The sequence below is a fragment of the Lampetra planeri genome, chromosome 28 (genome assembly GCF_965212315.1).
Source record: "Lampetra planeri chromosome 28, kcLamPlan1.2.h2, whole genome shotgun sequence".
Classification (NCBI taxonomy): Eukaryota; Metazoa; Chordata; class Hyperoartia; order Petromyzontiformes; family Petromyzontidae; genus Lampetra; species Lampetra planeri.
Genome location: NC_136134.1, coordinates 142,882 through 386,962, shown reverse-complemented (window position 1 = coordinate 386,962; position 244,081 = coordinate 142,882). Strand labels below are relative to the sequence as shown.

The window sequence follows — 244,081 nt, the reverse complement described above, 5'->3', positions numbered from 1 at the left end:
GGTACAGAGTGGGGGGGGGGGGGGGGGGGGGGGTACTGAGTGGGGGGAGGGGGGTCCAGAGTGGGGGGATGGGGGTGCAGAGTTTGGGGATGGGGGTCCAGAGTGGGGTGAGGGGGGTCCAGAGTGGGAAGAGGGGGGTCCAGAGTGGGGGGGGGGGGGGGTACAAAGGGGGGGGAGGGCGGTCCAGAGTGGGGGGGGGGGGTACAGAGTGGGGGGAGGGGTACAGAGTGGGGGGGGTACAGAGTGGGGGGGAGGGGGGTCCAGAGTGGGGGGAGGGGGGGTCTAGAGTGTGGGGGGCGGGGTACAGAGTGGGAGGAGGGGGTCCAGAGTGGGGGGGGGTGGGTCCAGAGTGGGTGAAGGGGGGGTACAGAGTGGGGGAGGGGGTTCAGAGTGGGGGAAGGGGGGTCCAGAGTTGGGGGAGGGGGGTGCAGAGTGGGAAGGGGGGGTATAGAGTGGGGGGAGGGGGGTCCAGAGTGGGGGGGGGGGGGTACAGAGTGGGGGAAGTTGGGTCCAGAGTGGGGGGGAGGGGGGGTGCAGAGTGGGGGGAGGGGGTCCAGAGTGGGGGGAGGGGGGTCCAGAGTGGGGGATGGAGAGTGGGTGGAGGGGGGTCCAGAGTGGGGGTGGGGGGGGTCCAGAGTGGGGGGAGGGGCGGAGCTTGTTTCGCAGTCATCCGGGTCCTCGAGTCACGTGATCCCCTCCGCGTCGCCATTTTGCGCTCAAGCGATAGTGGAGTCTACGTGCGGATCCGAGTTGAGGTGAGCGGCGCGGCGCCCTCCCTGGCTCCCTCGCACCCTCTCACCGACCCGCTGACTCACCCAGACGGTGCCCGCAGGCACCCGGTGGCAACACGGGGAAAAAGTGTGCGCGTCTTGCCGAATTGACCTGGAGCGGCCCGAGGCAGCGGCCTATTAAAGCGAGGCCTAAGCGAGGCCTCTTGAGACAGAGAGACGGGGACAGGGGCACTGACAGACGAGACACGCGGACAGATTACTAAATGAAGGGACATACACGAACCTGAGAGACGCACATATATATGAAGACGAACGACAACTGAAGGAGACTATAAAATACTGCTGTTTGGGAGGAACCCGGGGCTCATCGGTGAGAGTTATAACCGTGCGGTTAACGAGCGTGAATGTGCGCTTCAGTGGTATCTGCTCAGTGCGGTGTCAATGGGTTAATGTGTCGGTCGGTGTGTGCGCGCGTGCCCTTCGTGAATGCGGAGTCAGTGTGTGTTGTCGAGTGAGTACAGGATTGTCAGTGGTCTTGGGTGAGTGTCATAATCTGCGAGGCTGATGTTGAACCCAGAGCTTGCCATGACCAAAATAAAGCGCCTGCCTGTGTACTTGGTCACCTCACACTACAACGCGTCAACTCTCCATTGTAATTCTATAATGGGGTAGTTCAATAGAGGGTAGACGAGTTCCCATATTGTGTTCTTCGCACCAGCTTTGAGCTGTCTTAACTTTTCATATGTTGTGTAACCCTGTGGAACTGCCTGGCCAGCCCACTCCAGCCCAAGCTCAGCCTGAGTTATGGCCTGGGCCCTAGAGGTCGCGCATTCGACGCTTGCTGGAGAGGTTCATGGTTGGAATCAATTTGCCGCCCTGATTAATTGACACTGCGGGTGTAAACCGTAATACTGTAATATACATAGTGTGCTTCATAGCTGACCTTAAAATTCCTGATGTAATTAACAAGATGAGGCAATTGTGTGCCGGCGTCTAGGTCTAAACTTGCCAAATGCCTCATTTGTGGATGATATACAGGATAGCAATCATCACCCCCGACTGGCAGACGGGTGTCCTCCATTTGAAGACCAGGTGCCGAGTCACCTTGTGTCCACAGGGACAGCTGCCACTGAGGGTGTCCTTTAAAGTGTTTGAGATGTGATGTTAAACGCTCTTGAGACGCTCCGGCGTGTATTGCACTATATTATTTTTCAATATATATTTCTGCATGCAACATATGGATCCATTTACAGGATCATTTGCTTGGAGCATTCAGGTTGGCCTACGTACGAATAATCCTAGATTTAACTAGACTAGATTGTGTGAGGTCATAGACAGAGCTTTGAAATATCTTGATACAGTCATAACCGTGAGCACCGTCGGCAGACGAGGATGGGTTCCCTGAGTCAATTAGCCCGCATACCCAAGTATTTTCTGTTTTGCCGGATAGAGGTGGATAAACAACCGCTACATCAGCAAAAGACACGATGATCCAACGTGTTAAAGAAATATTTGGATCTCACTGGACTTGTCCATGACTGATGTCAAAATTGACCTTTGTAGGACACAACTGGGCAATTGGAATTCAGTCACCCTCGAGCAACAACGGAAGTAGGATTAGCGATGCTCACAACTTAAGTGGAACGCCCGGGTGCCAAAAACACAGCAGCAACCTGACACAGTGGGGAGCACAGGTGGTGCATCTGCCAGTCATATCGGTTAATCAAATAACACTTGGTTCTGCACCTTGACCTGCCCACAAACCTTGGACACTTGACACAACCTTAAAAGTGCACCCAGCCTGGCACAAGAGGTACGATTCCTTATGTCTCTTTGCAACGTGCATATTTTTTGGAAACGTAAGAGTATTCATAAGCATTCGGCTTACTTTTTGTCCTCCCAATTTTATCACTAAGCCTTCTGATTTCGAGGCCTATTGAGATCATCACCAGTCATGGTCTATCCACTGCTGGATAAAGTCCTATTCAAGCCATCGACATTCCTTGTGGTCTCACAATGCCCAACCCATCTGGCACTTACCATGCACATGAGTTGATATCATCGTCCTATCTCCTTGGTGGTTGTCTTGCTCAACATGTTCTCTGCTTTGGCTGCCATGATTTCACAACATACTCTGAGAATATATGCATTGTCTTTGAGACTAGGCTCAAAAGAAAGATGTCTCTGGTGTGGACCAATCAGTTTCAAAGACAATGCACATATTATCAGAGTTTGTTTTTTGTTTCCATTCTGACCACACGTATTGTGGTTAGTGCAGATATAATTCCTTGTAAAGGGTTTCAGTTTGGTGTTTTCACATCTTAACACCTGTTTTGTTGTCAGAAAAAAAGGGAAAACCTATTCTCATATTTTGGTTCTGGCAAAGGAGTCCCATGATGACTTCACTTGTTTATGATGTTCAGCAGGGGGAGGAATTGCACATAATGGTACTCGTAAATATGGATATTCAAGTTACCGGTCAGGGCCAATGAGATACGGGTTTTGTTGGGCCTGCTAGCATCAGCAACAAAAACCTTGGATGACATTGGACCAATGAGTTGGCTTTGTGTCGACGAGTCATCTGGTGAAAGGGTTATTTGATCTGACGGCGGATGCCTGCGTTGACAGTGGTGATTTACATCTTCTGACCTATTGGCACAAGAAATTGTCGACATAGATTATACAGGCAGACCCCGTAGAACGCTGATTTGTTATAGTGCTATTTGTCGTGGAAAAAAAATCTAAAAAACATCTAAAATGCGTTTAGGATTGAGAACACGCAGCAGTGCCTGCCGAGGACACGTACTGGCTCATCCAATGAGAGCGACGTACGCTAAGCCAACCAGACCCCATCCCCATAATTCGGTTACAGGGGTACCTCGGTATACGTCGTTAATTCGTTCCAGAAGGTAGGACTTATACCGAAAATGACGTATACCAAACGAATTTTCCCCATCTTATATATAAAAGTCTCCACGCGCTCCCGCTTGCGGGGGATTTGGCTCTTGAACGATGGGCTATATGTAGAAAAAAAATTGCCAGGCGGCATGCCCTAAGCCCCGCGGTGGGAATAGCCTCTTTTATTTTCCCATCCCTAAACTTTAAAGTAGTTTAATTAACAAATTTGTGCCGTTTCTATTATTAATTATTTACTTATTGCGCGACATCGACCGTCCCAACTGACGCCAATTGCGTGGGGGGGGGCGGACCCTACCAAGTGATGCGCATTCGCTCCACCTCACGGGACATTTACTTTTACGCGTTTAACAGCCAACATACACACATGACGCTGCGGATATTTCTTCACAGTGTCATGTCTTCTTCGCCCCTCCCCCCCAACACGATGTGTCCAGTTTATACTACAGACTCCGTAGATAATAATATTTTACTGCTTACATACCATTATTCTTGCACGGGCGGGGGATGCTGGGTGGGGGGGGGTAGCGGCCCAGCCCCTAGCCTGGCAACGTGCCAACTCCGCCTCCTCGCCAATGTAGGCCAGGAGGGGGGCTACGGATGGCACAAGGCCTCAACACGCCTATGGTAAGTACAAAGTTCCAAGTTGCTTACACTAACAAATCAAGTCCAATGTTTTCTATTATTAAACACATTAGTTGACAAACATTACAATAATAATGTTTGTGTGCACAAAACTCCTTATTTTTAGGTTGCTAAATTTTCAATTTTTTGCTGCGCTTTTATGATGCTGCGACGGTCTGCCTGTCTGTGATGTGGCCATGTACGCCCATGTGTATGTGTGTGTCAGTCCATATATGTGTGTGTTAGTCCACGTGTGTGTGTTAGTCCACATGTGTGTGTGTTAGTCCACATGTGTGTTAGTCCACATGTGTATGTAAGTCTATACATGTGTGTGTCACTCGATATGTGTGTGTAAGTCAATGCGTTTGTGTGAGTCCATATGTGTGTACATCCATGTCTGTGTATCTCAAGTAGATGTCTGTGTGTCGTATGTGTGTAGGGCTGTGTGTGTATCAGTCTATCTATGTGTGTCTAAGTCCATGTGTGTGTGTCTTAGTCCACATGTGTGTGAGTAAGTACATATGTGTGTTTACATCAATGTGTGTGTGAGTCCACGTATGTCTGTGTGTGAGTCGCTGTATGTGTGTACGTCGATATTTGTGTGTAACTCCATGTGTGTGTCTCTCAAGTGAATGTCTGTGTACGGCAATGTGTGTGTCACTCTAAAAACAACCTCCTACCTCCTCGCGGTGCCGGACGGGCAACACTGTCGTGGGCAGTGCTGTGGGGGGAGGGCCCAATGCCCATTGGCCTCTCCCCTCATGGCGTCTGTGACCACCACAGTGGCTAAACGGGGGCTCTGGACGGGTGCGAGGGGCTGGTAACCCCTCCACCTTCAATTAACCACCACTAAACTACGAATTAAACATAAACCTGTAATTAATAAGCTTGTGCCGGAGGCCCCGGGGGGTCAGGCTTTTATGACGTCTCCTGGCCAAACCCCATTTGGCGGAGCCAGGAGATTGAATTTTCACCCTCGGGGCTCCTCCAGAAACAACGAAAAACCATTGCGGATGGCCACGTGGAATGTTCGAACGCTCACTGCGGAGGAGAGGCTGCCACTCCTCTGTCGGGAGCTGGACCGGTACCGCCTGGATCTCTGTGGCATTCAGGAGGTCCGGTGGACCGGTTCTGGCTCCTGCCACCATGAGGGGTGGACAGTTCTCTACTCGGGGCAGGAGACTGCCAAACAACAGGGTGTGGCTCTTCTTCTGAACAAAAGAATGAAGGGGGCGTGGGAGCGTGGCGGTGAGGTGTGGGAAGCTGTAAGCCCCAGGATACTTTGGGCTCGCCTTCCCATCAACCAGAGGCGAGGAGTGGTGGTCGTGGTTACTTATGCCCCCACCGAAGACGAACATCCGTGGAGGGATGCAGGCAAAGCCGATGAGTCAGACGCTTTCTATGACCTCCTGTCACAGGTGCTGGCTAAAGTGGCCACTCGGGACAGAGTCATCTTGTTGGGTGACTTCAATGCCCGAGTTGGTCATGATGCTGGCACCTGGTCTGGAGTGATTGGAAGGCATGGGCCAGATCAGCTCAATAACAACGGTAGGAGGCTGCTAGATTTTTGTGCAGCCCATGGGCTTGTAATTACCAACACGCTCTTCCGGCATCGGCGCATCCACACAACATCATGGATGCATGCCGGGTCCAAGCAAGAACATCTGCTGGACTACATAGTGACGGACCAGCGGATGCGAGCCCATGTCCTTGACACCAGGACCTACCGTGGAGCTGATCTGCCCTCTGACCATCGACTAGTCATCTGTAAGATGCGCCTGCCATTTTTCCACTCCGGTGGTGGGTGTACACCCAGGACCCCATTCCAACCAAAAGTGGCCTGGTCTCAGCTAGCTGATGAAAGTTGCAAGCGAGAATTTCATCATTGCTTGCAGCTGGGGTTGGCATCGTCCCCCACTCCACCTGATGTCGAGGGTAAATGGGCGAGGTTTAAGACTGTGACTCATGCAGCTGCAATGGCTGCTTTGGGTACGCGGTCCAGACCTCCCCAGAAACCCTGGCTGACGGAGGAGGTGTTCAGGTTAATTGAGAAAAAGCGACAGGCCCACTCTCATCGCCTACAGCATCCCACGTCAGAGAATGAGGAGGTTTACCGCAGCCTTCGCTCGGAGGTTCGGAGAGCCGTAAGGCGCTGTAAGGATGGGTGGTGGTCGCGGGTTGCTGAGGAGATGGAGTCTGCCTCAGTGGCCCGCGATCACAAATCACTATTTAACTCCATCAAAAAAGTAACCTGCAGCGCCACACCTATTACCATCATTAGAGGAAAAAACGGTGATCCAATCTCCGACCCCCAGGAACAGGTTTGCAGATTTGCTGAGCATTTCTGTGAGGTCCTGGGGGAGGGAAAATCTCTCAGCCAGGAAAACATCATGGCACAAAGTGGGGATAACCCTGCTGAGGCTGCGGTGCCTCAAATATTGGAAGAGGTCACCCCCTGTGAGTGGCTGGCTGAGGTACCAGCTGTTGAGGAAGTACTGAGGGCGATCCGGAGGCTGAGACCAGGGAAGGCACCAGGCAGAGATGATCTCCCAAGCGAAATGCTGAGGGAGGGTGGCGTTTGTGCACAGACTGCCCTATATGACATCATAACAACAGTCTGGACCACTGGACGGGTTCCGCAGGACTGGAAGGATGCCCTGGTGGTCCCCCTCTTTAAGAAGGGGGACCGTACCGACTGTAACAACTACAGGGGCATCTCACTCCTCAGTGTGCCGGGTAAGGTCCTGGCAAGGATTATTCAACATGGCCTTGCTAGGCACGCTGAGGAGAGGCTTGCGGAGCCCCAATGCGGTTTCAGGAAAGGGCGGTCCTGCACAGATGCCATATTTTCTGTCCGTCTACTACAGCAGAGGTGTAGGGAATTCCAAAAAGACCTACATCTCTGCTTTATTGACCTGGTCAAGGCCTATGATACCATCAGTAGGACTGGGCTCTGGGTTGTTCTTCGTGCTTTCGGAGTCCCTGACCCTCTGCTCACGATCATTAAGGACCTTCATGATGGTGAGCGGGCCCGGGTAAATCTACGTGGCCGGGAGTCGGAGCCTTTCCCTGTACACCTTGGGGTGCGACAGGGATGTCCTCTGGCTCCTACATTATTTAACATCTATTTCGACTGCGTAGTTCGTGAAGCCTTCAATAGCTGTACCGGGGGAATTACCATTTGGTACAGATATAATGGGAGGCTGATCGACGCCCGGGTGCGATCAAGGGATGGCTCCCTATTGGTCAACCACGTTATGTATGCCGATGATTTGGTAATAGCTGCTCATTCAGAAGAGGAGTTGGAGACGCTGCTGCTGAGACTGGAGTGTGCCACTAAGAGGTGGGGCCTTACCATCAGCCCCACCAAAACTAAGCACCTGCCTGGGTATTTTGTACCATCGGGCACTCCACCCCCACAACTCCCAATCGGTGATGGGGCAGTTGTGGAGAGAGTGGAGAGTTTCCCATACCTGGGCAGTGTGCTTATGACCGGCTCCAGTTTATCAGCAGAGGTCTCACTCCGAATCAGTCGAGCGGCAATATATTTTCATCGGTTGCGTAACGCTGTGTGGAAGCTACCTGGTCTGTCGCTCCGCACGAAGCTTCAGGTCTTCTCGGCCACGGTCATTCCCTCCCTTCTCTACGCTTGCGAAACGTGGACCCCCCTAGTGGAGCATCTTCGCCGGTTGGAAACATTTAGGCTGGCCTGCCTACGATCCATCCTGGGTTTAACCAGGCTGGATTGTGTGAGGAGCTCACAAGTCCTTGAAAGATCTGGGCAAAGTCCCATCAGTGAGCTCCTCCGGCAGGCAAGGCTGCGTTGGCTGGGTCATGTAGCCCGCATGCCCAGCCACCGCATGCCTAAACAGCTTTTGTTCGGCCGGATCGAGGGGGCTAAACGGGCGCGGCACGGGCTAGAGAAGAGATGGAGTGATGTGGTACAGGAGGATGTGGAGCTGAGTGGACTTGCCGATGACTGGTACCAGCAGTGTCAAGATCGGCCTCAGTGGAGGAGGCTCGTGAAGGACGCTACTGGGCAGTTGGAGGCAGTCGCCCTCCAACAACAACGGAGGGCGGAGGAGCGACGCTCACAACAACGAGCGGAGCGCCGGGTGGCTAAAGCACAGCAAGTTGGCACAGTAGGGGGCACAGGTGGTGCATCAGCCAGTCATCTCGGTCATCTCGGTCAGTCGACCCGTGGCACCTGGGTCTGCCCCGTGACCTCCTGCCAGCGGGCGTTCGACACTTCACGTGGCCTCAGGGTGCACATGGCCTGGCACAAGCGTCGTGGTGACGTCACCGCCACTTAGTGGCGAATGGCGGTTGTTGTTGTTGTTGGTTGTTGTTGTATGTGTGTGAGTCGCTGTATGTGTGTACGTCCATATGTGTGTGTAACTCCATGTGTGTGTGTGTATCTCAAGTGGATGTCTATGTGTGTGTGAGTCCATGTGCGTGTGTGTTAGTTGCAGTGTGTGCATGCCTCCATGTTAGTCAGTGTAAGTCCATTTCTTTGCGTGTCTGTAGGCCCATGTGTGTGTCTTAGTCCATGTGTGTGCTTTATTGACCTGCTCAAGGCCTATGATACCATCAGTAGGCCTGGCCTCTGGGTTGTTCTTCGTGCTTTCCGAGTCCCTCACCCACTGCTCACCATCTGTAATGACCTTCATGATGGTGAGCGGCCCCGCGTCAAACTACGTGGCCGCGAGTCAGAGCCATTCTCTGTACACCTTGGGGTGCAACAGGGATGTCCTCTGGCTCCCACATTATTTTACATATATTTGGACCACGTAGTTCCTGAAGCCTTCAATGGCTCCACCGCTATAATTTCCATCTGGTACAGATACAATGGGAGGCTGATCGATGCCCGGGTGCGGTCAAGGGATGGCTCCCTATTGCTCAACCACGTTATGTATGCCGATGATCTGCTAATTGCTGCTCACTCGGAGGACGAGTTGGAGTTGCTGCTGCTGAACCTGGAGCTTGCCACCAAGAGGTGGGGGCCTTACCATCAGCCCCACCAAAACTAAGCACCTTCCTGGGTATTTTGTACCATCGGACAATCCATCCCCACAGCTCACAATTGGAAATGCAGCAGTTGTGTAGAGATTGGAGAGATTCCCATACCTGGCCAGTGTGTTCTTGACTGGCTCCGGTTTAACAGCAGAGGTCTCAATCCAAATCATTCGAGCGCCATTATCTTTTCATCGGCTGCGTAACGCTGTGTGGAAGCTACCTGGTCTCTCGCTCCGCATGAAGCTCCAGGTCTTCTCGGCCACGGTAATTCCCTCCCTTCTCTACACTTGCGAAACGTGCACCCCCCTAATGGAACATCTTTGCCGGTTAGAAACATTTAGGCTGGCCTGCTAACGATCCATCCTGGCTTTAACCATATGTGTGTGTGTGTCAAAGTCGATGTGTTTCTATGTGTGTGGGTCGATGTCTGTGTGGAAGTCCATGTGTGTGTCTGCCTTTTTTGCCCGGGCAACGCCGGGTACTAACCGCTAGTAAGAAATAAAGGGAAAGGAAATAATCTGTTCCAGAGTATAATAAATTATATTTTATATGGCATATTATACATTAATGGGGTTGTATAAAATTATCTAGACACTACTTAATACTAAAATGCATTCATAAATTAAAAGAAATGCTTAAATTAAAATAAATTGAAATAAAATTTAACATCACTTTACCTTGCTGAGAGGAGTTGATCGCCTACAAGGATGGTGGTAAGGAAGGGGAGGAGTCGTGAACGGGGGTATACGCGGGTACGCAGTGACTCATCCCGACCCATACAAGTTCCAGCAAGCGCGTCGTATCCCAAGCAAGACGTATCCCAAGGCATTTTTTCTCGTCAAAACACGACGTATACCAAATTCCATGTATTCCAAAGCGGTCGTATACCGAGGTATTACTGTATTACACTTATTACAATGTTATTACAGAGCGTTTAGCCAGTTGAAAACTCATGAGACTCGGACCGAGTCTCAGGCTCCATCTAAAATAAACCACAAATTTTTACTGAAGTCATCGCTCAGACCCAGATTGGAAGCACGGCAGCTCCAACTTCATCTACTCCCGCTGGCTTTTAGAAGTACAGTTGTTTGCACGTGTGAGTATAGTACATAATATTTACTGATTTTGTAATAAATTAGTATTTTTATTTATGAAAATAACGTTTACCATCTGTATTCTTAGCGCTTTCAATGATACCCCAATGAAGCCCTCATGTTGCTCATACGAAAGAAAACGCTGTCGGGAACGCATCCCCATATCTACAATGGTATAATTACCCCTTTTAGCGCTGATTCGATTAGCGCTCACTTCTCCAGGAACGAATCTTGAGTGCAAAGCAAGGTTTGCCTGCTTGTAATTATTTCAGCAAGAAGAGCCCAGTGACCTGCTATGCTCTTTTATGGGCGTCTTACAAGCACAGATCACAATACAAAATAGCAAGTATATCTACATGGATTATATGTTACGGGAATAGGCAATTGGTCAAAAAAGCAACAAAACATGTCTTCAGGAAAACTTTGCCGAACGCAATGTTATCGAAAGCATGTTTTAGCTATACACAGTTTACTTAAGCGATGAGAGTGCTGCATATATTGGAAAGTATGATTGTGTGAATGAATTAACTGTGAAAAGGATTCATTTATCACACATTGCTGCATGCATCTAGCAGTCCACTTATTGAGGACATCAGTCATACGGACGCTTAGATAGCAACTCATTAAAGTGATGTGAGGGACTGGCAATTGAATGTCAGGGGCGAGCGTTGGGCGTGAGTACCACAGCGTGGGAAGAATAATGAAAGAGTGAAAATTTTAACTAAACTTCATAATCATTCATAATCTAAACTAAAAATATTTTTTATTTTAACAGATATCTCTTATTCAGAAGCGACCTGGCCACAAATGATAGCTCAATGAAGTAGCTTATTATGTGGAAATGTATAGCAGCCAAATACTTAAAACTTATACTCTTAGGTTTTTTTCGGTAAAGTCACATATGTAAACAATAAAAAATAAAATTAATAAAAGTAATAATAGAAATAAAATAAAATCATAAATCACGACGTTTCGGAGGCAACACAAGTCTCCCTCATCAGGTGGGACCATCACAGCTAGATGTACTGTATCAAGTGAGGCCTCACATGACGGAGACTTGTGTTGCTTCCGAAACATCGTGATTTATTATTTTATTTTATTTCTATTATTACTTTTATTAATTTTTATTTTATTTTTTACCTATGTGACTTTACCGAAAAAACCTAAGAGTATGAATCCTTGCAGTCACGAAAGCTTCAAATCTAGACTTAAAACTTATGTTTCTAAATGTGGAGGGAAAAACCGAAGGACCCGGAAAATAATCAACATGACCACGGGGAGAGAGACATGCAAACTCCAAATAGACAGGCGTCAGGGTTGGGATCGAACCAACGACCTCCTGTATAGCAGGTGAGGTTGTTCACATCTCGCCACTGTAGCACACTACACACACACAAAATGGAGAGCGACTCAACATCCTTTATTACAATAGCAAGGGTAGACATCATGTAGAATTAGTTAAACAAAGAGGAAGGGGGTGAAAAAATTAAAATGAAAAACAACGACATTTTTACCTACGTGACTTTACCAAATAAAACCAAAGAGTATGGATTCTTGCAGTTACGGAAACTTCAAATCTAGAAGGAAGGGGGTGATCATTCCATACCAAGGAACGCAAAGCGATATTTCCGCTCAGGTTGAACGCGGTTTTGCGCAACACAGTTTTTCTTGTACATTTTTTCACCAGAAAAAAGAAAGCAACGAAAAAATACGTCATTTCACAAAGCCAACACAGTCAGTAACTGGGGGGGGGGGGGCCCAAGTGTGATTCACAGACTCGGGTTCACGCTTCTCTTTGAAGGAACTTGAGTTTCGTTAGTGAACGGCGGTTTCTCATGGTCGTCAATTGAACCTTATGGCGGGACCCCGGGGTCCTGAATAAACGGAAGCCAAAATCTTAATTAATACAAATTTTGCTGACTCAGTCCCACCGCGCACATAAACGCCGCAACCCACCTGGCGCGGATCATTCTGTTGTCATATCGTCCAAGCGCAGCGAGGACGATATGACAATCCTATTACCTGCAGATATTTAACAGATGAGATGGGTTGCACTGTTAATTCCTCCTGTTTCATAATACTTCTCTTCTCCGTATGCATCTGTGCAGATAGGTTTCTTTTTTTTGCGGTTAAGCCGTAGTCTCCACATACCGCTCGTATCAATACGGATAAGAGGAGCGGCGACCCACTACTTTGTAGAGTAACATTGTATAAACGCTTGTTACAGAATGAACAGCGCATTGAAAACATGTCCTATTTTATGTACTGTTTACCAAGTGTGTTCACAAATGCACACTGAGAAACACGATGATTGACAAAGGGGTGTAAAAAAAATTTTCGATAGTGTATTTAAATAGAGGTACTGCAGGTAAGTCGATTTCAATTTTAAAGGCATAATTTAACAAGACAACACTTGCCACCATCCTTCAAACCCATTGGGGAAAAAGAGCCTAGTTTGTGTTTACATTTTAATATGTTTATGGCGGTGTCCTGCCATAAGGTTCAATTATTAAATTGCCAAATCTAATGAGATAGCGATTTCATAACGAGGGCCTTTTTTCCACAGTCCGAATAAAACTTGGGGTTTTTTAAGAGGAAGTAGGATATTTTGGGGTCAACAGAACCATTAAGTATTTCTAAGATGTATCCAAGTGAAACGTTAAATTAAACAGAGCCCAGTGGATGTTTCTACATGCAGAATGAGTTCAAGATTGCATCAATATAAAGGTCAGAATGGTGAGTATTGTAGAAAGCATCCAGTGCAAAGCATATAGCTGAATGGTACAGTGAGTTGAGCTTATTTAATACAACTGCACAAACCATCTGATAAACGAGATCATGGTCATCAAAAATTGAAAGTATTGCTCTTGCCATATCTAAACCTAGAATAGATGGTGTGCAGTTAAGTATAGGAAGCCAATTTTAATCTTCGCAATGTAAGCAAAGTGAGTGAAACTTAAATTTAGAGTCTCTAGAAGCCCAATTATTTTTACTCCACCACTTCTTGGATGTGTTTATTATCTAGAGGCATAATCTGATTTGGAAACATGGCAGGATTTCTCTTATTTGAAAAATTATTACTTTGGTTTTATTCGCATTCAGAACCAATTTTAAGGAAATAAACTGATGATGAATTCGGTCAAAATCATTTTGCAATTTAAGGTCCTGTATACCTATTTTGGTGAACTTACACCTACCATTATTGGTTTATTGTCAGAAATTAGTTTGACAATCAGAGTAAGGAAGTTGACTTCCCAGATCATTTACAAAGAGGGAGAATAAGGTTGTTCAAAGTATAGAGCGTTGTGGAACTCCGTAATTTTTTTTTTCAACTGGAGAAATTGAGGCTTTTGAGTCTTTTTAGTATAGTCACATGGCCGACTATACCGAAGGGTTTGGACAAGTCAATGAATAGTATCATAGAGTGTTGCTTATTGTCCAGTCTATTAAATACGAAATGTAAGGAGTTGAGAAACCACGGAAGTTGTGCAATAATGTTCGTGGAAGCCTCATGGTTTAGGGTAAAGCAGACAATTTTTAGAGGTGTAATTGTTAATTGGGGCCTAGAGAAATTTCTCAAATATTTAGATTCGTCGTGATAGGATTGAAATTGGCCACTATTTATTTGGGTTGTTTGTAGATCCACTTCTTAGAAGGGGATGAATGGGTGTCTTGGAATGGAGTGCATAACTCTGAGGTGAATTTAATATAACAGACTGGCCCTGACACTTCAAGACAAGATTACAGGGCACATCACGACTATGTGACCAATTGGATGACTGGAGCAATGGCGAACAAAAGAGACTTGGTGAAGCTCATGCAGGAACTTGCCAATTGATGACATTGGCACAGGCTTGGAACATATCACTAGGAGCAATGTACCTGATGAGAGATTAACACCGTTGACAACCACCTAAGCAGGACTGGAATAGATCCATAAGGGTCGAGGATATAATCAGCCATAATCAATCCACTGCTGGATGAAGGCCTTCCGAAGCTGCCGTGACCTTGCAAGGTCTTGCTGCCACACCATTATTATTCTTGACCATCATCCCTTATAGTGATGTAGCCTGCCCAAGTCCACTTTTTTAAGCGTTTGGATGTTCTTATTAACCTGCGTATGTTCTCTAATCCATGGCTTCCTCTTTCTCTCAATGTAATCCCAAGCATGCATCTCTCTGCTTCTATGTGAACTTCAACATTTTCATTATATATTAGTCATGAATTACTGTTTTTCTGAACAATTTATCATACCCAGACATGGTTCTATGATGGAGTTATACAGTCAGTCGTCTACTTACGAACACAATCAGTTCCTGGGAACCGTTCGTAAGTAGAACGTTTCATCATTCGTAACCCAAAAATTACTATTTAAATGTCTATAGGTCAGTGTTCTGAAATGTGTTATGGTTCAACATGGAAGCATTGTTGAACTCATGAGAAGAAATATTGTACATTTGCATGCAACACTGTAAAAATACTGTATTAAATAAAACAAAATGAGGTAACAAATAGGGAAAAAATGCGTTTTATCTTCACTTACCTTGCGTCCTAATGCTGGCTTGCTTGTCAGAAGGGGCACAATGAGTCACCAAAATTGCACACATACGGGGCACGCGCGCATGCACACACACATAGACACAAAAGACAAAGGCACACGGACAGACAGAGGGAATACGCACTCACACAGACACACTCCAACGACAATGGTCTCCCATATAGCCTTAACAGATAGTTGGAGAGCCAGCGCCTGTGAAGGCAGGCGCGACACACGAGAGGGTTAGTGGGCAACACTGCCCGGCCACCATTGACCACCATTGACTCCCCAGTGGCGATGTTTACACACTGAACCAGGTTCTCATTTGATGCTTAGTCGAACTAGAGGAGGCCTAGGACCCATGCAGATAATCGTCATTGGTGTTTGTCATGAGCGGAAATGAAACTGTTTGCCGGGTTCGTAGCGCACATTGCACTTGTGCTCCCCACACACACACACGAGGGCAACGCGCGCACGCACACACATGCACGTCCACACACACACTTTCACATACAGATACTCACTTTCACACACACAGACTTTCACAAACACACGCACACTTACTTTAACACGTGCGTGCACACACACAAACACTCCCAGCGCGAGGCTGACTCATTACATCTTGCGGAGGATCACTCCACTGAACAAAATAGTTCCACGGTTCAGTTTGCAATTGCGAGTTAGTGTTTAAAGTAATTTAAAAAAAATATGTTTCATGGAAGTTGGTTTGTAAGTGTGGGTTTTTGTAACTTGGATATTTGTAAGTCGAGGACTGCCTTATACTGCTAACAAAATACTTTAACGCCTGATGTTTACATCAGTTTGTGAATGTGCATTTGCTGTATTTGTGTGTGAAATTATTTGTACAGTCGAATCTCCCAATGAAGCAGATGCTCCCTGAATGGATTGGCTATCACGGTCGTCTTTATTCTATGCCAATGGTTGTTACCAGTACAGTAATAAAAAATGCTAAGCCATTGATGGCCAGGTGTCTCTCAGAGGTCAGAATGCTAAGCTGGCAGCACCGAGGTCCTGGTTGAAAATTCAGGCAGCTGCTTATAATTACACCGGTTACCAGTGACTGAAAAAAGCCCTCACAATAATTGGCATCTGTATATATTCTGGAGAAATGCCAGCTATGAAAGTAAAACATATCTTACTGTCATGTGCCAAACATTTATCTCTGTGTGGGTGGAAAAGGGTTTCCCCCTACTGTGTGGAACAGAGGTAACGTAAAGGGATCTCAGAGACAGCTATCTGAGATTGATTTCCATGTTCCCGTTCTCTCTCCACAAAGTGCCACGCTGCTCTGTGAGAGATTTGAATTGTTGTTTGGTTTCATGACGTAATGTCCAGCCCCCAGTCGGGCAGTAACATTTGGCAATGAGTGCTGACATGTAAACCTCTCAAAAGTAATTGAGACGTAACCATGGAGAAAATATCGCTCCTAATAGCATTTAAAAGTAAAACTAAACTTGAGTTAACCCGAATATAGGAATTTGTATTTGTTGTTTACATATGGAAATGTGTATTCTGTCCTCAGATAACACAAGCGATGGCTGCGGAAACCCAGACACTCAATTTTGGACCAGAATGGTGAGCACTGTTCTGTGAACTCGTTTATTGGGTGATAGAGATCAAGATGCAAGTACATTTTTTTACATTAAAAAAATGTTACACATTTATCTGTGTATCCAGCCAGGTTAATTGGTTTCATTTGGTTTAAAAATTAAGATTGCTGTGATTTTTGACTCTTGATATGAATAAAGATTAATTTAGTTGCCCATGAATAAGCTTTCATACCTTATTTTTTTGATGGAGCTTTCACATGCTTTCAGCTTGAATATGTGTGTAAAATTCGCTTTAGAAAGTTAATGTCATTTATATTCAAATTAGCATGAAGGCGGTGCTGGTCTCCAAATTAGCATAAAGGCAGTGCTAGTCTCCAATCTACGGTGCAGGTCTCTAATTTAGCATCAAGGCGGTGCTGGTCTCCAATCTACAGTCCTGAACCAGTGGTGGAAATTTCTCAGTTCTACAGCGAGTCTGTCCAGATGACAACCACTATCTATGGGATCTTTTTTGCAAGTATCAAAGTATGTAAAATGAGAATAGGTTTTACCCTGTCTGGCAATAAAACAGGACGTGGTAAGATGTTGAAACACCAAATATATACCTTTTTCAAGGTATCAAGTCTGCATGCTCTGATAATATATGCATTGTCTTTTGAAACTGATTGGCTAACATCAGAGACAGTCTTCTTTATGGCCTTGTCTCACCAATGTCAGACCAGAGAACGCCAATAGGCAAACATTACAAATACAAGTGTAGAGTAGTAGTTAATGATGTTACGTCATGCTCACCCTCCGGTGCGATGACGTAAGAGAGTGACGTCATGCACGGCGGGCAGAACGGTGACGTCATGCCCCCCTGGGGTATTTAGGTTGGGACCCGTGACTTGTTCCAAGTCGTTGTAGGAGTCCGTGATCGTGTGAAGATGGATGTTGGAACCAGGGTAGGGGGAAATTAGCGCCAGGATAGAGCAGCCTGTGTAAGTGCTAGAAATTCCCAGTACCCTTCCCCTGAGGTGTAGAGTGCGGCTAATTAGAGATGGGAACATGTGCCTGCAGTGGGAACAGCCCAGCCGCTGCCGAAGGAAGGCTAGAGGGTTAGAGCCCCACCTCATCGCCGGGCGGTGATGGGCGAGCCCCCGCCCGGGGCAGACGAGGGGAAGCCGTGCCGGGGGGTTAGAATAATGTGAGATAGTTCACGTGCAGGCCAGAGTTCTGACGCGCCCCCTAACGGGTGCAGGCGTTGGGTGTGGAGTGTAGGCAGTGAGCGGGCTGTACTCAGAGTGTAAGCAGAGTCGTGTGTGAAGAAGAGTGTTTAATAAAACAACTGGCGCAAGCCCTTACATGATGCTCCATCTCCGTGTGGATCTACAAGTCTCCAGTGGTGTCATGGTCAACCACACAACACAACTATCAAAGCATTTATAGCTCGGGTTGAGCAATTATATCGAGAGGACCTTTTTTGCCAGTATCAAAGGATGAAAAATTAGAATAGACTATGGCAGGGGTCGGCAACCAAAATAACAAGAAGAGCCATTTCTTTCCAATTCGGTACAAAATTCAGTATTTCAAGAGCCGCAATGCATCTGAGTACATACTGTACATACGTACATATCGACAAGAAGCAGCCCGTAAAGAGCCGCATGCGGCTCCGGAGCCGTAAGTTGCCGACCCCTGGACTATGGGAACCTCATTTGCCAGTAAAAATATGATAATTGGTTCTTTACCCTTCTATCTGGCAACAAAACTGACACCTTTTTACAAGGAGTCATGTTTGCATAGACCGCAATACCTGCAGTCATAATACAAACAAAAGAACATAACTCTGATAATTATTTTGTTTGTATTATAACTGCAGGTATTGCGGTCTATGCAAACATGACTCCTTGTAAAAAGGTGTCAGTTTTGTTGCCAGATAGAAGGGTAAAGAACCAATTATCATATTTTTACTGGCAAATGAGGTTCCCATAGTGTAGATGCTTGCCCCGAGCTCTCATACTCTGATGGTGCATTGTTTTTGAGTTGTGCGCCTTTTGGCGTCATCTGGTCCAACCCATATGAGACTAGGCTCTAAGGAAAGCTGTCTCGGGTGTGGACCAATCAACTTCAAGGACAGTGCACATTATCAGAGTTATGTTCTTTTGTTTGTATTATGACTGCAGGTATTGCGGTCTATGCAAACATGACTCCTTGTAAAAAGGTGTCAGTTTTGTTGCCAGATAGAAGGGTAAAGAACCAATTATCATATTTTTACTGGCAAATGAGGTTCCCATAGTGTAGATGCTTGCCCCGAGCTCTCATACTCTGATGGTGCATTGTTTTTGAGTTGTGCGCCTTTTGGCGTCATCTGGTCCAACCCATATGAGACTAGGCTCTAAGGAAAGCTGTCTCGGGTGTGGACCAATCAACTTCAAGGACAGTGCACATTATCAGAGTTATGTTCTTTTGTTTGTATTATGACTGCAGGTATTGCGGTCTATGCAAACATGACTCCTTGTAAAAAGGTGTCAGTTTTGTTGCCAGATAGAAGGGTAAAGAACCAATTATCAAATTAGAATAGGTTTTACCCGGCCTGGCAATAAAACAGGACGGGGTAAGATGTTCAATCAAGTCTGCATGCTCTGATAATATATGCATTGTCTTTTGAAACTGATTGGATAACACCAGAGACAGCCTTCTTTATGGCCTTGTCTCACCAATGTCAGACCAGGGAATGCCAATAGGTGAACATTACAAATACAATACTAGTTTCAAATAATTTATAGCTCGGGTTGTGCAATTATATCCATAGGACCTTTTTTGCCAGTATCAAAGTATGAAAAATAAGAATAGGTTTTACTCTTGCCAGAAAGGATAAAATCTTTTCTTATTTTTCATACTATGACAACCACTGTTAACATCTCCACAAAGTAGTAATTATGTTGTGCACCCTGGAAGGATGATGGGCTGAGTTAACCCCAAATCAGGATTTGAACTCACAACCTTCCGATTGAGAGCTGCTCGCTCTACCGCTGAGTCCCCTGGCTAATTTTTGCTTTCCAGCATAACAGCCATATATATAGTAGCCATGTTATGGTTAAACGTTCATTGCACGAGTCTCTACATCAACACTGATGGTCCCTTTTCTCACAGGCTGCGTACTTTGTCAAGTGGTGGGAGTGTCACCTCCCCTCCTCCTTCACCGGCCTTACCTAAGTACAAGCTAGCTGACCATCGGTATGGCCGAGAAGAAATGCTTGCACTTTACATCAAGGAACACAAGGTATGTTACAATGGTCTTCTGTATCAGTATTGCTCTGCAATGTTAATTTTCTCTTCCGGAACTAAATATTCAGCTAGGTTGTAGCTCCATTGAAGGGTTAATGTAACTATCCAAACTGGACCAAAAGTACACGCAAAAACACACATCATATATGAACACATATACACAACACAAAAGACAAAGAGTCCCCATATATCTTCTTGGTTCTTTCGGTAAAGTCATGTAGAAGGGAAGTAATAAAAGAATAAAAATAAAACATAATAAAACAATTCTCACGACGTTTCGGCCACAACGCAAGCAGCCGTCATCAGGTGAAAACCAGGTCTGTCGAGGCGATAGCGTCTGAATGAAACAGCACACGTGCTTGGAGCATATATATAAGCTGGGTTGGAAGGGGGGAAAAAGGCGCCTTGACAAAAGAATATGCATATCAAGAGGAATTTAGCATATTTATGGGAAATGCAGGTATGTGATTAGTACTAATGCCCGTGCATTATGCAGGATTAGCAGCATCAAAGGGAAGGGATATGGGAAATGCAGTTTGTGATTAGTAATACTTATGCCCATGCATTATGCAGGATTAGCAGCATCAAAGGGAGGGGATATGGGAAATGCAGGTATGTGAATAGTACTACTTATGCCCGTGCATTATGCAGGATTAGCAGCATCAAAGGGAGGGTATAGGGGTAGCATTAATAAAGGGAAGGAGTGTTAATAGTATGTAGCTGCAGTAACTAAAACCACCACGTAAACAACTAAAGTATAAACTACATAGTATCATCAGTATACTAAATATACTCTTCAATAAGCTGAGTTACTAACAGTAAGTAATACATTACAATTCTACGTCGTAAAAATATATAATATGCTTCCATCTAAACTTTATTCTCTTACATCACACGAGTCTACACCGTACTATATACTGCCATAGACAAACCCAACATTAAATTAAATACTGTATTGCTATAAACCACCCTATACTTTATACATTGTAATATTACACTGTTTTATTCTACCCACCCTAATGTATATCACACTGCTGTATATTGACTATACAATTACGATACTATATATCAGAGGTGGGACAAAGTCATTGTTATGCAAGTCACAAGTAAGTTTCGATTTAAAGCTTTCGTGACTGCAGGGATTCATCTTCTTGGTTCTTTCGGTAAAGTCACGTAGAAGGGAAGTAATAAAATAATAAAAATATAAAACATAATAAAACAATTCTTGTTTTATTACAATTCTTGTTTTATTATGTTTTATTTTTATTATTTTATTACTTCCCTTCTACGTGACTTTACCGAAAGAACCAAGAAAATCACAAGTAAGTCTCAAGTCTTTGCTCTCGAGTCCCGAGTCAAGTCGAGGCAAGTCCAAGTCGAGTCTGAAGTCATCAAAATCATGACTCGAGTCTGACTCGAGTCCAAGTCGCATGACTCGAGTCCACACCTCTGAGGTGGGACAAAGTCATTGTTGTGCAAGTCACAAGTAAGTCTCAAGTCTTTGCTCTCGAGTCCCGAGTCAAGTCGAGTCAAAGATGAGGCAAGTCCAAGTCGAGTCTGAAGTCATTAAAATCATGACTCGAGTCTGACTCGAGTCCAAGTCGCATGACTCGAGTCCACACCTCTGCTATATATTACTTTGTACATTGTATTAAGCATATAAATGTTATACTATTTGTTATTATACACTGTACCATTGACCGTCGTGTGAAAGATACTAAGAGGAAGCAACGAAATATGTCAATGGGTGAGTAGTGAGGGGGAAACTTGCAGCGGAGCAAAGAATCCATTCCCTGCGGAGAATACAATGCCAGTGAGTGGAACGCGGTCTGAAAGTCACCGTAAACGTGAACACAATCAGTTAAGATCCGAAATGGTTTATTACGTCCTTCCAATGATTGCTAAGCCAGAATCTATCTTCTCGGTTGAAAACCCGGTTGGCATCCCTCCGTAGAGCAGAGAACCTACGGAAGCGCAGAAGGAAGAAAGAACAAACTAGAACTCGATTCTATAAAGATCCCTTCAAGTTCCTTAAAAGTCTCTTCACGAAGGAAAAAAGTGGAGTTCTAAAAACAACAAAGAAAGACCTAGAAGAGCACCTGAGAACAACAAACTTTGACTCAAAGCGACATGAACATCTGGCCATCCCATCAAATATCTCACCCATTGAACCCCCGGAATATCATATTGAGACCAGCCCTCCGACATGGAAAGAGGTGGAAAACACAGTTCGAAGGGCAAGAACAGCATCAGCCCCGGGGCCAAATGGAGCCCCGTACAAAGTGTATAAGAACGCACCAGACGTCCTGAGGTTCCTCTGGAGGCTCATGAGAACAGCTTGGCAAAAGAAGATAATACCCAAAGTGTGGCGTAGGGCAGGCGGGGTCCTGATCCCTAAGGAGAAGGATGCAGTGAACATCAGCCAATTCCGCCCAATCTCCTTACTGAATGTCGAGGGTAAAATCTTATTTAGGGTCATTGCCCAGAGGATTGCCGAGTACCTGCAAAGGAATGCGTACGTCGATACATCTGTACAGAAGGCAGGAATATCAGGGTTCTCTGGCTGCTTGAAACATTCCAGCATGATCTGGCACCAGATCCAAATGGCCAAGGTGGAGAAAAGGGACCTCCATGTAGTCTTCCTCGACCTCGCCAATGCATTTGGCTCTGTGCCCCATGAACTCCTGTGGTCTGCCTTCAGATTTTTCCACATACCGGACACCATCACAACCCTGGTGAAGTCGTACTTTCAGGATCTGCAGTTCTGCTTCACCACCTCAGAGTTCACCACCTCATGGCAATGCCTGAATGTAGGTATAATGGCGGGATGTACCATTTCTCCATTGGCATTCATAGTGGCAATGGAGGTTATCATCAGATCCTCAAAATGGGTTGCTGGTGGACAGCGAGTCGACTCTGGTTTTCGCCTCCCTCCACTCAGAGCCTACATGGACGACATTACAACATTGACCACCACTGTCCCATGCACCAGGAGACTGCTCAGAAAACTCGAGGAGAACATCAGCTGGGCCCATATGAAGATTAAACCATCCAAGTCACGCAGCATCTCGATTGTGAAGGGAGTACTCTGTGACCTGAAATTCTTCATCGGAGATGACCAAATCCCAACAGTGTCTGAGCAGCCGGTAAAAAGCCTTGGAAGGTGGTATGATGCAAGCCTGAAGGACAAAGACCAGGTGCAACAGCTGCACAAAGACATCAGTAGTAGCCTACAGTCCATCGACAACACCCAGCTACCTGGAAAGTTAAAGGCCTGGTGTCTGCAGTTTGGTCTCCTACCCCGGGTGTTGTGGCCCCTAGCAGTGTATGAGGTTCCAATCTCAACAGTGGAGAAGATGGAAAGAGGAGTCACAAGCTACTTAAAGAAGTGGCTCGGAGTTCCACGATGCCTTACCACAATAGGCCTCTATGGAGATGGTGTCCTCAAGCTGCCCCTCACCAGTCTAACAGAGGAATTCAAGTGTGCAAAAACCAGGCTCCAGATGACACTGAATGAATCTCGAGACCCAGTGGTGAGCAACAACGCGCCGACCTTGGCAACTGGGCGCAAATGGAGGCCAGGAAAAGCAGTCCAGGAGGCAACAGCAGCCCTCAGACATGCTGACATTGTGGGTCATGTTCAGCAAGGGAGAGGATGCCTTGGGCTAACTAGCCGTGCTGCGTGGAGTAAGGCCACTGCACCAGAGCGGCGGAAGATGGTAGTGCAGGAAATACGCCATCAGGAGGAGGCTGCAAGGTGGGCCAAGGCAGTCTCTATTGCCAAACAGGGACAGTGGACTCGATGGGACAGTGTGGAGAAGAGGAAGATCAGCTGGAAGGATCTGTGGGCCATGGAAGCGAGGCGGTTGAGCTTTTCCATCAGAGCAACATATGACGTCCTTCCAACACCAGTTAATCTTCACCAATGGTATGGTGAAGATCCGGACTGTGCCCTCTGTTCCATGCCAGCCAACCTCAGGCACATTCTCACAGGATGTAAAACAAGCCTCACCCAAGGACGCTACACTTGGCGTCACAACCAAGTCCTTAAAAATCTTGCGTCCGCCCTGGAGGACAAGCGAGCTGCCACCAACTCCCTACCACCCCCAGCAGCATCACACCCCTTACGGACGACCTTTGTCCGCGAAGGGGCTAAACCACCGAAGAGCGGCTCTACACCAATGGAGCGAGACCAGCTGCGCTTGGCCCGCGACTGGAAAATGCTAGCTGACATTGGCCGGAAACTTGTGTTTCCTCCGGAGATCGCAACCACCACCCTAAGACCTGACATGGTGCTCTGGTCCCGTTCGCTCAAGAAGGTCTTCATCATTGAGCTCACAGTACCCTGGGAGGACTCAGTAGATGAGGCTTATGAGCGAAAACATCTGCGCTATGCCGATCTAGCTGCCGAAGCACGACATCATGGCTGGAACACAGAAGTCCGACCAGTGGAGGTGGGCTGCAGAGGTTTTGTGGCAACATCTACAACCAGACTGCTTAGAGACCTGGGAATTAAGGGCCAGAGCCAGCGTTCGGCAATCAGAGCTGTATCAGAGGCGGCAGAAGGCAGCAGTCAGTGGCTCTGGATGAAGAGGAAAGACCCCAGCTGGGCCCCAAAGTGAGAGGGCCAGGAGGTATGCAGTCAACAATGCTTGACTCAGGGAGGAGGACACCCCTGCCATGCATAGTCCCATGGGATGTTGGCTATCAACAACAAGGCAACTCCTATGACTAATTGGGAATGGGACGCAAGCGTAGGATTGATCACCCTGTCGCTGGCCGCCTTTGGGGAGGGTGTATAGTATGAAAGGCCGAAACACCCTAGGAACCAAAGGTTCACTACTGACGATGCGCTCCCCAAATTTTACCAGGCTCACTGTTCATGAACTCTTGGAAGTGCTTGCACAAAGGATAGTAACATCTCATCCTGTGTTCTTTGGAATCTGTGTTTGTATATGTGGATCGCCTCATGAACGAATCTCTCATGGTAGCCAGATGGCTTGCAGAGAACCTCTGTCTTGGAGAAGTCAATATCATGTGAGCCCACTGAATTGTAACAGTGATCTGCCACGGCTGAGGTGTTTGTCCTACCGTGTTTCAAGTCTGCTTTATGTTCACGGATGCGGTCCGAGACATGTCGTTTGGTTTCTCCAATGTAACTGCTACCACAGAGGCAACATGTCTCGGACCGCATCCCTGAACATAAAGCAGATTTGAAACACGGTAGGACAAACACCTCAGCCGTGGCAGATCACTGTTACAATTCAGTGGGCTCACATGATATTGACTTCTCCAAGACAGAGGTTCTCTGCAAGCCATCTGGCTACCATGAGAGATTCGTTCATGAGGCGATCCACATATACAAACACAGAGACAATTTCAACCGGGAAGATGGATTCTGGCTTAGCAATCATTGGAAGGACGTAATAAACCATTTCGGATCTTAACTGATTGTGTTCACGTTTACGGTGACTTTCAGACCGCGTTCCACTCACGGGCATTGTATTCTCCGCAGGGAATGGATTCTTTGCTCCGCTGCAAGTTTCCCCTCCCTACTCACCCATTGACATATTTCGTTGCTTCCTCTTAGTATCTTTCACACGACGGTCAATGGTACAGTGTATAATAACAAATAGTATAACATTTATATGCTTAATACAATGTACAAAGTAATATATAGTATCGTTATTGTATAGTCAATATACAGCAGTGTGATATACATTAGGGTGGGTAGAATAAAACAGTGTAATATTACAATGTATAAAGTATAGGGTGGTTTATAGCAATACAGTATATAATTTAATGTTGGGTTTGTCTATGGCAGTATATAGTACGGTGTAGACTCGTGTGATGTAAGAGAATAAAGTTTAGATGGAAGCATATTATATATTTTTTACGACGTAGAATTGTAATGTATTACTTACTGTTAGTAACTCAGCTTATTGTAGAGTATATTTAGTATACTGATGATACTATGTAGTTTATACTTTAGTTGTTTACGTGGTGGTTTTAGTTACTGCAGCTACATACTATTAACACTCCTTCCCTTTATTAATGCTACCCCTATCCCCTCCCTTTGATGCTGCTAATCCTGCATAATGCACGGGCATAAGTAGTACTAATCACATACCTGCATTTCCCATATCCCCTTCCCTTTGATGCTGCTAATCCTGCATAATGCATGGGCATAAGTAGTACTAATCACATACCTGCATTTCCCATAAATATGCTAAATTCCTCTTGATAGGCATATTCTTTTGTCAAGGCGCCCTTTTCCCCCCTTCCAACCCAGCTTATATATATGCTCCAAGCACGTGTGCTGTTTCATTCAGACGCTGTCGCCTCGACAGACCTGGTTTTCACCTGAGGACGGCTGCTTGCGTTGTGGCCGAAACGTCGTGAGAATTGTTTTATTATGTTTTATTTTCATTATTTTATTACTTCCCTTCTACGTGACTTTACCGAAAGAACCAAGAAGATGAATCCCTGCAGTCACGAAATCTTTAAATCGAAGTCCCCATATAGCCTAAACAGAAATTCCATCAATCTTGCGGAACCCATCCAGCAGACCAGGATTGCCAGTGCACACAAATGCCACCCTCCCTCAGCAATTCGTTTGAGAAGTCATCTCTGCCTGGTCCTTTGCTTTGGTCTCAGGTTGTGGATTGCAATTCAGACTTCAGCAACAGATGGCACATCAGCCAGCCACTCAAAGGGAGTGGATAATTCTTCCAATATTTGAGGCACGGTTAGCCCCAGCAGGGTAAACCCCACCTTTCCCCGTGGTGTTGTCTGAGCTGAGGGGTTTCCCCTTCATCCTCATAAATGCTCAGCAAATCTGCATACCTGTTTGTGGGGGATAGAGAATGGATCACTGTTCATTTCTTTAGTGGTGGTATTAGGTGTGGTGTTGAAAGTTACTTTTTTGATGGAATTAAAGAGTGATTTGTGATCACACCCTACTCGGGCAGTTTCCATCTCAGCAACCCGTAACCACCAATCATCCTTCCAGCAATGCACAGCTTTCTCTTAGTGAAGGCTGTGGTAAGCTTCCACATTCTCGGACGTGGGATATTTTAGACGGTGGGAATGGGCCTGCCGATTTCTCTCAACTAGCCGGAACACTTCTTCCATCAGCCAGAGTCTCTGAGGACCACGTACCCAATGATACACAGCAAACACAAAACACTCCTCCATACACAAACACATTTTCAACATAGACAAAAGATAAAGATCCCCTGTATACAGTGAGGGAAAAAAGTATTTGATCCCCTGCTGATTTTGTACGTTTGCCCACTGACATAGAAATGATCAGTCTATAATTTTAATGGTATTTGAACAGTGAGAGACAGAATAACAACAACAAAATCTAGAAAAACGCATGTCAAAAATGTTATAAATTGATTTGCATTTTAATGAGGGAAATAAGTATTTGACCCCCTCTCAATCAGAAAGATTTCTGGCTCCCAGGTGTCTTTTATACAGGTAACGAGAAAATCTGTGGAGGGAGCTGAAGGTTCGAGTTGCCAAACGTCAGCCTCGAAACCTTAATGACTTGGAGAAGATCTGCAAAGAGGAGTGGGACAAAATCCCTCCTGAGATGTGTGCAAACCTGGTGGCCAACTACAAGAAACGCCTGACCTCTGTGATTGCCAACAAGGGTTTTGCCACCAAGTACTAAGTCATGTTTTGCAGAGGGGTCAAATGCTTATTTCCCTCATTAAAATGCAAATCAATTTATAACATTTTTGACATGCATTTTTCTGGATTTTTTTGTTATTCTGTCTCTCACTGTTCAAATAAACCTATCATTAAAATTATAGACTGATCATTTTTTTTGTCAGTGGGCAAACGTACAAAATCAGCAGGGGATCAAATACTTTTTTCCCTCACTGTAACTATAACATACTTTTAGGACAAATGCTGTTAGTGAGTACCTATGAAGGCCAGTACGTCAAACGAGCAGGTGGGTGGCCAGCACCACGCCCGGCTACTTTTGTATCCCTAGTAGCAATGTTTTCACACAACACGAAGTGCTAATTTTAGGCTGAGTCGACCTAGGGCATGCCCACAACTATTTCACTGGTGTTGGCCGTGAGTGGGAAACGAACTCGGGTCGCTGAGTTGGTAGCGCAGCGCCCTAACCGCTACACTACCACTCCCCATACCACCATATACAACACACGCACAGCTCGTACAGTCATGCTCTACGTGTTGTAATGTTGATAAGTTCTACTCGAATGTGCCAATGAGTCGTCATGCCATGATGAACTACTGTAATTATGGAGTCGCTTTATTTGCCTCCTGCTCACTTCGGCACTGACTTCCATCAAAAGTTGTTTGCAAAAAAACGAATTGAACGGTATTACACACGATTGACGGTCATGTAATCAGTCCAGCACAGGAAGTCACAAATCTAGGTGTCGTCTGTGATCCCACATTGGTCCTTCAAGGCTCATATCAAAAAGATCACAAATACTTCATTCTTCCATATTTGAAATTTCGTCCGTATCTGATCCCTTCTCTCGGGCGCAGATGCAGAAAAGCTGCTCCATGCCTTCATCTCATCTTTCATTGACTATTGCGATGTCTTATTACTCCCTGGCGTGGCTAAGAAAGTGCTGATCAATTTGCAGCATGTTCAGAATGCGTTGTGAGCGTGTTAACCAGAACACCTTCACATCATATTGCACCGTGTTGGCCTCCCTGAACTGGCTTCCAGTTTCACATAGAATTTAGTTTAAAATCCTATGTTTAACTTACAAAGCGGTGAACCATCTTGTCCCAGCCTTCATCATTGACATGCTGCACCCATATATCCTCTCAAGGTGGAGGCTTCGGTCTATGGGTGACCGATATTTTTCCCTTGTAGGCCCTCATGCTATGAAACGCTCTTCCACGAGACATCAGAGTCTGGATATTTTAAAAATGTGTCTTAAAACCTATTTATATGCTTCCGCTTTTTAACTTTTAGTTCATTTAGTAAATGGATTATTAAAATGTATTTACAATATAAGAATTTTATCCCGAGTGTCTGCTGCTGCTGTGTCCTGTACAGCACTTTGAGATCCTTGATGAAAAGCGCTATATACATGTGTAATGCGGGCGTAAACGACCTCCCGGAAGTGACGTCATGGGGGGAGGAGTTACGTCACGTGGGGGAGAGGGTTCAGGTCTATAAGGGGGGAAACCAGAAGCAGTAGGGGAGTGATCGGAGACTGGGAAAGTGTGAGGCCACGCAGGGCGAAGGGTGAGAGAGAGGGTGGCGAGATCGCCACACACACACGGGCCACGAGGATCGGCACCGTCGGCCAACGGTGACCGACCCCGGGGCAGCAGGAGCAGCGAGGAGGCTGCGGAGAGCAGCGGGTCTGCAAGGGAGGAGTTGGGCAGCGGGGGTCTGCACGACGAGACAGCAGCGGGTCTGCTAGGAGGGAGTTGGGCTACGTGAGCGACAGCAGCCTGGGGCTGCAGAGCGAAGAGTATATAGGGGAGTGCCGTGAGGGAAAAGAGATCGAACCCAAATAAAGGACACAGGACAGAGAGAGAAGCGTCCGAGTCTTTTATTACACATGGAATGATTATTATTAATATACGTTCATGATTTTAATGAATGATGAAAATGTAAACATGTATTGCCTTTCCTTATTTGCTTGCTGTGCATACAGGTTCCAGAGGATTTGATGGACAAGGAGTTTCTGCCCATTCTTAATGAGGAGCCCCTGCTGCCACTTGCTTTGGTGCCATTCACAGAGGAAGAGCAAGTAAGAATCTTTATATCGCGGATCAGTCATTCACAAATACAAGTGCATGGGGTTGCGAGTCCTAGAAGAGAGACGTTTCTCACGTGGAGGCAAAGCCTCCTGACACTGGTGACATGTATCGTCTTGCCTGCCGTGCGCTTTCATTGAGTGGTCATCTCGGTCACACTGATGTGACATCGATTTATTGTCTTGTGACTTGGTGCCAATAGTGCAATATATCACGCTGAATGTGGTTATAAGTGAGACCTTTCTGCCTCCCCGTTTGGCTCTTTTGTCTGATTATAAGATGCATTTAATTTCAAGCTGCACCCTACGGCAAGGATTGCCTTCTCCCCTTGTGGGCTTATACAAGTCCTCATCCATCAGCTATTGTATACTTAAGGCACTTGGACCAACTCGCACGACCATTTGTGTAATATAACAACTGAAACCATTGCACGCACTTGGTTCCACAAGGGCAACCCACATACCTTAGGCAACGCTCTTGTGTTGGTAGATTAAAACCTCGAAATTAACAGCATAGTGGTTGTTTTTGCTCAAGTTGAATGTTATCTTGTTTAACCAGGTGAGATAACTCAAGAGACCAAGGTGAGTCTCCTTTGGAAGAATGACCTGGGTCCCCAAAAAATGATTAAAGCTAAACAAACAAAACAAAGTACAGCAACAAAGTAAAGCAATAAGACCAAAAATTAAATCAGAAGCACGATATGACATGAAGAGTTAATATTACACATATAAATCACAAATCGGCTCGGGCAGATTACTTCCATATTTGTTTCAGAACAAATTACACAACTAAGCTACATCAATATTAAACAAATATAGGTTGACTATAATACTTATATTTAAACAAACTAGGATATATGTCAAATGCTTTAATTTTGATTTGGTTGTTATTGCCCTGATTGATAATTACTTCATTTTTGCTTTAGTCATTTTGGTGACCCAGGATGCCCTTGCAGATTAGACTTATCTTGGTCTCTTTATTCAACTGATTACATAAAGCAAGCTGAACACGAAACAGCCTCTGCTACGAAGTGCTCAGCGTGCCGAGTCGGCTTGCCCTGCCGGCCCCACTGACGCTTTTGAACGAACCATCTATTGTCTGCGCAAATTGCGGTGTTGACGTGAGGGTTGTCTGATCCTCGCAGGAACGACTAACACTTTGACACGTCGTGTCTCCCACCGTAGAGAAATTTCTCCATGTCGGTGAACAGTGCGGCGGTGCTGAGGCTCATGGGGAGGGGAGGAGGGCCCGTGGTAGCAGGGGCTCCGAGAGGTCGGGGCGTCACTCGGGGCAGAGGTCAGTGGGCGCATGAAACCACCATGGCATGGTAACCCCCCATACCCCCACGTTCTACTCTTAGGCACCTGCCACTGAGGCATGGGGTTAACTTCTGCTCTTTATCACCTGGCATTTGGAATTTGGTCATCCTTTGCCACAATTTCTTTACCGCTCTCAACGTTGGTCGACACTTCTTTGTTTGAAGGTATAACACTACCACCGTATCACCAACTTCCAGCTGTTATGAAACCACCAGTACTTGCTGGCTAGGAACTTTTCAAGTTGCTTTGTTAATTTTCAGCTCCATTCAGTAATCATCGTCGCCATCAGCCATTCTATTTCCACTGCTAGTTGAACGCCTCCCCACACACCGTCGCCATCTCTCACGGTCTACTGCTGCTACTGTTCATCTACCTACTGCACATTCACGGATCTTGTTGCTCCATCTCCGTGGTCGTCTTCCTCTTTTCACCCACTTTTCTGCCCTTGGATGCTGTTCCATCAACAGTCTTGTCCGTTGTAAGCCCTTTCATCTTGTGATTTCCCTCCTCGGCAACACAGCTCCGGCTTTCATCACGTCGAGGGCACAGATGTTAAAACCCTGTCTTATATTGGAAAGGGGCTTCACACCCCTTCGTCCTCTCCAGCTTCGGAAGGATTTTTATTCCCTTGTATTTAAAGGATCCATAACCTTGGTTGGTCCTTTGGGTGAACCTCCTTTGCGTCCACTTTTGATCCACTTTAGGGTTGTCTACAATTCAAACCCCTTGTAAACAAGTGATAAAACTTAGCAAAATTCTGCTCAGCAACATAGATATATCTAGTATAAAATAATAATAAAATATTTTATACAAGAGAACTCCATTTAGCCGCGGCCCTATTAACCACTACTCGGATTGTCTGCGGCAGCTGTAGGGTTTGGGGAAACTCGTATCCGTGGCCCCTGTTTATATTATCTGCAATTTTACTATTTATTTTAGTGATGCTATTTCGGAATACTCACTTTTTTGTGGATGAGAGGATTCATGCTGCTAGTACCAGGGGGTTATCCGCGATTTATTTTACAAAAGTGTGCCGTTATCACGGGCGGCACTTTAATTGAGACAAAACAGACAGGAGTACCCTCACGGAGACACGAACAGGAAGAGACATACACAGAGATGCTGAAACAGACAAGGAGACACTCACAGACTGGGAGACACAGACACGAAGAAATTTCCATGCAGACATGGAGATGCACACGGAAACAGAAACGCAGAGAGGCATGGAGACCGACACAGAGACGCACACAAATACAGACAAAGATTCACCATATAGCCTTAACAGACCATACTCTTTGGGTCTTTTGGTAAAGTCACATAGATAGAAAAATTATAAAATAATAAACAATCACGACGTTTCGATCCCAACACAACCAATCGTCTTCAGGTGAAAAAATACAGCAGGCAGACTGCCGAGGCAGGAAGAAATATAGCGAGAGAGCGACTGCAGCCAAAGGTTATATAGGTTTGAGATGGGTATCACCCAAGGGTAAGTGGGCGGGGCTAGAGATGGAATTTGCAAGTAAATGTAAGATCACAGAGCTAGGTATACCTCGGCTATTGTGTTGCTAGAGATTAACATGTCAATCTGTTAATTTAACCCACGGTTACGGTGCTGAAGAAGCCATTGTATTGCTCGAGATTAGAGATTAGCATGTCAATGTGAGATGGCTCCCGCAGCAGCGGCTGTGTTAATGAGAGACATTCAGCCTATTAAACAACGAGCGCCACCGCCGCATCGAGGACAAGGGAGCAGCAGCTATGTTAGTGAGACATTTAGCCTGTTAATGTAAAGGCATTTAAAAAAGTAATGTAACTCGGAGAGTCGGAAATAACTGCTAACATAGGCAGGTACGATGGAAGCATCACAGCCAGTCATGACTTTACCTGGTTAATAACATCCTTCCAATGATTGCTCAGTTTGTACCCATCTTCTCGGTTGAAATTGTGTCTGCGTTTATATATCTGGATGGCTTCATGAACAAATCGGGTCTCCGATCACGTGGTTGCCTCGTAGGACAGAGAGCTTCAGCTTGAGACGTAGAGCTTCCCGCTTGTAGATGTTGAGCTTCCAGCTTGTAGAATGCAGCGACCCCGGTCCCTCTCAGGAACCCGCCTTATATCCCCCTAAGGTCGGGGCCGCTCTGACCTCGGCCCCGCCCGCCTTCTCGAGCATTCTCGTTCCTTCTCGATCCTTCTCAAGAGCTCTCTCCGGACACGTGATTACCCACTAGCCCCTCCACCTGGGGCCCCCTGTGTGGACATTCCGGATCACGTGTCTACGGGGTCAACCAGAGTGCCACGGCCCGGGACAACCCTGCCCCTGGGCTGACACTCACCCCCTCCCCCTCGGGGGAGCCCCCACCACACGCTGTGCGTGGTGCCCGCACTATCCCAGTGCTCGCCAAGCCCCGCTAGTGCTGGTATTACACACAGTCACCCACACGGCGCTGTCCACGATGTAGGAACATCGAACGGCACGACCCTTCCGGGCCGGCGCCATACAGTGACATCTCTGATGTCACTACACAGACAGACAAGGAGACACAGAAATGGGAGACACGGAAACAAAGACACGAAAACAAAGACACATACACAGAGAAATGCACACCCAGACATGGGGATGCACACACAGACATGGACGCACAGAGACACGGAGATGCACACAGAAACAGGGAGAAACGCACACACAAACATGGAGGCGCACATGCAGACATGGAGACACAAAGACACAGACAAGGAGCCACAAACAAAGACCTGGAGACGCACAAAAAGACAGGGAGACGCAAAAGATAAAGAGATACACAAATGTACAGAAAGAGACGACAGAGATGATGACAGAGACTTGGGCACGACATGTCCCTCACATTGTGCGCCTTGTGTCGTCATGTCTGTGTCTCCATGTTTGTGCCTGTCTTTGTTTATGTGTGTCTATCTCCCTTTCTGTTGTTCATTGTTCACTTTTCAAAGGCACTCCGTTCTCTTATTCCCTGCTTTATTTTTATCATTTGGATCCTGATCCACCTTCAATAACTGCCATAAATACACATTTATTCTGCCGTGTTTTGTAGTTATGTTCGTACAGTGCTTTACTTGTTGAGCAAATTTGTTTAACATTACGTTTTTTTGCTCTTATTTATCTTTCATTAACTATGTGGCCTTCGTGAAGTTCTTCAGTGATATTTTGTTATTCACTTTTAATTCAAATTACTGTCATTGGTAAATCTGACATGGCTAAAACTGTCTGTTTATTGTTCAGCATTTTTATCTTCCATCTATAGATTTTGAATGGGAGAAAGATGTCTTCTGATATTGTGTAACACCTTATCTGACTGCTCTTCTGATTTGTGTTTTGTTTCTCCTGTCATGCAAACTCAACGTGGCCGTCACTTTATTAATAATTCTAGTAATGTCTCTACATTGTTTTAATTGATCCCTTGGTTGGTGAGAGCTTGGATAACTGCTTCAGTTTGCACTGAATCAAGTGCTTTTTCATAATTTATTAAATATAACCAGGCCTAATCGCATTTGTTTTTAGGATTTGATTGACCTTGTGTATGTGGGCATTGGTGCCAAAGCCTTTGCGATATACAGCTTGCTCATATGGTTGGTTGGCCTCTAAACCTCCGTAATTCGGTTCCCTAAGGGCTTTGTTAACAATATATATCGTTGCGATTGGATGCCAATGGATCTGTTATTCTTTAATAACTTCATCAATATTGCTGGAGTCCGCATCACAGGATGTGAATCAGTCTAGGGGTTATTATCATTTTACATCGATTGTATGGAAATGCAATCATCCCAGATGTGTTATGCTACACTTATAGTACGATCAAACCAAATGTCATTTTATCTTTAGTGTCCACTTTGTGGCAGAGAATCTCCTCAATGAGAGACTGCATTGACGGCGTTGTGCTAATTGTCTTTGTCGCTCCCGTTTATAGGGCGAGGGAGAGGTGAGCCAGGTTTCTACCAAAGAAGTTTCGATGAAGTGGAAGGAGGGTTTGGCAGGGGAGCTCGAGAAATCAACCGCAGCCAGAGCTGGGAGGAGCGGTAAGTGCTGCACCAGAGAGCCTTCGCGAGACGTTAACTGCCTCGCCTGGTATATAGGTCGTGGGTTTGATGCCGACCCTGACACCTGCTATATATTTGGAGTCGGCGTGCTCTGGTTTTTCCTTCCACATTTGGAAACATGCACTTTGAGCTTGGGAAAGGCGCTTTATAAATAAAATGCATAATTATTATAACATTTCCACATGATAAGCCACTTTGTTGAGCTACCATTTGTGGCCAGGTCGCTTATGAAAAAAGCTATATAGCTCAGTGGGCCTTACCTGGTAAAAAAATATAGATCTACAAGAGCAGTAATACATTTTCACTTATTTTTTCCGTTGACCGATTCATAGTATGTGGTTAATGGTAGAGAAACTTTTCCCAAAGCCTGCTTGCTTCCATAGGTGGTCAGTTGGACTCTAAAAGTTCCCGTTTTCTCTTCCTAGTGATTTCCACAATCAGTTTATGTACGTGCAATAAAGCGGGTAATGGGTTTGTAATTTTTCAAGTCGAAATTTATGTAGCTGTATGAATGGGATAACGATTGAGATATTCCATTTCTAGTTATTAAACGTAAATGTCAGTTTGTGCAATTTACCTCCACCGGACGTCCACTCTGCTGATTCCCTGTTTTACTCAAATCGCACCTTAAGGCGCCACTTATTTTTAAGGGCTTTTCTACTTCTTGAATTATTTGCTTTCGGATTGGATGTTATTTGTGTGAGCCTGCATGTACAGCTTTTTATGATCTGCGGGTGAAAAGCGCTTTAGAAGTATAAATATATTTAAAAATTATTCATAAAAAAAGTAAGTGGGCTTGGGCAGGATAAATTGCTGTAATGGGTGATGAAGGCCAGTGGTCGTGTCATAAGGATGAGAGTTGTCACCTTTGAATCGTTTTGGTGGCTGTGGAAGCTATCTTATGAAGCTAGGCCCTATAGTGGTGATCTAAATAGTCCTCAGCAGCACGATGCTGTAGCTGCAAGCGTCTTCGTGGTAACATTTTGCCATTTAGGTGTCTTGCTTTTTTTTCAATCACGAGTGCAGGAAGAATGTAGTTGTGATGGATCTCCTTTGCACACATCTTTAATGTTTGTCTTTTGAAAATAATGAGTAGTTTCTCTACATGCCATCCATGTAATTGGAAAGGGTTATTGATATTCTTTTGGCATGTTGTGCTTATCTGGCAACAGAGGTGGTGACAGAAGATTTGAGAAGCCAGGCCGACGCGATGCCCGTGAGTAAACATGTTTCTAACTTGTGCTACAATATTGACTATGTCGTGAAGGACTGTACACATGAGGTTGTGCATTGCCTTCATGGGGTACACATTTTTACACGTGTGGTTTTTATTTAGGCTCACTAAAACATTGTCGAGGACACTAAATAGGTTTGTGGTCTAGATATGAGCAGGTGCAATTTGGCATACAATTTCAAATGAAACCCCACAAACTCACCACATTGTTCATTGATGCTGTCTTATGAGGAGCACATGATAAATTGATCTTCTGAGCGTTGTCCCTACTTGAGGGTAGAAGGCTTAGACTGATAGACTTGTGGTTGAAGATTGTACTTTTCGCTCTAGAGCGTTGAGAAAAAAATTGACATGTGAACATTTTAGAAGTGACGCAGTTTTTCATTTGCAAATGGGTAGCAAACAAACCCTGAAGTAGTATATATATAAATATACAGTAAACCATGGCTATTTGACATTTATCCAGACTAATGACATAGTAATATTACGAAAAGAAATGTACTGTCAAATGTAGAATACGGTAAGTCGTCTCTTTACATACAATGCATAACACAGTGCTTCCAGAACACGGTGCTTCTATTCGGGAACGCTTTTCGCACAACACGGAACCCGCCCGATATAACGCAGCTTCTGAGTGGTTGATGATGAATAACTTTCTTGAGCTGCGCGGCTGACCGGTTATGATCCAGTACACGGAATTATACAGTACATGGCATAACCTTCTTCTCAGTTCTCTGTCTCTCCATGGGATAACTGCAAGCTGAGTTTACAGTGCAAATGTGAATCAGTACATTAATTTCTCGCTTGGTGCGTTTTTCGCTTGACGCGGAACTTTTGAGGAGCATGTCTGTCGCATTAAATGAGGGATTACTACGTTATAAAATATAACATGCATAATCAAAACACAATAACATGTTATATTGTTTACAATGCGTAAAATATGTCATTTTTGTGACATCAACACCGATACATGGGAAGCTATGGCAAGAGGAAGGGAAAACTGGCAACATTCTGGGTTGGCTCTCGGAACCTTGATGTCAAATGTCTTCAGTGGTGAAATAATCGCGAACGTGCGAAGCGGGGTGACAGCCACGGCCTTTGGTTGTGGCCCCACAAGTGTCTGTCTCTCCAGGATCAGCCTTTACAGCCATGCTAGGACATGTCATTCAAACTGGGTCAAGCCTTTCAGCATAGTATGCTGTTGACAGAAGGATACCGTTGTCTATAAATGTGTTGTGTGGTAGAAAGGACGCTGAAGCCGGTCGTGTAGGGGCTGACACCAAACTGTTTATTCAGGGCTTATGCCTAACTCGGGGGAAGGGGTTAACGCCACAAGAGTTCTTAACTAATCTCCCCAGGGCAAGGGTACTGGGAGTTCCCTACACCTTACCAGGCTATCAGGCTCTTCCCACAGCACTGACCGAGGGTTCAGCCAACTCGGCCAGTCGGGTAAAGCAGCTCTTTAGCCTGGCTCTCAACCCTCTATCCTGGAGCCCCCTACTTTCCTAACGCTCACTCCTCCGATTCCCGGCGTAGACCCCGTCTACGTCACGGGTCTTCCCTTAAATACTCCGGGTGGCATGACGTCACTTTACCTTGACGGCATTCCCCCCGAGGCGAGTGTGACCTGACGTCAGCACTCCACTCAACAAATGTACCTGCTGCAATACGGGTATGGTACAGGCTATTTTTCTTGTTTAACGTGAGGCTGGGGTTTCCCCAAGGGGTTCATACCACTGAAAGGGTTCATACCACTGAAACTTGCTTCATCACTGAAAAACACCCAACTCCCTCCCCAAGTAAATATTTTGGGTTGGACGCAAAAGCAGAGGTGGTGTTAGAGTAGTGTGTGCTCGCACACAGATAGGTACACTCCCTAAAGTTTTGACACCAAGACACTACCCCCCTTACTTTGGGCTTTAATTTTTATATTTTTTATGAATAGATTATTTAACTCTGCCATGGTGTAATGGTTAGCATTCTGGACTTGCAATGCAGAGGTCTTCGGTTCAGCTTGATTTCTTGGCATAGGAGTGGAAACAATGGCGCAAGTTTTGTAAATCTCCCCACCTCTGTCCACCCAGCAGTACAAATGGGCACAACATAGTTATGTGATTGACAAGTCACATGTGGTGGGGTAATGTGTGGGTTCTCCCACTGACTTCTTATAATATGTCTGAAGTGTGGAAGAGTAGGCCAAATGCCTCTAGAGGTGCTCTCTAGAACTCTATGTAGTGGAAGCCCTTCTGCCAGCAGAAAAATGAGCAGGAAATTGCAGGGCTCCACATTTCACTATTTGACTGCCAGCTGCCTATACACTGCGGAATCTTGTGTGTCTAGTGTGAGGCTTGTGTGCCTCGATGCCACCACCTTATAATGACTATATACATGACTAGCCTTTTGCCCGTCCAAGGACGGGTATATTTCAGTAAATCTGAAACTTCCAAGCGAAAAGAAGACTGCGACGTGATATTCATTGTATCAATTTGTGTGCAATTTGTAAGGCCGCGGTGACAGACTTATTTCATTTAAAAGTTATAATCCCTTGTTCATCATGACGTCCTTTTTACTTCTACGTCTTATTAGCATTACGGAGATCGCGTGATGTGAGGGTTGTAAGTTGACGCTGAGGAGGGGGAAGGAGGTGCCTCGCCCCCCCCATGTGGATTGACGTCACCCAATATTAATGGGGGGGGGTCCATTTGGAAGACGTCACCGTTTCATGATTAATAATGTGGGACGGCTGTTAGATGTGTAATGACGTCACCTGATCATGATTATTAATGAGGGGGGGTGCTACATTAGGAGTGACGTTACCCGCTCATGATTATTAATGAGGGGAGGAGGCGCCTCGTTCCCCCATGTGGAGTGACACCACCCGCTAATTATTATTAATGGAGGGGGGTGTCCATTTGGAGGACGTCACCTGCTCATGATTATTAATGAGGGGGCCTGGTCGACGTGGAGTGACGTCATGCGCGTTACACACTTACATTCTTGGGTAAATATAGTAGTCAATGTTGCTGTAATATATTGTGTTTGCACTTATATTACTCCCATAATGTAACAATACGTCTCAGATTGCACTGTTTAGATTCTTAGCCTAGGGGACCTCCTGATGGCAGTTGCCCCTATGGCACAGGGTAACTCGGCACCGGCTCGTAAGTGGGCATTAGTCTGCTAATAGGGAGCCATCATCGCTATATGTAATTCCAGTTTAATACATTTTGACCATGACTCCAGCACTCGATGGCCTCCTCTTATCAAATAACTTACATTGTAAAGCAGATGGTTTATATTTATGGTTAGTGCACACCGCAGGATTAACCAGAGTGGTTTGCCAGAATTGATCCATTAACCTCTGAACCAAGTGGTGAACACACTACAGCTGAGCCAATACATAAGATGCAAATGTTTTCTCTTCATATATATGCACACACACAATGCAGTATACGGAATATGATCAAAACATCCGGCCTGATTTTGTTATGTGTGTAAATAAGACTTCTCATTAAGTAAAGGCTGTACCCTCGAAAGTACGCTCATCTGCAATTCCAGTGTTCCTGTAAATTCTCAAAACACTTTTGGTAACACCCTATCTCAGCCACTTGCAGAACCAGTTTTATTTGTAACTAGCGGTAAGTACCGGGCGTTGCCCGTGCGAAAAAGGCAGACACACACATCGACTTACACACAGACATCGACCCACACACATAGAAACACATCGACTTACACGCACACACATACATATCGACTGACACACACAGACATCGACTTTAGACACATACATGGAGTTACACACACACATCGACTCACACACACACATATGGACTTACAAAGACACACATATTGACTAAGACGCACACACATGGACCCATGCACACACATGGACCCACGCACACACATGGACCCACGCACACACATCGACTTGCACACACATGGACTCGCACACACATATACATAGACTCACACACACATGAACCTACACACACACATGGACTTACAGACGCACATATCGATGCACACACACACATGGACTCTCACACACATACACACATTGCCGTACACACATCAACTGACACACATAGACTCACACACAAACAAACATCGACGCACACATGCATATAGAGGCACACACACATGGACTGACACACACACACATGGACTTACGCACACACATGTACGTACACACACACAACAACAACCGCCATTCGCCACTAAGTGGCGGTGACGTCACCACGACGCTTGTGCCAGGCTATGTGCATCTTGAGGCCGCGTGAAGTATCCAAACGCCCGCTGGCAGGAGGTGACGAGGCAGACGCAGGTGGCACGGGTGGACTGACTGAGATGACTGGCTGATGCACCACCTGTGCCCCCTACTGTGCCAACTTGCTGTGCTTTAGGCACCCGGCGCTCCGCTCGTTCTTGTGAGCGTCGCTCCTCCGCCCTCCGTTGTTGTTGGGAGGGCAACTGCCTCCAACTGCCCAGTCGCGTCCTTCACAAACCTCCTCCACAAAGGCCGATCTTGACACCGCTGGTACCAGTCATCGGCAAGTCCACTCAGCTCCACATCCTCCTGTCGCACATCACTCCATCTCGTTTCACAAGCGTAGAGAAGGGAGGGGATGACCGTGACCAAGAAGACCTGGAGTTTCGTGCGGAGCGACAGACCAGGTAGCTTCCACACAGCGTTACGCAACAGATGAAAATATATTGCCGTTCGACTGATTCGGAGTGAGACCTCTGCTGTTAAACGGGAGCTGGTCATGAGCACACTGCCCAGGTATGGGAAACTCTCCACTCTCTCCACAACTGCCCCATCACCGATTGGGATTTGTGGAGTGTCCGATGGTACAAAATACCCAGGCAGGTGCTTAGTTTTGGTAGGGCTGATGGTAAGGCCCCACCTCTTAGTGGCACGCTCCAGTTTCAGCAGCAGCGTTTCCAACTCCTCCTCTGAATGAGCAGCTATTACCAAATCATCGGCATACATAACGTGGTTGACCGCACCCGGGCAATGATCAGCCTCCCATTATATCTGTACCAAATGGAAATTCCCCCGGTACAGCTATTGCAGGCTTCATGAACTACGTGGTCAAAATAGATGTTAAATAATGTGGGAGCCAGAGGACATCCCTGTCGCACCCCAAGGTGTACAGGAAATGGCTCTGACTCCCAGCCACGCAGTTTTACCCGGACCCGCTCACCATCATGAAGGTCCTTAATGATCGTGAGCAGAGGGTCAGGGACTCTGAAAGCATGAAGAACAACCCAGAGCCCAGAGCTACTGATAGTATCATAGGCCTTGACCAGATCAATAAAGCAGAGATGTAGGTCTTGTTGGAATTCCCTACACCTGTGCTGTAGCAGACGGACAGAAAATATGGCATCTTGCCAGGACCGCCCTTTCCTAAAACCGCATTGGGGCTCCGCAAGCCTCTCCTCAGCATGCCTAGCAAGGCGATGTTGAATAATCCTTGCCAGGACCTTTCCCGGCACACTGAGGAGTGAGATGCCCCTGTAGTTGTTAGTTTGTGCGGTCCACCTTCTTAAAAAGGGGGACCACCAGGGCATCCTTCCAATCCTGCTGAACCCGTCCAGTGGTCTAGACTGTTGTTATGATGTCATGTAGGGCAGTTTGTGCACAAACGCTACCCTCCCTCAGCATTTAGCTTGGGAGATCATCTCTGCCCGGTCCCTATCCTGGTCTCAGACTCTGGATCGCCTTCAGTACTTCCTCAACGGATGGCACCTCAGCCAGCCACTCACAGGGGGTGACTTCTTCCAATATTTGAGGCACCGCAGCCTCAGCAGGGTCATCCCCACTGTGTGCCACGATGTTTTCCTGGTTGAGGGATTTCCCCTCCCCCATGACCTCACAAATGCTCAGCAAATCTGCAAACCTTTTCCTGGGGGTCGGAGATTGGATCACCGTATTTTCCCCTAATGATAGTAATAGGTGTGGCGCTGCAGGTTACCGCCGCAGACACATGCACATCGTTCCACACGCACACATGGACTTGGACACATGCATAATTATTGTGAAAATAAGTAACTTAATTTTAAAATAGTAGTTGTCTACACACGCAGACCACGCACACACATTGACTAACACGCACACATCGACTTAGGCACACACACATCGATGGTATGCACTGCTATCACTACAGCAATGCATACCGACTGTGGTGGTACCTGCTTTCAATACAGCAGTGCAAACCGACTATGGTGGTTCCTGGTATCACTACAGCAGTGCCTATTGACTGGTGTAACCTGCTATCACTACAGCAGTGCATACTGACTGTGGTGGTACCTGGTATCACCACAGCAGCGCATACAGACTGGTGGTACGTGCTTTCACTACAGCAGTGCATACCGACTGTGGTGGTGCCTGCTATCACTACAGCAGTGCATACCGACTTTGGTGGTACCTGTTTTCATTACATTTCATTACAGCAGTGCATACTTACTGTGGTGGTACCTGCTATGATAACAGCAGTGCATACTGTGGTGGTACCTGCTTTCGCTACAGCAGTGCATACTGACTGGTGGTACCTGCTATCACTACAGCAGTGCATACCGACTTTGGTGGTACCTGCTTTCACTACAGCTGTGCATACTGACTGTGGTGGTACCTGCTATGATAACAGCAGTGCATACTGTATTGGTACGTGGTTTAACTACAGCAGTGCATACTGAATGTGGTGGTACCTGCTATTATTACAGCAGTGCATACTGTGGTGGTACCTGCTATCAGTACAGCAGTGCATACTGACTGGTGGTACCTGCTATCACCACAGCAGTGCATAACGATTGGTGGTACCTGCTATGATTACAGCAGTACATATTGTTGTGGTACCTGCTATCATTACAGCAGTGCATAGTGACTGTGGTACCTGCTATCATTACAGCAGTGCATAGTCTGGTGGTATCTGCTTTCACGACAGCAGTGCATACTGACTGTGGTGGTACCGGCTTTAACTACAGCAGTGCATAGCGACTGTGGTGGTAACCTGTTTTCACTGCAGCAGTGCATACTGCTATCATAACAGTAGTACATGCTGACTATAGCAGTATACATCAACTGTTTAGTACAAACCACGAACCTGACCGAGTGGCGTGGTGAGGCGTAATCCCGTGCAGAGCCCCCGGCCTTGCCTAGATTGCCCAGCCTACAGGCTGGGGGCTGGCCCGCTACCCCCCCCCACCATCCCTCCGGCCGCGCTACAATACTATCTAAGCGCTATATACATAATAGCTACGGACTTAATAGCAGTAACTGCACGCATTGGGGTGGGGGGGAGAAGAGGACATCACACGGTGAAGAATTTACCTCAGCGTTGTGTGTTTTTAGCATTTTTAATGCGAATGAGTAATCCCCCTCTCCTCACACCGAACGCGTATGTGCATTGCTAGGGGCAACCACGGCTCGGCTTTGTCGCGCATGCGCAGATTTGTGCTTTGGCACGCGCTCGGCGAAGTAATATAATAATTAATAGTACTAAATTGTTAATTAAACTACAGTACTTTAAAGTTGACGGATGCAAAATTTGAATAGTGCTGGCTCACCACGGGGCTTATCGCGTGGTACCTGGGAACTTTTTTTAAACTTATACCCCATGGTTCACGAGTCAAATCCTTCGCAAGTTTCTTCCACACGCAGGCAGACAGACAGATAGACAAAAAATGCCTTTTATAGGTTAGATAAACACTCTCTACAAATACTCCTTTGTGACAACATCCTTTGGAGTAGGAAAGTCACAGAGTGAGATCTTCTTCTTTTTTTATATATAAAAGTCTCCGTGCGCTCGCGCTTGCGGGGGATTTGGCTCTCGGACGGTGGGGTTTAAGACCGAAATAATTTGCCAGCCGGCACGCCCTAAACCCCGTGTTGGGAATAGGCTATTCCGTTTTCCCATCCGTAACCTTTAAAGTAGTTTAATTAACACATTTGTGCCGTTTCTATTATTCATTATTTACTTATTGCACGACATCGACCGTACCAAGTGACGCCAATTGCGTGGGGGGGTGGGTGCGGACCCTGCCAAGTGATGTGCGTACGCTCGAGCTCACGGGGGACATTTTCTTTTACGCGTTTTACAGCCAACACATACACACATCACGCTGCGGATATGTATTCACAGTGTCATGTCCTCTTCGCCCCCCCCCCCAACACGATGCGTCCAGTTTATACTACAGACTCCGTAGATAATAATATTTTACTGCTTTTTTGCTGCGCTTTTATAACGCTGCCACGGTCTACTGCCAGTCTGTGATTTCTGCTTATTTATTAAATGCATTTCTATTGTTTCCATCGCTCACGTCACGCTATTTACTCATACATAGTACTGCGATACTGATAGCTGTGCCATCATCGGGGATTGTTGTGCCCGTCGATGTGTGTGTGTGAGTCCATGTGTGTGTCTTTGAGTCCATATGTGTGTGCGTGTAGAGCCATGCGTGTCTTTAACTCCATGTGGGTGTCTTTTTCGAACGGACAACGTCAAAGTGTTTATGTGTGTGTGTTAGTCATGTGTGTGTGTCAGTCGATCTGTGTGCGTGTACATCGATGTGTATGTCAGTCCATATGTGTGTGTGTGTTACTCCACATGTGTGTGTATGTCTATACATGTGTGTGTCACTCGATGTGTGTGTGTAAGTCAATGTGTCTGTGTGTGAGTCCATATGTGTGTTAATCCATGTCTGTGTATCTAAAGTAGATATCTATGTGTCACAGTCCATATGTGTATGTGTGTGTAGGGCTATGTGTGTGTCAGTCTATGTATGTGTAAGTTCATGTGTGTGTGTCTTAGTCCATATGTGTGTGTGTGAGTACATATGTGTGTTTACGTCAATGTGTGTTTTAGTCCACGTATTGCTGTGTGCGAGTCGGTGTGTGTGTGTGAGTCGCTCTATGTGTGTACTTCCATATATGTGTGTGCAACTCCATGTGTGTATATCTCAAGTGGATGTCTGTGTGACAGTCCACATGTGTGTGTACGGTAATGTGTGTGTCACTCTATGTATGTGTGTGTGTCGCTGTATGTGTGTACGTCGATATGTGTGTGTAACTCCATGTGTGCGTATCTCAAGTGCATGTCTATGTGTGTGTGAGTCCATATGTGTGTGTGTCTGTAAGTCGATGTGTTTGTGTGTGTCAGTCCATATGTGTGTGTGTGTGTCTCAGTCCATGTGCGTGTGTGTTAGTCGCTGTAACTCCATTTCTTTGCGTGTCTGTAGGTCCATGTGTGCATCTTAGTCTATGCATGTGCTTTATTGACCAGCTCAAGGCCTATGATACCATCAGTAGGCCTGGCCTCTGGGTTGCTCTTCGTGCTTTCCGAATCCCGAACCCACTCATCACCATCCTTAAGGACCTTCATGATGGTGAGCGGCGCCGCGTCTTAACTACGTGGCCGTGAGTCAGAGCCATTCCCTTTACACCTTGGGGTGCAACAGGGATGTCCTCTGGTTCCCACATTGGACCACGTAGTTCGTCGAGCCTTCAATGCCTGTACCGGAAGAATTCCCATCTGCTACAGATACAATGGGAGGCTGATCGATGCCCGGGTGCGGTCAAGGGATGGCTCCCTATTGCTCAACCACGTTATGTATGCCGATGATCTGCTAATGGCTGCTCACTCGGAGGAGGAGTTCGATGTGCTACTGCTGAACCTGGAGCTTGCCACCAACAGGTGGGGCCTTACCATCAGCCCAACCAAAGCTAAGCACTTGCCTGGCTATTTTGTACCATCGGACACTCCACCCCCACAACTCCCAATTGGTGATGGGGCAGTTGTGGAGACAGTGGAGAGTTTCCCTGGGCAGTGTGCTAATGACCGGCTCCGGTTTAACAGCAGAGGTCTCACTCCGAATCAGTCGAGCTGCAGTATCTTTTCATTGGCTGCGTAACGCTGTGTGGAAGCTACCTGGTCTATCACTCCGTACGAAGCTTCAGGTTTTCTCGGCCACGGTCATTCCCTCCCTTCTCTACGCTTGCGAAACTTGGACCCCCCTAATGGAACATCTTCGCCGGTTAAAAACATTTAGGCTGGCCTGCCTACGATCCATCCTGGGTTTAACCAGGCTGCATTGTGTGAGGAGCTCACAAATCCTTGAAAGATGTGGACAAAGTCCCATCGGTGACCTCCGGCAGGCAAGGCTGCGTTGCCTGAGTCATGTAGCCCGCATGGCCAGCCACCGCATGCCTAAACAGCTTTTGTTCCGCCGGATCGAGGGGGCTAAACGGGCGTGGCACGGGCTGGAGAAGACATGGAGTGATGTGCTACAGGAGGACTTGGAGCTGAGTCCACTTGCGGATGACTGGTACCAGCCGTGTCAAGATCGGCCACTGTGGAGGAGGCTCCTGAAGGACGCTACTGGCCAGTTGGAGGCAGTCACCCTCCAACAACAACGGAGTGCGGAGGAGCGACGCTCACAACAACGAGCAGAGCGCGGGGTGGCTAACGCACAGAAAGTTGCCACAGTAGGGGCCACAGGTGGTGCATCAGACAGTCGTCTCAGTCAGTCGACCTGTGCCATCTGGGTTTGCCCCGTGACCTCTTGCCAGCGGGCGTTCGACACTTCACGTGGCCTCAAGGTGCACATAGCCTGGCACGAGCGTTGTTGTGACGTCACCGCCACTTAGTGGCGAATGGCGGTTGTTCAGTCTATGTACGTATGTGTGAGTCCATTTGTACGTGTAACTCTATGTGTGTGTATCAATGGATTTGCATGTGTAACTACATGTCTGCCTTTTTCGCCCGGGCAACGCCGGGTACTAACCGCTAGTAATCAATAAGCTTGGTGGTCAAAAACTTGAAGGCGTTTTGATCAAAAAGCGGTGTTTCGACGTGCAATGTGTGCTTCGACATAATTTTCCTGAACCCTTGGGTGTCCTATTTTATGAGGCTATTTCAAATAGTTGCTGTGATACTGTCCATAAAAGGGTGGCCCATAGTGTGGTTGATAAAACCTATACTATAACGGTCTATATTGAGTTCAAACCTCCGATTAGCATAGTTGGCTACTTAGGGTGCGAAAGAAGTTCAAGAAAACGAGTTTGCATTGCCCCTGTGGGTTCCAGCATGTCTGCAGTTAACCATCTTTTTCCAATTTTCAAACAACAGCAACTCTGTGTTTACCATTAAATCTTCCACACACTTGAAGCATTATGCTACTAAATGTGCATGTGTATGTATTTTGAGATGTCGTTACATGTATTGAATCTTCGAATCCCAATGGAAAAACTACAGCGTTGTCTCATGGAATATTTGTCATAAATTATCTTCCAGTACAATCGGTCCGGCAATTAAGACTGAAGGGGCCGAATGGTGCTCACCCTGCCCAACTGCCTGAAACATCGCAGAAAGTTTTTGTGGACACTTAAAATTATTATACTTGTTTACCAAGTAAAGCCTCCCTACCAACAGTTTGCAGGAGGGGGCGACATTGCTATGTATAAGCCCAAATGTGAAATTTGCAGGTAATTATTTTGAATTAAGATGCACCAGTTACATAGTTTTTTAAAATTATTATGGAAGGAAACCATAGAGCCTAGAGGAGACCCATGTCGAACAGGTGAGAACATACAAACTCCACACAGAGATGCCCGAGTTGGGATTTGAACCCAGAAACTTCTTGTTTGAAGCACAAGTGTTACCACTCCGCCATGCTACCACGCGATGGGTTTTATTCATGGTGGCAGGATTTAATTTCACGTTCATTATGATAAACAATCATGGTCGGTAGAATTCTCAAGAGTAGACTATGTACACAGCTCTCCACACAAGTGGCTTTAATGTAAAATGCAGATCCATGCATACAAAGTAAAGTTTCTACATGTATGCTACACACCGCCTCATGCAAGAAAGTTGTACGCATCTATACGCATTTACAAGGAGAGTACGGATTGGGTTTACGTTTCATAGTGATACATTTATTAAAAATGTGCGCCACCTGCCCTTCTAAAAGCAACTCAGTACGTCAGTGTCTATAGTTTGTGTTGCATTATTAATCGTCTCTCCTACCCATACAGGGAAACTAATTCATCTGTAGCTTATTCACAACACGTATATGTTGGTAGGTTGACAACTAATTCACATACATATTTAAGTGAGTTGTCATTATAAATTCCTTAAATACCTTTTAGTTGTGGATGTGTTTTTGGAAAGTTATTTTTGTCAATAATATTTCTTCAAAAGATGAAAAGAATAACAGCAGCATAGGTCTTGCGTTCTACATATTCCTCTGGTTGGATTAGGGGCTGGACTCATCGATAATCAGAGCGACAGTGGAACGGTTTCCTTCGTTGGATTCATCGTCTCTCTGGTCTGCGGGAGCCCCGTTCATCGCGAGTCTCTCGATGTTTACACCTGGCTCTGGAAGGGGCCTGTCAAAGTCCCTCACGTTGTAGGTGTATTGTCCTTCTTTGCTGATCACTGCAGGAGGGTAGCAGTGGTTGCACAGGATTTCCTCGCTGATGTAAGATGTCCGCTTCTGACATACCTCCCCCGTATTTTCATCTCTGGCGGTGAGGAACACCACCAGCTCTAGGCCTGGCTGCACACTCCCAAGAACCTACAGCAATATGAGACCAAAAGTTAGAAACATAATGTGTTTGTTTTGTGTGAATTCCCAACATGTTTCACATTAACATGGAACTAAAGTTTGGTCGAATACAGTGATTCTTATATTTTCTGGACCTGCCCCACGGCACAAACCTCAAACAAATGTTAGCAGACCACCATGCTGTAAAGAATCTGGTGTTTTTTACTAAAACATTTACAACAGTTCCACGGAACCACTTTACACAGCCACTTGGCAGACCAGCTCTGAACCAATTCCTCAACCACATAAATTCCATACACCCAACCATCAAATTCACCATGGAGGTCGAAGAGGATGGCAAGCTACCATTCTTGGATGTTTTAATCGAAAAGAGACCAGATGGCTCAATGGGCCACTCCGTCGACAGGAAAGCAACCCATACGGATGCCTACCTAAAACCTGACTCCCACCACCATCCATCCCAGAAGAATTCCCTCATCAAAACTCTACACCATAGAGCGCAATGTATTTCCGACCATCACCTAGGTAAAAAATGAAATTAAAATTAATAAAAATAAAACAATAAAAATCACGACGTTTCGGAGGCAACACAAGCTTCCGTCTTCAGGTGAAACCGTCACAGCAAAATATCTGTACCTTATATAGAAGCTGTGACTTCTTGTCTCGTCTGTTAAAAATTCTAACAGATAGGTGAAATTCCTCCCCGTAGAGGGTATTAATTCTAGATTTGAAGCTTTCGTGTCCATACATAGCAGGGGTTACCAAAAATATTTCCCAAAGCATGAGCAAACACAAGATCCAGATTCGATTTAACACAGTACATACAATTTGTGATCTGATCCCATCTGTGAAGGATGTGATCCCCGACATGCAATACCCCGGCGTCTACAAACTAAGCTGTGGCTGCTGCAGTAGTTACATTGGGGAAACTAAGCGACATGTCTCGGACCATGTTCGTGAGCATAAGGCAGATCTGAAACACGGTAGGACCAATACCTCGGCCGTGGCTGATCATTGTTATAATGCGGTGGACACACACGAAATGTATTTCTCTAAGATGAAGGTACTTTGCAAACCCACTGGCTGTCAATAAAGATTCGCTCATGAAGCCATCCATATATACAGACATAGACATAGACACAATTTCAACCGAGAAGATGGGTACAAACTCAGCAATCACTGGACGGACGTTATCAACCAGTTTAAGTCATAATTGGCTGTAATGTTTCCATTTTAGACCTGGCAGCCCTTTAATTGGTGGAAGCCCACCACCAGGACCATCACTGCCCACTACTACCATCACCACTAGCAGTAGCTCTTTACTGGTGGAAGCCCACCACCAGTGCCGTCGTGGCCGTTTACGAGTACCATCACCTCTAGCAGCAACCTCCACCGTCAGCCGTGTGAGTGTGTAAAGCGAGGTGCAATGATTACTTAGCAGCCCTTTAATTGGTGGAAACCCACCACCAGCGCCGTCGTTGCACTCTATATGAGTATCATCACTGACACTTGGGCTACGCCCATTTCAAACCTTTATAACCAGTTTACCTTTAGAGGATGACCCCCTTTTCCTGATGACGGCCCCTTGTGTTGCATTCGAAACGTCGTAGTTTTTTGTTATTTTCTTTGAACCTATCTACGTGACTTTACCGAAAGACCCAAAGAATATGAATTCCTGCAGTCACGAAAGCTTTCGGTCAAGATTTGGTACTCTTTTTAAATCCTTTATATTAAGTCCACTTGCTTGCTTGCTTGCGCGCTTACGACCATGCAAATCTTTCGGTCGTTTTTTAACCCACTTCCCGTGATCCAATCGAGCTGACATTTTGCACACAGACTCGTTGTGCGTGACAATTTATTTTCGTGAAAATTTTTTTCCAAAATTTTCCACTTTTTAGGAAAATTTTTTTTCATATTTAATTTAAAATACCAATGTGATAAAAATGAAACTCTTACTCAAGAAAAACAGAAATGAATAATAAAATAAAACCGATGCCACGCATATAAAGGATTTATAGTGAAAAACTTTGTTTTTATGGGTTAATTTTTATTGACTACAGAGGGATGATGGGCTGAGTCAACCCCCAACCAGGATTTTAATTCACCACTTTCTGATTGCGAAGTGCTCATTCGACTACTGTGCCAGCTGGCCGGAGCATCAACGGGAAAACTAAATAAAAAATAGAACTCCATTCTGTGTCTTCATATATCTAAAGAATAAGATTTCCAGACCAATATTACCAAGTGTCATTTTCTTAACAAGCAAACTCCGGACTCATATTCTTGGTTCATGTAGAAGGGAAATAATAAAATAATAAAAATAAAGCATAATAAAATAAAATTCTCACTACGTTTCGGCCACAAAGCAAGCAGCCGTCCTCAGGTGAAGAAACAGAGCTGTCGGAAAGACAGCGTCTTAATGAACACTGCTAAGCTTGGCAGCGTATTTTAAGCTGGGTGGGAGGAGGAGAGCGCCTTGACAAAGGAGTTTACATATCAACAGAGGAATTTAGCATATTGATGACAAATGCAGATATGGGATTAGTCACTCCTTGTGGAATGTGTAGGCGGTGGGGGGTCTCAAAGTCATATTATGCTAGTGTATTATGTAGGATTAGCAGTAATAAAGGGAGGGAAATTTTTATAATAAAGAACTGCAACAGCCCAAACCACCACGTATCAAGCTAGTGCATTATGTGGAAAACAAAAAAGGAGTTTCTAAAGAACTACACATACCCTACTACCATACAGTAAACCGATGTGAAAAAAACGAAATATAAACTACATCAATATAATCAATGTACTCAATATACTCTACAATAAGCTGAGCTGTTAACATTAATTAACTCTTTATACACTACACTATATAATGACTACCATATAATAAACTGACTTTACCGAAAGAACCAAGAATATGAATCCCTGCAGTCACGAAAGCTTTAAATCGAAATTTTAACTCTGGGCTGTTTTCGACCTTCTGGATCTCAGCAGAGTATTGCTCGTTCCATACGCAGTTAATTCACGTCAGCACTCTCCACCGAAGTTTGTGAGTGACGTCGCACTGCTCACCTGCTGTTGCCTGTAGAAGGGGCTGGTCTCGGTGATGCCGTGGCAGTATGTGAGTGGGGACAGGAAGAAAGGGCAGTGTTCCTCCCCGTCCATGTGGTCGAGAGTGAAGGGGACAGCCGTCTGGTGCAGCAGCTCTGTGCCGTGCGTCTGGTAAAGCACCGCCTGCAGGCGAATGTGCAGAAGCGGCGATGGCAGCAGGTTCGCCACACGGAACTGGAGGCAGCTTTGCTCTCCCTGCCGGTTCACCACCGCGAAGTGGCTGAAGCGTAGTGTTTCCGAACGCAGCTTGGGCCTGGCTAGTTTGGCCACGAAAGCTCCTGTAAGAAAAAAAAAATGTGTACGTGTTCAGTCAGCACTGTGTAGACTTGGCCAGGTGGCATCAGTGGTCGAGCGATCGGCTCGCAATCAGAAGGTTGAGAGTTAAATTTCTGGATCCGGCCATTGGCTCAGCCCATCATGTCTGGGATGAAGACAAATGGATCACCACTTTGTGGGGGAAGCTAACTGTGGTTGTCCTATGGATAGACTCACCCACGTCATAAAATGGGGAATTTTCTGGCTGAGGGCTGTAAACGCGATATGAGCACCACCTGATTGTGTGAGAGCTTGGATGGTGCATCAGTTGCCACTGAATCAAAAGCCTTTTCGTAATTGATAAAAAAAAAACATGCTTAAAATGCCAAGGAAAAAAAGTTGCTTGGCCTTCAAATAAAAAACTAATTAGTTGACCTAGTCACTGCATTTTTATATGGAAACTAAATCTATCGTACTTCAATATAGTTAACGCTCCTAACACATTGTTCATAAAGATGAAGTGAATAGGAAATTCAGATTATTAAAATGAGGTCTTCCAATCAGTGTTTCCACCATTAACCGCATAGACACTGTCATACGATTCTGTAAAACACAAAGGGTACGGTGGGTGTACCTTGATATACGTTTGGGTTATGTTCTTGAAAACATATTTCCCATAAGGTCCCATTATATAACCTAAAATAAATTCCTATGAAAAGATTTCTGACCCAAAATCTACTGAAATGACACTTTACAACACAACTGAGATCTTCATGCATACATATGTATGATAATGACTAGACAGGTAATGCAAAACAATTACTGTACACAGTAATTTACTAACCATAAACTGTTGTGCACATTCTGAGGTGATGCTGTGGTGAGGTGTTGATGAGCGGAGGGGTGACTGGGAGGGTGAGGGTGGGGCAGTATCTACAGTATGTACAGTACGTACAGTACAGAGCATGGTTGGATCATACGCTACTTTTGAACTACGCGGCGCTTGGCTTGGAAACAAGGGGTGGCGTTACATAATGCGGCGGCCAGGCAAAGAGCCTGGAACAGTATACAAATTCACGGACAAATGACACAGCATGCATTTACTTTAGGGATTTAGATTATTTTCCAGTAAAAATTTTTTCGAATACAAAATAATATGATCACAAAACAATCAAGGCATAAACCGAAACAGCGTCAATTAATGACGAACGCAATAGCGAATATTCGTAAAGCAAATTAACATACATTGGGATACACCACTATCAAACATTTAACCTGAGCATGCATTACTACGTTTGGATTTACTCTTTTAATGTTCATAATTTCAACAGATTTTAGTCACTATGGGCTAGTTTCACATTAAAATGGTTATTCATTAGGTTAACGTGCACTAAATGTAAGTTAACCCTTTACTTCTGTAGCTTTGAGTAATGTGAATGTAAGTAGAGGTCGCAAATTCCTGTTTTATCAGGAATGATTAGACTTTTTTAACGTGCAAAAAATACATTTAGCATAATTCCTTAGGTTACTTGAGTTTGATTGAGGTATGCTCAGTTGGCTTCTCTGCAGTGAATTTATTCATGATTATTTATATAAATAAGCGCACAATTTTATCTGTGATGAACGCTGCACTTTCTGTCGTTTTCATGCAGGGGGCGCTGCAAACCTACGCGCCCCCTGCATTAACGACGGAGGCGCAGGGACAGACGTTCGATTACGTTGGAATCGATCTGCAGACGGCGGTCTTCTCACATGACCAGCTCTGTCGCCTTATCTCGATCCCGCAATCCCAAACAGGTGAAAGGCCGCATCGAACTGAACCCCCAGCAAGGCCATCTATTTAACGACGAGAGAAAATTCACACGAAATGTCGTTTAGCTTTTAATGAAGAAATAAAATGATCTACTTCAAAACAATACAATTCAAAGATGTTTCATTTTAAAACTTTAAAACGGAGCATCGGGTGCTTGCGTGAATGCGTCGTTCGTGTGCAATTTTTTCGTGATTTTCCTGGCCGAAGGCCGTAAATGGTTGTGAGGGGGTGCCACAGGCTCCCCCGAATAACCCCGAGTTTTACATTTTTAGCCAGGAGAGCCTCACTGAGTCTCAAGATTCTTTTTCAGGAGGGTCCGGCTTCCTTTTTGCATTCAGGGGGCGACTTTGCGTTGTCGTCCTAATTAAGTATTCTGCCGTGATTTTTTTTTATTTGGACCATGACACTGGCACACAATGGCTTTACTCTTGTTCAAATTACTTCACAGGATTTTTAAAGTCCACTGTGAAGCAGACGGGAGCATAGCATCTTACGTTTAACACGCAGCACCGCGGTACTAACCTGAGCCACGAGCCGGATTCGAACGGCGAATCTCTGCAACAAGCGGCAAACGCACTCCTACTGCTGTCCCACATTACAATTTTGAAATGCAATGTGACGTAGCGACCTCCCACCTGTAATGAGCGCTTCCAGCATGAGTCCCAGGATCATTTGTACAGTAAGCAGAGCCACGGCCTGCGGGCACTCCCCGTTGGGGTACATCTTGCCGTAGCCGATGGTGAGCTGAGTCTCGACGGCAAATGAAAAAGCGGCACGCAGGCTCGTGATTGCCTGCACGCAGACCACGTGCTCAGGGTCCAGGGTGGCCTCCACGTCCCCATGCAGGTACGCAATGAGGTACCAGAGCAGCGCAAACACAAACCAGCTGAGAAGAAAGGCGGCGGAGAAGACGAGCAGCATGAAACGCCATCGCAGTGACAGCAGCGTGCTCCAGATGTCACGCACGTAGCTCCAACAGCCCATTGAGGAGGAGGAATGCATGCGCAGCGTGGGGCGGCCATCCTTGGTCATGAAGCGTGGCCGAGGTTGGGCCAGCAGCGGCCTCAGGCACACTTGCTCGTAGCCCACACTGTCTCTGTACAGGGCACACATTCTGAGACCACCTGCCATGGTGGTATCAAGTTAATATCACTCTGTTGACGTTCCTTACCCAGTCAGTCTTGGTCCGGTTTCCCTAGTTGGGCTGCATTCTGAGCAATTCCTCTATAAATATTGAACTTCTGAAGGTGGCCGCAGGCGTGGGTGTCAAGTTTGACGACTTTAGACAAACACTCTAGAAGATGGCCGCAACCCAACCCGAAAAACCCCTTAAAAGCGCCTGTGGAAAATGTACGTCTTGAATTACCCAGTAAGCATATGTTACAGATGTATTTAGTTTGTATATTAAACCAGAGCACAAGTCATCATAAGTAGCTTATCGTTTTTGTTTTCAGGCTGCTTTTGGTTTGTCATTCCAAGATAACAGTGTATAGGATTGCTTCTATATGCAATGCTTTATGAAGTCAAGACTTTTCATTTTGCCACGTGATAATCTTGTGCCATGAACAGGATAAATAGCATCCAAAGTACAGTGCTGAGGTTATAGATCTCTATAATTGGAATTCACATGCTCAAATTAAAGTTGCAATTAAAGGTTTTTGCAAATTGCAGCAGGTGTAAAATGTATTATCCAGTTTTAACTATATTAAACATTGTACATACTGGCATAGAGGTTAGACATATTTGAGAATATTCAAGCGTCATATAATGTATTATGTCAATATTTCTTATTTTATATTTTAAACTGCATCCATCCACATTTAATAGTTCACTTACTGGGCTGGGGATGTAAGTAGTTTACTTACTAAATGTAGGTAATGTTTATATATACATGCTTATTGGTTTTCAAGGTATGGTGACATTGTTGCTTGAGGCTGCGATGCATGAACACCTTTCACTCGGGCAGTTATTTTTTTAGCTCTGGGCATTCAGGAATTGATAAAAGCTACCATACTGCCTCTACTTGATTACTGTGACATCGTATATAAATCAGCCCTCAGTACTGCACTGAAGAAGCTTGACTCAATTTATCACTCGGCCTTAAGATTTGCGTTGAACTGCCCATATAGGACCCACCACTGTGATCTCTACATTGGGTCAAACTTACCATCTCTTAATGATCGACGGCTTGTGCATCAGATCTTATTTATTCACGACTAGCTTTACTACCCGGCTTTGCTCGGGACTTGGATTCACCACGCCCGGCCGCCTTTGCCTCCCCAGTGGTGATGTTCACGCACCACACCAGTTACTCGTTTGAGGCTGAGTCGACCTAGGGGAGGCCCAGGAGCGGTTCAAAGAATCGTCACCGGTGTTGGCCGTGAGCGGGAATCGAACTCGGGTGGCCGGGTTCGTAGCGCAGCGTGCTAACCACTACACATGCGCGGGTGACATGACAGATGTGACGTCACAGCTCACTTGCCGGGCAAAAAATATGCATTATTGCGTCCCCCCCCCCCAAAATACCAAAGTCTATTTTTATAATTTTTGCATTGTGTACAGTCTGGAAAGTACCCACATCGCAAATTTCAAGTTTGTTACATGTCGGGAAGTACGCTAAACATTTTGAACAGACACACATTTTTTGTATATATAGATACATACAAAAAAATCAGCAGACTACCTGCTGGATCTCCTCACTGTTTCGAAGAACAAATTATGCCATAAGGTTTTCGCTCATTTACCAGCTTCACATTACTTATTGCCGTACAAATACTGGAGGAAGGGCCTTTGCTTTTGATGCCCCCAGGGTCTGGAATGTTAGCGCCAATAAACTGAAACTTGGATCACTACCTGTGAGATCTTCACTCAAAACTGCTTTAGAGGAGTTGTACACCCCTAGCTGCCACTGCTATTCAGTGGCCTGAAATCAAAGGTATCGCTCTGGATGACCGCTGCAAAGTATGATCTTGAGTTTTGATTATAGTGTGCTGATCTTTAAAGGTGCATTGAAAAATGTTGATACTCCTACTGATACTCCTGCTGTTATGGAGTGACTCATGCTGCCAGCTATGGCTGCAAAGTTTGGTCGTACATGTTTATGTATATCGTTTATTGTTAAATTTGAATCACAGTTCCTATGATCACTGTAAAAAAAATGTATAGCTTTATTTTGCGGATTTTGAAAACGTTTTGGTTTAGCCATATTTGTTTGTTGTAGTACAGAGTTAGACTGATAACTTTAATTTAAATTGTCTTATAGTTATTGTTTGACTTGCATCCCACTGGTATTTTTGAACACAGCATTGATATACGGTGCTTTTTCTGGAAGACTTTGCTGTTTTTTCCTGGCTTTTCTGTTGCGTGTAGTCACTTCAAGTTGTTTCTTGTTCATGTTTTTGTTTGTTGCGGTTGCACCGGATTCAAGAGCCGCATGGCTCACAGGGCTATACCTAATAAATAAACTTAAAGAAAAACTAATATAACGTGCTAAACGTAAAGGCCTTCTTTGAAGACCTCGTGGTTCTTGAAGTTACTGCAGTGAGGCCCCGTTCACAATTTGGCTCTTAAGAGAGATATTTCGATCACAAGTCACCTTCCTGGATTATTTGCTTAAAGTCGTGAATAAACAACCACAGCTAGAAGAGTCGGTTTCATTGAGAAGGTAACATACTCTTAAGTGATTTTGGAAAATGTAATGGCTGTCTCTAATATTCACGTTTGTTAAATTTGAAATTCACAAACTCGTACCGTTTAAATTTTTTCTTAACAATTCGGTCACACTTATTTGTCAAATATATTCTTTGGGTCTTTTGGTAAAGTGATCTAGATAGGTTATTTTCTTTGAACCTATCTACGTGACTTTACCGAAAGACCCAAAGAATATTAATTCCTGCAGTCACGAAAGCTTTAAGTCAAGATTTGTGAAATATTCTTAAGCTTGATTCTTGTTTCCACCTCTGTGATTTGGAGCGCCATGCGGCCAGCAAAGTTGACAGCGCACTGTACGTTGAGTTTGCTCGCAAGTCTTTCTTGGCCATACGCAGCAACGTGTCTTTTTTAGCCATTGGTTTTAATATATGGCCCAGAATTGAAAGGTTACAGGCTGCCAACATCACACTAACATTCTATGTAAAACATGCTGCTTGCCTCGGTCAACTTAGCAATGGTTATCTTGAACAAAAAATAAATATACGCCTGGTTTCAATGGACTCTCATCTGGTTATAAATGTCTACTAATACTGCTGTTTTTCAACAACTGAAGACAAAGTAGGACATTTTGGAACATTCTTTATTATGTCAACAATACAGTAATATTTATCGCGTGTCATTTTGAGACTTTTAATTTGTAAAAAAATGTATTACCCCGTAGCGATTTAAACGTTTCACGCAGTGCAGTGGAAAGGCAAGACGAGGCATGAATGATGAAATGATCTGCGCTATTTCATCATTTTGCCGTTGGAACCAAGTAATATGTTATTGTTTATAAAATACACACTGTCATTCTTACAATGAAAACCCGTTTTTATGAATATTGGGTTGCATGCATTTTTTTAGACCCACCTTTGCTGGTCGTCGCTGAGCTGTCTAATAGTTGTAGAATGGATAGCAGCACAAATGTATTAATCGTTTTGCGTATGATGTGTACGTGTGTATGCTCTTTAATAAGTTACTCGGTGGTTATTGTTAATGTAATAACAAGCGACTGTTCTTACCGCTGGCGGTCTTTAGCCGTTCTTTAGACAGTCTTATTTAAAATCAAATGGCGGGAATTGTGTTGATTGGCACAAATAATGGTGCAGCGTCAGGCCTGAAGGAAATGTGATAAGGAAACCGCAAGAACAAATTGGGTTACTCCACATAGTACCCCGTGTAGTTTTATGTGTTTAAATATAAAGGACAAATCTGTAGCTTGATAATGTAAATTAGCATGTTCTGTTTACGTGACAACCCTTAATAGTTGGCTGTGTAGGGTGGTGGTGGATCTTAATGACACATTTATATATTTAGGTGATCTAACCCAAAAAAACCTTATGGACAGTGTGGTGAAGTATGCTCAAATGATGCCCCCGTGACTCACATAATATGGTAAGGCGAGTGTCCAGCAGTGGATTGACCAGCGATGTAAATAGTTATAGAGTAATTACAGGCCCGATGAGTCAGTGGTAGAGAGAGCGGCTCACAATCACAATGTTGAGAGTTACAATCCTGGTTGGGGTTGATAGCCTATCATTTATCTGGGGTGGATAAAATTACGGTAGTACCACTTTGTGAGGAAGTCAACAGCGGTTGTCCTATCGATAGACTCGCCTACATCACAGGAATGTAACATTTCTACCACTGGCTCAGTGCTGTAAGGAGGATATGAGCATCACCTCAATACTTGTTTGAGCAGAAAATAACGGAATTCTTGACAATAGATCATTTATTAAGCATTGGGCTGGAACTCAGTGATTAAGCGATGTCAGGATGCATAGGTTAAAGATGTTAACTGATGTCACTAAACACGTAAAATAATCATGAGTGCTATCGTGGAGACTATACGTAACAATAAATAAACAGCCGAATGGATGTGTGAAGAAAAAATACTTGTATTTATTATGTGGAGAGACCAATATGGGAATGAGGTGTGTTGCCTCGTTATTATATACCAGCCTTTTGCCCGTCCAAGGACGGGTGTATTGCAGTAAATCTGAAACTTGCAAGTGAAAAGCAGACTGCGACGTGATATTCATTGCATCCATTTGTGTGCAATTTGTAAGGCCGCGGTGACAGACTTATTTCATTTAAAGGTTTTAATCCCTCTTTCATCAAGACGTCCTTTTCACTTCTATGTCTCAACAGCGTTACGGAGATCGCGCGCGTGACGTGAGGGTTGTGAGTTGACGCTGAGGGGGGGGGAGGAGGCGCATCGCCTCCCTATGTGGAGTGACGTCACCCGCTAATTATTATTAATGGAGGGAGGGTGTCCATTTGGAGGATGTCACCTGTTCATGATTATTAATAAGGGGGGGTTCTCCATGCGGAGTGACATGACCTGCTCATTACTAATGAGGGACGGGTCCATGTGGAGGACGTAACCTGTTCTTGATTATTAATGAGGGGGGCTGGTCGACGTGGAGTGACGTCACGAGCGTTAAGGGGATTCCTGGGTGATTATAGTAGGTATTACGAGGGTGGTTAAGTGGATGAGTGATGCAGTGTGGTGGTTGAACACAGTATGGATGAGACGAAATAGTCAGTCTGGTCGACCGAATCTACAATATGTGTGGAGGAATCGATGAGTGAAGTTCATAGAAACAGTAACTATGGTAGTAGCCCGAGAAATCCTGTGGTTAGAATATACAGAAACTGGAATTGTAGGTGTCAGGCACATTGGTGTAAACGAAAATTTCAGTCGTGTTCACCTGTGGAAACTCCAATCCAGTTTTTAGCATCCAAATCACTTCACAATGGCCACTCTAGTCTGTGAATTTTTAAAATTCATCACTCTTGGCGTCCAAAGTATCTTCGAGCACAGTGTTCATTAATATGTGTTGTGTTGGTTGGCCAGCCTTCATTCAGGAAATAGTGAAAATACTGCAAGGGGACAATCTGCATAAACGTGCGTCTCGCCTCTCGGTCAGTCACGTAATCCGGTTTTTAGCTTCTGCTTTAGCAGGAAACTTCTACATTTAGAGCCATACACACATACCTCTGTTTATACCTATGCCTTTGTTTCCCCAATCCACTTTACAGGAACATCTTCTAATATCACTGTGAGAAACGTTGACTAACTCTGTCACCTTGTCCGACTCTTCTTCTGATATGTATGTTGGTACCTTAATGGATTCTCAGTGTAGTTCCACTCTATTAAATGGTTTGTTCGTTCCAAATCTTTTTATTTAGGCCTTGGTTTGAAGTCGTGGATGACTGCATGAATTTCCACTGGGTAAATGCCTTTTCATCGTTTAGAAAGGCTTGGATACGTTAACGTGTAGGTTTCCTTAACACGTAGGATTTTTCAGCCATGATTATGAATAGTTGTTTTTTGGGTTAGCCCACGGAATGACCTGATCAAATTTGTGCCGTTAAACCCTCCACCACAAAAGCATTTAATACGCCAGTTATTATTGTTTCAGGTCACCGGTAAGTGCAAGAACTATTTTCATAACTAAATTTAGCAATAAGATTTGTGAATTCGTTTCAAACCTTGTAAAGCCGCTTCAGTTCAAAATCCATGACGTCAGAATAAAAATCCAGGAAGTCGTGCTTCCCGTGTCACCTGACCAGGCTTCTTAAATAAGTGTCATGGCCTCAGAGGAACAATCAATCGGATTTAAGCTAGATATTAGGAAAATCTTGGCTCATCAGACTAATTGAGAAGCCCTGATTCTGTGAGCTGAAGTCTGGCTAGCTGCTAAATTTATGAAAACTTAAGTAACAAAAGCCCTATGTATATGTGTATATAAATTTAATGTACCAGTGTGTGAATGTGTGTGTATTTTCCATAATACAGGTTTTTTTGGGTTAGATCGTGTAAATATATAAATGTGTGGTGTTAAACCCGCCACCACCCGACACAGTCAATTAGTAAGGTTTGTCACGTGAACAGAACATGCCACTTCGTTATTAATACAGCACACCGGTGTGTTGGAGAGCAAAGCCACAACATTTAATGACACATTTATACATTTACGTGATCTAACCCAAAAATTGGTATTATGGGTGATATTGGTAACGAAAGCCTTACGTGTTAAACTGTGTATTTTACTATATAAGCCAACAACTATTTAATGTACTGTATTCTGTAGTGTTTTAACTGCATTACCATATTGTCTATTGGTCAGAATAATTTAACTTGTAGTTATGGTTAATGCGACAGTAAAACCCCATGTAGCCACACCAGTCTGCATTGTGCAGCTACATACAATCAATGTGGTTTTACTCTAGTGTTCACCATGGCCAATTAATTAATTATAGATTTATTCTCATTCATCTGGACCATTCATCAACATATGGATTATTATTCGAGCCACTCATGAATATACAAGCCTGTAGTGGGATAGCATTATTATATGAACTAAAGCTGAAAGAACATTTGATCATCTTACAAGAATTAGTTATTGAAAATATGACTACTATTTAAATTGTTTCCAAGCCACGTTAAATTGATAACTATCAGCTCAATTAAAATATTTTTTTCTAGTTTTCTATGTTGCTACAGCAGACACCCCAGTCTGAGTATTCAATGCATGTCTTGCATGTGAACGCAAATATTTGTTTCTTTTTGACGAATATGATACTTGTCACAAGTGCACATAATGCGATAGGTAAAATGGTAATTGATATTCATTCATCAAATTTGCTGATGACATGGTCATTATCATCAATCACCAATGGTAAGGAACTGTAGCAAATGAATTAAACACTTGATATGGCTGCAAAGTTTGGCACAAGATAAATGAGCAAAATGTAACTAATGTACAACAAGTTCGCTAAACGCTTGGAGATGTGTCGAAGGGACACAATTGGAAGACACAGCAGGATACATTTACTTCGGACAGCTATTGCAGATGAACCGAAATCAAAGTTACGTAATAGAGGCGGTTGAGAACAGGTTGGAGTGCTTTTTGAGAACTGGAGTTCGTGATGAAAACAACATAAGTTATCCTAGGTGTATATTTTAATAAACAAAGCTGGATGAAAATGTTTAATCGCAAAGCGATAACCTTCCACCAGCAGTGAATTGATCATAGTTGATGATATTGTTGGTAAGTATATTGTTCATGTGTATGATTGTAAGTTGTATTTGTGTCTTAATGCACTTTGCTATAAATTCATTCGCATTAAATCGGCCAAATCAGAGAAACTCAGAGGACCCCAAGAGCAAGGGAAAACATCTCTAAGACGCCCTCGTTATTTAAACGCCGTGGATTTCTAATCAGTTTATTTTATTTATTAACGTTATTTTGTTTCTAATACCATTCCGAAATATACAGAGAAATGATATTACATCACAAACTGGTTTATAATATCTATACATCATCCACACCTATTAACATGGTTGGCTACATACGGCGTGAAATAAATTAAATATACGTACATCCAGTCACGTTTATTCACAAGCCTTAGCCAGCTATACAATACTCAATTTTTCTATGTGTTATTTATAAGTGCCTTCACTATGACCCTTGTTGAGACCAAACATATAAAACCATGTCAGCATATAATTAACAATTGTATACACATTATTTATGTCCACAAACTGAATCTCTACTTGTGTACATACAGACTTCTCGTATTTAAAAAAAACTGTCCATTCTCTGCTCATCGTTGTTCGGGTGCTCTTCACGGTTTTCTAGAATGTTTCTATCAACCCTGTCACAATAGATTGCCCTTATTGCTTGTGTTTAGCTTTTCCCCATTTGGTTACAATCCACGTGAGCACACATGATCTGCAGAATGCATGGGTGTGAGATTTATGAAAAATGTTGTTTGTTTGAAGTTAATTTGGGTCTTAAAATGTCCGTGGTTATGAATGTAAAATCTGCAGTCTTGGGTTTTTGCCATCTCAGGTCTAAGTTTGCTGTATATGACTCGATAAAAGTGAATCGCAGCACGTTCAGCAATAAGGCACGGTATAAATGCAGACAATATATGATAGATGTTCAAAAACATAACGTTGTGAGTTCAATGCTTTTTTTTTACAAACACATCAACTTGGAGAGAGATTTTGACAACAGGCACGTGTTATATACACAAACATTAAATATCCCACACACGGCTTTAGGCTTAGGAGAGGCGACATACCTGTGACCGGTATGAGCGCTGTGCGTAGGGCAGCACAGGAGCAGTTCACGATCATGCTTAGCCAACTGCAGGGCACTCACCGTTCTACTGGCTTATGGAAAAGTTGGATGTGTGCTCAAACCTCCCTATGCGCTGGGTGGGGGGTGACAGTTGTCTCTGTGTACTCTGTGTTGTTTTTACACTCCATTACCCAGTCGCACTGCTCCAAGCAGCCTTCTGAAAGGTTAATGCACACATGCCTGGTTGCTATTGAGCGCGCTAAGAGGGGGGAAATTCAATTAGTTGGTGTCTGGATTAATCATGTGACATGTCATATGAGAGCTGTGGGAAAGGGAACAAAAAAAAGATTGCAAAAGGATTGTAGTCTATACTTATAAACAGTGAATGAAATGTTAAAGAATGGATCTGAACCTTATTTTCTTTAAATATATTTGTATTTGCACATTTATTGAATGTGTGTGTACATGTTAAATATATATGTGCAGCCCTGTACTTAGTTTGCTAATGCCACTGTTGGCGGAAAATGCTTCTACAAATTAGAGCTCTGGAGGGTATTTGGTCTACTCTTTCACACTTGCCAGTTGTCTGAAAAGCTGAGTGACAAATAATTTAAGAAAAATCGGCCCATGGTTTCAACTGCCACGACAGGATATGGAAATGAAGCGGGGACCTCTGGATAGCAAGTTCAGTGTGGTCACTTTTACACCACGGCAACTCCTTGTAAAGTGTATGTATACATCAATATTATTTGATGATGTAGTGATGTAGCTTCTCTTGAGTGTAATTTTCACGCTGCACTGTTGTTCTTGTTTCTCAATGTTTTGCAGCTGTTGGAGCCGTGGTGCCACCTGCGCCCCCGCCACCCACAGCCGTTCCGTCCGTTCGACCGGTGTTTGACGAAGCGAGTGCATTACTGGCCAAAAAGCAGCAGCACGACTTCACGCGGTCTGATAGTGAGAACTGGCGAGCCATGCGCGAAGAGGCCAATGGGGAGCGGTGGAGGCAGAGCAGTCCGGGTAAGGTATAAATACAAGTCCTTACACGTAAAATTGACAAAGACCCCCCAAAGAGCCTTAACATAATTTTGGGGCAAGTGCTGTTAGTGAGCACCTATGAAGGTCAGAATGGTACATGAGCGGTTGCGTGGCAATGTTTACACACCGCACCAGGTACTCATTTGAATACCTGGCAATGTTTACACACTGCACCAGGTACTAATTTTGAGGCTGAGTCAACCTAGGGCAAGCTCAGGACCTGTTCAGATAATTGTCACTGATGTTGGCCGGGAGTGGGAATCGAACCCGGGTCGCCGAATTCGTAGCGCAGTGCGTTAACCGCTGCATTACCACTCTCACCACACACATACAGATACATAGACATACAAACACATGCACACATACAGCTGTCGTCCTGTTGCAATAAGCATCAAGGCTGTACTCATCTCCTCTCTACAGCACTGAGCCAGTGGTGAGGATTCCTCATTCCATAGAACAACCACTGTTGACTTCCCCACAAAGTGGTGATAGGCTAAGTCAACCTACATCCTGGATTTGAACTTGCAACCTGCTGATTGCGAGCCACTCGCTCTAGCGCCGAGCCACCTGGCCGGGTACACTATGGAAGAGATATTTTGAAACATACTATAGTAGAAAAAAAAATTCTGACTAAATTCCTGGCTGGCTTGTGCGCAAGTGCTCGCGTGTAGTAGTGGTGCCACCACACACATCTGCGTCACCGACATCCCACAGTTTTGAGCCAGGTTCATGCATCGCACTGACGTCACGCCTCCCTCCCACCCACGCTCCACCCAGACTGAGGATCCCGTGCAAATGGGATAGAGACGGGAGGTGAGGGAGGGAGTTAGAGGAGAGAATCAGAGTAGGATAAGAACAGAGAGGAGAGTGAATGGATGTTAAAAAGAGAGGAAAGAGAATGCACAAAGTGGGAAGTGCGAATAAGGAGAGTGAGGAAAGAGAGAAATGGGGGAGGGGGAGAAGGAAGTGGGTGAGATGTAGTTTAGGGAAGAGAGGAGGGGACAGGAATTGATAATAGAAACAGATACCAAGGAGGATGGTTAGATAAAATGCGATATAGATTACAGAGACGGCAAGAGAACGGTGGAGAGATGCACGACTTTTATAAGATCAAAGTTTTTCAACGGTTTTACTTAACTTGATTCCTCTGTTTGTCGTGGTCAAATCTTGTAATAAAGTTTCGTCCACTTCCCGTTGTCCAATCAATTCCACATTTAGCACATGTACTCAGATCCGGTACGCCTGTATCAAAACCGGCATCAATTAATCAATTAATTCGCTACTTTAAGGCAATTCACATTTTGTATAGACGCCTTATTATTTATATATATTGGTGTAGATCAAAAACGCCGCGGTCCCTAAACTGTGGAATCGGCTCGCACAAAAAGCAGGCGCCGCGTGTCACAGGCGCCATTGACGTACTTCTCGACCGTGAATTAAACGAAGTTGTTGATAAAACCGTTGTTTAAAAAAAAATGTTTTAAGGAGTTTATTTTTCTGGCTGACTTGGATTGACGGACTGTCACGTCCAAAGGATGTGCAGATTGCTAGTCTAATATTTATAAAAGAGAAGACCCTCACCAAGCAATCAACGTCTTATCAGTAAACAATAGATTGATAAAAAAAAACTGAAACGGACCAAAGTACTGGCTTGTTCATGACATGCACTTCAGTACCAAATTTAGAGATGGATCTGAGCCAGCATGTACATGGCCCCTTGTTACTCCACTGCTGGATGAGGCCCTCCCCACGCCAGGCCCATCATGGGAATTAATTGATCCTACATATTGTTCCATAATTATGTTTAGCCAAACATTTGGCTCCTGCACTGAAAGACGTTTTCAAATTACCTTTTTTTGACTGTTAAAAATATAATCTTTTAAAATTTGTATTGTACTGTTTTTTAACATATGTGTAATAACCGACGTTGACGACACACAGCTTGGTCTCCGTCTCTGTCTTTATTCTTGTTATGCCGCTCACACTCCGCCGGTCCCGACTGTGGACCGGCTGTTCCACTGGCGCGCCCCGCGCGCTCATTCCGTCAGTTGCACTCCCACACACCGTTGGCTGACGGTGTGCTTGGAGTCGTCTCCAGCCACGTGGCCGATGGCGCTGGAGACCTCCCACGGCTCGACGTGGTCCCACTTTGAGTCTATGCCAACTGCCACGAGCCTCTTCCGGATTCCCCATATATTCCCCTCTCTCGTCATCCCGTCTCCACCTTCCATCACGCCCTTTCCGAACCTTCCAGATCACGCCCTTCACTTAGCGCCCCCCCCGGCTCCGCCCCTAGGCTCCGCCCCTGATCATCCGGGCATCCGATTGGACCGGAGCTGAGCGGCGGACCTCCCCATACGCCCACCTTACTGGGCCCCGCCCCCAATACTCCGGACCGTCCGATTGGCCCAGAGCTGAGCGGCGAAACTTCGCTTACGCTCGCATTACATATTTATTATGAACTTCTTTCACACCGTACGTAGCCAACCTTGCTAATTGGAAGTGCGGGGAAGGACAACAAAGTAAACGGAAAAAGCACTTAACAAAGTTAATTTGAAAAAAAAAACAGATCCATTGTCATTACATGGTAGGTGTGCGATTTGGGTAGAGTTTTTTTTTTTTGCGTCGCTTATAATCACATGACGAAAGTCAACATCCGTACATGCAAAACCGATACAAGCCCATTTACCGGATTTCCACACACAAAGAAGTGTCTAGAGCACGAAATGCAATGCCTTCATATTTTAAACTGAGAAACAAAGGGAGCTGCCCCAGTTGTGTTATGGACAGCACACCGGAGATCGCTGGGTTCAGTTCCATCTCCTGGCCTGGCAGTTGAAACAATGGAGCAAGTTTCTCGAATCCCCCCCCCACCGCCTCTGTCCACCAAGCAGTATACATGGGTGCACCACAGGTAGTCGATCATGTCGAGTGTGGTGGAGTACAGTGTGGGAATGTCTACCTCTCCACATTTAGGAACATGCATTTAGAGTATTTGGCTGCTATCAATTTCCACATAATAAGCCCCTTCGTTGCGCTATCATTTATGGCCAGGTTGCTTCTGACAAAATAGCTATATAGCTCAGTGGGCCTTACCTGGTAAAATACAAATAGTTTTTTACAACAGTGCAACGGAACAATTGCAGGGCTGCAAGTTTTTTTATCCTTAATGTCGCCACCCACTGAATGATGTTGGTATCAACATCAGCATTGTCCTGCACGGCCCATCCAGACCACAGAGGGAGATTTTGGCCACCTAGCCCATCCCTTAGTGCTACACAGCATGCCTTACTTCATCTCTGCACCCGACTCGTTTGCCGTGAGAGATTTATCTACAGACTAAAGTTAGTTAAAATTTAGTTTAAAATCGTGCAATGTTGCATTCAAGCCATTTGAGCCTCCGATGAGTTTTTAGCATCAGGCCTGCTGCCAGTGCAGTTTGTACATTCGCACGTGCTGATCGGTGTTGTACTAAACTTTCACTGGAATCAGTTGCCGGTTTTAGCAACAATGGTTGAACAACCCTGGTGCTTGGAAGAAGTGTTCTTATGATGCACCGCACGTCGGGGTTTTTGCGTATGTAGACGGGCCACGCTCTGCCGGGTGGCGCGAGCCGGGTGAGCGTCCCAGGAGGAGGTTCGACTTTGAGTTCCGGGAGAGGGACGAGGAGCGAGGAGGAGGAGGAGCGTACCGGCGCACGCGGTCTGGCTCGGGCAGTTTTGACGATGACAACCTGCCCGAGTGGTGTCTGGATGACGAGGGGGAGATGGGCACCTTCGACTCATCCGGAGCGTTCATGTCCTTCAAGGTAACATTCTGTCACCGATCCCTCTGTCCATTTGGAGTGCAGCATGGGCCTGTGGGAAATCTGTACTAAGATTTATGAATGTTAATCAAGAAATTACTATAAATGTGCAAATAATGACTTGGAATTATTTTGTATGGCAGAGTGATTCGCAAAGTTCTATGTTGATATCGAGATTGGTAAACCATTTGAGGGCTAAGGACGTGATGTCGTCTCTTGAGATACTGCCAGTGAATGAGCGAAGCCTGTAGTTGTCGTGTGTAGATGCAGGTCGGGCGTGTGGTGCTTGTAACGGGCCATTGCTTTTGCAGAAGGGCCCGAAGGAGCCCATCCCTGAAGAGCAAGAACTGGAATTCAAGGGCGCCGACGAAGAGGATGAGGAAGCAGATGATGAGGGGGAGTTCAGACGGGAAGATGCCGAGGAACGACAGTGCAGCAGGGACAACAAAGACGGGGAAAAACTCTTATCTCAAGACGACTGGGATGGTAATTGTTGTTCAGAGCGCTACTCGTGATGTGTAGATCTGCGTTGGTTCTGTAAACAATGATGAGAGATGAGCTCTGTCCACCCCGGTATCGGAAGACCTGCAAGTTTCTGACACTTTTTGGTCTGTCGATGCTCATGACGCAAGGTTAAGGCCAGATGGATTTTTAATCCTTTCACAGCCAGATCTCGTCTATTCTCAATACCTGGCAATGATGCCCTCCTGTGGCCGACATCGATATTTCATATGTGTGGATGTAGATGTGTTCTTTTGCAGGTCACACACGATGATAGTGTAGTGGTAGTGTAGGGGGTTAGCGCACTGCACGACGAACCGGGCGGCCTGAGTTCGATTCCTGCTCACCGCCAACACGAGTGACGATTAGCTGAACCAGTCCTGGGCCTCTCCTAGATCGACTCAGCCTCAATTGAGTACCTAGTGTGATGTGTAAAAAATTGCCACTCCAGAGACAAAGACGCCCGGGCTTGATGCTGGCCACCCACCGCCTCGTGTGCGGTTCTGACCTTAATAGGTACTCGCTAACAGCACTGGCCCCAACAGTCTGTTAAGGTTATACTGGGGAATCTTTGTCTTGTTCTTTTGCAGGTCACACATACGACTATATGCCCACTGCCATCTATTGGCAACATTTGGAAAACAAACATTGCAGTTTAAAAACAAGGGTCATGCCATGGTTATTCCACAAATTTCCACTAAAAAGAAATCTAGGCTCACCACCATTTTGAACAACAAAACGGTGGCTGGCTGGCTGCAGGCTGACACATGGATACGAAAAATGGGTGTATATCAAAGGGTTAAAACATTTGATTTAAAGCTTTCGTGACTGCAGGGATTCATCTTCTTGGTTCTTTCGATAAAGTCACGTAGAAGGGAAGTAATAAAATAATAAAAATAAAACATAATAAAATCATTCTCACGACGTTTCGGCCACAACGCAAGTAGCCGTCCTCAAGTGAAAACCAGGTCTGTCGACAGCGTCGCCTCGACAGACCTGGTTTTCACCTGAGGACGGCTACTTGCGTTGTGGCCGAAACGTCGTGAGAATTATTTTATTATGTTTTATTTTTATTATTTTATTACTTCCCTTCTACGTGACTTTACCGAAAGAACCAAGAAGTTAAAACATTCCTTTATCCATGGAAGAATATGGGGCATAATATGACAAGCTTCATTTTGTATTGATTTAGTTGGGTTTATCCTGCAGCAGATGTGTGTGCAGTCAGAACACGCGCAGTCCCACTTGTTTATGCAATGTACAGGGTGTTTCAAAAAGATGGACCCAATTTCAAAGCAGTATATTTCACGATGGCAACATGTTACAATTACACAAAAAGTTACAAACGGTTTAATGAGTTATCAAGTTTTTCTAATAATTTTCTAAATTCTCTGTGCCCTCCACCTGCTATACGGACAACATCGAGACGATAGTTGAATTCGTCCCAAACGCCTCTCGAAGTGTCTTCTTCCACTGAAGTCACCGCTGCCGTGATTCTGTTTTTGAGGTCATCCAGATTAGTCGCTAATGGTGGCACAAAAACACGATCTTTGATGTATCCCCACAAGAAAAAGTCGCAGGGTGTGATGTCTGGGGATCTTGGGGGCCAAGAGTGTAGCGCCAAGTCTTGGGGTCCCGTGCGACCTATCCAATGTTGAGGCAGTGTGTCTTGCGAATGACTGAGGATAGGGGCTGTTTGTGCACTGGGAGAGGCATCTAGTGGTAATCATTTGAAACTCTATGCCCTGCCCTTTCAAATAGTAATAGTTTCATTCATGGGCGGTTTGTGGTTGCAGAGATATAGCGATTTCAAATCGGGTCCATCTTTTTGAAACACCCTGTATATTGAACTTCTTTCGTACCGTATGTAGCAAACAGTGCTAATTGGAGGCGTGGGTGAAGGACAACAAACTAAACACAAAAGGCAGTTCTAAAGAAATGAGTTTTCAATCTAGATTTAAAAGTGCATAACTCCAGTTGCTTCCTAATATGCTGTTGCTGAAGAAATTTCTGCAACACCTGGGTTTTCTCGCTTGAGAGACAAGCATATTAACGACATACTTAGATGTGTAACGCAGCAAACAGCGAGCTCTCAGTTGAGTGTCGGATGGCATGTCTCCAGACACCTAGGATATGTGTCTTATAGCTTCCGCATTCTCATGATGTTATTGTTACATTCTCTCTTGTGCAGAAGCATCCCTCGAAAGTGGAAAACAGGAAGACCGACTGTCACCAACGCAATGTTTTTCAAAAGAGCTGCCTGCTGTGACTGGGAACCAGCTCTCATTGCGGGAAGAGGGTTCCATTTCACATAAAGATCCTGAAAAAATGGATGTGCCTGACAATCAGACACTGCAGCATGGCTCACCACAAGGTGTGTATATCACCATGCAGTACTGGGTACATGGTGTCATACTGGTAGGAACCTCCTGGTTACACCAGCCCACAGCGGATTATTGTATCCGTCCGTCGTGCATCAAAAAATGGGAGGGTCGGGCTGGGTGGAGAGGGGAGGGTGGGGAGGGGCTGGGTGAGGAGGGCGGGGCTGGGTGGGGAGGGGAGGGTGGGAAGGAGCTGGGTGGGGAGGGGCTGGGTGGGGAGGGGCTGGTCACCCCGTGGTGCCCTTATAAAACTCAACGTTTAACCTACTCACGCCGGCTTGTGCCCGCCCTCACAGTTGCGGAATACACCACGCCGCCGTTGACCCTGGCCATTGACCGAGCAACCCAACGTTCCTACCATCTCCCTCCGCAGGAAGGTGTTTATAACGATTGTCTTATACCTCGGGGAGCTGTTGTGGTGCAATTGTGAGTGAGCATATTAAATTTGCAGTTCAAAGTTCGCCAGTTTGAATTCACGTCTTGATGCTGCAGTTGAGACATTGGGAAATGCTTCCTCTATAATCAGGGGTTCCCAAACCTTCCCAACTCGGGACCCACCTGAGTAGGCACGTAATTTTTTTAGGACCCATATCCATTCAGGCGGTGTGTGAAAAGCAGTGGTGGCTGGTGGCTTCTAAGTCAGAAGAGGAGGCACAAATACTAACCCTTGCTGGGAAATAGGGTAATTTTACACATTTTGGAATTATCTTGGCAGCAAAGGTGTGTTTCAGAGGATCCTACCTTTGTATGAAGATGTTAGTGCTGCTCACAGGGTGATAATGCATTTGGCCAAACAGACACAGAGATACAAAGACAAATACACTTGCACAAATACATGGAGACAGATTGGAGACTGATATGGAGATACACAAACATGGAGACAAATACATAGGGAGACACAGACACCAATACTCTCGCAGACACACAGAGAAATAGACAGATACGGAGAAACACACAGATACAAAGACGGCAACAACAATAACCGCCATTCTCCACGAAGTGGGAGTGACGTCACCACAGTGCTTGTGCCAAGCTATGTGCACTTTAAGTCCATGTGAAGTGTCAAACGGCCTGCTGGCAGGAGATCACGGGATAGACCCAGGTGCCATAGGTTGACTGACTGAGATGACTGGTTGATGCACCACCTGTGCCCCCTACTTTGCCAACTTGCTGTGTTTTAGCCGCCCGGCACTCCGCTCGTTGTTGTGAGCATCGCTCCTCTGCTCTCCTTATTTTCTAAGGGCGTCAGCCTCCAACGACCCAGTAGAGTTCTTCACGAGCCTCCTCCACAGGGGTTGATCTTGACATCGCTGGTACCAGTCATTGGCAAGTCATCTCAGCTCCATATCCACTCGTATCTCATAATTCCATCTCTTCGCTAGCCCCGTTTAGCCCCCTCTACCCTGCCGAACAAAAGCTGTTTGGGCATGCGGGTTACATGCCCCAGCCAACACAGCCTTGCCTGCCGGAGGAGCTCACCGATAGGACTGTTCAGATTTTTTAAAGATTTGTGAGTTCACACAATCTAGCCTGGTTAAACCCAGGATGGATCCTAGGCAGGCCAGCCTGAACGTTTATAACTGGCGAAAATGTTCCATTAAGGGGGGGGGGGGGTCAATAAATGGAAGCTTTATAGCCCGAATTGTGCATTAGCATGAATTTGAGAAGCTGTATGCAGTCACTGGTCAAGTTATAAACAACAGGAACATTGATACACCTAATGATTGTGTTCTAAACTTTATTCAGTTTTATCTGCAATTTAATCTGTGAGATGGCCAGGAGACGGCAGTGCAGAGGGAGATTGAAGCCATATGCACGTATGTGTGTAGTTTTCCCTAGGTTCTCAGCTTTGCTCACCATGAGTAGTATTAGGATTCGCTGAGGCTTCTCTAGATAAAAAGGGCATTATTTGAAAACATCCTTTCAAATAAATGTGTGTTTTATGAAAATGGCATTTCTTAAACTGGTGATGTAAATGTGCCCATTGTGTGCCTTAAATGTGTTCATGAAGAAGAAACATTTTTAGTTTGTTAATTCCACCTCGTTACTGCATTCATGTTTAGAAAAAGAAAAATCTATACTTTTGTAGTGACATGGCTGGATGTGACCATGCAGTAGGTGCAGTACCGGCCCCAGAGGGGCACGGCGTGCGGTGTAGCGACATCGCCGGATACCACAATGTGGGTATAGTTCCGGCCCTAGAGGGGCACGGTGTGCACTGAATAATAGCGCTGGATGGCACCACACTTTAAGTGCAGTGCCGACCCTACAGGACAGGGTGTGTGGGTGCCGACCGAAGGATAGAGTTGTGTGAGGCCATGGCACTCTGGTTGACCTGGGAGGACACGTGACCGGTGAAGTTGATAGTGGCCCCAAGAGGGGGCTCGGGGAGTCACGTGATTGGGACCCAGATCCTTCCCCAAGAATTCTGGAAGGTGAACGTGGCATAGGGCGGAGCCGGCCACGCCATAGAGAATATAAGCCGGGTCCCGAGAGGGGACCAGGGTTGTTGTTCATCCTGGAAGAAACCCTTCCATCTACGATCTCCGTTCAACGAGTCTCAAACACGTGGACCCGGGCCGAAGTCGTTGGTCCCGGTCCGTAGTAGCAGTTACGTAGTAACCAGTGTAGTTAGCCGGGTGCTTCACCACCTTAGGTTGTTATTTTGTTCAGGGGAAGTTACCCCGTGTGTTGGAACTGAATAAATGTGTTGTTTCCAAAGTCTACGTTTGCGACTCAGTTGAACCCATTACACTTTTATAACGGTATATTTTTAGGTTATCCGTGTGGGGATAGAGTCCACATTCGTAAATAATCCAGCCTCCTATCCACTACAAATAGTACGTGGCTGAAGCCAATTCCCACCCAAACATGGACCAAGTAAGTTCATTACAATTCTCCGATCACGCCGTCAACGTTGTCACATTGCTACGGTGTACGAGACACCCAGACTCAATCTGATCAAAGAAACTAAATAAATTGATTTCAGCCACCTAAGTGGGACAGTTTGTCGGAGGCCGGACTTATTAACTAATGTGGACTCTCTCGCCACAGCTAACGTGAATATACTCTTAGAATTAGGTTTGATTTCATTCTGCAGAAAGGGCCCAATGAGCTGCTGTTCTCTTTTATGGGAGTCCCATGACATTATGAATGGAATATGCTATATATGGTGACAGATCTTAGTTCGAATCAGTATACCTGTGAAAGCCCAAGACAGAAATGTACTCATCGCTACATATGTTTTTGGGAAGGAACAATGTTGCATTGTTGAGCATGGAGCTCGAAGTTCAAAATTTTTATTTTTTTCAGGACACTTTCTGATGTTTTTTTAATTGTTTACATCTTGTAGTGTGTTTGTACGTCTGTGCGCTTGCAAAAGCGATATCACCCGATGCCAATTGGTGCCATTTTTGGCGGGAAAACTACGTAAGTGACCAGACATCCGGTTTCTGAGTCAATCCAAAACAAAAATACATTTTGTGTTATATCCAGGCCTGATTTTCTGTTTTTTTTATTTTGAATGAGAATGCCTATATTAGAGTGCATAATGCTCACAATGTATCTCCTTGATCCATAATCTTCCAAAACTAAACGTTCATACCATGCATCAATGTAGAATGTGTACTGAAGGTAAGAGTTAAATTTTCACCAATGCAACTTAATTTTTTCCCTTTCAGACCTCTCAAGCTCAAAGGCTGTCAGTTCTGATGTCCTGAACTCTGTGGGCATTTCGGGGCCTGGCTCTGGCAAGCGAGATGGAGTCGTTGGCCATGATCATGATGATGATGAGGGCCTCAAGCACTTAGAGCAGGTGAGCCCACACAAGCCGGGCGTATAATCTACAGGTGCTCAAGTCATGCGACAGGCCTTAACTGAAAAATTAAGACGTCTGGGATTATATAAATCATAGTTTCTTTAAAAGGACTGGACTCCAAAATCCATATTGAAACACATTGGTAGCATCTGCGCTATCATAACAATACAAACGCAACTTAATTTCTCATTCTGTCTGTGTGTTTGTGTCAGTCACAGTATCATACATGGTCAATTGAGGCCTCATTTAATTTGTTGGTCACACAAAGGTCCCTGTAGTTCTCAAGGTCAGGGACTGAAGGATCAAGTGACTGGTTTGGTTTTCCACCCGTTTGAAGGTGCAACATCAAAACAACAACGCTTAGGCTACAATATTTATTAACCCAAAATATGCAGGCTAAGGAACCTTAAGTAATAACGCAATCAAACACATTACCTTCGAAGAACAGACAGCATAAACTTAACGTAAGGTAGGTTTATACTGTTTACACATGGTAGAGTCGCTGCACGTGTTTTTATATCAATATCTATGTGCAGTGTCGACCACGTGACGCAACGGCTATTAACAGAGCACAATAGCATACACTCAATTACCCAACTCGCACACCACCATCAGCACAATACAGAACGTACCATCAATCACCGACCCACTCATCCCAATAGCACTGTCGTCTGCAGGATCAAAGTGTCGCAGGTGTCTGTTTAATGAGGTCCCTGATTGTCATTGAGATGGACCCCAAGGAGGACTCAGAGGGCAGAGATCTGCCTTGTTCCGCCCCACTCCAGATTATTGCCTTGGTCCCGACTCGTGCTGGTCTTGGCCCTGGGACTGAAGTCCTCGTCACTGGTCACTGGAATGCTTTTAGGCCACCTGTTCACTGACTTGGCCCTGCCACTTGCAGTGGAGTGGCTTAACTTGGCGCTGGCACTTGCGGTGAAGTGGCTTGACTTGGCCCTGCTACTTGCAGTGACTTGACTTGGCCCTGTCAGTAAGTTCTTCTTGGAGTGATTGAATCCTTCAATGTGAGTCCACTCCTTCAGCACTGTAGCAGCAAGTCCCCTCTTTTCTGAGTTGCACACCTCAGCTGGTGAGAGGTTTCTGTCATGGGTGGAGGCCTCATTTTCAGTGAGACCCCCCTGGCTGTTTAACTCCAGCGTGGTGTTATTTTTCCTTCTCACATCCCTCTCTCTCTCATGTGCCTCAGGAAGCTGAGAAGATGGTGGCATCGCTGCAGGACACCTCCCTGGAGGAGGATCGTCTGGACACAAAGAACAGGGCGTCTGCTCTTCCACTTACCCACGAGGCCGCTATGAAGTGGTTTTATAAGGATCCACAGGGAGACATACAAGGTATCAGTTGTTTGTCGTGTATGCAAACGGTCATGTCTGATTTATTATCTGTAGTCAAGACATTTGGTGATGTCTGTCTTGTATTAATGTTTTGCAAGCTTGTAATTTGTACTTTTCTAAGATAGGGTGTGGGAATGCACGATTCAAATGGCACTGTTTTCAATGCGCTTGTTGCTGCCATTTTAACCACAAGTGATTCTCAATTGTTGAGCAACAAATTGTATGTAACATAACTCTTCGTCTTTTCCTTCTATCGCACCGTTTTTTCATCGTTTTATTCTATACTCTTTGGTTTTTTCGGTAAAGTCACGTAGGTAGAAAAAATAATAGATCGCGACGTTTCGATTGCCACACAAACAATCGAACTCAGGTGGGATAGAGAAACAGGCTGCTGAATCAAGTCCTTATATATCGAGCCGAGAGGGGGGGGGGGAGGGGAGTTGCCGCATCGGGCAAGAGGGTGGGGGCTAGAGATTGTGCCTAAGCGAGTGGGAAATCCAAAGATGGGAATCGATATGGGGGGGAGATACGTAGATGACACGTTCGTCATCTGGTCACATGGCCAGTCAGCACTGAACCAATTTTTCAACCACATCAATTCCCCATACACCCATCTATCAAATTTAGCATGGAAGTGGAAAATGATGGCAAGCTACCATTCCTGGATGTTTTGATTGAGAAGAGACCTGATGGCTCGTTGGGACACTTGTCTACAGGAAAGCCACCCACACAGATTACTATCTAAAGCCTGATTCCCACCACTATCCAGCCCAGAAGAATTCCCTCATCAAACACTACACCATAGGGCCCACTGCATTTCCGACCAGCACCACCTATCCAGTGAACTGGAGCACGTACGCCAAGCCCTCAAGATGAATGGATATTCTGACCGCACAATCCACAAAGCTGTATCCCCAACCATGGGTAGAGAACCATCTGAGGACCCAATCAAAACCATCACCTTGTCATAGATAGCAGGGGTTACCAAAAAGATTTCCAAAATCTTGAACAAACACAAGATTCAGGTTTGATTCAACACAGTACACAAAATCCGTGACCCGATCCCATCTGTGAAAGATGTGATTCCTGACATGCAATACCCTGGTGTCTACAAACTAAGTTGTGTCTGCGGTAGCAGTTAAATTGGGGAAACGAAACGACATGTTTCGGACCGTGTTCGCGAACACAAGGCAGATTTGAAACACGGCAGAACCAATACCGCTGCCGTAGCTGATCACTGCTTGAATGCTGTGGGCTCACGCGACATTGTTTTTTCCGAGACCAAGGTACTTTGCGAACCGTCGGGCTACCATCAAAGATTTGTTCATGAAGCCATATAAACATAGACATAACGTCAACCGAGAAGATGGGTACAAATTGAGCAATCAGAAGGACGTTATTAACCAGGTAAAGCCTTAACTGGTTGTTCAATGTTTCCATCCTACTTGTCATTGTCAGCAGTTATTTCCGACTCTCTGAGTTACATTACCAATTTACATTACCAAGTTAAATGTTTTTACATTAACGGGCTAAATGTCTCACTAACAAAGCCAATGTTGCCCCTTTCCCTCGATGTGGCGATGGCTCTCGTTTTTTAGCAGATGACAACTGGCTGTGATGTTGTGTATGTGTCTTTCTGTGTGTGTATCTCTTTGTGTGTGTGTCTCTCGGTTTATGTGTGTCTCTCTCTGTGTTCGTCTCCCTCTGTCTCCCTCTTGTGTCTCTTTGTGTGTATGTCTCTCTCTGTGTCACTTTGTGTGTATGTCTCTCTCTGTGTATAGGTGTGTCTTTCTGTGGGTGTGTCTCTCTCTGGGTGTGTGTCCCTGTGTGGGTCTCTGTGTGGGTCTCTGTGTCTCTCTGTGTGTTTCTCTGTCTGTTTCTCTGTCTGTGTCTCTCTCTCTGCGTGGGTGTGCCTCTCGTTGTGCCTCTCTCTCCTTTCCTCGATGTGGTGTCGTTTGTCCAAAGAGCTGGATGTCTCACTAGCACAGCCACCATTGCCGTTGGTTTGTTTACATTGACATGCTAATCTCTTCATGGGACCTCCTTTGCCAGTACCAAAATATGAGAGTAAGTTTTTCCCCTTTTATCTGGCAAAAAAACAGTTGTTAAACACCAAACTGAAACCTTTTAGAAATAAGATAAAACAAATCATGACGTTTCGATCGCAACACAAGCGACCTTCATCAGGTGGCACCCATATAGCAGGACAACCGTTAACATACCGAAAGAACCAAAGAGTAAGCTGTTACCAGCAAGAGCTTTCTAAGTTTTTGAGAACAAAGGTAGCTTAAGTTGTGTTACAGGGGTATTATAGTGTAAAAGTAATAAATAGCGTGGCATGTTAAAGGAAATGAACTTCGATTGGCAACCATTGGAAGGACGTGATTAACCAGCGCAGCAACCAGCTCCACAACCTGGTCTGACCAGTCTTCCTCTAGCAGCACAGCAGCGAACTTCTCCGCGGCGGCAGCGAGCGAGCTCCGCACCCTCACGCGTTAGCACGGCCATCTTTTGGATCACTAACATTGACTTTAACATGATATTCTCATTAACTTCGCTCATTTACTTTTACATGCTTTTCTCATTAACTTTAACATGCTATTCTTGGTTACACAGACTGACATTCACTTGCTATTTTTTTCATTAACTTTACATGCTTCTCTCATCAAAATACATATGCTAATCCTACATTCTAATCTGAGCTCTTATGTGCTACGGAAGCTGATTAACTTTCCACTATAATCCAACATGCTAATCTAAGTTCATTTATTTTAACATGCCACGTTATTTATTACCTTTACACTATAATACCCCAGTAACACTACTTCGGCTACCTTTTTGTTCTCAAAAACTTAGAAAACTCTTTCTGGTAACAGCTTCTCTTTACAAGGCAGCTGACATCGTGCTGCTCGCAGCAGATATCGCGGTTATCGCGATTTTCACCTGAAGACGGGCGCTTGTGTTGCGTTCGAAACGTCGTGATTTATTTTGTTTTATTTCTATCTACGTGACTTTACCGAAAGAACCAAAGAGACAGAATTCCTGAAGTCACGAAAGCTTCAAATCAAGAAAAAACGTACTCTGATAATATATGCATTGACTTTGAAACTGATTGGTCCACATCAGAGACAGCTTTCTTTTAAGCCTCGTCTCAAATGGTGTTCGACCAGAGGACGCCAAAAGGCGTACAGCACAAAGACAAGCACTATCAGAGTAATGAGAGCTCGGGTGAGCATCTACATCATGGGACCTCCTTTTCCAGTACCAAAATATGTTGATAGGTTTTCTCCTTTTTTCTGGCAACAAAATAGGTGTTAAGATGTTAAAACACCAAACTGAAACCTTTTACAAGGAATCATGTCTGCATTGACCACAATACTTGTGGTCAAAATGCAAAAAAAAACCACACTGATAATATATGCATTGTACGCCTTTTGGCATCCTCTGGTCTAACACCGTTTGAGACGAGGCTCAAAAGAAAGCTGTCTGGTGTGGATCAATCAGTTTCAAAGACAATGCATATATTTTGATTGTGGTTAATGCAGACATGATTCCTTGTAAAAGGTTTCAGTTTGGTGTTTTAACAACTTCACCTGTTTTGTTGCCAGATAAAAGGGGAAAAACTTAATCTCACAATAATCTCTCAAAATACAATATGGCCACCCCCACGGCTCTCGCGGCTCTCGCATCAACCACACCCCCCCCCTTTCCCATCCTTCATCTCGGTTCCCATCTTTGGATTTACCACTCGCTTAGGCACAATCTTTAGCCCCCACCCTTTTGCCCGATGCGGCAACTCCCCCCCTCTCGGCTCTATATGTATATGAGGACTTGTTTCAGCAGCCTGCTTCTCTATCCCACCTGAGGACAATTGCTTGTGTGGCGATCGAAAAGTCGTGATCTATTATTTTTTCTACCTACGTGACTTTACCGAAAGAACCAAAGAGTATGGATTCCTGCAGTCACGAAAGCTTCAAATACAGTTTTATTCTACTTCTGCCTCACGCTACAAATACGGTATACCTCGTGTCATTTCTGTTGCGCAAGTGGCTGATAACGGATTTCTTTTTTTTCCGTAATTCACCCGCCTAACCTGACAGGACACGTGGATTTGTTATTCAGCTTTACAGAGCTGTTGAAGAGAGTTTCAAAAGGTTTCCTGAGTTGTAACAGCAAAGTTAATTATTCATGTTGTAATATTTATAATAATGTGGCACCCTTAAACAATGGATTTCTGACCAACTTGCATAAAAAGAAGAAATAAAAGTGAAGTTATCGAGGAGATAAAGATTAAAGAAACCAGATAGAGACCTAGAGAGGAGGAGATCAGTTGGTGGGGTCTTCAGCTGGAAATTAAAAGTGTCCATCCACTCTTGAGTTCCTGACTTCCCAAGGGCATGGAATTCGAGACCCTGGACACTGTACAGACAGAACCTCGGTGATCACCACCCAAGGCTCGAAACCTGGAGTGTGGTAACGCTGCTCAGTAGGGCACGGATTGGGGAACCTCAGATATCTCAGTGGAGCATGTAGCTGGATGTTTGAGTTTGTGGCTGAATAAAGTCGTGGATGTACAGTGGCGCAAGCCCATAAAAACCTTGAACACAGCGAGGAGAATCTTAAACTCAATGCAGGCTTGAGCCGGAAGCCAATACAGTGACGTGATGAGCACAGGTGAGCTATGATCCTGAAGAGGAGTGCGAGTGAGCACCCTGATGGCTGCGTTTTGGCCGGACTTCAGTTTAGTCAGGAGGTTATTCGGGGCTCCAGAGAAACAAGACATCGCAATAGTAAAGACTTGAAAAGAAGAGCGAATAGGCCCGCTTCTTAGTCTTCAAAGCAAAGAATGTGGTGCAGCTGGGTAACATTCCTTAAATGAAAGAATGATGTCCTCACAACTCTGTTGACATTTGAATGGAAAGATAAATACTGATTCAATAAAATATAAAGATTTTTAGTTTTGTGTGTTAGGCAGACGTTTTGATTGTCAATCACCAGATTGAGGGGGCCAACCTTGCACAGCTGGCTGGGACAGCTAATGATGAGGAGCTCGGCTTTCTGCCACATCCAGGATTTTACGAGCAAGAGCGACGATGTATGGCGCATAGGCCGAGGACACGGAGTCTGGGTTCCAGTTGAACATTTTGTCTTTGTGTGATTTCTGCGTCGCAATGGTCACGTAGGCCTTGGCCTTTGAAGCAAAGTTCCACGTGTGGCCACGATTGTTGGTGTTGGAGCAAAGCAACAAGCAGGGCCATGATTATAACTTCATAAAGTAATTTATGTTCCATTTAGAACCTTTGATTTGATTGTGCTAAAGGATGAGTTAAATGTGAATTTTGAAAACAAGTAAACAGTTAAATTTTGGAAATTGAAAAACGTGTTAACTTGCAAAATTTTCTCAGTTAAATTATTGAACCTGGAAAATCCCTTGAGATGGAACATTTCGTTTGCAATAGTATCCAGAGTGTGAATTGACACATACGTGGCAATAATGCATGTACAAATATACATTTGCAGTGTTTGAACCATGCACAAGACAAAAACTGCTAAGTGGCTGCATCTTCCTAGTGGTCCTAGCAGGTTTATGATGTAGAAATCATTGCATGGTTCTTTGGAAAACATTTGTGTAAACAAAAAAAATCACTCTCTTATCTGGATGTCTTTTTTTTTTTAGAAAAGGCGTCCAACAGGATCCTGCGGCTGAGTTGGTGAATGTTCTGTCTCATGTATTTTGGCAGGTCCCTTCACCAACCAGGAGATGGCAGAGTGGTTCCAGGCTGGGTACTTCACCATGACTCTGCTTGTAAAACGCGGCTGCGACGAAGGTTTCCAGCCACTTGGGGAAGTTATAAAGATGTGGGGGCGTGTGCCGTTTGCGCCTGGCCCTGTACCTCCACCGTTCCTGGTTTGTTCTTGCGCTTTCTGCCAAACCTAGAATTTTATGCCGTTATTTTTTGTCATTTAATTCTCGTGCTGAAAGATACACCTGTACACATTGCCCATCTTACTGCAACCAGATGATTTCATGCTAAAGACATTTTTATGACTTCTACAGCAACCAAAGTACAACTGTTTTCTAAACACAACAGGTTTCCACTTTATTATTGAAACACAATGATTTTATGCTCATCCACTGGACGAAAATGTGTAAGACATTTTTCATGAGTTTTACTAAAGAACCTCAGTAACATGTTTTGCAATCGTATTCCAAATGTAACTTGGTCATTCGTTTTTATATCGTATTACTTCTGGTGCATTGGGTTTCACACTCGGCCTGTGTGGCTGTGGTTGTGTTTTTGCGTATATTTTCTCCATTAGCACACAACACAGTAGGGGAGTGACACACGGTAAAAGCCTGCCAAAGAGTAGCCATCGTTCACCGGGCAAGCGATGCACCCTGTGCAACCATGGATTTTTCTCTGAGTCCTCCGGTTTTTCCTTCCACATTTAGAAACATACCTTTTGAGTATTTGTCTGCTGTTCATTTTCACACAATAAGACACTTGGTTGAGCTATCATTTGTGACAGCCAGGTCGCTTCTGAAAAAGAGCTACATAGCTCAATGGGCCTTACCTGGTAAAATATATATCGTTGAGTTTTTTAAGCAAGTATTGAATTTTGGCAGCGGTGTACTTTTTTAGTGGGGTGTTCCAGTTTCTGTAGAGTTCATATTGATTATGAGGCTTAATACTATACTTGCAGGTAAGATGTGTTTACCCTCACTCCATTGAAGCTCTCTTAGTTAAGCGCATCATTTTATTTAAACGATGGGCTAATTTTATAAATGCCTTCAGTATTAATAATCATCTGCTCTATGCAATCTGCATCTCCGTTGCCTGCACTTGCCATTAGTTGTGCGTCTTCATTTTTACGTGCACTTCTCACTCTGAATTCTTACAGCGTCTCTGTGCATCCATGTCTTGTTTCCGGTGTCCCTGCAGAACGACCCTGACCACGAACGGTTGAAACGCCAACAAGAGTTGGCGATAATTCAGATGCAGCTGCAGTATCAACAGTTTCTGCAAGCCCAGCTCTACAGCAGGTGCTACACATTGCACGACATAAACAAATCTTGTTGATTTGTGTCCCTCTTTCACACTTTTGAATGAAGCTCCTAGTATGCCAATAAAAGTGTTAGAGGTTACACTTGAAGAATATATGGCCCTTTTTTTTTAGCTCACTTTGTGTTCCGATTGTGCTGTTGGTGCCTGCCATGTCATGAGACAGAGATGTATCATCCATGTGGAACACTGGAAGAGCAGCGCACCAACCTGTGTTAGAAAACAGCTCCAGAGTGGGGCATCACAGGATTACATCTGAGAGCACTCGGTACTACTTATCTGCACTTGTCCACGTGCCATGTTATGGAACTTTTTTGGCACAATTCCACTACATTTTTTAAAATAAATTTTCCCACCGGTGAAATTTTCACAAGTTAAACGAAATCTAAATTTACTACGTGTGTTGTTAGTGCAGTTCTTGGTGACCGTATTGAGAACATCAACTTGATACACAACCCGGTGTAGTCACAGTGGGCCGCTCCTCCCATGAGAACTTGTGTGTTCTATGTTCTCATCGGAGCCGGCTCTCAATACATTTGTTTTAAACTACAACATTAATATCATACACAACATCTAATACACAGTAGTCGACTTTTCAAGAAAGACTGCCAGTAATAGTAGTTCAGCTAGATCACTTTGTTGATAATTCTTTAAGTATTTAGCACTTTTATTGTCACTGTAAGCTTATACTTGTTGAGACTTCTTATTTTCCATGATTTTTATTTGAAAGTAAGCATGCGAGTTGTTAAATACTGCCTCTGCTAACTTTAGGTGATGCACTCAACATTCAAAACTTCTCGAGTCATTTTCCAAAAAAATTTGCACATGCTTCATTTTCTGACTATTTCTTATGAAGAAAAACAACTATGGGTTGGAGCTTTGGATGGTTGATATGGAAATTCCTCATTACCATGGTGGGGGAACCGTCTTGTCCATAGTCTGGCCATTGTTGAATTTCCACAAAGTGGTACAAATTTTATAAACCCTTGAGAGATGATGGGCTGACTTAACTCTTGAGAGGGGATTGAACTTGTGTCCTTTAGGTTGCAAGTCAGGCGATCAATTGCACTGTTAAACATGTTCATATAATTTAATATTGGTTATTTAAAAAAAAAGTTTTCTTCCACGTTTAAAATGTGCGAAACATCCCAGTATCGGACCACAGAGCTTAGTCAATTGTTGGTGGCAGCTCTTGCTGCCTTCCCTGCTAATCTGTGGGTTCCTGCATCTCTGTGTGAAAACAGTGCATGTTCCAAATTTTACCACATTTTTGAGGTGCAATTTTTATGATTAGTGCTGTATAAAAATTAATGTATTCACAATTATATTTTCAAAGAACGTGTGGTTGATTGAATGCTGATGGAACAATGTGGATGCCTTTTGTACACAGGCAATGTGCTCAGTCCATTGCGCAGCTCCAGCAGAAGGCCACTTTGGCACCATTGACCCCACAGCAACAGCAGCACTTAGCTCTTCTCATACAGCACTACCAGACGCTCAAGCAGAGGTGAGTGATGTGCACACAATCCGCTTGCTACTGGCATCTTCACACCAAACACGAGACACAAAACCAGCACACAGACTACACATACACAGACTACAAAGACAAAGTTCCCCCCTTATGGCCGTAACAGACTTTTGGGGCAAGTGCTGTTAGCGAGGAGCACCTATGAAGGCCGGGACGGCACACGAGCGAGTGGGTGGCCAGCACAGCGCCCTTTGTCTCCCCAGTGGCGATGACTAAACACTGCACCAGTTTAAACACTGCACCAGGTACTCATTTGAGGCTGAGTCGGCCTAGGGGAGGCCCAAGACCGATTCAGATTATTGCCACTGGTGTTTGCTGTGAGCAGGAATCAAACTCGGGTCGCCAGGTTTGTAGCAAAGCACGCTTATCAATACACTACACACTCGGACTAAAAATACAAAGACACATGCCAACACGAGCACGCAGATTCCAAAGACAAAGCTCCCCAGTATAGCCTTAAACAAACTGTTGGTGAAAGTGCTGTTAGCGAGCACCTATGAAGGGCAATACGGGGGTTTGGTGGCCAACACCATGCTCATCTGTCTTTGTCAGGCTAGCTGCACTTGGAGACCATGTTAAGGTTTGATGGCTTGCTGGCACTTCATTGACCAGATCCAGGTTTTATGGGTTAAATAAATTAGATAACTAGCAGGTGCACCACCTACATTGCCCCGCTGTGCCAGCTTGCTGTGCTTTAAGGATGAGTTATGGAATTATTGGTGTCTGTGTTTTTGTGTTCTGTTGCACTGTGTGTGCAGTGTGCTTCAGTGTGTTTAACGGCTGTGCTGTTGTAGGACCCAGGAGCACCAACAAGGCCTTATCCCTGCAGTGTCACGGTCCCTATCGGTACCCGAATCCACAGGTTCACTGTGGGAACTCAAGACGCCTACCTCCCAGCCTGCAGGTGAGCAGCACAGTGTATGAAAACCCTTGGTAGATAACACTATACAACATAATTTTTGTTCCTGGGTAGTAAGTGTTATTTCGTAATTGCTTATGCCTAAAAAGTATAGAAAATGGCTATTATTCCCCACAAACTTTGCTTTTGTGACCAGGACAGTGATATTTTTTAATTTACCTATTTTCAATGAGAAACGGGCGATTTGGGTCTTCGTTCACATAAAATCAGTAAAAAAAACATTTGAATCAAAATTAACATGTATTCATACTAAAGTAATACAAAAATTACGACAAAAGATTTAGAAGTGGGTAGTTTTTCGAGATTTACCATTATACTGTAAATCACTTTCACCAATCCACCACCAAATGTAGTCTCCCATCATGTTCCGTGATACTGTCCTTGGTAGCGGCGTTCAAAGTCCAGTATATCCTGGTGGAAGCGCTCGCCTTGCTGCTCAGAGTACACTCCCATCTTCTCCTTGAATTTATCAAATTGAGCATCAAGGATTTGGACTTTGAGGGACATCCTACAGCTCGTGCCGTAGTTCTTCACCAGAGTCTCTATCAGCTCCACATAGTTTTCGACCTCGTGATTGCCCAGGAAGCCACGCACCACTGCGACAAAGCTGTTCCAAGCCGCTTTCTCCTTACTAGTAAGCTTCTTGGGGAATTCATTGCACTCCATGATCTTCTTTTTCTGTGGTCCGATGAAGACACCGGCTTTGACATTTGCCTCACACAGCTTAGGGAAGAAGTCTTGAAGGTACTTGAAGGCTGCCGACTCCTTATCTATAGCTCTGACAAATTGTTTCATGAGGCTCAATTTGATGTGCAGTGGTGGCATCAGCACCTGCCGGGGGTCCGCCAGTGGCTTCCACTTGACGTTGTTCTTCCCCACAGAGAACTCGGTCTGCTGTGGCCAGTCCCGCCTGTGGTAGTGTGCCTTGGTGTCCCTGCTGTCCCAAAGGCAAAGATAGCAGGGAAAACTTGGTAAAACCGCCTTGGAGACCCATCAGGAATGCTACCATTTTGAAGTGTCTGATGACCTCCCAAACGTACTCATCATACTTCAAGGCATCCAGCAAGGTCTTGATGCTGTTGTAATTCTCTTTGAGGTGCACCGAGTGAGCCAGGGGAAGAGATGGGTTGTTACCATTATGGAGCAGCATGGCTTTGTGGCTCTTGGATGAGCTGTCAATGACGAGGCGCCACTCATTCTGGTTACAGGCGATTCCGATTGCCTCTAACAGACTGGTCACATTGTGGTAGAAGCAGAGCCCATCTTGACGAGGGAAGAAGCTGCAAAAAAGTTGCTGACGCTTCCTCTGATCTGCGACTTGCACACTTTCATCCAACAAGTTCCACTGCTTGAGCCTAGACGTCAAAAGCTCGGCATTGGACTTGGTAAGACTGAGATATCTGATCAAGTCGTTGAGGTCTTTTTGGTTGGGGTAGTATGGGTTTCTCTCCTCAGCTCCACCTCTAAAATTGTCATCTGGATCTACATCTTCCTCATTCTCTGACTTTGCTGCTCTCCGGAGAAGTGGGTAAAGAGAGCTCATGGCAGTGTGGCACCGGGGTGATGGATGAAGGAAGGTCCGGATACGTGATAGCAGGTGCATTCTTGCCAGTCCGACGTTTGGAAGAGTCCACCATGCAGAAGTAGCAGTTGCTTGAGTGGTCAGTGGGTTCCCACCAAATTCTTGGGATAGCGAACTTCATGGCTCTCTTTTCCCCTCTGTAGCATCCTACAAAAATACATTTATTTCGCCCATGACTATTGTGTAAGAGATTCTCGCAACATTTTTCATGTATGATATATTTTTTCCATAACATTGAAAATTGTAAAACATTTTCAAATTATAAACTTTACAATTTTACAATTTTTTGACAAATTTTATAACATAAAATTCCGAGCAACAATTGTCCATCTTACCTTCCAGATTTTCTTGCATTGCTCGCAGGTGAAATGAGGTGTCCAGGGTTTGTCTTGATCCCTGACAGGTATGCCGAGATATGCCTTGCAGGCCTAACACATCTTAGCAGATCCTTTCACAGAGTACTTTTTCGCTCTTGTCTTGATAAATTGGCTGCATATAAAGCAAAATGTGTCTGCCGGATGCTTGCAGCCTCTTGATGCCATCTCAGAAAAATGCAGATATGTATCCTATTTAGGCAGCTGGAACTATACTGAACTGGTGGGCTTAAGGCCCCTGTATTTATGCTACTATTACTGGAAAGTTATAGAATGTTCTAGAAGTTACTCCAAATTTACTCAGCACTGAATCTATCTGGAATGTTCTGGAAAATAGGTACATTTCAAAATATCACTGTCCTGGTCACAAAAGCAAAGTTTGTGGGGAATAATAGCCATTTTCTGTACTTTTAAGGCATAAGCAATTAGGAAATAACACTTACTACCCAGGAACAAAAAAAATGGTTACACAGTGTAATTTACCTTTATTTAAACAAGTGCGAGTTCTAAAACATAGACATACATTTTCAAGATACACAGTACAACGTTTTATGGAGAAGCCCTAAATGAATACATTGCATTTGTGTAGCACGTGGTTAACAGCCATAATAACCTTTATTGTGCTCTGGAAGTATGATAAAGATTATTATGGCATTTGAGCACAGATGTCCGAGATGGATGATAAGAATTGTCATGTCAAGACAAGATTAGCAATGGAGAAGTCCAGAATGAGAACACTTTTGTGTTGTGGATACGATCAGGTAGGAACGGTGGCACTGGGTAGGGCACGAGTGTGTCGGATGGGTGAGGGCCGTTTGCCAAAACAAGCATAGGGAAGTGGTCTCCACGAGTCCGGCGGCGACCAAGAGAGCGACCTAAGGCCAGATGGTGAGGGACTGTAAGGGCACACCTTGGAGGTTGCGTGTCTACTGTGTGGCAGCTGGTAGATTTGGTGGAGGGTAAGGGAGTTTTGGCGACGTGTGGTGGCATCAACATCTTTGGCCCTGATGTGATATCTTGACATTCTGGGAAAGGTTTGCTTTCAGTAGCATAGAGGATTTTATGCGTTGACAAACTTGATATTACTTCCTCCATATAGCAGGATGTAAAGAGTAACAGTTTTGAAACGTATTATCGTTAAACGCTACACTTTTTCAACCAATCGAAGGGGGCAATAGACATACTATGGAACACATTGACGCCGCCAGGATGTGCATGGATGACACATTCGTCGATGTTGTAGGATAATGTAGGCAGGCTAAGCGTCCTCAAGAAATGGTGCAATGCAATGCATAACACTCAAAAAGTAAAAATCATTAATTTAACTGAAGGTAGGTTTGAACTCTTTCAACAAGGTATAGTCCCTGCGCTTGTGTCTATATCAACATCTATGCACAGTGTCTACCTGGCGAGGCAATGGCTATTAACAGCACAATAGCATACACTGAACGACCCAACTCACACACCACCATCAACACAATACAGAGCGTATCCTTGACACAATCACCTACCCACTTCATCCCAATAACACTGTCGTCTGGGTACTGTATGGAATAGAGACTGTCTCCTTATTGGCCCGTCCTGATGACCTAACGACATCTTGTCGTGCAGGATCAAAGTGTCGCAGGTATCTGTTTAATGAGTTCCCTGGTTGTCAAGATGGACCCCGAGGAGGACTCAGAAGGCGGAGGTCTGCCTTGTTCCGCTCCGCTCCCGATCCTTGCCTTGGTCCCGGCCCGTGCTCAATCCATGCTGGTCTTGGCCCTGGGACTGAAGTACTGTTCACTGGAATGCTGTTAGGCCACCTGCTTGCTGACTTAGCCCACGCACTTGCAGTTCAGTTGCTTGATTTGGCCCTGGCAGTTGCAATGGAGTGTCATTACTTGGCCCTGGAACCTGCAGTGCTGTGGCTCTACTTGGCCCTGGAACCTGCAGTGCAGTGGCTCTGCTTGGCCCCGGAACCTGCAGTGGAGTGGCTTTACTTGGCCCCGGAAACCTGCATTGGAGTGGCTCTACTTGGCCCTGGAACCTGCAGTGGAGTGTCATTACTTGGCCCTGGAACCTGCAGTGGAGTGTCATTACTTGGCCCCGGAACCTGCAGTGGAGTGGCTCTACTTGGCCCTGGAACCTGCAGTGGAGTGTCATTACTTGGCCCTGGAACCTGCAGTGGAGTGGCTCTACTTGGCCCTGGAACCTGCAGTGGAGTGTCATTACTTGGCCCTGGAACCTGCAGTGGAGTGTCATTACTTGGCCCTGGAACCTGCAGTGGAGTGTCATTACTTGGCCCTGGAACCTGCAGTGGAGTGGCTTTACTTGGCCCTGGAACCTGCAGCGGAGTGTCATTACTTGGCCCTGGAACCTGCAGTGGAGTGGCTCTACTTGGCCATGGAACCTGCAGTGGAGTGGCTCTACTTGGCCCTAGAACCTGCAGTGGAGTGTCATTACTTGGCCCTGGAACCTGCAGTGGAGTGTCATTACTTGGCCCTGGAACCTGCAGTGGAGTGGCTCTACTTGGCCCTGGAACCTTCAGTGGAGTGTCATTACTTGGCCCTGGAACCTGCAGTGGAGTGTCATTACTTGGCCCTGGAACCTGCAGTGGAGTGTCATTACTTGGCCCTGGAACCTTCAGTGGAGTGTCATTACTTGGCCCTGGAACCTGCAGTGGAGTGGCTCTACTTGGCCCTGGAACCTGCAGCGGAGTGTCATTACTTGGCCCTGGAACCTGCAGTGGAGTGGCTCTACTTGGCCATGGAACCTGCAGTGGAGTGGCTCTACTTGGCCCTGGAACCTGCAGTGGAGTGTCATTACTTGGCCCTGGAACCTGCAGTGGAGTGTCATTACTTGGCCCTGGAACCTGCAGTGGAGTGGCTCTACTTGGCCCTGGAGCCTTCAGTGGAGTGTCATTACTTGGCCCTGGAACCTGCAGTGGAGTGTCATTACTTGGCCCTGGAACCTGCAGTGGAGTGTCATTACTTGGCCCTGGAACCTTCAGTGGAGTGTCATTACTTGGCCCTGGAACCTGCAGTGGAGTGGCTCTACTTGGCCCTGGAACCTGCAGTGGAGTGTCATTACTTGGCCCTGGAACCTGCAGTGGAGTGGCTTTACTTGGCCCTGGAACCTGCAGTGGAGTGTCATGACTTGGCCCCGGAACCTGCAGTGGAGTGGCTCTACTTGGCCCTGGAACCTGCAGTGGAGTGTCATTACTTGGCCCTGGAACCTGCAGTGGAGTGGCTCTACTTGGCCCCGGAACCTGCAGTGGAGTGGCTCTACTTGGCCCTGGAACCTGCAGTGGAGTGGCTTTACTTGGCCCTGGCACTTGTAGTGGAGTGGCTGGACTTAGCCCTGTCAGAAACTTCTTCTTGGATTGACCGATTCCTTCAATGTCCAGTCCTTCACTAATGTAGCAGCATGCTGTGTTGACACCTCAGCTCGTGAGAGGTCTCAGCCATCGGTAGAGGCCCCTGCTGTAGTACAACAGCATAGTGGTTATTTCTCCAATCTCTTCCCGTGCCTCTCCTTCTCATGTCCCTCTCCACGTAACTTGGCCTCGCCTTTCCCTCAATTTTCCCTTCCTCTGCAAGTGCAGCATTGGCATGGCTATCCCACGCCCCCTGTAGGATTGTTTTCTTTTCCATGTCATCCATACCCCCATTGTCCTTGACAATACATATATAGGTTCTCGTTGGGCATTTAAAACTCGCTTCGTCACATCGGCACTCTCTCCAATTTGCTCAACAAGGCTGGACAAGCGAAGAGAGAAGCAGAAGCAGAGTAATGTGGAGGAGAGAATTGTGGCTCAGCTCTGTCTACAGACAACATCGAATGAATGCATTTCCAATATATATTTCAGATTGCATAGATATTGGATAGTCCTGGAAATATAAAATATAATCATTCAAACATGCAAAACAAGAAACGTTTAAGAGCAGTACGATTTGACGTGTACATAGCAGAGGTGTGGACTCGAGTCATGTGACTTGGACTCGAGTCAGACTCGAGTCATGAATTTTATGACTTGCGACTCGACTTGGACTTGCATAACAATGACTTTGTCCCACCTATGAGATGTGGACTCGAGTCATGTGACTTGGACTCGAGTCAGACTCGAGTCATGAATTTGATGACTTGCGACTCGACTTGGACTTGCATAACAATGACTTTGTCCCACCTCTGGTACATAGCCATACCTGGTATTTATGGCCAACAAATTGTTGTCTCTGAAGTTGAATTGGTTTGCTTGTGTGTGCAGGCTGGGAGGGAGGCAGCATCTGGGATTTGCCACCCGAGTCGCAGGGCCCCACTCTGGAGCAGTTGCAGCAATTAGAACGTGAGAAGGGAGGCAAGGTGAGCAAATAAATAATCCTCATGTTCATTTTGTTTCGTTAATTTTGTTTCACCAGTTGAAATTTATCCAGGTTAATGGAACCAGGATAATCTCATTTGCAGTGAAAAAGACCAAATTGCAACTGCCCCATGGCATTCAAATCCAACACCTTAGGCAGTCCATTAGTGGTATGTGTGTGCACTGAAGGTGAACTTGTCTTTCAGCTGCTGGATCCAGAGAGATGCGAGGCTGAGCTCAGGATGAGGGACGATGATGAGAGAAAGCGTCAGGAAGAGGTGTGACACGGGGTCCCCTACCCTACCACACCTATGTACATTGTTAACACGTTTTCTTTGAGCTCGTAAAGCCTCGTGTATTCACACCAGTGACTGCGCTATTGCTTTGTTACTGGGCCAGTTAAATTTTTTTACAAAATAGGTTTTAGGTTATTTCTTGTATGTTATCCTAGATATGACTGGGTAGGCACCTGCTAATAAAGAAAGTTATTTAATTGACTTGTTTTTATTTTATTTAAAGGAGTAATGTTACCTTTTATTGACCAATACAGAAAATAAGATTTTTTCTTAAACATAAATGTTAATACCCTCACATGGTTTTGTGGGTTGTGAAAATTAACATCTATATATTGCTAAGGAAGAGAATGATTAATCTGTGTATACTACCTACAATGACATGGCTTTTAAAACATGGTCATTAATGTAAAATTTTGAATGAGAAGTGCACAAATAAGCGTGGATAGTTACGTTACTGGCATTGCATGCACACCTGGATACGGAAAGTGGGATTCATGGATTGGACAATGTACACAAGTTAATGGCAACATCTACATGCCGAGTAAAAGTGAGTGGGCTAGGGCAGGCCGCGTCCCAGCTAGAAGGGACGATGATGGCCAATGGTCACGAATAATAAAGGAGCGGCAGCCAAGGAATTGGAATGCGTCCGGGAGGACATCTCCTGACGGACGTTATTAATTTTTATTGATTTGCGTACCTCTTCTATACTTTACACTCCTATTAGTTTTTGTATTTTTTTTTTACTTTGACCTGCCCCTATTTGTGAAAAAGAGCTTCATAGCTCATTGGATTCCTCCAGGATAAGTACAGATTCTGAGATGGAAAAATACAATCAGTTAATGTATGTACTTTGAACTTCTTTTGCACCGTACCTAGCGAACCATGCTAATTGTACTGAATGTGCAGGTCTTGAATGGATTGCTACATCGCAGGATCATGAGAGGTGGTGGTGGTTTGTGGCAGCCTTTATCCAACAGTAAAATTGATCCATGTCTGATGACGACAAATGATTTGTTCACCTGTTGCGAACGTCGTGACATCCTCGCAGCAAGTCACCCGAACGTGTGCTGTGAAGGTGACAACGCGGAGACAACAGGAGGAGCTCCTCCAGAGGCAAGAGGAGGAGAGGAAACGGAGAGAGGAGGAGGAGGCTGCCCGACGAAAGCAGGTGACCATTGAGAAGTGATCTCTCCGTGTCGTTATCATTCTTCACCGAGACCTGGATTTGAGAATGGTCCACAGATTATTGCAGACCCTGCTCAAGAACCTATATTTAACGTCATGTCGGGTGACCCTGACAAATCATTGCTCTGCCACAGAGCAAAGATAAGATATAGAGCCAAGAGAGGCAGGCTCAGTTGGTTTTTTAAAAGATGAGACAGATTTTGATAGCATCCTATTAACAAGTTTTAGCTTTGACTTTGATGTGCCGCCTCGGTTGTGGAGCAGACCAATCATTCGTGGGGTTTAGGAGGGTGCTGTCTGTTAAGCAGACGTTTGTGTCATAAGGGACCGCACCAATGTCGGCAGCGCAATTGGATTATTATGGCACCTCATGCATCAGCATCTGAAGATATCACAAATGATGTGTAACCCCTTGGCCATCACCTTTCCTTATTTATTTCCAGGAAATTGGCTGTTGGTCATGACAAACAATATGTTTAGAGGAGTGGTTCTCAAACTTCCTGGATTTTCAGGCCATTATCAACCCTCATATATATTTAGTGGACCAATATAATGTAAACAAAATAGTGTTTTCTGAAGAATTCTTATCCGCAACAGTTAGGCTCAGCACTTCCCACGATCTTGTGGTCCCCATTACACCTACACAGGCTGCAAACTACTGGTTTACAGTATTGTGGGATAATAACATTGAAATGGTCAATGCTATAATAAATATAATTTTGGCAAAATTAGAAAATAATCAGACCGATAGTCAAGTTTTCATGATGATGTTTTTGGTATGAGTTGCATATGATGATAGGTGTGGTTGCGTAAATGAAATATTTTTTGTTTGCAAAATAAATACCAATGTCTCTCCATTACATACAAATTGGGGAAATGGTCAAGGCGATGTATTCCAGCTGGTGACCCATACAGCGAGTCATCGTTATTGTAACTGTGAATAGTGTGTGTTTGACTTGTCACCGGGGGGTAATGACTTGTCACAGCAGCAGGAGGATGAGGAGCAACTGAGACGCCAGCAGGAGCAGGAGATGCTGCGGAGACAGGAGGAGAAGCGGCGGAGAGAGGAGGAGGAGCGGCGGCAACGCGAGGACATGATCCGAAAGCAGGTGATAGCCCTCCTCCCCACCCGCAAGCCTTCCCCGCACTCTGTTGTGTTCCATCTTTTGCCTAGTCTCTGATGTACTTGTTGTCTCTGTTTTTGTTGGTGGCTTGTGCCAAAACACTCGATTATATAACATATTAACAACGTCAGAGCCAAATTCTGCCCTGAAGTACGTATCTTGCATTATTTTTGGTAACGTAACTTAATCCGGTCAGTGTGGCTCAGCGGTCAAGCAAGCGAATCATATTAGGAATGTTGGGAGTTCAAATCCAGGCTGGAGGTTGACTCAGCCCATTATCCCCCCCGGGGTTGATAAGTGAGCCCCCATGGTGGTTGTCCTGTGGATAGACTTGCTGCCGCCATTGGAATGGAGAAGGCCCACCACTGGCTCCGGCCTGTAAAAGAGGAGATGAGCGCCACCTCAACGCTCACTCGAGCAGCAAATCGCTTTTACTTTGTGCGAGAAAAAGGCGGTCACGCCGGCGGTGGCGTCTCTACCGCAGGAGGAGGAGCGCCGGCATCAGGAGGAGGAGGAGGCACGGAGACGCTGCGAGGAGGATGAGGAGAAAAAGCGCAAGGAGGTGGAGCTCCAGCGGCAGAAGGAGCTGCAGCAGCAGCAGAGGCAGCAGGAGTTGGAGTTGCAGCAGAGGCAGCAGGAGCTGGAGCTGCAGCAGAGGCAGCAAGATCTGGAGCTGCAGCAGAGGCAGAAGGAGCTGCAGCAGAGACAGCAGCAGGAGATGATGCGGCAGAGACAGCAGCAGGAGGCCTTAAGGCGGCTGCAGCAGCAGCAGCTTGCGCAGATGAAGGTATGGCCATTCATTTTCCCCATTGAGCACCGCTCTGTGTGGAAGTGAGCAGTGGTCCTTTGGATAAATACAATTTTTTATTTTACCAGGCAAAGCCCACTGCTATTATCTCTTTTATAATAGCACCAAAAAATCTAAATGCATGTTTCTTCATGTGGAGGGCAAAGGCGGAAGAATCAGGGAAAAATCCACATGAACACATGGAGAGAGAACACACAACCTCCAGAAATACAGGCGCCAGGTTCAGGATTGAACCCACAACCTACATACCAGGCGAGGGAGATTACATCTCGGCACCCCATCATAGGAATGTAGAATTTCCACCACTGGCTCAGGGCTGTAAATTGGATATGAGCACTGCTTCAATACTTGTTTGAGCAGAAAATCACTCTGGCATCTGTAGTGCATAACAGTCAACTAAGCTAACATGTCACACTTTTCATAATAATACCGAGCAATAGTCACATTATGGCGAGATCTCTGGGAACAAAATGTTTCACTTGAGTATCATTGTGTAGTGTGTGATACACTGCTGCGCGCACACAACACTAGCTACTTGGGTTCTGTAGCTAAGTGTAGCTATACTGTCACTATATGCGTGCGAGTTAATCTCAGCGAATGGGCCAGCCAGCATACACGCTGTCTGACCCACGATTCGCTGCTAAAGTTCAACCGACGAACGAAGAGCGAAGAGCATAGAGTTCCAGGATGATCCCCACAAACAAACCCCGATCCCTGTAGGGGCTTCCCATTTATTTTCCTGGCCGTGACTTTGCCACGCGCTCCCCCCCCCCTACTGTATAATGGCAAGGCTCTCGGCGCCCGGTCACGTGTCCCTCCAGTACCCGTCGCTACAGTATAGTGATAGTATATGTCACTACAATTGGAATAAACTATTCTGTAGGAAGTGGTTACTGAAATGGCACTGACTGGCAGGTTAGAGAATTAATACTGGTAGGAACCTCCTGGTTACACCAGCCCACAGGGGATTATTGTCTCTGTCGTGCAGGGAGGGGCTGGGTGGGGAGGGGAGGGTGGGGAGGAGCTGGGTGGGGAGGGTGGGGAGGGGCTGGTTGGGGAGGGTGGGGCTGGGTGGGAGGGGTGGGGCTGGGTGGGAGGGGTGGGGCTGGGTGGGAGGGGTGGGAGGGGTGGGGCTGGGTGGGAGGGGTGGGGCTGGGTGGTGAGGGGCTGGTCACCCCGTGGTGCCCTTATAAAACTCAACGTTTAACCTACTCACGCCGGCTTGTGCCCGCCCTCACAGTCGGGCATATTTGCGGAATACACCATGCCGCCGTTGACCCTGGCCATTCACCGAGCAACCCAACGTTCCTACCAGCTCCCTCCGCAGGAATGTGTTAGATTGTCTAACTGAAACACCTTCACAGATGGCCCTATGACCCCACGTTCAGCCACACATGTTAGACACAAGAACAAATTCTAAAGGCTATTTGAATGTTTTTATTGTTTTGATGCTGTGTAGTGACGTAGAATTGGTCACTAAGTAGCATAGCGCTGGCTGCTGGCAGGGAAGGCGATCTGCAATTTGAAGCAGCCCTGATTAACAGCAGGCCAAGTGATAGACCCGAGAGGGATCTAGGGGAAAGGTTACTGAAGGGACACATCTGGAACCCGCTAGTAGGTTCTATAAAGGGGGCGTGGTCAGGGCGGAGCGAGGCCACGCTGGGTGGATTAAAGGGGGCCCCAAGCGGGAGCTTATGGCTCATATTCTTAGGTTTTTTCCGTAAAGTCACGTAGGTAAAAAATTAATAAAGATAAAATAGAAATAAAATAGAAATCACGACGTTTCGGAGGCAACACCAGCTTCCGTCTTAAGGTGGCACTGTCACAGCACGATTGCTGTATCAAGTAAGAGAAATTCCACGAAAACAGTCCTTGTATATATACTGGTTGAGGGTGGGAGGAGCCAAGGCAGGCCCTTGGATATTATTATTGTGAGGTTCAGTGCGGCTGAAGCACGCTGCTAGGAATGAGCCTTTGTTGTGTAGACTGGTTGAACTGGGAGGTTCCAAGAGTTGTTAAGGTGCGGCTGATGTAAAGGTGCGGCTGCTGTAAATTGGGACTGAGCCTTTGTTATGTAGAGGTGGTGCGGCTGAAACCGCTGCTAGGAATGAGTCTTTGTTGTGTAGACTGGTTGAACTGGGAGGTTCCAAGAGTTGTTAAGGTGCGGCTTATGTAAAGGTGCGGCTGCTGTGAATGGGACTGAGCCTTTGTTATGTAGATGAAACAGCACTTTGCTATGTTGCTGGTATTAATTCTAGATTTGCCAAATATGTGTGGTAAAACTTAAAGCAGGAAAACCAGTGTGTGAAAAAAGAAGCAGAAACTATTCGGTAACTGAAGAATAGTGCCTGTCAAATAAGATGGTCCAAATATGTGTAGTTAAATCTTTTTTGCATGGTTAATAACATCTTTCCAATGATTACTAAGTTTGTACCCATCATCACGGTTGAATTATGTCTGTGTTTGTATATTTGGATGGCTTCGTGTACAAACCTTTGATGGTAGCCAGGAGGTTTGCAGAGCACTTTGGTCTCGGAAAAGACAATTTCATGATAGCCCACAGCGTTGTAGCAATGATCGGCAACGGCGGAAGAATATGTTTTGCCGTGTTTCAGATCTGACTTGTGCTCGCGGACACGATCAGAGATATGACGTTTCGTTTCTCCAATGTAGCAATCACCACAGCGGCAACTCAGTTTGTAGACTCCAGGATATTGTAAGTCAGGAATGACATCTTTCACAGATGGAATTAGGTCACGGATTTTATGTACTGTACTGAATCGGATTTGGATCTTATGTTTGTTTAGAATTTTGGAAATCTTTTTGGTCACGCCTGCTATGTATGGCAACGTGATAGTTTTGATCGGAGTTTCATGTGGCTGTTTCTGTATGGTGGGAGAAACAGCTTGGCGGATGGTGCGGTCAGAGTATCCGTTCATCCTGAGGGCCCGATGTACATGTCTTAATTCACTGGCCAGGTGGTGTTGGTCAGAAATGCCATGAGCTCTGTGGTATAGTGTTTTGATGAGAGAATTTTTTTGAGATGGGTGGTGGTGGGAATCAGGTTTCAAGTAGGAATCTGTGTGGGTGGCTTTCCTGTAGACAGAATGTCCCAAGGCTCCCCCTTGTCACCAGTGATAGCCAACATGTTCATGGAAAAGTTTGAATCAGACGCCATCCAGACATCCACCCTGCGTCCTTCCCTGTGGAAGAGGTATGTGGATGACACTTTCGTCATTTGGCCACACGGCCTCCCAGCATTGAACCACTTCTTGGACCACATTAATTCCAGACACCCATCCATCAGATTCACCATGGAAGTGGAGAAAGATGGTAAACTATCATTCTTAGATATTCTGTATGAGAGGAGACCTGACGGATCCTTGGGACATTCTGTCTACAGGAAAGCCACCCACACAGATTTTGACATTTATTTGTTGTTGGGTTTTCTGTAGTAATACTATGTCTACCTTTTATACTGATAAATAGACTCTTTAACCAATGAATATTTATTGTATTCAGATGGCTACAAGTGTAGCGTGGAGTGGAGTGGTCGTGTAATATTTAGCACACTGATTTAAATCCAATCACCCACATGGCATGAGCCTTCATCTGTCAATGTTTGCATCATCAATCCTCTGGTGTTTCTGTCTGAATTTTAGTGTACACTAGCGGGAAGTACCCGACGTTGCCCGGGGGTAAAATATATTTCAAAATGTATATACATACACAAATAGTAAGCTATTGTAAAAGCCTGGCGTTCCATTTGTCCATAAACAAAATTATAAGAGGCTTGCAGAAGTCCAGAAAGTTATAGAAAGTGGGGGGTAAATAGTTGATCTTAAAGGTTTCCGAAAAGTGTGGACCCACCCCCCCCTCAAAAAATATTTTCACCCCCGCATAGGCATATATACCTACACACCCTACATACAATAGTGTGAGTAGTACTGACTCTATAGTCGTATCTGCTGACTCTGTAGTTGTAGCTACTGACTGTACAGTAGTATCTACTGAGCCCAGTAGTAGCTACTGACGGTATAGTAGTATCTACTGACTGTCGTAGTAATTACTGACCGTAGTAGTATCTACCAGAGGTGGGACAAAGTCATTGTTATGCAAGTCACAAGTAAGTCTCAAGTCTTTGCTCTCGAGTCCCGAGTCAAGTCGAGTCAAAGATGAGGCAAGTCCAAGTCGAGTCTGAAGTCATCAAAATCATGACTCGAGTCTGACTCGAGTCCAAGTCGCATGACTCGAGTCCACACCTCTGGTATCTACCGACCCTACGGTAGTATCTACCGACTCTATATCATATTAGCATCTATCGACTCAATAGTAGCATCTACCGACTCTATAGTAGTAACTACTAACTCTACAGTAGTATCTACTCGCTTTATTGTAGTATCTACTGACTGTAGTAGTATTTGCCGACTCTATAGTTGTATCAACCGACTCTATGGTAGTAAATACTTACTCTACAGTAGTATCAACTGACTATAGTAGTATCTACTGAATTTGTAGTCATATCTATTGACTCCAAAGTAGTATCACCTGACTATAGTAGTAACTATTAACTTTATAGCAGTATCTACTGACTCTATAGTCGTATCTACCGACTTTACAGCAGTATATACTGACTGTAGTAGTATCTGACTATATAGTAGTATCTACTGACTCTATAGTAGTGGAGGACTCTTACTCGGGTTGTCTTTCTGTTCTCTTTAATTTCCGCTTAAGAGTCCACCTCCGCAGCGCCACCACTCCTCGTCTCTCTGTGGCCTCACTCCGCTCCGCGTCTCTCTCTGCAGCGCCACCGCTCCGCGTCTCTCCATGCCCTCACTCCGCTCCGCGTCTCTCTCTCGCCACGCCGCGTTTCCTCCTCATCTCTCTCTCGCTAGGTCTGTCGACTCCACTGCTACTCTACTCTGCACCCTTCAGATGCATGGCTACCCCTCGTTGCACACTGCGTTCTCGCTACTACCGTCTCTGTATACTCTACTCCGTCTGTCGCCGCTAACCCACTTTCTCTCTGCTCTGCTCTATTACCGTTACCGCCTGCTCTGCGATTCCCCGGGCACCGTCGCTGCAGCTCCATCCAAAACGCCGACCAAGACAAGACTCCCTTCTCTCCGTCGCGCTGTGGCTTATATCCCCACACCAATTAATCCCCATTAATTATCTCAACCCCCCGCTTATCACTCGCCCCCGGTCTCACGTGACCTTGTTGTTGCAGCCAGAGCGACGCCAGCTAATAACCAATTACCCTCTTAGCCAATCGCTGGCCTGTGTCCCCCCGGCTACCCCAAACACCTGTCTCAACACTTAACGACCCTCTCACCTAATGCCACAACAACAACCGTGTCCTCACATACACCCCACTGTACTCTGCTCGCTTGCATAGCAACAGTGGAAGAGAATGCGTGGCGCACTATAACTCAAGTCCTACAGTAGTATCCACTGACTATCGTAGTAACTAACTCTATAGTAGTACCTTCTGATTCTATAGTAGTTAATGCTGACTCTATAGTAGTGTCAACAAACTCTATAGTTGTGAATACTGATTCTAAAGTAGTATCTAATTACTATAGTAGTATCTAACTCTATTTTAGTAACTTCTGACTCTATAGTAGTATCTCACCTGATGATGGACGCTTGTGTTGCGACCTAAACGTCGTGTTCTTTTTATTATTTTTTCTACCTACGTGACTTTACCGAAAGAACCAGAGAGTATAACTCTATAGTAGTGAATACTGACTCTAAATTAGTATCTAATGACTAAAGTAGTATCTACTGACTTTATAGTTGTATCTACCGACTCTACAGCAGTATATACTGACTGTAATAGTATCTACCGACTTTAGTAGTACCTACTGACTCTACAGTAGTATCTACTGAATCTATAGTAGTATTTATTTACTCTAAAGTAGTATCTCCTGACTGTAGTCATAACTACTAACTATATATCAGTATCTGCTGACTATATAGCAGTATCTGCTTACTCTATAGTAGTATCTACTGACTCTAAAGTAGCATCTACTGACTGCAGTAGTATCACCCGACTACAGTAGTATCTACTGAATCTATAGTCGTATCTATTGACTCTATACAGTGATACCTCGGTTCACGAACGCTTCGGTTCACGAACAACTCGGTTCCCCGAACAGAAAATTTCATAAAAATATGCTCCGGTTCATGAACTCCGCTTCGGTTCACGAACAGGAGCCGTGGCCATTTTTATGCTAATTCCAGGCTGTCACATGGTCGTGACTTCCTGTAGGAAGATCGTGGAGAGAAGCAGAGACACAGAAAGAAGCACTGTGAGTACTGTGAAGACACTTTCAGTGACTTTTTGATTTTTGGTGTGCTTTTTAGCACATACAGTACTGTACTGTACAATACTGTACTTACTGTATTGTACAGTTCACCCGTTTGAGTGCTCACTGTCTCCCACCCGCCTCCCACCTGCCTTCCTCCATGCCAGAAGTCATCTCAAGCAAGGTTAGTGTTCTCTCTTTATACATTACTATACTGTACAGTACTACAGTAATGTGTATTGTCATTTGATTCATATTTTTGTGCTTCAAAAACCAAAAAAAAAGGTCAGAACGGATTAACCGCAATATACATTGAACCCTATGGGAAAATGTGCCTCGGTTCACGACCAATTCAGTTCACGACCAGAGTCAGTTCACGAATTAAGTTCGTGAACCGAGGTATCACTGTAGTGGTATCTTCTGACTAGTCGTAACTAACTCTATATCAGTATCTGCTGACTTTATATTATTGTAGAGGTGTTACGGGAGGGCAAACAAACACACTGGGCGTGGTTATGCCCGTACGCGAAGAGATGCTTACATCCACGTCCGCACCGTTTAGCCTGGGGGGCTAACACGGTGCTGGGATCCCCCACGGCCCCACCCCTCAGTGGGGGAGTTGCTATATAAGGCAGTGAGCCGGAGGGCTCGGGGTTCAGTGTTCAGCTTAAACCAGCGAAGCAAGAAGACCGGCTAGATAGGCCCTGGGACTGTTGTATATGTTGTAATTATTAAATTTTGATAAAAAATAATAAAGATTAATGAAATTTCGAAAAATGCGCAAATCGCATAAATTATGATAATGTGTGTAATTATATGCATAAATTATGATAATCACAGAGATAATCGTAGTAATTTATGCGAATGCTTGTGATTATGTTAATGTGTGCAGTTATAATAATTAAGCTTAGTTTCGTTTATCCAGAGTTGTATCAATCAGGATAACACGATTATCATTGATTAAACATTTACTGATTATCTTAGTGTGTTTATGTTATGTTAGGTCTCCAATTTCATATCTCATCGCAGGATACAGTTCTTATGAATAAGACAGTTTTGCATGGATTTGAAAAGAAACACTCGAGATACTTCTGTGTTAACAATTTTATTCTAAACAAACCTGTGATATTCTAACATACACAGGCGAAAGCATACGTTAATAAATTCATGAGCAAGATTATGCAATTAACGAAAATGAATGACTAAAACACTTATTCATGTAACTCGACGGCAGCAACTGCTTTGCATGATCAGTTGATATTGAACGCACCACCCTGAAATGGCAACCCTTTTTGAAACGCAAAGATAACTTTTTGAAAGTCTTATTCATGTGCGTGTTGTGTGTGCGTTGTCCCCTTGTAAAATTAATGACATTTTCTTAAAGCCGGGAGTTGTGTCGTTAGCTTGTGGGGTGGGGGAGGATACAACCAGCAGCCAGAGAAGTTCCTCTCGCTTGGGCGTGGCCGCAGCGAGCCCGTGCTGCTCCCTCTCTCCACTGCTCGATTGAGTTGGCACGACGCTCGCCGACATGGTGCGCGATGATTCCGTCGTCGCTGCTGAACGTCTTGTCTCTTTCTCACTGGGTGTTGGTCGGTGTGTGTATCAAACACACGGCGCATTCGATGGCGCTCTCTCTCTCTTGGTGGCAGCTCCAGGCTTCTCCACTGCTGGATGATTGTTGAGTCGGCACAATGCTCGCCTTCGGCGGTGTGCGATGATATCGTCGTCGCTGCTGGATGTCTTGTCTGTTCTCACTGGGTGTTGGTCGGTGTGTGTATCAAACACGCGACGCATTCGATGGCGCTCTCTCTCTCTCTCTTGGTGGCAGCTCCAGGCTTCTCCACTGCTGGATGATTGTTGAGTCGGCACGACGCTCGTTGACGCCCGGGTCGTGCTGCTGCTGTCGCTCTCTCCTTGATCGCTGCCGACTTCACACGGACACTCGCCCTTACTTCAGGCTGTGTTGGCTCAGGCTCTGGACGACGCAGCTGTGCGCGCTCACCGGCTTGGAGTGCTCTGGCAATGAACGATGGCTCTTGTTGCTCATCCGCTGCTGCTCGTCCTTTTCGATGCTCGCTTGGTCGACGCTTGGCGATTTCCACCCTTTTTTACAGGTTGATTGCTTGTTTTCACTTGTCACTCTCTCTTCTCCGTGCCTTCCTTTGTTCGTGCAGCTGCCAGCTTCATACGGGCACTCGCTGATGCCTCTCCCGCCCTCACTTCAGGGGCTTCGTTGTTTAAGTTCTCTCACGAGAATTATAGCTGGAATCTCCGTCAGCTTCACTCGCAGCTCGGCGACTCAGGGTAGCGATCCTTCTTCGTTGTCGGCGTTGAGATGAGATGGGGCCGGAGCCCTGGTGAGAGGTGGGGGCCGGAGCCCCGGAGAGAGATGGGGGCCCTGAGCCCCGGTGATCTGTGGGGGCCGGAGCCCCGGAGAGATCTATGTTCAATGGATTTTGCCTCGGCTTATATTGAGAAAATCCACTCGGTTTTCCGAGTTCAAAGGCCGGGGCAATATAACTTTTTGTTGTGGGGGTGGACACATCTGCGTCCGTGTGTGCGTGTCCGTCCGTATGTGTCGCGTGTGTGTTTATTGGAGCTTTAAAGACACAGCTGTCCGTAATAATTCTGGAAGGAGGGGTGGGGTTTTCTCGTGAACGGCGCCACACATGAGTCATCAACTAAACCAGACCGACGATTCGCGTTCGTACCGAGGTTACACAATCCTAATCTACGTTTTTGATTATGAATAATATTGGTCGCGAAAGCCTACGCGTTAAGCCAGTCTTATAATCCCTTCCCTCGCTCTGGGCGTTTATCCTTTGTCTCATTGCTTCGTTTGGTTTGGAAGTTAAAATGACTAACTTTTGCTGCTTAGTAGTATTGTGATTTGACGGTAAGTGATTCAATGCATGCCGTAGCCGTGTTCACGGTATTTCATCGTGGTTTGATCTCCCTATGGGGAAATGTTATTTGCTCGCGTGCGCAAATCTTGCTGTTTGTGCTGCGGGAGACAAAGATGGCTGTGCTCCGTCGTTGGAGCACCCTGCGCGTGTGTTTATTTATTTTTTTAAGAGCATCTGCTTCTGTTAATTTCTTTCTCGAGCCGTCGCCAGCTCGCCACGAACTTTTATGAGGGCCATTTCCTGGCTGTGTGCCTGCTCTGTGGTCGTTCCTCTCGGGAAGACAAAGACGGCTGTGAGCTGCTCGCTTCCCCTGGAGTGTTGCGTGTTGGTTAATTATGATAGACTTCTCCGCCCTTAACTCTCCTTGGAGATCCACTCTAATTTCGTACTTATTATTTGACTTCTTGTTATTATTTAATCTGATATACCGGGGCTAGGTAATTTGTTTTGTTTTTTTGGAGCGGCCCTGACTGCCATAATTATTCTTTGATGCTTCGGCCCGTATTCGTAGAAAATTATTAACGGTAAATAATGTCAGTATTGAATTAACAAATGAGGATTCACGACCCTGGTGCAGACTGTTGTCTGGTTTCCAATTGGAGCGAGGATAGATAATGTTTGCTTAATCTTCATGGCTAAGTTGGTAACTTTGTTTAACTAACATGGTTCAAAACCCGTCTTGTTTTCTTGTTGTCAATGCTATTTTTTGTTAAGAATATAATTATATATATATTTCGTGGCGCCTGGTTTTTGTATTGTAAAAGGGCCTTTTGAAGAATGGGTGTTATCCTAACCCCTGCTTGCAACTCCCCCCTCCCCTTCTTTTGTGTGAAATTCGGGGAAGTTTTATGACATTTGATGGTTGTCTCTTTTATGCTTTCTGGCCTTTGAAGCGAGGTGTGCACGCATCTGTGGAAGTGGGGGAACGGGTTTTCCCGCTCGTCTTTGTTTGCTCCCAAGTTGCCCCGTGTCTATTAAAAAAAAAATAGTATTTATGTTGGCTGAATTATTCTTAATATTAATTTTAATTTAAAAAAGGGGTATAGACACAACAGGACTCCCCTGGATCGCTGTCCTTCTCAGGACCGACCAGGGCAAGCCAGTGGCGTGGCCCCGAGAGCCCAGAGTCGATGTTCTTGTAAGAGCCGGTCTGGGGACTCAGGGTGCCGTAATCCCAGCTTAACCAGAGCTGGGTCAGCTAGCCTCCCCTAGCCTTAGTGGAGGACCTAGGAGTAGTCAAGCCGTGACAGAGATTGTGTGATCTCCCTGTTAGACGGGTGAAGGGGCCGATACCCCTTCGAGTGTTGTATATCTCGGCCTGTATTATACACTGTGGTTAATAAATAAGTGTGCCTCCGACTACGTCGTCCAAGTCTCCTGGAACCTACTACATTAGTATCTGCTGACTCTGCTGACTATATAGCAGTATCTGCTTACTCTAAAGCGGTATCTACTGACTCGAAGTAGCATCTACCGACTCTGCAGTAGTTTCTCCCGACTTTACAGTTGTATCTACTGAGCCCAATAGTAGCTGCTGACTATAGTCGTATATATTGACTCTATGAGAGCCTCCGGCCTTGCCTAGATGGCCCAGCCGGCCGAGGTAGCACCTTGGCAGGCAGGGGCTGGGCTGCTACCCCCCCCCCCCAACATCTCCCTACCTCTTCTTGGTTCTTTCGGTAAAGTCACGTAGAAGGGAAGTAATAAAATAATAAAAATTAAACATTATAAACTAATTCTCACGACGTTTCGGCCACAACGCAAGCAGCCGTCCTCAGGTGAAACCAGGTCTGTTGAGGCGACAGCGTCTGAATGAAAACAGCACATGTGCTTGGAGCATATATATAAGCTGGGTTGGAAGGGGGGGGGGGAAGGGCGCCTTGACAAAAGAATTTGCATATCAAGAAGAATTTAGCATATTTATGGGAAATGCAGGTGTGTGATTAGTACTACTTATGTCCGTGTATTATGCAGGATTAGCAGCATCCAAGGGAGGGGATATGGGAAATGCAGGTATGTGATTAGTGCTACTTTGCCCGTGCATTATGCAGGATTTGCAGCATCACAGGGAGGGGATAGGGGTAGCATTAATAAAGGGAAGAAGTGTTAATAGTATGTAGCTGCAGTAGCTAAAACCACCACGTAAACAACTAAAGTATAAACTACATAGTATCATCATTATACTAAATATACTCTAGAATAAGCTGAGTTACTAACAGTAAGTCATACATTACAATTCTACGTCGTAAAAAATATAATATGCTTCCATCTAAACTTTATTCTCTTACATCACACGAGTCTACACCGTACTATATGCTGCCATAGACAAACCCAACATTAAATTATATACTGTATTGCTATAAACCACCATTGTAATATTACACTATGTATTATTCTACCCACCCTAATGTATATCACACTGCTGTATATTCACTATACAATTACGATACTATATATTACTTTGTACATTGTATTAAGCATATACATTTTTATACTATTTGTTATTATACATTGTACCGTTTACCGTCGTGTGAAAGATACTAAGAGGAAGAAACAAAATATGTCAATGCAGCGGAGCAAAGAATCCATTCCCTGCGGAGAATACAATGCCAGTGAGTGGAACGCGGTCTGAAAGTCACCGTAAACTTGAACACAATCAGTTAAGATCCGAAATGGTTTATTACGTCTTTCCAATGATTGCTAAGCCAGAATCCATCTTCTCGGTTGAAATTGTCTCTGTGTTTGTATATGTGGATCGCCTCATTGAACGAATCTCTCATGGTAGCCAGATGGCTTGCAGAGATCCTCTGTCTTGGAGAAGTCAATATCATGTGAGCCCACTGAATTGTAACAGTGATCTGCCACGGCTGAGGTGTTTGTCCTACCGTGTTTCAAGTCTGCTTTATGTTCACGGATGCTGTCCGAGACATGTCGTTTGGTTTCTCCAATGTAACTCCTACCACAGAGGCAACTTAGTTTGTAGACGCCAGGGTACTGTATGTCTGGAACCACATCTTTTACAGACGGGACCAGATCACGGATTTTATGTACTGTGTTGAATCGGACCTGGATCTTGTGTTTTATCAGGATTTTGGAGATCTGTTTTGTGACCCCAGCAATGTAGGGTAAGGTGATGGTCTTGAAAGGCTCCTCAACGGGATCCTTCTTGATGGTTGGAGTGATGACTTTGCGGATTGTGTAGTCGGAGTAACCATTAGCCTTAAGAGCTTGGCGTACGTGTTTGAGTTCACTGGCAATGTGTTCCTGGTCGGATATGCATTGGGCTCTATGGTATAGAGTCTTGATGAGGGAATTCTTCTGGGATGGATGGTGGTGGGAATCCGGTTTTAGGTAAGCATCCGTATGGGTGGCTTTCCTGTAGACAGAGTGGCTCATTGAACCATCAGGTCTCCTTTTAATTAGGACATCCAAAAAGGGTAGCTTGCCATCTTTTTCGATTTCCATGGTGAATCTGATGGCTGGGTGTATGGAATTGATTTGGTCGAGAAATTGGTCTAGAGCAGGCCGGCCATGTGGCCAGATGACAAAAGTGTCATCTACGTACCTCTTCCATAAGGTCGGGCGTAGAGTGGCAGTCTGGATGGCGTCAGTCTCAAATTTCTCCATGAAAATGTTGGCTACAACCGGAGATAAGGGGGAGCCCATTGGGGTGCCCTCAGTTTGCTTGTAGAAAGTTCCATTCCAGGTGAAGTATGTATTGGTTAAGCAGTGTCTCACCAGGGGGGGTACCCCAGTATTCAGTCCTTGATGAACCAAGTCTTCAATGATTGCGATGGTGTCAGGTACAGGAACTTTGGTGAATAAGGAAACCACATCAAAACTGACAAGCAGGTCATCTGGGGACAGGGAAATCCCCTTGATTGTCGATACCAGGTCGGTAGAGTTTAGTACCGCAGAGGTGGTTTTTCCAGTGAAAAGCCGTAGGATTTCAGACAAAAAACGAGCCAGTTTGTAGGTGTGGGAGTTGATAGTAGAGACAATGGGACGAAGAGGTGTATCTTCTTTATGTATCTTTGGTAAGCCGTATAATCTTGGTGGCCTGGCTGCAGAAGGTTTCATCGAGAACTGTTTGGTCTGATCAATTAATGCGGTTGAAGCAGAAATGATGTTGTTGGTTTTAGTGACGAGGCTGTTGGTGGGGTCTCTTTTTATTGTTGTATAGCTGCCATCGTTGAGTAGTTCTTGAATTTTGTTGTTGTATTCTATTTTGTCCATGATGACAGTGGAATTGCCTTTGTCGGCTGAGAGGATAACAATGTCATCCCTCTTTTTCAATTGAGCTAATTCAAAACGCTCATCTTTGCTGATGTTGCTAGCAGGCATCTTAGCGTTTTTGAGGGTTGCAGAGATTTCAGATCTTGCTACGCCTGCAGCGATGTGACTCAGGCCCTTGAGAACTACATCTACTCGGGCAATTATATCATTAACTGGTATGTGTCTAGGTGTGACTGCAAAGTTTAGTTTTTTAGCTAAAACGGATTTCAGACCTTCAGACATAGAACTGTTACTGCGATTAATTACGACTTTGTTAACGTCTAGCTTTTCAATGTGTGGGTCCGGTCTCTTGTTTGAGAGGCGGTTGAATTTTGAAATCAAGTTGTCCTTACATTTGGTCGACATAGCGGCAGCTGAAGAGGCAGTCATTTTGTCTACATGTTCCCAATCCGATGTGGACATTGTTGCACTCAAAGATAAGTGTGATTTGTAGAGTGTCTTGTCTAACTGATCTAGATCGGTGCGCGTAAGTCTGATTTTCTCTGAGATAAGAGCTAAGCTAGTTCTAGAAAGAATTCGTTTAGCATTAGAAGAAGTTACAGCAGCAGATGTTAGTGTAAATGCGTTTGGTATTACCTTAGAGTCGCGGCATCTTTTCAGAAAGGTGAGAGACTCGATTAGCTGAGCCTTCTTATCACGGAGCTTGTTGAAGGATCTCAAAGTTATGTGGAATCCCTCCCCGTAGAGGCGGTTAAATTTCGATTTAAAGCTTTCGTGACTGCAGGGATTCATCTTCTTGGTTCTTTCGGTAAAGTCACGTAGAAGGGAAGTAATAAAATAATAAAAATAAAACATAATAAAATAATTCTCACGACGTTTCGGCCACAACGCAAGCAGCCGTCCTCAGGTGAAACCAGGTCTGTCGAGGCGACAGCGTCTGAATGAAAACAGCACACGTGCTTGGAGCATATATATAAGCTGGGTTGGAAGGGGGGGGGGGGAAGGGCGCCTTGATAAAATAATTTGCATATCAAGAGCAATTTAGCATATTTATGGGAAATGCAGGTATGTGATTAGTACTACTAATAACAAATAGTATAAAAATGTATATGCTTAATGCAATGTACAAAGTAATATATATTATCGTAATTGTATAGTGAATATACAGCAGTGTGATATACATTAGGGTGGGTAGAATAATACATAGTGTAATATTACAATGGATAAGGTGGTTTATAGCAATACAGCCGGAGATAAGGGGGAGCCCATTGGGGTGCCCTCAGTTTGCTTGTAGAAAGTTCCATTCCAGGTGAAGTATGTATTGGTTAAGCAGTGTCTCACCAGGGGGGGTACCCCAGTATTCAGTCCTTGATGAACCAAGTCTTCAATGATTGCGATGGTGTCAGGTACAGGAACTTTGGTGAATAAGGAAACCACATCAAAACTGACAAGCAGGTCATCTGGGGACAGGGAAATCCCCTTGATTGTCGATACCAGGTCGGTAGAGTTTAGTACCGCAGAGGTGGTTTTTCCAGTGAAAAGCCGTAGGATTTCAGACAAAAAACGAGCCAGTTTGTAGGTGTGGGAGTTGATAGTAGAGACAATGGGACGAAGAGGTGTATCTTCTTTATGTATCTTTGGTAAGCCGTATAATCTTGGTGGCCTGGCTGCAGAAGGTTTCATCGAGAACTGTTTGGTCTGATCAATTAATGCGGTTGAAGCAGAAATGATGTTGTTGGTTTTAGTGACGAGGCTGTTGGTGGGGTCTCTTTTTATTGTTGTATAGCTGCCATCGTTGAGTAGTTCTTGAATTTTGTTGTTGTATTCTATTTTGTCCATGATGACAGTGGAATTGCCTTTGTCGGCTGAGAGGATAACAATGTCATCCCTCTTTTTCAATTGAGCTAATTCAAAACGCTCATCTTTGCTGATGTTGCTAGCAGGCATCTTAGCGTTTTTGAGGGTTGCAGAGATTTCAGATCTTGCTACGCCTGCAGCGATGTGACTCAGGCCCTTGAGAACTACATCTACTCGGGCAATTATATCATTAACTGGTATGTGTCTAGGTGTGACTGCAAAGTTTAGTTTTTTAGCTAAAACGGATTTCAGACCTTCAGACATAGAACTGTTACTGCGATTAATTACGACTTTGTTAACGTCTAGCTTTTCAATGTGTGGGTCCGGTCTCTTGTTTGAGAGGCGGTTGAATTTTGAAATCAAGTTGTCCTTACATTTGGTCGACATAGCGGCAGCTGAAGAGGCAGTCATTTTGTCTACATGTTCCCAATCCGATGTGGACATTGTTGCACTCAAAGATAAGTGTGATTTGTAGAGTGTCTTGTCTAACTGATCTAGATCGGTGCGCGTAAGTCTGATTTTCTCTGAGATAAGAGCTAAGCTAGTTCTAGAAAGAATTCGTTTAGCATTAGAAGAAGTTACAGCAGCAGATGTTAGTGTAAATGCGTTTGGTATTACCTTAGAGTCGCGGCATCTTTTCAGAAAGGTGAGAGACTCGATTAGCTGAGCCTTCTTATCACGGAGCTTGTTGAAGGATCTCAAAGTTATGTGGAATCCCTCCCCGTAGAGGCGGTTAAATTTCGATTTAAAGCTTTCGTGACTGCAGGGATTCATCTTCTTGGTTCTTTCGGTAAAGTCACGTAGAAGGGAAGTAATAAAATAATAAAAATAAAACATAATAAAATAATTCTCACGACGTTTCGGCCACAACGCAAGCAGCCGTCCTCAGGTGAAACCAGGTCTGTCGAGGCGACAGCGTCTGAATGAAAACAGCACACGTGCTTGGAGCATATATATAAGCTGGGTTGGAAGGGGGGGGGGGGAAGGGCGCCTTGATAAAATAATTTGCATATCAAGAGCAATTTAGCATATTTATGGGAAATGCAGGTATGTGATTAGTACTACTAATAACAAATAGTATAAAAATGTATATGCTTAATGCAATGTACAAAGTAATATATATTATCGTAATTGTATAGTGAATATACAGCAGTGTGATATACATTAGGGTGGGTAGAATAATACATAGTGTAATATTACAATGGATAAGGTGGTTTATAGCAATACAGTATATAATTTAATGTTGGGTTTGTCTATGGCAGTATATAGTACGGTGTAGACTCGTGTGATGTAAGAGAATAAAGTTTAGATATGGAAGCATATTATATTTTTTACGACGTAGAATTGTAATGTATTACTTACTGTTAGTAACTCAGCTTATTGTAGAGTATATTTAGTATAATGATGATACTATGTAATTTATACTTTAGTTGTTTACGTGGTGGCTTTAGTTACTGCAGCTACATACTATTAACACTTCTTCCCTTTATTAATGCTACCCCTATCCCCTCCCTGTGATGCTGCTAATGCTGCATAATGCACGGGCAAAGTAGCACTAATCACATACCTGCATTTCCCATATCCCCTCCCTTGGATGCTGCTAATCCTGCATAATGCACGGACATAAGTAGTACTAATCACATACCTGCATTTCCCATATCCCCTCCCTTGGATGCTGCTAATCCTGCATAATACACGGACATAAGTAGTACTAATCACATACCTGCATTCCCATAAATATGCTAAATTCCTCTTGATATGCAAATTATTTTGTTAAGGCGCCCTTTCCCCCCTTCCCCTTCCAACCCGGCTTATATATATGCTCCAAGCACGTGTGCTGTTTTCATTCAGACGCTGTCGCCTTGACAGACCTGGTTTCACCTGAGGACGGCTGCTTGCGTTGTGGCCGAAACGTCGTGAGAATTATTTTATTATGTTTTATTTTTATTATTTTATTACTTCCCTTCTACGTGACTTTACCGAAAGAACCAAGAAGATGAATCCCTGCAGTCATGAAAGCTTTAAATCGAAATCCCCCTACCTGCTCTACAGTAATAGTATCTAAGGGCTATAATAGTATCTACCGACCCTACAGTAGTAAGTGCACACATTGGGGTGGGGGGGAGAAGAGGACATGACGCTTTGAATAATATTCCTCAGCGTTGTGTGTGGTTTTTTGCATTTTTTATGCGAATTAGATTTCCCCCCTCCCACCACCGATCGCGTGTGCGTTGCTAGGGCAACCACGGGTCAGCTTTCTCGCGCATGCGCAGATGCGTGCGTTGGCGCGTGCTTTGTGTAGTAATATAATAATAAATAGTACTAAACTGTTATTTTCGACTCTTGAGTTACATTCACTAACACAGCCACCGTTAGCTGTGTTAGTAAATGGCGGCTTGCCATCCTTTTCCACCTCTGTGTGGCGATGGCTTTTTCCGAGCTCTCTCGGAGCTTACATTTACAAGCAAATTTCTTACATTGACATGCTAATCTCTCAAAATACAATGGCCACCCCCACAGCTTAGATTCTGAGTTACATTCACTAACACAGCCACCATTAGCTGTGTTTGCAAATGACGGCTTGCCATCCTTTTCCACCTCCATGTGGCGATGGCTCTTTCCTAGCTCTCTCCGAGCTTACATTTACAAGCATCTCTAAACCTTTGTAAACAGCTCTTTGATTGGGGTAGTAGACCTACTGCCGGTTACGGAGACCTCTCCTACATTAACATTAGCTGTCCCGCCCATCTCTAAACCTTTATAAACAGCCTGCCTCAGCAGCTTTCCCCCTCTTTTTTCACCTGATGACGATTGCTTGTGTTGCGATCAAAAAGTCGTGATATTGTTATTATTTATTATTATTATTCTATCTACGTGGCTTTACCGAAAGACCCAAGGAATACCCAACTAGGAATTTTAATTATATCTCCCAATTGCGAGCTGCTTGTTCTGCCACTGAGCCAGCTGGTCACATGGTCAACTGAGCTCTAAATATTATACAATAACTTGTCCTCGATGGGTGCCAGTTATGTGAAATTAAGTTGTTGTTTTGAAACTTAAGTGTTGCCAAGAAATCGAGTGAATGTTTTAACGCACGGAACACGCGCACATTCTTCTGTCTTCAGCTGCCCTCGTCGTCCACGTGGGGGCAGCAGGTGCCAGCCATGAGCAGCCAGCAGTCGTCGCTCTCCCTCGCCGAAATCCAAAAGATCGAGGAGGAGCGAGAAAAGCAACTGCGGGAGGAAGTACGTTCCCGTGTTTTAATGTGCATCACCATCAGTTTTCTTACATGATAGTGCAATGCAGTAGTGGTTCCCTACCTGCAGTTCGCATGGCCGTTGGGAGTGCTCTGCAGAACCGTTGCGGATGCTATTTTTTTACAAAACCTATTATGTTATGAGTATGTGGTGGTCTGCAAAATTTTTTTGAGGGTCGACATTGGTCTGCAGGTCCAAAGATGTTGGGAACCAATGCACTATAGCACAGGTAACAACACATTGGTAAATAACTCCACTGCTTTGAAAATAAATTGTTTCATTGGCAATGTTTTGGGCAGTGGACCTTCTTCACAACACAGAGAGAGTGTTAAGGATGATTGTGTTGATTGTTTTAATTTTTGTGCACCACAACCAATGGTGTATTATCAAATAAAGTATACTCTCCTATACTTTTCGTATTATAGGTGACTATCAGGAAGTACTTAAAAAACCGTCCAAGGACGGGTATGTTGCAGTAAATCTGAAACTTGCAAGCGAAAAGCAGACCGCGACGGAATATTCTTTGCATTAATGAGTGTGCAATTTATAAGGGCACGGTGACACAGACCTATTTCATTTTAAGGTTATCCCTTGTTCATTATGATGTCCTTTTTAGTTTGATGTCTCAATAGCGTTACGGAAATTGCATGACATGAGGGTTCTGAATTTGTAGTGAGGGTTGTAAGTTGGTACCAAGGAGGGGGGAGGAGGCGCCGCGTCCCCCCCCATGTGGAGTGTCGTCAGCCGCTAATTATTATGAATGGGTGGGGGGGTGTCCATTTGGTGGACATCACCTTATAATGATTATTAATAAGGGGGGTTGTTCGATGTGGAGTGATGTCACCTGTCCATGTGGAGGACGTAACCTGTTATTGATTATTAATGAGGGGGCTGGTCGACGTGGAGTGACGTTACGAGCGTTGCACACATGCATTATTAGCTCATTATAGTCTTCTTTCTTTGTTTTTTTTATATAAAAGTCTCCGCGCGGGCTTGAGATCCACATCTCCATCTCGCGCGCCGTGTGCGTATGGCGTCAGTGCCCTTTAATCCCCTACTGTAAAGTCAGATACTACTATAGAGTCACTAGATAATACTAACTCTATTGCCCATGTTGTTTGCGCTACACAAGCTCACTTTCCCCCAACTCCCCCTTTGTTTTGCTTCTGCATTAGCGCACTGCTTCCGCAGCTCGTGTTGCTTGCACAGCTCTTTCCCCCGCCCACTCACTTTTAAACCCTTATAAGCAGCTCCATTTGGAGGCTTGTCCCCTCTTTTCTGTCCACCTGATGAAAACCGCTTGTGTTGCGGTCGAAACGTCGTGGGTTTTTTGCTTTTATTATTTTCAATTTATTTTTATTTCTAATTTGTAATTTTATTTTACTATTTTTATTGTGGGTTTTTTGCTTTTATTATTTTCAATTGATTATTTTATTTTAATTCTTTTAATTAATTCTTTTTTATTTTAATTGAATTTTTTTTTGATTTTTTGTTATCTATTTACATGACTTTACCGAAAGAACCAAGAATAAGAATGTTATTTTTTTTAATTTAAAGCTTTTGTGACTGCAGGGATTCATATTCTTGGTTCTTTCGATGCCCAATGCATCTCTGATCAGGAACACATTGCCAATTAACTCAAGCACGTACACCAAGCTCTTAAGGCTAATGGTTACTCCGACTACACAATCCGCAAAGCCATCACTCCAACCATGAAGAAGGACCCTCTTGAGCCATTTAAAACCATCACCTTACCCTACATTCCGGGGATCACAAAAAAGATCTCCAAAATCTTGAATAAACACAAGATCCAGGTCCGATTCAACACATTACATAACATTTGTGATCTGGTTTCCGTATGTCTACAAACTGAGTTGCCTCTGTGGTAGTAGTTACATTGGAGAAACCAAACGACATGTCTCTGACCGCATCCGTGAGTACAAAGCAGACCTAAAACACGGTAGGACCAACACCTCGGCCGTGGCAGATCACTGTTATAATTCAGTGGGCTCACATGACATTGACTTCTCCAAGACAGAGGTTTTCTGCAAGCCATCTGGCTACCATGAGAGATTCGTTCATGAGGCTATCCACATATACAAATACAGAGACAATTTCAACCGATAAGATGGATTCTGACTTAGCAATCATTGGAAGGATTTGATAAACCATTTCGGGTCTTAATTGATTGTGTTCACGCTTACGGTGACTTTCAGACCGGATTCCTTTTTCATTCTCCCCCCTCCTTTTTTCCGAACATAGATGAACTCGTCCATCTGGCCAACTGCCAAATCGCTGTCCGTGGTGCTGACGTTAGGAAAAACCACCACTTTTTTCAAATATTTTTGCTATGGATTTCACACCTGATGATTGCTTGTGTTGCAGTGGAAACGTCGTGAAAATTTTTGTTTTATATTTTTATTATTTCCCTTCTACGTCACTTTACCGAAAGAACCAAGATAAGAATGTTAGTGTTAAGCACTTCTTCTCTTTGAGAAATTGTATAAGGGGCTATCCATTTAGTACGTACGCAAAAATCTGTCAACTTAACCCCTCCCCCCCTCCCTGTACGCATGTGTACTTTTTACACCCCCCCCCCCACCTGCGTACGTACGCTTGACGCACCCCCCCCCCCCCGAATCCTATAGAACGGCCAATGTTTAATGCATGCAAAAACGATCAAGGATATTAACGTGTTTAAGCAAACAGTCCACCGCCGGACTATCTAACTCATTTGAAGGCCAACGTAGACATTATTATCTTATTATCGAGGCTTCACCCCCCCACCCCGCGTTTCCTATGCGTACGTACATTGTCAGTAGACCCCCAATACTCAAGCGTACGCATTTGAGTTAACCCCCCTCCATGCGTACGTACTAAATGGATGGCCCCTAAATTGAGGGTACCAAATAAACAATGGCAGCCACTGTCATGGTGTAATGTCCATTACCCTGGACTTGCAGTTCTCTCTCCACCTAGCGGTATACATGGTATGACATCGTTCATTAATCGGCATATTGTTTGTGGTGGAGTAAAGTGTGGGTATGCCCGCCTCTTCCAACAGGTCTGGCCAACGTGGAAGATTAGACCTCGAGTTTTGGCTAAGGGCCACCTTACCAGCAGTGGCATAAGCAAGTGATTGCGGGGCTGGAGGGGGGCCACGTTGAAGTTTTTTTTTACCAAATGAACAATCTTCAATCTTGTTTTCGCTCACAGCAACGCCGACAGCAAGATTTGATCAAGACATTGCAACAGCAGCAACAGCAACAGCAGCAGAAACCCGTCGGGTGGAACAACGTGAGCAAGGCCGGCTTGTCGGCCAAGTCTCTGCTGGAGATTCAGCAGGAGGAAGCCCGGCATGTGCAGAAGCAACAGCAGCAGCAACGGGCGCAGGCACAGGCCCAAGCTCAGGCACGCGCAGTAAGAAATTGCAACATTTAATGCACTTGTCTACCCAGAAAAGTCTCACCGGATCTTGAGTGTCCTGCTACATTTTTGACAGGAGGTGTTGATGATTGCTATATGTTTTCAATTAATTGATTGGCGGTGTAATTTGGCGATTTTGGACCTTGGCACCAGCAAGCAATGGCTTACTCTTCTTCCAATTACGTCATGGGATCGTTAACATCCACTGCGAAGCGGACAGCCGTCGTATTTTGCGGTTAATACAAACTGCAGTATTAACCAGGGCGGCTTGCCAGTTCCACACCGCTAACCTCTGCAACAAGCGGTGAGCGAATTGCCGCTGGGTCATAGTTCTGCTCATACAGCGATGCTGTCATAGATGATGCCCACGTTCTCATCACTCACGAGGGATGCATATTTATGTTGTTGTGGCCAATAGCTTTTATGCTACCACCATCCTCTTACCATTGCTTCTGCTACAGCTGTTGCAAAGCCAAGTCGAGATATAGAAGGCCTGTTCTTACAATGCCTCATGCTCTGGTTTCAACTGTTTTCCTTGGTCACCATTCTGTGTGCCACACCAATGGCTGTCCATAACCTACCTGTTACTTGCGCCAACTGTTTCTTGTTCATGGGGAGCAGTAGTGTAGCAGTTAGCGGTATGAACCCGGCGGTCTGAGTTGGATTCCTGCTCACGGCCACCACTACTGACAATTATCCGAACCAGTCCTGGGTCTCTCCTAGGTCGACTCGGCCTCAAATGAGTACCTGGTGCGTGGTGTAAACATCGCCACAAGGGAGACAAAGACGACCTGGCGTGGTGCTGGCCACCCACTCCCTCGTGTGCCGTACCGGCTTTCATAGCTACTCGCTCACAGCATTTTCCCCAACAGTCTGTTAAGGCTATACGGGGGATCTTTGTCTTTTTTTTCTTGCATATGTGCTCTTTCCCTCTCAACCTTCCTCCTCCTTCCCATGTAGCCTACAGTTTATTGCTTCTTTGTGTTATTCTGAATTTTCAAGTTGCCTACGCCGTCCTCCCGTAGAGATGTGTAGCATCCTAGACACAAATCCGTGTTTGAATGGGGAACCAGTCTTCTTATCGCCAGTTGCTTTGTTACAGGGCAGCCGCTGTTACTTCTGCATCTGGCAGCCATTTTTTCAACACTTAAGTTGACTCGATTCCTTCAAATGTATTTTATATATCAAAACATCACTCTGCTACACCGGAAAATATGTATGGGAAAAAAAATCCTTCTGATATCATTATTCCTCTATTTTACGAGCCTGCATCTTTAAAATAAAAAAAATGTTGCGGCTGAATCCATATTTGCTATGTTTGATTCACTCAAAATAATTTCCTTTGATTTATAATTGCTGTGTACAATTAATATTTCAGTCTTATTTGTAGCAGGCCTCCATTTAATTTCAAAAGACACCGATTGAGAAATGAATATTCTTTGTCAGTGCTGGTACGGCCGTTTCGCATTGCAGCGTGTGAAGGTTACCTTCCATCTGTCTTCCACAGCAACATTCAAGCGTCCCCATTAACAACGCTTCCGTGTGGGGGAACGTGAGTCCCGGTGGCTCCTCTAACCCGTGGGGTTCTGACGTGAGCAATCTGTGGGGGGGGGCTGGTGCTGGCACCATCCAAGAAAAGAAATCTCCCAACATTGGCTTCTGGGACGACGCTGTGAAGGAGCTGGGCCCGCCGGTGCGCAATGTCAACATGAAGACCAGCAAGAGCAGTCCTTCGCTCGGGTAGCGCTCGCGCACGCACATGAACGCGCGCACGCTCGCGCCGCCCACTGGCGAGAGCGCACCGAAGCAAAGTCCACAGCGCACGTAGCACTGTTACCACGGTCACTCGTTAATTCTTGCACCCATGTTAAGGACCCGGTCTACCAGACATTGACTGTTTCCTCTCATTCATACTGCATTCAACCACTAAACTGCAGGTCACAACTACACTGTCACTCATCCACTCACTACACTGCAGGCCACTTCACTTCTCTTTCCCCTCGCACTGCTCCACTGGAATTTCCTCCCACTGTCTCTTTTTCCAAGCTCTTATAACGACCTTCATCAATTCAAGAAATGTATAGCCTACCTATTGTTGCTGGCCACTTAACTTTTTGAGCCTTGTGATAAAAACAAAAATCACAGGTCTGAGTTGTTTGGTTTCTTATCAAGGTGCCCTTTCTGTTTCTCAGTGTAATTCCCTGCATGTATCTCTCCTTGCTTCTTTGTGCATTTTCCATAATTTATTTTGTTTTATTTGTCATTGTCCATGTGTTTGATCCACTTGTGGTAGCTGGCGGCCTGCACTGATTGAAGCGTTCTTCTTCACGTGCATCAAATAATGATTAACAAAATTGCTTTGGGTTTCACAAAGTGCTCTTCAAAGGTCTGGTTCATCTCATAGTTTAAATGTATCAAGTGATATCAATCTGCCTTCAGTCATTGCTCTACAGCCTGCAGTCATATTCTGTTGTTTTTTTAGTCATGTGTCTGGATGAGTTATGTTTAACGAACTTGTTGCACGTAAATTTATTTTTGCTTATGTTTATTGTGAATCCTGTTTTCCCAATACTTTTTTTGTCATGAAGGGTCCTGGCAAAGAGCAATAAGTGTGTGTGTGTTTTGCCTATGGGGGGAAACCAGATAACCTGGAGGAAACCAATTTGAAAAGGGGGTAGAGCACCACACAGAGAGGCACCCGAGTCGGGGTTAAATTAAATATTTTAACATTCGTAATCGTATGTTTTGTGTCTTCTCAATGTTGCCTAGTGAGTCGTATGGAATTCCGTCACGTCAAAGCAAAAAGAAAACGGAAGAAGAAGACAAGCTGATGAAACTATTCCAGGGAGTGAACAAGGCCCAAGACGGATTCACTCAGTGGTGCGAGCAAATGCTGCATGCTCTCAACACTTCCAACAACCTCGATGGTAAGAACGGGCACCTGCATACATTTCGTTTTCAGCAAAATCTCGGCTAATAGGGCGGAGTCCTAATGTATGTTGAACTTCTTTTGCACCATACGCAGTCAACCGTGCTATTTGGAGGTATGGGGTAAGGACCACAAACTAAACACTACAACTTGCAATGATGTATAACGATAGTGCTAACAACTCTATATCCATCATTGGTGGCCGATACTCCAAGCACTGATCCATTTTTGTGGATCTTATTGGGCTCCACCAGAAAGCTATGACCAACGATGACCTCGATTTAACCATGTTTATTTCATCAGGGAAGCTACTTTATGTAACTAGATTCCGTTTCTTAACACTTTTTTCTCCTGTCCTGTTACACTGTTCTGTATATGTAACAAACGTGGAATTAAAATTTATAAAATAGAAACTTGCTATCATGTTTGATTAGTCTTGAATCCTGGCAACGACTAGGCCCGAGCGCAGGCTTGACCCATGTGCACACGCGGTACCAACGAGTTCCAACGAGGCCTGACTCAAGCGCCGCACTAATGCGAAATTAGGTACCAACGACCATCCACACAATTATCATTAAACGTTATGAAAATATACCATTGAAAGTAAGTCAGTGTGTACGTGTGTAATAAGAGAGCGCCATCTCCTGCATTATTGTGGGGGTTACATTTACAGACTGATACAGTCCACGGATTATCCATTGTAGGGTTTCTATCTGGGGGAAAGGTGATTGGGCGGATCTACCAGGGAAGTCTCTGGAACGTTCCCGAAGGTTCCAGGAGGGGCGTGGCCAGAGGCGGGGCTTAGCCTCCGGGTAGTGAATATAAGCCGGGGGTACAGCAACGTTAGGGGTCGGTGTTTGAAGATCGAAGAGGAGCTCCCCACCACTGCTGCCTCGACATCTCCACCTGCCACATGGCGGCTCGACCTCCAGCCGCTCCCTAGCGCTGCCAGCCAGCGGTGCATTAGCGAGCGAGGTGAGCGCCACGTGGCGCAGGGCAGTGCAGCCATGAGAGCAGGTCGACATCCGCAGAGAGAGAGAGAAGTGGCTGTACCGAAGATTAATAAATACCTTGAAATTATGTACCGTGTCAGAGCCACTTATTCCACTTGTATCGAACATCTCTTTCTGGCAATAAAACAGGTGTTAAGATGTTCAAACACCACATAGATATATTTTGCAAGGAATTAAGTCTGCATTAACCACACGTACTTGTGGTGAACATGCAAACAAACATGCTCTGATAATCTTAACACCTGTTTTATTGCCAGAAAGGGTAAAACCTATTCTTATTTTTCATACTTTGATAGTGGCAAAAAGGTCATATATAGCTGCACACCTCGAGATATCAATGGTTTGATACATGGATTGTCTTTGTACTCTTCGCCTTTTGGTGTTCTCTGGTCCGACACTGATGAGACTAGGCCATCAAGAAGGCTGTCTCTGGTGTAGGCTAATCCGTTTCAAAGACAATGGATATATTATCAGAGCATGTTTGTTTGCATGTTCAGTACAAGTGTAGTAATTACTCAGGAGGCTTGACGACGGGATCGGAGGCACACTTATTTATTAACACAACTTGTATACAGTTAGCGAGTATACACAGGACCTAAGGGGTAACGTCCCCTTACTCGGCTAACAGGGAGACACAACATCTAAGCCCTGCTAACCTAAGCCCAAGTCCTCCACTAGGGAGCTAGGGGAGGCTACCTGTCCCAGCCCTGGTCAAGCTGGGATCCGACCCCCTGAGTTCCCAGACCTGCTCGTCAGTCTGGGCTCTCGGGGCCACGCCACCGGCTTGCCCTGGTCGGCCCTGATAAGGACAGCGAGCCAGGGGAGCTCCAGGGCCTATTCTAGCTGGTCTTCCGTCTTCGCTGGTTAAAGCTGATACCTCGACCTCGAGCCCTCCGGCTCACCCCCTCTTATAGTCCGCGGCCCCCCCGGGAGGGGCCCGTGGGGGATGCAGGTGCGGACGTCGGTGTGGCCACCTCCTATGTGTACGGCCCTAACCACGCCCCTTGTGTTTGTTTGCCATCCGCTCCCATACACAATTACACCTCTACATCACCCCCCCCTGAACAGCTCGCAGCCGTCCCCGGCTGCAACAAAATCAGAATAAAGGTGCATGCCTCCCCAAAACCGTGTGTGCCTCGCGTAAATTTAACAAGAACAATAACAGTCATAACAACAACAACAACAGGAAACAGGTAGAAGAAGAAAGAGAAAAAAATAACCCGGCGCACCCTCCCGAATAAATACCCCATTCCGCAAACCCAACATATATACACGCGCTCCGGATGCCCCTCCCCCACTGTCCGCAAGGGCCCCCCAACGGCCGACCTCACAATAGTCTGCGCGTTTTGGCGCGCGTTCTCGCGGCGGGCCCGTCACAAGGGCTCGACCCGGCACGCTCAGTGGTGGTTGGTGACGGTCCGGGTGCAAGAGAGTCTGGCGTCGCTGCCGAGTGACCCCCGACCCCTCCGGGAGGGGTTGGCGGGCGTGGACCCGTCACTCCTGTTGCACCTGGAGATGGAACAGTTGATGTCATGTTAGGCGAGAGCAGCGACGTCGGGGAGTCGGCGGACCCCTCACACGTTTGGCCATGCGTGTGTGTGTGTGAACCACGGGCCGGCGCAATGAACGGTTTCAACCTTGAGGGGTGCACGTACCACCGACGCCTCCCCCATTTGACGCGAACACATTGCGGCCGTAAGACCTGTACGACCTCCACTGGCCCCCGCCACGGCCGTACCAACTTTGACGAGGTTGCCAGTGGCACTTGGGGACAGTGCAACCATGCCCTGTCCCCTGGTTTCCATTTGAACACATGTACCCGCCCCAGCCGAAGCCTCTCGTTCGCCTTCTGGCGGAGTTCAGAATTTTGCACGGCCGCTTCCCGCGCCTCAGACAATTTGCTGATGTTAAATTTAACGTGTTCGGACAAGGTAGACTTCGCCTGAGGCGCCGAGAGCTTCAGCTGGGTCGTCACAGGGGGGTTAGCCTCGCGGCCATACATTAAAAAGAAAGGGGAAAATCCGGTGGCCGCATGGGGAGCCATCCTGTAGGCCTGCAACACACCGGCTATGCGAAGGTCCCAATCTGTCTGGGATTCGGACACCTGTTGGGACAGCATAGACGTGATGGTCCGATGCAGCCGTTCCACCATCCCGTCAGTTTGAGGGTGATACGGGGAGGTCCGAATTTTCTCCGTACCCAAGAGGTCGCACACCTCGCGGAGGAGTTTTCCCGAAAAATTCTTACCCTGGTCAGTAAGCAGCCGTTCCGGAGCACCTTTGTCGAGGACATAGCCCTGGACAAAGGCCTCCGCGATGGCTGCTGCCGACTGGTTGGCCAGGGGCCAGGCCATAGGCCATCTCGTGAAGTATTCGACCCCTGTCAATAAATACCTATTCCCCCTGGGTGTAGCGGGAAATGGCCCGAGTATGTCTAGCTCAACGAGCTCGTTAACCCGGGAAACCTTTATGGACTGCAGCGGAGGGTTGGACCCCCTAGCTGGTGGCTTTCGCTGCGCGCATTGCGTGCACGACCCCAGGAGATCCCCCACGTCCTTTGCCATGCCCGGCCAGAAGAAATCGAGCTGGAGCGTGGCAAAGGTCTTGTGAACCCCCAAGTGCAGAAGCCGCTCATGAACAGCCCATACCACCTTACCCCTCAATGCTGCAGGCACCACGAGCTGCTGGCGGCGGGTTTTTCCGTCCCAGTGCATTAAAAGACCCTGGAACAACCCCCACGAGTCAATGTTCGCCACCCCCTGCCCAACCCCCCCTGCGCGACGGCGCAGAGCGAGGAGGGAGGTGTCCTCCATTTGGAGGCGTCCCCATTCCGCGACCGACAACCCCAGCAACGAATCCCTCCCTTCTTGCTCGATAGGACCCGAAGCCGAATGCGCATCGGCGGCGGCCACGAGGACCGAATCGGTGGTGACGTTCGGGGGCCTACAACGCCCCGAACCCAGGAGGCAAGCGCACTCCGAAGTGGGTGGCAACCGTGACAGGGCGTCAGCGTTCGTGTGGCGGACGCCCTTACGATATGTGGTGACAAAGTCGTAGTCCTGGAGAATCTCCAACCATCGAGACAACTGGCCCGATGGTTGTTGAACCCGCAGAGCGTACTGTAGGGCCGCATGATCTGTACGGACGGTGAAACGCCGACCGTACAGATATGGGCGGTACTGCTGAATGAAATAAACAATTGCCAATAATTCCCGACGGGTAACGCAGTACCGTTGTTCCGCTGGAGACAGTACCCGACTACCGTAAGCCACCACATGCTCTACGCCCCCAATGAGTTGGGACAGCACGCCCCCGATGCCCGTGTTACTTGCATCTGTATCGAGCAAGAAGGGTTGTGAGAAGTCGGGGTAATTCAACGGCGGAGCCCCCACCAGGGCATTCCGGAGGGCGTGAAAAGCAGCCTCCTCCTCCAGCCCCCAATGAAACCTGACTCCCTTGGACGTCAAGGCATGCAATGGTTTCGCGATCGTAGCGAAGTCAGCCACAAACCGTCGATAGTACGACGCGAACCCAATGAAACTCCTGACCTCTCCCACCGAGGTGGGAGTCGGCCAGGAGCTGACGCATTCCGTTTTGGCGGGATCAGTGGATATCCCCGAGCGCCCAACAATGTGACCCAAATACCGCACCGATTCGCGGAGCAAATGGCACTTCTGCGGTTTAAATTTTAAATTGGCAGCCCGCATTTTGAGAAAAACAGCACGCAGCCTCTGGAGGTGTTCCTCGAAGGATTTGCTAAAGACGATGACATCGTCCAAGTAAATTAAACACGAATCCCATTGCAAGCCTGCCAAGACCAGTTCCATTAACCGCTGAAAAGTTGCCGGCGCAGAATGTAAGCCCATCGGCAAGCGGTTAAATTGGAAGAGACCTTGCGGTGTCCGAAAAGCAGTTTTAGGTTTTGATTCGTCATCCAGAGGAAGCTGCCAGAATCCAGATAGTAAATCGAGGGTGGAAAAGAATCGCGCCCCCGCCAAGGCATCGAGCGACTCATCCATTCGAGGAAGCGGGTACGCATCTGCCACAGAAATTTTGTTCAATCGCCGAAAGTCGACACAAAACCGCAGTGAGCCGTCGTGTTTTTTCACCAAAACGATCGGTGCGCCCCACGGGCTGTTGGAAGGGGAAATGATATCGGCGGCTAGCATGTCATCAACAGCCGATTTGACATGATCCTTTTCGGCGGGACTGAGCCGAAAGGGATTTTGGCGGATTGGCGCGCTGTCACCCGTGTCAATATGGTGTCGCAGCAATTTAGTACAACCAATATCAAATTTGTGTTTACTAAAAACGTCGGCAAATTCTTTCAGGAGAACTCGCAGCTGCGCACGCTGCGTGTCGGACAGATCCACAGATCCCGCGCAAAGTGCATCCAGCCATCCGTCATCACAGTCCGAATGCGGTCGCGACGGAGGATCGGTGGTTACCTGACCCACGAGTGGTTCCTCATAGGGCGCCGGCGTTGCGTGTGCAAGCACGGTCCCTTGAGGAACCACGGCCGTTCGCGATCCTACATTAAGGACTGCAATGAAGGGGTCCCCATCCCCTTTCACCATGGTCTGAGCCGCTAGCAAATCGGGTCCATTGACCCCGGCTCGAGATGGTCCCAACAAGACCCCCCGATCCGCAACCCCTTCAGCAAACGGCCGACGCAACCTAAGAGGGACGAGCATCTGAGCCCCCGGGGGTACGCGCACAGTTTTTGTCACGAGCGCCTGCACGGTGGCAAACGCCCGACGCTCCGTGGTGGGGGAAGACAAAAATGTAACACGTCGGCCCGATGGGAGCTCGATGCACCCCTGGTCAATCAAGATACGGATGGGCATTTTGGCCAAGAAATCCGTCCCCAACAGGCACGGAACCGCGAGTGAGGAGGAAACCAAAACAGGCCCGGATAATTTAATGTCTCCAATGCAAATTTTGGCGCGGATTTGCCCAATAATGCCCAGCGAGCCCCCGTTAGCAGCATAGCATGGCACGTCAACAGGGAGCAAGGGACGACTTTGAACGGGAAGGATGTTATAAATCAAATCAGATATAATGGTCGCCGATGCCCCTGTGTCAATTAAAATCCGCACCTCTACCCCATCAATATGACCGACCACAACCGATGATCCCGCCGACGCAGCAACGACACGATGGGCGAGCTCCGACCACTGACCCGGTTGGAGCGCTCGCCGCATTTCAGAACAATCGCGCGCGATGGGCGGCGATCTTCGAACCCTGTTCAGTTGAGCGCGTGAGTGTGTGTCGGATGTGTGCATGGGCCAAACGTGTGAGGTGCCACGACTCGCCGTATTTCTCTGCTGGAGCTTGGGTGGAGACGGCGTGGCGTCCTGACGAGGTGTCGCTCTGCGCTGACGGGGAGCCCGGCATCCTGACGCAACGTGGCCTTGCAGGCCACAGTTGTAGCAGCGTGTGAGCGCCCCAGATGGCCTGGGCTGCTCCTGGCGGCTCGGTCCATTCCGAGCCTGCGGTGCCGCCGATCTCCATTCCCCCCGCCGCTCCACCCCGCAGACCTCCTCTGATGGGAGGGCGGTGGCCGCCATGGCATGGCCGGCCACCCCCTTGGCAGCCTTGCGACGCAGGGACCGCAAGCCCCCGTGGATGTGGCGCGCGACCAGCAGGGACGACATCTCTCCGTCGTCTTGAGCCAAGACGGCGATGTCCAGCTCATCGGCGAGTAGCAGCAGCTTTTCAGCCACCATGGCGTCCACTCCCTCCTCGTCCATCCGCGGGAAAGCTGCCTTTGCCAGGGCCAGGAGAGCCGTTCGGAAGGCCAGGGGCGATTCGTTGGCGCCCCGATGCCGATCGTGGAACAGCTGCCTGCAGTCCGAAGGCGGCCCATAGACGGCTGACAGCAGCTGCAGCGCCAGGTGCAGCGTGGCGCGCTTTTCCTTAGGCGCCGAGGTGAGGGTAGCCAGGGCGTCGTCGTCCAGCATCGCCGGCAGCGCGCATAGTGCCTCAGCGTCCGTCCAGTTCGCCATCTCTTGATGAGCGATGAACCGCCTTTTGAAGCCGCCCCAATCTCCATCCGCTCCCACGAACTCCTTGAGAGGCGGCAGTCGCTGTTGTAAGGCGACGTCCGTGGCTGCGGATCTCGCTCCCTCGTTCCCAGCCGACGTTACAGTGTGGGCGGGCTGTGAGCATGGCATCGCCGGTCGCTCCGTTGTTGACGCGCTGGCCGGCGTTGATGATGTCACGGCTCGTGCTTGGCCCTCAGCAGTCACCTGACGCAGGCCGGCCCCGCCCTCTGCTCGCACTGTAGTGATGGCGGGAAATTTAACCGCGAGCCGCGTCGGGGTGGCGGGAAATGCCGGCGTGCGTCGGCTGCTGCCGTCTTCCCGCGCAGCCCCTCCAGCTCCCAGCCGCGTGATCTCCTCCAACACGGCGGCCGCGGCGTAGAGCAGCTCCGCCAGGCGGGAGTGAGCCAGCCGAAGTCCCTCGGCCGACGCATCCCCCCCCTCCTGTCGTAGCGGCGCGGGTGTACTCGGCCCCGGCTGCTCCGATCCGACCTCGGCCATCTCTGGTGGTGATTCGGCCGCGGTGTCCTCCCTCTCCGACTCCCTGGTACGTGTCGTCCCTCGTGTGTCCATCTTTGGACGTTTTACTTCTGACACCAGATGTAGTAATTACTCAGGAGGCTTGACGACGGGATCGGAGGCACACTTATTTATTAACACAACTTGTATACAGTTAGCGAGTATACACAGGACCTAAGGGGTAACGTCCCCTTACTCGGCTAACAGGGAGACACAACATCTAAGCCCCGCTAACCTAAGCCCAAGTCCTCCACTAGGGAGCTAGGGGAGGCTACCTGTCCCAGCCCTGGTCAAGCTGGGATCCGACCCCCTGAGTTCCCAGACCTGCTCGTCAGTTTGGGCTCTCGGGGCCACGCCACCGGCTTGCCCTGGTCGGCCCTGATAAGGACAGCGAGCCAGGGGAGCTCCGGGGCCTATTCTAGCTGGTCTTCCGTCTTCGCTGGTTAAAGCTGATACCTCGACCTCGAGCCCTCCGGCTCACCCCCTCTTATAGTCCGCGGCCCCCCCGGGAGGGGCCCGTGGGGGATGCAGGTGCGGACGTCGGTGTGGCCACCTCCTATGTGTACGGCCCTAACCACGCCCCTTGTGTTTGTTTGCCATCCGCTCCCATACACAATTACACCTCTACACAAGTATGTGTGGTTAATACAGACTTTATTCCTTGCAAAAGGTGTCTATTTGGTGTTTGAACATCTTCGTGTTTTAACAGGACTTTTCAATCAAATGTTAAAATAAATAAAATTACCAGATATTTTACATACGATTGATGCTTGCATCAACTGAAAATGTTTATTTAATGACGATATGTATCTCTTTCCGCAGTTCCTACATTTGTGTCATTCTTAAAAGAGGTGGAGTCTCCCTATGAGGTACACGACTACATCACAGCATACCTGGGAGAGACACCAGACGCCAAGGAGTTTGCCAAACAGTTTTTGGAGCGCCGTGCCAAACAGAAGCAAAACCATCAGCGCCAGCAGCAGCAGCAGCTGCATCAACAGCAGCAGGTGCTCCGTGCTGCCTCAACACAGACAGCAGACAATCGCAAAGCACATAACAAATATGCAATTCGGTAATTTATCAGTTATAACTTCACTCCTCCGGCCAGGTGGCTTGGCGTCAGAGCGAGTGGCAATTCCTGGTTGGGGGTTAATTCAGCCCACCAAACTCTCTGAGGTCGATACAATGAATATCACTTGAGGGGATTTCAAAAGTGGTTTTCATATGTATATACTTGCCACAGCGATAGGGATGTGGAATTTCCATCACTGGCATGGGGCTGTAAACGTTATATGAGCACTGGCTCAATCAATGCTCATCTGAGCATAACATCGTGTTGTTTAAAATATAAATCTTGAGCTCGTTAACTTAGTCTGCGCATTTTTACCCTTGCCACGTGTCTTTCAGGAGTCCGTGTGGGGTCTCCCACAGGGCGGTGGTGGTGGCAGCATGCCTTCGGCATATCAATGTGGCCACAGTGCGGCGCAGCAGGCCAGCTTCGAGGCCATGCAAGCCAGCAAGAAGAAAAAGAAACAGCGCATGGTCAGGGCAGACCCCAGTATTCTTGGTAACTGTTTTCAGCCATTTTCTTCATACAGCAATGCATTGTCTGCCAAGAGTGGCTTAAGTAACAGCATTACGGTCAATACCACATTGTTCTAAAATTGCTTAAGACACATTTCTCTTGACAGTTGCTGAAATGTTGAAAGTGGTTGTCAAATATTGAAGAATGAAAACGAAACTGTTAAGGCATATTCTTATGTGCAATTGTATTAACTATGTATAATGTAGGCTCTTTTTGATCACATTTTTATTCTTATATTTGTGTGCAATATAAACCTTTCATAATTACCCTAATATTCAACTACTTTTAACAAGGGGAGATTAACATTGGAGGGGTGGTAAATGAGCAAATAATGTGGAGAATGGCAGCCTCAAGAAACAACAGGAAATTGCTCTGTAGCTAGCCATCTGCAATTTCCGAATGCTCGCTGTGGGAGAAGCTGTCATTCCTCTGCCGGGAGCTGAACTGGTATCACCTGGACCTCTGAAATGCAAGAGGTCCCATAGACTCGTTGTGGCTATAATTACCACGAGAGGTGGACGACAGTTCTCTACTCGGCATAATTAAGTAAAGCAATGGAGTGGCTAATTTTTTGAGTCAAAGAATGGAGGAGCCCTAAAGGTGTGATTGTGGTGGTGCTGCTCATGAGGTTTGAAAGGCTCAGTCTGTTATGGGCTCACCTCCCTATCAACAAGAGGTGATGTTGGTTCCCTTTGCCACCACCAAACATGCCTATTACTTGAGGGATGCAGGCAAGGCTGATGACTCACATGAGGAGTCATATGACAGGTTTTTGCTTAAGTGGCTGCTCTGGACAATATTTTCTTAGCTGACCAATGCCTGAGTTGGCTATGTGGTGCTATCACTTGTTTGGAAGACATGGGCCAGAACAGCTCAGTAGCAAATTTCGATTTAAAGCTTTCGTGACTGCAGGGATTCATCTTCTTGGTTCTTTCGGTAAAGTCACGTAGAAGGGACAGACCTGTTCCTCACCTGAGGACGGTTGCTTGCGTTGTGGCCGAAACGTCTTGAGAATTATTTTATTTTCGGTAAAGTCACGTAGAAGGGAAGTAATAAAATTTTATTACTTCCCTTCTACGTGACTTTACCGAAAGAACCAAGAAGATGAATCCCTGCAGTCACGAAAGCTTTAAATCGAAATTATTTTATTATGTTTTATTTTTATTATTTTATTATTTCCCTTCTACGTGACTTTACCGAAAGAACCAAGAAGATGAGCTCAGTAGCAGGCTATTATTTTCAGTTTATGGGCTTGTAATTACCAACACACTTTTGTCACCAACACATCAAGACAAAAACTTAAGTGTATGCCAGGTCTAAGCAAGAATATATGCTGGACTACAGTGATGGAACAGCGAATATGAGTCCATGTCTTTGACACCAGGATCTACTGCGGAATCTATCCAGTTACCATCAACTTGTCATCTGTAAGATACACCTACCATTGTCAAACTGTTGGCGTGTCTACTTAGGGTGAGGTTCAGGCCTGTGGCTCATGTAGCCGTTATGGCTCACAGACCTCCCCAGAAACCCTGGTTGAAGGAGTAAGTGTTGAAGCTACCAAGAGAACGCAACATTCTTATTTTCAACATCCTATGCGTGAGAATGAGGAGGGGATTACTTCAGCCATCGCTCGGAGCTTTCAGACATCCGTTGCTGCACAAATGCAACAGAGCATTTGCTTAGTATGTCGCCATGAAATGAGTTCACGTACAAGAGCGAGGTGGATCGTGGCATCGTAAGACCATGAGAAATCGCAATGGTGCAACAAGGCCATCCAGCAGTGGCTGGACAATGGATTTTGATTATGATAGTAACAAGGTGATTATGCTACTAAACTGTGACGATGATGATTGTATGACACCCAGAAGTGGTCCGTGGGCATTACTTCATGACTCTTGTTACCTGCATCCATTCCACGGATAAGACGAGTGGACTGGAAGTATCTCTGTTATTCTCCATGTGCACCAGTGTACACTTGTTGAGTTTCATTTATCCACGGCTATCGATACGTATAAACTTCGTTGTGATTTACACATGATAGGATCTGTGAATAGTGACTCCCATGTTGCTGCAGATAGGAAGCGTTTCACCCTGTATTTATAAGCGTTTTAATTTTAGGACTGTCAGACAGGGTCCAATGAAGACTGCTTCTGACTAAGAAACCAAGTACACATTCTATTGACTTTCGGCTATACGCGATCTCTAACCATTAACGAGGTCTGGTGAGGGCCAGATGAGTTTAATGTGTTACACACATGGTCCTCTCTATAGTCGATACATTAGTCCCGTCATTCGGTCATCAGCAGCACTCGGTTGAAGGCCCAGAGAAAGTGCACCCCTGTCGTGTTTTTGTATTGTTTTTTGTAACGTTCTTATCTCCCCCCCTTACTGGATATCTGTGAAAAAGAGCTTTATAGCTCATCGGATTCCTCCAGTATAAATAAATCTGATTCTGATAATAGGACGGGCAGATGTCATCCCACAGGGTCCAATGAAAGGTCATTCTGAATGTAAGCAATGTACAACCTATGGGAGAGCTGCCACTGGTATAATGGCATCTTAAATCTCCCCACTCCTCCCCTATCCCCCATGTGTAGCCAACAATGCTCATTGGAGGTGCGGGAAAATCTTGGTACATTCACAGTTGATCGACAGGTCGTGTAAGGTGGAGTAAAGTGTGGATCCGCCGACTTGTTCCAACACGTCTGGTCAACGTGGAAGAGTAGATCAAATGCCTTCGAGTTTGTTGTCATGGAGACTCGACTGTCAGCATTAAGCGATCTCACCGTTAGCTTTTACAACCAATGACTTTTGACCTGCTTATAAACCACGCCTGAATGCTAATTGTGATAAGTAGCGTTTCACCTGATGGACAAAAACGTGCTGCAGATGGCAATAGGTGAGTGGGGAGTGTGTGAGTGGCGAATGTATGAGATTGAGAGGCTAGAATGTGAGTGGTGTGTGTATCGGATGAGTGTATTTAGTGTGACTGGTGTTTGCTTGGTGTGATTGCCTGGTTAATGGTACGCAAGTGAGTAGTGTCAGGTGATTGGTGAATGTGCTTGTCTTCTGGTGTTGGACTGCATGAGGAGGGATGAGCGATTTCCACTATTAACTTTAACGTAGATATAATAAATTGACCCAACATTAGTTGCATTTATTGCTTCACTATCGGTAGGATAAACTGCTGTTGACCTTCATGCAGGGACAGCAAATCCAGCCCTCATGGCATTCCACGGCCACCTTTTCATGATTACCTATCTATTCATATACAAGTAGAGCCACTGCACAAAATTACACTCACCTGATAGTTGGCAGTCACGGAAAGCTGTACCGTGAGGGGTCGTGAGGACTGGGGTTGATCAACACTGACCTATGCAATACTCAGATAACATTCCATCATGTGTACTTTTGTCATGGGCGGCTGGCAAGTTGTTTGGTGAGAGGGGAATTGGAAATGACGAAAGGAGGCAGGGGAGTTGGGGTTGCGGGAGACATGGCGGTAACGTTAGACCCCCACCGTCTACAAAACCACTGCTGTTAATGAGCACATAGAGCAGCCCATTCCTTGGGGGTAGAGCACAAGACGGCGACGTCACAGGTCACACCGCAGTCCAGCGATAATTTGTGGCTTGCAACCGTGTAGGTTCTGTAGGCCACCGTAAAGAATTGGCAGGTGCCACGATGAGCTGTTAATCTCATTTCCTTTATTCACTACTAATATCAATCGTTACTGGTTGAAAAATGCACATTGGTCACAGTTTAACTTTTGTATCAAGTTCAAACGAGGCTCGCTATTGAAAGTGTCACTTCATGTCCTCGCTTGTTGTTTCTTACAGGATTCTCAGTGAACGCTTCGTCGGATCGTCCCAACATGGGAGAGATAGAAACCCTGGAAGACTAAGGTGGCTGTGGATGGGAGCGCAGATTTCAGGCCGAGGCTGGCGCTCTGTGGGCGTCCACGTGAACGTGGAAACGCATCAAAAGGTGTCGCTGCCGTTTCATTCTCTTCAAAACGCCCTGCTGCCACCCATCACCTCCACAGCCGGCAACAGTGCGAGCTGCAGAGGTTGGCATATCTCATGGGCGAGTTGTGTTGCATTCGCGTGAGCCAATGTTGTTTCCAGGCCCCCTGAGAGATGTTCGATTCAGGGAAAAGGCGTTCTCCAATTTAATACGATTTTTAATATCCGGTCCCAACACATCTAAACAAAAGTTTGCCGTTTTTCGACACTTGTACATTGTACTTGGTATTAGAGAAATTTCTCTATTAAAAGCAAATGTCCATCGAGTCAAAATATAAAGCATTACAAGCCTAGCTCAGTACATACTGGAAATACTTTGATTGTTGAAGTGTTTTAGACCGGGGACAATCTGCCTAAAGCTCTGGACTGCAACTTACATTTAAGAAGATGTAACGTTCTCCAGGCAGTATCAGGGGGAAGAGTTTACAAACTCCCCTTTTGGCAACTGTTCACATAACAGAAATATAACATGTTATGACCAACAAACGTACTCGTTTATTTGCTAGGCATGTAAATTGTTGGATGGCTGAGGAAACCCATTTTTTTCAATTGCATTTTTCAAAGTATAAGTTTAACCTTGTTTTGGGAAATGTTATGGCAGGGTTTTCAAAATGTGTGGATATTTTATGGAGGAAATGACTGCATCACTCATTGCAATGTAAATATGAAAATTTCCAAATAAAGAATATTGATGCATCTGTATTCTGCTGGTAACTTCATTTGACTTATCTTCAACCCTGGGAGGTGCAGCGGCTGGAGTGTATTGGCTTGCAATTGGAATGTTACCACCACTTGGAACTACCAGCTGGGGTTTCATTCGGCATTATAATCCTCTGGTGCCGATAAAATGTCGCACTTTGTGCGATGGCAAAACAGCACCTGCACTGACAGACTTTGCCTGCTACTGGGATACGGACTCCACCACTGCTGACGTGTCCGCAGTGTCCGAGTATCGCAGTTCCACAAGTCCGATTGGTGCAGTGTGCCGTGTTCATGGTAATGATTTAATGGTGTTGCATTTGCAGTAGACGATTTGGTAGTTGAAGCAGACTTTGTCATGGGCAATGTGCCCTCTACTTGGCCGCTCAGGCATACGTGTCCTCCCGTGTTGCCTTATCACCACGCCCGACACGCCTGTGACACGCTCGTATCTGACAACACATCCGACACGTGCGTCCGCCATAGACCTGATTGAAATACACGAATCTGGCACACGTACAGTACGTATTTGACACGCACGTTCAACGCGCGTCTGCCGTGCACATACCTTGCATGCGTCTTTCAACACATTTATGATGCACCTCGCCTGACCGGTTCAGCCGGTTTTGTACACGTCGAAGTAATGTTGAAACTTGTGTTCGAAGTTTTATTTTAAAAAGTATCGCATCACATTCTGCCTTTTAAACCACAACTGCCAAAAACAAACTGCTTTCTCTTGACTTTTAATTTAAAACAAATAAGCACAAAACAAGTTTCCTCGTGTACACGTGTTGAACCCAATGCAGCCGCCCGTGTCACTCACAAACGCGAGTCTCGTGCACCAGACGCCACGTCTACATTCACAAGCGAGCGGACGCTGTCGCCCCGGTTCAACGCAGTTTATCCCGCAGTTTACATAAACGATACTGTTTTATAAAGTACATCGAATCCTTACAATAAAGGTTTTATGTCAACAAAGGCACAAACGTCATCCCCCATATGTGTAGTGGTGATACGCGCTGGGTGTGTGTGTCGTGTGCCAGCGCGTATGTACGGGTGTGTGTGTGGTGACGCGCGCTGACGGGGAGGAGCAGGCGTCAGTGCGCGGGTGGGGGTAGTGCTGCTGATTGGCTGTGTGCCGGTGACGCGCCCAGGGGGAGTGATCGGGTAGCAGCGCGGTGTGATTGGTCGGAGTGTGGAAACGCGCTGAGCGGAACCGGATCGTGGGGATAGCGCGTGGGGATTGGGTAACGGAGGAGCGGTGCCGACGTTGAGGTCCGCATCCGCTCCGTCTCCCGGGAAGAAGGGGTATATAAGGTGATGCACAGAGGAGCAAGGGGCAGAAGTGGAACCATCTAAGAATGAAGACGAAGGTGTAGAGATAGAGCCCGGAGAGGAGAGTAATGGAGAGTAGAAGAGAGTAAGGTATAGTGTGTAGCCAGCGAGATAGAAAGGTCTACACGAGCTGAGTAAGGTATAGTGTGTAGCCAGCGAGATAGAACGGTCTACACGAGCTGAGTAATGTATAGTGTGTAGCCAGCGAGATAGAACGGTCTACACGAGCTGAGTAATGTATAGTGTGTAGCCAGCGAGATAGAACGGTCTACACGAGCTGAGTAATGTGTAGTGTGTAGCCAGCGAGAGAGAACGGTCTGCACGAGCCGAGTATGCATACGGTGTAGCCAGCGAGAGAGAACGGTCTGCACGAGCCGAGTATGCATACGGTGTAGCCAGCGAGAGAGAGGCAAAGTCTACACGAGGCGAGAGAGGAGAGTGTAGCGGAGGCGCAGAGTCTACACGAGGCGAGAGAGGAGTGTAGCCGAGGCGCGGAGTCTACACGAGGCACAGAGAGCCGGCAGCACAGAATCCTGAGTCAAGAGAAGTGCGGTGTGAAGAAGAGAGGCCACGCGTTGTATTGTTACAAGTCAAGATTTAATAAAAGAAGTGTGTTCCCGTCAAGGAGTTTCCTGCCGTCATTTTCCAATACTTCATCTGGCGTCAGAAGTGAAACGGGCTTCCAAGTATGGAGACGAGGAAGACCCGTAGGACCCACGGGATTGACCGCGAGGAAGACCTGGACGACTCGGAGCCGCTGGTGGCGGGGGGTGAGGAAGAGGACTTGCCCACGCTGCAGGGTCCGTCGACGGCGCCGGCCGAGCGACCGGGGACAGACGCCGGGCTTCGTGAGGCGCACTCCCGACTGGCGGAGCTGCTGCTCGCCGCCGCGTCCATCTTGGCGGAGATCAGCTCGTCGGGAGGAGCGGGGACGGTGGGGGACATTTTACAAGGTCGCCCCGCAGATTCCCGCCAAAACGAATGGGGGATTCCCGCCATTGCGCCTGGGCCTACTTTTGGCGGGAACGGCGAGCGCCACGTGGTGGTGGGTTCCCAAGCGCGCGCATCGACGTCATCAGCGCGCGAGGGGGTCCGCCATCTTACGTCTGCTGCTGGAGCCGCCATCTTAGACACCGACGGACAGGCGGAGAGGAACCACGAGGCGGATGACTTCATTTTTCAGCAGCGCCTGCCCACGTTGTCAGCCTTCAAGGCGGAAGGCGGAGACTGGGGCCAATTTCAGCGAAGGTTTTTGGCGCATCAAGAGATGTCAGCGTGGTCCGATGCTACGGCGCTGCGGGCATTGCCCGCCATGCTGGACGACGATGCGCTCGCGGCCTTCAGGGCTGCACGGAAGTCGGACCGCTCCACGCTGAAGGATGCGCTGGGTTTGTTGGCCAGGGTCTACGGGCCTCCCTCTACATGCCGCCATCAGTTCTACGCAAGACGGAAAGCGGCCACGGAGACCGCGCTGGCCTATCGCACGGCGTTGCTGGCTCTTGCTGATGCTGCGTTCCCTCGGATGGACGAGGAGGGCCAAGACGCGATGGTTTTGGAGCAGCTGCTCAAGTTGGCGCAGGACCTGGGGGTCCCTATCAACACAGCTGACGACATTGATATTTCTTCTTTGAGAGTCGCCACGAGTATTCAAGCGCACGAGGCCCTACAACGGAAGCAAGGCGTTGGTTGCAACGCTGCTGTCGTCGCAGCCCCGGGGTTGGTGGTCGCCGAACCCCAAGTCGTCAGCCCACGAGAGGAGGCGTTCGCCACGGGACGACCAGGGGACTGGAGGCCGGGGGCCCGGTCGCCTCTGCGATCGGGCCGAAAGTCGGAGCAACCAAGATCTACTCCGACCCTCGTCACGTGCTATAACTGCGGCCTCCGGGGCCACGTGGCGTCCGGGTGCCGCGCTCCGCGGCAGCGCGCCATGGGAGCTCGGCTGGACGACGACCGAGAGCCCAAGTCATCTCTACAATCCCCGGCAAGTCGCGGCACCTCACACGCTCGGCCTGTTTATTCGGCACACATGGGACGCCGCGTTGCGGCGGAGGAGGGCCGGTTAAGGTTCGGGGATTCGGTTCGGCGAGGGGGGTTCGGCCGGGACCAGGGAGACATTGAATGGGCGGAATTGGGGCATAGAATTGTGGCTGCTTCGGCGGGTTCGTCCGTTGTTACGGGATCTATTGATGGGGTTGAGATTAGGGTGTTAGTGGACACGGGGGCATCGGCAACTATTATATCGGACCTCATTTATAATATTCTTCCAGTCCAATGTCGTCCGCTGCTTCCAGTGGATGTGCCATTTTACGCCGCTAATGGGGGATCGTTGGGCATTATCGGTCAGGTTAGGGCGTCCATTTGCATTGGAGATATCAAATTATCGGGACCCGTTTTCGTTTCGTCTTCTTTGGCAGTTCCGTGTCTTTTGGGCACTGACTTTTTGGCTAAAATGCCCATTAAAATTCTTATCGATCAACGATGCATTGAACTGCCATCGGGTCGCCGGATTTCATTTTTGACGGGCCCTACTGACATTCGGACGGCGTGTGCTACGATACAAGCGGTGGCGACGCAGACAGTGCAAGTGCCCCCGGGTTCACAGATGTTGATTCCCCTCCGGTTGCGAAAACCATGGGTGAGGGAGGCTTCGGGACAGAGTATGCTTTTGGGTCCTTCTAACAAGGCTGTCGGGGGTCTTGATTTATCGGTGGCTCACACTTTGGTGCGGGCTGACAGGGATCCGTTTGTGATGGTTTTGAACGCGGGGTCGCGACTAGCTGTCATCCCGCAGGGCACCGTGCTGGCTCACGCGGCGCAGGTTCCTGGGGATGATGGGTTGGTTGCGCAGGTGGGCTCGAGCCCCGCGCGGAACGTTGAGCCAAGGGAAGACCTTGAGTGGGTCCATTCGTTATGTGCCGCCTCGGACGATTTGTCGGCGGCGCAGTTGGGTGCGCTGCGCGAGTTGCTCATTGAATTCTCTGATGTATTCAGTAAACATAAGTATGACATTGGGTGCACGGATTTGTTGCACCATCACATTGAAACGGGCGATGCGGCGCCGGTCAGGCTAAATCCCTTCCGACTGAGTCCCGTGGAGAAGGAACATGTTCAGTCGGCTGTTAACGATATGCTAGAAGCCGATATTATTTCACCCTCCTCTAGCCCGTGGGGAGCGCCTATTGTGCTGGTTAAGAAGCAGGACGGGTCCCTGCGATTCTGCGTTGATTTCCGTCGCCTGAATAAGATCTCTGTGGCTGACGCGTATCCGCTCCCCAGGATGGATGAGTCCCTCGATGCATTGTCTGGTGCGCGATATTTTTCGACTCTTGATTTGTTATCGGGGTTTTGGCAGTTGCCGCTCGACGAAGAGTCGAAACCTAAGACAGCATTTCGGACTCCAGGGGGGCTGTTCCAGTTTAACCGGTTACCCATGGGACTTCACTCCTCTCCAGCGACGTTTCAGCGACTTATGGAGCTGGTTTTGTCGGGCTTGCAGTGGGATACATGCTTGATTTATATGGACGATGTCATTGTTTTCAGTAAAACGTTTGAGGAACACCTCCGGCGATTGAGAGGGGTGTTCTTGCGAATGCGATCGGCTAAGTTGAAATTTAAACCGGCCAAATGTCACCTCCTTCGTAGGTCCGTTAGATACTTGGGTCACATTGTCGATTCTTCGGGGATCTCCACCGATCCCGCGAAGACGGATTGTGTCGGTTCGTGGCCGACACCTACGTCCGTTTCCGACGTGCGTAGTTTCATCGGGTTTGCTTCTTATTATCGGCGGTTCGTTGAGCACTTCGCCACTATTGCAAAACCCTTGCACGCTCTAACGGCGAAGGGAGTGAAGTTCAAATGGGGACCGGAGGAGGAGGCCGCGTTTCGCTCCCTCCGGGACGCCTTGGTGGGTGCCCCACCCTTGTGTTATCCCGATTTTGCCAGTCCCTTTTTGCTGGACACGGATGCTAGCAACACGGGCATTGGGGGGGTGCTATCCCAAGTCGTTGGGGGTGTCGAAAGAGTTGTCGCCTACGGTAGTAGGGTGTTGTCTCCGGCGGAGCAGCGCTACTGTGTCACCCGTCGCGAGCTGCTTGCCATTGTTTTTTTTGTGCAGCAGTTTAGGCCATATCTGTATGGTCGTCACTTTACAGTCCGAACGGACCACGCGGCGCTACAGTATTCATTGAGGGTCGCCCAGCCCTCGGGCCAGTTGTCGCGTTGGTTGGAAGTCCTCCAGGACTATCAGTTTACGACTACGTACCGTAAGGGGTTGCGACACACGAATGCCGATTGCTTGTCGCGGTTGTTGCCTTGTGATGAATGCGCGTGTTTGTCGGGATCGGCGCGCTGTAAACCGACGCTTGCGGGGGAGATGGGGGCACTGGCTGCGACAGCGGGCGCACCGAGTGGGGATGATTCCACTGCCTCTCAGGGTCGGGACTCGCTGCTCTCGCTGTCGCTCAGCGAATGGGGCCGCCTCCAGATGGCGGACAGCTCGCTGCTAGCATTGCGCCGCAAGGTTGGGGGTCCCGAGGGGGACCAGGAGCGTACCGGCTCCTATGTACTTGAGCGGGGCGTGTTATTGAAATGGGACTGTTTGTCCCGGCGGAACGCACTCGTGGTGCCTTCCGCTGTGAGGGGGAGGGTTGTCTTGGCGGCACACGAACGCCTCTTGCACTTGGGAGTTAACAAGACGCTTGCCCTGCTTCAGCGTGACTATTACTGGCCGGGAATGGGAAGTGATGTGGTGCATATTCTGAAGGGGTGCGTTGAGTGCGCCAGGCGTAAACCACCGGCCGTGGCAGCTAATCCACCGCTGCAATCTATTCAGGTCTCGCGTACCAACGAGCTCGTTGCACTCGATATTTTGGGGCCCTTCCCAGTCACGCCGAGAGGGAATAAATATTTGTTAGTGGGGGTCGAATACTTTACCCGATGGCCTATGGCGTGGCCTCTCGCTAACCAGTCGGCAGCGGCTGTGACGGATGCCTTCGTCCAGGGCTATGTCTTGGACAAGGGGGCTCCCGAACGCCTGCTGACCGACCAAGGTAAAAAATTTTCGAGTAAATTGTTGCAAGAGGTGTGCGATCTGTTGGGTACCAAGAAGGTGCGTACCTCCCCGTACCACCCGCAGACTGACGGGATGGTGGAGAGACTCCACAAAACCTTGACTTCCATGCTGTGCCAGCAGGTGTGCGAGGCACATGTAGATTGGGACCTGCAGGTCCCGGGAGTCCTTGCCGCGTATAGAATGGCCCCCCATGCAGCTACGGGGTTTTCCCCATTCTATTTGATGTACGGTCGGGAAGCTGACCCGCCAATAGAAACGCAACTTGGCCTGTCCGCTCCACGAACTAATTCTAATTTGGCAGAACATATTAAGTTTAATATTCATAAGCTGACAGAGGCGAGGGAGGCCGCACGGCTTAATTCGCGGGCTCGCCAAATTGCTAATGAACGGTTGCGGGCACGGAAGGTGTCCATGCACGAATGGAAACCAGGTGACAGGGCCTGGCTGCATTGCCCTCAGGCACCCTTGGCTACGTCGCCTAAATTGTTGAGACCGTGGAGGGGACCCGTGGAGGTCGTGCGCGTTGCACGGCCCCAGTGCGTTCAGATAAAGTGGGGAAGGCGCCGGTGGTACGTTCACCCCTCCCGACTGAAACCGCTCTCGCCTCCATATGGCCTCCCCTTGTGTCGTGATGGCCGGGCGTGTGACGTGACCGGCGACCCAGAGGGGGAAATGTCTCTGCCTGATCCACACGTATTGTCGCCTGATCTGCTCCCAGGTGTCTCGGAACTGACAGCTGCCGATCACCGGCGGCCGGATCTCCGCGGCGGGGCCGGCCCTTTCAGGCCCGTTCCGCGCCGTCTGGAGCGGCCGGAACCGCCGGACGGTCGTCAGTGTCCCGCCCCATACGATGGACCAGCCAGACGGACTCGCGCCAGGTCGTGCTACTTTGCATGACCTGCCTCGTGAGGAGTCGGGGCAGTTGGAGCGCCTCGTCACTGCGTGTAGTCGCAGGGACGTGGGGCGCGTTCGTTTCGAATTTGCTCGTATCGTGTTATTGTTGACTTTTCGCGTTCATTGTCAATCTGTACATAGTTATTCTTGTTGTTGTTGTTGTTGTGTTATGTTACGGGGCACACTCGGGGGGTTATGGGGTTTTTTTTTGTTGGTTGTCGGTTTATCGTCGTGGTTGGTTGTTAGCAGCCGGGCCGGCTGCGAGCTATGTGGGAGGGGGTGATGTAGTGGTGATACGCGCTGGGTGTGTGTGTCGTGTGCCAGCGCGTATGTACGGGTGTGTGTGTGGTGACGCGCGCTGACGGGGAGGAGCAGGCGTCAGTGCGCGGGTGGGGGTAGTGCTGCTGATTGGCTGTGTGCCGGTGACGCGCCCAGGGGGAGTGATCGGGTAGCAGCGCGGTGTGATTGGTCGGAGAGTGGAAACACGCGCTGAGCGGAACCGGATCGTGGGGATAGCGCGTGGGGATTGGGTAACGGAGGAGCGGTGCCGACGTTGAGGTCCGCATCCGCTCCGTCTCCCGGGAAGAAGGGGTATATAAGGTGATGCACAGAGGAGCAAGGGGCAGAAGTGGAACCATCTAAGAATGAAGACGAAGGTGTAGAGATAGAGCCCGGAGAGGAGAGTAATGGAGAGTAGAAGAGAGTAAGGTATAGTGTGTAGCCAGCGAGATAGAAAGGTCTACACGAGCTGAGTAAGGTATAGTGTGTAGCCAGCGAGATAGAACGGTCTACACGAGCTGAGTAATGTATAGTGTGTAGCCAGCGAGATAGAACGGTCTACACGAGCTGAGTAATGTATAGTGTGTAGCCAGCGAGATAGAACGGTCTACACGAGCTGAGTAATGTGTAGTGTGTAGCCAGCGAGAGAGAACGGTCTGCACGAGCCGAGTATGCATACGGTGTAGCCAGCGAGAGAGAACGGTCTGCACGAGCCGAGTATGCATACGGTGTAGCCAGCGAGAGAGAGGCAAAGTCTACACGAGGCGAGAGAGGAGAGTGTAGCGGAGGCGCAGAGTCTACACGAGGCGAGAGAGGAGTGTAGCCGAGGCGCGGAGTCTACACGAGGCACAGAGAGCCGGCAGCACAGAATCCTGAGTCAAGAGAAGTGCGGTGTGAAGAAGAGAGGCCACGCGTTGTATTGTTACAAGTCAAGATTTAATAAAAGAAGTGTGTTCCCGTCAAGGAGTTTCCTGCCGTCATTTTCCAATACTTCATATGGATAAATCTTCCCCCATACCAGGATTGTCATAAATGCAACACAACTGAAACGTGTCACACCTGACACACACGTGACACATACACCTGTGATGCATGTCACTATCCAATTCATATTTCTGACCCACCCATCTGGCACACGTCTGTGGCATAAGAATGAGTCCTTAACACAGGTGTTAACAATTGTGGCAATTCTAAGAATCGGCGATGGTCTGTTATTTTCTAAACAAGTAAAATCTGCAGTAAAATAGTCTGCACACAACTGAATAGCATGTATTTACACTGATATCTTTACAATTACAGAGTAAATTATATTTATGAGATATAAAGCCTAACCACTGCTTGTAAAAATGTAAAAAAGAAACATCAATTGCGCAGGTACAGATATACTGATTACAACGGGTCGACTCATACCTGCAGCCCGAGATGATTCAAATCACCCCAATAATAATCCTGAGTGGCTTCAGAGTTCTTCTCACGGAAGACTGATTTACAGACTGATATGATCTCTGCCCGATGCGAGCACAGCCCCTGCTCCCTCTTGCTGCTAAACTGACAGCATCGAGCCAACCCCACTCACGAAACCGGCGAGGCCCTCGCTGTCGACCTCAACAAGACTCAGCTGTTTCTACTCTGTTATGGTACAAACACCATCAAGTTAATTATGACTAATGGGTGTTTGGCTATAGGGGTAAATAGGTTCCTCCTTATAGGACAGTGGGTTTTGGTTATCTTCTCAATACAATTTTAACCCAATGTCATTGCGTGTTTCTGTTTAATGTGTGCACAGTCACCGTGGCAATTGTCTCTGGTAATTGATGTCTCCTGGATTTTGTGATGTAAATAATTGTTCCTGTGTAGTGTCAAAAGATGAGTATAGTATAAAATGCTATATTAATCCACATTGTTGTTGAACAAGATAATTATGTTTCGATTTAAAGCTTTCGTGACTGCAGGGATTCATCTTCTTGGTTCTTTCGGTAAATTCACGTAGAATGGAAATAATAAAAATAAAACATAAAATAATTCTCACGACGTTTCGGCCACAACGCAAGCAGCCGTCCTCAGGTGAAGAACAGGCCTGTCGAGAAGACAGTCTGAATGACACACCCCAGGCTTGGAGCGTCTATTTAAGCTGGGATGGAGGAGGGAAGAGCGCCTTGACAAAAGAACTTGGATATCAAGAGGAATTTAGCATATTTATGGGAAATGCAGATATGCGATTAGTACTACTTGTGAAATGCGTAGGTTTGGCGGGGGGTTTAAAGTCATTATGCCCGTGCATTATGCAGGATTAGCAGCATCAAAGGGAGGGGATAGGGGTAACATTAATAAAGGGAAGGAATGTTAATAGTATGTAGCTGTAGTAACTAAACCACCACGTAAACAACTAAAGTATAAACTACATAGTATCATCAGTATACTAAATATACTCACCAATAAGCTGAGCTACTAACAGTAAGTAATACATTACAATTCTATGTCGCAAAAAATATAATATGCTTGCAGCTAAACTTTATTCTCGTATATCACACGGGTCTACACCGTACTATATACTGCCATAGACAAACCCAACATTAAATTATATACTGTATACACCACCCTATACCTTATACATTGTGTATTATTCTACCCACCCTACTGTATATCACACTGCTGTATATTCACTATACAACTACGATACTATATATTACTTTGTACATTGTATTACACATTACAATTTTATACTATGTATTATTATACAATCCGCTATACACTATACCATTGACCGTCGCGTGAAAGATACTAAGAGGAAGCAACGAAATATGTCAATGGGAGAGTGGTGATAGGAGACTTGCAGCTGAGCAAAGAATCCATTCCCTGCGGAGAATACAAGATATATAGTCAATGCCAGTGAAATAGACGCTCCAAGCCTGGGGTGTGTCATTCAGACTGTCTTCTCGACAGACCTGTTCTCCACCTGAGGACGGCTGCTTGCGTTGTGGCCGAAACGTCGTGAGAATGATTTTATTATGTTGAATTTTTATTTTATTATTTACATTCTACGTGACTTTACCGAAAGATCCAAGAAGATAATTATGACTTGTTCTTGACAATGACACTGTTAATAACAATCATCGTGATGTTGATTGTTATTATGAATGGGGGTGAGCACAATTTTTAGATCCGTGACACTTCCCTATCTATCGTGAGTTGGGCAGTCCGCTATTTAACCAGGAGATGCAATAAACCTAGTGGAGTACGAGTAATCGCCGCTATTACAAGGGCGACCTGGCTTCACAACATTTTAGCTTCCATCCACCGCTGATTTACAGACTTCCCCAAAGTATTAATCACCCCTATTATCTCTGTGGAATACATACAATTCCGACGATGTAAACAAAAATAAAAGCACGATTTAATTTAAATATTAAATCTGGCAAAATATTATGTTAACACTATCGGTGTAGATGTGCAACGCCAATTGTCGTAACGTATTGCCCCGACCGCGTTTTGTTGTGGTCCTCACACATGAGTGGCTCTTGATGCGGTCTCACTGACGACTTGAGAGGGTGGTAGATCTGCACCGTTGGTGACCTCATGTTGGTCGCATCGCTCGGCCGAGAGCCGCCCGGGAGGTTGCTTTACCTCACCAGACACTGCGAATTCGTCTTCATTGTCCGTTCCTTGGTATTGTTTATCCATAGCAAAGTCCATGGACGTTGAACAGGAAAAAAAATTTGCCAGCATCGGGAGAACCAAACATCCGAGAATAATAACCAATCCGGAGGCAATAAATGACATTTTATAATCCCCCGTGTAGTCTTTTAGAAAACCTGTGGAATAAAACAAAGAGATTAAAACTTTGAACTCGGAAAAAGATGCCGTCTTGGCCAAAGCCGTTGATGTCACCACCACCACACTTGACCACCACACTCTACCCTCCACCAGACCCCACAGGGGCTGAGCAGGAGACACGCGGCAACCTCCACAATCTGCCCTGACGGTATCCCACCATCTGGCCTCAGGTGGTCACCGGAGTCGTGTAGATCACCCCAAAAACCACGTTCCGATACAAATGATTCGGTCACGTGTTGGCAGTGGTGCGCTCGCACAATTAGCACAATCATTGACGACCGTATTTTTTTCCTTCAAATTATTGATGCATTTTTTACATTTCTTACCCTTTGTACACAGAAGGGGAAGGGTTTGCGCCAAAAAGCGTTTGTTCAAATCGCACTGCAGTTTAAATGACCGGAGCGAATGTTACGGCCGATCACAGGCCCGACTGAGGGGCACTGTACATTGGTGTCAACGGGCCCGAGGTTACAATAATAAGTGTCTTGACCTTCTTTCGCACCGTTCGTAGCCAACCGTTCTAAATTTACTTATGCATGAGTGCCAACACCTAGTTGTTATTTTAAGATTTGTTCTGGTTTACATGTGGGAAGAAACCAGATCATGCAGAGAAAACAGATCGACACAAATGGCGATTATTCCACTGGCTGTACTGCCTTCGCCTAGCAAACCAAGGTATGGCATCTCCTCAGCACCCACGGGAAGAGAGTTTGCAAGATCTGTGCGGTGATCCAATCCTCACTGCCTACAGTGCTGGGTTAGAGGCCCCGTGCGTAGCCACCACCACCGCCCAGGTTAGTGGATTCGGGACGAGTTTCCAGTCGGCATCGTTCCCCACCACGCCTCGGTGTGCGTTGTGCTTCAAATGGACTTCGGCAGCGCTGGGGAGCAGCCAGGAGCTGAGCTCTGTCTAGTCTACTGTGCCTCAGTGTCTTGGTCTCAACTCATTAGCCCAAACGGAAGACAGAACGCATTTCTATGAATCAAAGGTAAAGCAGGTTTCCCTGACTTATTGCGGGATAAGTCTGCTGTTGTTATTGTATGCATCTCGAACAGGTTCGGTTTGTGCGATGTCACGGCTAGCCTTATTCTACTCAAATTTACCTATACACGCTTTGAATTCATATGCGGCTCTTCAGTCAGACGTGCGACAACATTGTGTGCACTGTACTGTATGCACGACTCAGCAGGTAGTTGTCTCGTTCGGTTTCGCTTTCTGCGTCCGTTTTTTTGAAAAGCATCTACTATCGCATAAAGCGAAGTGAGACCCGTACATTCTTACATGCACTTTAATACGTTTATTCCGACTGTTGTGATCCACGTGTTCCTCTCATTGTCTCTCGATGTAATTCCATGCATGTATCTGTAAATGTTTCACTGCGGATTTGTTGACTTTTGTTCCATTTTCTGTCAGTAGTCCACAAAGTTTGGCCAGTAATGCTGTGGGCATGAGGGCTGAGTTATTTGCCAGGGTTACTAAGCGGCTTAAACTAATCCAAACAATTGAAATTGATGGCTAAATTCACAGGACATGCTGCTCATATATTACAAACATGTTTCTAGCCACGTTAACGCATTGGCTATTGTAGACACGTCCACTTAAGTGCATATTGGCAGCACATTTATTATTTTACAGTTGTTATGATTAGGTTCGCACTTGCTGCCGAGCAAAGGCCAAAAGCCCAATCCGTCAAGCGGCCAACAACAAACAGTGCCATCAACGTTGTTATCGCCAAAAGTTGACGCATTTCTTGAATTGAGCAAGGTTATAATAAGAGCTCTGGAGAAGAAACGATGGGAGGGAATTCCAAAGTGGAGCAGGGCGAGGGAAGGAGAGTTGTTGCGACCTGCAGTGTTTATGATGGATAAGAGAGTGGTGAGCGGGTGGGTGCACTGCGCGATAAACCCGGCCAACATCAACGACGATTATTTGAACTGATCCTGACCCTCCCAAAGGTCGACTAAAATTAGCATCGAGTGCAGTGTGTAAAGATTGCCACTTGCCACTGGGGAGACAACGGTGGCCGGGCGTGGTGCTGGCCAAGCACCCCCTCGTGTACCGTGCTGGCCGACTCACTAACAGCACTTGGCACAAGTCTATTAAGGCTAGACGGGGGATTTTTGTCTTGTCTTTGTGTTGTGACTAAACAGTGTGGTAGCTAAACACAGTACGGATGAGACAAAACAGCCATTATGGTAGAAACCGAGTACTCAATATGGGTGAAAGAATTAACGAGTTAAATGTGTTTTTTTATGAACAGTAAGCAAGAGTGATAAGGTAACTGACCACACGCGGGAGAGTGAGCGAGTGGAGTGAATCGGTGAGTGCTGGATCTGCTTAAGATGTTGTGCGTGTGACATGTGCCTGGGATGCCGTGACGGAGATGGAGAGAACGCACCTGAGATTGGAGGGCCCAGCAGGCTGCCAATGCTTTCCAGCAGCATCAAAAAGCCGATTGCACTGGTAATGCGTGCAATCCCAACTATTTTAGAGAGCAAAGAGATACCAATCGGTGCCATCGCGCCACTTGCAAATCCATACACGATGCCAATTATAATCATGTCCATGTACGTTTGTCCAAAAGGGATAATTACAATTATTATTCCTGTCGTGAGTGTCCAAAAGAAAAACAAATGTACCATACGAATTCTGCGCAGATCTGCCAGCCACCCAGAAAACAATCGAGCGACTATATCAGCCACTGCAACGGCAGAGATTACGAAGGCTCCAGACAAACTACTGAAGCCGAGCATTTGCAGGTGGGCCAGAAAGTGCACATAGGGTATAAAAAACCCAGTGTTGATGAAGGTGAATGAAAGTGTGAACACCATAAACCCGCGATGTTTGAGCAAATCCAAATCCAGCAACGCATGCAGCTTCTTCAGTATTGTCAAGGATCGGTGTTTTGCTGCGTTTTCAGTTTGAAACATATAATCTTCTCTCAGGCGAATTGGTCTCAACAAAGCACCACAGACACACAGATTGAGCTCAAGGCCAGCGAGGATCATCAGCGCTCCCCGCCATGTGTATGTCTCCACGAGCATTTGAAATAGCGGAGAGAAGGCAAAGGACGACATTCCCACGCCAGAAAATGCAATCCCTAAAGCCAAAGATCTCCTTTTATCAAAATACTTTGACAATGTTGATATTGATGGACTGAAGACCATGGCCCAGCCAAAACCTGAAATAAAAAACACTCATATTCAACTGGGTAATGTATTCCTGTATCCACGTTTGTTAATTACGCAGGGTCATACACAAAGTCATACACATTCTCCGTTTACCGCCCTAAGTCAGTGAGAGACATTCAAACGGTGGTAGCCAGTTTATCCATAGGACGACTGTTGATTTGGCCCACAAAGTGTTGGTCAACACTCGTGTCTTAAATGTGAAATGAGAACAGCCTTTGATTCCATGTACAAATCGCCATGACACAAGTTAATGTCAACTAGAGCCAGACCGTTTTAGACTTCACATGATCTGGAGACTTCTTATCTAAAGTACATGTTCACACCTCCTGCACATTTAGTTTGAAAGTAACACAGTGATAGACATAAGCAGCCAAATACGCACATATCCACGTGACGTTTTGCCAGTATAAAAAATGAGAATGGGTTTTATTCTTATATTTTTTATATACACACGTTTACACGTGATTTCACACATGCATACGCGTGAATGCACACAAGCTACGACAAGCGAAAATACCCACATGCACAAGCAAGTATAAATGAATGCGCACACATGTGTGATCATATATACACAAATGCGTGTTACAGGTTGACTGAGCTGAATGTTAGATGCACCACCTGCACTCTACACTGTGACAACCTGCTGAGTTTTAACCGGCCAGGACTTTGCTTGTTGCAAGCATTGCACCACAGCCTCCCATTGTTGCAGGAGAGCAGCTCTTCGGTCAGACAGAAGCTGCTTGGGCATGTGGTGGCTGGGCAATTGTTGAGTAGTTACCCCATCATCAGTAGAGCTCACTGATGATAGGGACTGTCCAGATCTTTAAACAATCTGTGAGCCTCTCACACAATCCAGCCTGGTTAAACCGAGGATGGACCGTAGGCAGGCCATGCTGAATGTTTTAAGCCAGTGTAAAGATTCCTCTAAAACTGAAACATGAAAATAAAAGGTCAATTTCGGTGATGAGATTACCTGGAACTTTTGTCTTTCGCAAACCCTCGTTGGCCCAGGATATACTATTTTAAACTAAACTATTTTATTTACCAGGTAAAGCCCACTGAGGTCTTCACTCTTTTTCACAAATGATATCTCAATGAAGTGACTTATCACGTGGAAATTTATAGCAGCCATATACTCTAAGCACGTGTTTCTAAATGTGGAGGGAATAACCGGAGGACCCAAATAAATGTCGACGCTAACTTGGGGAGAACATGCAAACTCCAAATATCCAGGCATCAGGGTCGGGATCGAATCCACAACCTCCTTCATACCAGGCGATGTAGTTAACATCTCGCCATCGGAGGACCCCTTAACAAGCCCAGTTATATACCTGTGAAAAAACAGTGCCCTGAAATGTTGGTTGCATGGTGAAAGCTGAAGTTCAGACAAATGTTACCTGTCAACAGTCCAAGAGAAAGGTACAGGTGCAGGAGACAGTGTGCGAAGGAAGCGCAAAGAAATCCAATGCACGCCGAAATGCCGCCCAGGATCACGACGGATCTCGACCCAAACTGGTTGCTGAGCGTACTGGCAATGGGACCTGCAACGTAAAACATCATACACACACTTTGCTTGCAAGGGACCAAGAACCATTAGTGAACTATTACACTAAATAATATTTCGTCATATTGATACGGGACAGTATTGTGATCTGTAACTAAATGCAGCGTCTACCGCTGAATTCCAAGAATATAAGTAAAAATTTATTGTCATGGTCAGTCCACCAATGGATGAAGGCCTCCCTCCCAAAGCTGTCACCACTTCTCACGATCTTGTGATGCAACATTACATCCGGCACCTGCAGATTAATTGATTTCATCACTCCATCTCCTCTGCGGACTTGACACTTAGACGAGTTCCATCCTTGGCTGCCACTCTTATTATTCTTGACCTTCAACCATCATCTCTTTTAGCCATGATGCATTCCTGCCCAAGCCCCACGTACTTTAGAAAATGTATTCATTCATTGCGCAAAGTCAGCGAAGGACCATTGCGCCAAACGAGTGCGTTGCTGAGGCGTGAGGGAGACGACGTTAAGTGGCATAACAGGTGTTAAGGGTAACTGGGGATACAGGCCGGTGATTGGTTAAGAGGGTGAGTGCTTAATGACTGGCGTCGCCCAGGCGGGAATAACAAGGCCACGTGAGGCTGGGGGCGAGGGGTAAAGCGGGGGGTGAGATAATTAATAGGGACTGATTGGGGTGGATATAAAAAGGATAGCGTAACGTAGAGACGGGAGTCTTGGTGGAAGCTGGAGTGATGGTGGCCGGTGATGCAGAGTAGGGTAACGGTGATAGAGAAGCGTACGGACTTTGGGAGAGAGAGAAGGGTGTAGGGTAGAAGAGAAGCGTACGGACTTTGGGAGAGAGAGAAGAGGTTAGGTTAGAAGGGAGAGTGTAGGGTAGAAGAGAAGCGTACGGACTTTGGGAGAAACAGAGAGAGCGGAGCGGGATCGCGGAGCGAACGGAGAGACACGGAGCGGTGACGATCAGGAGGTGAACTCTAAGTGAATAAAGCGAATGGAAAGACAACCCGAGTAGGAGTCCTACAAATGTATTGAACATTTTTTTTAAATGCAAGAATGTTTTGTAACACAATACATACCGCTCACAATGCATAGAAAGCAGTATTTAGAAATTGATAATTCAGTGAAGCTTATTGTTGGATTCTGGGTAAGCATTAGTGAAGCGATTAAAAAATATATTTCGTACAGCATGTTTCAATATACTGTACAGTAATTTGCAGCATCTACATATAAGCGCACGGTTCAACCCAACCTTAAAAAGCAGAAATACTGGTCTCTGCCCATATGGATCCACCTCAACTGCCTTACCGAAGACAACAAAAAAAAGCTTTAATATGAAATCGACGTAGCCCCGACACAAACAAGCTGTGAGAATAATGGCGAGCGAGTGATCTCCACACAGGTTCCAGCAACAACGCCCACAGAAACGGTGACTCCTGGCGACTGGCTACGGGAGCTGGTGGCGGGGATCATGGGGGCCACGTCGCTGGTGGAAGGGGAGGTAAACGGAATGCGTACCCGAATCCTGCTGAACACGGGGGCGGTGGCCTCGCTCGTGAGCGCAGCGCACTGCAGCGCGATTGGGGTCGACGTGCGTCACCTGCAGGCTCCGGACCATGCGCTGCACACGGCGAGCGGAGCCGGAATGGGGTTGCTGGGGAGAGCCACCCTAGAGGTCCGCATAGGCAGCCAGGTGTGCACCCAGGAGTTCTACGTGTCGAGTGCGTTGTGTCACGAGTGTATTGCAGGTACCGACCTCTTAGAAAAGCTGGGACTCAACGTGCAACCCCGCCAGCGATGCGCCACCATGGAAAGCAACGGCGAGCGGATTCCATTCCTGGGACGAGAACCAACGCGCCCCCGCTTCGCACCTGTGGCCGCTATCCTGGCGACGGCAGTCACCATCGGGCCGCTCACCGAGATGCTGGTGCCGGTGGCAACATCCCCCACCAGCCCCGCGCTCCGACCATCAGGGGAGGTAATGCTAACTCCTCACCCGGAGTTGGCAAAACGGTATGGGGTCGTGGGATCCGCCACGTTGGTAAACGCAGATGGGGACCGATTGTTTATGCGGATGTTTAACCCGCACAATACCCCAGCGATACTGCGACGGCGCACCCCGATCGCCACTGTACACCCCCTGCACGCACGCCACTCTGACGAATCGGTGTTCGCACTCTGGGCTGAGGACCCCGGTCGTTCGGAGGGTGACCAGGACCTGGCCTGGCGAGTCGGCCCGACCCCCCGAGCCGAGGTCGTCCCCCTGCTCGACGCGTTACATGTGCCATGGGCGGATTTACCTAAGGGAGAGGCCGATCGGCTGCGCGAGTTACTGCGGGAGTATGCCGACGTGTTCAGTGAACACGACTCGGACGTGGGTCGGACCGACCTTGTTAAGCACCAAATTGACACCAGTGCAGCCCGACCCATCAAACTCCCTGCGTACCGAGTGGGCGCACCCGAACGCACCCAGATCAAAGAGGAGGTTGGGGACATGCTTCGCGATAACATAATTCAGCCCTCGGCGAGCCCCTGGTCAGCCCCGGTGGTACTAGTAACGAAAAAGGATGGATCAACCTGGTTCTGCGTTGATTACCGTAAACTGAACGCAGTCACGCTCGGCGACGCCTTCCCCATACCCCACATCGACGACACTTTTGACAGCCTCGCCGGAGCGCGATATTTTTCCACCCTCGATCTCGCATCCGGGTACTGGCAGGTGGAGATGGCGGAGGAGGATCGGCCGAAAACCGCATTCACCACCCCGATGGGACTATTCGAGTTCCGAGTACTCCCGTTCGGACTCACCAACGCGCCCGCGACGTTCCAGCGGCTGATGGAGTTGGTGATGCGGGGTTTGCAATGGGAACAGTGCCTGATTTACTTGGATGACGTGATCGTGTTCAGTAGATCTTTATCTGAGCACTGGTCCAGGCTTCGAGAGGTGTTCCAGCGACTGCGAGCGGCTCATCTCAAGCTCAAACCACGTAAGTGTTACATCGCACAACTCGAGGTGGGGTACCTCGGGCATCGCGTCAGCGAGGCAGGCGTGCGCACCGATCCGGAGAAGGTACGCGCCGTAGTGGAGTGGCCACGGCCAAGGAATCTGACGGAGATCAGATCATTTTTGGGGCTCGCCACCTATTATCGTCGATTTGTAAAGGGATTCAGCGAGATTGCACGCCCTCTCACCCAACTCACCTCCCCTAAGCACCCCTATCAGTGGACGGGGACCTGCCAGATGGCCTTCACCACTCTCAAAGATCACCTCACCCACGCCCCCGCCCTCGCTTTCCCCGATTTTACCACCGATTTTATTTTGGACACCGACGCCTGCAGCAGCGGGCTGGGCGCGGTGTTGTCACAGGTACAGGATGGGACGGAACGAGTCATCGCGTATGCCAGCCGGACCTTGAGTGGGGCCGAGCTGAACTATTGCGTGACCCGCCAAGAGTTGTACGCCGTGATTTTCGCATGCAAACAGTTCCGGCCGTATTTGTACGGCAGGAGATGTCGCGTACGCACTGACCATTATGCTCTGCAGTTCCTTCTTACATTCAAGGAGCCGCGGGGGCAGATGGCCCGGTGGTTGGCGCAGTTGCAGGAGTACAACCTGCAAATCGAGTATCGGGCTGGCCGGACGCATGCAAACGCGGACGCCTTGTCGAGGTGACCCACGGTGTACGCCGAGACAAGGGCGGAGGAGGCCTGGCGTGTTTCACGGGGGGACGCTGCCGGCAGGCAACGGACCCCCGAGAAGCCGCGGCCACTGACCCCCCCCCAGCGAGAGAGAGTGCAGTGTGCGCCACAGAGACCCTCACAGGTGGCACCGAGGATCCCGTCGACCGCCCGGCAAGCGCGGGACCCGCGGCTCGGGACCCGATCGGACTGATCCAGGAGGACGTCGGCTGCGCCTTCCCGGGCCTAAACGACGAGCAGCTGAGACAGACCCAGCAGCGAGATCCGGATCTGGCGGCAGTGGAGGCGGCACTGCGGGAGGAAAAGAGCGCCCTACCAGGACCCTGGAGCGGTTTGTATGCCCGGTTGTGTGTGCAAAACGGAGTGGTACGGGAGTTAACCGAGGCCGGCCAGCCGGGGTGCATCTGTGTTCCTGCCCAGGTGCGACCCCAGCTGCTACGGCTGGTGCATGACCACCCACTCGGGGGCCACGATGGGGAACGACGCACGCGAGAGACCCTGCGTCGCCAGTATCTCTGGCCCAAATTGGCACAAGACGTGGCGGCCTGGGTACAGGGCTGCCGCGCCTGTCAGCAGTGCGGGCCGAAACCGGCACGATACCAGGTACCCCTAAGGCCGTTCCGCGTCAGCCGCACGAATCAGCTGGTCGGGATCGATCTACAGGGGCCATTCCCGCGATCCCATCGAGGCAACCGGTATATCCTAGTCGCAGTAGAGTATTTCACCCGCTACCCCGTAGCAGTGGCCATCCCTGATAAAACGGACTTGGGGGTGGCCCGGGCATTCGTGGAACATTACGTACTTAAGCACGGGATCCCAGAACGAGTCCTCACCGACCAGGGTAGCGAGTTCGAGGCCGAGCTGTTCCAGGCACTGTGCCGAGAATTCGGAATCCAGAAGGACTGAACCACAGCGTACCACCCCCAAGCGAATGGTATGGTAGAACGCATGAATCAGACCCTAGCGGGGAAACTCAAATGTATGGCGGCCGCAAATCAACGGGATTGGGACGAACACCTCCCCTACGCCCTTTTCGCCTACGCCACCACCGTACACACGTCGACGGGAGAAACCCCGTTTTTAATGATGTTCGGCCGTGAGTCTCGTTTACCCGCAGATCTGCTATTCGGCGTCCCTTCCCCCCAGCCGGAGGAGGGAAGCCGCCCCGTGGAACACCTGTTGGAGACCCTGCGAGAAGCCCGAGGCTGAGCATACCTGCAAGGGGAAGCCGCGCATCAGCGGCAGGAACAGGGCACCCGACCCCGCATGGAACCCCCCTTATTCCTGACAGGCGCTAAGGTGTGGCTACACACCCCTCGCGTCGGGGCCGGGCAGGTGGGGAAACTGACGACCTACTGGCGGGGACCCTGGACCGTGGTGCGGCAGATCTCCCCCTGGACGGTACTAATTTATGGCGGGGAGAGGGGTCGAGAGACGGTGGTCAACGTCCGCCGCCTAAAACCGTGAAAAGCGGCCCCAGCGAGAGAGAACCCCGTCACCCGAAGGCCCCGAAATCCCGGAGTACCCGCACCCCTCGTGTTGGGGGGCCTCGCACACTACATGGGCCCCGCCGGGCTCCCGAGACGCACCAATCCAGTCCGGAGACGGCGCGGACGACGGGCCCTAAACCCTTCCGCTGCTGAGTTTGTGCCCCAGCCCACAGGTGCCGGGGGACGGGGAGAGCCGCTGGAGTGGAGGAGGAGGCCGCCGCAGGAGCTACAGAGGACGGAACCACCCGCCCCGAGACCAGCCACCAGGTCCGGACGGATCCCCCAGACCCCGCAACGTTTCCTCGTGGGCGCGGCCCAAGCGAGGTGCTCCAGTCAACCTGGGACGGGGACTGGCACCTCGGGGGGCTATGTGATGCCGCCGCCACGAAGCCGTTCGGCAGGCGCCCCATCCCCGACCTCGCCACCACCAAGCAACGGAGCCAACCCCTCGCCCCCCTCACCTCACCTCACATGAACACACCCGCACGCATTTTCCCCCACCCATAGAGCTGGAAGGGGAGATCACCTGATCGACCGGTTTTTATCCGAGAAACCCTTATCGGGATTAACTCTCACGGTTTCCGGCGATCAGGGAATTGGACGACCTCCCCCGTGCTACGTTGCGCCGCGGCGCTGCGACACAGCATTAATATGGTATGGTCGAGGCGTGGGGCATTCGGCCGCCGCGGTTGAGGCGCATCCCCCCACACACACCCCCACGGGTCGACGAGACAGGCGGAGGAGGGACGGGGCGGAATAGTTTAGGGTGCGCAGGAGCACGGCGCCATGCATGAGAGGGAGATTAATACAGGTAGGAACAATGTTCCACACTGCCCACCAGGAATTATTGGTCTCTCTGTCGTGCACGAATGCGCTGTCCAACCAAGTTCCTACCTGCTCACTCCGAAGGAGCGTGTTTGGAATCGGCGCCGCAGCACATCCGATTAGCATAACAAAAGCGCCGTGGAGGCGCCGCGGAGCCACCGTACGCGTGCAAGCCGGCGCGAGCCCATTGTTAGGGAAGGGCTGAGGGACGCCATCCCGTTCGGAGCCGCATCCCTTTGAAGTAGGGAGGATAAAAATGGGGCACAAACGAGAAATCGCTCTCTTTTCTCCAGCGCCAGAGGACCAGCCGCAGCTCCAGCCAGCGACCCGGACGTCCGTGCGACGCATCGAGGTGCGCTGTTAGCACAGGGAGCAGCGAACCACCATGGGCACCAAACAGTGAGTGGGGAGGTGAAGTAGGATAATAACCGATAGATAGGGAATAGGTACAGGTTTAGTGGAATAGGCCAGCCTCGTCGACTCACTGATTCAACATTAATTACCAGGTAGCAGATAATAAATCACTAATAGCGAAGCGTGGCCTCGCGTGATCTTGTCGAGCAGTGTGTGCGTGTGTGTGCGTGCGTGCACCCCGTGGGCGATACAGGTGCGCGATCATAACGTGAGTGCTCAGTGGTGAGTGAGTGCCGCGGGGAGCTGTGTACGTGAGTGCACGTACGTTCGCTACGTGTCGGATACGGGTGCGCATTGGTCACGTGGTTATTCGACGTGGAGGCGAGGGCCACACAGGGCTATAGACGGGCACAAGCTCGCCGCGTGCAAGAGCTGTACGTAGCGGTGTAAAGAGGGGGAGTATGGCGCTTGATTGACGATGCGGTGCGCACGTATGCTCGCAGCGTGAGAGCGCGGCGCGAGGCTGTAACAGTAGGGGCGTCGCGTTCGAATGCCGGCGAAACCGTAGCGGGTAACAGGGCGGTGCGGCAACGCAACCGGATTAGGGGATGCAGGTGGAGGGGACCCCGGGGGCCAACGGCCCCCACAAAGTGTCAGGGGCCTGGTCTCCCGACCTCCAACCTTTGGCCAGAGCAGAGGCGACGACCAGCGGGACGATCGATGTGCCGGCCCCGGCGCCGGTTACAGTAAGAATGGCGCCCTCACTGTCCAGTCGCAGCGCTGATGACGCGGTATACAAGGTTGCAGACAGCTGTCGTCCGGCGGTGAAGGTCGCAGCGCTGATGACACGACGTTATTTGGTTGGACCGTGCTGGGCCCGGAAGTGACGTTGCTCCCAGCGGTCATTGCTTCCCCGGTGGAAGTGATGTCGCTCCCAGCGGCCACTGTGCCCCCGGCGGAAGTATCCCCCACATTTGTGGCGGGAACGGCGGTGGCATCCACCATGTTTGTGGCGGCGGCGGCGGGCTCGGGCGGGCGCTGCGCCACTTCTCTCCCTCCCGCCATCGCCTGTGAGCGCCACATCTCGCCCAGGAGGGAGGTGGTGGCGCAGAGCAGCTTTGTGAGGCGAAGCAGCGCTTCCTCCATCCCTGCTCCCGACGCTGGAGAGGGGACGGCGGGTGGAGCAGACAGCTGCTCAGCCGGCGGTGCGGCGTCGTTGTTGGCCGCCCCATCGCTGCTTGCTCGCCGACATCGCCATCAGGACTGAAGGCTTTCTTTTTGTCTCCATGGCCACTTCTGACGCCAAATGTAATGGGTTCCGGAGACACTTGTAGAGGTAACTTCTTTATTACAATACAACACTCCAACAGTCCTGATACTCTGTTACAGCCTAGGTACACAACCTAGGTACACAGCCTAGATACACTACTCTGGCTACGCTCTGGGGTCCTCCGGCTAGAATTACCCTAGGGGAGGCTAATTGACCCAACCCAGCCAAGGTGCGGGTCTGGACTCTGGCTTCCTCGGAACTCGCCCTTTTCAAGGACGTAGAGCCGGGAGTCCCAGAGTCCCACCACTGGCCCTCACAGCGTCCCGGCCCTTACAAGGACCAGCGGGACGAGGGGGTCTAGGGTCCTAAGCTGGCTGGTCTTGGGTCTTGGGTCTTGAGCTGCGACTGGCCCCGATCGGCCAGGGAGCTGCCCTTTTAAGCCTCGTCCCCAACGAGGGGTGGGGTTGTGTGTGCCCCCAGATATCCCACAGAGCACACACAGCCCCCCCGTTGGTGGCGCCAAGGGGCTTAACTGTCTGGGGTGACTGGGATCCTAGCGCCTGGCGCTGAGGGCTTATCTGCCTAGGATCCCAGAGCCCCCAGCAGCCCCTCCCCTCTTATGTCACTACACTTGTATTAAACCACCTTTTCTGAATTCATGAACGCCCCAATAGCTGTGTGGCCAATGGGACAAGTAAAAATAACACTTTAATGTTTTACGTGAAGATACGGTTATGGAAAGGAGGTGCATCGTCTGCAGTTATTTTGTTATCATTGTGACGTCATTTTGTCTTTCCATTTTCACCGATGACGTGACTGATGTTCAAAGTTAATGTATAAAGTGGTCATATGTGAATTCTAAACCGTTCATTTGTCACCGTCGAGAGTTGTTTGGGCACCCCAGTGTAGAGTGTCAAGTGTGACCTGCAACCATCTCAATCTTTCTGCCCCCTCTTCACTCTGAAGAGGCTGGGACCGAATTGTTGTTCGATATATTCCGTGATAAGGCATGATTACGGATGGATGTGGGCGAGTTCATATTTATCAACTAGCATCTTTGCCCGTCCTAGGACGGAAGCTGTCATATTTACGAAAAAATCGAGCAGAGTATAATTGTATCTTGCGTAAATGCAATGGCAGTGAATCTTGCACGAAACGAAGTCATCAAACACTACACTTCATGTCACTGTAGCACTGTATATAAATTAACCTTCAATTTGTTCCAATTCACTGCCTTGATACTTTAGTCTCTTCTGCTTTCGGTCGCTGGGGTTGAAATACATTGGAAATCGATACAATATCTGGAAAATCAGCGAGAAATGTCTATTTTACCATAATGTAGGAACATAAATTTGACTTATCTTTTGTAACGTCACGTACGGATGTAGCACTGTGCTGCGTATATTTATTGTTTAACGTCACTTTATGTAAAGAAACGGCAGCAAATAATTATTTATTTTATTACTTTCAATAAAGAAACGTCAAATTTCAAGCAAATTTGCGTAATTTTTTTTATTTCCCCTCAACCTGCGGGAGTGTCCACCCGCTCATGATTATTTTATTATTAATTACGGGGGGGGGGGGAGTGCGGCACGTGGAGTAACATCACGCGCATTGCACACATTTCTGGGCTATTATCGTAGTAATACTACAGATGGTTTATGTGCAATGAGCCAACTCAGAACTCCCTGTGCTAAACTACCGTTCAAGTGACGATGCGGTGCTCATACCCTCAGTACACCGCTGAACCAGTGGTGGAATTTGCACCCAGTCGACTGATCCACAAAGTGGTTCTTATTGTATTGACCCCAGATGGATGACGGGATCAGTGAAACCCCAACCAAGATTTTAACATGTGTAATGTGAGGATATATCCGGGTCGTTGACGGATCACAACTCGTCACGATGATTGGCTCTGCCGGTCCTGGTCCATAGCCAATGGGGGGAAGCCTAGGGGCGTGGCCCTGACGTAATGGAAAGGTGACAGCTGTAAGTAGAGGATTGGTTCTGCTGGCTTTAGCCACAGCCAATGGGGAGACGAGTCAGGGGCGTGGTCCCGGGAGCCTGCGGTGGAGTCTGGAAGATTCCATATAGGCTAACCAGGATTGGTGGAAACGTACCACGTGACCCGGGTATTAAATAGGGGTGGAGACGAATAACACGTGGTCAGAACTGGAACGAACGAAGGGAAGAGGCCACGCGAGAGCGGGGGTCCAGGCTGCCACGTGACTGCGCGCGTCTCTCTCTTTCTATCCCTCTCACGCTGTCTGTCAGCAGCGTGAAGGAGTGTTGTAATGAAAGACGAATAAAGACCGGATTCCAGAAGTCGCTTCAACGACCTTTATTACATTGGTGACAGAAGTGTCTCTTGAGACCGTTTGGACGATTCTTACAAAATGTCCAAGCACCTCAAGAAGAGAAACCCACCGGACCCTCCGTCGGAGGAAGAGGTTGAGGCGGACGAGGACGAGCTGGTGGGAGCTGCGGGTCCTCTAACTCCGTCTGCTGCTCTCCCCGACGCCGCTCATCGCCGACAGGCCGGCGAAACAACGTCTCTGGCTGCGGACGAGGGGTGGCGTCGGCTGGCGGAGCAGATAAAAACGCTCCATGCGATCCTGCTAAATCTTGTAACGGCGGTCGCGTCATCAGCGGCCCTCGGTCGGCCGCGTGGAATTCACCCAAGGGCCGATGATCAAGATTTTCAGCAGGAAACGACGTCCGCCATTACTCCTGCCGCGGAGGGAAAGGCCTCCATCTTGGGCGGAGCTGCTGCAACGGAGCCGCCGGACGCCATCTTGGGCGGGGCTGCTGCCACGCAGCAGCCCCGCCCAAGATGGCGTACTGCGCGGGGAGCGGGATTGGAGACGCTCGAGGCCTCGGACATTCACCGCGGCCATCACCTTCCTCAAATTAAAGAATTTGTCGCCGGGGGCGACTGGAGCGCGTTCACGTGGCGGTTCGAGTCAGCCTTTCGGTCGGTGTGATGGACGGAGGCAGAGGCGCTGGAGGCTCTGCCCATGCTGTTGGATGATGTCTCCTTGGCAGTCTTCCGATCCATCCCGGCAAGTAAGAAGAAGACACTGCGTGACGCTTTCACGAAAATGGCGGAGTTCTGCAGCGTCGTCGAGGAGCAGAAAAATCGCCCTTGGCTTACCGAGGGGCGCTGTTAGCGCTTGCCATGGCCGCCTACCCCGATTCGTCAGCCGATCTCCTGGATCCTCTCATCCTTTCCAAAATGATTGAGTTAGCCCAGGAACTTAACATCTCATTACCGGTGTGCGGCCACGAACCGCTTACGTCTCGATGGGCGGCGCGCTGCTTGGACGCCAAGTTCAACCTCAAACGCTGGGATCAGATGGCTGCATGGACGGGGGATTCTGAGATAGACGGGCCACCGTTGGGGTGGTCTCCATGTCGGGTCGTCCACGGCTCCAACGACTCCAGCGATGACGAGGTGATGGCTGCTGTTCCTCGCTGGGTCCCGAAACGCCGGCCACGCGAGCAGCGTGATGGGGCCGGACGACCACGAGCGGGGACCGGGGCGAACGACCGCCAGGCAGCGGCGGCCACGTGTTTTAAGTGTGGCCGACGAGGCCATTTCGTCCGGGATTGCCGCTGCTGACTACAACCTCCTCAGCTCCCGTCGGGCCGGACGCGGATCCACGGCACCCTCGGGCAAGTCGGCACATATCGGACACCCGGCAAGGCTTGACACATCACCCATCCACTTGCACACATGTTTGCACTCCGGAAGGGAATTGTGGGTCACCTGTGTCGATGCCGCACTCGGTTACACAATACACAATGAAAGAAATTGGCCCATAGAGTGGTGGCAGCCGTATTTTGGTGGACACAGGCGCGTCTGCTACCATAATTTCCGATGCTATTTTTCATCTTCTGTCCATTCCTACGTCGCGGATCCGACCGGCTAACGATGCGTGCGTTGCTGCAAATGTTCATTGGCCGTCCCATGCCTATTGGGCACCGATTTCTTTCGCCACATGCCCGTTAAAATACTCGTCGACCAAGGTTGCTTGGAAATGCCAGGGGGCCGTAGAATGTCGTTCCTGTCGTCCCTGCTGGGCCGTTCGCCCCCAGGAAATGCTGTTAACACGATTGTTGCTGTCACGGAAGAAGTACCATCAGGCTCACAAATGCTTATTCCGCTGCATTACCGGAAGCGATTGGAAGCTGCGGACGGTGCGACAGGTGTGCTGTTGTCCCCGTCGAATTCTGTGGCAAAATCCTTTTCCCTAGTGGTGGCTCAAACTATCGTTCGGCCTGGTCAGGCCCCGTTTATACAGTGTTAAATGGGGGCCCGGACCAGGCCATCGTCCCGGCTGGCTCGGTGTTGGCTCACGCCACTACCGATTTCACCAGCTTTGAGGGTGAACAACCCACAAAAATGGCCGCTGGCGGGCCACGATCAGATCGTTCGGACGATCGATGGATCGGAGATTTGTGCGGGGAAAATACGTCTTTGTCAGCCACGCAGCGGAGCGCCTTGCATTCATTATTGTCGGAGTACGCTGACGTTTTCAGTGAAAACGATTTGGATTTGGGCCATACCTCGCTCTTGTCGCACCATAGAAAGGGAACACGTGCGTGGCGCGGTGGACGACATGTTGGCGGCCAATATAATTTCGCCGTCAAACAGTCCTTGGGGCGCGACGATGGTGCTGGTTAAGAAAAAGGATCTTGGGACGAGATTTTGTGTAGACTTCCGCCGATTGAATAAGATATCCGTGGCGGACGCATACCCCTTGCCACGGATGGACGACTCGTTGGACGCTTTGTCAGGTGCAAATTTTTTCTCTACCCTCGACCTGTCGTCTGGGTTTTGGCAGCTTCCCCTCGATGACGCGTCCAGACCGAAAACGGCGTTCCGCACGCCACAAGGCCTCTTTGAGTTTAACCGCCTACCTATGGGCTTGAATGCAGCACCAGCGACGTTCTAACGCCTGATGGAACTGGTGCTAGCGGGGCTGCAGTGGGGAAACGTGCCTCATATATTTGGACGATATCATCGTATTCAGCCGCACCTTCGAAGAACACCTCCAACGACTGAAGACTGTCTTTAAGAGGATGCGCTCGGCTGACCTAAAATTTTAACCAAAAAAGTGCCACCTTTTGCAACGATCCATCCGCTACTTGGGACACATCGTCAGCTCTGACGGTGTGTCCACGGACCCTCAGAAAACGGCCTGTGTCCGAGAGTGGCCCACGCCCACTTCGGTGGGCGACGTACGGCGGTTTATAGGGTTCGCATCCTACTATCGCCGATTTGTTAAGAATTTTGCGACGCTGGCTAAGCCGCTGCATGTTCTGATGGAGAAAAATCAGAGATTTAAATGGGGCCCAGAAGAGCAGCGCTCTTTTCAATCTCTCCGGGATCACCTGGCCACCGCTCCGACGCTCGACTACCCAGACTTTTCCTAGCCGTTCATCCTTGACACGGATGCTAGCGATATCGGCATAAGAGCCGTTTTGTTGCAACGGAAAGACAGGGTCGAGCGAGTGGTGGCATACGGCAGCAGGGTTCTGTCCCCTGCCGAGACGCGATATTGCGTGACGCGACGGGAACTGCTAGCAATCGTACATTTTGTTCGCCAGTACCGGCCGTACCTGTATGGAAGGAAATTCCTCGTGCACACTAACCACGCTGCCTTGCAATATTCTTTGAAACTGGAACAACCGTCCGGTCAATTGGCTTGGTGGTTGGAATCATTACAGGAGTTTTCCTTCAATATCACGTACCGCAAGGGTACTCGCCATGGCAACACAGACACTCTCGCTAGGTTGCCCCCGACTCCTCCCTGCGCCTGTCTGACGGGTACGCACCGCTGTGCGGCACTGCCTACCTCGCCCTGTCCGGTCATGGGGGCGATGTCGAACAATAAAGGCCAGGATGTACCCGTTGGCACCGACGATACGCTGCATTTGCCACACTCGGTGTGGCTACGCGAGCAGGAGGCTAATGCCTCTCTGGCTCCGCTGCGGAAGCTGATCGGGAAACCGAGATCTCATTTGACGGGATGGAAATGGCAGTTGTTTCGGGGCCAGGCGGGATTACTGATGTGTACGGATAAATTGTCTGATCGTTCACGCCTGGTTGTGTCGACATCCCTTCGCCACAATCTGGTCCGCGCTCTGCACGCCGACAAGCTGATTGATGCACCTCGGCGTGCAGAAAACATTGGCTGCGATGCAGCAAGATTTATTTTGGCCCGGCATGACAGCAGATGTCACTAACTTTATCCGGTCATGCCATGATTGTGCAAAGCGGAAACCGCCTCGTCAAAATTATATCCCGCCCCTACATTCGATCGAGGTATCCCGTATTAATGAGCTGGTTGCTCTGGATATCCTGGGCCCGTTACCTCCATCGGCTAGGGGAAATAAATACCTTTTGGTTGGGGTCGAATATTTTTCTCACTGGCCTATGGCCTGGCCTTTGCCTGACCAAACGGCCTCATCCATCACCGAGGCTTTCTTGAATGGATACGTCATGGATAAAGGAGCACCCGAAGGGCTGCTCACAGATCAAAGACGTAACTTCTCCAAATTGCTCAAAGACGTGTGCTCTGCTTTGGGTACAAAGAAAATTCGCACTTCCCCTTACCATCCGCAAACGGATGGCATGGTGGTACGATTTAACCGCACCCTTTCGGCCATGCTTTGTCACACGGTGAGTAAAAAACAAACCGATTGGGACTTCCACATACCGGGCATCCTGGCGGCATACCGCATGGTTCCGCACGTGTCCACAGGATATTCACCATTTTTCCTGATGTATGGCCGTGAGAATGTACCCCCGATTGATGTGCAACTTGGTGCAGCGGGGAAACAACCGTCCCCGTCCTTGCCTGACCACGTGCGGGACTCGCTTAAAAGGGTTACGGAGGCGCGAGAGGCCGCCAGATGTGCGACGGCCCGTACGCAGGCAAGGAACGAGATGTATGCGCGTCGATCGCGAACTGACATGCCTTGGTCGGTGGGCAATATGCCATGGCTCCATTGCCCTCAGGTGCCAGTGGGTACGTCCCCTAAACTGCACAAGCCTTGGCGGGGGCCTGTGAGGCTGGGGGACATTCGGAATCCCCAGAGTGTTCACATCCAGTACGGCCAACGTCGTTGGTATGTCCATTCGTCACGGCTCAAGCCATACGTTGACCCGCGTGCTGGCCCTTCATCTCCACTTGTTGACCTGCCGGGGTCTGGCGTGCCGAATGTGCCACTTGCCTCGCCGATTGATCCCCAGCGGGGCTGTGTTATACCCCCTGCAGATGAACAGGTTTTGAAGGACGACGAGACCCCGGACGTTCTACCTCCAACGGGGCCTGTCCCAGATACAACGGAAACCGAAAATGCTTCTTCTTCTCCACGGCAACCACCTCCTGCTGAACAGTCGACGAGGCAACTACGAACGAAACGAAGAGAGGGTCCGGCGTCGCGTACGCGGTCGAAGTCTCTCCCATTTCGCTAATATTGCTTGCCTTGCTACTGCGCTACAGGGGCGCCCTAATGTATGTCTGTTGTTTTAATGTTTTAAAATCCCCCTTACCTTGTTAATGCGTCTTAGACGCCCTAATATTTATTCAAAGGGATTCGGCCTGTCACCCCTTTTCCCACGGCTGACTTTTTACACCGGGGGGGGGGGGGGGGGGGTGAGTTGTGATCCGATGGATCACAACTCGTCACGATGATTGGCTCTGCCGGTCCTAGTCCATAGCCAATGGGGGGAAGTCTAGGTGCGTGGGCCTGATGTAATGGAAAGGTGACAGCTGTAAGTAGAGGATTGGTTCTGCTGGCTTTAGCCACAGCCAATGGGGAGACGAGTCAGGGGCGTCGTTCCGGGAGCCTACGGTGGAGTCTGGAAGATTCCATAGAGGCTAAGCAGGATTGGTGGAAACGTACCACGTGACCCGGGTATTAAATAGGGGTGGAGACGAACAACACGTGGTCAGAACTGGAACGAACGAAGGGAAGAGGCCACGCGAGAGCGGGGGTCCAGGCTGCCACGTGGCTGCGCGCGTCTCTCTCTTTCTATCCCTCTCACGCTGTCTGTCAGCAGCGTGAAGGAGTGTTGCAATGAAAGACGAATAAAGACCTGATTCCAGAAGTCGCTTCAACGACCTTTATTACACATGCAAACTTCATATTACAAGCCACTCTCTCAACCACTGGGAAACCTGGCCAGTTAGCGTCTGCCCTTGGGGGAGGATTTGTTGCGAACAGGCTCTACGTTAATGCAGTTTCTTTGGTTTGCCTGTGCTCATAGACTAATGAGCATGCCAATAACAGCATCGTAAGAAAGCACCCTAACACCCTCAACATGAGTCAAAGAAAGCACGCACAGTTCTGCAGCGACAGCAGTCACGACTGAACATGTATTAAGTCACACATTCAGTGCACAAAATATGCTGAACGCTGTGATCTACTGTGTGACATTGTAGATACACGTTCAAAATAAATGTTGATAAGAACTAAAGGTCACCACACGATCATGTGTCACGATACAATACAACTAGTTCATCTGTAGCCGCATTTCCAGCGTAAAATGTGTTGTTGCCTACGTACTTGATACTCTGCTTTCATTTACTTAAATCACAGGGGAAGTTCACGGTTGATACACTCTTCCTCTGTATGTAGTACAGTAAGTCCTCATTTGACGCAGTCGATGCATCCCTGAAAAGTGCATTTCCCAATGGAAGAACCACGTTATAGCAAAATGTGTTGTCAACACGCGCTAAACGAGGACTTACCATATATGTTGAATTGTACATTTTTTAAAGTCGTGATTTTTTTTTTGCTTATTTTGGCTTTTTTTTCATGCCCCACCCCTTCCGACTTAGGCCCCGCATCTTAGTACGGTGCAAAAGATGTTCAACATACATCCATACAAATGGGTAAGGTTTAGGACTGTGACTCGTGCAGCTACTATAGCTACATTGGGTACGCTGAAAGAAAGTGGCAGGCCCACACCTACCGTTTACCGCAGCCTTCGCTCGGAATCTGCCTCAGTAGCGTATTATTACAAATCAGTCGAAAACTCCATAAAAAACTAACTTGCATAGCCACAATCGCCATCCTGAAAGGAAACACTGATCCGATCTCTGACCTCCATGAATAGGTATGCTGCGCACTTCTGAGGTCTTGGGGGATGGAAAACCCCTCAGATCAGATAACATCATGGGCCAAGGTGGGGGTTACCCTTTTAGGGCTGCGATGCCTCAAATATTTGAGAAAGTAGGCACCCCCTGTGAGTGGGTGGCTCACATAACATATGTTGTGGAAGCATAGAAAGGTGATCCAGAGCTTGAGACCAGTTAAAGCACCGGGCAGAGACGACCTCTCAAGCAAACTGCTAAGGGAGGGTGGCATGTGTGTTTAGGCTGTCCTATATGACATCATTACCATTGTCTGGACCATAGGATGGGTACCGCAGAATTGGAAGAATACCCTGGTGGCCCCCATATTTAAGGTGGAGCGCACTGATTTTGACAACTTTCAGGGCATCTCCCTCCTCAGAGTACCAGGAAAGGTCCTGGCAAGTATTATTCCATATCGCCTCCCCAGGCACACTGAGGAGAGGCTTGTGGAATACCAATGTGGATTCAGACTGGGACAGCCCTGCATGGACGTCATGTTCTCTGTCTTCGTGCTACAGCAGAGGTGTCGGGAATTTAAACAGGACTGACATCTCTGCTTTATTGACTTGGTCAAGGCTAGGGCTCTGGGTTATTCGTGATGCTTTCAGGAGTCCCTGATCCTCTGCTTTCAATCATTGAGGACCTTCATTAATGGTGGGCAGGCCCAGGCAAAGCTGCATGACAAGGAATTGTAACCATTTCCTATTCACCTTGGGGGTGCGAGAGGGATGTCTTCTGGCCCCTGCTTCTCAAAATGTTTCAATCCACGGCTCAAACATTGGAGCTTGCTCGATCTTCACTGTGGGCCTTTCATCCAGTAGCGGATTGATCATTCATAATTATGTGAGCGCCGCTTTCTCAAGTGATACACTGCTACGGATGGAAACACGGAATTTCCACAACCTCGTGTATCAATCTCCCATCGATCACCAGGCCTCGCCCTGACTCAATTGGACGGCAGACGCGTGAGGCTCGGATTTAAGTACACACCTGGGGGGGCACCAAACTCAGCCAATTACCTAAAGGGGGGGGGGGGGAGTTGTGTAATTTTGTGCATCAGACGATGCGCTTGTCTGTGAGTTTAAATGGTAATTGTCTGGATGGCCTTCTGTTCATCTGTGTTATTGGAATTACTGTATCTGTCTACTGTGTTTATCAAATGTCTTGTGTCTTTGTTTTACTTCGACGTCTGTGTGCCTCTCAATCAATTATAAACATCCCGGCACACCTGCTGGGACTTTACCGCCAAGGCACACCCGATGCGAAGCACTGATTTAATCACGTCGTCGTGATTCAGCCCTGCAGGGCGGCGTGACCGCGACGAAGCCATACGCATGGCTTCAAGAGAAAACGATGTCATGCGGAATGGGATCAATGGTAACAATAAAACACGAGTCAGTCTTGCTTTGTATTGAACGTTATTCTTCTTAATTTGGTCAGAATGTAAATTTGGAAAGGTGAAAATTTTGGGGGAATGTCCTCACCAAGAGACATATTTTTGTCTTCATTGAAAGCTTTCATGACTGCAGGAATTCATACTCTTTGGGTCTTTCGGTAAAGTCATGTAGATTGAAAAATAATAAATCACAACGTTTCGATCACAACACAGGCAATCATCTTCAGGTGAGAGAGAGAAAGCTACTGATATAAGGGGTTGCATCACTAGGGTGGATGTCTATGTATTGACAGGCTGGATGTCCTACTCGATCTGCCACCGAAGCATCAACATGCTAATCTCTCACAATACAATGGCTACTTCCACAGCCTCAGGCAGACCATCTCTAGTCCCGCCCTCTTACCCTGAGGGGACTCCCATCTCAGGCCTATATAAGACCTTGTTTCAGTAGCTTTCTCTCTCTCACCTGAAGACGATTGCCTGTGTTGCGATCTATTATTTTTCTATCTACGGGACTTTACCAAAAGACCCAGAGTATTTTTGTCTTCGTTATTTTTCATATGATAAACCGTGTGCGAGATTCAGAACATGGACGGACTCCTGTGCATTTTTTATGGATTTTCTCTGCATTATTTTCGTACTTTTCTGTACAATATTAACAGCATGTACTTGGTAGCTCTTCGACTTTAGTTCACTTAACATGATCCTGCCATAGGTCTTCTAACCATTGCCACTTTATAAGGAATAACGCTTTTTATAACACACATATTGACAGTTGTATACTGAAAAATATAGAATTTAAATTATTCCTAAAATAAATACTTTGCATAATTACAATGCCATCAAATTGCTCCAAAAATATTTTGCAAAACAATAATAAAAATGGATAATAGGTATTTATTAGATTTGTAATTATTGTGCTTGTTTTTTTTGTCTGAAACGAAAATATTTTCTAATGTAAAACGAGCAACAGATAATTATGAGATGACAATGTTTTTCAAAATGAATGATACAATTAGTGCGTATCGTAGTGTCAGCATATCGCGACGACCCTGGTAGGAATGCGTCAATCTGATCTCAGCCACGGATCAGTCACTACGCTGAAGTCAAAGTGGTAAAGAAGCAATTGCTCTCTCACGTCACTAATGGAGGAAGGGCATCCACGACAGTGAACTCTCGAGGGCGTTTGGTCTTCTGTTCCATGCTGACCAGACGCATTGGAAGAGGTAGGTATACCCACACTTTAGCCCAACATACGACCTGCCAATTGACTGTGGCGTACCCATTGATACTGCTGGGTGGACAGAGGCGGGGAAGATTTAATACACTGCACCATTGCTTTCAACTGCCACGCCGAGATGAAACCAAATCGGCGACCTGTGGACTGCAAGTCCAGTGTGTTAAACCTCACGGCAGCAGACGTTAATAATTCCTTGATGCTCTGTAACGCATTGCTTATCAACAGCTCGGCATCCGTGTGATGCAGTTGCAATATGTATTTAAATGCCAAGAGAGAACTAACTTGCGAACTGATGCACACAGAGGGCAATGGATGTGATCCATGAGATGGCCGTGGAGGATTCTTGAAAGTATTCTGTGAATTCTATGAAAAAGACTCCGACAGAGCGCACCACGCCAAACACCAGGGACACCTGAACGAAAGCGGCCAGGACAATGAGCCAGCCCCAGCCTCCATCTGGCGCTTGCTGGCACGTCTCCATCACCACCTGCAGAAAACGCAGAGCACAAACCACAGTCTGAAGTGGAATCATTACATAACGAAAGTAAAAAAATGACAATGCATAATGTCTAGACGACATTATTCATTGTCAATTTTTTATACGACATTATTGTCCTTTTATAAGTATCAAATGGTGGCTTCCCACCCAAATGAGCATTGAGACAGTGCTCATCTCCTGGTCCACAGCTCGAAGCCAGAGTTGAAATTTTCACATCTTTTGGGCAAAGGTGTGTTTCTTCACCAGACACGCTTGCAATATGCGGCATGTGAATACAAAGGGAATCCATTACTGCTATGCAAACCCTAGCTCAAGGAATATGTTGCAGAATGCTTAGTTGTATCAATAAAGGGATGTCTTTCACGTAAAGTTTTCAAAGCTGAAGCAGTAACTGAGAGACTTTACACAGCAGACAAGCACACTTGATGGTCAGGTAACAAGTAAACACACTGCCAATGCAGAGGCTGGTCTATGAATTGTTTTTCTTCTGATTAATGATTGCAAACGCCTTGTAGTTGCAGAATGTGGCAGCCAGGGTCACTCACTTGTACCCCAATGTGAAGATGAATCTCTCCTGTTCTTTAACCAATACGATGACTTCCTGTCCCTAAACGAATGAAATATAAGATAATCTTTTTCTTGTTTAAGGCCTTACGACGGCTGGCTCCATTTTATATCGAGCTAATTCAAGCTTATGCCCCTTAAAAGACATTAAGAAACGCGCCTAAGAAGTGCACATTATCAATATTATTGTACTTGCTAATGACAGTCTGCACCAGACAGCGTAATAACGTGATTAGGAGGTTACAGGACCTTATCTTGCACGGCACCAAATCCTGGAATGGCCTCATCACAAATCTTAACAGTGTCCACATTAACCTTCTGTAGCCGCGCGTGTTCAACTTAGTGCAGCAGAATCACCTCTACCACTGTTACTATGAATGCCATAACCAAGCTCCGTTATGGCTGAGGCTGTACACACGGCTTGTCGACACACGTATTGTCGACACACGTCTGTAATATTATTTGTTGATACTTGTTGATATGTGTGTATGCACCGTTTATTGTTGATCCTGTTTGAAGCGAGGGACTGGGTTTCTGGCTTGGGTTTCGTGTAAATAATGTTTTTGCTCCGGTTTGTTTGCACGTTCCCTCCACCCTGCAATGTCCTGTAACTGTTGCCATTGAATACTGTTTTGGGCTGGGGTCCACGAGTCTCTGTGTAACTCTATGGACATTTTTATAACTCTGTGTAACTGCAATTTTCTGTAACTGCCGCCACTGTCGACGCTCTTGGGCTGCGGTAGTCCTTGGAACAAAATTGCTTCGCCCAATGGAGCTTTGTCAGCTGAAATGACTCTTGAGTCTGAGGTGGCTCAGCGGTGGAGCACGGGGAAGTCAACAGGGGTTGTCCTATGGGTAGACTCGCCTCTGCCATAGGAATGTGGAATGTCCCAACTGGCTCTCGGCTGTCAATATAAGATGAGCACTGCCTCATAGAGCCACTGCCCACATAGTTGCCAAGATTATAGTGGTATCATCATACATGGCAGCAGCATCAGCAGCATTATAAGCAGCAAGTAACATCAGGAGCTGAAAGCACTATCAATTATCATGGGCGTAATATATATAATTAGCATCACAATCAGGATGCAGCAAGGTCTGCTAGAATAAAAAGTTTAATAATTTCGTTTATTTATGGGTGGTGACCAAGCTAAGCGGTACGGCGTTCCGCAAATGTTGAAAAGGTTTGCAGTCCGAATCTGGTATGCCGCCCTGGTTATTACTACGGGTGTCTTAACGGTTGCAATATAGGCACGGATTGCTGCACAGTGGACAGATCCCCTGACATCATTCGAAACATCGGCGTTAACGGTCCAAATTCGCCAAATTACAAAATGTACTCAAGTAGATTACTGTATTACTGGTAGGAACGAAGTGAACCGTCCGTCCGCCCGTCCGTGTAGCAACATCGCCCCCTACTGCAAACACTTGGCAGGACCCTACAAAAACCTTTAGACTCAGTGACGCTTTCCTGGCTAAACAAGTGTAACATTCCCTTATAATTCCCTGAGATAGCTTTTAATTAAAACATTTAAATTAAAAATTAACTCACAGCGGCCTAAAGCCTACAGCTAGGCCTAAAGCCTAGAAGTAGGCCTCAAACTCTCCCTTCGTATCATACCCCCGCGTGTGTGAAAGGGAGTTAATGTTTAACAATGTTACATTCCCTGATGTTTTTAAATAGAAACATTTAAATTTAAAGCTTTTACATAATGTAAACATTTAAATTAAAAATTAACTCACAGCGGCCTAAAGCCTACAGCTAGGCCTAAAGCCTAGAACTAGGCCTCAAACTCTCCCTTCGTATCGTACCCCCGCGTGTGTGAAAGGGAGTTAATGTTTAACAACGTTACATTCCCTGATGTTTTTAAATAGAAACATTTAAATTTAAAGCTTTTACATTAATAATTACAACATTTAAATTAAAAATTAACTCACAGCGGCCTAAAGCCTAGAACTAGGCCTCAAACTCTCCCTTCGTATCGTCCGATTAGGTGTAGCAACATCGCCCCCTACTGCAAACACTTGGCAGGACCCTACAAAAACCTTCAGACTCAGTGGGGCTTTCCTGGCTAAACAAGTGTAATAATACATTATGTTTATATTCTTTGGTTATTCGTTCCTACCAGCCCACCCCGCAGGTCCTGTTAAGTAGCAGTAGAATTCTCAAAATCATCATGGGCAGCAACACTGTCATTAAGTCATCATAGGCAGCTGCGGCGACAGCAGTGTCCGCTGTGAAAGCGATGCAAGCCTGTGAGCCAGCGCTTCGGAGACAGGTTTTGTTCTGCGAGCTGTGAAGCTATCAGGAGATTTCAGGACAATGTGGAGCTTCGCGTGTGGTCTCTTCTCACGTATAGCCTCGGGTTTACCAGCCAGTAATGCTCACACAAGGTCGCACTCATTACGCACAAAGTGTATGCCACAATGAACCACAATACCTCGCTGCAGATCTCGGCAACGAGCATAAACCATCACGCGAGTTCCGGTCATCCTCGCAGCAGCTTCTGGCTAAGCCATCGCACGCTTTCAGATGACTTATGTGGTAGTCTGGAATGCTCCTCCGATATTAGGAAGCCACTTCAGCTATGTACTTTTAAATCTCTACGGGAAACTAATTTCTTGAGAACTGCTTTTTTGTGTTTAGTTTGTTGTCCTTCCCCCGCACCTCCGATTGGCAGTGTGGCTACGTACGGTGCGAAAGAAGTTCAACATACCCTACGCGCCGCACGCTTCCCAGTGGTCAATTAAGCGCCCTACAATAAACCGTGACACATTTGGTGTATGACGATCAACACGCTTGGACCTTTGCCATCCGGAGGTCGCCGGTTCGCTTAAATCTCGCGGCGCGGCCGTGGTGGAACACTGGCGGTGGTGCTGGTTGAGCCCAGCCCGCCCACCCGCCCCCAGCAGCCGTGCGGGTCGGGGCAGCGTCTTCTGACAAGCGTCGGGACGCGGTACCGCCTGGAGGGGCTCTTGGGCAGGGGCTAAACCCCCACGCGCCTTCCTTCTCGCGTCGCCTACGGCTTATGTAAGTATACTGTACGCAACGTGTTATTCATTGTCGCGTATACAGGGCGCGTGTCATCCGGATCGGGTTCGGATACCGTGCCGATTAACTTTCCCGTCATCACAGTCAACAGCCACGCTCTATCTACTGCTGGTTGAAGGCTTCTCGCATTGAAACAAGTCGCAAAAAATAAAACCCACGCCCGGCCACGAGAGGCTTGACCGCATTAGCCGACAAGCCGACAGAGAGAGCAAGACATCCCCCCTAACCCGCCATGACCCCGTGTCGTGACCTCCTTTACTCACGGCGACCTTCTCCAGCTGCTGCTGCTCGCCTCGCCCTGCAGAAGCCGCTCGCTGCGTTAATGACGGCAGGAGGGGGGAGGAGCGCGACCCCCACGTGGACCTTCACCGGCACGAGTCGCGGGATTCCCCCCCCTCTCCAGGGAGTGAGGGGCGGGGCTCTCCCTCCTCCTGACCCCTCCCCCGACTCGTTTCCGGGGCAGCGCGGTGACGTTGTCGGTGACGTTGCCGGAAGCCGCGAGAGACGAAATCGCGCGGGAAAGAAAGATGGACTCGCGAGAGGAGACGGAGCTGCGCGCCGCGTTCAGCGCGGAGATCGTCCGGGTGCGCCGCTCCACCCCCCCCTCTCCCTTCTGCTCTCACCTCCCTCTGCTCTCCCTTCCATCTCCACTGCTCTCGCATCTCTCTAAAATCGCCTCACTCTCCACTGCGCTCTCATCTCTACACTCCCCTGCTTCCCAACTCACTCCAGTCGGTCCTCTCTACCCTCTTTTCACGATTCTACTCCCATCACTAATTGCTAATTCTCCCCCCAACCATCCACTCCCTTTGTAAGATATTGGGAGGCGTCAGTGCTGTATAAAATAGCAGTCGTTAACGCATTTCAATACAAACCCTTTCACACTGCCCGGTCAAATCCATGCACACGTCGCTCTCATCCGAAGCGCTCGTACTTCTTGTCGATTGATATCTTCACGGGCACGGCCAATTCACTGGCTGCTCCTATGTTATTATTATTGACCATCCCTTCTAGCCCTCACGCGCTGTAATACGATAAAGGAGGAACATATAGATTTGAAGCTTTCGTGACTGCAGGAATCCATACTCGTTGGTTCTTTCGGTAAAGTCACGAAGGTATAAAATAAAATAAATCACGACGTTTCGGGCGCAACACAAGCGTGTTGCGCATGGTCTGCTGCTGAGGCAGACTGCCTCAGCAGCAGACCATGCTTTCCCACCTGATGATAGACGTTTGTGTTGCACCCGAAACGTGATTTGTTAAATTTTATACCTACGTGACTTTACCGAAAGAACCAAAGAGTGAGGAACATATTCTTTGGTTCTTTCGATAAAATCACGTAAATAGAAAAAAATAAGGAAAATAAAAAAGCACACTAACTAGTCTATATAAAGTGCATCGACTGCCTTGTTCTTAATCGGAGTGAGTGTACTGGCAATCTATAATGTAGACTGTAGACTGGTTATTAAGTTTGGTGAGTGTACTGGTAGTCTATAATGTAGACTGTAGCAATGGTTATTAAGCTGGGTGAGTACTGGCAGTCTATAATGTAGACTAGCCTGGTTTTTAACCTGGTTCTCCTGACTGGTTATTCAAAAACACGTCTATTATGATCTTAAAAGACAATGAAAACTCGGTGAACTAGTCTCTATATAAAGTGCGTCGACTGAACATCTGCTGTAACAGTAGACCGATGTACAGACCAATGTTAGTCCTGAAATTCGGGCAGCAGCAGCACAAACAGCACCACGGCAGCTAAAATCTTGAGCCAGCGGCAGTCTGCAGTGAGGCCATATTGAAGGATGTGTAATCCATGGGGCAAGCTGCCAGACTGTCAGACTCGCTGCTGAGCTGAGTGATAGCTAGCATACTCTTAGGTTTTTTCGGTAAAGTCACGTAGGTAAAATTAAAATTAATAAATGTAATTATAAAAATAATAAATCACGACGTTTCGGAGGCAACGCAAGTCTCCGTCATCAGGTGGGACCGTCACAGCTAGATTTACTGTATCAAGTGAGGCAAAACATTTCAAGATACAAGTTCTTAAATACAAGTTAAGGGAGGAGGAGGGGGGAGGGGCTTATCTGAATGTGGTAGCCAATGAATGGAACGTATTGGGGGGGGGGGGGGCAGGGCTAAAAGAGAACAAATGCACATGCTAAAGGTGCACATGCTAAAGGTGCACATGCTAAAGGTGCACATGCTAAAGGTGCACATGCTAAAGGTGCACATGCTAAAGGTGCACATGCTAAAGGTGCACATGCTAAAGGTGCACATGCTAAGGGTGCACATGCTAGAAGAGAACGACAAAGCACATGTTGTTTTACCCAGTGTTGGTTGACAATCCAAATACATAAAAGGAGAGTACTGTTAAACGCTGGGGATGTTAACACTCGGTAAAGTAGAATAGTACCTGTCAAATCTGCGAGCAAATGAGCACAATCAATAAAATGTAATCAAAGCAAATCTTATTTGACAGGTACTATTCTACTTTACGAAGTGTTAACATCCCCAACGTTTAACAGTACTCTCCTTTTATGTATTTGGATTATCAACCAACACTGGGTAAAACAACATGTGCTTTGTCGTTCTCTTCTAGCATGTGCACCCTTAGCATGTGCACCTATAGCATGTGCACCTTTAGCATGTGCACCTTTAGCATGTGCACCTTTAGCATATGCACCTTAAGCATGTGCATTTGTTTGCTTTTAGCCCCGCCCCCCCCAATACGTTCCATTCATTGGCTACCACATTCAGATAAGCCCCTCCCCCCCTCCTCCCCCCTTAACTTGTATTTAAGAGCTTGTATCTTGAAATTTTTTGCCTCACTTGATACAGTAAATCTAGCTGTGATGGTCCCACCTGATGACGGAGACTTGTGTTGCCTCCGAAACATCGTGGTTTATTATTTTATTTTTATTATTACTTTTATTAATTTTATTATTTTTGACCTACGTGACTTTACCGAAAAAAACCTAAGAGTATGAATCATTGCAGTCACGAAAGCTTCAAATCTAGAATTGATAGCTAGCAGTCAGCGGTACGGTGGCATACAAGTGACACATCTCCCACAGTACTACTTCTCCCGGTAGGACTTGTCTGACCGTTGAAGAAACTGAACTGTGGCTCATTTGAAGGCCAATGTAGACAAATTTTTATCGAGGCTTCATCTCCCACCCCCCGTTTTCTATGCGTACGTACATTGTCAGTAGGCCCCCCCATAAGCAAGCGTGCGCATTTGGGTTTGTTTCCCATTCCATGTGTACGTACTAACTGGATGGCCCCTTAAAACCCTCCGCTAATGGAGCTATATTGATTCTATATATCAAAAAAGTGTTATGCCTTTTAAAATTGTTTTTACTGTGTCCGATTTCATCATTGTAGCATGTGAGTGGTCGCTTTTGTTTCCAATTCTGCGAGCAAATGAGCACAATCAATAAAATGTAATCAAAGCAAAGATTTTTTCCTGGATCGAGCTGGGTACATCACGTGCAAGTGGCACGCCCCCTCAATCCCCTTTTTTTGATTGGTTAAGCGCCACTTTTATTTCAGTCTGCTTTTATCGAATTACACCGCCCCTACCAAAGCCCACTTAATAGTTTGGGTGGTGTAAGAACCTATTATTTATTATTTGTATCCTTGTTATTTTAAACAAGCATCTCTAATTGTGTTATCATCATAGCCTATCAACTCCTGTGTGAAGATCATTGTATCTTAATCGGCCTATGTCCACAAATCCATGTGTACTATGTCTCGATGCAATTCCAAACATGCATCACTCCACGCTACTATGCACACTTCGTTTTTGTTTAAACTCGAATTTTTTTTTTTATCATTGACCGATGTTGCCTGTACTGTACATGTCATGTGACGATACTTCGTAATGGACGTGTTTCATTGAAGGAACTGGAGAAAGCTGTCGTGTTGGTGACCCAACTCAGAAAGAATATGTCTACTTTGGATACATCTGCAAATGAAATTCAGACACTTTCACAGGTAGTGAATTAATTTCAACTGTGGGCTTACAGCTGCCCGTTAGGGCTGTTAAACAATAACTATTAAACCAGTAACCATTCTCAATATGGGTTACCAGTTCTGAAAGTCGGTTACCAGTTCTGACAAGTCAGCAACCAGCAATATAAACCAGCAATAAATGCGTCGTTTAGGGCGTGCGAAAGGCACGGTGGCCTAAAGTCACCGGGTGGTAAAATCTCTCGTTTCTCACTTTAAATGTTACAGGCGTAACCCTACAATTGGGACACTCGCACCACTTCTGGCGGAAGGACCTCCACTAGAGGGAACTCTCGAGGGTATTTGGTCGACTCTTTCCCGCTGACCAGACGGATTGGAAGAAATGGTCACATTCACACTTTACCCCACTGTACGTGGCCTTGCTGATCGACTAAGTGTGGTGCACTCATGTATACTATTGGGTAGATAGAGGCACGATTCAGGAAACGTGCACTTTTGTTTCAACTTCCGCATAAAGTAGATGGAATCGAACCAGCGACTTCTGCATTGCAAGTCGAGTGTGCTATCCCCCCCTAGCATCTCCCTTGATTTCTCAGTTTAAAAGGTATTCATGTTATGGTAACACTATGTAACACATTTTTGTTCCTGGGTAGTAAGTGTTATTTTGTAATTGCTTATGCCTATAAAGTATAGAAAATGGTTATTATTCCCCACAAACTTTGCTTTTGTGACCAGGACAGTGATATTTTGAAATTTACCTATTTTCAATGAGAAAACGGGCGAATTTGTGCGATTTCGTTCACATAAAGTCAGAAAAAAATTATTAATAAAAATTAACATGTATTTATACGAACATAATACAAAAATTACTAGAAAAGGTTTAGAAGCGAGTAGTTTTTCGAGATTTATGATTATACTGTAAATCTATTTCACGAATCAGCCCCCAAATGTAGTCTCCCATCATGTTCTCATACTGTAGCGGCGTTCAAGGTCCAGTATATCCTGCTGGAAGTGCTCGCTTTGCTTCTCCGAGTACGCTTCGATGTTCTTGAATTTATCAAGATGAGCATCAAGGATTTGGACTTTGAGGGACATCCTACAGCCCATTGTGCCGTAGTTCTTCACCAGTGTCTCAACCAGCTTCACATAGTTTTGGACCTTTTGCCCAGGAAGCCGCGAACCACTGTGACAAAGCTGTTCCAAGCCGATTTTTCCTTACTAGTGAGCTTCTTGGGGAATTAATTGCACTCCAGGATCTCCTTTATCTGTGGTCCGACGAAGACACCGGCTTTGACCTTTGCCTCAGACAGCTTAGGGAAGAAGTCTTGAAGGTAATTGAAGGCTGCCGACTTGTTATCTACAGCTCTGACAAATTGTTTCATAAGGCCCAATTTGATGTGCAGTGGTGGCATCAGCACCTTCCAGGGGTCCATCAGTGGCTCCCACTTGATGTTGTTCCTCCCTAAAGAGAACTCGGTCTGCTGTGACCAGTCCCGCCTGTGGTAATGCACCTTGGTGTCCCTGTTGTCCCAAAGGCAAAGATAGCAGGGAAACTAGGTAAAACCGCCTTGGTGACCCATCAGTAATGCCACCATTTTGAAGTCTCCGATCTCCCAGCCATACTCATCATACTTTAAGGCGTCCAGCAAGGTCTTGATGCTGTTGTAATCCTCTTGAGGTGCACCGAGTGAGCCAGGGGAAGAGACGGGTACTTGTTACCGTCATGGAGCTGCACGGTTTTGATGCTCCTGGATGAGCTGTCAATGATTACAGCAGTGCATAGTGTCTGACCAGCTAGTTGTGCTTCAGGCTTGTTTCATCTGGGCCGGCCCTCTAGCTGCTACCGTAGGCGCATACCAGGCTCAACATCCCTGGTGAGTCGGTACAATCAGCAGCTGCCAACGCCGAACCCCTGGCGGCGGTTAACTAACCCGGACAACTCAGCTTGTCTGAGCTTGGGCATGTGGAACACCTGGTGGAGGAAATTCCACCAAAAGGGTCTTTGGACCTTCCACTGCAACCAGGACCATCTCCAGTCGTCTTGACTACATCTTGCCACTGGGTACAGATGGGGCTGGTCGAGAGAGTGAGGTTGACGCTGCGCAAATCACCCTCACTTAAATCCAAGTTCTCCGCGCAAGTCATGGCACTTTTTACCATCGTCATTATCCAAGTCCTGTGGCGATGGGTGAGCGACGAAGCAGCAGGCACGGATATGCTGGAAGCTGTAGCCGCAAACCTGCACGCAGGCGGCTCAGGATATTGGTCGTTCCCTCACTGGACTGAAGCAGCAGTGAAGTCTGGCAGCACCCTGAGTCACTGAGCAGCCCTAATCAGGATCACACTGCTCACCTCCATAGTGAGGAAAGGGTTAGAAAAGGTACCCTAAACATTGCCTGCTTCAAAACATCCTGGCCTTCCTACCGCAGCTGGCGGGATCCCATACTTGCGGTCGAAAAACAAATAAAATGAAAAAGACCAAAGTGATACCACTCACTGTTGGCGCCTGGAATGCACGGACTTTGATGGACACATCTGGATCAAAAAGTCCTGAGAGACGCACCACCCTTGTGGGCAGAGATCTAGGCAGATATAATATGGATGTTGCTGCCCTTAGTGAGACCCGACTGGCCAATACTGGACAGGTGACTGAAGTGGGTGCAGGTTACACATTCTTCTGGAGGGGATGAGGCCAGGAGGAGAGACGTGATGCTGGTGTTGGTTTTGCAGTAAAAAACCACCTGGTCAACCAACTGGCAAGCCAACCCAAGGGTATAAACGACCGTTAAATTACCTTAAAGCTCCACCAATTGGGTAAAAAGGAGGCCACCGTCAGCAGTGCCTATGCCCCCGTCACCAGTGCCTATGCCCCTACCATGATCGTGAGGAGATCAAAACCAAGTTTTATAATGACCTGGAAGTCATTATTGCTGCCACAGCCAGCTCTGACAAATTCCCGATAATTGGTGAATTCAATGCCAGAGTTGAAAGTGACCATCGATCATGGAATGGAGTAATAGGCGCACATGGCATTGGAAAATGTAACAGCAACGGTCTTCTGCTGCTGAAAACATGCTCTGAATTTTACCTGCTCATCACCAACACGATATTCCATCTACCAAAGCGCAATACAACTTCATGGATGCATCCTCGTTCACACCACTGGCACTTGATTGATTACGTCATCATGAGAAGGAGCGACCGGCACGATGTCAGGCTGACTGACCATCATCTCATCATCTCAAAACTTAACATCCGGATTAAGCCTTCCAGACGCCCACAAGGAAAAAGACGTGTCAAGCGTCTTCACATCACTCGCCTACAACAGGAACACACCAGACTGGCCTTTGTTGAGGCTCTAGACCAGGGGTCTCAAACTCAAATTACCTGGGGGCCGCTGGAGGCAGTATCTGGGTGAGGCTGGCTTCTCTTGCCTACTTCTTGCTGCCAGAGACCTGGCAGCGCTTCCTCTCACATAGCTGAGCCACATTTGGCTTGAGGGAGGAAGCAGTTGAGACCCTCAGTATGGCTTGAAGATGATCATCAGTAAATCTGGACCTGTACTTGGACTTATTGAAGTTCAAGGTGGAGAAAAGCTTTTCACACAAATATGTGCTCCCAAAAAGGCACATGGTCCGCTTGAACATTCGGGATAGCTCAGGGAAGCTGGGGTTCAATTCTCGCAAAAATTGCCCAAGCCTGTCTTCTTTTCCACTCACCTCCCTGAACTTGGCTTTGAGGTCAGAGTTGCACTGCAGGTCAATAAGCTCCATTTGAAGCACAGGAGGGGCATCTTGCACATCAAAGGAGAAGGGATCCGCAAAAATTTGAAAAGTGGCTCTGTGCGTCTTGAAGTCTGCAAATCTGTGATCAAATTCCTCCTGTAGCCTCAAAATGGCATCAACATACTTCTCACCACTGAATGGTGTGCCTGCATTCAGGAGTGCCTTGCATGCTGGGAATTGGCAAAGGTTTGTCTGAGAGAGCTGGGCTTTCCATAACACAAGTTTTGTGGAGAATGCTCCCACGTTGTCATAGGCAGCACTGACGAGCTGCCCCTGGCCTTGTAACTTCTTGTTCAGTACATTCAGCTCATGCGTGATGTCAACAAGAAAAGCTAAGTCCATGAGCCATTTGGGATCACTTAGCACAGGAACAGCCACCCCATCCTTCTCCATGAAGGCTTTCACTTCTGCTCTCAACTCAAAAAATCTCTTCAAGACGTTTCCCCTGCTGAGCCAACGTACCTCGGTGAAGTAGAGCACATCCTCATATTCTGACTCCATTTCCTCTAAAAAAAGTACGGAACATCCGGTGCTTTAAGCCCCTGGTTCTGATTTGGTGGATGCATTTCACAACAACAGACATCACATTGTCAAACTTCAGGCATTTGCTGCAAAGGGCCTGCTGATGGATGATGCAGTGCAGAGCAATGGCCTCCTCCACACCCTCCTCTACTAGTTTTCTTTGAACAAGTGCCACCAGTCCATTTTTCCTCCCTGTCGTTGATGGCGCTCCGTCGGTTGTTATTCCAACAAACTTCTTCCATGGCAAACCGGCATTCACAATGGCATCACACAGCTGGCAAAATATCTCCTGAGCGGTGGTGTGGCTATGCATTGAAATTACTGTGAGCAACTCCTCCATCACTTCAAAATTGTCATCAACACCACGGACATATATTGTGAGCTGGGCAGTGTCAGTGATGTCTGAACTCTCGTCAAGAGCGACTGAGTATGCATTAAAAAATTTGGCTTTCTCACGCAGTTGATCATAAATGTCACTTGACAGGTCAGAAATGCGCTCTGCCACGGTGTTAGCAGAGAAAGGCTGATGTTGCTAAATTGACCTTTCTCTCCCGGACAGACTATACTTGCAGCCTGTAAGATGCACTTTTTGATAAACTCGCCTTCTGTGAATGGCTTTCCTGCCTTAGCAATCATCTCACTAAACACGTAGCTTACTTCGACTGCTGCATTATTCTCTTTGGTTGCTTTCTTGAAGACATTTTGTTGCCTCAGTAGACATGTTTTAAGATTGGCAACCTGGTTGGCTCTCTCATCTCCCTGGTATTTTGCATACTCCTCAGCATGTCTAGTTGAGTAATGACGTTTGAGGTTGTATTCCTTGTGCACCGCAACTTTTTCTGTACAAATAAGACACGTCGGGGTGCTCATGTGCTCAACAAAGAAATATTGCATCTCCCACTTTTCCTGAAATTGTCTGTGCTCGTCACCAACCTTTCTCTTCACTGCAGGCTTTGAAAAATACATGGTTGGGGCTGTGTGACAAGATATATATTCATTCCACTTGCTGTCGCTCATGCAATAAAGTTTCAGTCAAGTGTTTAGCCAACCAGCGACGCACGGAGACGTAATTTCCGCAAATGCACGTTATTTCCGCTTTTTCCGGTAACAACAGGTGCGTAGATTATGGGGGGGGGGGGGGGGGGTAATGCGTTCCCATCAGATTTCGTCCCCACACCCCAGTCACATACAGACACAGCTGTAGCGGCTGCTATTATACACGCTTCTCTGTTTAAAGCACGGGGATCTGAGCCGGGATGAGCTGTGGATCTGCGCTTTGACGAGCTCCGGTGTGCGCACAGTGGAGAGCCGAAAGAGGGAGAGGAGAGGACTATATGAGGCAGCGTCATTGTGTGACCACGGGGTTCAAATGCTGCTGGCCACTGTCGGGGCTTTCGCTGCCTTCAGTCACATCATCACATTTTTCTATGCATTTTGTGCTTACTTTGTGCCGGCGTGTTGGCTTGCCTGCGTTCCGGGACTTATTTGAGCCAATTCGGTACCTCTCGTATCGAAAAAAATATGAATATTAAAAAAAGTTTTTTAAGAAATGATTAAAATAAAATATAACAATATAATGTAATCACTAGAAAATTACGGAGCCCCTGTTGACATCGGTTGATGAATTACTAATTTGTGGCCACGCAATAACAAGATAATCTAATAAGTTATATATAAAGCTTTCTTAACAACAGCATCACAATTTCATAAAATAATAACAAATGCAGACTTCTAAGATGAACCAAAATAATTATGCACATCGTCATGTACAGTCTGTGGCTCGGTGCGTAAATGTCACCACCAGAGGATGAGGGAATTAAAATAATTAAAATTCATCCACACATATCAGGTGTAAATAATAATGTAAAACAGCCCAGACTGTAAAATGTAGGTATTAGCTCAATGACGTGTTATAAACTGCTGCGGTTTAGAATAATCCGTCTGCGTAAAGAAGCTCCCAAAACCTCACAGCGCAGCGTGTGCGTAAAGGAGCCGTGGTCTCCCTTGAATTTGCCTTCAATTTAACAAATTGTGTGTGTTCCGTTCGTTTTCTCCGCTGGACACAGAAGTCGCCTTTTCTCAAGATGCCACTTTATTAATCACTGACACAAAGACTGATACCGTCACTGCAGAATAGCCTAAAAAAGTCCCACTGCTTTGTAAGTGGCATGTGTGTGCTGTTTTAAGCGTCGTTTTATGTGCGTTCTGGGACCGGTGCTCGTCGTACCTGCGCTGTCATATGTACTTAGCGTTCCTGCACCTTGTGATTTACAAATGAAGCACTGGATACATCATGACCTGCGCAAAAGAGGGCGGAAAACTATGAATATCACCCTCCTGCTCTCCGCACATCCAAAGCCACTCTTTTCTCTCCTGGCTCTCTCTCACTCACTCTCACACGTACATAAACACACACACACACGACCCCGCCCCCCATGTCACTCACATGCATGCCGCATTCACTGGACAGGCACACAGTAGGAAACCAGAACATCATAACATTGTCCCACACAACAGCTAACAGCGGGGTTGCTACAATATAAAACTCGCGGGCCGCACTAACATTAAACTTTCATATTAAGGTGGGGGCCACAAAATATCGTCCCGAGGGCTGCAATTGGCCCGCGGGCCGCGAGTTTGAGACCCCTGCTCTAGACCATCACCTGGAGTCTCTAAGCTTCGAACATACAGATGCTGAGGCAGACTGGACTGCTCTCAAGACCGTGTTGCATTATACAGCCCTTGAATTACTTGGTGTTCCCATACATACACATCAAGATTGGTTTGATGAGAACGATGCAGACGTCTGAGCACTCCTTGACGAAAAACATCGCCTGCATGAAGCATATTTGAATGACAGCAGCTCAAGCTTAAAGAAAACTGCCTTCCTCAACATTCGCAGGGTTGTCTAGTGGAGACTCAGAGTCATGCAAGACACCTGGCTGTGTGCAAAAGCTGAGGAGATTCAGTCCTACGCTGACAGTAACAACACCAAGTGCCTCTATGATGCACTCAAGCAGGTCTATGGTCTGCAACACTCAGCAACTTCACCTCTCCTGAATGCAGATGGAACAACACTCCTCACAGAGAAGGACAAAATACTTGCGAGGTGGGCTGAACACTTCAGCGATGTCCTCAACCAGCCATCATGCATAAATGAGGAGGCAATTGCGAGACTGCCTCAAGTTGAAATAAACCAGTCCCTTGTTGTTCTACCATCAATTGAGGAAACCAGCAAAGCCATAAGCCTCCTCTCATCAGGCAAAGCTCCGGGGTCCGATGCTATTCCAGCAGGAATCTACAAGGCTGGAGGGCTTCGCTTAGTCTTGAAACTGACCGACCTTTTCCAGTCTCTGTGGAAATTAGAAGCCGTTCCCCAGGAGTTCAAGGATGCCTCTATAATCCATCTCTATAAGAGGAAAGGCAATCGGCAGGCCTGCGACAACCATAGAGGCATCTCCATACTATCAATCGCTGGCAAAATCTTGGCAAGAATCCTTCTGAACTGCCTGCTGTAACTACAGCAGTGCATAGAGACTTTGGTGGTACATGCTTTGACAACAGAAGTGCATACTGAATGTGGTGGTACCTGGTATGATTACAGCAGTGCATACTGACTGCGGTGGTTCCTGGTATGATTACAGCAGTGCATACTGACTGTGGTGGCACTTGCTTTCACTACAGCAGTGCATACTGACTGCAGAGGTACCTGCTATGATTACAGCAGTGCATACCGACTGTGGTGGTGCCTGCTATAACTACAGCAGTGCATTCCGAAGTTGGTGGTACCTGCTTTCACTACAGCAGTGCATCCTGTGGTGTAACCTGCTATGATTACAGCAGTGCATAGCGACAGTGGTGGTACCTGCTATGATTACAGCAGTGCATACTGACTGGTGGTACATGCTATCACAACAGTAGTACATGCTGACTCTATAGCAGTATATATCGACTTATAGCACAAACCATGAACCTGACAAAGTGGAGTGGTGAGGCCTAGTCCCATGCAGAGCCCCCGGCCTTGCCTAGATTGCCCAGCCTGCAGGCTGGGGGCTGGCCGTTACCCCCCCCCCCCCCACCATCCCCCCGGGCCGCGCATGGTCCCTCCCCCCCACCAAAATGTGTGAGATGGTGTGGTCGAGCGTGCGTATAAAAGAAATAAATAACAAAAAACGCACAATATCGCTAATTAAACTAATTTAAAGGTGACGGACGTGAAAAATGAATAGCGCTTGCCAACCGCGGGGCTTTCGGCGTGGTACGTGGCAAATACATTTTTACGTAAAACCCCACCATTTGAGAGCCAAATCCCTCGCAAGCGCGTGAACACACATACAGACGGACAGACAAAAAATGACATTTATATATGATATTTTTTCAATGACATTGAAAATTGTCAAACATTTTTTAATTTAAAACTTTTACAATTAAAAAAATTGTAACAAATTTATAACATTAAATTCCGAGAAACAATTGTCCATCTTACCTTCCAGAGTTTTTTTTTGCATTGCTCGCAGGTGAAATGAGGTGCCCAGGGTTTGTTTTGATCCCTGGCAGGCATGCCGAAATATGCCTTGTACGCCTCACACATCTTAGCAGATGCTTCAACAGAGTACTTTTTTGCTCTTGTCTTGATAAATTGGCCGCAGACAGCAAAATGTGTCTGCTGGATGCATGCAGCCTCTTGATGCCATCTCAGAAAAATGCAGATATGTATCCACTTATACTGGTAGGAACGAAGTGAACCAGCCTACAATAGATTATATCGTCCGTCCGTCCGTCCGTGTAGCAACATCGCCCCCTACTGCAAACACTTGGCAGGACCCTACAAAAACCTTTAGACTCAGTGGGGCTTTCCTGGCTAAACAAGTGTAATAATACATTATGTTTATATTCTTTGGTTATTCGTTCCTACCAGCCCACCCCGCAGGGTCCTGTTACAACTGGAACTAAACTGAACTGGTGGGCTTAAGGCCCCTGTATTTATATTACTATTCATATTACTGGAAAGTTGTAGAAGTTACTCCAAGTTTACTCAGCACTGAATCTATCTGGAATTTTCTGGAAAAATTTTTAATTTCCAAAAATCACTGTCCTGGTCATAAAAGCAAAGATTGTGGAGAATAATAGCCATTTTCTGTACTTTGAGGCACAAGCAATTAGGAAATAACACTTGCTACCCAGGAACAAAACAAAACAAAAAATGTGTTACACTGTTATTGCTGTAAATATTTATATTTGTATCAAAACGGTAACTTGTTTTAACCAGTTCCATTGGTGTGATTCACGATTTTGCAAAATAACTGAATTTAACAACTTCATTGGCGATTATGTTTCTTGTTGCATTTTTTCTGCAATATTTAAATTTTACATGTCTTGTCACGTTGAGGTGAAGACATTTCCATTCGTAACTGTGACGGCCTGCAATGCACAGTTGCCAATTATGGGAAATTGCATAATTGGTAACTATAAAAAATGGTGAGAAAAAAATTGTTACCTCGTTGCTACATGTAACATTTTCTTCAGCAAAAACACATTTTTACCTTTTTAAGTGAGAAATTAAGGGACTTTGCCATAGTGTCATGGGTTGCGCACTAGACTTGCAATCCAGAGGTCACCGGTTCCATTCCATCTCAAGGTGCGGCATTTGAAACAACGAAGCAAGTTTCCTTAATCCTCGTGCCCCTGTCCGTCCAGGAGTATACATAGGTGCACCACAGTCACTCAGCAGGTCATGTGTGGTGGGGTAAAGTGTGGGCATGTCCACCTTTTCTAAGATGCCTTTTAGGGCTGCCTCTAGTGGAGGTGAGCAATTGCAAGAATGCACTTGTACGTGTTAACTGCTCAGAAACGGGAAATTGCACCACGTGGTGACTGGGGCTGCTATGCGGGTTGTACATTCGCGTATACAAATCGGTACATTCATTACTAACATTTCATTTGAATTCACGACTAGTTCCTGGCTTCCAGGATCGGTAATTTAGTCTGAAAAACGATTACTGATTTACCAGTTATTTAACAACCCTAGTAAAAACATATCTATATGATTCAATAGAGAGCTCCAAAAAACTGGTGAATTGTGGGGTATATGATCCACAATATGGTCCGCTGGTATCAATGTGGTTTTGTTTTTAGTTCTGCTGTACTGTAATTGTTTTACATGTTTTTTCGGATTGTTTCTCACATTCTAATTCTTGCTTTTCAGAAATGGAAAATCTTTCAAGTATATCTGGATAACATCAATGAACTTGCCGCTGCATTGTCAACACTGCAATGAACTGTTTCCTTAACCTCAACATTTTGTATGTGTAATAAACGACTGGACCACGATGTCTGGCTCAGTGTCCTTTATTCGGTTCGTACTGTATTCCCACACGGCTGTCTCTACTCTGTAGCTTCTCCACGGTGCTGACTCCGATGTCGGCCCGGTCCACAACAGCAGCCCCGCTGCTGTTACTCTCACACAGCCCCCCTTGGCTGTACTCGCTGCAACTCCTCTCTCCTTCGTCCTCTGCAGCTCTGACAGCCTCGTGCTGTCTCTCCCTCTTCTCTCCCGCCACACCTGGCAGCCACACCGCTGCCTCTAACACGCAGCCCTTCTGGCTGTCTTCTCCGCAGCTGCACACCACTCCGTAGCTTCCTCCTGTCTTCGGGGTTGGCTCCCGATGGCCGTCGGTGCCCCCCCTCTTCTCACTCGCCCGCGTGGCCTCACTCTTTTCCGCTCACACCCCGACTGACTTCCCCTTCCGGTTTACCCGCTTAAGGACCCGAACCTTCCACCCACGTCACATGGCTCCACCCCCCGTGACGTCACATCCGGAAGGTCGCTTACGCCCGCATTACACCACCCTCCCCCGTAGAAAAATCCCAGCCGACCTCGGCTGACCAATAGCAAATCGTAATGCGGCGAATCGACCTTCCCCCCTAAAGGACACTAAGCATACAATGTAACAGCAAGAACAACAACAACAACGCAATTAACATCAACGAACGTACAAAAAGCATGCAATAAATACAACTGTAAGAAAAAGATAACAACACAGCAACAATCAACGAAACGTAAGCGATTTGGAACGTGTGCGGGTCGCCGGCCCGTCCCGGACGGTCGGCGGCCCACTCGCAGAACGGAAACGCGATGAAAGTCGAGGAATGACGGGGTAATCCCCCTGTCGCAGCTGGAAGTCCACCAACGTCCCGTGTCCCTAAAGAATCAGTCTTGGGCTTGTCCCGTGACCGTGCCTGCAGCTGGGTCGGAAGGGCTGCAGGGCTCGAAGGTCCCGCAGACCTGGCAGGCGTCCTCCGAGCAGGGCCCCTCGTCCCCCGCAATGTCACGGCCGGCCTGTCTGGAACAGGTACGACAGGCGCTCTAGCAAGATCAATGGACGCAGGCAGGGGAGAGTCAGCAGCAACAGACCCCGGCAAGGCAACATTGGGGGATGACGCATCATGTAAGGGAGCAACATATGGTTTCAAGCGCGACGTATGCACAACCCAGCGACGAGATCCAATTTGGACGCGTGCTGACTCCGATGTCGGCCCGGTCCACAACAGCAGCCCCGCTGCTGTTACTCTCACACAGCCCCCCTTGGCTGTACTCGCTGCAACTCCTCTCTCCTTCGTCCTCTCTGCAGCTCTGACAGCCTCGTGCTGTCTCTCCCTCTTCTCTCCCGCCACACCTGGCAGCCACACCGCTGCCTCTAACACGCAGCCCTTCTGGCTGTCTTCTCCGCAGCTGCACACCACTCCGTAGCTTCCTCCTGTCTTCGGGGTTGGCTCCCGATGGCCGTCGGTGCCCCCCCTCTTCTCACTCGCCCGCGTGGCCTCACTCTTTTCCGCTCACACCCCGACTGACTTCCCCTTCCGGTTTACCCGCTTAAGGACCCGAACCTTCCACCCACGTCACATGGCTCCACCCCCCGTGACGTCACATCCGGAAGGTCGCTTACGCCCGCATTACATATGTATTAACTTACATATGTATAGTTATTAATAAAGACTAGAATGTGATGGCCATTTTGTGCTCTATTTGATATTAAGACTAATTGTTCCAAATATTTGAGTGGTACGTTTCCATGCCCCTGTGAATTCAGCTCTGCATATGGGAATGTGCCTATGCATTTCATGATAGTAATGTAAATGCAATTTAAGTTACTCGGAGTTACAACCACGGCTAGTGATCTCTTGCTAGACTTAAGCATCCAATACTTATACACTAAAATGAAACACTAATAAAATAAGGTGCTGTCGAGTGACTCGGACTCCTCCAAACGCAGGATGAATGTTGCTTTGGCACTGCTCTCATCCACCACAGAATCAGCAGGGGGCCGCTATGGTGTACCCAGATAATGTGGACTCTGCTTGTCCCAGTTGCCGAGTCCTACGATTTTTGCCTTCCGTTATGCTGGAAGCTTCATTCACCCATGGCCGTCACCCCCCACCCATCTCGCCTCGCGTGTCTGCTGGTGGACAAACGGGGGTGACAGCAGAGTATGTGTCCCCAGGCCGGTGGGACAGCACGACACAGAGCTGTGCTGCACCATCCATGGTGAAAAGCCGGCTTGGACGCGACCGGCAAATCGTCATCATCGTCACAGTATCTCGTCCACATATACTTTTGAGATGCCCGAGCATGGTCTTCACCTCCACGGCACTCCTATCACAGCGGCTTCATCTACATGATAGTGTGCCACTTCTGCTGGTGTGCCAGTCACCAATTTGCTGCCTGGTTGAAGCCAATCTGAAGAGTGAATAGAGGACAGCTAGATGCCCTGTGCAATGGACTTGAATGTCCAATTAAACTCTTTAAATATGTTGTGTTTTCTTGATCAATGCTGCCATGCACAGGTGTGGGATTTGCACAGCAGCTGCAACCTGTTGCCCATCTCCTGGCCGACTTGCACCAAGAACCTGAAATTTTGCCAGCTATCATAGGTGATTGCTGACACCACTTGCCCCTGCAGGCTTCTAATGCTATAAGGTGGATATTTGGTATGTGGTGCAGGGGTTACTGCACTATGCTTAAAACCCGGTGACTGGAATTCGATTCCCGCTAAGTCAGCATCGATGATGAAAAAAAAAATTTGGGTCGACTGCCTAAAATGAGTACCTGTGGAGACGACGGTGGTCGGGAGTGGAGATGGCCACCTACTTCATGTGCCGTGCCGGCCTCAATAGATGCTCACTAACAGCACTTGCTACAACATTCTGTTGAAGTCCATATATAGTCCTTGACTTACGAACATCCGCACTTGTGAACCCGCTTCCATGATATTTATGTAGGACTCGTACTCTCGTCTTTCTTGTCTCGTTTATTCACGCGTAGAGTTCACACCTCCTCCTTATCATCGCTCCGTGTCTCTCCGTTCGCTCCGATGCACAACCCGCCATTAACACTCCATGTCTCCCCGTTTCTACCGTACACTGTATTCTCTCTATCCACCACTACCGTACACTGTGTTCTCTCTATCCACTGCTACCGTACACTGTGTTCTCTCTATCCACTGCTAACCATACACTGTGTTCTCTCTATCCACTGCTACCGTACACTGTGTTCTCTCTATCCACTCTACCGTACACTGTGTTCTCTCTATCCTTATCGTATCTATCCCTGCTCACTGCTGCTCTGTCCCGGGCACCAACCACTCACTCCAGCTCCAATCCCAACCAAGACTCCCGTCTCTCCGTCCCTGCACCAATCAGTCCCAATCAATTATCTCATCCCCCGCTTTGCTACTCGCCCCCAGGCCCCCAGTCTCACGTGACCATGTTATTGCCGCCAGGCCGGCGTTGGTCATTAACCACTCACCCTCCTGACCAATCACCGGCCTGCGTCCTCAGTCACCCCTAACACCTGTTGCGTCTCTTAACGACCTCCCCCTTAATGCCACGACAACAACAACCGTGTCCTCAGATGCTCCCACTGTATTCTGCTCGCTTGCCTAGCAACATGTCGCGTGGCGCATGATATTTCAAGTCCTACATTTATATAATTTTACATTGACTTAAAACGTGAACTCGCACTTGTAAACTGAACCACGGAACTATTTTGTTCAGCGAAGCAATCGTCCGCGAGATCTATTGAGTCAGCTTCACGCTGAGAGTGAGTTTGTGTATGCACGCACGTGTGTGTGTGAAAGTGAGTGCGTGGAGTGGTAGTGTAGCGGTTAGCATGCTGTGCTACGGGTTCAGTTCCCGCTCACAAACAACACCAGTGTAGTGTTTTGTAAAATCACTCGGTCGGACACGTTACAAGTCACCTGCTTACACTTTATTACTCTATTCTTGCACCAGTTGTAGGCACTCCTGTCTCTGTCTATACGGTCACTTTTGTTAACCAACTTTCCCTATCTACTTGACACCTCGCTGACCTGCCTGCGGCAGCTCTTCCTCTCAGCAGCTCCGCACTCACAGCTCCGCACACAAACAGCAGCCCACACAGGGCTTGCACACAGCTGTGCTCACACAGAGCTTGCAAACAGCAGCGCTCACACAAAGGCTTGCACCCAGCTTCGCTCACACAGAGGCTTCGCTCACAGCTTGCACACAGCATCCCTCCCTCTGCGCCGCTGCCCTCGCCTGCGTTCCCTCAGATCCACTCACTCGTCCAATCCGGGTGGGGGGATCAACCATCACCTGCCCGGCGACTTGTGAGGGTTGAGGTCCGTGCCTGGCTTGAGCGGCAGCAGCGAGATGTCTTCACTTTGGTCCCAGCAATCCAAACTCCCGCTTTGCTCTCACGCACCTCCTTATATCCTCCCAATTATCCAGCTCCTCCCTTGTGTCTCTTTAGGGCCAGATGGCTGGCGCCTGTCAGGCCTTCAATCACCCCTTATCGCACACGTGCACCTGCATGCCCTCAGTTGCCCTCGACTCAGCCTCAAATGAGTACCTGGTGCGGTGTGTAAACATCGCCACTCGGGAGATAGGTGGTTGGGTGTAGTGGTAGCCAGGGCTGGATCATGGTCCCGTGAGGCCCCTGGGCACATGTCTTTTGTAGCCCCACCCCCGCTTTTCTATATTGGTGTCTGTCTTGCCTTCCTCGCAATATCATCCACTAGATCGTCAAAATCTAGCTGTCTGACAAGGTCTGACTTGACATAAGTGACAATGAGCTGAGACGTGTTTGGCATATGCTACTCCGCAGCTCATTTTTTATTCTGCCTAAAAGGGAAAATGTCTGCTCACCCTGGCAGTTTGTCACTGGCAAAATTAGAAAAGTCTGAAGTGCTGCGAAAACATTAGGGAACACTGACTGCAGATGAAGTGCCTCTAACGTCTCAAGCAATTTAGTTGGGCACTTATCACCCTCAGACATGAAAGACTTGAATTGGATGAGTTCGTTGGCAAAGTTCATGTCCAGATCTGATGGATATGCAGCAGAGAGTGCATTTACCTTTTCCACTATGACATCACTGTTAGACACCTGATCTGACATAAATAGAACTATAAAGAGACTGGTCAAACGCTTGTAAGCATCCAAGCGATGTTCAAGGCAAACCACTAGCTTATCAATGACCACATAAAATGTTTATATTATGAACTTCTCCTGCCCCTCAAGTGTCACACCTGGCTCTGAGCTCTCATCTGCAAATGTTTTGCGTTTCCGCTTTCGCTGAAGATCGTGCTTATGTGACTGAGAGAGACCTGTCACAGTTAAGGCTGCCCTTCCAAAAGCCTCAAACTGGTCTCGCCGTCCTGCCACAAAATCCCTCAACGAAGACGAAGCTGTGCTGCTACAGAGATGTCAATGTTACTTTTCTGTAGGTGCATGCTTGTAGCGTGGAACCGGTCAAGTATGATGTCCCAGAAATGTGCCATGAACACCATCTCTAAAGTGTCCAACTTACCACATAGTCCAGCGGCCTCAATTCGAGTATCTCTTTTCTCATTATCATCATTGCACATACCACCGAAGTCCTCTCTAATGTGGGTGTAATTTCTCCATAGTGCCTTGGTTGACTCTGCCCGAGCACTCCACCGAGTAATGTCAGTCTGACATGGCTTCCGAAAGACGTTCCCCCATCTGTGTGAATGAAGAGCAAAATGTGTAGTGACTGCAACATGTGAAAAATTCGTCAGCCTCTGGGCTACTGCCGTCTAAGGTGTTAACACCAACTAAGTTAAGTGAATGTGCTGCACAAAGCACATACTCTTATCAGAGGTTTTTTTTCTTTCAGGTGGGCCTGTAGCCCATTGTATTTCCCTGATATGTTGCTTGCATTGTCATATGACCGACCTCTACAGCACATTCCCGCTGCTGTTAACAAACCAGAATGTGAACGTCAATTGGTCCACATGTGACAGGTCAGGGTGAAAATAATTATAAAAAAATATTTGTCATCTAGAAACCCATCTGCTTTTGTTTGGCGAGTTTTCTGACCCATTAGCTCAATGAGTTTTTCACATATTGTCGATGACAAAAAGGACACTGTGCCTATTTTCTGCCAAACTTTTTAATATGTTCAGCTAAGAATGGGTCAAATTGTGATAGCAATTCTAGGATGCCAAGGAAATTACCGTTATGGGTTGACCCAAACCGTTCATCTCCTCTAAACGCAAGTCCTCATCACCCTTTTTTTTTTCAAAATGTCCCTCCAGTCTTCTTGGTTCTTTCGGTAAAGTCACAGTATTTACGTTCCCCATCAAGTTGCTGCATGAGATCTGCATCTATAGAACTGCCCTTTGTCCGCTGGTACAAGGCAGGCATGCATGATCTGTGTTCTGCACTCTTTTCGTGTTCCCCTATTCTTTAAGAGTGCTTCCAGTCACTAAACCCCTGACTAAAGCTACCGAGCTTGCTGGAGAACAGTTTGCATGTAAAACAGTACACACAACCTGTTGATGGTGAGTACAGTAGACACTGTCTAAAAACCTGCCCATTTGGCAATATACAGTTCTGAAGTTTTTTGTTGAAACTTCTAGTCTTTCCACCAAGCACTTTGGGACCGAAGCGGGGTATTTTTCACTGCGATTTTGGAAGGGGACTGCTCTTTCAATAAGCACTGACTTAACAATGTCACTGGAAGTGCTTTGCCATAATGCAGGGTCAGTGACCTCATAGGACCAGGAATGGCTTGGTTGCTGATTTGATTCTTGTGAACCATCCAACTTCTCCTGAGGTGGAAATGATGGTTCTTGTATACCATTAGCTGTTGAGGGTTCGCCTTCAAAGGATGGCTCTGGGGGAATGACAACATTACTGGAAACTGAACTAGTGCTAGTTCCTTCCTCACAGCTGACAATAGTGCTGCTGTAATTGTTGCTATCTGAGTGTTTTTGAAAGGAGTTGGTAATGAGTGGAACACTTTGAAGCAAAACTGCCTCTCGCCTCCTTTTCTTTTTTAGCTTTACTTTTCGAAGCACCACTATTCCAAGGTTTGTGGTCCATATTTCATAACTAGTATGCTATTTATATGAATATATTTATAGCATATCTCAATACTTATGAAATAATAATTGAATTCATATATATTACTAATGACAACACCCTTCAAATACTGTTGTTGGTAAATGCATTCAAGTGGTAGTATTTAATAGTCTACTTGTACCTGAAGGCAGATTTGAGTTGATAAAAGAAAAAAAAATTAAAAGCATATAAAATAAAATAACCCTAGCCTTTTTAAAAGGATGTTAGAAAATATATACCTCGCGACCCCTTCCAGAACATTCTCTAGAAGAACCCTCTTTGATTGGCAGATATCGGTTTTTTTTTAATTCCGGTCCACCTCCCCCCTTGTTTACCCCAACAGTCATCCTGACCTTAGCTGCTCTTAACATCCCCCCAATGATGCTCACCAACCGCCTCTTCTGGCTACCCAGCGCAGACATGCAGCCGTTCCCTAATATGCGTGCGTTGAACCACTACATCACCTCCCCCCCCCCCCCCGTGATGAAAAAGCTAGCCGTCCCGGCTAAAATACAACCAAAACAACGTGCGATTAGTGGCACAGGTTAAACAACAACAACATTTTGACAACGTAACGCAATCAGTGGCCTGGGTATAAACCAACAACAATAACAGCAGTAACAATAATGTGCCACAATAACAGGTGTATGTGTAGTGGAATGCTCCCGCAGTGCCCTCAACGGAAGGCCGTTGCCCGGGAGCGGGTTCCAGCTGCTGGTCCGTCACCCCTGAATGGGTCAACTTGGGGCGGTGGCCATTCGCTGGTACACTGGCACCCCGCTTCCGTGTGTCCCGGGGTGCATCCCGAGGTCACGGCTGGCCAACCGGCTCCCGTTCTAAGAGCCTGCCAGCCAGCTCATCCCGTGCTAATAGTGGTGGTCCTGCAGGCACACGAGGGGCAGACCGCTGAGGCGCGTCCACATGCGACCGTACCACAGGTTCGTCGGACACATCCAATACAGGCTGCTTTGGGATGGTGGATGACGCATCATACGGAGGAACAAATTTCTTAAGGCGCGACGGGTAAACGTGCCATTGGCGCCGGCCAAAGAGAATATGTCCCGACGAGTTTCCACAATCTCGACGGGACCCTGCCAGGGCCGACCGAGCTTTGGCAATGTGCCCACTGGCACCATGGGGCAATGCAGCCAGGCCTTGTCCCCCACACACCAGGGCACCCGCGGAGACTGTGTGCCGTGCAGGCACTCATTGCCTGCCTGTCGTCGCGCTGTGTTACCCAGTGAGGCCTCTCTTGCCTCATTCAGTCGGTCTAACGTCACCTGCATGGGGACAGGTATGGCCGACGTCTTCCCTGGCGCACGCACGCCCAACCTCACCAGGGCAGGGGCCTTGAGCTCTCGTCCGTACATTAAATAAAATGGCGAATACCTCGTCGAGGCATGTGGGGCCAATTTGTAATCGGCTAGGGCACCCGGTACGTGCAGGTCCCAATCGTTCTGCGCTGCGTTCACCTGTTGGCATAGCATAGACGTTAGTGTCCTATGCAGGCGTTCGACCATCTCGTCGGTTTGCGGGTGGTACGGGGATGTCCGAAACTTTTTCGTCCCTAGCGAATCGCACACCTCCTTATGCAACCGGGCGGTGATTGAAACCGCAGATTGGTCCACCAATGGCCATGCCATAGGCCATCGGGTGAGGTACTCGACCCCTACGAGCAAGTATTTGTGGCCTCTCGGAGTAATGGGAAACGGACCCAAAATATCCAGGGCAACAATCTCGTTAACACGGGAGACCTGTATGGATTGTAATGGCACCCGGTATGGCTGCGCAGGCGCCTTCCGCCGCGCGCACTCGTGGCAAGATTTAATGAATTGATGCACGTCATTTTGCATGCCTGGCCAATAAAAATCTTTGCACAAGGTCAATGCGGTCTTTTTTTCACCCAAATGCATACGTTTTTTGTGTGTATCATGAATGAGCTTGCCCCGCAGACACAAGGGCACGACAATACAGGACTTCTGCAGTTCGATGTCCCATTGCACGAGAAGTCCGTCGACAAGCCGAAGGAAAGGGCGATCCACCGACCCTTTAGAGCGAGAAGCCCGAAGCCTCGTCCTGGTCAAGGAGGAATCCTCCACTTTCAGGCGCCTCCAATCGCCAACGTAAGGCCCAATATGCCGTTCCCCTGCACGAGCAAACCATCACTGGGACCGAATCAGCTGCGGCGGCCATCGCCGGAGCTGCCTGCAGTGGTGGACCGCACCGTAGTGAGCCTTCTGCACACCTACAGGAGCCTGATGGCTGCGGCAATCGTGACAACGCATCTGCGTTGACATGACGCGTCCCCTTGTGTTGGACCGAAAATATATCCTTGCAGGACCGAAAGCATATCCTTGTAGGATTTCGAGCCAACGGGCCATTTGGCCCGAGGGCTGGTCAACCCGCAAGGAGTATTGCAGTGCCGCGTGGTCAGTGCGGACCAGGAAATCCCTGCCATACAAGTACGGCCGGTACAGTTATATGAAGTGCACGATGGCCAGCAGCTCTCTGCGTGTTATGCAATATCATTGCTCTGCAGGAGACAACACGCGGCTGCTGTATGCTACAACCTTCTCAACACCGTCGACTGTTTGCCACAAGACGGCCCCTATGCCAGTGTCACTGGCATCGGTGTTGAGGGTAAACATCTTGGAAAAATCTGGGTATCCGAGCGGCGGTGTGTCTGCCAATGCGCCCCGAAGCGTCTCAAATGAACGCTGCTCCTCTTCGCCCCACAGGAACTTTTTACCCTTAGCGGTCAAGGTATGCAGCGGCCTTGCGATTATTGCGACATTTTTGACAAATCGGCGGTAGTACGACGCAAAACCCACGAAGCTACGTACCTCTGACACTGATTTCGGGACTGGCCACGTGCATACACAGCTGGTTTTGTCCGGATCGGTGGCGACTTCCGATGTGCTAACAACATGACCCAAATATTTAACATGTTTTCAACAAATGGCACTTTTGGGGCTTAAATTTCAAATTGGCGTCCCGCACGCGGCCAAATACGGCACGCAATCGCTGAAAATGCTCGTCAAAATTTTTACTAAAAACAATGACATCTTTTAGATATATCAAACACGATTCCCACTGCAATCTGGACAATACGAGCTCCATTAGACATTGGAAGGTGGCCGGCGCGGAGTGGAGTCCCATCGGGAGCACGTTGAAATGGAACAACCCTTGCGGTGTTCGGAAGGCTGTTTTTGGCTTGGACTCCTCATCTAGGGGCAGTTGCCAAAAGCCCGATAAGAGATTGAGTGTCGAGAAAAATGTTGTGCCAGACAGTGCGTCCAATGAGTCGTCAATGCGTTGAAGCGGGTACGCATCCGCAACCGAAATCTTATTAAGTTTTCGAAAATCGACGCAAAATCACAGGGAGCCATCGCGTTTTTAACCAGCATGATGGGAGCCCCCCATGGACTGGTGCAGAATGCAGTCTTTCCAGTGGGCTCATTCGATGGGAATTTAGGGGAATTGGGGGCGCGTCCCTCGTGTCGATGTGATGCCGCAACAGGGATGTCCGACCAATATCATATTTTCCCGAACTGAAAACATCCCTAAATTCCAAAAGTAGTTTATGGAGACGCGACCGCTGCTCGGGTGTCAGATCGTAGTTCTGCTCGTACAATCCCCTCAACCAATCGGGCTCCTCATCACACGGCGGCAGTGCATCCCCCACTCCCGTTGCCATGCACACCTCCACGTCCGAACCTGACGCTGCCGTCGCGTGTGCCAACGTGGTTCCCTTTTGAATGACAATAGGCTCGTGCCCCGCATTGACAATCTGCATGAATGGGTTGCAATTTGCTGACACCACCGTTAAAGCCCCAACCAAAGAGGGCGTCCGTGACACAGCACTTGAAGGGGTTAGTAATATCCCTTGAAGCGGGTTTCTCAAAGGCAGGTTTTTTTTCAAGCGCAGCGGCACGAGCATTTGCATGGTTGGCGGAACATGCACCATGTGGCTAACCACAGCCTGCACCACGGCGTTTGCTGCCGTGAATTTAGATGGAGTTCCCCAGAATTTGAGGCACTTCCCAGAAGGCATTTCCAAACAGCCCCTCTCTATGGACATCTTGAGAGGCATCCTTTGCAAGAAATCTGTGCCCAATAAACATGGCACAGCCAGGGCTGTGGAAACCAGGATGTGTCCTGTCACACACATCCCCAATTTGAACCGTGGCAAGCATGCGGCCCAAAATATAGTAATAGGTTTTTTCTCTTTAAACTGGTACAAAAACTGACACCTTTATACAAGGCATCATGTTTGCAATAACCACAACACAAGCAGTCAAAATGCAAACAAAAAGAAACAACTCTGATAATGACCAGATGACGCCTTTTGGCACCAAATGGAAACTAGGCTTTAAGAAAAGCTGTCTCGGGTGTGGACCAATTAACTTCAAGGACAGTGCATATCATTATCAGAGTTGTTTCTTTTTGTTTGCATTTTGACTGCTTGTGTTGTGGTTATTGCAAACATGATGCCTTGTATAAAAGGTGTCAGTTTTTGTACCAGTTGAAAGGGTAAAAACCTATTACGACAAAAAACACATGTACCACCAAACCCTGTAGCGATAGCTGGCTGCATGAGTCACTCCACAACAGCAGGAGCATCAGTAGGAGTATCAATTTTTTTTCAAATGCACCGTTAAAGATCAAAGATAGAGAGCTCTGAAATCAGCTCGTACATGTATGCAGGTGCTCTGTGGATTGTAGCATTGCAAGAAAATTTGATGACAGCTTGGAGAGGCCTCCATCCAGCATTGGATTTAATTCTGGTTGATAATGATGATGAACATGAATCTATAACTAAGCTTTGCCGCCCGTTTACTTAAGACTCGTCTGAGCTGTATCGCCACTAGGTGGCACCATATTACAATTTACTCCAATTCTGGCAATATGTTCAGGAGATACATGAAAATGTCGAGGTCTGTTAGCCAGAAGAGGGCTTCGGGAGAGAGTTGGTGTAGCTTTGTTATTCCTTCATTGCAGGAACGAAGACTACAGTGGTTTAATATATGGTTTACTGTATTTACCGGGTAAGGTTGCCCTTTGGGTTTATTGCCGACGCAACTGAACAACATAAGCAAGATAAGCGGGCTTCCTCACTGCTCCGAACGTGAACCAACGCTAACAGACGGCGCAGTAACAAGGCACCATCCCTGCAGATCATTGCCAAAAACCTCGACTGCCGCTGGGACATTCCAAACAAATACAATCACAGTTGGAATGTTTCCATAAAAGCAAACGGTCCTGGATTGTTTAAAGCTGTTTCCAAAGACCAGCATGTTCCATTTCTCTATTAAATGTTCACCATTCATCTCCTCTGGTTAGTGATGCCAGACTAGCACTGTGACACACTGGGTGTGGCAGGACAAAGTTTCAAGCGAGTGTAGCAGAGGGAAAGCCAACTAGTTTCCCTTGCCAAATGAATCTAACCAAAAAACCACACACAGAGTTGTAATGTTAGGGCCTTTAATAACCCTTGAACAAGATCAAAATTTACGTCTTGTTTGGGGCGATGTGTCAGTTGTAAAGGTCACAAGGCGATCACAATTTGTTCAACAAATTGTGCAACGCAACAGTAAATTCCTCTCCACTTAGTGCAAGTGAAGGATAATTTATTCCATCAAGCGGTAATATTTAACTCTTAGGTTATTTCATTGTTGCGGTTGTTGTGATGGGAAATGAACAGAAACACATTCCTGCGGAGGGAGCTAGTAGGAACATTGGGTTGCTCGGTCAATGGCCAGGGTCAACGGCGGCGTGGTGTATTCCGCAAATATGCCCGACTGTGAGGGAGGGCACAAGCCGGCGTGAGTAGGTTAAACGTTGAGTTTTATAAGGGCACCACGGGGTGACCAGACCCCCCCCGCCCACGTGACCAGCCCCCCCCCCGCCCACGTGACCAGCCCCTCCCCCCCCCCGCCCACGTGACCAGCCCCCCCCGCCCACGTGACCAGCCCCTCCCGCCCACGTGACCAGCCCCCCCCCCCGCCCACGTGACCAGCCCCCCCCTGCCCACCTGACCAGCCCCCCCTGCCCACGTGACCAGCCCCCCCCCCGCCCACGTGACCAGCTCCCCCCGCCCATGTGACCAGCCCCCCCCCCGCCCACGTGACCAGCCCCCCTCCCCCCCGCGACCAGCCCCCCGCCCACGTGACCTGCCCCCCCCGCCCACGTGACCAGCCCCCCCCCCGCCCACATGACCAGCCCCCCGCCCACGTGACCAACCCACGTAAAATTGCTTACAACAGAAGTATGTTGAGTGTTTTTTTCCAAGTCCATGCAAAACTGTCTTCTTTATAAGAACTGTATCCTGCGTTGAGATATTAATTTGGAGACCTAACCTAATATAAACACTATAAGATAATCAATAAATGTTTAATCAAAGATAATCCTTTTATCCTGATTGATACAACTCTGGATAACGAAGCTAAGCCTAATTATCATAACTGCACACATTAACATAATTGCAAGTGTTGCACACTCGAAATGAAGGACGTGGGCAGGTGCTCCATATCGAGGGCAAGCACATCTATTTATTGTGGTTAATATTAATCTTGGGAAGAACAGCACCATCACTCTGTAAAATGCAACAACACGTGTGTTACAACCAGCCTTGCTCCCGAGCCAAGGCGTGTAGGGAGCTCTGGGTAGAGGTAGTACCTTTGTTTTCTGGTAGCTGCACTCAATTTTTGAGTGGACGGAAACACTGGTCCTCATCCATCTCCTAAATCTCTGACGTCTGGCTCCTAGTGCCACACCCCGGTAAACCGCTTCAGCTGGCGGGCTAAACGACGTGAGGGGGTGATGTCAACACTGCATCACTGGGCGAATAAACTCCCACGACGGAGTCACTGTCCAGGGCGGAAGGGTCTCATTAGGACCAAAACGGCCAAGTGTTCGGGACTAAGGCGTGCCACTTCGTTACTGTGGACTGCGGCTGTGGCCTACCAGCTATGGTTTGAAATAGCAGGGAAGGTGGATCTCTTCAGCCTTGGAAGGCCGTCTACCTAGGAGAAGGAAACTCTGATGTAAAACCTACGGCCCGAGGACCTCGCTGTCACCGTCCCAGCTTGCTAGGCCATGGCAGACGAACCCCGGGTTTAAAGGGTGGGGTCAGTTCTGCGCACACTGCACTCTACTTGAAAGCTCCTTTGCGCAGGCAAGAAGGAAATCTTCAAGTCTACCCCCCCCCCCCCCGGTCTCACTAAGTCCTGTAGCGATGGGAAAGGGGCGAACTCGGCAGGTGTAAGATGACACTGGCAGCCGCAGTCTCAATCCTGCATGCAGGCGGCTCAGGCGCAAGTGGTCGTCTGATGATGACCTGGAAACGACATCATCACCCGGCAGCACCCTGAGCGACCAAGCAGCCTTTTCTAGGGACAGCACTGCTTGCTCCACACGGAGAGGGGCCTAGAAAAGGTGGCCTAAACAAAGCTCGTCTCCTCCTCCCTTAGTTGGCTTACCGCGGTCAACGGGCATCTTCATATGCGGTCGAATTACATCAAAGAATCGACGGCGCATCCCATTCGCCTTAAAAGGTGGGAAAGGACTCAAACTCGCATGCTGGAACATCAGAACCATGCTAGACTCAGCTGACAGCACTCGACCTGAGCGACGATCTGCTTTAATTGCACACGAACTCGCTCGGCTGGATGTTGACATCGCCGCCCTCAGCGAAATCCGCTTTTCAGAGGAAGGCAGTCTGAGGGAGCATGGCGCAGGTTACACTCTATTGGTCAGGTAAACCAGCGACAGAGAGACGCCGTTCAGGTGTCGGCTTCATGATCAGGGACTCTATCGCTACCAAGCTTGCAAGCCTGCCAACTGGTCACTCTGACCGCATCATCTCAATGCGTCTACCACTTCGTGACCAACAACACGCAACGCTGCTCAGTGTGTACGCTCCAACTCTCCAGGCAGATCCCGCTGATAAAGACAAGTTTTACTCCGACCTACGCAGCCTTCTGCAGGATATCCCAGCTGACGACAAGATTGTCACCCTTGGCGACTTCAACGCCAGAGTGGGCAGAGACTCGGAAACCTGGAAAGGCGTACTTGGAAGGCACGGTGTGGGCAGCTGCAATGACAATGGACGCTTGTTACTTGAACTCTGTGCGGAACAGCAGCTTTCCATTACCAACACCATCTTCCAGCAGAAAGACAGTCTGAAGACAACCTGGATGCACCCTCGGTCAAAACATTGGCATCTCATAGACTACATCCTTGTGCGCCAGCTTGACCTAAAATATGTCTTTCACACCAGGGTAATGCCCAGCGCCGAGTGTCACACAGACCACCGTCTTGTCCGCTGCAAACTCAGCTTTCACTTTAAACCCAGACCAATGAAAGGTGGCGCCCCGAGGAAGACGCTCAATGTCTGCAGCCTTCAGTCTGCCGCGGTCAAAGCAGCTTTCCAGAAAAGCCTACGATCTAGGCTAGAGGAACCGAGCTGCCTAGGAGACTCGCCTCCGGTTCCTGAAGTGCTGTGGGACTGCATCAAAACTGTTGTTCTGCAAACATCTGAAGATACCCTCGGATTCTCCACGAAGAAAAACAGAGATTGGTTCGATGAGAACAACTTAGAAGTCCAGGAGCTGCTGTCAAAGAAGAGATCAGCACACCAGGCCCACCTGGCCCGACCATTCTGCCCGCACAAAAAAGCAGCCTTCCGCCTGGAATGCAGCACCATCCAGCGCAAGCTTCGAGAGATTCAGAACGAGTGGTGGACCAACCTCGCAGTAAAAACTCAGGTTTGTGCTAATACTGGCGACTACAGGGGATTCTACGAAGCTCTAAAAGCGGTATATGGCCCCTCGTACCAAATCCTGAGCCCCCTGCGGAGTGCAGACGGGAAAGAACTGCTCACCGAAAAGGACTCAATCCTGAACCGCTGGTCTGAGCACTTCTACACGCTCTTCAATGCTAGCCGCTCAGTCCAAGAACCAGCGATTGACCGCATCCCACAACAACCAGTGAAAACCGAACTGGATGTGGCACCAACATTACAAGAGACTGAGGAAGCCATTAAACAGCTGAAGAGTGGTAAAGCTGCAGGAGTTGATGGCATCCCTCCTGAAGTATGGAAGAACGGAGGCCCAGCACTGCACACCAAACTCCATGAATTCTTCGTCTGCTGCTGGGAGCAGGGTAAACTCCCTCAAGATCTCAAAGATGCAGTCATCATCACCCTGTACAAGAACAAAGGGGATAAATCAGACTGTTCCAATTATCGTGGCATAACACTTCTGTCCGTCGCCGGCAAAATCCTCGCAAGAGTACTGCTGAATAGACTGGTACCCGCAATAGCTGAAGATCACCTCCCAGAGACCCAGTGTGGCTTTAGAGCCAACCGGGGAACCACGGACATGGTGTTTGTCCTGAGGCAGATTCTGGAAAAGTGCCGGGAGCAAAACAAAGCACTGTACGTCACCTTTGTGGACCTGACAAAGGCGTTTGACACCGTGAGCAGGCAGGGACTTTGGAAAATCCTGGAAAAGCTAGGTTGCCCACCGAAGTTCCTCACCATGATCGTCCAGCTTCATGAAGACCAGCTTGGACAAGTCAGACATAGCAACAATCTCTCGCAGCCCTTCCCTATTGCAAACGGCGTGAAACAGGGCTGTGTTCTTGCTCCCACGCAGTTCACCATTTTGTTCAGCATGATGCTCCAGCAGGTCACAGAGGACCTCGACGACGCTGATTGCGTATACATCCGTTTTCGTCTCGACGGGAGCGTGTTCAACCTGAGGCGTTTGCAGGCCCACACAAAGACCATGGAGCAACTGATCAGGGAGCTGCTGTTTGCTCACGATGCCGCCCTCCTTGCTCACACAGAGGCAGCTATGCAGCGAATTACGTCCTGTTTCGCGAAAACAGCTCAGATTTTCGGCCTTGAAGTCAGCCTGAGGAAGACTGAAGTTCTTCATCAGTCCGCACCCCATGAGGAGCACCATCCACCAAGCATCTTCATTGAACAAACAGAACTGAAAGCTGTCCACCAGTTAAACTGCTTGGGGTGCGTGATCTCGTCTGACGCCAAGATCGACAACGAAGTCGACAACAGTCTGGCCAAGGCAAACAGTGCATTTGGCAGACTATACAAACGTGTCTGGAACAACAGCAACCTTAAAAGAGCCACAAAGGTCAACGTCTACAAAGCTGTTGTGCTGACCACTCTCCTGTATGGCGCTGAGTCCTGGGTCACGTACCGTCGTCACCTGAGTCTCCTCGAGCGTTTCCATCAGCGCTGCCTCCGCACAATCTTCAATATTCACTGGAGTGACTTCGTCACCAACACTGAAGTCCTCAAGTCAGCGAAGGTCATCAGCATCGAGGCCATGGTCCTCAAGACACAGCTTCGTTGGGCAGGGCACATCGCCAGGATGGAGAACCACCGCTTACCTAAGATTGTGCTGTATGGGTAACTGTCCTCTGGCCATCGCGACATAGGGGCACCACGAAAGCGATACAAATGTAATGTAGTAACTTGTCGGGAGACGACCTTACGGGTAGCACACTCTTTATTAACACCAACTTATATTACACGGGTGGCTAACTGCAGCCTAACCCACTGGGTTCCCCTGGCTACACCCACACGGGCTCTTAAGCCCCGTAGCTTCTCGGAACCCACCCGGCTGGGGTGTCCGTCTCGACTCTGGGTCCCACAGCCTCGTCCCACATGGACGTCAGACCACGGGTCCCACAGTCTCGCCTCCGAGCCACACAGGGTCCCGGCCCTTACAAGGACAGCGGGACTACGGGTCTCAGGGCCCTACCTCTTCAACTCCGTCTTCGATCTTCAACTGGTTATCAACTCCTCGAGTGCTCCCGCGCGTCCCCCTTTATAGTCCTTCATGCGGACGTCGCTGAGAGCACCCACCCCAGTTGACCAATCACTGCGCGCTGCCCACGATCCTATTTTCCACCTTGTGTCAGCGCGCACAACCACGCACCCCGCGCCGCCCCGTGATCTATCACTGTCGGCGCGCGTCAACACCACCACTACATCACCCCCTACCACATAGCTCGCAGCCGACCCGGCTGCTATAAAAAAATTTTATTACCCCCCCCCCCCCCGTGTGTGCCCCGTAACACAAGCAACAATCACAACAACACAACACAACAAGAACTCCGCCATCCGCAAGAATCAGAACATGCCACCGCAACAACAAGAACAATATGTACAACCCGGCGAGCGACAGCAATAAATGTGTATGCAAAAAAAATGACTCGTGCAGCGTCCCTTCATTTCCGAGCGCCCCTTGAACGGGACATTATACCGGGCAGAAGGGGAACGCGGCGACGAGCTGCAATCTCGGGCCCCCCCCTCTTTTTTTTTTTTTTTCATGAAAAGTGTCGTGTCTTAGCACGAGTCCGCCTGGCCGGTCCGTCGTACGGCACCAGACGCGGTTGACCATCCGGTGGCGCCGGCAGTCCAGGAAGACACGGGGCAGGCATCGGAGATCCGCGCATGCCTCGGGGTTCCGGTTCACGACGGTCAACAGCCGTCAGGTCCGAGACACCTGGGAGTGGGTCAGGTGGAGACACGTGAGGATCAGACTGCGACACATCCCTCCCCGAGTCGACGGCCACATCACACGCTCGGTCGTTACGGCACAAAGGGAGGCCATGTGGTGCCGCGAAGGGTTTCAGCCGGGAGGGGTGTACGTACCAACGGCGTTTTTCCCATTTAATCTGGATACTCTGGGGTCGCACAATACGCACGATTTCCACCGGTTCCCTCCATGGTCTCAACAATTTAGGGGATGTAGCCAACGGTGCATGTGGGCAGTGCAGCCAGGCCTTATCGCCTGGTTTCCAATCGTGCGTATACACCTTTCGTGCATGCAATCTTTCGTTAGCGATCTGGCGAGACCTTGAATTCAACCTCGCAGCCTCTCGCACTTCAGCCAGTTTGGCGATATTAAATTTGATGTGGTCGGCCAATTTAGATTTCGCACGTGGCTGGGAAATCCCCAGTTGGACATCCATGGCCGGATCGGCCTCCCGCCCATACATGAGAAAAAATGGGGAAAACCCCGTCGCCGCATGGGGGGCCATTCGATAGGCCGCGAGTACCCCAGGTAAGTCCCAATCAACCTGATCGTTGCAGACCTGTTGGCACAGCATAGAAGTAATCGTCCTGTTTAGACGTTCAACCATTCCATCAGTCTGCGGGTGGTACGGGGAGGTACGCACTTTCTTCGTACCCAACAGGTCGCACACCTCGCACAACAAAACGCTCAAAAAATTCTTTCCTTGGTCCGTCAGCAAGCGTTCGGGGGCGCCTTTGTCCAAAACATAGCCCTGGACAAAGGCGTCCGCCACTGCCGCAGCCGACTGGTTGGCGAGTGGCCACGCCATGGGCCATCGGGTGAAGTATTCTACGCCAACCAGCAGGTACTTGTTACCCCTAGGTGTAGCGGGAAAGGGCCCCAAGATGTCGAGCGCAACCAGTTCGTTCGTGCGCGAAACCTGAATGGATTGTAGCGGTTGATTAGCCGCTATTGGTGGCGGTTTTCTTTGAGCGCACCCCACCCATCCCTTGAGGATGTTTGCCACGTCGCTCCCCATACCCGGCCAATAATAGTCCCGTTGGAGTAGGGCGAGCGTTTTATGAAATCCCAAATGCATGAGTCGTTCGTGAGCAGCCAGAACGACCCTACCCCGCATAGCAGATGGCACAACGAGCGTATGACGCCGGGACATATTGTCCCACTTCATCAGGAGGCCCTGTCTGACCACCTAGGAACCGACCCGTGTCTCCCCCCCCCCGGGTGCCTCTGCCTTCCGACGCAACGTGAGTAGGGAGCTGTCGGCCATTTGGAGACGGCCCCACTCGATAAGAGACAACGCGAGTAACGAGTCCCCGCCCGTGGGAGCGGCGGGCGCGTCGACCCCCGGAGCGTCAGTGGCGGCGAGCAAAACTTCCGCGGGGACGGCGACAAGGGGTTTACACCGCGCCGATCCCAGAAGACATGCGCATTCCGAGCGAGGCGACAACCGCGACAAGGCATCCGCATTCGAGTGCCGCAATCCCTTACGGTAAATCGTCGTGAATTTGTAGTCTTGGAGGACCTCCAGCCATCGGGACAATTGGCCGGAGGGTTGCGCCACCCGCATTGCGTATTGGAGAGCCGCGTGGTCCGTACGAACAGTAAAATGACGGCCGTAGAGATACCGCCTGAATTACTGTATAAAAAAAATGATCGCTAGCAATTCACGACGTGTCACACAGTAGCGTTGTTCCGCAGGTGACAAAACTCTGCTACCATAGGCGACCACCCGTTCGACCCCCCCGACCACCTGTGAGAGCACTCCCCCGATACCCGTGTTACTGGCATCCGTGTCAAGCAGGAACGGTTGCGTGAAATCGGGGTAACACAAGGGAGGAGCCCGCACCAAGGCGTCCCGAAGGGAGCAGAACGCAGCCTCCTCTTCCGGCCCCCAGTGAAACCTTACCCCTTTAGCCGTCAAAGCGTGTAGGGGCCTGGCTATGGTGGCAAAATTTTCGACAAAACGGCGGTAGTAGGAGGCGAATCCTATGAAGCTGCGGACTTCAGTGACTGAGGTTGGCGTTGGCCATGAGCTGACGCAGTGCATCTTAGCAGGGTCTGTAGAGATCCCTGAACGGCCAACGATATGCCCCAAGTACCTGACCGATTCCCGAAGCAGGTGACATTTAGCCGGTTTAAATTTTAATTTAGCGGAACGCATCCTGAGGAACACCCCTCTCAATCGCTGGAGGTGCTCCTCGAAAGTCCGGCTGAAAACGATGATATCATCAAGGTAAATCAAACAGGTGTCCCATTGGAGTCCTGACAAAACCAATTCCATGAGCCTCTGGAACGTGGCGGGAGCGGAATGTAAGCCCATGGGCAATCGATTGAATTAAAATAGGCCTCCTGGTGTCCGGAAAGCGGTCTTTGGTTTCGATTCCTTATCGAGGGGCAATTGCCAAAATCCCGAAAGCAGGTCAAGCGTCGAAAAAAACTGTGCTCCCGCCAAGGCATCCAGCGACTCATCCATCCTGGGGAGTGGATACGCGTCGGCCATCGAGATTTTATTTAGGCGGCGGAAATCCACACAAAACCGCAAGGACCCGTCCTGTTTTTTAACAAGGACGATGGGAGCACCCCACGGACTGGAAGAGGGCGAAATGATGTCGGCAGCCAACATGTCATTAACAGCCGACTGCACATGCTCCTTCTCGGCTGGGTTGAGCCGGAAGGGATTCTGCCGAATAGGGGCCGCGTCACCCGTCGCTATGTGGTGGCGCAACAGGTCCGTGCAGCCAATATCGTACTTGTGTCTGCTAAACACGTCAGCGAATTCGAGTAGCAGGCCCCTCAACGCTCCCAACTGCACACTAGACAAGTTACTAGACCCAGCACACAACGAGTCCAACCATTCTGCCCCCTCGTCCAATGGAGGATGCGTATCGAGGCTAGAATCCGCATGTGCAACGAGCTGTTCATCGACGGGTAGCGGTGCCGCGTGAGCCAGCACCGTGCCCTATGTAATTACAGCTGGCCGCGACCCCGTATTCAGAACCATAACGAACGGATCCCTGTCCGCCCGCACCATGGTCTGAGCTACCGCTAAGTCGAGGCCCCCAACAGCTCTGTTTGACGGCCCCAACAGAACACCTTGTTCCGCCGCATCCACCCCGAGGGGTTTTCGCAATCGAAGGGGTACCAACATTTGCGATCCTGGGGGTACCCGCACAGTCTGAGTTGCCAGCGCCTGAACCGTTGCACAAACCGTGCGTATTTTGGTAGGACTCGTTAAAAATGCAACCCGCCGACCCGATGGAAGCTCAATGCAGGCCTGATCGACGAGAATTTTAATGGGCATTTTAGCCAGAAAGTCCGTACCCAGTAAACAAGGAACTGCCAGAGATGATGACACAAGAATAGGACCCGCCAATTTGATATCGCCAATACAAATAGTCGCCCGAATCTGTCCGATGATTCCCAAAGAACCCCCGTTCGCCGCGTAAAACGGTACGTCCACCGGAAGAAGGGGTCGACATTGGACGGGGAGGATGTTATAAATAAGGTCCGAAATGATAGTGGCCGACGCACCCGTGTCCACCAGCACCCGGACCTCAACCCCGTCAATAAAACCCGTTACTACGGACGACCCGGCTGACACAGCCACTATCCTGTGGGCCAACTCGGACCATTTGACTGCTCCCGGGCCGTGTACGAACCCCCCTCGCCGAACCGAATCCCCGGTACCCATACGCGGTCCCCCACCGCGAAGCGGCGACCCGAGTGTGCCGTGTATGTGGACCGAGCGTGTGGGGTGCCGCGACTTGCCGGGGTTAGCTGGGACGACTTGGGGCCTTGGTCGTCGTCCGGATGTGGTCCCGTGGCGCGCTGACGCGGAGCCCGGCACCCGGACGCGACGTGACCCCGAAGGCCGCAGTTGTAACACATGACGAGGGACGTTGTAGGTTTCGGTTGCTCCAGCTTGCGGGACGATCGTATGGGCGAACGACCTCCTGATCTCCACTCCCCCGGTCTCGACACGGTGAAGGCCTCCTCCCGAGCCATAGCAGTCTGAGGCTCGGCGACCATCGCGGCAGGTGTCGCGATCCCCGCCGATGCACAGACGACCGCCCGCTTGCGCTTGAGGACCTCGTGTGCTTGGATACTTGTAGCAACCCCCAAGGAGCAGATGTCCATTTCGTCCGCCGTATTGATGGGGACTCCCAGGTCGTGAGCCAACGCCAGCAGCTGCTCTGTCACCATGGCGTCCTTCCCCTCCTTGTCCATGCGGGGAAAAGCGGCGTCTGCCAGGGCGAGCAGCGACGTGCGATAGGCGAGCGTAGTTTCTCCATCCATCTTACACCGTTCGTAGAACTGGTGGCGACAGGTCGAGGGCGGTCCGAACACCTTAGCCATGAGATGTAGCGCGGCCTGGAGCGTTGAGCGGGACGACCTTGGGGCGGATGTGAAGGCCGCAAGTGCGTCGTCGTCGAGCGTCGCCGGCAGCGCGCGTAGGGCAGTGGTGTCGGACCACCCCGACATCTCTTGATGTGCGAGGAACCTTCGTTGGAAGGCCCCCCAGTCGCCCCCAGTCGCCCCCGTCCGCCTTGAACGCCGTCAGCGCGGGCAGTCTTTGTTGGAAGACCTGGTCGTCGTCCTCCGATGAATGCTTTTCCCGCGCGCCGCTGTGGTTGACGAAAATGTCGGCTCCGTCGGCAGGCGCATGGTGGAGAGTTTTGGCGCGCGCCGATGACGCGGGCTGTGTAGAGTGGAGGTCCCCGACCACGTGGTGTCCACGCTTCCCGCCAATCGATGGTGGACCCTCAAAGATGGCGCCAATTTCAAAACTTTTGGCGCGGAGCGCGTTCTGGCAGGATCCCTCCGGCCGCGCTCCCTCCTCCAACCTCGTAGTCATCCTCCCGCCTCCTGAAGCGGTGATTTCTGCCAAAATTGAAGCGGCGGCGAGCAGCAACTCCGCCAGGCGGGAGTGTGCATCCTGGAGGCCGGTGTCGGAGGCGAGCAGAGCGTCGGCCATCGCCGCGAAGTGCTGCATCGGCGGCATCTCTTCGTCTTCGCCTTCCGAGGCTTGTGGCTCCGGTACGCCGTTGTCTTCCCAATCTCGCTCGTGGGTACGGGTAGTCTTCCTAGTATCCATCCTTTTGAAGACAGGTTTACTTCTGACGCCAGTTGTAATGTAGTAACTTGTCGGGAGACGACCTTACGGGTAGCACACTCTTTATTAACACCAACTTATATTACACGGGTGGCTAACTGCAGCCTAACCCACGGGGTTCCCCTGGCTACACCCACACGGGCTCTTACGCCCCGTAGCTTCTCGGAACCCACCCGGCTGGGGTGTCCGTCTCGACTCTGGGTCCCACAGCCTCGTCCCACATGGACGTCAGACCACGGGTCCCACAGTCTCGCCTCCGAGCCACACAGGGTCCCGGCCCTTACAAGGACAGCGGGACTAGGGGTCTCAGGGCCCTACCTCTTCAACTCCGTCTTCGATCTTCAACTGGTTATCAACTCCTCGAGTGCTCCCGCGCGTCCCCCTTTATAGTTCTTCATGCGAACGTCACTGAGAGCACCCACCCCAGTTGACCAATCACTGCGCGCTGCCCACGATCCTATTTCCCACCTTGTGTCAGCGCGCACAACCACGCACCCCGCGCCGCCCCGTGATCTATCACTGTCGGCGCGCGTCAACACCACCACTACACAAAGACTCCCTGAAGAAGTCCCTCACTGCTTGCTGCATCGATCACCGTCAGTGGGCAACACAAGCAGCTGATTGCAACTCCTGGCGGCACACAGTCCACCAGGCCACCTCCTTCTTCGAAGATACCCGCAGGGCCCGTATGGAGGACAAAAGGAGGAGGAAGAACCATGATCCCTCAGCACCCATCCCAGATCAGACCTATACTTGCAGCTGTTGTGGCAGGACCTGCCTGTCCCGCATAGGCCTCGTCAGCCACCAGCGTGCCTGCAGAAGACGTGGATGTCCTTCCTAGATCTTCGTTCGCGAAGCCAAGCCATGACATGCTCCCGAGCCGCCATTAACCATGTGACTGGTATATCCGCATGGTCATTCAATAACCCTGCCAGCCACCTACAGGCCCGACTCAGTCATCACATGCTACTGTACACACATGCATTGATGCACTGCACAGCACATCAGGACTTTCACAGAACCACACTTTACTCCCTTGCTGCACAAGGACATACTTAAACGAGTGATCCATTCCTAATGTGCCACACAAGCATTCGCATAAATTTATACGATTATCTTCGTGATTGTCATAATTTATGCATATAATAATAATCATTAGCATAATTTATGCGAATTATGCTTTTAGTTATTTCACTAATTTGTATAATTTTTATCAAAATTTCATAATCCGACATATACAACACCACTTAATGGCGGAAGTTTGTGTTGCCTCCGAATTTAAACGTTATTTGTCTCCTTTTTCAAGACCTATTACACATACAACACCACCATCGTCATCACCATCAGGAGGGGGAGAAGAGAGAGGGGGGGAGATGGGGAGCGATACATGAGAGACTGTGGCAGGGGTTTGGTTGTCTAGTCACTTCGAGCGGAGATTTACAAATCAAAGTTTCAAAGTTTATTTATTAGGTGTAGCCCTGTGAGCCATTCGGCTCTTGAATCGGGTGCAACCGCAACAAACAAGAACAAAAACATGAACAAGAAAACATCTTAAAGTGATTCTAGATTTGAAGCTTTCTTATGTTTTTTCGGTAAAGTCACGTAGGTAAAAAATTAAAATTAATTAAAGTAAAATAAAAATCACGACGTTTCAGAGGCAACACAAGCTTCCGTCTTCAGGTGGAACCGTCACAGCCCGACAGCTGTATCAAGTAAATGAGATATTACAAGAGATACCACTCCGTATATATAATGGTTGAGGGGGGAAGGGCCAGGGACGGCACACTTTTTATTAATATGGTAAGGTGAGGCTTAAGACTAAGAATAGACTGCATAACAAATGACTGAGCCTTTGTTATGGAGAGGTGCGGTTTGTGACTACGCATAGCCTACATAACAAATGCTGTAAATGAGACCGAGCCTCTGCCATGTAGATGATAATAGGCTACATAACAAAAGACTGAGCCTTTATTATGTTCGGTTAGTGACTACGCCTGGCCTACATAACAAAAGTGTGAAAAAAGAAAGCTAAACCTGCTAAAACAAAACTGGCTGTCTATCAGTAACCTGTAATAGTTGTCTGTCAAATAAGATGGTCCAAATAAGTGTAGTTAAATCTTTTTTGCATGGTTAATCACATCTTTCCAATGATTACTCAGTTTGTAACCATCATCACGGTTGAAATTATGTCTGTGTTTGTATATTTGTATGGCTTCGTGTACAAACCTTTGATGGTAGCCAGGAGGTTTGCAGAGCACCTTGGTCTCGGAAAAGACAATTTCATGACAGCCCACAGAGTTGTAGCAATGATCGGCAACGGCCGAAGAATCAGTTCTGCCGTGTTTCAGATCTGACTTATGCTCGTGGACACGATCAGAAACATGACGTTTCGTTTCTCCAATGTAGCAATCACCACAACTGCAACTCAGTTTGTAGACTCCAGGATACTGTAAGTCAGGAACGACATCCTTCACAGATGGAATCAGATCACGGATTTTATGCACTGTACTGAATCGGACTTGGATCTTATGTTTGTTTAGAATTTTGGAGATCTTTTTGGTCACGCCTGCTATGTATGGTAACGTGATAGTTTTTGTCGGAGTTTCATGTGGCTGTTTCTGTATGGTGGGAGAAACAGCTTGGCGGATGGTGCGGTCAGAGTATCCGTTCATCCTGAGGGCCCGATGTACATGTCTTAATTCACCGGCCAGGTGGTGTTGGTCAGAAATGCCATGAGCTCTGTGGTATAGCGTTTTGATGAGAGAATTCTTTTGAGATGGGTGGTGGTGGGAATCCGGTTTCAAGTAGGAATCTGTGTGGATGGCTTTCCTGTAGACAGAATGTCCCAAGGATCCGTCAGGTCTCCTCTCAAACAGAATATCCCAGAATGGTACTTTACCATCTTTCTCCACTTCCATGGTGAATCTGATGGATGGGTGTCTGGAATTGATGTGGTCCAAGAAGTGGTTCAATGCTAGGAGGCCATGTGGCCAGATGACGAAAGTGTCATCCACATACCTCTTCCACAGGGAAGGACGCAGGGTGGATGTCTGGATGGCGTCTGATTCAAACTTTTCTATGAACATGTTGGCTATCACTGGTGACAAGGGGGAGCCCATAGGGGTACCCTCATTCTGTTTGTAGAAGGTGCCATTCCAGGTAAAAGTGGTGTTGGTGAGGCAATGCCTAACCAGCGCAGGTACATCAGAATTCAATCCATGTTGGACCAAGTCCTCAATTATTGTTAGGGTGTCCGGTACTGGGACTTTGGTAAACAGAGATACTACATCAAAACTGACGAGGATGTCATCAGGAGATAGTACCATGTCCTTAACCATAGAGACTAATTGGGTTGAGTTGAGTACTGCCGAAGAGGTCTTGCCTGTGAAGGGAAGCAGAGTATCTGATAGAAACCGAGCTAGTTTGTAGGTAGGAGAGTTTATCGTCGACACGATGGGTCGTAGCGGGGTGCCTTCTTTATGGATCTTGGGAAGACCATAGAGTCTGGGAGGTCTTGCTGCCGATGGTTTTAGAGAGGGACGTTTGCTTGGTTCGATTAGGGAAGTCGAACTCGTGATGATTCTGTTGGTTTTTGTCGTTAGGCTTTTAGTGTGATCGTTTTTAATTTTGGAGTAACTCCCATCATTAAGTAGGTCCAGGATTTTGTTGTTGTATGAATCTTTATCCATGATGACCGTGGCATTGCAATTGTCTGCCGAGAGGATGACTATATCATCTCTCTTTTTTAGGTCCGCGAGTTCAGAGCGTTCGTTTTTGCTGATGTTATTAGTGGGTTTCTTAGCATTCTTAAGAATAGTGGCTATTTCAGCTCTTGCTACATCCGCATGGATGGGTCCTATGCCTCTGAGGGCTACATCAATCTGAGAAATCACATCCTCTACTTGTATATATTTAGGGGTGACGGAGAAATTTAGTCCTTTGGCCAGTACCGTTTTTAGATTGTCAGAAATTGGGATGTTACTCTGATTAATAACGGTCTTGTTAACATCCAGATTTGTGATGTGTGGCTCTGGTTTCTTCTTAGATCGGAGGTTGAATTTAGAAATCAGGTTAGCTTTGCATTTGGCTGACATTGAGTCAGCAGAAGCCGAAGTCATGTTATCAACGTGGTTCCAATCGGATGGTGACATTTTTTGTGTTAACATTAAATGGGTTTTAAGAGAGTCTTGTCTAAATTATCGAGTTCAGATCGATCTGAACTCGATAATTTCTACAAACAAACTGAGGGCACCCCAATGGGCTCCCCCCTATATCCGGTTGTAGCCAACGTTTTCATGGAGATATTTGAGACTGACGCCATCCGGACTGCAACTCTACGCCCGACCTTATGGAAGAGGTACGTAGATGACACTTTTGTCATCTGGCCACATGGCCGGCCTGCTCTAGACCAATTCCTCAACCACATCAATTCCATACACCCAGCCATCAGATTCACCATGGAAGTCGAAAAGGATGGCAAGCTACCCTTTTTGGATGTCCTAATTAAAAGGAGACCTGATGGTTCAATGAGCCACTCTGTCTACATGAAAGCCACCCATACGGATGCTTACCTAAAACCGGATTCCCACCACCATCCATCTCAGAAGAATTCCCTCATCAAGACTCTATACCATAGAGCCCAATGCATCTGCGACCAGGAACACATTGCCAGTGAACTCAAAACATGTACGCCAAGCTCTTAAGGCTAATGGTTACTCCGACTACACAATCCGCAAAGCCATCACTCCAACCATCAAGAAGGATCCTGTTGAGGAGCCTTTCAAAACCATCACCTACCCTACATTGCTGGGGATTAGGGGTTAAGGTCCGATTCAACACATTACATAAAATCCGTGATCTGGTCCCGTCTGTAAAAGAGGTGGTTCCAGACATACAGTACCCTGGCATCTACAAACTAAGTTGCCTCTGTGGTAGCAGTTACATTGGAGAAACCAAACGACATGTCTCGGACCGCATCCGTGAACATAAAGCAGACTTGAAACACGGTAGGACAAACACCTCAGCCGTGGCAGATCACTGTTACAATTCAGTGGGCTCACATGATATTGACTTCTCCAAGACAGAGGTTCTCTGCAAGCCATCTGGCTACCATGAAAGATTCGTTCATGAGGCGATCCACATATACAAACACAGACAATTTCCACCAAGAAGATGGATTCTGGCTCAGCAATCATTGGAAGGACGTAATAAACCATTTCGGATCTTAACTGATTGTATTCACGTTTACGGTGACTTTCAGACCGCAGTCCACTCACTTGCATTGACTATATATCTTGTATTCTCCGCAGGGAATCGATTCTTTCCTCCGCTGCAAGTCTCCTATCACCACTCTCCCATTGACATATTTCGTTGCTTCCTATTAGTATATTTCACGCGACGGTCAATGGTATAGTGTCCATCGGATTGTATAATAATAAATAGTATAAAATTGTAATGTTTAATACAATGTACAAAGTAATATATAGTATCGTAATTGTATAGTGAATATACAGCAGTGTGATATACAGTAGGGTAGGTAGAATAATACATAGTGTAATATTACAATGTGTAAGGTAAAGGGTGGTGTATAGTAATACAGCATATAATTTAATTTAACACGAAGGCTTTCGCGATCAATATTATTCATAATCAACGTTTTTTGGTTTAGATCGCGTTAACTATAAATGTGTCGTAACCCTCCACCACCCGACACGGCCAATCAGTAAAAAAGTGTCACGTTGACAAAAGACAAATAGTTCACTGCTTTAGCCCACCGGTGTGTTGAAGCATGAAACCACAACATTAACAACTTTGAAACCAGAGCACTTGCCTCGAGCACATTAAAACCATCCTTTTGGTTTAGATATTTGGATGACACTTTGGTTGCTTGGCCACATGGTAAAAATACACTTAACGATTTTCTAAATCATCTCAATGCACAAAACCCGGCCATTCAGTTCACCATGGAAATGGAGGTGAATAACACACTCCCGTTCCTGGATATTTTACTTGGGCATGGCCTAAATGGTAAAATAACACACAGCGTTTACAGAAAGCAAACGCACACTGATGCCTATCTGAATGCAGATTTGCATCATCAGCCAGCTCAGAAATCCTCTCTTATCAAGACGCTCATACATCGGGCTAAAACAGTGTCAGATGGTGAAAGTCTAGTGAGAGAGATTAAACATGTTGAAGAAGCACTAAGACAGAATGGCTACAATAATGCTCAAATTAACAGAGCACTTAATGCCAAATCACGATCGCAAAGCAACACTGCTGAAAACGATCAGATTATTAAAACAATAAAAATACCATTTATCTCAGGAGTAACTGACAAATTAGCCCGTGTTTTGCAAAAGCAAAACATTACAGTAAGATTTGGTACAGTACACAAAATTCAACAACTAGTAACGTGCACTAAAGACGAATTACCTAAATTATCAACAGAAGGTGTATATCGGATTAATTGTGTATGTGGCAGATGCTATATTGGACAGACAGGGCGTAACGTTAGTGTAAGACTAAAAGAACACCAGAGAAATATTAAACTATCGCAAACACAACTGTCGGCAGTGGCAGAACATGCATGCCAACAGGGACACTCAATTGATTTTGACAACGTTGAAGTGTTGTGTAAAACTAGTTACTACTGGCAAAGACTAATTAGAGAATCCATTGAAATTGAGAGAAACAGAAGTAACTTTAATAGTAGGTTTTTACCCTTTTAACTGGTACAAAACTGACACCTTTATTCAAGGCATCATGTTTGCAATGACCACAACACAAGTAGTCAAAAAAGCAAACAAAAAAAGCAACTCTGATAAAGATGATAATATGCACTGTCCTTGAAGTTGATTGGCCCACACCCGAGACGGCTTTCTTTAGAGCCTAGTCCCCATTGGTGTAGGGCCAGATGACACCAGAAGGCGTACAACTCAAACACAGTGCAATATCAGAGTATTGAGAGCTCGGGGTAAGCATTTACACTATGAGATCTCTTTTACCAGTGGCAGAAGTAACTTTAATCGCTCAGACAGCTACAGGCTTAGTGCGGCCTGTATATAGCGATCCACATATACAAACACAGAGACAATTTCAACCGAGAAGATGGATTCTGGCTTAGCAATCATTGGAAGGACGTAATAAACCATTTCGGATCTTAACTGATTGTGTTCACGTTTACGGTGACTTTCAGACCGCGTTCCACTCACTGGCATGGTGCAGTGTGCAGAGTAATGTATGGTGTCGTAATTGTATAGTAAATATATAGCAGTGTGATACACATTAGGGTGGGTAGAATAATACATAGTGTTATATTAAAATGGATAAGGCAGCAACTGCAGCAGCAGCAACTGCAGCACAGCAGCAACTGCAGCAGCAGCAGCAACTGCAGCAGCAGCAGCAACTGCAGCAGCAGCAGCAACTGCAGCAGCAGCAGCAACTGCAGCAGCAGCAGCAGCAACTGCAGCAGCAGCAACTGCAGCAGCAGCAGCAACTGCAGCAGCAGCAACTGCAGCAGCAGCAGCAGCAACTGCAGCAGCAGCAACTGCAGCAGCAGCAGCAGCAACTGCAGCAGCAGCAACTGCAGCAGCAGCAACTGCAGCAGCAGCAGCAACTGCAGCAGCAGCAGCAACTGCAGCAGCAGCAGCAACTGCAGCAGCAGCAGCAACTGCAGCAGCAGCAACTGCAGCAGCAGCAACTGCAGCAGCAGCAACTGCAGCAGCAGCAACTGCAGCAGCAGCAACTGCAGCAGCAGCAGCAACTGCAGCAGCAGCAGCGACTGCAGCAGCAGCAGCGACTGCAGCAGCAGCAGCGACTGCAGCAGCAGCAGCAACTGCAGCAGCAGCAGAAACTGCAGCAGCAGCAGCAACTGCAGCAGCAACTGCAGCAGCAGCAGCAACTGCAGCAGCAGCAACTGCAGCAGCAGCAGCAACTGCAGCAGCAGCAACTGCAGCAGCAGCAGCAACTGCAGCAGCAGCAACTGCAGCAGCAGCAGCAGCAACTGCAGCAGCAGCAACTGCAGCAGCAGCAGCAACTGCAGCAGCAGCAACTGCAACAGCAGCAACTGCAGCACCAACAGCAACTGCAGCAGCAGCAGCAACTGCAGCAGCAGCAACTGCAGCAGCAACTGCAGCAGCAACTGCAGCAGCAGCAGCAACTGCAGCAGCAGCAACTGCAGCAGCAGCAACTGCAGCAGCAGCAGCAACTGCAGCAGCAGCAGCAACTGCAGCAGCAACTGCAGCAGCAGCAGCAACTGCAGCAGCAGCAGCAACTGCAGCAGCAGCAGCAACTGCAGCAGCAACTGCAGCAGCAGCAGCAACTGCAGCAGCAGCAACTGCAGCTCCCTTTGATGCTGTTAATCCTGCATAATGCACATGCATATGTAGTACTAATCACATTCCTGCATTTCCCATAAATATGCTAAATTCCTCTTGATATGCAAATTCCTTTGTCAAGGCGCCCAGCTTATATATATGCTCCAAGCTCGTGTGCTGTTTCATTCAGACTCTGTCGCCTCGACGGACCTGGTTTTCACCTGAGGACGGCTGATTGCGTTGTGGCCGAAACGTCGTGAGAATAATTTTATTATGTTTTATTTTTATTATTTTATTACTTCCCTTCTACGTGACTTTACCGAAAGAACCAAGAAGAAGAAATAACTTTAATCGCTCAGACAGCTACAGGCTTAGTGCGGCCTGGAAGCGTATTATTAAATAAAAGATACATTACAATTCCTTATAAGGGAAACAAACACTAACTGATTACTAATGTAGCATAATCACAATAAAACACATTCCAAATGATTACTAATCTACAACTCGCATCGTAACAATAGCCTGATTACTAATCAAGTATATAATTACAATAACCCCCCCTCAAATCTTTGCACCTGATGAGTTAATGAGTTAATGATGACGTCACCCTCCTGCTGCTGCTCTATATAAGAACGGTAGACACAGCAGAGCCTCACCATTCTGGCGAATTGCCCGATGATGCTGGATGCAATTACCAGCGAAACGTCGTACTCAAATTGTAAATGTTGTGGTTTCACGCTTCAACACACCGGTGGGCTAAAGCAGTGAACTATTTGTCTTTTGTCAACGTGACACTTTTATACTGATTGGCCGTGTCGGGTGGTGGAGAGTTACGACACATTTATAAATAACGCGATCTAAACCCAAAACGTTGATTATGAATATAATTTAATGTTGGGTTTGTCTATAGCAGTATATAGTACGGGGTAGACCCGTGTGATGTAAGAGAATAAAGCTTAGCTGGACGCATATTATATTTTTTGCGACATAAAATTGTAATGTATTACTTATGTAGTGGTGATACGCGCTGGGGTAAGGATCGTGTGTCAGCGCGTAGTGATTGGCTGTGTGTGTTGGTGATGCGCGCTGACGGTGAAGGATCATGGGTCAGCGCGGGGTCATGGGTTATGAGGCGGTGATTGGCTGGGTATCGGTGACGCGCGCTAACAGCGAGGGGATCGTGTGGCAGCGCGTGGGGATTGGTCAACTAAGGGGGTGCTCACGTCGCGGTCCGCATACGCTCCGTCTCCCGGGAGCGGAGGCTATATAAGGCGGTGCGCACAGGCGCACGGGGAGTTGGTGACCAGTGAAGACAGAAGACGGAGGAGGAAGAGATAAGGCCCTGAGGCACCTAGTCCCGCTGTCTTTGTGGGGACCGGGGCCCTGTGTGGCTCAGAGGCGGGACCTTGGGACCCGGGGCCGAACGTCCGTGTGAGGGCCGGCCCGCGGGACCCAGAGGTCGTGACCCACGCCCAAGCCGGGGTGGGTCTGTAGGCTCCACGGATGCTACGGGGCTGGAGTGCCCGTGAGCATGCACCGTGAGCGAGTAGCGTGAGCGTGCAGCGTGAGCCGTAGTCACCACACGTGTCAAGTGGAGTGTGTAGTGTGAGAAATAGTAACCACGCGTGTCAAGTGGAATGTGCAGCGTGAGTTGTAGTGACCACACGTGTCAAGTGGAGTGTGTGGTGTGAGAAATAGTGACCACACGTGTTATTGTGGAAAGACAAGATTGAATAAAGTGTGCTACCCGTCAAGTGGTTTCCCGCCGTCATTCCGAATACTACAACTGGCATCAGAAGTGAAACAGTCTTCCAGGCATGGATACAAGGAAGACTCTTCGACTCACGGGATTGACCGCGAGGATAACCTCGACGACTCGGGCCAGCTGGCATCAGGGGGAGAGGACGAGGAGATGCCGATGCCGCAGGACCCACCGGGGGCGCCCGACGAGCGGCTGGGGGCTGATGCCGGACTCCGCGAGGCGCACTCCCGTCTGGCAGAGCTGCTACTCGCCGCGGCGTCCATCCTGGCGGAGATCACCACGTCGGGAGGAGCGGGGACGTCGGCGGACATTCAACAGGCTCGCCTTGCTGATTCCCGTCAAAATGACTTGGCAGTTCCCGCCATTTCAACCATGCGGACATCTTTTGGCGGGAACGGCGAGCAACACGTGGCGGGAGTTCTCCAAGCGCGCCCGCTTACGTCATCAGCGCGCGCTACGGACCGCCATCAGCCACCCGCCATAGGGGCCACCATCTTGCAGACCGACGGTGGGGCGGAGAGGAACCACGTGGCAGAGGACGACTTCATCTTCCAGCAGCGCCTTCCCACGTTGACAGCCTTCAAGGCGGAAGGTGGGGACTGAGGCGCATTCCAACGCAGGTTTCTGGCGCATCAAGAAATGTCGGCCTGGTCCGACGCTACGGCGCTGCGAGCACTGCCTGCCATGTTGGACGACGACGCGCTTGCGGCCTTCAGGTCCGCACAGAGGTCGGACCGCTCCACGCTTAAGGCTGCGTTGGGCCTCATGGCCAAGGTCTATGGACCTCCTTCGGCTTGTCGCCATCAGTTTTACGAGCGACGGAAGGCGGACACGGAGACCGCGCTCGCCTACCGCATGGCGTTGTTGGCTCTCGCCGACGCCACGTTCCCTCATATGGACGAGGAGGGCCAGGATGCGATGGTCTTGGAGCAACTGCTCAAGTTGGCGCAGGACCTGGGGGTCCCCATCAACACGGCCGACGAAGTCGACATATCTTCTTTGCGGGTCGCAAAAAGTATACAGGCGCACGAGGTTCTCAAGCGTAAACAGGGGGTCGTCTGCACTGCTGCCGTGGGCTCAGCTGTGAGCCCACGGCAGCAGTGCCGTGGTCACCGAGCCCCAAGTCGTCTGCCCACGGGAGGAGGCGTTCACCGCTGGACGACCGGGGGACTGGAGGGCCGGGGGTCGTTCGCCTCTGCGATCGGCCCGCAAGCTGGAGCAACCGAGACCTCCGACGTCCCTCATCACGTGTTACAACTGCGGCCTCCGGGGCCACGTGGCGTCCGGTTGCCGCGCTCCACGTCAGCGCACCATGGGACCTCGGCTGGACGACGACCAAGGCCCCAAGTCGTCCCTACTACCCCCGGCAAGTCGCGGCACTTCACATGCTTGGCCTATATGCACGACACACATGGGCCGTCGCTTTGCGGCGGAGGAGGGCCGATTAGGGGTTGGGGATTCGGTTCGGAGAGGGGGGTTCGTGCGGGACCGAGGGGACATTAAATGGTCTGAGTTGGGTCACAGAATAGTGGCTGCGTCGGCGGGTTCATCGGTCGTTACGGGATTCATAGACGGGGTCGAGGTCAGGGTGTTAGTGGACATGGGGGCGTCGGCGACTATTATTTCAGACCTCATTTACAACATTCTCCCCGTCCAATGTCGACCTCTGCTTCCGGTGGATGTGCCATTTTACGCGGCAAATGGGGGCTCGTTGGGCATTGTCGGGCAGATTCGGGCGTCCATTTGCATTGGGGATATTAAATTGTCGGGACCTGTTTTCGTCTCCTCTTCTTTAGCGGTTCCTTGTCTGTTGAGCACAGATTTTTGGGCTAAAATGCCCATTAAAATTCTCATCGATCAACGTTGCATTGAGCTACTATCGGGTCGCCGTATTTCCTTTTTGTCGAATCCTACGGAAATTCGGACGGCGTGCGCTACGATACAAGCGCTGGCGACACAGACCGTGCACGTGCCCCCGGGTTCACAGATGTTGATTCCCCTCCGGTTGAGGAAGCCATTGGATGGGGAGACCTCGGAACAGGGCGTGCTTTTGGGTCCATCAAATAGGGCTGTCGGAGGTCTGGATTTGTCGGTGGCTCACACGTTGGTTCGGGCTGACAAGGACCCATTCGTTATGGTTCTAAACGCTGGTTCGCGGCCGGCCGTTATTCAGCAGGGCACTGTGCTTGCTCACGCAGCACGGGTCCCTGCGGAAGAGCGCCTTGTTGCGCATGTTGATCCAGTCCCGGCGCAGAAAATTCGATCGGAGGAGGACCTTGAATGGGTCGATTCGCTGTGTGCGGACTTGTCAAGGGTACAGTTGGGTGCGCTGTGTGCTTTGCTGATAGAATTCTCTGATGTGTTCAGTAAGCACAAATATGACATTGGGTGCACGGACCTGTTGCGCCACCATATTGAAACAGGCGATGCGGCACCGGTCAGGCAGAATCCCTTCCGGCTGAGTCTTGCTGAGAAGGAACACGTTCAGTCGGCCGTCAACGATATGCTGGCGGCCGACATCATTTCGCCTTCTTCCAGTCCTTGGGGAGCACCTATCGTGCTGGTTAAAAAGCAAGACGGGTCCTTGCGATTTTGTGTAGATTTCCGTCGCCTGAATAAAATCTCCGTGGCTGACGCGTATCCGCTCCCCAGAATGGACGAGTCCCTCGATGCATTGTCTGGTGCGCGATATTTTTCTACTCTTGATTTATTATCGGGATTCTGGCAGCTGCCACTCGACGACGAGTCTAGACCTAAGACAGCATTTCGGACTCCAGGGGGCCTGTTCCAGTTTAACCGGTTACCCATGGGACTTCACTCCGCTCCCGCGACGTTTCAGCACCTTATGGAGTTGGTTTTGTCGGGTCTGCAATGGGATACTTGCTTGATTTACCTAGACTATGTCATTGTTTTCAGTAAAACGTTTGAAGAACACCTCCAGCGGTTGAGAGGGGTGTTCTTGCGGATGCGATCGGCTAAATTAAAGTTTAAACCGGCCAAATGCCATCTTCTTCGAAAGTCCGTGAGATACTTGGGCCACATTGTCGATTCTTTGGGGATCTTTACCGATCCCGCGAAGACGAACTGTGTCAGTTCATGGCCAACGCCCACGTCGGTTTCTGACGTACGCAGTTTCATTGGTTTTGCTTCCTACTACCGCCGATTCGTTGAGCATTTCGCCACCATTGCAAAACCCTTGCACGCTCTAACGGCAAAAGGAGTCAAGTTCCGATGGGGACCGGAGGAGGAGGCCGCGTTCTGCTCCCTCCGGGACGCCTTGGTGGGTGCCCCGCCCTTACGTTATCCTGACTTTACAAGTCCCTTCTTGCTAGATACGGATGCTAGCAACACGGGCATTGGGGGGGTGCTCTCACAGGTCGTTGGGGGAGTCGAACGGGTGGTCGCCTATGGTAGCAGGGTTTTGTCGCCGGCGGAACAGCGCTACTGCATCACCCGTCGCGAGTTGCTGGCTATTGTTTTTTTTTGTACAGCAATTTAGACCGTATCTCTATGGCCGTCATTTTACGGTCCGGACGGACCACGCGGCGCTTCAGTATTCATTGAGGGTTGCCCAACCCTCGGGCCAATTGTCACGGTGGTTGGAAGTCCTCCAGGACTATCAGTTTACGACCACTTACCGTAAGGGGTTGCGCCACACTAACGCGGATGCCCTGTCGCGATTGTCGCCTTGTCCCAAATGTGCGTGTTTAATGGGGTCGGCGCGCTGTAAACCGCCAGCTGCGGTAAGCGTGGGTGCGTTGGCCGCGACCGTGGATGCGCCAATTGGTGACGTTCCCGCTACCCCTGAGGGAGGGGACTCGCTGCTCTCACTGTCTTTGATTGAGTGGGGCCGTCTCCAAATGGCTGACAGCTCCCTGCTAGCGTTGCGTCGCAGGGTGGGGGGTCCCGAGGAGGGCCGGAAGTGAACTGGCTCCTGGCTGCTCAAGCAGGGCCTGCTAATGAGATGGGACAATTTGTCCCGGCAGCACGCACTCGTGGTGCCTTCCGCTATGCGGGGAAAAGTTGTTCTGGCCGCACACGAACGCCTCTTGCATTTGGGGGTAAACAAAATGCTTGCTCTGCTTCAGCGTGACTATTATTGGCCGGGGATGGGAAGCGATGTGGTAAATATACTAAAGGGGTGTGTAGACTGCGCAAGACGGAAACCACCGCCCATGGCGTCAAATCCACCGCTGCAATCTATTCAGGTCTCGCGCACTAACGAGCTCGTTGCGCTCGATATTTTGGGGCCTTTTCCAGTCACGCCTAGGGGTAACAAGTACCTGTTGGTTGGTGTGGAATACTTTACCCGGTGGCCTATGGCGTGGCCACTCGCCAACCAGTCGGCGGCGGCTGTGACGGACGCCTTTGTCCAGGGCTACGTTCTGGATCAGGGGGCTCCCGAACGATTGCTGACCGACCAGGGAAAATGTTTTTCGAGTAAATTGCTGCAGGAGGTGTGCGACCTTTTGGGTACTAAGAAGGTGCGTACCTTCCCGTACCACCCACAGACGGACGGGATGGTGGAGCGACTCCACAGGACTTTGACTTCTATGCTGTGCCAGCAGGTGTGCGAGGCACATGTTGACTGGGACCTGCAGGTCCCGGGGGTCCTCGCCGCGTATAGAATGGCCCCCCATGCAGCAACGGGATTTTCCCCATTTTATCTGATGTATGGTCGGGAGGCCGACCCGCCCATGGAAACTCAGCTGGGTCTTTCCGCGCCACGAACGAATTCAAAATTGGCCGAACATATTAAATTTAACATTGCTAAGCTGACCGAGGCGCGGGAGGCCGCACGGCTTAATTCGAGGTCTCGCCAAATCGCCAACGAGCGCTTGCGTGCACGGAAGGTGTCCGTGCACGTCTGGAAACCGGGCGATAGGGCCTGGCTGCACTGCCCTCAGGCACCTTTGGCTACGTCGCCTAAATTGTTGAGGCCATGGCGGGGACCCGTGGAGGTCGTGCGGGTTGCACGCCCCCAGTGTGTTCAGATAAAATGGGGAAAGCGCCGTTGGTACGTCCACCCCTCCCGGCTGAAACCGTTCTCGCCTCCGTATGGCCTCCCTTTGTGTCATGAGGACCGAGCATGTGACGTGACCGACGACCCGAGGGGGGAAATGTCTCCACCTGATCCTCACATGTCTCCGCCTGATCCACTCCCAGGTGGCTCGGAACAGACAGCTGCCGACCACCGGCGGCCGGATCCCCGCGACACGGCGGGTCCTTCCAGGCCCAATCCGTGCCTCCCGGGGCTGCCGGAGCCACCAGATGGTCGTCAGCGTCCCGTCCCGTACGATGGACCGGCCAGGCGGACTCGCGCTAAGTCGCGCAACTTTTCCTGACCAACTGAATGAGGGGCCGATGCGGCCGGAGCGTCTCGTCACTGCGTTCCCCATCTGCTCGACTGCTCTATCACCCCGGTTGAGGAGCGAGCGGAGGGGGGGGATCGATAGTTACAGAGACACTGGACACGTTTTTTTCTTGGAATTACTTTTATTGTGTTGTTCGTCGGTTTGTACATAGCTTGTTGTCTGGTGTTGTATGTTGTTGTTGACTTTTTGTTGTGTTGTTCGTCGGTTTGTACATAGGTTGTTGTCTGGTGTTGTGTCGTTGCATTGTTGTTGTTGTGTTACGGGGCACACTGGGGGGTGGGGATTTTGTTGTTGTTGTTTAGCAGTCGGGCCGGCTGCGAGCTATGTGGGAGGGGGTGATGTAGTGGTGATACGCGCTGGGGTAAGGATCGTGTGCCAGCGCGTAGTGATTGGCTGTGTGTGTTGGTGACGCGCGCTGACGGTGAAGGATCATGGGTCAGCGCGGGGTCATGGGTTATGAGGCGGTGATTGGCTGGGTATCGGTGACGCGCGCTGACAGCGAGGGGATCGTGTGGCAGCGCGTGGGGATTGGTCAACTAAGGGGGTGCTCACGTCGCGGTCCGCATACGCTCTGTCTCCCGGGAGCGGAGGCTATATAAGGTGGTGCGCACAGGCGCACGGCGAGTTGGTGACCAGTGAAGACAGAAGACGGAGGAGGAAGAGATAAGGCCCTGAGGCACCTAGTCCCGCTGTCCTTGTGGGGACCGGGGGCCCTGTGTGACTCAGAGGCGGGACCTTGGGACCCGGGGCCGAACGTCCGTGTGAGGGCCGGCCCGCGGGACCCAGAGGTCGTGACCCACGCCCAAGCCGGGGTGGGTCTGTAGGCTCCACGGATGCTACGGGGCTGGAGTGCCCGTGAGCGTGCACCGTGAGCGAGTAGCGTGAGCGTGCAGCGTGAGCCGTAGTCACCACACGTGTCAAGTGGAGTGTGTAGTGTGAGAAATAGTAACCACGCGTGTCAAGTGGAATGTGCAGCGTGAGTTGTAGTGACCACACGTGTCAAGTGGAGTGTGTGGTGTGAGAAATAGTGACCACACGTGTTATTGTGGAAAGACAAGATTTAATAAAGTGTGCTACCCGTCAAGTGGTTTCCCGCCGTCATTCCGAATACTACACTTACTACAATGATGAGGGAATTCTTTTGTGCCGGGTGGTGGTGGGAATCAGGTTTCAGATAGGAATCTGTGTGGGTGGCTTTCCTGTAGACAGAGTGTCCCAACGAGGCTTCAGGCCTCTTCTCAAACAAAACCTCCAGGAATGGTAGCTTACAATCCTTCTCCACTTCCATGGTGAATTTGTTAGATGGGTGTATGGAATGAATGTGGTTGAGAAATTGGTTCAATGCTGGCAGGCCATGTGGCCAATTGACGAAAGTGTCATCTACACAAGGAAGGACGTAGGGTGGATGTCTGGATGGCATCTGTTTAAAATTTCTCCATGAAAACATTCACTATCACTGGTGATAATGGGGAACCCAAGGGGGTACCTTTATTTTGTTTGTATAAAGTACCATTCCAGGTGAAGTAAGTGTTGGTAAGGTAGTGCCTAACCAGAGTAGGAATATCAGGATTCAGTCCATGTTGGACTAAATCTTCAATTATTGCTAAGGTGTCAGGCACAGGAACCTTGATGAACAGAAACTACATCAAAACTGACAAGAAAATAATCTGGGGACAGCGAAATGCCCTTGATTAGAGAGACCAAGTGAGCTGAGTTACGTACTGCTCAGGTAGTCTTTCCAGTGAATGGAAGCAAGGTATCAGACAGAAAACGGTCCAGTTTATAGGTAGGTGAGTTGAGTGTAAACGATAGGCCGGAGTGGAGTACCTTTATTGATTTTAGGAAGACCATAGAATCTGGGTGGTCTAGTAGCAGACGTTTTTAGGGAGAGCCGTTTGAATTGTTCGATTAGAGAAGTCGAACTGGTAATGATATTGTTGGTTTATGTCGCCAGGCTGTTCGTCGGATCTTTGTTGATTTTGGTATAACTTCCATCATTAAGAAGGTCCTGGATTTTTCTGTTGTACGTGGTTTTATCCATGATGACAGTAGCATTATGTTGTATTCTAGCCTTCTTCCATCATTGAGATATAATGAATGAAAACACACCAAGAAGCAGCAGGCTGCAAAACACCAGGTGTTGTTGAGTAATGAACTGAAGGAGGGCTAGGATGGCAGAATTTGCAACCTTGCTTCAAGGAAAGATAAGGCCTGATAAACGACACCTGTCACCCGTGCTGGGCAGAGACAGTGGGAGAGTCAGCCAGACAGAGTTAAGGCAAAAAGCCCAACCATCTATGACCTCCGCACATGGGCGAATAATGGGGCAGTGTCGACTCGAAGGCAATGGAAGGAAGCAGAGGCGCCTTTGTCTGGATCACGGCCACAGAAGGCCGGGGGGTCATCACTGATTGTGTGTTTAGGGATTTCGAGCTAATTGGAACACGTGCACACAGGGAGGAGAAATACGCCTTGTTCTCCTGCAGCTGAGGGAGCCAAGATAAACCCAGCTCAAGGTTGTGTACACAGGGGAGGGAGCTGATTAACAACCCTGCACGTCTGAACGTGAGGGGGCTTTTGTCCTGAAATTAATAACACTCCCAGAGCAGAAGGTTGGATGACCACAGTGAAGGGTGTTGTGCATCTCTCAAGGCTGCAGGCTCAGCTGAACAGCGAGGCTGCGGGGGTCACCAGAAGTTCGTGTTCGCCTAGTTAAGTCAAAAAGCTCAATTATTCTGTATTGCTATTAAAGTCACGTTAAAGTCGGAATTTAACAACAGGGTAGGCTAAAGTTGTTGATGTGAAATGTCATTTCCATACCTTAATACTTTATATACAACTCGACCCGAAGCATAACGGGATGAATCACCACCAGGTCGAATATAAAATACATAATAAAAGAGCGATGTTAAACCCAGGGTTGGAGAGAAAGGGAGATCCCGGCCGTCTTTGTATCCCCGCAGCGCGGGATATGAGTGTGTATACGCTCGGGGAAACACCTCCACTTGAGTCAAGCACCACGATGGGAAATGACAGACCTTAGGTTACATACAGAATCATAACTGTGAAATGGTAAGGGACAAATGTTAAAACTTTTTTAATCATTTCTTTGTGCGTCAGTGAGGGTCGGAGGGAGTGTGCCCCTCCCTCCAGGTGGTGCAACACGGACAAAGGTGCCTATGAGACGATTTGTAACGTCTGTGTTTTGGTTCATGAAGAAGGCCAAACAAGAGATAATATCGCACCCAGACAGAGAGACGACCTCGAGGCAATTTGTAACACTTGACTGTTTGCTCGTGGATTTTATGGAGGGAATATGACAACGGAATATACCGTGGGTGAGGCACACAAGGACATACGGACGTACGGACACACACATGAACACACCTACCTACGGACAGATCCTGACACAGTAAATCAAAAGAAAACCCCGCCTTGTGGGCAGGGTCTAAAGGGATTTTTCGGCATAAAAGAAAGGACTCTGAGCATTGGAAACCAGTTCGACCAGGAGGGTCAACTCATCAGCCGAGTTCGACCAACAGGGTCGGCTCAGGAGTTCGACCAGCGGGTCGGCTCAGGAGTTCGACCAGCGGGTCGGCTCAGGAGTTCGACCGGGAGGGTCGACTCAGGAGCGAGCTGCGACCAGCGGGTCGGCTCGGCTCATAACCAGCTCGACCGAGAGGGTCGACTCAGGAGCGAGCTGCGACCAACGGGTCGGCTCGACTCTTCAGCTCGTCTGGGACTCAGCCGAGTTCGATCGGCTCTCGGGGCTCGACTCAAGCGGCTCCCCATCTCCTCTGCAGGCGGGCAAGACCCGCTTGACAGCTCAACTCGGCCTGCGTGGGTCAACCTCTGCCGAGTCGGAGGTCTCTGCTGCCGCGAGAATCGCGGTTTGGCGACGAGGCTTCGTGCTCACCCTGGCGACGACCCAACACTGCACGCTGCGAGCGAGCTGTGGGCGCCACCTACCGACCGGGTTCCGAACTACGACAGCGTATCAACAGGCATCCAACCAATTCACCACTGCGACAGGGGAGCGACTGATACGTATGACGCGCACCGCCCCCTCACCACACGACCACCAGGCGTCTGTTTGACATAAAGAACCGACTCCGAACACTGACTATTCAAGACAACTCTTACCACTCAAAAACACTCGAGACCGAGTGATGGCCATCCGTCGTTTATAAGAGTATTCGTAATTTTTATCTTTAATATTTAGTGGGCTGTACTCTTAATCGCATAAATTCCCAACAGATCCATCAATACGAATTGATTCTTGGTACCTCCTTCCGCCGAGCCACGCTCACGTGGGGAGTGGTGGCCCACCAGATCCTTATCAGGTGATCTGGTCCCCAATTAGTAAACTTGATAAGATAACGATCTTCGGAAAAGGAGCACCGTCGCAGGCCCTTACTCCGAGCCATTCTGTTGTCAGATAACCTGCCGATGTATCTGTTGAGATTGGTGCCTTTAAGAATAATAACTGTTTTTGATTGTGTCCTTTTTTTATCGCCGTATAATCTTTCAAGTATCTTTCAGTCATAATCGCCGCGCGTACTCGCATCCTATCAATAAGGAGTACGGTACTGCGTGAACAATATTGAGTAATCATTCATTAACGTTAAGGTTTTTCTTAGCATAGTATTTGCATGTTTTAACGACTCTCTCTCACTAACAACCATCGCGTTATGCGGGATACATGTGCCGTTGTCAAAGTGAAATCAGACAATCATTGATGATACTGTATTGATGCCGTGTTGACGTTCCGGGATTGAGAGTTCGCATACTATATCATAGTTGAGGTTGAATCAGTAATAAATTGATTAATACAGAAGTGGTTGTGTGATTCTTTCCTGAAATCTATGCATAAGATTTGCTTCTGCGTTGAGATCTGAACTTGGTGACCTTAATAAACACACTAATACACTCAGTAAATGTTAAAGCGATAACGGGGTGAACCGGGGACCAAAAAAAAAATAAGCGAGAATGAGACGAACCTAGACAACGATGCCGAGTTAATCTAAGTTAATCTTGCATACTTACACCACACCTGCATAACTGCATACGATTAATTGCCTTATTCCGATCGATAACCCACCCTCGTCACCGAGGCGGGGTCTGGTTATCATAACGACTGGCATTATCATAATTACACCCACTCGCATAATTACTACGATTACCTCTCGAATTGGCATAATTAAATGTGCATAATTACATAAATTAACATATTTCCGGATAATTACACATTTGGCCAAATTTCATTTGATTATTATTATTTTCACTGAATATTCATAACCCACATATACAACATAATAATTTCACCCACGCACGCATACAACACATCAAAATTTTGATACCCAACATATACAACATAATGGGGGCGTCGCCCGGGATTTCTCGCAGACAGTTTATGCATGAATTCAGGAACGAATCACTGTTGTGTTAATCAAAGTGTTGTGAACTAACGTTGCCTTGTGATTGTAAACGGGCGTAAAACAAAACAAAACGCGCTCTGAAGGGAAATACCAGAGTAGCAGAGTATAACAAAGACAGCTGGGCTGAGATTATTTGCTCGAGTTGAACTGACGCATCCTGTGATACAATTGTTTATATGTGCTCTGAAGGGGAATTCTAGAGTAACTCACGCCGCACATGAGATGTTAGAATTAAGATACACTCTTAAGTCTATTAACCACACTACGTAATAGAGATGGCGCAGGATTCACACCATTCTGAGTTTGACACACCAACGCATAACACTGATACAGAGTGGACCTCTGAGGAGGAGATGGAATCTATGGAAAAACAATATCGGGAATTTGTGTTAAAACGTACTGGACGGACTGCTAGCCAGCAGACGGAGCAGAGAGATATATGAAAGGGGTGCCATACAGAAGATGTTAAGGCTCATAGAAGGAAACTACTTAAGGACGTGATGAAATGTGGCAAAGCCTAACGTGACGTAAAAATTGCAGAAATAGCGAGGGTAGACTCGTATCTCCTCGCACAGACAGACAGAGAAAGATTATGGAATGAGGAAAAATTTGAAAGGGAAAGACAAGAGAAACTGTCCTTAATGGAGCAGGTAAAGAGTCTGCACGCCCTCGTGAGAGAGAAAGAATCCGCACTAAATGCACCAGTGAAACACCCAGACGCTGATACACAGAACACATACGGGAGTAACAATTTACCACACTCCGAGCCACGTGGACGTAGCCCAGGGCCAGATCCCACAATGAGTATGGCTACTGTGCAAAGCAATTTTGATAAAGTAACACCCTCGCAAGTCGAGGAGAGAGAAGAGGAAATAATAATACAAACGGGAAAACATGAGGCCGACCACCCCAACGTTAGAGAGAGACAAATAATTAACCCTAAGTCATCAGGATACACTGTAATGATAGGGCGGAAAAGGGCGGAGCTGGTGCAAGACGGGAAACATGACATAAACAGCACACCAGGCAGACGTACGCTACGCAAGTATGACCGACATGATGCAGATGACAGAGACAGCTCACCAGAGAAACGCACCTCGCACAAACACGACCAACACGACACGGGTAACAGGAGCTCACCAGAGAGACGCACATCACACAAGCATGAGCCATGGGATAAGCAGAAATCACCGAGCCAAGTTGACCCACGTTACAGGTGCAAAAGGCACTACAAAAGTTATGTTAAGCAGAGCCACCGTGATGGTGACGGCTCATCTGACACTGACTCCTCTGACGATGACCAACACGACACGGGTAACAGAGAGAGCTCACCAGAGGAACACACCTCACGCAAACATGACCAACACGACACGGATAACAGACACAGCTCACCAGAGAGACGCCCCTCACGTAAACATTATCAACGCGACATGGGTAACAGAGAGAGCTCACCAGAGGGACGCATGACCCGTAAAAATCACCCACGCAAAACCACCCGCACCACAGATGACAGAGACAGGAATCCCGATAACCATGAAGCACGAGACAAACATAAATACAACACCTCACCTAGCAGGCACCACACACGTAGTAGGCAGCATGAAGGTCAAGGACAAAAACACTCACCACATAGACACCGCTCAAGGAGACCACGCACACCAACCCACAAGCACGAATCACAAGACCCACGTAAGGAAAACAAGAGACACAAGCAACGGGACAGATACGAATCCTCGGACAGAGGGAGATCACGACACAGACACGGGAAACATGACAACAGTGATAGTAGAGACAAGGGTAGCTCAAGTGAGCACTCCTCAGGAACCGACACCACTGATGACGAACAACACACTTTTAACAGTAAGACACTAAAACTAATGGACAAAGCACTCGTGAGAATTCCCTATTTCGATCCACATAACAAGAACAGGGACATACACACTCACATAGCTACTGTAGAACAGGAGGCTAAGATCCGGGGTCTGGGTAAATCAGCAGAAAAGGCATGTTTATTATCAAGGAGCCTACATGAACCCGCCAGACCATGGGTAGCCTCCCTGCCAAATAGGGTGAAGAGTGACTTTAAACAATTGAGCCGAGCAGTAGTTAAGAGATTTGGGGAATACTCCACACTATCCGAAGGATTGAACGCGGCAAAGTTGATGACCCAGCGTGTAGACGAAGACCCACGAGATTATCTCCTACGCCTTAAGAAAGCATATTACGCAGGGGACGTGGACAATGCCCAGGGAGATAAGACAGTTTTAAAAGTGATGTTTTTTCAATCATTGAGACCTGAAATAGTGAGAATAGTAGGAATGATGTTGGACCCCGAGACTGCCTCCCTACGCCAGATTGAAAGCAAGGCCCACACGGCCTGGGTGAACGGACGGAAAACCACTAGCATAGCCAAAACCCACATCGTCACCAGAGATAAAGAATGCCTCGATCTGGAGGGAAGCGAATCTCCAAGGAATAATATTAGCGCCACACGGGGTGGACATGAATTCCCCCAGGAGAGGGCGCCTAACCCAATAGAATCAACACCCGTCCACAACACGCTGAATAACGTTCCACGTGGGGGGAGGAACGAGACCAGAGGAACCTGGCACCCACAGCCGCCACCACCATGGAATGCAGAAGAGGGCGGAGGCTGGAATTATGGAGGAGGAAAAGCGAGTGACGGGCCATACCTACCCCGCGGAGGCCGACGCCCACCAAACCAGTCACCATATCGTCCCCCACTGCCGCCTCCACTAACAATAGAGCATAGACCACCGTTAGCTAACAGGAATCGATATGCTCACCACATTAGGATGGAAAAAGAGCTCCTAGGGAGTATGAAGACTCCCATGCAAATAGCGAAGAGAAGAATACCAACTATACCCACACAGGAGGAGGACACACCCAGCGCAAAGGTAGCCCAAGTGAACGTAGGGAAGACAAGAAGCCCCGAAGCAATCACCGAAGTGGTACCAGAGGGAAAAGGGTACCATCTGGGGGAATTGATTCCCGTAGGACCAGTCGGACGAGTCCACGTGGAAGTAATACTGCAAGACACCCTGACCAGCCAGGGCCTTTGTGATACTGGAGCAGAAATATCCATGATATCCAGATAATTATTTGACGAACTCCAGACTGCCCTCCAGAGGAAGAATGAAACCCTACAGATGATGCCAAGTAAACTTACCTACTCAGGATGTGAAGGGACCCACATGCGACCATTGGGCAAAGTTATGACGAAGTTGACGTTCAACAAAATCAACATGAACCATCCCCTATATGTCGTACGGAACCCCGGAAAAGAGCTGATCATTGGGATAGAACTACTGAATCGCCTGAAACCCATTATGAACCTTGAATCCCGACAAATTTGGGCACAGTCAATGCCGGAGCAACAAAGGGACTCAGAAGATGAAGACGTTATGAGAGACTCCACGGGAATCCAAGTGATAACACAAGAGCTCAACGACCTATCAACGACAATCAGGAACGAAGACGAGCTCCCAGCAGGAATTCGAATCACTCAGCTAATGACTAACAGACTGAGAGAAGACCGAAAGGAAGCCGACTTAGAGTCAGTATCACCAAATGACCGTCCCCTCATGGAGTATATACCGCCCCCTGGAGGCCAAACCGACGAACTGCAAACCAATGAAGGAGAACACAAGGGCAAAGAGCGTATTACCCTCGGATGAAGCCAAGGCAACTCAACCGATAGTAACGCAAAAGGAACTTTCAACCGAGCCGCCCGAAACCCAAAAGGCCTTGGACCCAGACCCAGGACAAGGAGTCTCCATAATAGAAGAACAAATCGAACAACAAATTGAAGCAGCAGACGCCCTCGAGAACGACACTCAACGAAATGAGCTTCGTCAACTGCTCCACAAATACCACTTCCTGTTCTCAGAAGACCCCTATGATTGCGGCAAAACCGACCTACACGTGGTATCTATTCCCACACTGGAAGGAGCGCCAGCGGTATATGTGAAACAATACAAGATTCCACTGGCTGCCTACGAATCAATCCAAGAAACCTTGGAGAACCTACTCAAGAAGAATATAATTCGAGAATGCAACTCAACCTACAACTCACCGATTTGGCCTGTATTGAAACCCACAGGCAAGTGGCGACTCACCATCGACTATAGGCGACTCAACAAAACGGTTCCCCTATCTCGATGGCCAATGGCAGAGATCGATCAGAATCTCAACCAAATAAAAGGCGCAAAAATTCTCACCACCATGGATCTATCAAATGGCTTCTGGACCATGCCCGTGAAAGAAGCGGATCAATACAAGTTGGCATTTACATTCAATGGAATACAGTATACTTGGAACCGATGTCCATTTGGATACTCAAATTCACCTGCGGACTTTAACATATTCCTACACAAGGCAATGGACGACGCAAAAGAGCGAGGTACCATCGTCTATGTCGACGATATACTGGTCAAGGACTCCTCATGGGAAGAACACCTCGAGAGCCTCCAGCATACCCTCGAGCAGTTAAAGGAAGCAGGCGCAAAGATTTCAATACAAAAAGGACAGTGGGAACGCAAAAGGGTGGACTACCTCGGGCTCCAGGTCGGCACTGAGGGAATGTTACCCCAAACCAAAAGACTTGGAGCCCTCCTCGCACTCAAATCGCCCACCACAGTCACGACCCTTCGGAGCTTCTTAGGGATTTGCAACTACCTTCGACAGTTCGTGGACGACTACGCAGGAATCGTTCGACCCTTAGTCAAACTACTGCAAAAAGACGAACCATGGGAGTGGGGACAGGAACAGGAAGCCGCAGAAAAAGAATTAAAACGACAGATCACAGAGGCATCCTGCCTAGCATACCCAGAGAAAGGGAAAGAATACTACCTGGAGACCGCATACTCAGATCATAGTATCAGCTCGGTACTGTACCAGAGACAGGAAGCAGAGAAACGAGTTATTGCCTATGCCAGCAAAGCCCTCCGGGGAGTGGAGATGAAGTTCTCCGAGTGTGAGAAGGCGATATTTGGAAACATCTGGGCCATACAACATTTTCGGAACTTGTTGAACGGAGAGAAGATCATCCTGGAAACGAATCATGAATCCTTGGCATACCTCAACAGTAAGAAGATTCGAGAGGGCCGCGTAACCAGCAGCCGAATAGCCAGCTGGGCACTGACACTCCAAGGCCTACCAATCACAGTGAAATACGCAAAAAACAAGAAAAGTCCAATGGCCCAAGGTCTTGCCGATTTACATGATTGTACCTTTGACAGCGTAGAAGCAGAGGACGAAAAGATACCTCCGGAGGACAACAGGTACCTGCCCTTCAGGAAGGAGACATGTGCCGACCTACCAGTGGTATACATCGATGGATGCTCCCAGATGAGGGAGAACAAGCTTCACGCTGGGTCAGGAGTCATTTGGGAAACTGGCCCACTCACAGGGATTCAAGAGGGATTTCAGCTGGGACCAAAGTCAAACCAGTATGCAGAGTTGGTCGGGGTACACATCGCTGTCCAAATGGCATCCGATAATCAAATACGGACCATGGTGGTGTGCACTGATTCCAACTACGTACAGCACAGCTTCCTGCACCACCTACCCATATGGAAAAAAAACGAGATGAAGAACCATAGGAATAAACCAATTCACCATCGAGAACTATTCGAGGCCATAGATAAGATGGTTCAGAACAAGGATATGAAGATATTTTGGAAGAAAGTAAAAGGGCACTCCAAGATACCTGGTCAAGAGAAAACTGGGAACGACCAAGCAGATGCCATAGCAAAAGTGGGAAGCCTGGAAGGCACCCCGTGGAAGCTAGAAGACCAAACCGACAGAGACGGACAACAATAGTCGACGAACCAAGACATCGCCGTGATAAGACTGGTCACAAGAAGTGGGAAGAACCCGGCAGAAGCTGGAACCAGAGCCCAATTGAACAGTGCCCAGCCTTCCGAAGACCTGATCAGAATGCAACAAGAGGACGAAACACTAAAGACACTCGCCGATCATATCCAAGATCCAGCAGGAAAACCGATCACTACTGACAACTTGAATGACAACAAAGAGCTCGAGATCATGCATAGCCAAATCAAAAGGTTCTCAATGCGGAAAAGGCTACTGGTATACACAAACGAAAAAGACGGTCGACCTAGATGGGTAGTCCCCTCTCAATATCGGGAAATAATGTTACAACACGCCCACAATGAACCGTGCAGCGGCCACCGATGCGAGGTGAATACGGGACAGATGCTGCGACAGGTGGCCTACTGGCCAAAAATGGGGGAAGACATACACAAACATGTGTCCAACTGTCTCGTGTGTTGTAAGTACCAGCCAACGACCTCACAGCATAGGGCACCCCTACAGAGGAGGGGAACAGATTATCCTTGGTCCAACCTACAAATCGACTGGATAGGACCTGGCAACCGATCAACCAAAGGGAACAAGTACATGCTAACTGTGACCTGTGCATTCTCTAAATGGACAGAGTGTTTACCAGCACCCAACAACACCGCGGAAACGACCGCTATCCTACTGATCAACCAAATATTCAGTAGATGGGGCCTACCGTCAACGATCGATTCAGACAAAGGAAGCCACTTCACAGCCTAGGTTATCACAGAAGTGTGGAAGATGTTGGGAGTAAAAAGACAATTACATGTCGCATACCATCCACAATCCTCAGGACAGGTGGAAAGAGCCAACAGGACCATCGTGAGCCTCCTAAAGAAATATGTGTCTACCACGGGCCGCGACTGGGATACGAAACTACCCCTAGTCTTGATGGCCATGCGAGCCACACCCAACCGAGCTACAGGCAGGACACCCTTCGAGATCATGACAGGGAGGCTAATGACCCTCCCAGTACACCTGTTATATGTCCCAGCAGAGGACGAGACCCCAACGGCAATGATGCCAACTGAATACCTGACGGGACTCAATAGTCACCTACAGAGCACATTCGCTATGGTCAGGGACCAGTTGCAAGTAGAGGCTCAGGGGAGCAAAGCATACTATGACCAAAAAGCCAGCCACGCAGAATACCAGCTAGGAGACCAGGTGTGGTACCTCAATTACGAGAAAAGAAAACAAAAGTGCAGGAAATTCCTGCCTTCCTGGACAGGACCACACGAGGTTGTTGACAAAATGTCTCCAGTAGTATATCAGCAAAAAATCACAAAGACAGGAAGAGAGCAGCAATACAAGTGGGTGCACATCAACCAAATCAAACCGTACCCTGTGCTGGTGGAGCAAGATAAGGAATAAAGGTGGAAAAAGGGGGGGGGGGGGGACTAAACTAATGGGCATATCACACTACAATAATGTGTAACATGTTTTCCAGGAAATGGCAGCCCTCCTGCTCACGCTCCTGCTAACGTACCTTGCCAAGCTAGAAGGGAGCCAAGGCCTGATGATGCCACCCAAGAATAACCGTAGAAACTATCTTTTTAACGATATCTCCTATAACACGTAGTCAATAGAATAATTTCTCCCTCCCTTATCGTTTTACCTTCCTTTAGAATATTTTTTTTTTCCTCTCTCTTGTCACATATAACCATGTTAAGTTGTAACACGTACGCGCGCGTTGTAAGGAAATAGCAGCAAAACTTGAGGACAATCGATGGTTCATGATGGAAGAAGGGTATACATATTTTTTTAAAAATAACCCGTGGCCATTTGACCACTGGTCATTTTTAAAAGGGCGGAATGTTGTATTCTAGCCTTCTTCCATCATTGAGATATAATGAATGAAAACACACCAAGAAGCAGCAGGCTGCAAAACACCAGGTGTTGTTGAGTAATGAACTGAAGGAGGGCTAGCATGGCAGAATTTGCAACCTTGCTTCAAGGAAAGATAAGGCCTGATAAACGACACCTGTCACCCGTGCTGGGCAGAGACAGTGGGAGAGTCAGCCAGACAGAGTTAAGGCAAAAAGCCCAACCATCTGTAGGGCTGTTACGGGAGGGCTGTAAGTGCATACGATCCAATGGGTAACAAACACAGTGGGCGGAGTTACGGGAGTACACGGGGGGTGCCCGCAACGACGTCCGCGTCAGGCAGCCTGGGGGGGTTGGGATCCTGGTGAGGAGTATAAAGGGGGAGGACAGAGAGAGCTCGGGGCTCAGTCTGGGAACGAAGGAGGAAGAGTGAAGATCCTCTAGCTAGAGCCCTGGACTCCCCTCGACGCCGCCCTTGTCAGGGCTGCAGAGGATCGAGCCAGAGGCGTGGTTCCGTGAACCAGGGTTAGACCCTGGGACTCCGGAGACCGTAGCCCGACTCACCAGTGTCGGGCCAGTTAGCCTCCCCTAGCCCGTTAGAGGAGGACTTGGGGATAGGTGAGGTTAGCTAGGGGGTATCCCCAGTTAGCCGGGTGAGGGGGCCGCTACCCCCTCTAGTGTTGTCCTGTACCGACAAGCTAAAATAAATATACGTGTGCCTCAACCTGGGTGTCCAGCGTCTTCACCGGTACTTCATCTGGTGTCAGAAGTACTACGGACATGGAAACGCGTCAGACAGCTCGAGCCAGAGTACCGGAGGAGGACACTGCTGAAGTCGTTGAGCCCGAGGCGGCTCACCAAGACATGGCGCAGCCGGGGGCCGACGCGTTCCTACCGGGGCATCGGCATGAAGAGGGGCCGCAGCCAGACGCGCTACGGCTGGCTCACGAGAGACTGGCGGAGCTACTGTACGCCGCTGCCGCCACGCTGGAAAACATCACGCGGCTGGGGGCTGGTGGTCCACCACGGGGCGAGGGGAGTCGTCGACCTGAGCGCCTTCCCGCCATTTCTGAAGACTCCAACTTTGAATTTCCCGCCAACGTCACGGCAGCTGCGGAGGGCGTGGCCGGGCTCAACCTTGGGTCCGACACCGCTCTCGCTGGGACAGCTGCGTCATCTCCAGCGGAGGGAGCGTCATCACATCCGCGACAGGCGATTCCATCTGCCATTCGCGCCGACGCACAGCCGAGTCCCGGGGATAGCAGCCTACAGACTTCCAAGGCGAACGCTGCGCTGCAACAACGGCTGCCTCCGCTGAAAGAATTTGTTGGTGCAGAGGGCGACTGGGGCGGCTTCCAGCGACGCTTCATCGCCCACCAAGAAATGGCAAGGTGGTCCGACGATGAAGCCCTCTGCGCGCTGCCGGCGCTCCTCGACGCAGACGCGCTCGCCGCCCTCACATCGGCGCCGAAAGAGAAGCGGTCTACTCTGCCGAAGGCACTACAACTGCTGGCCGGGGTCTATGGACCTTCAGCGGAATGCAGAGAGCAGTTCTACGAGCGCAAGCGGGGTGAGAAGGAGTCGCCCCTGGCATACAGGACGAGCCTCCTAGCGCTGGCTAAGACGGCTTTTCCCCGTATGGACGACGATGGCGTGGACGCGATGGTCACGGAGAAAATACTCCTCCTGGCAGACGACCTGGACATCGCTGTCGTCGCACAGGAGGACGCCGAGATGACCTCTCTTCAGGCGGCGCGCCTCCTTCACGCCAACCTTCTGTCCCTGCGGCGGAAAGCCAGCAGGGCATCGGCAGGGCGTGCGGTGGCTGCAGCCACCCTTCCGACGGAGGAGCTCTTCGCCGTCGACCATCGACGGCAACAGGCGCAAGAAGTACGGTCGGCCCGGGACGGGTCAAGCCGTTTCAACCGCCCGTCGTCTCCACCGGGGCTCCCGCGGTGTTTCAACTGCGGCGTCCGGGGCCACGTCGCCTCGGGGTGCCGCTCTCCTCGACAGCGCGGGACGACGCCTCGACGGGACGCCGGGCCTCCTCCTCCCAAGCTCCAGCAACATGACCCGGCGAGTCGGGGCACCACACATGTTTGGCCAAAGCACCTACCCGTTGCACGCTCTCGCACCACAACAAACGGGGGGCCGATGTCGCGTTGCGAGGGGCCAACGCGGATCACTGCGGGGACTCAAATCGAGCCCAAACAGTGGTCCGTGTTGGCCCATCGCGTGGTAGCCGCGTCGTCAGGGTCGTCGGCCGTGGTCGGACACATTGACGGGGTAGAAGTACGCATCTTGGTCGATACGGGGGCATCGGCGACAATCATTTCGGAATTAATTTACAATATTCTGCCCGTACAAAGCCGGCCTTTACTGCCGGTTAACGTCCCATTCTATGCCGCTAACGGGGGCTCTCTCGGCATCATGGGACAGATTCGAGCGCAAATTTCTATTGGGGACATCAAATTGTCGGGGCCGATTTTCGTTTCCTCCTCGCTGGCGGTTCCGTGCCTGCTGGGGACGGATTTCTTAGGTAAAATGCCCATTCGTATTTTGATCGACCAAGGATGCATTGAGCTTCCATCGGGGCGGCGCATGGCGTTCCTGCCATCCCCTGCGGCGGCTCGGTCGGCGTTCGCGACGGTACCGGCGTTCGTCGTTCAAACTGTTCGTGTGCCGCCGGGAGCTCAAATGCTAGTGCCTCTGAAACTTCGTAAGCCCTTCGCTAAGGGCATAGGGGATCAGGGTGTTTTGCTGGGACCGTCTAGGGCCGGGGTTAATGGGCCTCATTTGATTCCGGCCCAGACCGTCGTAAGA

The 244,081-nt window shown here is 48.0% G+C and overlaps 3 protein-coding genes and 1 long non-coding RNA gene across 6 annotated transcripts; 2 read left to right on the top strand and 2 right to left on the bottom strand.

Annotated features, from left to right (window-relative positions):
* The first annotated feature begins 673 nt into the window (after nucleotides 1-673).
* GIGYF2 (GRB10 interacting GYF protein 2) lies at nucleotides 674-134,613 on the top strand. The gene is made up of 30 exons (XM_078607599.1): nucleotides 674-755; nucleotides 16,462-16,514; nucleotides 19,622-19,751; nucleotides 29,425-29,520; nucleotides 30,712-30,823; nucleotides 34,791-34,899; nucleotides 36,093-36,136; nucleotides 64,520-64,708; nucleotides 68,311-68,534; nucleotides 68,843-69,017; nucleotides 71,224-71,406; nucleotides 75,094-75,227; nucleotides 76,435-76,579; nucleotides 82,321-82,487; nucleotides 83,524-83,624; nucleotides 83,810-83,911; nucleotides 85,034-85,150; nucleotides 85,966-86,075; nucleotides 92,296-92,390; nucleotides 92,595-92,666; nucleotides 93,733-93,852; nucleotides 94,856-94,978; nucleotides 95,478-95,780; nucleotides 114,237-114,356; nucleotides 117,585-117,788; nucleotides 119,302-119,534; nucleotides 120,564-120,721; nucleotides 129,121-129,305; nucleotides 129,706-129,865; nucleotides 133,726-134,613. Exons 2-30 carry the CDS (start codon nucleotides 16,474-16,476, stop codon nucleotides 133,788-133,790), a joined length of 4,017 nt encoding a protein of 1,338 aa, XP_078463725.1. The 5' UTR covers nucleotides 674-755; nucleotides 16,462-16,473; the 3' UTR covers nucleotides 133,791-134,613.
* Nucleotides 47,927-58,553, bottom strand: LOC144728291 (inward rectifier potassium channel 13-like). Of its 2 annotated transcripts, XM_078607601.1 has the most exons (4): nucleotides 58,464-58,553; nucleotides 54,536-55,024; nucleotides 51,794-52,110; nucleotides 47,927-48,733 (listed from the first exon to the last, which is right to left on the bottom strand). In XM_078607601.1, exons 2-4 carry the CDS (start codon nucleotides 55,011-55,013, stop codon nucleotides 48,413-48,415), a joined length of 1,116 nt encoding a protein of 371 aa, XP_078463727.1. In that variant the 5' UTR covers nucleotides 55,014-55,024; nucleotides 58,464-58,553; the 3' UTR covers nucleotides 47,927-48,412. The 2 variants fall into 2 exon arrangements, with proteins under 2 accessions (XP_078463727.1, XP_078463726.1); XM_078607600.1 differs by lacking the exon at nucleotides 58,464-58,553 and having other exon boundaries at nucleotides 54,536-55,057.
* Nucleotides 134,614-143,108: 8,495 nt separating the features above from the next.
* LOC144728288 (monocarboxylate transporter 13-like) lies at nucleotides 143,109-174,666 on the bottom strand. 2 transcript variants are annotated; one of them, XM_078607596.1, is made up of 6 exons: nucleotides 174,546-174,666; nucleotides 170,450-170,654; nucleotides 150,613-150,756; nucleotides 148,423-149,205; nucleotides 145,695-146,001; nucleotides 143,109-144,320 (listed from the first exon to the last, which is right to left on the bottom strand). In XM_078607596.1, the coding sequence occupies exons 2-6, from the start codon at nucleotides 170,646-170,648 to the stop codon at nucleotides 144,215-144,217; spliced, it is 1,539 nt and encodes a 512-aa protein (XP_078463722.1). In that variant the 5' UTR covers nucleotides 170,649-170,654; nucleotides 174,546-174,666; the 3' UTR covers nucleotides 143,109-144,214. The 2 variants fall into 2 exon arrangements, with proteins under 2 accessions (XP_078463722.1, XP_078463723.1); XM_078607597.1 differs by lacking the exon at nucleotides 143,109-144,320 and adding an exon at nucleotides 144,805-145,045.
* On the top strand, nucleotides 174,566-188,891 carry LOC144728289 (uncharacterized). The gene is made up of 3 exons (XR_013587505.1): nucleotides 174,566-174,866; nucleotides 178,186-178,278; nucleotides 188,767-188,891. It is a non-coding gene; the product is annotated as an uncharacterized LOC144728289 (long non-coding RNA).
* The last annotated feature ends 55,190 nt before the right edge of the window (nucleotides 188,892-244,081 follow it).

Bases quoted from the DNA above. Each gene is read 5' to 3' on its own strand.
- GIGYF2 (XM_078607599.1), top strand. From the start codon at position 16,474: ATGGCTGCGGAAACCCAGACACTCAATTTTGGACCAGAATG. The intron at 64,709-68,310 runs GTAAGGTATAAA...TTGCGTATGTAG, and splicing joins GTGGAGGCAGAGCAGTCCGG to ACGGGCCACGCTCTGCCGGG. The intron at 129,866-133,725 runs GTAACTGTTTTC...TGTTTCTTACAG, and splicing joins GGCAGACCCCAGTATTCTTG to GATTCTCAGTGAACGCTTCG.
- LOC144728291 (XM_078607600.1), bottom strand. From the start codon at position 55,031: ATGGCAGGTGGTCTCAGAATGTGTGCCCTGTACAGAGACAGTGTGGGC. The intron at 52,111-54,535 runs GTGGGAGGTCGC...TTTTTCTTACAG, and splicing joins GCTGGAAGCGCTCATTACAG to GAGCTTTCGTGGCCAAACTA. The intron at 48,734-51,793 runs GTGAGCAGTGCG...ATATTGCTGTAG, and splicing joins CCTTCTACAGGCAACAGCAG to GTTCTTGGGAGTGTGCAGCC.
- LOC144728288 (XM_078607596.1), bottom strand. From the start codon at position 170,648: ATGGAGACGTGCCAGCAAGCGCCAGATGGAGGCTGGGGCTGGCTCATT. The intron at 150,757-170,449 runs GTTAGTTCTCTC...TTTACGTTGCAG, and splicing joins CTGTGTGCATCAGTTCGCAA to GTCCCATTGCCAGTACGCTC. The intron at 146,002-148,422 runs GTGCGTTCTCTC...TTTATTCCACAG, and splicing joins GCTGGGCCCTCCAATCTCAG to GTTTTCTAAAAGACTACACG.